General features: G+C 46.4%; 5 protein-coding genes across 7 annotated transcripts in view; 3 read left to right on the top strand and 2 right to left on the bottom strand.

The window, feature by feature from the left end:
- TMEM61 (transmembrane protein 61) overlaps window positions 1-4,889 on the bottom strand; it is an 11,724-nt gene extending 6,835 nt beyond the window's left edge. Inside the window, exons 1-2 of the mRNA XM_003265129.2 lie at window positions 4,856-4,889; window positions 4,443-4,569 (exon numbers count right to left, since the gene is read on the bottom strand). Coding sequence (XP_003265177.1) covers window positions 4,443-4,457 — 15 coding nt within the window. The 5' untranslated portion in view covers window positions 4,458-4,569; window positions 4,856-4,889. The remainder of the gene's footprint in view (window positions 1-4,442; window positions 4,570-4,855) is intronic.
- Window positions 4,890-63,527: 58,638 nt separating this feature from the next.
- DHCR24 (24-dehydrocholesterol reductase) lies at window positions 63,528-97,340 on the top strand. The gene is made up of 9 exons (XM_030812897.1): window positions 63,528-63,904; window positions 67,034-67,189; window positions 74,790-74,895; window positions 75,626-75,744; window positions 79,197-79,460; window positions 85,374-85,517; window positions 92,766-92,963; window positions 93,387-93,565; window positions 94,603-97,340. Exons 1-9 carry the CDS (start codon window positions 63,674-63,676, stop codon window positions 94,754-94,756), a joined length of 1,551 nt encoding a protein of 516 aa, XP_030668757.1. The 5' UTR covers window positions 63,528-63,673; the 3' UTR covers window positions 94,757-97,340.
- Window positions 97,341-104,688: 7,348 nt separating this feature from the next.
- On the bottom strand, window positions 104,689-125,132 carry LEXM (lymphocyte expansion molecule). 2 transcript variants are annotated; one of them, XM_003265127.3, is made up of 11 exons: window positions 124,981-125,132; window positions 124,123-124,210; window positions 123,515-123,679; window positions 123,194-123,316; window positions 119,156-119,293; window positions 118,898-119,041; window positions 117,126-117,287; window positions 116,060-116,185; window positions 113,981-114,114; window positions 105,251-105,337; window positions 104,696-105,152 (listed from the first exon to the last, which is right to left on the bottom strand). In XM_003265127.3, exons 1-10 carry the CDS (start codon window positions 125,082-125,084, stop codon window positions 105,277-105,279), a joined length of 1,245 nt encoding a protein of 414 aa, XP_003265175.1. In that variant the 5' UTR covers window positions 125,085-125,132; the 3' UTR covers window positions 104,696-105,152; window positions 105,251-105,276. The 2 variants fall into 2 exon arrangements, with proteins under 2 accessions (XP_003265176.1, XP_003265175.1); XM_003265128.3 differs by lacking the exon at window positions 105,251-105,337 and having other exon boundaries at window positions 104,689-105,152.
- A 3,438-nt stretch (window positions 125,133-128,570) lies between these two features.
- TTC22 (tetratricopeptide repeat domain 22) lies at window positions 128,571-153,422 on the top strand. 2 transcript variants are annotated; one of them, XM_030812894.1, is made up of 7 exons: window positions 129,905-130,625; window positions 145,060-145,115; window positions 145,333-145,448; window positions 146,086-146,204; window positions 147,016-147,177; window positions 150,678-150,830; window positions 151,374-153,422. In XM_030812894.1, the coding sequence occupies exons 1-7, from the start codon at window positions 130,059-130,061 to the stop codon at window positions 151,905-151,907; spliced, it is 1,707 nt and encodes a 568-aa protein (XP_030668754.1). In that variant the 5' UTR covers window positions 129,905-130,058; the 3' UTR covers window positions 151,908-153,422. The 2 variants fall into 2 exon arrangements, with proteins under 2 accessions (XP_030668755.1, XP_030668754.1); XM_030812895.1 differs by lacking the exons at window positions 150,678-150,830; window positions 151,374-153,422 and adding an exon at window positions 147,515-148,608 and having other exon boundaries at window positions 128,571-130,625.
- An 8,759-nt stretch (window positions 153,423-162,181) lies between these two features.
- On the top strand, window positions 162,182-201,416 carry FLVCR1 (feline leukemia virus subgroup C cellular receptor 1). The gene is made up of 10 exons (XM_012506477.2): window positions 162,182-163,044; window positions 168,196-168,340; window positions 176,847-176,987; window positions 187,727-187,794; window positions 189,655-189,758; window positions 191,951-192,061; window positions 192,556-192,661; window positions 193,212-193,323; window positions 199,549-199,616; window positions 199,779-201,416. The coding sequence occupies exons 1-10, from the start codon at window positions 162,307-162,309 to the stop codon at window positions 199,851-199,853; spliced, it is 1,668 nt and encodes a 555-aa protein (XP_012361931.2). The 5' UTR covers window positions 162,182-162,306; the 3' UTR covers window positions 199,854-201,416.
- Window positions 201,417-219,276: the final 17,860 nt, after the last annotated feature.

Genomic DNA, 219,276 nt, shown 5'->3' with positions numbered 1-219,276 from the left:
CATCTCTACTAAAAGTACAAAAATTAGTCGAGCATGGTGGCACATGCCTGTAATCCCAGCTACTCGGGAGGCTGAGGCAGAAGAATCACTTGAACCTGGGAGGCAGAGGTTGTAGTGAGCCGAGATCGCACCACTGCACTCCAGCCTGGGCAAAAGAGTGAGACTCTGTCACACACACACACACACACACACACACACGTTCACCGTGGCCTTATTAATAATGGTCATAATTTGGAAAGTGCTAAAATGTTCAATTATAAAGAAATGGTGAGTAAACTATGGCATAATCTCTAGAATGAATAATTAATATTAGCCCATTTTTAAAAAAAATCAAGCTCAGCACAAAGGTTTAACAAGAGGAGGAAACATTTATCATATCTTGCTTTTTTCAACTTAGTATACTAAATTATGCATACGGTGTTGTCTCAATTAAATAAAAGAATGCACAGGGGGGAAAATCCTGGAAGGGTCCTGGCCCCAGATCACACAGATGTAGGAGGCTGAAACCTAGGTCTGAGTCGTCCCCAAAGCCAATTTCTAGGCTGCCCATTGTACCTTCCAGTCCCTGTACCTATAACTTCCCATTAGCTCCCCTCAAGGCTCAGCTCAGCCTCACCAGGGAAGCCTTCTCTGAAGACACTTTAACTTTAAACCCCTGAGTGCCCTGGGCCACCTTTGCCACAGCAGAAACCTGTGCTTAACTTCTGCTTCACTTGTCCCACTCCCCGGTCTGTGAGCTCCCTGAGGGCAGGGTCCATATTGGCCTTGTTCACCACTATATTCCCTCAGTGCCTAGCATATAATAGCTGCTCAATAAATCCTCTGAACTAAGGGAAAGTGTTGCTGGATAAATAAATGCTGGTTGGGTGAAAATCCACCCTCACAGTTGTGAAGAGCTGGGAGAGAGGAGGCAGTGCAGGATTCCAGCTGCCACAGCACAGGGACATGAAGGACAGTCCTGGCTTTGGTCCCCCCTCTACAGCTGTATCATGGGATAAGCCTCTTACCTGCCCCAGGCCTGCTTCCTCATCAGATAAAAGGCAGGCTCTCTAGGAGGCTGCTAGGAGGATTTGCAGAAGCACTGTCTCCTCTTCCAGAGGCTGAGCCAGTGAAGCAGGGAACGGGGCCCACATACCTTAAAGGGAGGCTTCAGGGATCACAAATCCCTTCCAAGTGGGGCTTACCCAGCCAACAACAATATATCCAAATGACATACCGCTGTGCGGCTGCTCAAAGGCATGATCCCGTGGGAGCTGAAGGGCATGGCAAATGTTCAAGATGTAGTAGGTGAAACTTTAGATTTCAAAAGGGCATGTTACCAAATGTGTTTAAAAACACACACACGTGTGTGTGAGAGAGAGAGAATGTATACATGTAAAAGGGGTGATCTGGGAGTGGACCTCAATCTTTCTGCACCCCTAGGCCTCTGGATGCATATAGAGAAATTCCATTCATAAATTACCTGCAGTTCTATTTCTGTGAATCTGTCCAGGAGGCAAGTGCCTCCTGTCTCCAGCTCAAAGCCTTTTCATGTAGGGAGAAAAAAATTCTGACTATCCCCAGTCCCCCATCCCCAAAGTCAAAGAGCTAGGAGAGGCTGTCAAGAGGAGAAACCTGCTTCTGGGAAAAAAAATTCAAAAAACAAAACACACAAGCAAACCAAGAACAGTAACCCCTGCCTGTATGTTATGGTACTCAACAGTCCCCATTTATACCTAGCATCACACCTGCCTCCCTACAGGTGGGCAGGCCAGATGAAAAGTCTCATTTTACAAATGAGGAGAGTGAGCCCAAAAAGGTGAAGGACCTTGTCCAAAGCCAGGTACAGCAGGGTTCTCAGCACTGGAGGAGCACACACCTAGGCACACCTGCATGGGGCAACCTACACTGCTTTTTACTTTCTACCAAACAATAGTCGCTGCTCATTGTGGAAAAAGGAGAAAACCACAGAAGAGAATAAAAATAAAAAAATACAGGCTGGGCACAGTGGCTCACACCTGTAATCCCAGCACTTTGGGAGGCCGAGGTAGGTGGATCACCTGAGGTCAGGAGTTTGAGACCAGCCTGGGCAATATGGTGAAACCCCCGTCTCTACTAGAAATACAAAAATTAGCCAGGCATGGTGGTGGGCACCTGTAGTCCCAGCTACTCGGGAGGCTGAGGCATGAGAATCACTTGAACCTAGGATGTAGAGGTTGCAGTGAGCCGAGATCACACCACTGCACTCCAGCCTGGGTGACAGAGTGAGACTCCTTCTCAAAAAAAAGCAAAACACAAATCACCACTAATCTTGCCTCTCAGAGATTAGCAACATCCCCAGGTGGCTGTTTCCTGTTCATTGCCCCCTTGTCCTGCATACAGGATGATGGCAGCAGCAGATGTGTGCTGTGCATTTATCAGGCTGGGCATTTACCAGGCTGGGCACCACGCCAAGCACTTTACAGGTGTCCCTTCACTTAATCTCCACAACAGCACTGTGTCCTAAAGACACTGTGGCCACTAGGGTGACAATTTCTCCACAATTGGTGCCCACAATAGGGTGACAATTTGTCCACAATTGGTGCCCACAATAGGGTGACAATTTGTCCACAATTGGTGACCACAATAGGGTGACAATTTGTCCACAATTGGTGACCACAATAGGGTGACAATTTGTCCACAATTGGTGACCACAATAGGGTGACAATTTGTCCACTAGGGTTACTGCTGGATTTGGACCCAGGTCTAGTCTGAGTCAAATCCCTGTCTGCGTGTACAGCTAGGTCTCTCAATATTTTTTAATACAGAAAGTTGAGACCATGCTGCGAATAGATGTGCTTGTCTTTGGCACGGGCAGCTCTCACTCTTTAGAATGCATGGCCCTCCTTCCCAGCTTAACTCCTCCCAGGCCTCAGACTAGCCCCTGCAACTGCCCTTTGCGTGTTGTCACATGGGGTCGGGGTCATTTTCTGTGTGGGTCTCGCTCCTTCCATGTGGATCCCCCACAGCAGGCAGGGCACATGCTAACCTGCAATCCTGGGGGACGGTTGGGGTGGAGAAGGTCAATGTCCACTGGATGAAGGGCAGCCTGTTCCATTGTGCAGTGGTTGTTTTCCTTATTATTAAAGGTCAGGGATGTCACTATCAGCAGGGTGTTCTCACCCAAACTCCTTCCACCTGGACCCTTTACTAGACCTGTGCTCCCTCCACCTGGAGGGCCCTCTGCTCACATCCAGGACCCTCATTGCACCCCTTCCCAGAAGGCTGTCTCCTGCAGCTGCCCCCACCTCCCTCCAGCCAGAAGAGGATTTTCCGGGAATCAGATGCATCCACTGATCACCCCTCTGACTACAGTGGCCATTCCCTGTTAGCTCTGTGACCGCCCGGCATCTCTGAGTTCAAATCCCTGCCTGCAAGGGGAAAGCAGGTAATGAAAATGAGATGGCAAGACGGCAGGCTGTAAGTGAGGCACAGGGACACAAGGCTGGACCAAGGATGCACCCTGCTCTGACACTGGCAGGATCCAGCTTCTGCACGCCTTAGTGCCCTCCCCTGTAAATGGGCACAATAACACCATATTGCTTCTGAGAATGAGAATATATTAAAATAAAATTTATTCTTATTATGATTATTTTTATTTCCACAGCAGTGCTCAGTACCTGTCCCTGCCCTTCATCTCGCCCTATCTGCTCACTAGTGGCAGTGCCAGCCTGAGTCTATCATCTGCCCCCTGGCAAGGGGGCAGCATCTTCAGTAAAATTCTAGTAGAAAGGCCCAGCTCCTGTCAGGAGAGTCCAGAGGACAGAGCCTCCCTCCTGCACCCACTCCTGCACAAAGCCAGGATGGAACGCCATGCCATTCTCCATGCCCTACTCCATACCAATAAGGGCACTTTTTTTGTTGTTTCGTTTTTTTTGTTTTTTTGGTTTTTTTGAGACTCCATCTTGCTCTGTCACCCAGGCTGGAAGGCAGTCCTGCGATCTTGGCTCATTGCACCCTCTGCCTCCTGAGTTCAAGTGATTCTCCTGCCTCAGCTTCCTAAGCAGCTAGGATTACAAGCGCCCGCCACCATGCCCGGCTAATTTTTGTATTTTTAGTAGAGACAGGGTTTCATCATGTTGCCCAGGCTGGTCTCGAACTCCTGACCTCAAGTGATCAGCCCGCCTCGGCCTCCCAAAGTGCTGGGATTACAGGCGTGAGCCACCGCACTCGGCCCCAATAAGGGCACTTTAGATGCCGCTTTCTGTAAAGACGAAACTGTCCGAACAAGAATTTGTTCTTGTTCCCCAATTGAGGCCCTGAGTGCCATGGCCTCAAGCCACCCACCAAGATAAAACCCAGGCAGAGCCCCGGGTGTCCACACCGCCCACCAAGCCACCGTGACCGAGGAAGGGGTCGGGGCAAGGTCGACGATGGAAAGGGCTGAGTGCCCGCAAAGGAGGGAGAAGGCCGTTTCCACCCACCTGGGGCAGGGCCATCGGGAGGCGGGCAGCAGGCGCTGTCCAGGCGCGCAGGGAGCCGGGCGCGGGTGAAGGTGTGGTGGTGGAGGACGCCAGGGCTGAGCGACCCTGCCGGCGGCGACCCTCGGGTCTGCAGGAGGCGCGGGTGTTAGGGGCGGAGGGGCCTGGCCGCTGCCCCCGAGCCCTGCTCCCCAGCCCGCAAAACCGAGGTCTGGCTCCCGGGCCCTCCCGGGGATCACCAGCCCCGCCCTCTTCTCCGCCCGCACCCGGTGCGCAAGGACCGAGCCAGGCCTCACCCCCGGCGCCCGCCCCGAGGGCTGCGCGCTCCCCGCGGGGCTCTGAGGCTGCCGTGGGGCGCCCAGGGACGCGCGGGACCCGGGCCTCGCCCTCCACTCCGGTGGTGACGCCCGCCCCACCTCTCCTCCGCGTCCTCGCCGAGACTCCGGGTGGCCCGGGCTCCGGGCAGCTCCAGGTGTCCAGCGCTGTCGCCCAGCCGGCCCCGCCCGTCCTTAAAGCGCCAGCACGATTGGGCTGGCGGGGACTGGGGCTTGCCAGCGCGGCGGGGTCCGGGGAGCGGCGGGGCTGCTGCTGACCGGAACGCCTTGGCGCGGATCGGAACCTTGGGTCCGGGGGCCGTCACGCCCCCGCGAGCGCTCCAGGAGGGGCTTAGGAATGGAGGCAAACTCCTCCGAGCCATTAACGCTCAGCTGGACAGGGCTTAGGAGTCCCGAGCCCAGTCCTGTTCACCCCCATTTTGTAGAAAGGGAAACTGAGGCCCAGACAGGGGAAAGTCACTTGCCGAGGTGTTTACTGCAGACTGCGTTGACCGAACGTGCTTTTTCACAGCAATCAGACAGCAAGCCCTCCTGTCCCTCCAGGACCCTAGTTCCTGGCGAGAAAGGCGTTCTCAGCGATAATGACCAGCATTAAAGTGCTCCCCGTTACTGGGGTCACCGCCCCAGCCAGTGGAGGCCCCGGAGAGGGGCTGAAGATGTGTGACCTAACTTCTCTGAAACTTCCTCCCTCAAGGAGAGCTGATAATCCCTAACTCACAGTTCTGTGAGGATTGAATGCCTTAAGCATGCAGGTTAAGTGGCTACTGAAGGCAGTTTTTGTGGACAGGTGATTTGGGAGCCTGGAGGAAGGGTTACGTGTGCGCGCGCATGTGTGTGCATGTGTGTGTGTGTGTTTGTGTGTGTGTGTAAGAATCCTTCCATGAAAGGACATCTGAGGTGTCTTAGGAGAGCAGGAGTGGACAACAGCCTCCAGGCAGAAGGAGCAGCATGTAGATGAAGTCACCGGCTGGTGAGATCCTGACAAGTTCATGTGGGCCAAGGGAAGCCAGTTCCAGGACTAGCTGGGGTCTGGGTTTTGTTCTTGCCCTTTCCTGCTACTCCAGCAAACCGGGGGACTGCGGCCAGCTTGCCATTGGCATGGCCTAGATTCCCCAGTGAGCTGGGGGTGACTAACTCTCTTCCCAGCCCAAGGACAGAAGGTGGAGCAGCCTGGCCAGCAGGGATCTGAAGCCCAGAGAGAGGAAGCCACTGGCTCCAGGTCACAGAGCAGGTCAGTGGCAGGGCCCTGGCCCCCAACTCTGTCTCTGAAGAAATACCCCACCAGGAAACTAAGGCTCAGAGAAGGGCACAGGCCTGTGTGTGCAAGGCTACAGAGCTGAGACAAGGACCAGGCAGACTTCCTTTGACTTTCAGTCTGTAGGTGGGACCAAGGCCACTGGCAGCCCTCTTTGCACCCTTGTGGGCACAGGGGAGATATGAATGGGAAGCTGGAGGCCACAGAGCTTTTGGTTTCACTCATTTCCACAGGGCAGGCATCTGTGTGGGTTGTGGGCCCCTCACTGGTCAAAATGGACCCTCCCAGCCCTGCCTGTGTAGTCCCAGAAGTGAGTCACAGGTTGGTGATGTTGGGGTCCAGGCCTGGACAGGCTGCTGTTGCTAGCACACCCCTTGGGCCCTGCTTCAACCTGAATCCCTGGGCCAGGCTGGAAGCTCAGGCCCTGGAACTGGACAAGTCACGGTTCCTTCCTGCCTTAGCCACTTTCAGATTAGAAGACTGGCCACATCTTTATCTGTAAAATAGAGACAATGGCACCTCCTTCCTAGAGTAGGAAGGAGTTTATTGGGGTTTAATAAGACCTTAGCCTGAGGAGCTGGCCTGGATATGTCCTCACATGACACAATGGCTCTATTTGTGAATCTCCTCTAGTTTATGGGGACCTCCTGAGTGCAGGGACCGGGTGTCACTTGGCTCAGGACCCAGCCGGATGCAATACATCTGGAACCAGAAGAGACTGGGCCTGGGTGCTGATTGAAATCCAGGAATCTGCCCCAGGTTTTCTGGCTCTGTCTTCCTCCCCACCTTTCAGAAACTGGTCCCAGTGTCAGATCTGCGATGCTGCCCACGCATGGTGGTGACCCTCTCTAAACAAGCACACTCAGAATTTCCCTGGCCTCAGCTGGGCGACTCAGGAGAAAATTGGCCATCAGCTTTAGCCTCAAGAGGGTAGGGAAGGGAGTTACCATTTTCACTTATTACATGTCACCAGCCACATACTCTTCCCATTTCATTGTCACCTCAGCTAAGTCATGGAGGCTCAGAGAGAAGTGCATTGCCCAGGGCTCACAGCTAATAAGTGGGCATTGGGGAGAGGAGGTGCTGAAATCCATATCAGTCTGAATCTCCCAGACCCATATGCACTTCTCCAATTTTTGCCACATTGTCCCCTCTTTGTTACAGCCTGTGTTGCTGCTCCTGCCTCTCACTGGCCTCTCTGCCCCCAGGCTGACTGCCCTTCATGAGACACCAGCTCGAGCTTCCAAACCAGCATCCCCATCAGTCCACCACCTGCCAAACCTTTCAATGGCTCCCCCGTTGCCCTCAGAATAATGACCCCAGCTCCACGCATCCACAGTCTTGTAACCAAATCCCTGGCCACCTCCCAGCTTCACTTCCTATGCTCCCTACCATATCATGCCTGAACTCACTGTTCACTGTGTCCCAGGGACAATGCCACGCCTTGGTCACAATGGCCCTTTCCTCACCTGGTGAGCTCATGCACTTCCCTTAAAACTCAGGTTACAGGTCACCTTTTCTAGGTGACTTCTCAGTGTCCCAAAGTAGTATAATCTGGTCCCTCTTCTAGGCTTCCAAAGGGCTTTACAGGTCCATCCATCCTAGCCCTGAGCACACTGACAAAAATAAAACTGCATGCCTGCCTTCTTTTTTTTTTTTTTTTTCAGTGAAAAGAAATTGCTGGACATTGCAGAAAAATCAGAAAATGTCAGTAAGTTAAAAGAAATCAGGCCAGGCACAGTGACTCAGGCCTGTAATCCCAGCACTCTGGGAAGCCGAGATCACCTGAGAGCAGATCACCTGAGGTCAGGAATTTGAGACCAGCCTGGCCAACATGGTGAAACCCCGGCTTCACTAAAAATACAAAAATTAGCCAGGTGTCATGGTGGGCACCTGTAATCCCAGCTACTTGGGAGGCTGAGGCAGGAGAATTCCTTGAACTTGGGAGGCAGAGGTTGCAGTGAGCCGAGATCACGCCACTGCACTCCAGCCTGAGTGACAAAGACCCGTCTCAAAAAGCATCTAGCAGCAACCTACAATGCACAGGACAGGACAGCACCCCCAGCAAAGAATTATCCAGTCCCAGATGTCAAGCACTGGGTTGAGAATCCCTGATTTAGACTGCCTTAGTTAGGTTTTAGAGACTGGCTGGTTCAAAGGTTTGCAGACCGTATTCTACAGAGACTCTGGGGCTCCTGGGAGTAGAACGAGAGGAAGTGGACAGGGACCCCAGCCACATTTCCGGCCAGTCAGAGCAGGTGCCCTTTAGGTCAGCTTTTGAAGCTAGAGTTCTGTATTAGCTTTGCTTTGGAAAAATCCCTGGGGGTAGAGGGGGTGCATAGAGAAAAGATTTGAACGCCATTACCCTGCTTTGATTTATAGGCCCAGAAAAGGAAAGTGAGTTGCCTGAAGTCACATAGCAAATCCGAAGTACAACAGAGACCTAGACACAGAGCCTTGGTGTCCAGCGCCCTTTGTACCATCCCTTAGCCCTACTGATAATCACTGGCGCCCTGGGCTAGGAGTCGGGCACGCGGAGAGTGCTGGCAAACTGTGGCTCATAGACCAGACCTGGCTCACTGCCCGTTTTTATACTGCCTGCCAACTAAGAATAATGGTTTTCACATCTTTTTAATGGTTGAAGAAAATAAAGAATATTTCATGGCCGGGCGTGATGGCTCACAACTGTAATCCCAGCACTCTGGGAGGCCGAGGAGGATGGATCACTTAAGGTCAGGAGTTCGTGACGTTCCTGGCCAACATGGTGAAACCCTGTCTCTACTAAAAATACAAAAATTAGCCGAGCGTGGTGGCGGGTGACTGTAATCCCAGCTACTCTAGGCTGAGGCAGGAGAATCACTTGAACCCAGGAGGCAGAGGTTGCAGTGGCCAAGATCATGCCACTGCACCCCAGCCTGGGCGACAGAGCGAGATTTTGTCTCAAAAATAAATAATAAATATTTCATTATATGCAGAATTTTAGGAAATTCAAAATGTAGCATTTAAAAAGTTTTATTGGAACACAGTGGTGCTCATTCTTTACATATTACTTTTGTGCTACGATGTTAGAATGACATAGTTATGACAGAAACTGTATAGCCCACAAAGCCTAAATATTTGCTATCTAAACCTTTACAAAAAATGTTTGCTGGCCTCTGCCCTAGGCTGTAGCTCAGCCTGTCACTCATGTGCTGTGCGATCTTGGCCAAGCAACCATACCTCCCTGGATCTCATCACTTAAAAAGTAGGGTTAAAACTTCTCTCCAGAGACGGGTGCCTCATTAGTTTTCTATTGCTACACAACAGATTATTATACACTTAGCAGTTTAAAATGACATCTATTTATTATCTCATATTTCTGTAGGTTAGAAATCCAGCTGGAGTCAACTGGGTTCTCTGCGTAGGGTCTGTCAAAGTCAAAGGCAAGGTGTTGGCTGGGCTGGCCTCTTGTCTGGAGGCTTAGGGGAAGAATCTGCTTCCAAGGTAATCCAGGTTGTTGGCAGAATCCAGGTCCTTGTCGTAGGACTGAGGTCCTCATTTTCTTTCCGGCTGTCAGCCAGGGGGCCAGTCTCTGCTCCTAGTGGCTGCCCCCTAGCCCCCTCCAACCCTGCAAGGGAAAACCTCCCTCAAGCCAAGTCTGCCTCATGCCTTGAACCTGTCTGACCGCCTTTTCTACCACTAGCCAAAGAAAACTCTCTGCTTTTAAAGGGCTCCCATGATTAGGTTAGACCCACCCATCTCCTACCTTAAGGTCTGCTGATTAGTAACCTCAATTTCATCTACAGAATTCCTCTTGCCATGTCACATAATCAAAACATTAACATTGGAGGGCAAAGGCTGTGAGAGCCATCTCAGAATTCTGCCTTCTGCAGGTGCTGTGGCGAGGAAGACAGAGTATGTGTGTTGTGAGCACTCATTAGAGGATCATCCCTGCTGTGCCAGGTGCCACAGCGCTGGATGCAGAGAGCAGGACACAGGGACAGATGGTGTGTTCACAAAGAATTTGGAAGAAAGCCAGATGGTGACAAGAAGCTGTCTCTGAATGCCCCTTTTGGGGGTCACTAAAAATGCCCCAAGGTTTTTAGTTGGACCAATAAGGAGGCTTCAAAAAGATGACATCTGAGCCGGATTGTGATACACCTAGGATGTCAACAGGCAGAAAAAGGGCAGGGACTGGGAGTAAGGAAAGAACGTCTGTTCAAGGCACAACACTGATTACCAAAGTTTCTATCATCCTTATGTTGACAACGGATATAATTTTAACCTTTTGTATAAGCCAGACTGTGAAGGATTATTAGCAGAATAAAAGCATCTATTGGGCCTGGTGCAGTGGCTCACGCCTGTAATCCAAGCATTTTGGGAGGCCGAGGCGGGCGGATCACCTGAGGTTGGGAGTTAGAGACCAGACTGACCAACATGGAGAAAACCTGTCTCTACTAAAAATACCAAAGTAGCCGAGCGTGGTGGCGCATGCCTGTAATCTCAGCTACTCGGGAGGCTGAGGCAGGAGAATCACTTGAACCCGGGAGGTGGGGGTTGCGGTGAGCCGAGATCATGCCATTGCACTCCAGCCTGGGCAACAAGAGCAAAACTCTGTCTCAAAAACAAAACAAAACAAAAAAAAGCATCTACTGAATATGTACCAAGTGCCAGTGCCAGACACTAGGCTAGGTGCATTGTATTCTTAGCTCATTTAATCCTGAAAGAGCCCTACATGGTAAGATTTTTTTCTTTTTATAACTTCATGATATATAACTTATATACTGTAAAACTCACTCATTTAAAGTGTACAATTCGGTGGCTTTCAGCATATTCACAGAGTTGTGCATCCATCATAATCAATTTTAAAACATTTCCATCACCCTGAAAAGAAATCTCACGCCCCCTTAACTATCACACCCTAATTCCTCATTTCCCCCAGCCCGAGGCAACAACTCATCTACTTTCTGTCTCTATGGATTTGCCTGTTCTAAACATTTCACATAAATGGAAACATACAATATGTGGTCTGGCTTCTTTCATGTAGCATAATGTTTTCAAGGTTCATCCATGTTGTAGCATGTGTCAGTTCTTCATTCCTTTTTATTGCTGAGTAATATTCCATTGTGTGATATAAAACATTTTGTTTACTTATTGTTTGGTTGACAGACATTTTAGTTGTTTCTACTTTTTGGCTATTATGAATACTGCAGCTGTGAACATTCAGGTACAAGTTTTTGTGTGAAAGATAAAAAATGTTTTTATTTCCCTCAGGTATGTAACTTAGGCATGAACTTGCTGGGTCATATGGCTAACTCTATATTTAACTGATTCTGGATAAGGTAGGAATTTTTATTTCCGCCTAAGGATTGAGGAAACCGAGGCTCAGAGAAATTCAAATAACTACCCAAGATCACAGAACAGAGTGTGTTTAAACTCAGGTCTATCCAACACCAAAGTTCTATACCCGCTTGATTCTATGTACACATAAAATAGTACAGAAGTCTCTTTTACAATCTACCTCTCAAAATATTCATTTAGTGACTGCAGTGATCTTTGTTTAATCTGCTGTATCCAAAAAGTTATATTGCCTAGAAGGTTACACATAGTAGGTGCACATAGTAGGTGCTCAATAAATACTTGTTCAATGAAGGAGAGGCTGAGTCAGTGTGGATGATTTGAAGGTGAATGACTAAGGCTGTGGGAAATCCTCCAAGATTCCTGTTGAGTCCAGAGTTGCATCAGACTTGGTGCCAAGATGATTTTTCAGGCTCTTGGAGCTGGCTCCAGCCACCCTGCGAGGGACACGCTCTTCCCTTGAAACCAACCTTGAAAGGCCCTGCTGGTTCCTGGAATTCTGTGCCTGGGAGACAGCCTATTCATGGAGAGAAGTAGCTGCATCCTCTGAGTTTCTGCTCTAAAAAAGGAAATGACAGTCTGTGGGTAAGAAATGGATTAGAAACCTCAAGGCTTCGGCTTCCTTGGAATACATTTTTTGCCCAAGTGTGTCGGCCAGGGCTATTCTGGGGCTGCTGTTCTGGGAGGGCAGCCGTGGAACTTGGAACTTGGGGAAGCTCCACGCCAGTGGGCGGAGGAAATCTTGTCTGGGAACCAAGACGAAGAGCTAAGAGCCAGGAGGGTCTGTGGATGGAGAGGGCTGGTGACAGCCTGGACTCCAAGAGTGACCTCAGGGATTCAGGCAGACCCATGAAAAGGCTCAGATTCCGGGAAAGAGCCAGGTCCTCCCTCTGTCGACAGATTCTTAAAAAACACAGCAAGCCCAGCTGTCAGTGTTGCAAAATCTCAATGTGCCGAAATTGGATGGGTGGGAAGACAGCTGGACAGGAGGGGCTGGTTCTGGTCCTGACTGTGACTTGTGGCCTTGGCCAAGTCCTTGCACCCTCCCAGTCTCAGTTTCCCAATCTGTAAAAAGTCGAGTGTCTTTTCAAGTTCTGAGACTCTATGCTGGGGCTTAGTTCTCTTTCTTCCTCTTCTCCGTCCTCTTATTTTGAATTGAACTCACTAATCCACAAGTTTCCATTCAAATTGAATAGAAATCCTGGACTTTGTTGAGTCAGCATCTGGAGGCTCTTCTGGAATCACCTGCCTGCTACCCCAGGATTTCTGAAGAACCCCATTTCCTGCCTCGACCCCTGCCCCATGCACCAATCCCCCTCCCCATAGAGCCCCATTCACCCAAGGGCTGATGTCCCTCAAGAACCTCCTACTCAGCCCATTCAGACCAAATCATCCTTTCCCTCTAAGCCTTCTCCAGGCTCAGAGAATGGCACCTCTCTCTGTCCCTCCACCCACCCAACCCAGAATACCAGGGACAGCAAAACGAGACCCTGGTAGAAATGCAATCTCTTGCTCCCCTTTCCAGGCCTGGCTTCTCAACAGCTGAATGACAGGTTGGGCTTGATGGTGTCCAAGTATGGTGACAGGCCTGAATGCCGATTTACTCCTGACTCTGCCATTAGCCTGCAGAGTGACCCTAGCCAAGTAAGTCATTGCTCTCTGTGGCCTCAGTTTCCCCATCAGTAATTGAAATGGACCAGATGAGTGGAAAGGCACTGGCATTGGGGGCAGGAAATCCGGCTTCACCTAATGACCAGTTCATCATGCAGCCCTGGGCCAGTCCCTTCCCAGGTGGGCCACAGTTTTCCCTTCTGTCCGATGGGGAGGGTTGGCCTGCCTGCTCTCCAAGGTCCCCCTACCTCTGCCTCTGACATTTTGGGACTCTGGCACCAGATTCCTTAGGTCATTTAACAGTTCCGGGATGTGTTTGTCTCCTCTCAATCACTGTAGAAGCTTCCAGATTGTTCTTTGGAACATTTGGAGGTCCCTTAACCACTGTGGCTTCCCAGGCAGCTGGAGAAAACTTGGCCAGCAGGAGCTTAATCTCTATAGAATACAAAGTATTGACCTCATTTGATGTTATTGATACATAATGATACTGTACAGTAGTAGATGCATGTTATATTTTCTTTCAATGAACATGTACTGTAATGTAAATTACACCGAATGGTATATTAAACATGTACTGACTACGAGTGCCATTTAGCATAACAAAATACATAAATAAACCAATTTGAAAATCACACTAATCAATAGAATAGTTTCCTCCGTGAGGTACGGGGGCAAGAGGAGGAGGTGGTGGCTATAAGTGGTAGGTGAGATGCCTGGGGTTGGTCCGTGTTCACATCCCAGGAACTGGGGATACCCTTTCTTTTTGACATTTGAGATTCGGGAAGCAAATGGCTCTAACTCATTATCTGAAGCCGTAAATGAATCATTGGGTTAAAAAAAAATCCAAGTGCATATCTGTTTGCTTTTCCTTTGCTTACAGTTGTACAGCTCTGGGACCATGCTCTGGTCATTGCGTTTTTGCATACGACTAATCTGCTTATGTCAAGGCCACACTCTCTTGTCATTACAGCTTGCCTGCCTGACGCAGGCGTGGGTGATGGGCACGTGCATGACCAGCCTCATTCTGTGCATGTGCCCCTGCCCTAAGTACTCTTCATCACTTCTGCTTTTTCTGTTAATGAGGAGTGTTTCTAGGCCACCTCAGCTCACTCACTTTCTTCCCTGGTTTTACATTTTCCTAGAAGATATTTGCACTTATAATATGAGGAGGATGCCAGCAAATGATGCCCAACACATTTGGACAATGCAATAAAGGGAGAAAGAGCTGAAACCGGACTGCGGTGCACACTACGTAACACTCACCAGAGCTCACCCACAACATACATGTTGTCACTGGCACACAAGTCGACCAGTCAGGCAGGTATTCAGTCAGGGCAGTGAAACATAGGTAATAACTTTGCAAGTCATCATCATGAGTATTCAGATAAAGAGAGTTCAAATATCAAGGAATACCTGAATTTGACTGGTTATTTGTAATCCCCACAACTGCTGTTATTCCTGCTTCATAGATGAGGAAACTGAGACTCAAAGGGCTGAATTAACTCGAATGGAAACAAGATCTGTCATCCACTGTGTCCCTGTTCTTTCCGCCTCACAGCATGGCCTGGCCCTGCATACACTGGGCTCTGCTTCTCTGCCACCCTATCCCCATTGGGCTAGATAGGGATTTCCTGTCACCCCCAATCTCTCCTTTGGCTCTCTTTTTCTGCCCTTACTAATCCCATGTCCCCCACCAGCCCCCTTTCTCTTCCTACCAAGCAGAGATCATTAACACCTCCTTAGTCACATGCTACTTTGCCCTTAAAAAAGAAAAGGTATACCGGCTGGGTGCGATGGCTCACGCCTGTAATCCCAGCCCTTTGGGAGGCCAAGGCGGGTGGATCATCTGAGCTCAGGAGTTCAAGACCAGCCTGGCCAACATGGAGAAACCCCATCTTTACTAAAAGTACAAAAATTAGCTGGGCGTGGTGGTGGGCACCTATAATCCCAGCTACTCAGGAGGCTGAGGCAAGAGAATTGCTTGAACCGGGGGCGGGGAGGGGCGGGAGGGGTGGGAGGGCGGGGGTTGCAGTGAGCCAAAATCACACCGCTTCACTCCAGCCTAGCAAAGAGTGAAACTCTGTCTCAACAAAAAAAAAAATAAAAGAAAAAAAGAAAAAAAGGAAGAGGTATAAAGAAGGAATACATAGGCAAGTGAATCCTAGCTTCCTCTTCTCCAATGCCTGCAAATGAGGTCACTGCTCCCTCAACCACCAAAATAAATATACAGCCACACAGCCTGCCCCCCAACCCTCACAGGGCTCTGGGTAGAGTTCTATGACCCGCTCCTTTGGTGACCAGGTGTCCACTGACTGTGCTGGACTGGGCAGAGCATGCGATGGCCCTTGCTACATTGCCCGAGACAACCTCATTCACTGCCGTGACTTCAGTTGCTACTTCTCAGCTGATACATTTTCATATCCAGCCTAGCGCCTCCTCCTAAACCTCAAACCCATTATCCTGGATTTCCAGCCTCATATGGCGTAACCTGATCACCCTCCTGTGGTTCCAGCACCCACCCTTGCTCCTTCCCGTCTTTCAGGCTCCATATCTAATCAATAACCACGTCGGCTGATTTTGCTCTGGAAATACGTTTTCTATCCATTCATTGGCTGTCCATACCAAGACAGCCATCTCTGTTCCAGGCCTCTCATCTCCCCCTAAGACCACTGCAATAACTTCCCTCTGGTCCCTGGCCTCCTCACTCCAGTTCATTCCTCTCATGGCAGCTAGCCTGATCGCGCCACCTCCTTTGCTTAGGATTCTTTAATTTGCCAGAAACCAAATCTGATTAAAGTTAGGCAAGAACCGATTTAATATTAGGACATAGGACTACCTCAGGTCACCATGAAAAGGGCAGGGATGAAAGCCAGGGTACCTTGACTCAGTACCACCAGAATTCTCACCTGAAGTTTTGTGTTTTTACTTTTCCTGGTATATTGGTTTCACTCTCTCCTGATTCATACCAGTTTCCGCTATGGGATGGGCAACGTTAGCCGCTTATCACCCTCAAGCTGTATATTCCTTATCTTCATCTAGCTGTCACCTTCAATACCAGCTACCACCTTTCATTCTAGGTTTTAAAAATTCTGGGGACAATCACTTGAATGAGGTGGCCACCCCTGGACCAATAAACTGTGGCCAGGCAGCGGAGTCATGTAGCAAAGAAATGACAATGGGGGCCCATCCCTGCATATCAGGGCCTTCCTAGAGATGCGGGAAACTGACCAAGGCAGGCAGCCATCCAGATTGATGATGTCTATCGCAAAAGACTCCTCACTCATTTTAGTGCTGTCATCTTATTTTCTTAGTGGCGATTACATTGCTCCTTTGAGAATTTGATAAAAGGCATAGACTTTATTCCTAGAAAAATGAGCATTCCACAAGATTTTGCATAAATTACAAGAGACGTGTAGACTGTCTAAAGCCCAATCTATGGTCCTCAAGTGAAGAGTTCCTGCCTTGGAATCAACGTCTTTGCCTGGCTTCCAAGGCCCAGCATGCTCTGCGCCCATCACTCTGCATTGGCCCCTTGTCCTTAGTACCTATTCTCTAGCCATGCCTGACTCCACACGTGGACAGAATTGCTCCACATTTTCGCTTGTGTTTCTCCGCTGCCCCACACATATTGAGTTCATCCTGCAAAGCTCAGTTCACGAATCAGCCCCTCCACGAAATGTCCCTGATTCCAGTCTACCCAAGCTGATTTTCTAGATTCAAATTGCCTCCGATACTCCCAAACGCCATTACAAATCATTCCTAGTGAGGCTTGAAAGTGTTCTGGAAACTATTCAGGTAGTCATAGAAGCATAAAGTACACACATTGATGAAAAGCAATTCTTGGCCATCTCCCAATAGATATTATTATGGTCCAGGCAAAGTGGGCCAAATCCAGGCTGTTTTTGTATAGCCTGTGAACTAAGAATAGTTTTTATATTTTTGAATCATCGACCAAAAAAAAAAAGAATAATATTTTATGACATATAAAAAGTATGTGAAATTCGGCCAGGCACGGTGGCTCACACCTGTAATCCCAGCACTTTGGGAGTCTGAGGTGGGTGGATCACGAGGTCAGGAGTTCAAGACCAGCCTGGCCAACATAGTGAAACCTCGTCTCTACTAAAAATACAAAAATTAGCCAGGCCTGGTGGCAAGCGCCTGTAATCCCAGCCACTCGGGAGGCTGAGGCAGAAGAATCACTTGAACCCAGGAGATGGAGGCTCCAGTGAGCCGAGATTGCGCCACTGCACATCAGCCCAGGCAACAGTGTGAGACTTTGTCTCAAAAAAAAAAAAATTATGTGAAATTCAAAAGCTAGTGTCCAAAAATAGCTTTATTGAACACAGCCACACTCATTTAAGATTTCCGTATTGTCTATGGCTCCTTAGCACTACAAGAGCAAATTTGAGTCATTACAACAGAGACCATATGGCAGACAAAGCCTAAAATATTTACTATCTGAAATTTTACAGAAAAGTTTTCTGATCTTTATTGTAGATACTCCAAAGAACTACCATATTTTATTGAAAGTAAGATGGCATCAATTGCATGACACCATTAGCTCATGTGCCACCAAGAAAGAAAAGATGCTGCCAATTAGGCCTTAACAATGAACCTCAGTATCAGAAATATTCAAATTTAGGGGGAAGATGTCTCTTTGGAATTGATTAAATTGTTCTTGAATGCCTATCATGTGCCAGAAAATACGATAGTTATTTTATAGTCATTTTCCTAATTAACAATTCCTGGTTATTTGTTATCCCAATTAAGCTTTTTCCAAGAGGAAAGAACCATTGTGCCTATATCATAGAAGAGGAAACAGGCTCCGAGGGATTAAGTGACATGCCCAAGACCGCGGAGATAAGTCAGAGGTCTGACTCCACAGCCTGACTCTTTCCTACTTAACCAGGCTGCAGTGCCTTTCCAGATTCTCAATCTCTTCCCCTGAACTCCGGGCTCCAGCTGTGATCAAGTGGGAACCTAAGGTTCTCCTGCCCCTGAGCCTGTACAAATGTCTTCCCTCCACTGCCATATCCCTTGCCCGCTCATCCTTCCCATTGCTGCCAAGCCATCCCTTTCCTGAGGAGGTGTTCCCAAATCAGTGAGCACCCCTTTTTTGAGCTGTCCCCAAAAGTGTCAGTTTACCTTCCTGTCTCTCCATGACTAGCCTGGGTTCCTCAGAGACGGGAATGTTCTCCCTGCACCATCACCAGTACCTGGTGCGGCGCCTCATGCAGAGTGGGAACCCAGTGCTCACTGGCTGTGTGGATCAACGAGAAATGGGTGGAAGCTCACAGCAAGCAGAGAGGGTAAACATTCTTAAATTACACATTGTCCACTTGATCCCTGGTTCTTACAGCCAGACTCAATCCTCTGTCTCCCACACTTTGCAGACCAGAAGATGGGCACTGAACACAGCAGTGCTTGAGGCCATCATTTGGAAAGCTCATTTCTCCCTGCGTCGCCTTATTTGGGTGTCATCTCCCCAATACTGTTCTCCTGGTCCCAGGGACCAACTCTGCTCTCTACTTTTTCTGTCTCTCATCCACTTGCCCAGCAGCACCTTCTCTCTGGTCAGGTGTGGCCGTCATGACCTCAGGGCTGGTCACCATGCCGCTGAATGTTCAAATGTTTCATCTAATTCTCAGCCGTGTTCTCAGAGAGCCCCCATTCTCCACTGACCCCCTGATTGGGCTCTGAAGATGGAGGGTCACAGGTATCTCCTGCTCACACCACCAGCCCCTCTTCTTAGACTCCTAGAAAGCTCCCCTCTTCCCCAGAGAAAGGCAGCGTTGTTTGTTCTTATGGAAATTTAAGCTTCAAGAGGGGATATGGAAGACTTAAAAGTCTATTTGTGAATTATCTTATCTTGTAGATTGACCACTTCCTCAGCAGTCCAGTCGCATCCTTGCTAAGAGGAAGAAGAATCTATCAGTCAGGAATACTTTCAGCTACAACAGATAACTCAACTAGCAGTTGTTTAAATCAATATGAATGTATTTTTCTCAAGAAGTCTAGAGGGAGGCATTTATTCCAGTTAGTTCAGCAGCTCAACGTTGCCAACAAGAGCTTATGATCTTCCATACTTCTGTCTTTATTACCTGTATCTTGTGCCGACCTCTTATCTCATCCTGTGACTTAGAATGCCTAACCGTCTGGGAATGCAGCCCAGTAGGTTTCAGCCTAATTTTACCCAGCTCCTGTTCAAGATGGAGTTGCTCTGGTTCAAATCCTTCGGGCAGTACTGCTTCTGTTTGCTCTTACTTCCCCCAGGAACTCTATGATTTTTTTTCTCACATGTATCTTAACTCAGGACAAGAGAGGAATGATTATTATCCCCATTCCCCACTTGAAGAAAACTGAGGTACTGAGAGATTAAATTGAAACCACCTTTGCAAAACTTTAACTGAGGAAATTATGACAGTGAAAGAAATCAGACCTAACCGACTCCATCTTGCTTCTAAACTTTAAGCTGTCCTTGTTCATTCCTGGGCATAGGCCGAACTAACTTTGGGAAGGAATTCAGCTCATGGCTTGACGCTGAAACAAAATTGATAATAGCCCTTTCCCGAAAAGACCTCCTTCTCACCTAGGGACCAGTTTGCCCGTGCAGGACTAACAAATTAGCTATAAGATTAGAAATTACCATTTAGGGAGTCATGCAGGCTCTGACTCTAACAGTCTGAACATCCCCAAATTGCTCCTGGGGATAACATCACTATTGTAAAAGCTAAGATCAGCGCTTGAAATATTTTGCAGACCCTGCACTCGATGGATCAGCTGATCAGTGTTCAAGCCTGGGGCAGCTCCGATGAGCAGGCAGAAAGGGCTTTGCTCTGCTCTTCCCTGGACCCACTGGGGCAGGCACGGGCTACCAGAGGGAAGGATGGGGGTCATCAATCACATGTTCATGCACACCACAAGTGCACACACACACAGCATGTTCACCATTTGATCTTGTCCAAGTAACCTCTGTGTTACAGAAAACTCCCAGGAGAGTTCTAGTTTCTAACATTTTTGCTTCCAGGTGCCTACTACTTAGCCCGGGACTGATGACACAGTAACCTCATCTTCTTGCTGGTTTCCCGGCTCAATGCTGGAGGTCTGTCTCCCTCTCTCCTCACAAAGCCCTCATCAGAGTTCTTCAGGGACCTCACACCCTCCACAGGAAACAGGCCAAGCACCTTAACCGGAGAGCTTCTGTGACCTGGCCCCTGCCACCTCTCTAGCTCCTCTCCCACCTCCCTTTTCTCCCCCTCGGACTGCAGCCACCCTGAGCCACCACCAGTTCTGCCATCCCACCTAGGAACAGAAAACAGCAAGAAAAACTCACTTCGACCCCCTAGGATTCCATCTCCAAACTCACCAAGCAGCACTCCCCACTTCTGAAGCCCCTACCTGCCAAATTATCTTTAAAAACTCTGATGCCGGAATGCTCAGGGAGACTGATTTGAGTAATAACAAAACTCCGGTCTCTCGCACAGCCAGCTCTGCATGAATTACTCTTTCTCTACTGCAATTCCCCTGTCTTAATAAATCGGCTCTGTCTATGCAGCGGGCAAGGTGAATCCACTGGGCGGTTGCAAAATGACTTGCCCGAGGTCTCACCGCTTGGTCAGAGTCCGGCACTATTGGGCGGCTGGCGGCTGCCATGGAGTTGTTGAAGGAGGGCCTTTATTTGTTCTTGGAATCCTACCCTGTTTCCCAGGCTGCGGGAGGGATAGTTGCAACATGGTAGAATTGAAAGCAACACAGCCCAAGGGTCAGTTTCATAACTTGTGAAGACTAAGTCAGGGTTCTGTTTGTTCAGCGACACAGCAAGAATCCCAACTTTGTCACGGAAGAATGGGAAAAAATACAAAAAGCCTATGGGCGCCACCTAGTGATGAGTTCCGCCATCACATGTCTAATTGAGGATGTGGTCAAGCTGCCTACCTGGTGGTTCCTGCCATGCCCTTCCTTCTCCCTCCCTCTTTCAGGGTCCAGAACTTCAGCTTTCACTCATTCCGCAGCCACTGTGCCAGGCTCTGTGCTGAGCACTGGCCGTCTGGCTATCTGCCAAGCCTGATCCCAGGGGCAGCCATGTCCTGCGCTCCCGCGAGGGCCGTATCCCCCTCCCTACTACAGCCCCCTCCTCCCAGTTCCACGTGCCTAGCAATGGCATTCACTTCCACCCCGGGGATCCTCCTCGTCCTACACTCGGCCCCACCATTACCACGCCTAAATAACTTGTGCATCCCTCCTTTTCTCTCCCTCTTGCTCATTGTCGTAGTTCAAGCCACTACTGTGTCTACCCTGGACAGCTTCAAAGCCCCCCCACTCACAGGCCTGCATCAGCTCTCCACACCGTGATCAGAGTGAACCTTTTGGAAGGGAAAGATGAGCAATGGACATCTCCTTGTTGAAACACTCCAGGGCAAGTTTCCAACTCCAGGACATGACTAAAAGGGAGGAAAATGTACAAGATGGATATATAAAGGGAATATAAGAACTCATGTATATGGCCAGGCGTGGTGGCTCATGCCTGTAATCCCAGCACTTTGGGAGGCCCAGGCAGGCAGATCACGAGGTCAGGAGTTCGAAAGCAGCCTGGACAACATAGGGAAACCCTGTCTGTACTAAAAAATACAAAAAATTAGCCGGGCGTGGTGGCAGGCACCTGTAATCCCAGCTACTCTGGAGGCTGAGGCAGGAGAATCGCTTGAACCTGGAAGGCAGAGGTTGCAGTGAGCGGAGATCATGCCACTGCACTCCAGCCCAGGTGACAGTGTGAGACTCCATTTCAAAAAAAAAAAAGAAAAGAAGTTTTTTTAAATTTTTAAATCATAGTCTTACTATATAGCCCAGGCTGGTCTTGAACTCATGGCCTCAAAAATCCTCCCACCTCAACCTCTCAAAGTGCAAGGATTTCAGGTGTAAGCCACCACACCCAGTCATAAGGGAGCTATTTTTTTTTAAGTGCCCCGTGTTTGGCACCCAGAAGATCTTTAATTCATAGCCACTAAAACCTTGCTCCTCAAGGCGTGTCTGGAGACCACAGTCTCGACCCCACCTCAGACCTCTTAAAGCAGGATCTGCATTTTTAACCTACTCCTGGGCCAGCATGTGCAGGGAAGCAAAGGGTGAGCTCCAAAAGATCAGGTCCTGCCCTGTCACCTCAGTATCTGATATGGTTTGGCTGTGATCCCACCCATATCTCACCTTGAATTATAATAATCTTTACGTGTCAAGGGTGGGGACAGGTGGAGGTAATTGAATCATGGAAGTGGTTTCCCCCATACTGTTCTCGTGGTAGTGAATAAGTCTCATGAGATCTGGTGGTTTTATAAATGGGAGTTCCCCTGCACACGCTCTCTTGCCTGTCGCCATGTAAGTCGTGCCTTTGTTTCTCCTTTGCCTTTCGCCATGATTGTGAGGCCTTCCCAGCTACGTGGAACTGTGAGTCCATTAAATATCTTTCCTTTATAAATCACCCAGTCTCAGGTATGTCTTTATTAGCAGCGTGAAAACAGACTAATACAGGCCGGGCACGGTGGCTCACGCCTGTAATCCCAGCACTTTGGGAGGCCGAGGCCGGTGGATCATGAGGTCAGGAGATCGAGACCATCCTGGCTAACACAGTGAAACCCCGTCTCTACTAAAAATACAAAAAAATTAGCCGGGCATGGCAGCATGCGCCTGTAGTCCCAGCTGCTGGGGAGGCTGAGGCAGCAGAATGGCTTGAACCTGGGAGGCGGAGCTTGCAGTGAGCCGAGATTTGCACTCCAGCCTGGGTGACAGAGCAAGACTCTGTCTCAAAAAAAAAAAAAAAAAAAAAAGACTAATACAGTATCCCACCCCAGCCCTCACCTGGCTCGCAGGGAATGCATGAGAAAGAACAGAGGAAAGAAGGTACATATGGCAGGGCCTATCCCAACCATGCCTCTGCTAGGCTGGTCCCTGTGCACCCCGGCGATGTAGAACCACCCTGTCTGGCAGGCTCAGTGGGTTTGTTGTGCAGACATTATCACCTTGACGTCATTGTGTGCAGGGCAGACAATCTTCACGTAACCTGGAGCAGCTGCAAACACACTGAGAAGCCACTAGTTTGTTATGGAAGCTTTCTCATTAAGAAGGCAAGAATAAAAAGCACTGTCACTTCTCCTTTCCAGAAACCAAGGAAGTGCCTCACCCCTTCTCCCCATCACTCCCTACCAAGTATTCCTCTTCACCCTCTTGGGTCCTTTCTCTGCATTACCTATGTCTGGTAGTAAGGGGAGGAGGGCTGTCTTCATAGTTAAAAGTATACAAAGTCTTGGCCAGGTATGGTGGCTCACCCCTGTAATCCCAGCACTTTGAGAGGCCGAGGCAGGCGGATCACGAGGTCAGGAGATTGAGACCATCCTGGCTAACGCGGTGAAACCCCGTCTCTACTAAAAAAAAAAATACAAAAAATTAGCCAGGTGTTGTGGTGGGCGCCTGTAGTCCCAGCTACTCAGGAGGCTGAGGCAGGAGAATGGTGTGAACCTGGGAGGCGGAGCTTGCAGTGAGCTGAGATTGCGCCACTGCACTCCAGCCTGGGCGACAGAGCGAGACTCTGAAAAAAAAGACTCTCAAAAAAAAAAAAAAAAAAGGATACAAAGTCTTTAATGACAATTGTCTAAGACTAGGAGATGGGAGGGTGTGGCAGTTGAGTGGGGTGTGTGGTCTCTACCACATAGTTTGCTGTGTAACCCTGCAAGCCACTTGCCCTCTCTGGGCCTTGTTTAACTTTGTGGTAAAATGAAAGCAGGCAAGGGTGGGCAGGCTCTTCTTCCTCTCAAAGGTCCTGATTTCGAGGAGCCATGCCCTGGGTCTGTCCTGCGGCTAGAAACAGGCATTGTGGTCAGACGTGCATTTCAATTGTGATTCCACCCCTCACCGGCTGGGCAATCCTACCGGTGATTACACCTTCACCTCTCTGCATCTCAATTTCCTCTTCTCGGCTGGGTGCGGTGGCTCATGCCCATAATCCCAGCACTTTGGGAGGCTAAGATGGGTAGATCACTTGAGGTCAGGAGTTTGAGACCAGCCTGGCTAACATGGTGAAACTCTACTTCTACTAAAAATACAAAAAATTTAGCCGGGCATGGCAGCAGGCACCTGTAATCCCAGCTACTCAGGAGACTGAGGCAGAGAGAATTGCTTGAACCCAGGAGACCAAGGTTTCAGTGAGCTGAGATGGCACCACTGTACTCCAGCCTGGGCAGTAGAGCAAGATTTCGTCTCAGGAAAAAAAAAAAAAAAAAAAAATCAATTTCCTCTTCTAAATTGGGTTTTACCAGAGCCTACATCTTAGGGTGGTTGGGAGGTCTGTATGTGCCCTTTTACTGCAGTGCCTCCATCATAGGAGCCTGGAGTTTCTTTCTCTTCTCCTTAGTTTCCTAAAATGAACACTAAAGGTAGCTTTGAAAATCAACCCCAAAGCCGGGCGCGGTAGCTCACGCCTGTAATCCCAGCACTTTAGGAGGCCAAGGCGGATGGTCGGAAGTTCGAGACCAGCCTGACCAACATGGAGAAACCCGGTCTCTACTAAAAATACAGAATTAGCCAGGTGTGGTGGCGCATGCCTGTAATCCCAGCTACTCCGGAGGCTGAGGCAGAAGAATCGCTTGAACCCAGGAGGCGGAGGTTGCGGTGAGCCAAGATCACACCATTGCATTCTAGCCTGGGCAACAAGAGCGAAATTCCATCTCAAAAGAAAAAGAAAAGAAAAAGAAAAGAAATCCTCAAAACCTCTTAGGGTTGGGGGAGGGGTGCAAAGCCCAGCATCAGACTCATGGAAGACCAGAGCCCCAAGGTGCATTAACAATCTCCAAACCTCCCCATCATGGCCCAGTGAAGGTCAAGCCAGTCTGTTGGGCTGATTTGAACATAATCCCTTAGAGCTGAGCTGCATTAGCCACAGTCTCCCTGAGTCACCACCTGGCTGTCTGCCAGCATCATCAGAATGGGTGAGGGTGGGGAAGAATGAAGGGGTGGAAGGGGTGGGAAACTACCCATATTTAGAGATCTACCATGGGCTGGGTGCTTCTCAACAATTCCATGAAGTAGATGCAATTTCCTCATTTAACAGAAGAAGGAACCAAGGCTCAGAGAGGGGCAGAGTCTCACCCAAGGTCTCCCAGCTAGTTCAAGGTGGAGTTGGGGGGTCAGACCCAAGTCCAGTCCCAAGGCCTAGCTTCTCTTCCGTGGTAGTAAGCACACTTGTCCTGCATTCACTCACCCCTGTGTTCAAGCCTGGGGCAGCTCCGATGAGCAGGCAGAAAGGGCTTTGCTCTGCTCTTCCCTGGACCCACCAGGGCAGGCACGGGCTACCAGAGGGAAGGATGGGGGTCATCAATCACATGTGCATGCACACCACATGTGCACACACACACAGCATGTTCACCATTTGATCTTGTCCAAGTAACCTCTGTGTTACAGAAAACCCCAGGAGGGTTCTAGTTTAAACATTTTTGCTTCCAGGTGCCTACTACTTAGCCCGGGACTCATGACGCAGTAACTTCATCTTCTTGCTGGTTTCCCGGCTCAATGCTGGAGGTCTGTCTCCCTCTCTCCTCACAAAGCCCTCATCAGAGTTCTTCAGGGACCTCACACCCTCCACAGGAAACAGGCCAAGCACCTTAACCAGAGAGCTTCTGTGACCTGGCCCCTGCCACTTCTCTAGCCCCTCTCCCACCTCCCTTTTCTCCCCCTCGGACTGCAGCCACCCTAAGCCACCACCTGTGGCTGCTCTCCCTCTTCCCTGCTTGCACAGCAGCCTCTGCTGCCTATGCCAGCCCTGCCCCACCCCACCCCTCTGCGGGATCTCCCTGGGCTTCCACCAATGCCCTGCCACACCCAAGGCTTCTCCTGCCCTGCGGTGCAACCTTCGAACCTTGCCCAGTGATCAGTCAGAGCACTTCCCACACTGTGGAGGGTCAGGGCTGGTCTTACTCACTGGGTCCCCGGTGCCCAGCCAGGACCTAAGGGTCTCTGGATGTTTGCTCAAAGATGAATGAATGAATGACTGAATGAATCAATGAAAAGGGAAGTAGGAATGGAATAATTCCATTATTCCAACTTTAGGGGTAGATAAGTGGGGGCACAAGGCAGCTAAATGTCTGTCTCTTGGAATCCTGACTAAAGCCAAAGATGGCAGAGCCCAGGCTTCCTAGTTCCTGTCCCAGGTGGTCAGCCCAGTGTCTTTATCCGGTCCTCTCCAGAAGGCAGCAGAGCTGGGCGCTCTTTCTCTTGCTGCTCTGTGCTGCCACCTTGTGGCCTCACAGAGAGAGCTTTCATTTTTCACCCCAAGAGCTCAATGACTTAAAAGACTTGGTGAAATCAGTCTGAATTGATTTAATCCTAGTAAACTTATCTTCCTATTCCACTAATAAAAGATATACTCAAGTGACAGACAGAGGCCACCAGTGTCTTCACACTGAGCTATAATTCCAACCAAAGCTACAATTCCTGTTGCTTGCAATAGCCCATGACTCCGTATCCGTGGCCATGACTTACGTCCTTTGGAACCGGAGAAATATTCAGGAACCCCACTCTACCCCTCCTCGTTCATGGAGGGAGCAGTCCAGGTGCCTACTCTGTGCCAGACTCTACTTGGACTGGAATCCATGGCGAGCAAAACAGAGCTGTCCTTAGCCTCCGGGAGCTTAGAGTCTGGAGGCAGAGATGGGGCTTTTTTTTTTTTCTTGAGACAGTGTCTCTGTTGCCTAGGTGGAAGTACAGTGGTGCAATCATGGCTCACTGCAGCCTCAGCCTCCCGGGCTCATCCTCCCATCTCAGCCCCCTGGATAGCTGGGGCTACAGACAGGCACCACCACACACCTTACTAATTATTTGCATTTTTTTGTACAGATGAGGTTTCACCATGTTGCCCAGGCAGGTCTCAAACTCCTGGGCTCAAGTGATCCACCCGCCTCAACCTCCCAAAGTATTGGGATTACAGGTGTGAGCCACTGTGCCTGGCCGAGACGGGTCTTATTCAATGAAGAAAATGTAAATGGGGCCTGTATTAGTCCATTTTTACACTGTTGATAAAGACATACCCAAGACTGAGTAATTTATAAAGAAAAAGGTTTAATGGACTCACAGTTGCACATGGCTGGGAAAGCCTCACAATCATGGCAGAAGGTGAAAGTCATGTCTTAGAAAGAGAGAGAGGGCAGACAAACCCAAAGAGGAAGAGCCCCTTATAAAATCATCAGATCTTGAGAGAACTCACTCACTATCATGAGAACAGCATGGGGGAATCTGCCCCCATGATCCAATTATCTCCCACTGGGTCCCTCCCACAACATGTGGAAATTATGGGAGCCACAATTCAAGACGAGATTTGGGTGGGAATAGAGCCAAACCATATTATTCCACTCCTGGCCCCTCCCAGATATCATGTCCTCACATTTCAAAACCAATCATGCCTTTCCAACAGTCCCCCAAAGTTTTAACTCATTTCAGGATTAACTCAAAAGTCCATAGTCAAAAGTCTCACCTGAGACAAGGCAAGTCCCTTCCTCCTATCCTATGAGCCTATAAAATCAAAATCAAGTTAGTTGCTTCCTAGACACAATGGGGATACAGGCGTTGGATAAATATACCCATTCCAAATGGGAGAAATTGGCCAAAATGAAGGGGCTAAAGTTCCCATGCAAGTCCAAAATCCAGCAGGACAGTCAAATCTTAAAGCTCCAAAATGATCTCCTTTCACTCCATGTCTCACAGCCAGGTCATGCTGACACAAGAGGTGGGTTCCCATGGTCTTGGGCAGCCCTGCCCCTGTGGCTTTGCAGGATATAGCCTCCCTCCTGACTGCTTTCATGGGCTGGTATTGAGTGTCTGCAGCTTTTCCAGGTGCATGGTGCAAGCTGTTGGTGATCTATCATTCTGGGGTGTGGAGGATAGTGGTTCTCTTCTCACAGCTCCACTAGGCAGGGCCCCAGTAGGGACTCTGTGCCAGGGGGCCACTGAGAACCACTGCCCCAGCAGAGGTTCTCCATGAGGGCCCCACACCTGTGGCAAATTTTTGCCTGAACATCCAGGTGTTTCCATACATCCTCTGAATTCTAGGCAGAGGCTCCCAAACCTCAGTTCTTGACTTCTGTGCACCTGCAGGCTCAACACCACATGAAAGCTGCCAAGGCTTGGGGCTTGCACTCTCTGAAACCACGGCCTGAGCTGTGCCTTGGCCCCTGTTAGCCATGGCTAGAGCAGCTGATATGCAGGGAACCAAGTTCCTAGACTGCACACAGCAGTGGGGCTTTGGGCCTGGCCCAGGAAACCATTTTTTCCTCTTAGGCTTCTCAGCCTGTGATGGGAGGGGCTGCCGCAAAGGTTTCTAACATGCCCTGGAGACATTTTCCCCATTGTCTTGGCGATTAACATTTGGGTCCTTGTAACTTATGCAAATTTCTGCAGCCAGTTTGAATTTCTCCTCAGAAAATGGGTTTTTCTTTTCTATTGTATTATCAAGCTGCAAATTTTCTGAACTTTTATGCTCTACTTCCCTTTTAAAACTGAATGCTTTTAACAGCACCCAAGTCACCTCTTGAATGCTTTGCTGCTTAGAAATCTTTTCCACTAGATACATTAAATCATTTCCTTCAAGTTCAAAGTTCCACAAATCTCTAAAGCAGGGGCAAAATGCCACCAGTCTGTTTACTAAAACATAGCAAGAGTCACCTTTACTCCAGTTCCCAACAAGTTCCTCATCTCCATCTGAGACCACCTCAGCCTGGATTTCATTGTCCATATTATTATTAGCATTTTTGTCAAAGCCATTCAACAAGTCTCTAGGAATTTCCAAACTTTCCCACATTTTCCTGTCTTCTTCTGAGCCCTGCAAACTGTTCCAACTTCTTCCCGTTACCCAGTTCCAAAGTTGCTTCCACATTTTTGGGTATCTTTATAGAGCGCCCACCTACCTGGCATCAATTTACTGTATTAGTCCAGTTTCATGCGGCTGATAAAGACATACCCGAGACTGGGTAATTTATAAAGAAAAAGAGGTTTAAATGGACTCACAGTTCCATGTGGCTAGAGAGGCCTCACAATTATGGCAGAAGGTGAAAGGCATGACTTACATGGTGGCAGGTGAGAGAGAAAGAGAGAAGGCAGATGAGTGAAGGGGGAAGAGCCCCTTATAAAACCATCAGATCTCGTGAGAACTCACTCACTATCATGATAACAGCATGGAGGAAACTGTCCCCATGATCCAATTACCTCCCACAACACATAGGAATTATGGGAGCTACAATTCAAGATGAGATTTGAGTGGGGACACAGCCCAACCATATCAGGGCCTTAAAAGCAAGTAACAGGGGCCATTTCTGATGTGGGCAGTGTCAGGAAAGGCTTCCTTGAGGAAGTAACTTTTGAGCTGAGTTCTGAAGAATGTCTAAATGAGAGAGAAAATGACACGTACAAAGGCCTTGAGACTGAAGGAATCTGAACTGTTTGAGATATTGAAAGAAGATCAGATAGCTGGAGCATGGAGAGAAAGGGAAGGGGAAGTGGAATCTGGCCACATTGGTGGGGCAGGAGCCAGACCATTTAGGGGCTCATAGGCCAGGTCTGTCTAAGAGCAATGGGAAACCAAGGCTTTAGACAGAGGGTTGGCATCAGATGCTTTATTTTAAAAGATCACTCAGTGCCACATGGAGGATGAATTGGAGTGGGCACGGTGGCTTCAGGGAGACCTGTGAGGAGAGTGCTTCCTTTAAGTGAAAAGAAGAAAGTTCTCGATATAGTAAGGAAAGAAAAAAAAATATGCTGATGCTGCTAAAATCTTTGTTAAGAACAAATCTATCCATGAAACTAGGAAGAAAAGAAATTTGTGGTAGTTTTGCTGTCACACCTTAAATTGCAAAAGATAAGCTACAGTGCATGGTAAGTGCTTAGTTAAGACGAAAAATACATTAAATTTGTGGATGGAAGATAGGAACAGAAATATGTTCCCACTGAAGGCAATTTGTTGTACCAGAAAGCATGGTCTATACAAAGACTTTAGCAAGTGATCTCCTGAAACAAGGACACCAGGCCATTTACTGCAATAAAAGGGACAATTACACAGATTCAGGAATGGGCTGGACTGAGAAATATAAAAATTACTGGAGAGGCTGCATCTGCTGATGAAGAAGCTGCTGCCACATTTCCAGCAGAGTTGAAGAAGCTGATTAAGGAGAAAGGACACCATTCAAAGCAAGTCTTCAACCGTGGTGAAACCGGGCTCTTCTGGAAGAAGATGCCCAATAGTCTCTCCTTGTCAACTGTCACTGACATGGGGGTTCCTCAGTCTGTGACAATAGCATCCCAGCTTTAAGACCACTATCAGGTGGGCATTATCACTAAGGCCACTCTGGCCAAGAAGCAAGACAAGTGGGCTGAGCAGATACAAGCTGGTACTTAAACTGGGTCTACAGCAATGTCTGCCCTTCCCTTGAAGCTGAGTCCTCCTTAAGGTCAGGGATCCTGGCTTAGTCCTTGCCTATCCCTAGTGCTCAACACAGAGCCTGGTGCCATATGGGTGCCATGAATGCTTAGGGATATGGTGGACATTTGTCACTTTGGTTGCTGTAGAGTATAGATAAAATATGTTTGTGTTTCTGTACAGTTAGGGCTTTCTGAGCAAATTTTCCTGAAACATGGAACCCACAAGAGCAAATCTTAAAATTATTTGCAATTGTATAGATAGTTAGAGAACTCTGAAGACATTTACCTAATTCTGGAGGAATGTGTTTGTATTTCAAGGGAGAATGGAGACTCAGTTTACCTAGCTCCTAGAAAGGCTGACTTTCATGCCAAAGTGTTGTGATAAGGACTCAAGCCCTGTGGTTTCCGAGGAGACCCTGCCAGGAGTGGCAAAGAACAGCTCCTTCCCCTTTATAAGCAGAGAAAATTTTTTTTAAGTTCATTCCTCTCCTAGGATACGACTTTTTATGTGTAGGAGATTTTTCTGACTGTCATTGTGTCATCTCTGTGGTAAGAATTAGGATGGAGGGAGCCAAGTGATCCTTCTTTGCTTTTTAAGTGACTAATGATAATCCCTCTCATCAAAATTGCCTTGTGCATTCAGTATGAAATTAAGGAAGATGAATATTAAAAATCCAAAAGCTGCTCAGCATCTGGATAAACTTCCTATTGTAAAAGTAAGTAATTCAAAGTCAAAGCTGTTGGAATTTTATTTTGAGCATTAAAGGAATGTTATTATGGGGCCTGAGTCATGTGACAGGCAGCTGTAACTTAGGAGGCTGTAACCTAGACAGCTGTAACCTTTGTTCTTCTGTTACAGATTAGCCTTTTCTTTGCCTACCTTGTGTTGTAAAACGTTATTAAAAAAAAAAAAAAAAAAAAACTAAAGTGCACCAGAGAAGACCCTTTCTTCTTCACTGTTGATCTTCATTATAGATGAATTTCCCTTTGACTTCTCTTACACAAAGATCTCACAACTATCACATTGTCTAAATGGGATTTTGAAGATACTCATTTGAATTGTAAAATCAAAAGAAAACAAACTATCACTAATCATACATTTCTGTGACCCATAAACCAGCCTTGTATGAAAAATGTTGTATACCTGTTAATTTCTTTGTTTTCTGCCTATCTAAATAAGACCCCCACTTTTCAGCTCAGGAACACTGGCCCCATTCCTTTAGAGTCTGTGTTTCCTAGATGGTCATTCTCAGCTTTGCACTTGAATTAACTCTTTTAAACTAGATTCTGATCCTTTTGATTATTTCTCTATGACATTCTGATGATTCAGATGGGACCCGAGGTGGTCTCTTTCCATTGACTCCTGCTGCTTCACAGACAGATCGGGGCCCTGGTACCTGCACACACTGTTCCTATCCAACCAACTTTTGCTGAAGTTTGCAAAAGTTCTTGGCAAAGACTCTCGTGGGTTTCGATTCTCCCTGGCTTAGATGAATTCAGATTTTATTTAAGTGACCTGATTCCATGCTTGATGGGGATGGAACTGAAGCTCGACTTTAAAGCTTTAAGGTGTGGGTTCTGTTTGTTACCTATTTAGAGATTCTGTTGCAGGCAGGTTTGTGGTTTTACTCTTCCTTGAAGTTAAAATTTTGTCTGTCTTACTTGCTAAAATTTGTGATATGGTTTGCCTCTGTGTTTCCATCCCAATCTCATCTTGCATTGTAATAATCCCCATGTGTTAAGTGTGGGACCAGATGGAGATAATTGTATTATGGGGGCCGGTTTCCCCCATGCTGTTCTCATGATAGTGAGTGAATTCTCACGAGATCTGATGGTTTTATAAATGGTAGTCTTTCCCGTGCTCTCACACTCTCTCCTGCCACCTAGTGAAGAAGGTGTCTGCTTCCCCTTCCGCCATGATTTTAAGTTTCCTGAGGCCTCCCCAGCCATGCAGAACTGTGAGTCAATTAAACCTCTTTTCTTTATAAATTAACCAGTCTCAGGTATTTCTTCATAGCGATGTGAGAACAAACTAATACAATTTATGAACTTTTCTCTCATTTGAAATTTGGTTAAAGAGAAAGCAGTTTCTCTTTAACAGGAAGCAAATGTCTGTGGCTTAAACAAAATTGTGATGTTAAGCTGGCTAGATTTTGAAGGTCTGTTGAAATTGCCACATTTAGATTCTTCTTTCATAAAAAGAAAGAATAGAAAAATTTATAAAAGACCTTTATGAAGACATGATAAGTCATGAAGATGCGGGACACAGTTCCTTCTGGCCAAAAGGTACCTTAGGCAACTAAGGTCTCATAGGATTGTCAGAGTTTATCGCTTATGATGAGAAATGGTCCCCATAGGGAGTCCCCAAAGAAGAACATGCAGAGAAATTTGCTTAAATTGGTGGGCACACATAAGGGGCTGATCTCCCAGTGCTTTAAGTGCCCAGAATTCCTGGGTTTTACCAAGGCACATAAGAGGGGAGAACCAATCCAAGGGTGACCCCTGGGGGAAGCCATTCCCATAAGCAGTACACATGATTAAAAATATCTTTCCCTTTCAACCATTGGTCCTTTAAGAGGAGAATACAAATAGCAGGCAATCTGCCATCTAATACCGAGTCTTCCTTAAGGAGAGATGCGCCTTTAGAAACTCCAGCTAGACTCATGATCCATACTTATGGCACCATCTCTTGTCCTTATTTAGGAAAATGGAGTACCTTCGAAATGCTTAAACTAATGTATTTGCATGCTCAATTAGAAAAAGCTGACTCTAGGATAAAATAGAATAATTGGGAGAGTTATTTCCAGTGGTATTTGAAGGTGTCTGAAAGAGACTCTGATAAAGTTATTTTTTTGCAGGAAGAAAAAAGATTGTCAAACAATTTCTGAATTTTAAAAGGCTGCTGAATCTTCTTCTCCCTCAGAAGCTTCTCTTTGACCTGCCTTTCCTTCCTCTTTAACCTTCTTTTCCTTCCTCCTCCTCCTCCTCCAGCCACTGCTGTTCTGGCCCTGTTCAGCAAGCAGCCAGTGTCTGGTAGGGAAGAACCTGCCTTAGCTTAATAACCATGATCAAAGGCAGAACTTAAAGGCATAATTAAGTAACTTCCTGACCCCATCAGGACCCTACTGGTTTTGTCAGGGAATTTGAACTACATATTCGAGCTTATGACCCTGGTTTTCTGATTGATATCAACTAGTTCACATGTTAGTTTCAGAAAGTAAGGCTAAAGATTGGCTAGATAAAGCCCACTGGAGAAACCCCCTAGAGGATTTCCATCACTGTTCACAAGAAGACTGCAGGAATGCCTGTGAAACTGCAAGGGCTCTGCATGCAGCCATTCCTTTCATCTTCCAAAAGGTAGTCAACTGAAATAAAATACAACAATGTCAGCAAAACCCGATGAGTCAGCAATGTCATGCTTTGAAAGATTTGAAAAGACTTTTAGACACTAGTCAGGCTTATTTGAGGCATGCTATGTTAATCATCAAAATGATACTCTCCTCAATTCCAACTTTATGAAAGGGCTGGATAAAGTATTAGCACTAATAGTAAAGGGACAATGCTCTAGTTGGGGCATTTCTCAAACTCACAATTTGGTTAACCCTGCTGACCAGTTGTCTTGTACTTTAACTAAAGAAGAAAAAAACCTAAATTATCCACCCAGTCTAGACTGACAAAATATCCCAACAAATCTCTGAACAGATCTAACCCTCCAAGTGCAATTACTGCAAAAAAAAAAACTGGCCACTTAAGAAAAAAGATGCCAAAAACTAAAACAGGAGGAACAACAACAGCAAAGGGGAAAATAGGGGTGCTCCTAGGAACTTAAAGGGACCTTTTATTTTTCCTTACTGGCACTCTGGAAGAAATAGAGACTATTTTAAATGGAGAACAATCCCAAGCCCTCGTTGACACTAGAGCAACTTTATCTGTAATAAATCCACCTTATTACAAGGTCCCATTCTTTGAAGTAAAAACTTGGTCCAAATAGTGGCTGTCACAAATACTCCTGTATCAGCATACAAGTCTCAACCTGTAACTTTTCAACTAGGTCCTTTATAGCAATGCAAAACAGACCAACACATTGGCCAAAAGCTCTTCCATTGGTTTTACTAAACCTAAAATTGACTCCTTTAAGTAAACACCAGTTATCTCCATTTGAAACTATAACAGACAGACTTATGAAATTCTCTCCTGGAAATTGCACCTCCTTAATAATAAAAGAAGATATATTCACTTATTAATGATCTTATGAAACAATTAACTAAAAATATTTGGTAAAGTATTTCACATTGAGCTCCCAAGAGATGAAAATCTCAAGAACCACAGACTTCACCCTGGAGATTTTATCATTGGAAACATCTTTTAAAGGACTCTCCAACCATGGTGGAATGGATCCTACCAAGTACTCCTTTCTAATCCTTGTGCAGCTAAATTAAAAGGCATAGACTCCTGGAATCTCTTTATCTCTTACCCAAAGAGGGCAAAACCTCCTGAATGGACTGTTACACCAGAAGGTGAGCTTCAGTTTAAGCCAATGCCTGGACAAAAAGATGACAACATCAGAGATGGTCAGGTTTCCCAAGACATGAGACCAGTCCTGTACCTAAATGAATGTTTATACTTATGTTATAGTAGCTGTTATTATTGTTGTCTTAGGAAGATAGCTAATTGTTACCATCCTATGTAAAGTAGGACATTTGCCTTTTTTACTTTAACTAACTTCCTTAAATTAACTAATTTTTCCTTATAGTTGTCCCTCTGTCCCAGTGCAAAGGATGGCATGATAACACTTTGGTTAAGTTATCCCTAAGTATCCCACTGGAGAAAACCTATCAGATTGTTGGATTTGTTATATGATTCCTAGCTTCATTCATGACCAATATAGGCCATTAGTAACACCTGTCACTGACTTCTCAGATGTCCCTAAAGTTAAAGTCACCACTTATTTAGACTGACATCTTGCTGGATTAACTTTCCAGGTCTTACTACTGCATAACCCAAATACTACTACCCCTTGTTTTAATTTGTCACTTGTTTTTAATGGTAGAAATCCATTCTATATCATGAGACCTCCTCAATCCATGTGCTACTGGGCAAACAAATACACTCTAGATGATATGAACAAAGTTAAAGGTAAGTCCTTACTATGCCAACAGTACCTATGTATATGCTATTATATAAACAAATTCTGAAAAGCTTGCAAAGAAAGGAACCCATGGTTCAATTTGGTGTTGTCAGCATTCCCCATGAATGAATCTATTAGTGAGCACACCCTCAGGGGTACCACCTGTGCTCCCCAGGATGTGTGTTTGTGTGTGACATGTGGTCTGAATTACCTGCACAAAGGTGGATGCACCAACGCCTCAACAGATTACAAATAAAACGTTTACACTTGCTGGAACATTTTCTAACCCCCTTATCCCTATACAAACATACAGAAGGATCCCCTTTTTCTCTTCATTATAGAGCTAAAAGGTCGACGTTAATAAGATATGATGATAATATAGGTGAAAACATCCTGTGATGTTTCTAGCAATTCCAAATGCTAGAGTTTATGTCAACAGAGATATTATTCAAAACCTGTTCACCACTATTGGTGAGATAGCTTAAGATACTGCAAAAAGTTTTGTAGCTCAACAAAAATCCTTAAATTATTTAGCCCAGGTAGTACTGCTGTCCCCCATAGCTGGCTCTGAGTTCATGGGGCATGTGGTGGAGTGAATTAGAATAAAGACTGGAAAGGTAGGGTAGGCCACACCTGGAGGGTCTTCAATGCCAGGATAAGGAGTCGGAGCTTTATTCTGTAGGCAATGGGGCCACTGAAGCTTTCCCAGCAGCTGTGTCATGTACGAGTTGGAACAGAATAGACAGAAACAGTGCTGGGTGATGGGAGGATCTGGGTACTAAAGTTGAAAAGCTCTACATGCCAAGGACAGGCTTTTCTACAAAAAGAGAGGGCCCCACGCTCACCTTCTTCTCTAAAACCTCTCAGTAACTCCCCTGGGGAGTGAGATAGAAACTTACTCCTCCACAGAAACGAGATATAGGACATTAATTAACACTCAGAAAGACTCATAATTCTTACCTTGCAGGATTATCTGAATATTAAATGAGATAAAGTATGCAAAGCACCACTGTATAAGCAGCCTTTAATGAAAGGTAGTTAGCAATAACTAGCATTGATTGAGCACTTAATCCTGTACCAGTCACTGTGCTGGGCACTTTGCACACATCATCTTGTTTAATCCTCACTGCAACCTTATGAGGTTACATAATATCTAAGTTTAGAGGTGGAATCTGGCTCAGATTTGCTCAAGGCCACATGAGTAACAAGTGAGGAACTAGGATTTGAACCCAGATATTTCTGTCCCCTCTACGAGAGTTCTCAACTGCTAAGCTCTTTTTCAGGGTACAGCTGAGCTTTAGGGATATGAATGGAACCGTGGTGAGTTAGCAGGCTGGGTTGGAGAGGGAGAGCCAGCAGGCCGCAGTTTATACAGCAAGGCATCAGCCTCTGTAATCCTAGCATTTTGGGGAGGCTGAGGTGAGAGGATCACTTGAACCTGGGATGTTGAAGCTATAGTGAGCCGAGATGGCGTCACTGCATTCTAGCCTGGGTGACAGAAGAAGACCCTGTCTCGAAAAAAAAAAAAAATAGCAGGGCATCCTCCAAGCTTTAGGTGCCTGCCATTGTTTTGTTTTCACTTGCCTCTTATTACATTCTGAATTCCTGAGGTCTGAGCCTACTCTAATTCATCTTTGCAGCTCCAGCCCCTGGCCTGCTTTAGTCCCTCGGTGAATATGGGTTGAATGAATTCATTGAATGTCCTGGGTGCCTCCGAGAACAACAACCCTATCTCATTCATCTCTGCCCCCTAGTGCCCAGCACAGGGCCTGGCATCTAGAGGGTCCTCATGATTATGAACTGAATAGCCCCCCTGCGGACCCCAGGCTCCTCATAAATCCAAAAATTCCTGATAAACCCCAAATCTTCTCTGAGAAGACTTTAGGCCTCAACTTCCTTCCTATTGTTACTTCATCAGAAAATTATCTCCCACTAATTTCATCTTCATGGACAACTCAACCTTCCTAACTCACCATGTGCTTCTTGTTCTTGTTCTGTTTCAAAGATTGACTTAATCTCCTTTTAACATGTTATGCCCTGGCAGCTCTCCAAAGGAGGCTCCAATCACAGGAGTCAGCCTTTCACTGACATTACTTCTAGTTCTAAGAATAACCAGAAGGAAAGTATTATTAACTCCACCTTCCAGAGGAGGAAAGGGAAAGGAAGAGCAAGCAATTTGCCTAACAAGTGGGAGAACTACCTTTAGAAGAAGTCCTGTTTATTCTAAAACCTGGACGCTTTTTCATTCCTCACCACCTCTGGAAAGCTAAAAAATTATTTTCAATTCAACTAGCAAATAGTTAATAATAAGGCCTTTCTATGGACCTAGCATTAAGGGAAAAGCATGTAGTAGCTTCACCCATTCTGGTGTGTGTGTGTGTGTGTGTGTGTGTGTGTGTGTGTATGTGTGTATTTGCTATTATACATCAGGCTCTCACTCTGACAGAGGCTGGACTCATCACAATGACCCAGTGGCTGACTTCCAGTAATTCAGAGTCTAGTGGGGATATTTTGTTCATTTTCAAATTAACAGATCCTACAGTATGTTAGTCAAGGTCCAGTTGTTTTAACAGAGAGTATAGAGAAATGTAAGCTAGGTTTAAATTGCTGACTCAGTAGCAGAAAAGTCATGAATTAAACACTTAAATATCATGGAGGTGGCAAGCGCAAGAAACTGCCTCCATTCCTAGGTTTGGGGAGCGAAGGGAAGAGGTTGGAATTATTAAAAGTAAGTGCTAAAGGAGGTTCTTGTGGGTCTGGAACCCAACCCCTGGGGAAGGGGTCCCAATTGGCTGGTCCTGGTGCCTTTGAGGTTGATGGTGATGAGGATGGTTCTGCAAGGACTGGGAAAATGCAAACTGGATCCAGTTGCTGTTACAGAAAGGCAATGCTACTGCAATGGCAGTGTTGCTGGGTGATGCGCCCAGGAAGAGGAAACTAGACATCCCTCCTCCCCTGTCTAGCAGGTAGCTGAGTAGTGCTTCTCTCTCTCTCTCTCTCTCTCCCCTCCCTCTCTCTTTCTCCTTGAGCACATGCACAGATCCTAACATGGGGCCAGTGGGCAAAGCAGGAAAATATGGTTTGCATAGTCCCAGCCTATCTTAGTCTCTTTGGGCTACTATAACAAAATACCACAGAATGAGTGTCTCAAATAACATTTATTTTTCACAGTTATGGAGGCTGAGAAGTCCAAGATCAAGGTGCCAGCTGATCTAGTGTCTGATGAGGACACTCTTCTTTGCAGACGGCTGTCTTCTCATTCTATGCTCATGCAGTGGATTGCAGAGCACGAGGATGCAAGCTCTCTCTTGTCTTTTATAAAGCACTAATCCCACTCATGAGGGCTCCACCCTCCTGACCTAATTACCTCCCTACCTTCTAATTCCATCCCACTGAAGATTAGGCTTCAACACATGGATTTGGGGAGGGACACAAACATTCAGTCCATAGCACAACCCCAGCATCCAAAGCTAAGTGCAGAAGGATGGGGTTGGAGCAAAGAGACAATAGCCTAGTAACTGGCACACATGGTAAAGGCAAGACTCTGGACTGGAAATTAGTGTTCCCGTGTCTGTATCCTGCCTCTTCCACTAACGTGCTATGTGGCTTGAAGTAAGTCACTTGACTTCAACAACCTCAATTTCTTCTGCTGCAAAATGAGGGGGGCAGGGGCTGAACTCCTGCTTCTTACATTGTGCTTTGCAGGCCAGCAGCACTGGAATGACTTGGGGACTTGTGAGAAAAGTAGTCTCAGCCCCCACCCAGAAGTCCTGCATCAGAATCCACATCTTAGCAAGATGCACAGGTGCAGTTGCATTTGAAAAGCTCTACTTCAAGAGCCCCGCTAGCCAGGCCTGTGCTAGGTAGGCATAAAAATGTGATGGAAAGGGATGGGGTTAACAGTTAGACAGGCTCGACCTGAATCCTTAATCTGCCATGGAAGCCTGGGCCAGTTGCTTAGTGTCTCTCAACTTTAATTTCCTCACCTGAAAAAGAAGGGAGAGGAGGGGAATTACACGAAACTCACAGGATTGTGATAAGGATGAAATGAAGGGCAGACACTCCCAGCACCAGCAGGGACTCAGAATCATTTTGTAGACTCTGTTGTAGAATCCGTATGGGTCAGGACATCAGGGCAGGCCTCCTGAGAGCAAAATTGAAGCTGGATCTCAAAGAATTCACAGGATGTGAACAGACAAACCAAAGAGACTGGAATCTGAAGGGACGTTTGTAAAACGTGAGACTAAGAGAGCTGTAACACAAACAGAGCTGACCCTTGAGACCCTTCACAGAACTCAGAAGATCAGTGCCAAGGCGTCTTGCTTGAAAACTACATTTCTGCCTGCTAGACTTACTGCCTAGACAGGTTTGGGAGCTTCTGCACGTAGGTGATAAGTGAGGTCACAACAGGAGTGGGGAATGTCAAGTTTTCAGAGAGCAATGGGCAAGAAGGGGACCCTGAGCCACACCAAGGCTGGGGCTGGGGTAGGGGCAGAGCCAGGCATGGGGCCAAGGGGTCAGACTGATGGAAGGAGGCTGTCGTTCACAGAGCCATGGGAGGACAGGGTTTCTGTTGCAGGAAGTCAGGGACCCCAAACGGAGGGACTGGCTGAAGCCATGGCAGAAGAACATAAATTGTGAAGATTTCATGGACACTTATCACTTCCCCAATCAATACCATTGTGATTTCCTACACCTATCTTTACTTTAATCTCTTAATCCTGTCATCTCATAAGCTGAGGAGGATGTATGTCACCTCAGGACCATGTGATGATTGCATTAACTGCACAAATTGTAGAACATGTGTGTTTGAACAATATGAAATCTGGGAACCTTGAAAAAAGAACAGGATAACAGCAATGTTCAGGGAACAAGAGAGATAACCTTAAACTCTGACTGCCGGTGAGCCGGGCAGAACAGAGCCATATTTCTCTTCTTTCAAAAGCAAATGGGAGAAATATCGCTGAATTCTTTTTCTCAGCAAGGAACATTCCTGAGAAAGAGAATGCACCCCTGAGGGTAGGCCTCTAAAATGGCCCCCTTGGGTGTGGCCATCTTCTATGGTCGAAATTGTAGGGACGAAATAAGCCCCAGTCTCCTGTAGCACTCCCAGGCTTATTAGGATAAGGAAGTTCCTGCCTAATAAATTTTTGATCAGACCGGTTGTCTGCTCTCAAACCCTGTCTCCTGATAAGATGTTATCAATGACAATGTGTGCCCGAAACTTCATTAGCAATTTTAATTTCGCCCCAGTCCTGTGGTTCTGTGATCTTGCCCTGCCTCCATTTGCCTTGTGATATTCTATTACCTTGTGAAGCACGTGATCTCTGTGACCCACACCCTATTTGTACACTCCCTCCCCTTTTGAAAATCACTAATAAAAACTTGCTGGTTTTACGTCTCAGGAGGCATCATGGAACCTACCGACATGTGATGTCTCCCCTGGACGCCCAGCTTTAAAATTTCTCTCTTTTGTACTCTGTCCCTTTATTTCTCAACCCGGCCAATGCTTAGGGAAAATAGAAAAGAACCTACGTGATGATCAGGGGCAGGTTCCCCAGTAGGTTTCAGGAGGAGAGAGGGGACTGAGAGGGCAGGTAGGAGGACTGAGAAGAGCCCACTGGATCTAGCAATTCTAAAGCCATTGGTGGCCTAGAAGCCAGTGATTAGCAGAGAGTCACCAGAGCTGAAGCAAGGCTACTGTGGGTATAGGAGCAAGGAAGTGGGAGCAGCCAGTATGGCCACCCCTCAGCCAAGGAACTTGTCTTTTTTATTTATTTATTTGTTTGAGATGGAGTCTCGCTCTGTTGCCCAGGCTGGTTGCAGTGTGGTGCGATCTTGGCTCACTGCAACCTCTGCCTCCCAGGTTCAAGCAATTCTCCTGCCTCAGCCTCCCTAGTATCTAGGACTACAGACATGTGTCACCAAGCCCTGCTAATTTTTGTATTTTTAGTACAGACAATGTTTCACCATGTTGGCCAGGCTGGTCTCAAACTCCTGACCTCAAGTGATCCTCCTGCCTCGGCCTCCCAGAGTGCTGGGATTACAGGCATGAGCCAGCGTGCCTGGCCAAGAACTTGTCTTTAAGAGAAGGTGAGAGATGCTGGCTGGGCAAGAGGCTGATAGGATCCTTGAGGTACCTGGAGAAGATTGACTTAGCTGAGGTGTTTGCCTTTAACAGAGTCTTCCCAGGGGACATCTAGGGTTATGACATGTTCAGGCCAATTTACCAAATGAATACCAAAGATCAAATTAAGGTGTATTTCCACATTATGATTTCTCAACCCTTTCGTCTTCACAAACTAGCTGAGCAACATTACTGTGCTGGTGAGGAAAGGTAGGACTTGACTTAGGCAAAGGTATTATTTTGCAAAGGTGCTTGTTGTGTAAAGAGAAAATGAGACATGAGGGCAATGGTTGGGGTGGGGAGGGAGGGAGGCAGGATCAGGAGAGGGTTTTGTCGTTGCAAGAGCACACTTGAAGACAGGACAGAGAGATGATTGGAGTGAGTGGAGTTTGCGGGGAAGGGGATGTAACAGCACATGTGAGGAATAATGAGAGGAGAGGCCGGGCCCCAGTTGGGTTAGCCTGTGACTGCCAGCAGAAGGAATTTGTCCTTGGCAGAGAGCACTGAAGCTGGTTGGGCAAAAGGCTGATAGGATTGTTGCCACATGTAACGAAGATTAAGTTAGCTGGGGTGTCTGCCTTTAATTTGGCTGGGGAGTCTGCCCAGAGGATCTTGGGTTGACGTTTAGTTTCAAGCCCACTTACTTGAGAATCATACTATCATTGTTCAACCCTATCATCTTCATAACTAGCTGAGCAACATTACTGTGCTGGTGAAGAAAGCCAGGACTTGATTTGGGCAAAGATATTAACTCAGCCTGTTTCACAAATATAAATGTGCTGCTATTCACAGTAGCAAAGACATGGAATCAACCTAAATGCTCATCAATGATAGACTGGAGAAGGAAAATGTCGTCCATATACACCATGGAATACTATGCAGCCATATAAAAGAATGCGATCATGTCCCTTGCAGGGACATGGATGGAGCTGGAGACCACTATTCTTACCAAAGTAACACAGAAACAGAAAACCAAATACCACATTTTCACTTTCAAGTGGGAGCTAAATAATCTAAATAATGAGAACACATGGACACATAGAGGGGAACACCACACACTGGGGCCTGTTGGAGGGTGAGAGGAGGGAGAGGATCAGGAAAAACGATTAACAGCTACTAAGCTTGATATCTTGGTGATGAAATAATCTGTACAACAAACCCTATGACACAAGTTTACCTATGTAACAAACTTGCACCTGTAACCCTGAACTTAAAAGTTAAAAAAAAATAAACATGCTGGTTTCTTTGGGGGATGAAACTGTCCTAAAATTAGAAATGGTGATGGTTGCACACCTCTGTAAATATACTAAAGAAGTATTGAATTGTACACTTTGAACAGGTGAATTTTATGACATATAAATTCTATCTCAATACATGTTCTAAAAACAGCGTGTACAATGTGATACACTAAGCCAAGGGAAACAATTAGTTTTCCACCTACAATGAAAGAATGCTTTATTCCTAGAGGCTCCAACTTTTTCACGCTGCTACACACATTCTCACTAATGCCAACATCTGCCTCTACTAACCCTGCTAGTCCACACTCCGGGACCAGTGCTAGGCTGAGTTTTCACTACTACGGAACAGAGTTCTAGTTATAGGATACCTGACTTACTCACCATTGCATCCCTAGAACCTAGGAGACCACCTAACACATGAATGAAAAAAATGACACAGCTGGAAAAAAACATAAAGATTTATATTTAATGTCACTAATCCTAAGGACAAGAAAAGGAATGCTGAAAGAGGTTAACCAAACGGAGCACACTTAGCTAGTAAGTGGTAGTTAGTTCAGTCCAAAATGTATTTACCGAGCATCTGTGTAGAAAGTACTATTCGGCCAGGCGCGGTGGCTCACGCCTGTAATCCCAGCATTTTGGGAGGCTGAGGCAGGCGGATCATGAGGTCAGGAGATGGAGACAATCCTGGCTAACATGGTGAAACCCCGTCTCTACTAAAAATACAAAAAAAATTAGCTGGGCATGGTGATGGGAGCCTGTAGTCCCAGCTACTCAGGAGGCTGAGGCAGGAGAATGGCGTGAACCTGGGAGGCAGAGCTTGCAGTGAGCCAATATCGCGCCACTGCACTCCAGCCTGGGTGACAGAGTGAGACTCCATCTCAAAAAAAAAAAAAAAAAAAAAAAAACAAAGTACTATTCTAAACACTGTGAGAAATACAAAGGTAGGCTGGGCATAGTGCCTCACACCTGTAATCTCAGCACTTTGGGAGGCTCAGGTGGGTGGATCACCTGAGGTCAGGAGTTCGAGACCAGCCTGGCCAACATGGTGAAATCCCATCTCTACTAAAAATACAAAAATTAGCCCGTCATGGTGGCGGGCACCTGTAATCCCAGTCACTCGGGAGGCTGAGGCAGGAGAATCGCTTGAACCCAGAGGGCAGAGGTTGCAGTGAGCCAAGATTGCACCACTGCACTCCAGCCTGGGTGACAGAGTGAGACCCTGTCTCAAATAAAAAGAAAGAAAGAAATACAAAGGTGATTAAGGTGAAGTCCCTACTCTCAACAAATAGGGGACATAAAACATGTTACCCACGCATGGGAGAGGAGCGAGACAGACACTGAAGGCTCTGAGCAGGGGGCCTTCTGTGCCTTGGTCTCATTTAGTCTTCACAGACACCATAAGAAAAGGATTTTATTATCCGCAAATTACAGACAAGGAATTTAATCTCAGGGACATGATACACTAATAAAAGGAAGATTCAGAACTCAAACGCAGGTCTAACTGGTGGCAAAACCTAAGCTCTTTTCATAACACCACTATAATTTAAAAAATAAAGGCAAAATGAGTTCAAAGGGACAAGTTGCTCACATCTCTTTGGGGATGGCAGGAAAAGTTTCACGAGAGAAGTAGTACTGGGTCACTGAAAATATTTGACAGCAAGACAATTTGAGGGCAGGTGTGTGGAGATGGGTGGCCATTTTTGGATGGAGAAAATGCAGGAGGAACTGTATCTATAAATAAAAGCCCACAACTCAGTTCAACTGGAACCAGAGTCCATATAGTGGGGACTAGGTGGGACAAAGTGGGAGCAGGTGGGAGCAAGTGGGACAAGCAAGGTGGGACAATAGTGGGGACAAGGTGGGAGCAGGAATTTGGGGCTGTATCATATGCAAGCCCTTGAAAGCCAAGAAGAGAAACTTGGACTTACTTTGAAGACATTATTTCAGCAGGTGGATGATGCATCGTAATGCATAATCAGAACTAGGTTTTAGGGAGATCAGCCTGTCAGCATATGTAGGCTGGCTTACCAAAGGGAGAGGAATTGGAGGCCAGGAATCTATTAAGAGGTTGCTGATGTAGTCCAGGGCCAGAAATAGTTGGTGTGCAGTGGGATGGAAAGGTGACAACGATGTACGTTGCTATAATGTACATGTATCCAGATGCAACCCATCTATATTACAATTTTATAATTGCTGAACACATATATTTAGTAGTAAAAACAGAGGTATTTATTGAGTACTTGCTTGTATTGGCACTTTGCTAAGTGCTTTATAAGCACTAATCTATTTTCTAATAATAGCAGCCTTATTAAGTGGATGCTATTATTATACCTATTGTACAGATGAGGAAATTGAGGCTTAGAGAGAGTAGAAATACACACAAGGTCATATAATTAGTAATTGCACAGACATCGTTCAACCCAGATTTGTTTGACTCCAAAGTCTATCATACTCACCACGCTACCTACTCAACCCTCGTGGCCACTTCTTCCTGGCTCAGCCTCCTCCAAATTAACAATATTTGTATGGAAATTTCAGAGCATTCTGAGATAATGGAAATAGCATGAGCTCCAGAGTGCCACAGACCTGAGTGTGGGATCCTGGCTCAGTTACTCACAAGCCAAGTGATACTGGGTATGTTTGTTACTTGGCCTCCCTGAGCTGATTTTCTTCCTGTAAAATGGAGAGAGCAGACCTGCTTCCCAGTGAGAGAAAGGACTAGCTGGATTTCCTAGGCTGACTAAGAATCCCTAAGCCTAGCTGGGAAGGTCACTGCATCCACCTTTAAACACGGGGCTTGCAACTTAAATCACACCCGACCAATCAGGTAGTAAAGAGAGCTCACTAAAATGCTAATTAGGCAAAAACAGGAGGTAAAGAAATAGCCAATCATCTATCACCTGAGAGCACAGTGGGAGGGACAATGATCGGGATATAAACCCAGGCATTCGAGCTGGCAACGGCTACCCTCTTTGGGTCCCCTCCCTTCGTATGGGGGCTCTGTTTTCACTCTATTAAATCTTGCAACTGCACTCTCTTCTGGTCCATGTTTGTTATGGCTTGAGCTGATCTTTCGCTCGCCATCCACCACTGCTGTTTGCTGCCATCACAGACCCGCCGCTGACTTTCATCCCTCCGAATCCAGCAGGGTGCCCGCTGTGCTCCTGATCCAGCAAGGCGCCCATTGCCGCTCCTGATCAGGCTGAAGGTTTGCCATTGTTCCTTCATGGCTAAGTGCCCGTGTTCATCCTAATCGAGCAGAACACTAGTCACTGGGTTCCACGGTTCTCTTCCATGACCCACAGCTTCTAATAGAGCCATAACACTCACCGCATGGCCCAGGATTCCATCCCTTGGAATCCATGAGGCCAAGAACCCCAGATCAGAGAATATGAGGCTTGCCACCATCTTGGAAGCAGCCCGCCACCATCTTGGGAGCTCTGGGAGCAAGGACCCCCCGATAACATTTTGGCAACCACGAAGGGACCTCCAAAGCAGTCAGTAATATTGGACCATTTTCACTTGCTATTCTATCCTATCCTTCCTTAGAATTGGAGGAAAATAACAAGGCACCTGTCAGCCAGTTAAAAATGATTAGCGTGGCCACTGGACTTAAGACTCAGGTGTGAGTATTAAGGGCTCTCTAACAACCCCCAACCCTTCTGGGTTGGAAGCATTCGTCTGCCTAGAACCAGCTTCCACTTTCAATATTCTTGGGGAAGCCCAGGGTCAACTAGAGGCAGAAAGCTGTTGTCCTGAACTGGCATTAGCCAGTTGAGATCATGGCGCAGCCAGAAGTCTCTACTCAACAGTTGCCCATGCGTGCACCCCTACCTTTCCTTCTGACCCATACCTTCTGGGTCCCGACCACGACTTTCTTGAAAGTATAGCCCCAAAATTCTCCTTACCTCTCAAGCTACTTCCTCTGATCCCTGCCTCCTAGGTACTAATGGTTCAGACTTGTATTTCCTCTGGCAAGTTGTATCTCCAGAGGGATCTAAGGAAGCTCTACTCTGAGTCCTTAGGCCCCTAGGCTATAAATCCAAGGAGTCTTATCCCTGGTGTCCCTCCCGATTTAGGCATACAGCTCTCGACATAGGCAGTTATGTGGGACCTGTTCCCCACCACCCTTGCCAGGGCCCCAAGTTTGTAATGGCTAAGAGAAGGAGAGAGAGATGGAGGAGGGAGAGAGCAAGACGGAGGAGGGAGAGAGAGAGACAGAGGAGGGAGAGAGAGACAAAGAAAAAGAAATAGTTAAAAAACAAAAAAAGCGTGCCCTATTCCTTTAAAAGCCAGGGTAAATTTAAAACCTATAATTGATAATTGAAGGTCTTCCCGTATAACACTCCAGTACAACCTGTCAGTGTAAACAAGGGTGTAGCCTGAAAACACTGAGACCACTGACAACCCGTAGCCTTCCTATCAAAAATCCTTAACCCGGTAACCCGTGGATGGCCCAAATGCATTCAATCTGTAGAGGCAACTGCTTTGCTAACAGAAAGTAGAGAAGTAACTTTTAGAGGAAGCCTCATTGTGAGCAAACCTCACCAGTTCAGAATTATTCTAAGTCAAAAAAAGCAAAAATGTAGCTTATTAATTCAAAAATCTTAAAGTATGGGGCTATTCTGTTAGAAAAAATGTAATTTAACACTAACCACTGATAATTCCCCTAACCTAGCAGATTTCCTAACAGGGGATTTAAATCTTAATTACCATACAAAGGTCCAACCAGACCTAGGAGGAACTCCCTTCAAGACAGGACAATAGATGGTTCCTCCCAGGTATGGGTATTCAGTAATTGATAGGGAGACTCTGGTGGAAGCAGAGTTAGGAGAATTGCCTAATAATTGTCTCCTCAAACGTGGGAGTTGTTTGCACTCAGCCAAGCCTTAAAGTACTTACAGAATGAGAAAAGACTATCTCAATCCTGACTCAAAAGGTTACCTACACCCTCTGTGAAATGAATTTGCATAAGAACTGTTGCTTATGGGAATGCATCTTGATGGGGCAGCTGGGTTGTTATGAAATACTCAGGAACCCAGCCCAGCTCTAGGACTCACGGCTGAGCACAAAGGCAATGTTGGGCATGCTGGTAAAGGACCACTAGAATCCAGCAGCCCGGAGCCCTTTCTTCGTGGTCAAGGAAGGTGGGAAAACAGGTGCAGGACTGCTACATCGGTGAGCGTACCTAATCCGATAAGCAGAGGTCCATGGGTGGTGACGCACCCTGGAAAGGAATAAGCATTAGGACCACAGACGACACTCTACGATTAATGCTCACTGGAAAATGACTAGGGGTGCTGGCATCCCTGTGTTCTTTTTTCAGATGGGAAACATTCCCCACAAAGCAAAAATGCCCCTAAGATGTATTCTTGAGAATTGGGACCAATTTGACCCTCAGACGCTAAGAAACGACTTATATTCTTCTGCAGTATCGCCTGGCCATGATATCCTCTTCAAGAGGGAGAAACCTGGCCTCCTGAGGGAAGTATAAATTATAACACCATCTTACAGCTAGACCTCTTTTGTAGAAAAGAAGGCAAATGGAGTGAAGTGCCATATGTACAAACTTTCTTTTCATGAAGAGACAACTCACAATTTTGTAAAAAGTGTGATTTACGCCCTACAGGAAGCCCTCAGCGTCCACCTCCTTACCCCAGCGTCCCCCCAACTCCTTCCCCAACTAAAAGGACCCCCCTTCACCCCAAACGGTCTAAAAAGAGATAGACAAAGGGGTAAACAATGAACCAAATAGTGCCAATATTCCCTGATTATGCCCCCTCCAAGGAGTGGGAGGAGGAGAATTCGGTCCAGCCAGAGTGCATGTACCTTTTTCTCTCTCAGACTTAAAGCAAATTAAAATAGACCTAGGTAAATTCTCAGATAACCCTGATGGCTATATTGATGTTTTACAAGGGTTAGGACAATCCTTTGATCTGATGTGGAGAGAGATAATGTTACTGCTAGATCAGACACTAACCCCAAATGAGAGAAGTGCCGCCATAACTGCGGCCTGAGAGTTTGGCGATCTCTGGTATCTCAGTCAGGTCAATGACAGGATGACAACAGAGGAAAGAGAATGATTCCCCATAGGCCAGCAGGCAGTTCCCAGTGTAGACCCTCACTGGGACACAGAATCAGAACATGGAGATTAGTGCTGTAGACATTTGCTAATTTGCATGTTAGAAGGACTAAGGAAAACTAGGAAGAAGCCTGTGAATTATTCAATGACGTCCACTATAACACAGGGAAAGGAAGAAAATCCTACTGCCTTTCTGTAGAGACTAAGGCATTGAGGAAGCATACCTGTCTGTCACCTGACTCTATTGAAGGCCAACTAATCTTAAAGGATAAGTTTATCACTCAGTCAGCTGTGGACATTAGAAAAAAACTTCAAAAGTCACCTTAGGCCCAGAGCAAAACTTAGAAACCCTATTGAACTTGGTAACCTCAGTTTTTTATAATAGAGATCAGGAGAAGCAAGTGGAACGGGACAAACAGGATAAAACAAAAGCCATCGCTTTGTTCATGGCCTTCAAGCAAGCGGACTTTGGAGGCTCTGGAAAAGGGAAAAGCTGGGCAAATTGAATGCCTAACAGGGCTTGTTTCCAGTGCAGTCTACAAGGACACTTTAAAAAAGATTGTCCAAGTAGAAATAAGCCGCCTCCTCGTCCATGCCCCTTATGTCAAGGGAATCACTGGAAGGCCCATTGCCTCAGGGGACGAAGGTCCTCTGAGTCAGAAGCCACTAACCAGATGATCCAGCAGCAGGACTGAGGGTGCCTGGGGCAAGTGCCAGCCCATGCCATCACCCTCACAGAGCTCCGGGTATGCTTGACAATTGAGGGCCAGGAAGTTAACTGTCTCCTGGACACTGACACGGCCTTCTCAGTCTTACACTTCTGTCCTGGACAACTGTCCTCCAGAACTGTCACTATCTGAGGGGTCCTAGGACAGGCAGTCACTAGATGCTTCTCTCAGCCACTAAATTGTGACTGGGGAACTTTACTCTTTTCACATGCTTTTCTAATTATGCCTGAAAGCCCCACTCCTTTGTTAGGGAGAGACATTCTAGCAAAAGAATGCAATAAGATATGCATTTATCTCAGTGAACAGAGAGATAACTTTGAATAGAACGGGAGGCAGGTTTGTCCTGAGCAATTTCCAGCTTGAGTTTTCCTTGTAGCTTAGTGATCTTGGGGCCCCAAGATATTTTCCTTTCACAACAGTTAATTCTTTTTTTTTTTTTTTTTTTTTTTTTTTTTTTTTGAGAAGGAGTCTTGCTCTGTCACCCAGGCTGGAGTGCAGTGGCGACATCTCTGCTCACTGCAAGCTCCGCCTCCTGGGTTCTTGCCATTCTTCTGCCTCAGCCTCCCAAGTAGCTGGGACTACAGGCGCCCGCCACCACGACCAGCTAATTTTTTTCTATTTTTAGTAGAAACGGGGTTTCACCGTGTTAGCCAGGATGATCTTGATCTTCTGACCTCATGATCCACCCGCCTCGGCCTCCCAAAGTGCTGAGATTACAGGCGTGAGCCACCGCGCCCGGCCAACAGTTAATTCTTAAACTTGGGCACGTCAGAACTACCTGGAAAACTTGTCAAAACACAGGTTGCTGGGCCCACTTCCAGAATTTTTGCTTCAGCCTGGGATGGGGCCTGAGAATTGGTATCTCTGGCAGGTTCCCAGCCATGCTGACGCTGCTGGCTGACAGCCTATTCTTTGAAAACCACAGCATTAGAGGATAGTAGTTTCTAAATGCAGGGTCCATTTCGTCGGTTCGTGACAATGCTTCCAGAAATTGCAGGAAAGTCAGAAAAAATATGAAATGCAGCAAGCTTTTCATAATGCTAAATGTATTCCATTTGAAGGACTGTCCTTTATGCTAAGATTGGGATCTTCCTACTGTTTCTGACATTAAAATTTCCTATCTTCTATGAAAATATGACAAAAGTAGGTGGTGATTCTTTTGTTGGTTGTTTCTTAGTGTCTTTATGTGCCACAATAACAAGTTGGCAGCCCTATGGTGGGCCTTAATTTTTTTTAATTCTTTTTTGGGCCATGAACTCCTAAAATTTAGAAAACACTGCTTCTTAAAGCTCTCCCAAAGTCAAACAGATTCTCAGGTGTCTTTTAAAAAAGCATTATACACTTTTTTTTTTTTTTTTTTTTTGGCCTGGCTGGGTGCTTCTCTGAACATATTTTTTTGATTGACACTTTTATTGATACTTCAAGTGATCATTATCTGCACCTACTGCTATAAAAAGCTGTCAAACTCACAGTCACGCCCTCCAGGAGGCTACTTAAGAAAGAGGACTGTGTGTCCCTCATTAAACCCCCATGCTGCTTTTCTGTTGGGTGCACAGCCATCCTGCTGCCTCTGCAGTTTGCTCTCACCCCCATTAGGATCTCTGCTCCTGCGTCAGCTTCCTCCTCACCCATGCCCCGAGAATGTCATGCCACCGAGCTTATTAAATCAGTGCTTTCATTCCATACATTCATTTAAGTCAATAGTCTGTGACTTTTGGATAGTTTATCCCTGCCAAGAAATGTGGGCATAGGCTTAGTAAATGATCAAAGACATTTGCTCCTTTCTGTTAGGAAATGGTAATGACAGATATTCATGGAGAATTAACACATGCCAGAACTTATCTGGAGTGGCTGAATAACTTGCTCAAGGATAATGGAGAGAAGAGCAGGGACCCCAGCTGGGACTGTCTGAATGAAATGGGTACGGCTAACTTTCACCTGTTTTCGTTGTTGTTTTCAACAGTAAGCTACTGTTAGTCTGACCACTAAGTGGAAATATTTTTGTATATTATGCTTACTCACTAATTTTTTTTTTTTTTTTAATGTTCCGACTTTGTGAGAAGAAACTGAAATGATTCTTACTCAAGATTCAAGCTGGGTGCTGAGGGCAGTGGCTCACACCTATAATCCCAGCACTTTGGGAGGCCAAGGTGGGAAGATTGCTTAAGGACAGGAGTTTGAGAGCAGACTGGAGCAACATAGCCTGACCCCATCTGTACAAAAAATAAATAAATTAGCCGGGTGTGGTGGTGCACACCTGTAGTCCTAGCTACTCCAGAGGCTGAGATGAGAGAATCACTTGAGCCCAGGAGTTTCAGGCTGCAAATAAGTTATGATCGTGCCACTGCACTTCAGCTTGGGCGATGGTGCAAGATCTTGTCTTAAAAAAAAAAAAAAGGATCAAACTAAGGGCCAGTTTACTTCAGGACACTGGCTTGTGTTGGGCACTGGGCACACAGAGATTAGGGGACAGTCCTTGCCCTCAAGGAGCTGTCCTGCCAAATGGAACCAGATATAAGAGAAAAAAGCAGGGCTGGGTATGGAAGAGAGGAGCAGGAGGCTGCTATTTTTGTTAAAATACTTTCACTCTTCTTAGGTCCGTTGGACTACATGCTTGTATCCTATATTTAAGTTGAACAAAGCTGAGACCCATTCTGGCCATCAGTGCCTGATTTGTGACATCTTTCCTAAGAAGTCCAGTGTCCAGCACCTGGTTCCACCACTTACTCTCCTTGGACCAGCTCCCTAACTTCTCTGAACACTGATATATGGAGGGCATGTCCACTTGGTAGAGATGTGTTAAGAGTTATATTGAGATGATGGGTGTGTCAAGCCTGGTGCACAACAGGTGCTCAATACCTGTTATTATTGAGTCAGAAGATTTTCCCTCCTTTTAAGTACTTACTCAGCATTGGACCACTTGCAAAGTATAATATTTAGCACATTCTACTTTTTACTGTTGTATTTAATCACATTATTGTATTATATTTAAATGTAAAGCATTTAGAACTGTGCCTGTATTAGTTAGGGTTCACTAGAGAAACAGAACCAATAGGATAGAAGGATGAATGGATGGATAGATAGACAGACGACAGAGATAGATAGATAGATAGATAGATAGATAGATAGATAGATAGATAGATAGATAGAGATTTATTATGGGAATTGGCTCATGCAATTATGGAGGTTGAGAAGTCCCATGGCATGCTGTCCACAAGATGGAGAACCAGGGAAGCAGTAGCTTCGCCCATTCCAAGTTCAAGTCTGAAGGCCTGAGAACCAGGGGAGCTGATAGTGTAACTCTTAGGCCAAAACCAAAGGCTCAAGGACCTCAGGGGGCCACAGCAAGTTTCCCAATCTGAAAGCCGAAGAACCTGAATTTCTGAGGACCCAGAGTAAAAGAAGATAGGTATCCTAGCTCCAGAAGAGAGAGCAAAGTCATCTTTCCTCTGCCTTTTTGTTCTATCTGGGACCTCAACCGATTGGGTGGTGCCTACCCATACTGAGGATCTTCCTTGCTGAGTCTACTAATTCAAATGCCAGTTCTCTTCTGCTTTCTCGGCGATCTGGGTATTCCCTAACCCAGTCAAGTTGACACTAAAATTAATCATCACAGTGCCTGACAAATAACATATGCTCAATAAATATGAGCTGTTACCACTACTGTGATTGGCATTGCTTTTTCTGCATACACAACTTACCTACTAAATTAAGATCTATGGGACAGAAGTCCTGCTGTATATACTCATATTTCCTCCCAATCCATGCCTAGCAGTGCTAGGCACATAATAGTCACTTGATGAACACTTATGGAAAGGATTATTGCCTATCTTATAGCATTATGAACACGTATGTGATATGCCCAGCATTTTTAGTGAAGGTTGTATCTGTCATACAGTTTGTTAGTGCTTCATACTGCCTGCTTTATAGCTAGCTGTTTTCATATCTTCCCCATTGGTCCATGACTGTCCTTTTGGCAAGGACTGAGTCTCTGTCATTTAAGGCCCAGCTCAGTTTATTATCTGTCATTGAAACTGCATACACAGAAAAGTATTTAGGTGAAATTAATGGTACTTCAGCTTCAGAGCTACTCACTTGATAGATCATCTCCTGAAGCCCTGGTTAATGAGTATACTCAAGTCAGAAAGCAGAGATTGTTCACTACATGAGAAAATTTGAAATGCTTTGAAACATTACAGCTCATAATTAAAAGAAACTTAATAGCTGGGCGTGGCGGATCACACATGTAATCCCAACACATCCGGAGGCCGAGGCGGGCAGATCACCTGAGGTCAGGAGTTCAAGACCAGCCTGGCCAACAAGTGAAACTCCATCTCTACTAAAAATACAGAAATTAGCCGGGCATGGTGGCAGGCACCTGTAATCCCATCTACTCGGGAGGCTGAAGCAGGAGAATCGCTTGAACCCGGGAGGTGGAGGTTGCAGTGAGCCGAGATCTTGCCACTGCCCTCCAGCCTGAGTCACAGAGTGAGACTCCATTTCAAAAAAAAAAAAAAAGAAACTTAATAGAGCCTTTACCAAATTTGACAACAATCAAATTGTATTATAGTATTAACAATAGCTATTTATATACCTAAAACTCTTCTAAACTATCAATAATAAAAAAATAAATTTTAATCAACCATGTTGGAAGGTCTGGATTATCATTTTATTCTCTCTATATAAAATGCAAAAAAATTGTTGTCACATGAAGAAATGATAAAAGAGAATGTAGCCCCAAAATGTAGGGGAGAAAAGTATTAGAGAAGTGTATCTGGCAGTTTAATTAAAATATAACATAATTTTTCTAGATTTTGTGATATTTGTGATTTAATTCACTTTTTTTTTTTTTTGAGATGGAGTCTTGCTCTGTCTCCCAGGCTGGAGTGCAGTGGCTCCATCTCGGCTCACTGTAAGCTCCGCCTCCCGGGTTCACGCCATTCTTCTGCCTCAGCCTCCTAAGTAGCTGGGACTACAGGCGCCCGCCACCAAGCCCAGCTAATTTTTTGTATTTTTTAGTAGAGACAGGGTTTCACTGTGTTAGCCAGGATGGTCTCGATCTCCTGACCTCATGATCCGCCTGCCTTGGCCTTCCAAAGTGCTGGGATTACAGGCATGAGCCACCGTGCCCCCGCCTTCACTTTTTTTTTTTTTTGAGATGGAGTCTCGCTCTGTTGTCCAGACTGGAGTGCCTGTCCAAGGATCACATTCTGAGTGGTCAGGCCCTGGACTTCATGAAGTCCTTGCTTTACCAGTCTATGTTTCTCTACTGTGTAACTTGAGAAGAATTTCACTTGTGATTTCTCGTTCTGTCTGTCTTCCCCTTACACTGGTGGTTCTCAACCAAGGAAGAGTTTACCTCCTAGAGGACATGTGGCAATGTCTGGAGGCATTTCTGGTTGTCACAACTTGGTGGAGGGTGCTAGTGGCATCCAGCTACTACTAAACAATCTGCAATACCTAAGACATCCCCACAGCAAAGAGTTATCTGACCAAAAATGTCAATAATGTTGAGGTTGACAAGCCTTGCTCCATGAGGGTTGAGCATAGAACATCTCATTTCAGCTAGGCGCTGTGGCTCATGCCTGTAATCCCAGCACTTTGGGAGGCCTAGGCGGGCAGATCACGAGGTCAGGAGATCAAGACCATCCTGGCCAACATGGTGAAACCCAGTCTCTACTAAAAAAAAATACAAAAATTAGCTGGGTGTGGTGGCGTGCACCTGTAATCCCAGCTGCTCAAGAGGCTGAGGTAGGAGAATGGCTTGAACCCAGTAGGCAGAGATCCAGCCTGGCGACAGAGCAAGACTCTGTCTCAAAAAAAAAACAAAAAAAGAAGAACATCTCATTTTCCGTTTTATGTCCAGCGTCTGGCAGCATGACTGGTTTATATTAAAGCATAGCCACAGCTCCCTAAGCATGCTGTCCTCCATTCTCCATCTGAATTGTAAAAATTTCCATGTTCTATACCTTTCCATCCATGATGGCAGCTGGAAGGTATGAAATAAGCCCCTGATATCATAAAGTTCCACCCAGAAGAAAATTAAAACCAATAAATAACAGGGGATACAAGCTAATACGTAGGCACATTATGACTACTCTGAAGATGTTTAATACTCAATGATTTACTGATTGCTTTCTTAAATGAATGAGTGTTGACTCCAGAACATTGGTCAGAAAGTTTGTCACTGACCTGACCACAAAGAAGGTTGTAGTCACAAAGGAACAGTAAGAACTGCTCTTGAGAATGATCATAAAGGGTGAAAACACTCTGGCCTGCCACAGCACCAAGGATAGAAATGGTAATGACACTGATTTCTGCTGACTGCCTTTGGATCACGATGACTGGTCAGTCTGGGACATTCACTTGTTTTTCTTATCTAGAAAGCCCTGAGAACTAAACATTTTGGCAGTCTGGAAAAGGAGACTGGTGGATGAATTTCCTCCATGGTGGACTGGCCTTAAGCAAACTCCTTTTATGTGTGATATGGGAGATACTAAAAGGCCAGATGGAGCAACCAGCTAAGTATCTGAAATTCCTACCATTTAAACAACAAAGAGATCATTGTTTTATAATTGATTTATAATTGTCTGTTGATTTATCATGGTGATATAAAGGTGGAGACATTGGGGGCCGGGCACAGTGGCTCACGCCTGTAATCCCAGCACTTTGGGAGGCTGAGGCTGGCGGATCATGAGGTCAGGAGATCGAGACCATCCTGGCTAACACGGGGAAACCCTATCTCTACTAAAAATACAAAAAATTAGCCGGGCGTGGTGGTGGGTGCCTGTAGTCCCAGCTACTCTGGAGGCTGAGGCAGGAGAATGGCTTAAACCCGGGAGGCGGAGCTTGCAGTGAGCCGAGATCGTGCCACCGCACTCCAGCCTGGGCAACAGAGCAAGACTCGATCTCAAAAAAAAAAAAAAAAAAAAAAAAAAAAAAAGGTGGAGACATTGTTATTCTTATATCCTGTGGGTAGCATTTTTAGAGAGTAATTTTTCAATAGGTTGTGTTGTGTTTTTGTAGAGATGGGGTCTTGCTCAATTGCCCAGGCTGGTCTCAAAACTCATGAGCTCAAGCTATCCTCCTACCTCAGCCTCCCAAAGTGCTGGGATTATAGGTGTGAGCCATCATGCCTGGCCTAGATTTTAAAATATAAATTTATTTTAAGAAAATTTTATAAGTTTTGTAACAGTGTCAGCATCAAAATGGAGTCACTAATGTCAAGAAAACCCTGATAAATAGAGCTGGGAAGGCCGTGAAAAGAGGGTTATCATGTATGCCTGATAACAAAAAAAGACTACAAAAACCACAGCCTTGGACTAAAGGCCATCATAAGCTTACATAAAAAATGCTTCTGCAAGGACATCTGCCCAGCAACTTCCTGTGTACTCTCGGTAAGGCATAACCCTTGTTACTTATCTTTGCAGCCAAGGATAATTATTTCAAAACAATTGTGTAATCCTCCTCATTTTTTCCTTTAAAAATCTTTGTCTTCCTTTATCTCCCTGAAAATGCACATAGCTTACTATGGCACATGTATTCCCATCACAATGTTTTATTCCCAAATATATTTCTTTTAGAGAGCCTCTCGTTGTTATTTAGGTTGACAGTTTGAAAATGTGAATAATAAGGAAAATTCACTGAAACTTTGCTCATGATAACGAAACTTTAAAAACACTTAAATACCTTTCAATAATAGACTCTTTGAATAAATTAAGCTACACACATATAGGTGTGCACACACCTAAACACATACACCTGAATACACACACTGGAATACAAAGAAACCATATGTCTATAGTATATTGTTAAGTTTTTTAAAAACAAATTGTAAAGCTCCTGTAGAGTTGCTCTTATTTTATTAAATACTATACATATGGGTATATAGGCCTAGAGATATGTCTAAAAGGAATGTTATGAAAATGTGAACTTCAGTCATCTGCATGATGGAATGAGTCAATTTTTAGTTTCTTCTCTGTACTTCCCTGTATAGTTTGAATTGTTTAGAAAAGCATATGCCACGTTTACAGAAGCAATACAATGATTTTTACATAAAATATAATGTTATAGCTATTATTAATCTCCTTTCAAGAAAATATTATTGCTTCAGAGACAGCCATGCTTTAGTAAGGGCTCATCTGTCAGATTGATTCATTGACATCTTGGGAAGAAGACATCAGCAACCCAAAGGGAAAGGATACAGGAGACGTACTCTGTGGCTTTGCTATGCACACCCTGAAGATGTCCAGCTATCATTTCTTTTCACCACACCAGATGACTTCTAATTCATCTTCCCTCCCAGTCTAAGCCGAAGACTGATTCTAAACCTACATTCTCTGCCATGCTGGTAAACATCCTTGTCATCCAAGCAAAATGCCCGGAAATCCTCTTTGACTCCTTTTCTTTTTTCCTACCTTCTCCTTCAATCTGTCTCCAACTATTCATCTACTTTCCATTTCTACTGATACTACCTTAGCTTTGTAACCTCATCACTTCTCACCTGGATTTTTGTCGGCACCCTACCTGGCCTCACTCCTGCTCACCACTGATTTGTCTCCCTTCCTGCAGTCAGAGCAATTGTCCTAAATATTGTGATAATGGTGGCACTCTCTCGTCAAAAATCTCCCAGTAGTTCTCTGTTGTTTGTACTGTACAGGATAAACTTTCAGTTCCCCTAAATATCACATCCACTCACCTCCTTCTGAGCTTTTTGCACATGGCATCCCTCTTCTGGAATGCTCTTATTCCTTAGACCCAATACTTCACCTGGCTAACTTCCACTTACCCCGTGGTATCTCTGCTTACTCATCACTTCCTCTCAGAAGCCCTTCGGGACTGCATATCTCTATCTACCTATCAATGGATTGATAGATAGATATCTTCATGTGCTTCCATAGTACGCTTATCATAGTACTTATGATGTTGATTTATAATTATTTGTTGATTGCCTAGATCCACACATGATCTGTCAGGACAAGAACTGTGTCTAATTCACTACTGTGTCCCCAGCATTTTGCATAATTCCCGCACATTTAAAATCATTGAATGAATGTGCTGCAGAAATGGTTAATTTCCATCTGAAATTGGTTCCCCTTATTTTGTTAGATGTTGCTGTATCTGATGTAGCACCTGGAACATGGCTGCTCTGCCATCATCAGGGGAGTTAACCTGAGAAGACAGAGTAAGCAAAAGATAAAAAGAACTGAGTCTTTTTTTTTTTTTTTTGAGACGGAGTCTCACTCTGTCGCCCAGGCTGGAGAGCAGTGGCGCGATCTCGGTTCGCTGCAAGCTCCGCCTCCCGAGCTCACGCCATTCTCCTGCCTCAGCCTCCGGAGTAGCTGGGACTACAGGCGCCCGCCACCACGCCAGGAGAATTTTTTGTATTTTTAGTAGAGACGGGGTTTCACCGTGTTAGCCAGGATGGTCTCGATCTCCTGACCTCGTGATCCACCCGCCTCGGCCTCCCAAAATGCTGGGATTACAGGCGTGAGCCATTGCGCCCAGCCAGAACTGGGTCTTTCAAATTCTCACTGAACCAATGAATTAACCAACTTGGTCAATCTGCATTCGGACTTCTTTTTTGTTTTGGACAGGGTCTGTCTATCACCCAGGCTGGAGTACAGTGGTGCTATTCATAGCTCACTGCAGCCTCAACCTCCCAGGTTCAAACATTCTCCTGCCTCAGCCTCCCAAGTAGCTGGGATTATAGGTGTGCACCACCATGCCAGGCTAATTTTTGTATTTTCAGTAAAGATGGGGTTTCACCATGTTGGCCAGGCTGGTCTCGAACTCCTGACCTCAAGCGACCCACCTCCCCCAGGCCTCCCAAAGTGCTGGAATTACAGGCATAAGCCACCAACCTTGGCCTGTTAGGGCTTTATTTTAAAACAAAGAAAACAAAGGTAATATTTTATATATATATATAAATATATATGTATTTTTTTTTTTTGAGACGGAGTCCTGCTCTGTCGCCCAGGCAGGAGTGCAGTGGCGTGATCTCAGCTCATTGCAAGCTCCGCCTCCTGGGTTCACACCATTCTCCTGCCTCAGCCTCCCGAGTAGCTGGGACTACAGGTGCCCACCACCATGCCTGGCTAATTTTTTGCATTTTTAGTAGAGATGGGGTTTCACCATGTTAGCCAGGATGGTCTTGATCTCCTGACCTTGCGATCTGCCCACCTCAGCCTCCCAAAGTGTTGGGATTACAGGCGTGAGCCACCGTGCCCGGCCAAACAAAGGTAATATTCTTAAAGAAGTTCCAGGATTAATATTCAGTCCAATCTCCTAAATTTTAGCATGCATAAGAATAACATAGATGCCTTCTTAAAAAGTAGATTTCTGGCCCCACCTCTGGAGATTTAGCTTCAGTGGGATATGGTAGAGTCTAGGACTCCGCATTTTAGCAAGCATTCTGTTGCAGTTGGTCTGCAAACCACATTTCAACAAACCCTATTCTAAAACTTCTACTTCCTATCTATGGAACGGAACCACATGAATGGCTCCCATCTTCTGGATCTTTCCATCATTTGAATCTGCTCCCTGGATTATTGTGTGAAGTGTAGTTTGCAGACCAACTGCATTAGAATTCTCTATTCACCAGAATAAGATATTGATCAGGTAAGTCACTTAACCTGAGTCTAAATGTCCCCATTTATTAAAAAAAGACACATATTAATTCCCTGCATTGCCACTCCTGAGACCGGTTGCAAAGATCAAATGATCTCAGTAGCTGCACTGTACAAATATAAGAAAATGCAATTTGTTAGGACTCTGGTATTTATCGTGCTCCTTAATTGAAGGGAAAAAAAACTGTTCTTTAGGCTCTATTTATTAAGAAAGAAATAGAGGCTCGCACATTGTAGAAAGATTGCTACATGGTCAAACTATAAAAGGGGTTTACCCAGTTAACCTGAAAAGTTATTGCCCAGAACATCTTATTCCTAAGCATTCTGACTGTTTGCATGCTCCATCAACTCTGTAAGTAATGTATAATATGCGTAGATTCCCTGACAAAGGGAGCTGCTTTGACTCCAGCAAAAGTTAGTAGGTCCAAGGTTATATATCATATGATTCCATTCATATGACTTTCTGGAAAAAAAAACTATAGTGACAGAAGAGGGCAATGATTGCCAGGGGCTAGGAGGTTGGGGAGAGTATGACTACAAAGGGGCAGCAGAGGGAGTTTTTTGGGGTGGTGGAACTATTCTATATCCTCATTGCGGTAGTAGTTACAGGAATCCTCATCATGCTAAAATTCATCTGCTTTACAAAGATTAAGCAGTTTTACTATATGTTAACTGAAAAAATTAATTAATTGATTGGCTCAACTCAAGTGACTGTTTTCCTTACCTGGATAAAAGCAACCCAAAGGATTAGAGTTTGTGGAGAGAGAAAAGAAGAATCAGAACTATGAGGAGGGTAGGCAGGAAGAGAGAATGAGAAACGTGCACACTGAACAAACAACTGTTCTGAGTACTTCTTCACTTTTTTTTTGTTGTTGTTGAGACAGCCTGTTGCTAACACTGGTATGCAGTGGCGTGATCATGGCTCACTGCAGCCTTGACCTCCCAGGCTCAAGTGATCGATCCTCCCACCTCAACCTCCTGAGTAATCTGACACTACAAGTGCATGCCACCAGGCCCAGCTTTATTTTCTTTTTCTTTTTTTTTTTTTTTTTTTTTGTAGAGACAAGCCTGTTGCCCAGGCTTGTCTTGAACTCTTGGGCTCAAGCAATCTGCCCCTCTCGGCCTCTCAAAGTGCTGAGATTACAGGCATGAACCACCACACCCAGCCTGAGTACTTTTTTATTCCTTTCCTTTTTTGGGAGTTGTTTCCTAAAGATCAGTTTTATCTACTTTCTGGGACTCCATCCTTCTCTTCCCAAGTATAAAAACTATTCTGATTAACCAGTAATTTCCACTGTTTCTCCTACACAACACTCTTCAGTTAATTTTTAGGTAAACTTTACTTTCCAGATTACCTCATACCCCCAAAATAATCAGAACGGTTAAGCTTCTAAAGCAAAGCCCTCTCTAACAGAGTCAGACAAAATCGGGGAGAGGCATTTTTCACATCGGCTTTCCTCTTCATACTTCAGCATCCCCCTGTTGGTTGGAGCTTCTAGAGATGTAATACAAGACAAATCTGTAATTTTAAATTTTCTAGTAGCCACCTTAAAAAAGTAAATAAAACAGGTGAAATTAATTCTAATACTATACTTTACTTAACTCAATATATCAAAATGTTATTTCAACATGTCATTAACATAAAAATTACTAATGAGCTATTTTGCATTTTTTCTTTGTACCAATTCTTTGAAATCCAGTGTGTGTTTTACTCTTAAAGGGCATTTCAGTTTGGACTAGCCACATACCAGTAGCTCATAGCCGTTGTGTAAGACAGTACGGGTCCAGGCTATTTATTTTTGAAGTCCAGTGCAAACAACCTCTCATTCTTTGCACTTTGATAACTTGAATATTTGAGCCTACAATCTTCATTCATTCATTGGTCAACAGCCGCTGGAGTGTTTACTGTGCACAAAGCACTGTGCTAGAAGCTGGAAGGACAAAAGTGAACAAGACATTGTTTGCCCTAAGGCTCAGTCTGTGGGGGTGAGAGACACATAAAGAGACAATTATAAAATAACATGAAAGAACGGTGACAGAGATGCACACTATTTAATGAGCATCTGGATGGGGAGGGGAGTGCTATAAATGTTTCAGAGGTGGCCCTGAGCTGGCTTCGGAATGTGTGACCTGAACTCTGAGAAGCGGATGGGAAAGGGCATTCATTCAGAGGTACTTGCTTGACCAGAGGCGCGCAAATGAGGAATGCTGAGGCCCAGGGAGCCTCCTAAGAGTGCATGTCAGGGCAGAGATGAATGGAGAGGGAACTGGATAGGTATGCAAGGCCAGACAGAGAAGAACCTGGATGTCATGTTTAGCTTCTAAACTAAAACATCTCGAAAACTTCCTAAAATTCCATATGAAATGCAAATGGCGCTGGATTTCAGCTTTTGCTGGTAACCGTGGCAGCTCCCCTACACTGGTTGCGGAGTGAGGGCAGGGCCATCTGCTTTGCTCACCACCCTACCTGAGGCTTGCAACACTGCCTGGCACAGAGGGGGCCTGGAGAGTTTACTCGGGCTGAAATGCCTTCCTTCATTCTTTCTCCTCCGGGCCTCCCATCTGCCTCCGCGAACCGGAAAAAGAGGAAGAGTGCCAGCCATAGCCTTCCACGCTTCCAATGGCCTCTGGAGTTCACGAACAGGTCTTCACCTTTCTGGGCTGCTTCCAAGTGTACACAATGGAGCTCACCACTCCCCACTGCCCAGGACTGCTGTGTAGCTCAAATGAATTCGTGGAAAGTGCCCCCCTAAAAATGAAAAGATGCCTCTGGAGGCCTGGCGCACAGCGAGTGGCACGACCTGCAGAGGTTACCGCCACGTTTCCATCCTCTGCGCCCGGGAATCGCCTGCCCGGCCAAAGGGTGACTGACTCAGGGCCGGGGCGCCTCCCAGCCCTCAGGCGGAAAGCCACTGCAAAACCGCTTAAGGCGCGTTTGGGGGAGGCGGCCCCGCAGCCCCGAGGGCCTGGGGCCCTGAGTACCAGCTGCCCGCCCCCGGTATCCGCAGCGGACCCCACCGGCACCCAGTCCCTGGCACCCCCGCCTCGCGAGGCGGCGGGGAGAAAAGGGTGGAGCGGTCGGACTCCCGCAGCCAATGAAAGCTGCGGGTTCCTGGTCCGATCCCCGGCGCGGCTCGCCATTGGTCGCCGCCCGGGTCTCGGCCCACCGAACCTCGGCGACCCGAGCCAATCGCGAGGCGGCGGGCGATCCCGGGCTCCCCTGGCGGCTGGCGGCAGGCGCAGAGCGGGCCAGGCGCGGAGCTGGCGGCGGTGACAGGAGGCGCCAACCCGCAGCCCTTACCGCGCGGCGCCGCACCATGGAGCCCGCCGTGTCGCTGGCCGTGTGCGCGCTGCTGTTCCTGCTGTGGGTGCGCGTGAAGGGGCTGGAGTTCGTGCTCATCCACCAGCGCTGGGTATTCGTGTGCCTCTTCCTCCTGCCGCTCTCGCTTATCTTCGATATCTACTACTACGTGCGCGCCTGGGTGGTGTTCAAGCTCAGCAGCGCGCCGCGCCTGCACGAGCAGCGCGTGCGGGACATCCAGAAGCAGGTGAGCGGCGCCGGATGCGGCCAGGACTCAGGGCCGGGGCCGGCGTGCCCGGGGATAGCGGGACGCGAGGTGGCGACGGGAGCTGCGGTGCGGGGGCGGCCAGGACTTCCCGGGGGGGTGGGGAGCTGGCGTTGGAGAGGGGTTGGAACGAAACAAAAATGTGATGGGGGCGGGGGAACAGAACAGGCAAAGTGCCCACTGTGTGCAGGGCATATGCGGGTACCTGGAGGGAGATGAAGAAGGGGAAGAGAGGGAGGTGCGCAGCACTCAGGTAACTCTCACCCGGCCCAAGCATTTCAGAGAAGGAAAGGCTTCCGGGAGGTGGAGCTGGGTCTAGAGATTGGGAAGTATGGGAAATGACTGGGGGAAGGTGTGTGGTTGGAGGGACTGGTGTGAGGAAAGGCTAGGAAGCCGACAAGTGCAGAGCAGGGGCGGGAGAACGTCGAAAAGTCCGTTTGGTGCTAGGCTGGAGAGGGGCCTTGATGCCAAGGCCGAGTTTGGACTTTATTTTGTACAGCAAGACGCTTTTGATTGGGTTTAGGATAGAAGACTAAAGCAAGAAGGTAGAACCCAGCCCAGAAGCGGGAGGGAAGAGCCTCGCAGCCTCTGGTGACGGAGGGCTCACTCCTTGATAAAGGCATTCGGTCCATCTCTCAGTTCCTCAGGTACCCACGGAGGCTGTGACCTGCTGTGGCTCACGGTGGAGCCTCCTCTGCATCCAGGGACCTGGGCAGTTTCTTGACTCACTCTGCTTCTCTTTATGTTCCTCTCTTGCTGGCATCAGGTTGCAGAGAGCTTCTGTTTCCTGCTGCCACCCTTCCGTAGGTGTAGCAGCCTCCATATTCTGCTTGCTCCGCGCTGGGTGCTGCAAGCAAGGGCATGAAGATGGATGCGGAGAGACGTTCCCATGAGGCATAAGACCTGGGGCCTGGTGGGAGAACGCAGTGTCTGGAAGTGCTTTGCCCTGTAGCTCTGGATTTTGCTGGTCACAGTCGTGGCTCCAGAGCCTCTGCCTGTCTTCCCTCCCCGCCTGCACCCTGTTTCCTAGCTCTTTTCTCGAGTTCTAATTCTCCATTTACCTCTTGTCTCCCCTGTCAGACTGTGAGCTCCTAGAATGCAGGGACTGTTATGTGACTCGCCTATGGCCCATAGGGCCTGGCTCAAAACAGCCTAGCAAGTGCCTATTAATCTCAGCTAAGCCACAAGGTTCACTGTGAGCAGGAAAACTGGGGCCCAGCTGGACTAGCCTCTACCCCGGACCTGCCATGTGCCATTGCCATCCTCACAGCAACCCACACAAGTAGATCTTGTGCCTATTTTACAAACAGGGAAAATTGAGTTTCAGAGTGTGAGTCATGTGCTCAGGAAGACTAGCCAGTAAATGGGGCTGGAACCTAGGTTAGCTCAATTTCAGAGCCTGAACTCTGACATTTCTTCTTTCCCAGGCTTTCCCTTCCCCCCTGTAGGTCCGGTTCAGCATCACACCTGGCTTGCAATAGCTGTCTGACCCAGTTGCCCTTTTTTCTGGGCTCTCTCTTTGGCCTCCAGCTTCAATGCAGCATCCCTAATCACTCCCTCCCGTCTCTGGGCTTGTATCAAACTCTGTGGCTGCAGATTCAGGCAGGGATGAGACCTGGTTGGTCATGGAATCCCACCTATCATCCCTTTTCCCCCAAATCACAGGAATCTCTTCCTTAATACCTGCCCCCTACTGGCTCCCTGGCCTCTGATCAAAGAAAAGTCCTTCCCCCTGTTGAACTGTTTGCCTGGCCAGCTCCAGTGCAGCCTTCTCCAGGAGACCTGACCAGTATTCGACTAGACTTTTGGTTGCAAGTGAAAGAAGCTCAATTCAAACTGACTTGAGCAAAAAGGGATTTTATTGGCTCAGGTCCTGAAAAGTCTGGGAGTACAACTGGATCAGGCATGGCTGGATCCAGGATCCTCTGTCCCCCATCTCCATCTGTCCATCCCTCTGCCATCTGTTGGCCCTGCTTTTCTAGGTTGACTTCATTCTCTGGAGCCTGTCTCCCTGCAGAGGCCCCAACAGTTTCTGGCTCATATCCAACCAGCTTAGCGACCCCAGTAGAGTGGCTGTCCTGGAACTGGTCTCATTGGCTTGACTTGGGTCGTAGACCCATCTCTTAACCTATCTCTTTGGCCAGAAGGATAGAATCAGACCTCAGCCATGTACCCACCTCCTGGGGTAGGGGAGTAGAATCAGTCTCACTTGGACCAAAGGAAGATGGGGATTGTTAGAAGTGGATGAAGAGGAAATGGATGGTCACAGGTCAAAACGACAAATATCCACCTCCCCTGCACTTGTTTATCTCAGCAGAAAAGAAACACTTCCTCCTGCGTTTCTGATGGGCTTGTCATCCGTGGGCCATTTGTTCTGTGTTTTGTGCTCTGGTCACTTACCTTAGAGGTTTTGTAAAACCTCTTCCTTCCATTGGCTTGGCGGTCCTTCCCTGCTTCTCCTCTCCCCCTCAAAGTGATACATAAGTTAACATACACAAATGTTTAAACAGGCCTTGGCATGTGATAAGGCTCCATACATGTTAGCTATTACCCTGTGAACTGTTACCACAACTCCATCTATCTTTCCTGTCCTGAAGTCAAACAGTCCTGGCTATGAATCTCAGCTCTGCCGTTTACCAATTGTGTGACTTTGGACAAGTTCTTTTGCTTTTGAATTTCCTCATCCTCAAAAAAAGGGTGTCATCCTAACTTCCTGGGACTGTTATAGGAATTACACAAGACAGTGTGCAGTAGATGCCTAGTGTGTTAGGAATACCCAGTAAATGGTCATCATTTTTATACTTGCTGGTATCACCATTACAAAACCTTTTCTGAACTTCCCAGCTAGAGTTAATGTTTTCAGAACACTCTGATCCTCTCTTCTAGCTCTTTCATCATTCTGCCTTGTGGTGTAGCAATATGTTGGCTTTTCTGTCAGCCTTGCTGGCCAGGGGTGTGCCAGAGGGTAGGGCCAGCAGGCCTTTTCATCGTTCTTTTTCTCCAGTGCCTGATGGAGGCATCATTCCCAGCTGCCCCTCGATGAAAGCAGGGCTGCAGGCTGCTCTGGGGATTCCCAGTGGGGCCAGCTCACCCTCTGTCCTGTGGTTGCAGGTGCGGGAATGGAAGGAGCAGGGCAGCAAGACCTTCATGTGCACGGGGCGCCCTGGCTGGCTCACTGTCTCACTACGTGTCGGGAAGTACAAGAAGACGCACAAAAACATCATGATTAACCTGATGGACATTCTGGAAGTGGACACCAAGAAACAGGTGAGAGTAGCAGTTTTCCGGGCTCTGGGAGCAGGTGGGGCACTGCCCCTGATGCAAGTGACTCATAGGGAGATGATTTTAGCCAAGGGCATCCCAGAGTGGACAGGACCAATGCCCACAGTCATAGAAGATACTCCCTGCCATTGCTGTCCTCAAGCCTCACAGCCACCGGGGGAGAGATGGGTCATAATAGCTCAGGGGAACCCTTTGCGTTTCCACAGGAAGTCAGAAATGGGGAATTCATGAGCAAAAATGAGAGGCAAAAAGGAATCTACTTGCCCCTTCCTGATAAGGAAGTGCGCTGGTAGAAAATGGGCTACAGAAGTGACTGAGAGGCGTGGGTCTTGTTATAAGCTTCCTGGAGACCCTCTTGTTTAATAGCCTTCGAAATGTACATGCTTTTTGGCCCGTCGAGTAATTTTACTTCTCGAAACCTGGCTTAAGGAAAAAGGAAGTAGGCTTCAATATAATTAAAGATACCCAACACAGAGCGATTATATCACAGCTTTATTTCTAATTGACAACAACACAATATCCAATAATAGGGGAGTCATTAAATATGGTATGTCTATTTGATGGCATGTTGTTATTATTGTGAGACCTTGGCCAAGTTACTTAATCTCTCTGTGCCATTTTTTTAAATAGCTTTATTGATGTATTTAAAGTGTGGTAAAACTCTTACCACAATCAAGACAACAAACATACCCATCACACCACAAAATTTCGTCCTGCTCCTTGGTAATCCCTTCCCCTAGACCCTAGCCCTGCCTCTTCCCCTACCTGCCCCCCACAGCCTTAGGCAAACAATGACCTTTCTGCCACTATAAATTAGTTTGATTCTAGAGTTTATGTAAATGGAATCATATAGTACTTTTTGTTTGTCTAGCCTCTTTCACTCAACATCTTTATTTGGAGATTCATCCATGTTGAAGGGTGTGTCAATAGTACATTCTCTTTCACTGCTGAGTCATATTCCCACACATATTGTGTGGATGTATCACAGCTGGTTTATCCATTCACCTACTAATGGACATTTTGGCTGGCTCCAGTTTGGGGCAATTACAAATAAAATGGAACATTTGTGAACAGTCTTTGTATGGGCATATGCCTTCCTTTCTCTTGGGCAAATATCTGGGAGTGGAATGGCTAGATCATATGGTGGGTGTACATTTAACTTTTTAAGGAACTGCCAAATTTTTTTTCGAAGTGATTGTAGCATTTTACATTTCTGCCAGCAGCGTGAGTGTTGTTCTTGTTCCACATTGTAATAAACTTGATATGGTTAGTCTTAATTTTAGCCATTCTAATAGATGTGTGTGTAGTAGTTTTTCATTGTAATTTTAATTCACATTTCCCTAGTGACTAATGATCTTTTCATGTGCATGTTTGCTATTTGTATATCTTCTTTGGTGAGGCCTGATCAAATCTTTTGCCAATTTAAGAAAATCAGGTTGTTTTCTTATATATTCTGGAAACATCTTTTTTTTTTTTTTTTTAACTTTTAAGTTCAGTGGTACCTGTACAGGTTTGTTATATAGGTAATCGTGTGTCATGGGGTTTGTTGTACATATTATTTCATCACCCAGGTATTAAGCCTAGTACCTATTAGTTATTTTTCCTGATCCTCTCCGTTCTCCCTCCCTCCACCCTCTGATAGGACCTAGTGTCTGTTGCTCCCCTGTATGTGTCCATGTGTTCTCATCATTTAGCTCCCACTTATAAGTGAGAACATGGGGTATTTGGTTTCCTGTTCCTGCATTAGTTTGCTAAGGATAATGGCTTCCAGCTCCATCCATGTTCTCGCAAAGGAACATGGCTGCATAGTATTCCATGGTGTATACGTACCACATTTTCTTTATCCAGTCTACCACTGATGGGCATTTAAGTTGATTCCATGTCTTTGCTATTGTGAATTGTGCTGCAGTAAACATACACATGCATGTGTCTTTATGATAGAATGGTTTATATTCCTTTGGGTATACATACCCAGTAATGAGATTGCTGGGTCGAATGCTACTTCTGTTTTTCGGTCTTTAAGGAATCACCACACTGTCTTCCACATGGTTGAACTAATTTACACTCCCACCAACAGTGTATAAATGTTCCTTTTTCTCTGCAACTTCGCTAGCATCTGTTATTTTTTGACTTTTTAATAACAGCCATTCTGACTGTGTCATTTGGTATTTCACTGTGGTTTTGATTTGCATTTCTTTAATTATCAGTAATGTTGAGCTTTTTTTCATATGCTTCTTGGCCACATGCTTGTCTTTTGAAAAGTGTCTGTTCATGTCCTTTGTTCACTTTTTAGTGGGGGTTGTTTTGTTCTTGTAAGTTTATTTAAGTTCCTTATCAATGCTGGATATTAGACCCTGAAACAACACCGTTTATTAGATTCATGATTTGCAAATATTTTCTCACAGTCTATGGCTCCTCTTTTGAAAACCAGAAGCTTTATTTATTTTTTCTTTTTGAGACAGAGTTTGTGGCACGATCTCGGTTCACTGCAGCCTCCGCCTCCCAGGTTCCAGTGGTTCTCCTGCCTCAGCCTCCTGGGTAGCTGGGAGTACAGGCATGTGCCAGCACACCCAGCTAATTTTTTGTATTTTTAGTAGAGACGGGGTTTCACCATGTTGGCCAGGCTGGTCTTGAACTCTTGACCTCAGGTGATCTGCCTGCCTTGGCCTTGCAAAGTGCTAGGATTACAGGCGTGAGCCACCACACCTGGCCAAATCAGAAGTTTAAATTTTTCCCAATTTGTTAATTTCTTCTTTTATGCATTGTGGGGGTTTTGTTTGTTTGTTCGTTTATATTTTTGTTTTTTGAGACAGAGTCTTGCTCTGTGGCCCCGGCTGGAGTGCAGTGGTGCTATCTCAGCTCTTGGCAACATCCACCTCCCGGTTTCAAGCAATTCTTGTGCCTCACCCTCCCAAGTAGCTGGGATTACAGGTGCACACCATCACACCTGGTTAATTTTTGTATTTTTAATAGAGAGGGGGTTTCACCACATTGGTCAGGCTGGTTTCGAACTCCTGGCCCCAAATGATCCACCTACCTTGGCCTCCCAAAGTGCTGGGATTACAGGCGTGAGCCACCGCGCTTGTCCTACTTTGTGTTTTTGATGTCTTATTTAGGAAATTTTTGCCTATCCAATGTCAAAAAGGCTTTCTTCTAGAAGTTTTATAGAAACCTTAAAGTGAATATCTCTGGGCCTGGAATTTTCTTTGTGAGCAAGTTTTTAAGCACAAATTCAATTTATTTAACAGATATTGGGCTCTTCAGTTTATTTATTTCTTCTTGGGTTAGCTTTGGTAGTTTGTGTCTCAAAGGTATTTGTCCATTTCACTAAGTTGTATAATTTATTGACATAAAGTTGTTCACAATACTTCCTATAGACATCTGTAGCTATGTCAAGTCTTTCATTCTTGATATTGGTATTTTGTTTCTGTTCTCTTTTCTTCCTAAACAGTCTGGCTAAAGGCTATTGAATTTTATTGATCTTCTCAAAAACTAGCTTTGATATCATTGATTTTTCCCTTTGTGTGTCTGTGTTTTGTTTTCAATTTCATTGATTTCTGCTTTGGTCTTTATTATTTCATTTCTTTTCTTACATTGGGTTTAATTTTACTCTTTTTCTAGTTTTTTAAGGTTAAAGTCATTGACTTAGACCTTTTTTTTCTAATATAAATGTTTAGTGCTATAAATTTTCCCCTAAGCACTGTTTTGGAGGCAGCTCACAAATTTCTATGTTTTCTTTTCTTTTTATTTCAGTTCAAAATACTTTGATTTCCCTTTTCATGTCTGCTTTGACCCATGGATTATTTAGAAGGATGTTGATTTTTTTATCACTAGTTTTGAGCAATTTTATTATGATGTGCTTTGGTATAGTTTTATTCATAATTCTTGTTTGGAATTCGTCATAATTTTTCATCAAATCAGGAAATTTGGGGGCCATTATTTCTTCATCTATTTTTCTGTCCCCTTCTTTTTCTCATCTAGTTTAGAGACAGCTAGGCCTATATATTAGGCCATTTCAAGTTGTTCTACAGCTCAGGTCATTGAGGCACTGTTCATTTAAAAAAAATTTTTTTCCTGTCTTTCATTTTAGATGGTTTCTGTTGCTATGTATTTAAGTTAACTAATCTTTTCTTCTGCAATTTCTAATTTGCTGTTAGTGCCATCCATTGTATCTTTCATTTCACACATCGTGGTTTTCATTTCCAGAAGTTTGAGACGGAGTCTTGCTCTGTCCTCCAGGCTGGACTGGGTGCAGTGTTGTGATTTCGGCTCACTGCAACCTCCACCTCCTGGGTTCCAGCGATTCTCCTGTCACAGCCTCCCGAGTAGCTGGGATTACAGGCACGCACCACCGCGCCTGGCTAATTTTTTTGTATTTTTAGTAGAGACGGAGTTTCGCCATGTTGGCCAGGCTGGTTTCGAACTCCTGATCTCAGGTGATCCACCTGCCTTGGCCTCCCAAAGCACTGGGATTACAGGTGTGAGGCACTGCACCTGGCCGGATCTGTTTAATATATTCTTAATGTCTCTAGTTAAATTTTTGAATATAGAGAATATAGTTATTATAAATGTTCTGATGTTCCTGTTCGCTAATTCTAATATCTATGTCAGTTCTGGGTCTGTTTGATTGATTGATTTTTCTCATTATGGGTTGAATTTTCCTGCCTCTTTGTATGCCTGGTAAAATTCTGTTGGATTCTGACATTGTGATACTCTGACATTTTACCTTTTGGGGAGCTGGGTATTTTTATGTTCCTATAAATTTTGAGTTTTGCTCTAGGAGGCAGCTAAGTTACTTGGAAATAGTTTGATCCCACTGGGTCTTGATTTTTTAGATGGGGCCAGGGAATTATTTAATCTCGAGCTAATTATGAGGCAAGATCATTTTGAGTACTCTACACAGTGCTCTGTGAATCATCAGGTTTTCGAGTCTGGCTTGTGGGAACAGACACTATCTCCTGCCCTGTGTGAGTCCCTGGTACTATTACCTGTTATCTTTTTTTTTTTTGAGACAGAGTTTCACTCTTGTTGCCCAGACTGGAGTGCAGTGGCGCAATCTCAGCTCACTGCAACCTCCACCTCCTGGGTTCAAGCAATTCTCCTGCCTCAGCTTCCTGAGTAGCTGGGATTACAGGCACCCACCACCACGCCCAGCTAATTTTTTGTATTTTTTTTAGCAGAGGCGGGGTTTCATCATGTTGGCCAGGCTGGTTTCAAACTCCTGACCTCAGGTGGTCCACCTACCTTGGCCTCCCAAACTGCTGGGATTATAGGCATGAGCCACCATGCCCAGCCTATTACCTGTTGTCTTTTCTGGCAGTTTTTTCCCTGGCTTCAGCCTCAGGTAATAGCCTCTCGTGTATTTACCAGTTAGTACTCAGTTGAATTCCCAAGGACGCCTTTTGCATTTCTTCAGTTTTTTCTCTGTGCAACTCTCTCCTCTCCAGTACTCTATCCTGCACGCTCTATTCACCTTGGTCTTCTGGAACTCTCACCTCTATCTTCTTCTTTTTTTTGAGACAGAGTCTCACCCTGTCATCCAGGCTGGAGTGCAGTGGTACAGTCTTGGCTCACTGCAACCTCCATGGGTTCAAGTGATTCTCTTGCCTCAGCCTCCTGAGTAACTGGGATTACAGGCACCTGCCACCACACCCAGCTAATTTTTTGTATTTTTAGCAGAGGCAGGTTTTTGCCATGTTGTCGGGCTAGTCTTGAACTCCTGACCTCAGGTGATCCACCCACCTTGGTCTCCCAAAGTGCTGAGATTACAGGCGTGAGCCACCACGCCCAGCCTCACCTCCATCTTTTTAACTCTTAGAAAATCCACTGGACTCCACCTGGGTTTCCCTCCCTGCACTGCCTAACTCCAGGCAGTTAGATGCGCCATCCCTAGAGCTCACCTTTTTTTAAAATAATTTTTTATTTTTTTATTTTTAGGTCTTGCTATGTTGTCCTGGCTGGTCTCGAACCCCTGGCCTCAAGCAATCCTCCCGCCTCAGAGCTCACCTTGTTTCCTGTCTCTGAGGGATCACTAACTTTCATTGTTTATGTTCACTGCATTGAAAACTCTTATTTCATATATTTTGTCAGGTTTTTTTTTCAGGCAGCAGGGTAAATGTGGTTCCTGTTGTTCCACTTTGGCTAGAAGTCCAAGGGATGTGTACATTAAAAATCATGTGTTCCAAGAATGTGTAATGATAAGAGATGATGGTCATAGTATAGTGTTAAATTTTGGAAAGGCAAGACAGAAAATGAGATATGCTTTTGGTTTGTGTGTGTTGTGTTAAAACATACAAAATAGTGTGAAAGGAAAATCTTGGGGCCCCCAAATTACTAAACTAAGGGAAAAGTCAAGCTGGGAACTGCTCAGGACAAACCTGCTTCCGCATTCTATTCAAAGTCATCCCTCTGCTCACTGAGATAGATGCATATTCTGATTAGCTCCTTCGGAAGGGCTTATCGGAAACTGAAAAGCATGCAGCCATTTGTCTCTTATCTACCTGTGACCGCAAGCCCTCTCCCTGCTTCAAGTTGTCCCCGACTTCCTGGACAGTACCAATATACTTCTTGCATATATTGATTGATGTCTTCTGTCTCCCTAAAATGTGTAAGATTTTTGCTTCAAGTTGTCCCCGCCTTCCTGGACAGAACCAATATACTTCTTACATATATTGATTGATGTCTTCTGTCTCCCTAAAATGTGTAAGATTAAGCTGTGCACCAGCCTCCTTGGGCACGTGTTGTCAGGACATACTGAGGCTGTATCAGGGGCACACATCCTCAACCTTGGCAAAATAAACTTTCTGGATTAACTGAGACCTGTCTCTGATATTCGGGGTTCACAGTACCAATATAGTATGTGTGGGAAAAAAAAAAACAACAAAGTAAATGCACTCTGTTATTAACATTAGTAATTCTGAAGAACTAGGAAGGGTGATTTTTTTTTTTTTTTTTTTTTTTTTTTTTTTTTTTTTTTTTTGAGACGGAGTCTCACTCTGTTGCCTAGGCTGGAGTACAGTGGCACGATCTCGGCTCACTGCAACCTCTGCCTCCCGGGTTCAAGTGATTCTCCTGCCTCAGCCTCCCAAGCAGCTGGGACTACAGGTGCCCGCCACTACACCTGGCTAATTTTTGTATTTTTAGTAGAAACAGGGTTTCACCAAGTTGGCCAGGCTGGTCTCAAACTCCTGAACTCAGATGATTCACCCGCCTTCGCCTCACAAAGTGCTGGGATTACAGACATGAGTCACCACGCCCAGCCAGGATGGGTGATTTTTGTTTTCTTCTTCACTTTTGCTGTATCTTCTAAGTGAATGAGTATTTCTCCTGTAATTTAGAAAAGGATAAGTCAAATATTTAGTATAAAGATACTTGAAGGGCGAGGTTGAACACTAGCTAACCGAGAGCCAGAAATCACATTCCCTGTAATTAAAGGCAATGTTCTAGGAAGAGCCTGTAAAGGCGATATAGGAATCCCTGCAGTGAGTGTTTGGGAAGGTTTCAGATGACACCTTCTGTGTGCAGGAGCTCCCCTTGGGCCTGGCAGCCTCCTTTTGACCCAGGGTCTCTTTTCTTGTGTCAACAGATTGTCCGTGTGGAGCCCTTGGTGACCATGGGCCAGGTGACTGCCCTGCTGACCTCCATTGGCTGGACTCTCCCTGTGTTGCCTGAGCTTGATGACCTCACAGTGGGTGAGGACCCTATATTAACGGGCAAGAAGAGACACACGGTCCTAGGACCGGAGCTGATGGGCCTTGGCCACCCTCCATCTAGTCCTGGAATTGCCGCTATTCCATCTGTGACAGAAGTCATTCAGTCTCTGACTTGCCTGCTCCAATGACAGGGTGTTCACTGCCTGCTGTTCCATTTCTGAGCAGCTCAAGTTATCAGAAGGCACTTTTAATTTCTGGTTTGAATCTGCTTCCCTGTGATTTGTTCCCATTGCTCCAATTCCACCCCATGGAACACACAGAATAAGTCTAGTCTCTCTTCTCCTCCCATAGGATTCATAGCCCCCAAAGCCTCTTCTTCTTTAGGGAAAACACCTTCAGTTCTTTTAACTATTCCCATGGGACAGGGCTTCCTGTCACCCCTTCAACCCCCCTTTTCATTAAAGTCCCTCTCAAGATGAATGCACACAGATTTCTAGGTTGAGTCTGGCCAGAGGTGAGGTGTGAGTACACTTGACAAGGTCTGCTCGCCACCCCCTTCCTCTAAGGACGCCCTCATGCTCCCATCTGAGCCCCTCCTTCCCTCTCCTGCTCTCTAGATTGACAGGTGGGAAATCTCCCCTAAGTCAACAGCCCCATTTCTGCTAGCCTGCCATACCTCTCTCATGCTAGGAGGTCCCCCAGCTCCAACCCACCCCCAACCCTGTACCCACAGCTCTCCCTGCTGACACTGTGTGTGATGTCTGTGCAGGGGGCTTGATCATGGGCACAGGCATCGAGTCATCATCCCACAAGTACGGCCTGTTCCAACACATCTGCACTGCCTACGAGCTGGTCCTGGCTGATGGCAGCTTTGTGCGATGCACTCCGGTGAGTTCAGCAATGGGAGACGTCCATGCCAGCCTGCTCTAGGCATTAAGGATCCTGAGGTCAGGGGGCTGGCTCCTCTAGGTGTGCTTCATTTCCAATACCTGTTCAGTCTGGGTCTATATCTGTAAACAAAAATTTGTGTAGCCCCTTCTATGAGCTTAGGCAATGTTGTAAATCCATTGTATATATTAAGGCATGCATGTAATCCTTCAACAACCTAACGAGGGATGTTTATTATCCCTATTTTTTAGATTATTATTAGATAATAGAAGGATTATTATCCCTATTTTGTAGATAGGAAACTAAAGCTCAGAGAGATTATTTGCCATGGGTCACACAGCTGGGTCTCACACGCCAGTAATCAGGCTCCCAGGTCCCTTAGCCTTTCATTATGCCATCCTGCCTCTCTGGAGGAAGTCAGGCCTTGGCATCAAAGCTGTGTGTCTTAACACTGTGAGGTACAGTCAGGTGTCACAGAACAGTAGGGATATGTTATAAGAAACAAGTTGTAGGCAATTTTGTCATTGTGCAAACATCATAAGAGTGTAATTACATAAACCTAGATGAGATAGCCTACTTCACACCTAGGCTGTTTGGATAGCCTACTACTCCTTGACTGCAGACCTATACAGCATGGTACTGTGCTCAATACTGTAGGCAGCTGTAACACAATGGTATTTATGTATCTAAACATACCTACACTTAGAAAAGGTACAGTAAAAATACAGTATAAAAGATGAATGGTACACCTATGTAGTGTACTTACCATGCATGGAGCTTGCAGGACTGGAAGTTGCTCTGGGTGAGTCAGTGAGTGAGTGGTGAGTGAATGTGAAGTCCTGGGACATTACTGTACACCACTGTAGACTTTATAAACACTGTACACTTAGGCTACACTAAATTTATTTTTTGACATTTTCTTTCTTCAATAATAAATTACTGTTAGCTTACTATAACATTTTTACTTTATAAACTTTTTAAAAACTTTTGACTCTTGTAATAACACTTAGCTTAAAATGCAAACACATTGTACAGGTGTACAAAAATAGTTTCCTTCTTTATATCCTTATTCTATAAGCTTTTTTTGTATTTAAGCTTTTTTTTTTAACTTGTTAAAGTTTTTTTGTTGAAAACTTAGACACAAGGCTGGGTGCAGTGGCTCACTCCTGTAATACCAGCACTTTGGGAGGCCAAGGCAGGTGGACTGCTTGAGCTTAGCAGTTTGAGACCAGCCTGGGCAGCATGGCCTACAACATGGTCTACAAACAGTACAAAAATTAGCTGGGCATGGTGGTGTGTTCCTGTATTTCCAGCTACTGTGGAGGGTGAAGCAGGAGGATCACTTGAGCCTGGGAGGCAGAGATTGCAGTGAACTGTCATTACGCCACTGCACTCTAGCCTGGGTGACAGAGCGAGACCCTGTCTCAAAGAAAAAAGGTCAAGACATAAACACATGTTAGTTTAGGCCTACACAGAGTCAAGATTATCAATAACGCTTCCACTTCCGCATCTTATCCCACTGGAAGGTCTTCAGGGGCAATAACACACATGGAGCTGTCATCTCTGACAACAATGCCTTCTTCTGGAATACCTCCTGAAGGACCTGCCTGAGGCTGTTTACAGTTAACTTTTTTTTAATAAGCAGAAAGAGTACACTCTAAAATAACAATTAAAAGTATAGTGTAGTGAATACATAAACCAATGACAGTCATTTATCATTATCAAGTATTATGTAGTGTACATAATTATATGTGCTATACTTTTATACAACTGGCAGTACAGTAGGTTTGCTTACACCAGTGTTACCATAAACACATGAGTATGACATTAGGACAGCTGTGATAGCAGTGATACCACTAGGCAACAGCACTTTTTCAGCTCCATTATAATCTTATGAGACCACCATTTTATCTGTGGCCCATTGTTGACTGAAACGTCTTTATGTAGCACGTGATCATGTAAGTAAAAGTGATTAGAGAGGCTGTTTTAGAAAAATGAGACACTTCTACCACCCAAACTGGGATTCAAACATTTAAAGCGTTTTACCTAAGGGGTGGGATAGGAGTGACACTTTAAATAACCTTGGATCTGCCCTGGCAGGTGTGAGGGACCCCTGGGATGGGAGGGACAGTGGGTCCTGTTGAAGTGGGTATTTCAGGGAGCCACCAGACTCCTTCACTTCACAGAAGAGGGCCCAGGGAAAGACTCCCAGCTTGGCAGCACTGGTCTTGGTTGAGAGATACCCCTAGCAAGATTCACATTAGTTCATCCTGCTTTCCTGAACGCTTGCGGGGCCCTGTCTTTTGACCTATTTATTATCGGCAGAGAAAGGAGACAGACATTTGTGAATTCCTTCTCTTCTCTGAGGCCCAGGTTCCTCACTGACAAATACGTGGTTGAGAGGAATAAGCAGGTCCTGTATGAGAAGCTCCTTGCATAGAGCTGAGCATGCAGCAAGTGTGTCATCTTCACTGCCATGGCCAGGAGAATGTGATTAGCTGTGGGCCCAAGGGGGAATTGGTGGCCTAGAGCTGCTGTTCTGAGGTTTCTGCCAGCCTGCTGGCAGAGCCTCCTTGCTTCAGCACTCCTGCCCTGCTGCATTCACTGCGCCCACCACCAAGGGCATTCAGGTTTCGTGGAGACAGCACAGGGCTGTCCTGTTAGTAAGGGCAAGACATGGCTGGACTTTTTCAAAAGAGCTTCATTAGAACTAAAGAATCCCAATCAGAATGGCCAAGGACAAGTTGTCTGTGTCCAAGACATGTCAAAACAATAAAATGATGAGGTTGGACATTGATTTATGAAAGCAGATGAGGTGTTGTAGGAAAAACGCTGGCTGGGGAGTTAGGTGGTCTTGCCTGAGCCCTAGCGTTGCTGCAGCTGACTTTTCTGGGAAGACTTTGGTGAGTCATGGCAGCTCTCAGAGACTCAGTTTCTTTACTTGTCATAAGGGGGTGCTGGCGCTCTCCCTGGGCTCTGTCGGGGGTGGATCCCACAAGCCGATGGACTGGGAAAGGCCTTGTAAATTTCAGTAATGGTTCAGAAGGGAGGCATTTTAATGTTCCCCAGCTACACTGCCTGACAAGGGTGTCAAGGCCTGGCCTTAGACTCCTGCCCTTGTGCAATGCCCCTGCCATTGTGGGTCATTGGGCAGCAGTGCCAGTCCCAGCTTTTTCCTGAATAGCCTGTGGGTCAGGGGCTGTGCCTAGATGGGAGAAGGAGGATGCTCTCTCAGTGAGGGTCCCTGAGACAGAGGGCAGTATTAGGTTCTATGTCATGTCGAAGCTGCAGAGAGGAAACTAAAGCCCAGCAAGCACAGTTTGTAAAGCTCATTGTTTGGGTTTACACAAGAGAGTGAGAGAATAGGGACTCTCCCAGGCTTTGCTCCCCCACTGACTGCATGCCACCATGTGGGGCCCAAGGTTTCAGCTCACATCAATTCTGTCTCACAGTCCGAAAACTCAGACCTGTTCTATGCCGTACCCTGGTCCTGTGGGACGCTGGGTTTCCTGGTGGCTGCCGAGATCCGCATCATCCCTGCCAAGAAGTACGTCAAGCTGCGTTTCGAGCCAGTGCGGGGCCTGGAGGCTATCTGTGCCAAGTTCACGCACGAGTCCCAGCGGCAGGAGAACCACTTCGTGGAAGGGCTGCTCTACTCCCTGGATGAGGCTGTCATTATGACAGGGGTCATGACAGATGAGGCAGAGCCCAGCAAGGTAAGCCAGGGTGTCGGCTGCTGCAGACCAAGACTGGGGAGGCATGAGTGTGCTGGGACTGAGCCGGTTCCCCCATCCTGACCCTGGCAGCCACCTCTTCAAGGCTGCTGCCTGGGTCAACCCACCTGGGGTACAGGCAACAGGATCTATCGTCAGAATGTATTAGACAGTGATGGAAGCTTTCATCTACTCTGCCCCTACCACCTGGGATGTGCTTGTCTCTTAGTGGATGTAATCTTTGGTCCTTATAGCAAACCCATTTTATAGATGAGGAAACTGAGTCTTCAAGAGGTAATGTAGGCTGGGCACAGTGGCTCACACCTATAATCCCAACACTTAAAAGAGGTGTAATGTAAACTTCCACAAGATTCGAGTAATCGATCTGATGCCTTGGAATCTAGATTGACATTCCTTCCACATATACCATGTAATTTTTATTAGCAGTTTTTTCTCCATTTAGAAAGGATTTGTGCTTAAGAGACTTGGAAGGTACAAACAAGTAAAAAGGAAAGAAAAGACTCCACCTGTGAATATGACCCAAAGCCAACGTTGCTAATGTGTTTGATGTACACTTGGCCCCTTTTGTCTGTGGGTTCTACATCAGTGGATTCAACCAACTGCAGATTGAAAGCATTCAGGGGGCAAAAAATGGATGGTTTCATCTGAACTGAACATGGACAGACTTTTTTTCTTGTCATTATTCCTTAACTGTTACATAGCATTTACATTGTATTAAGTATTGTAAGAAATCTAGAGATGATTTAAAGTCTACAGGAGGATGTGCATAGGGTTATATGCAAATACTAAATCATTTTATGTAAGGGACTTGAGCATTCATGGATTTTGGGGGATCCTGGAACAAATCCCCTGTGGATACTGAGAGACAACTGTATTTATTTCCTTTTTCTGTGTATGGATTTTTTTGAAAGTTTTTAAATTATAAAAGTAATATAACAATGCTGAAATATATAAAGAAAAAGTTAAAGTGCATCTCTTTACACCAAGGTGTAACCACTTATGTATAACAGTTTTGTGTGCATTCTTCAAGACCTATTTATTTTTATTTATTTATTTTCTTATGTTTTTTTTTTGAGACAGGGTCTCTGTAGCTCAGGCTGGAGTACAGTGGTACGATCACAGCTCACTGTAGCCTTGAACTCTAGGGCTCAAGCAATCCTCCCGCCTTAGCCTCCTAATTAGCTGGGACTACAGGCGTGTGCCACCATGTCCAGTTAACTCTTTTTTTTTTTTTTTTTTTTTTTTGAGATGCAGTTTCTGTTGCTCAGGCTGGAGTACAGTGCATGATCTCATCTCACTGCCATCTCTGTCTCCCAGGTTCACATGATTCTCATGCCTCAGCCTCCTAAGTAGCTGGGATTACAGGCATGCGCCACCATGCCTGCCTAATTTTTGTATTTTTAGTAGAGATGGAGTTCACCGTGTTGGCCAGGCTGGTCTCGAACTCCTGACCTCAGGTGATCTGCCTGCCTTGGCCTCCCAAGCCAAGTGCTAGGATTACAGGTGCGAGCCACTGTGCCCGGCCTGGTTAATTTTTTAATTTTTAAAATTTTTTTGTAGGGATGGGGTCTTGCTATGTTGCCAAGGCTAGTCTTGAACTCCTGGCCTCAAGCAGTCTTCCCACCTCAGCCTCCCAAAGTATTGGGATTACAGGGGTGAGCCACCAAACCCAGCCGAGACCTATTTCTCTGTGTGTGTGTGTGTGTGTGTGTGTGTGTGTGTATGTATGTGTGCATGTCTTCATTTCATTCTGTGATATCCCATTTTTGCATGTAAATAATTGGCCTAATTTAGCCCTTACTGACATTTATGTTGCATAAACTGTTTTGCTCTTACAAATAAGATTGCACTGAAGATTTAAGACTCTCTTACATTTATCCTGTCCTTCTGTACAAATATTTGTGTAGGATTGAGTCAGAAAAATGGACTTTGTTACACAAAGGTTTGAGCACATTAAATATTAATAGATATGACCAAACAGCCCTCGAGAAGAGCTGTGTTTATGCCTACTTGCAGCAATGGTCTGTGAGAACACCTTTTTCCCTACATTCTTGCCAACACTAAATAGGATCACTCTTTCATTTTTGCCAATCTGATAGGGTTAAAAATAGTATCTCGTTTTATTTTGCAGTTCTTGGATCACTCGTGAGGGTGAGCCTCTCTTTGCAGCATTTTGGAGTTTGTTTGTCTTCAGCTGTGATCACTTGTTCACATTTGTCTTTTCTTGTTTCTTGTTTTTTGTTTTGTTTTGTTTTGAGACAAGGTCTCGCTCTGTCACCCAGACTGGAGTGCAATGGTGCGATCTTGGCTCACTGCAACCTCTGCAACCTCTACCTCCCAGGATCAAGCAATTCTCCTGTCTCAGCCTCCCGAGTAGCTGGGACTACAGGCGCATGCCACTGCACCTGGCTAATTTTGGTATTTTTAGTAGAGACGGGGTTTCACCATGTTGCCCAGGTCGGTCTTGAACTTCTGAGCTCAGGTGATCCGCCTGCCTCGGCCTCCCAAAATGCTGGGATTACAGGCGTGAGCCACTGCACCCAGCCTTTTTCTTGTTTATTGTGATAAGCATTTCCCCCTGTTGTTACATTGCCTTCATAACCGTCATTGTTAATGTCCATTCTTATTACAACTAAAGAATCCCAATTAGAATGGCCAACCTTGCATTGCACCTTGCATTGAGGAAACGAATGCCCTATTGCTGCTCATAGTTGGAAATTTAAGTTGCTTCCAATTTTTTTATTATTTTAATTAATGGAGCAGTGAACATCTTTTGTCTGTAATTTGAGTAATATCTTTTGTTTTTTTGTTTTGTTTTGTTTTGTTTTGTTTTTTGAGACAGAGTCTCGCTCTGTCGCCCAGGCTGGAGTGCAGTGGCGGGATCTCGGCTTACCGCAAGCTCCGCCTCCCGAGTTCACGCCACTCTCCTGCCTCAGCTCCCCGAGTAGCTGGGACTGCAGGCACCCACCACTGCTCCTGGCTAATTTTTTGTATTTTTAGTAGAGACGGGGTTTCACTGTGTTAGCCAGGATTGTCTCAATCTCCTGACCTCGTGATCCACCCACCTCGGCCTCCCAGTGTGTTGGGATTACAGGCGTGAGCCACCGCGCCCGGCCAATTTGAGTAATATCTTAACATAAAATCGCAGATCAAAGGATAGGCATCCCTTAAGACTCTTAATCTATACCTATATACATACTTAAAACATTTTAAAGTTGTGAAGGGCTATAAAATCATCCCGTACAATCCTCTCTACAAATAAGGAAATGAGGCCCAGAAAGGGAAAGAGACTTCTCTGAGGACACACAGCTAGCACAGAACAGATTTAAATTCCAGCTTCTGACTCCTGGTTCAGTGTCAGTTCCCTGACATATCAGCCTGCAGACTTTAGCACCATGCAAACATTGCTCCCTGTGGGACACTGCAGCAAGTGCTGGAGGTCCTGGAACAGCGGTGGCAATACCGGACATTGAGCCGAAGTGCTCTGGCCCTCCTGGGCCCCTGGATCTGCCTGAAGCCAAAGCCCAGACAGTGTGTGTCACCTAGCACCAAGTCACCTAGCAAGGACATCTAGACCAGAGCTTTCCAACTGCTCTGAGGTGTTCCTTGAGGCTCTCAGGGGTAGGAAAGCTGAGGGATGGGACCAAGGGGAGTCACCACCCCCACTGTACCCAAAGTGGCTCTGCTGTCATCCATTTGATGTATTAGATGCCACCTAAGATTATGATTTGGCAGAGGGGTTTACCCAGCTTTTGAAATATTTGGAGACCTGAACTGATTCCCTTATTTCCCAAGGAGAAGACTGTGAGGCACAGAGAGCCTTACCCAAAGGCCCTCCCAGAATCAGCAGCAGAGGGATGTTTGCCAAGTGCTCCAGTGAGCAAGACCCTGATGCCCGATGGGAACAGGGCTGGGGCAGAGTGGTGGATGCCATTAGACATCTGGGCATTTCATTTTAGGAGCATTGCTTCCAAACATTTCTGTTTCTAAGCATTCAGGAATTTGTCCCTGTGTGCCAGGCCCTGTGATGGGCCCTCTGCAGGCACTGCCCCGTGTAAAGCTTGCTGCAATCCTGTGAGAAGCAGCCTGCCCCCATTTCACAGAGGAGGCCCAGAGATAGGAAGTGGCTTGCAGTCAAGGGCTGGGGTGGACTGGAGCTCGTGCAGCCACCTGGCCACCTCAGCTGGTGTGTGCCTGGAAGAGGCAGACTATCTGGGTTCTTTCCCATGTCCTGGGCTTCTCTGCATGGCTCCTGATGCATCAATGAGCACCAGGAGCGCCTGTATCCAGGTGGCCCTAAGTCTCACTTTCATTATGCAGCTGCTGCCACTGCCAGGTATGTGCCACACCTCACCTGGGGTTAGATCAGGTTGCTCTGTTTCCTGCTGGGTTCCCCTGTTCACATTAGCAGGCAGAGGCCAGCGTGAGTGTTTTTTGCCCTGCCCCATACCGTCCACACCAAAACTAATTTGGGCAAATAGGCTCTTTAGCCCCAGTTTCACCCCTGCAGAGTGGCCTCACCAGCAGGGTGGCCTCACCAGCAGGGTGGCCTTACCAGCAGGGTGGGCCTGCACAAGCAGGTGGCACACAGATAAGCTGCAAGTGCTGGAGGCCAGAGATCCAGGGCAAAGGGTTGCCTGGCTCTAGGGTAGAGCAGGTCAGCAAGGGAATGGGTGGGGACTGATACTCCAGCCACTTGTGGACCAGGCACCGTGCTTGGCACTTTCTACATCATCTCTTTTAGTCTTCCGGAAATGCTAAGTAACCTGCCTAGGCTCTGCTAAGTGTGTTGTAAATGGAAAAAGCAAATTGGCAAACAATACATGTAAGATGGTCCCATTTTTCAGGAGGCTGAGGCAGGAGAATGGCGTGAACCGGGGAGGCGGAGCTTGCAGTGAGCCGAGATCACGCCACTGCACTCCAGCCTGGGTGACAGAGCGAGACTCCATCTCAAAAAAAAAAAAAAGATGGTCCTATTTTTTAAAAACAGTGGGCATATGTATGTAATTTCTAATAGGCAAATAACTCCCACAAAGTATGTATTTTTATTGTCATGTGACATGTGAAGAAATAGGCTCAGAGATGACCTGCCTGAGGCCGCACAGCTGGTGGGGAACTGGGTGTGTCCCGAGCTGCCCACCCTGAAGCTTGTGCTTTTCCAGGATCCCCCCCTGCCTCTCCCCCAGAGCATCTGCCAGAATTCATTTATGGATGAGGAAGCTGAGGCCGGGAGAAGCTCAGCCATCCCAAGGCACACAGCACATTGAGTCATGACCATTTAGGGCTGAAGGAGACATCAACTCAATAGAAGATTTGGGTGTGGGAGCCCCCAGGGCCAGGGAGGTATGAGCCTTATTCATGTGAACATCCTCCAGACGATGGTGGCTGCCTGGGGAGTGCTGTGCCCAGAGGACTGTGGAGCTTGGTCCAGGGACAGCAGGGAAAGTGCCATGACCAGTTAGTGCCATGAGCCCTGGGTCGCATTGAGGGGCTGACCCATGCCCAGAGTTCGTGCTTCCCTGGCCTCGGGGAAGGTGGGAAGGAAGGGAGGGAGGGAATTCCCCTGCATGGAGCACTGCATCAGGGCAGTTAAATGTTTAACTCTGTTAAACACTTGCACCAGGCTAGGCTGGGGTCGCTGAGTTCTCTAGACTGTCAGGGACTCACTGGCCCTGGGCACACACCACTTAACCTCTTTGAGCTCCTGCTCTCTCTGCTAGAGGATACCCACTGTGCCTAACCTCACCAGCTTTCAAGAGTCTCAAAGGCAGTAATAGACATGAAAGAGCTTTGAAAAGGCCAGGAGTGCTGAACAGAAGCCGGGTGTCGCTGTTACGCCCCGATGGCGCTGGGCGCTTGTCTGCAGGCTGATCACAGTGCCCTCTGTCATTTCAGCTGAATAGCATTGGCAATTACTACAAGCCGTGGTTCTTTAAGCACGTGGAGAACTATCTGAAGACAAACCGAGAGGGCCTGGAGTACATTCCCTTGAGACACTACTACCACCGCCACACGCGCAGCATCTTCTGGGAGCTCCAGGTGAGGCTTGGGTTTTTGTAGCCCTGGCTCCTCCGGGCCAGCTGGGCAGGGAGCCCGGACAGTTAACACTGTAGCCATACTCTCTCCCTTCAGGGTAAAGAGTGGCTTTGTCCTAAGGAACTGCAACGACTTCTGAAGCAGCAACACGGTCGTTTCCTTCTGAAGGAACCGACTACCTTCAGTTCAAGCAGCAGGCTCTTAGCAAGCATCTGCTTGGTGCTGGGGAGTAAGCCCCTAGGCCGGTACTTTGGGGAACACAGACCTGTTCCGCCCTTGAGGAAGGGTTAGCCTCTAGCCACGGTGAGCAGACAGATCCCTGCACTGTAAAGGGCCGCAGGAACATTAGTAGGAAGTGGCTAGTTCTGCCTAGGGCTCGAGGTAACAGCCAAGCCTGGCTGTGAAAGGTGAGTGAGAATTTGCTGTTGCATGTGTAGATGGGTGGGTGGATGAGGAACAGTGACACTTTAAGTGGGGGAAGGTCAGGAAGAACCCCTCAGGAGATGACTTTGTGAGCAGGGACCTGAACACAGGGAGGGCAGGCCAGGAACAACTCTGGGGAGGACTCTGGAACTCTGTTCACAGGCAGAGGGACAGCCAGAGCCCAGGGCTTGAGCTGGGCTAACAGGAAATTAACCATTATAAAATGGACAGTTCAGGGTAATTTAGTACATTCACAGTGTTTTGCAAGCACTACCTCTGTGTAGTTCCAAACATTTTCATCTCCAAAAAGGAAACCCTATACCCATTAAGCAGCCACTCCCTACTCTCTCCCCTTTCCCCAGCCTGTGGCAACCACCAATTCATCTTCTGTCTCTGTAGATTTACTTATTCTGGATATTTCACATATATGGAATCATTCAGTATGTGCCTTTTGTGACTGGCTTCTTTTACATAGCATAATGTTTTCATGTATCAATATTTCATTTCTTTTTATGGCAGGATAGTAGTTCATTATATGAGAGACCACATTTTGTTTTGTCACTCATCTGTTGATGGACATGTGGATTGTTTCAACCTTTTGCCTACTGTGAACAGTGCTGCTACAAACCTTCATGTGCATGTATTTGTTTGAATACCTGTTTTCAGTTCTTTGAGATATTGAACTAGGAGTGGAATTGCTGGGTCATATGCTAATTCTGTGTCTAACTTTCTGAGCAACAACCAAACTCTTTTCCACTGAGGCTGTGCCATTTTTCATTCCCACCAGCAATGTATGAGCGCTCTATTTTTCAACATTCTCACCAACACGTGTTATTTTCTGGTTTTTAAATTATTAGTATTATTATTATAGCCATTCTGGTGGGTTTGTGGTATTGACTTGCATTTTTCTTGAAACTAATGATGTTGAGCATCTTTTTATATGCATGTTAGCCGTTCTGTATATCTTCTTTGGTGAAAAGTCTATTTGAATCCTTTGCCCCCTTTTAAAATTTGGTCATTTGTCTTTGTTGTTGAGATGTAAGAGTTCTTTATATACTCTGGATACTAGACCCTCATCAGACATATGATTTGCAAACATTTTCTCCAATTCTGTAGGTTTCTTTTCATTGTCTTGGTAACGTCCTTTGATGCACAGAAGTTTTTAATTTAGATGAATTCCAATTTACCTATTTTCACTTTTGTTTGTGCTTTTAGTGCCATATGTAAGAATTTATTACCAAGTCCAAGCCCCTATGTTTTCTTCAAAGACCTTTATAGTTGCAGCTCTAATATTTAGGTTGTTGAGTGGGGTAGGAGTCCAGGCTCCATTCTTTTGCATATAGCTATCCAGGTGTCCCAGCAAGGCTGCATGTGTTTGAAAGACAGCAAGAAGCCTTCGGGGCCAGCATGCCCACGCTGAGCTATGGTGAGGAATGAGGTCAAACAGCCACCAGAGGCTAGATCATATGGCTCCTTGTAGGTTAGGAAGGACTTTATATTTTATTCTAAGTATAATAGGAAGCCAATGAGGGCTTTGAACAGGAAAGTGGCATGGCCTGATTTTTGTTTTAAAAGAATAACTGTGACAGCTGGATAGAGTGGATGGGGGTGGGAGTGGACAAGAGTGGAAGAGTAGAAGAAGGAAGATACTGTTGTCTGGGCAGCAGCAGAGGAGAACTGTCAAATCTGGGAGATGCAGTGCAGGTTAAACCAACCAACAGGATTTCCAGACAGATCGGCCATGGATGTGATTCCAAGGTTCAGGGCCAAGGTTGACTGCCATTTGAAACATGGGGGAGGGGACTGGAAAGGGGAATCAGAAGCCATTCAGATGTCCAGGTGGGATGACAGCAGGAGCCAGTGACGTGTGTCGGGACTTCAGGAGTTCAGTGGAGGTTGGAGCCTCAGCCACAGAGAAATGTTTTCTAAAGCCATGGAGGGAGATGAGTGAGGGTGGATAGAGAAGACCCTGGGGCACCCTGCAGGTTAGGGGAGGAGGAACCAGCCAAGGGCAGGAGAAAGTGCTGTCAACCAGGGCAGGGGAACAAAACCAGGAGGATGTGGCATCCCAGAAGCCAAGGGAAGACTGTTTCAGAAGGAAGACCAGCAACTGTGCCACGTGCTGCTGAAGGAGATGAAGACAGAGACTCGACCTCTGGATTTGGCCATAGGAATGTCATCATTGACTTTAAGCAATAGGGGTGAATCCTTGACCAGTGGGTTTGAGAGAGAACTGGAGACGAGGCAGTGGACACAGTGAAAACAAACCTGAGGTTCACTATCAAGAGAGGCAGAGAAACAAGGTGATGGCTGGAGGCGGGTGTGGGGCCAGGTGAAGGTACTTTGTGTGATTGCTTTAAGATGGGAGAGATGGCAGTCATGACGATCCAGTGGAAGGGAAAATGACAATGCAGAAGAGAGGGTATATTGATAGGGTGAAGTCTTGAGTAGGGGAGTGGAGTGGCTCCTGAGCTCAGGTGGAGAGGTTGCCTTTTGATGGGCACATGGAAAGTTCATCCAATTGTCAGGAGGGAAGCAGTGCTAATGGCTACAGTTGCTACTAATGGGAGGACCATAGCGTGGTGGGAGGGTGTGGGAGTTCTCTTCTGATTGCTTCTATTTTCTCAATGAAATAAGGATTTCGGCTGAGATGAAAGGGGAGAGGATTTTGATGGTTTCAGGAGAGAAGAGATGTGAAGCTGTCCCTCGGAGAGTGGGAAATGAATTAACTGGGGAAACATTGTGGCATTGCCAGGCAGCACTGGGCCTACCAGGGATTCACATTCATGAATTTACAGTGAGACCAGCCCTGTGGTTGTGGGTTTTCACCCAGGAATCTGTGTTGGTGGGGTACAGAGTAGGCAGTTATATTTAACCATGGCTGAGGTTTTGCAGGGAGTGTGATGTGTAGGCAAGAGTGAGGACCCAAGGTTGTGGTTTTGATGAAATCTAAGCCAGCTATGGAGGGGAGGCTGGATGTGAGAGGTCCCCAGGGACTGACAAGGGACTGATATGGTGGACAGGATGCCCTGGGTGGAGTGGAGCATTAAAGTCAGAGGACTAGAGGGCGTAAGCTAGGAAGACAGGCGGTGATGGCTGAGAGCAAACACTTGCAGTGGAAGCTATGGAGACTGAATGTAGGGCAGGGTGACAGAGCCTAGGGGTCAGCAAACTTTCCTAAAGGGCCAAACAACAAATATTTTAGGCATTCCAAGCCACAGAATCTATGACAGCTCCCCAGATCTGCCACACGGAAACAGCCAAGGACGGTACATAAATGAATAGGGATGACTGGCCCCAGTAAAACCAAATTTACAGAAATAGTCATTAGGCCACATGTGGCCAGTGGGCTCACTTCTGCGCTGCCACACTGGATCCCCACGGGTAGTAATTTCTGTCCCCTCCTCCAGGGTATGTTGTGAGAGCCGGTGGCCAAGGACATGTGGAAGATAAGATCACTGGAATGTAAAGAAAGAAGGCCAAGGGCAGAGAGGCCAGGCGTGGTCAGGACCTTCTCTGTGGGTTTTAAATCACCAAAAGTTTTTTTTTTTTTTTTTTTTTTTTTTTTTGAGACGAAGTCTTGCTCTGTCACCCAGGCTGGAGTGCAGTGGCTGTATCTCGGCTCACTGCAAGCTCCGCCTCCCGAGTTCACGCCATTCTCCTGCCTCAGCTCCCCGAGTAGCGGGGACTACAGGCTCCCACCACCACCACGCCTGGCTAATTTTTTGTATTTTTAGTAGAGACGGAGTTTCACCATGTTAGCCAGGATGGTCTCGATCTTCTGACCTCATAATCCACCCGCCTTGACCTCCCAAAGTGCTGGGATTACAGGTGTGAGCCACCGCGCCTGGCCTTGGCTATTTTATTTTTCTTTTGTATTTTTATTTTTTTTTTTTTTGAGACAGGGTCTCACTCTGTCACCCAGGCTGGAGTGCAGCGGCATGATCTCGGCTCACTGCAACCTCCACCTCCCAGGCTCAAGCAATCCTCCCACCACAGCCTCCCAAGTGGCTAGGACCACAGGCATGCACCACCACATCTGGCTAACTTTTGTATATTTTGTAGAGGCAGGAACTCACTATGTTGACCAGTCCGGTCTTGAACTCCTGGGATCAAGCAATCCTCCCTCCTCAGCTTCCCAAAGTGCTGGCATTGCAGGCATGAGCCACCATGCCTGGCCAATTTACTAATATCTTTTCTTCTATTCTGTTGGTCGCCTTTTCATTTTCTTGATGGTGTCCTTTGAAACACAAAAGTTTTAAATTTTGGCGTTGTCCAATTTGTCTAATTTTTCTTTTATTGTTTGTGCTTTTGGTGTCATATTTAAAGAAATCATTGCCTAGTCTAAGGTCATTAAGATTTATGCCATGTTTTCTTCTAAGAGTTTAATAATGTTAGCTCTTACTTTTAGGTCTTTGGTACAATTTGTGTTAATTTTTGTTTATGGTGTGAGGTGGGGGTTCAGCTTCATTATTTTGCATGTGGATGTTCAGTTATTATTGTCATATAATTCACAAGCCATATAATTCACCCATTTAAAATGTGTCAGCCAGGTGTGGTGGCTCATGCCTGTAATCCCAGCACTTTGGGAGGCTGAGGCGGGTGGATCACTTGAGGTCAGGGGTTCAAGACCAGCCTGGCCAACATGGTGAAACCCTGTCTCTACTAAAAATACAAAAAAGTAGCTGAGGCTGGGCGCGGTGGCTCACTCCTGTAATCCCAATACTTTGGGAGGCCGAGGCAAGCAGATCATGAGGTCAGGAGTTCAAGACCAGCCTGACCAACATGCTGAAACCCTGTCTGTACTAAAAATACAAAGGCTGAGGCAAGCAGATCATGAGGTCAGGAGTTCGAGACCAGCCTGACCAACATGCTGAAACCCCGTCTGTACTAAAAATACAAAAATTAGCCAGGTGTGGTGGCACACACCTGTAATTCCAGCTACTCAGGAGGCTGAGGCAGGAGAATTGCTTGAACCTGGGAGGTGGAGGTTGCAGTGAGCCGAGATTATGCCACTGTACTCCAGTCTGGGCAACAGAGTGAGACTCCATCTCAAAAAAAAAAAAAAAAAAAATTAGCCGGGTATGGTGGCACATGCCTATAATCCCAGCTATTTGGGAATGGCTTGAAACCGGGAGGTGGAGGTTGCAGTGAGCCGAGATCACGCCACTGCACTCCAGCCTGGATGATGGAGTGAGACTCTGTCTCAAAAAATAAATTAAATAAATAAATAAATGAATAAAATAGAAAATAAAATGTGTCATTTGTGGAGTGTAGTGGCTTATGCCTATAAGCCCAGCACTTTGGGAGGCTGAGGCAGGAGGACTGCTTTAGCCCAGGAGTTCAAGACCAGCCTCAGCAACATAGGAATACCCTGTCTCTACAAAAAACAAAAATAAATTAGCCAGACATGGTGGTGTGTGCCTATGGTCCCAGCTACTCAGGAGACTGAGATGGGAGGATTGCTTGAGCCCAGATAGTGGACGCTACAGTGAGCTGTGATCGTGCCACCATACTACAGGTTGGGCAACAGAGTGAGACCTTGTCTTTAAAAAAAAAAAAAAAAAAAAAAAAAAAAGTGTGATTCAATGGTTTGGGTTATATTCCATTTTTTAGTGCCTCTGTTTTTGGTGCCATATGCAAGAAATTGTTGCCAAATCCAGTGTCATGAAGATTTTTCCCTGTGTTTTATAGTTTTAGCTCCTGTTTGTTTGTTTTATTTTTTGAGATGGAGTCTTGCTGTGTCACCCAGGCTGGAGTTTAGTGGCGCGATCTCGGCTCACTGCAAACTCTGCCTCCCAGGTTCACGCCATTCTCCTGCCTCAGCCTCCTGAGTAGCTGGGACTACAGGTGCCTGCCACCACGCCCGGCTAATTTTTTGTATTTTTAGTAGAGATGGGGGTTCACCATGTTAGCCAGGATAGTCTCGATCTCCTGACCTTGTGATCCGCCCGCCTCGGCCTCCCAAAGTGTTGGGATTACAGGCGTGAGCCACCGCACCCGGCTGGAACTGTTTAATGAATGGAGGAGCGGCCTTGGACTCAAGGGCTCCCGGAGCTGTGAGAATCGGTCATCAGTGGACACTGGGGACCCTCAGGAACATGGCAGGACTCAAGCAGGGAGGAAGATTTTGACCCAGGGGCCAAAGTCTTCTCTGTTGGAGGTGGGCAGAGCTGGAGGGGAGTGGGGGGCATCGTCAGGAGGCAGCAGTACTGAGCGAGGAAGCTCCCGCCTCATGGCAGTTTGAGGCATGGAAGAGAACAGCTTCTGCGCAGGAGGGTTTCCAGGGAGACCGAACTGGGGGAGCCAGGCGGGTGGTCAGGCTGTGAGCAAGGGATGCTGCAAACCAATGGGCTCCTTGTCCAACCTGAGCCAGACTGTACCCACTCCATGAGAGCTGTCTCTGGCTGTGTGCCCCTAGGGAGTCTGCTTAAGTTCTCTGAGTATCACTATGCTCATTCAACAGCTAGACCAGGAATGATAGCTACCTCATTATTGCACTCCAGGCACAGGGTTGAGTGCCTTCCACTTGGTATTAATATCTCATTATCCTCACAAGGCCCATTTTACAGATAAGGAAACTGAGCTCAAAGAAGTTAAGTAACTAGCCCGGGGTCATCACTGCTGGCGAATGACAGAGCTGAGAAGCAAACCTAGATTGGACTGGTAAAGTCCTAGGTCCCATCACACCCCCTCCAAAGAGGGGAATTGGACCCAGGCATGCTTCTGTCAAGCACAGAATGGGACCTGGCCCCTGGCCCCCTTGCACTTGGAGACATTCAACCCTTGTTGGTTTTTTTCTCTCCATCCCTAATCTTTGTTTTCCAGGACATCATCCCCTTTGGCAACAACCCCATCTTCCGCTACCTCTTTGGCTGGATGGTGCCTCCCAAGATCTCCCTCCTGAAGCTGACCCAGGGTGAGACCCTGCGCAAGCTGTACGAGCAGCACCACGTGGTGCAGGACATGCTGGTGCCCATGAAGTGCCTGCAGCAGGCCCTACACACCTTTCAAAACGACATCCACGTGAGTGGGGCAGGCCAGGGAAGGGCGCACCAGGCACATTCCCTTGGAATCCATGGTCTCCTCCCCTGAATTGTGTGACCGACCTTGGGCACACCTGCCCTCTGGGTGTTTTCCCAACTTTAAGATGAGGTCCTTGTCCCTGTGTCTGCTGAGGCCTCGGCCCACTCAGTGATGGTCCCCCTGGGAGAGGAGTCGTAGGGTCTGGCATTGAGCACTCCCATGACCTGCTCCGATTTTGTCCTCCAGGGTGGTGGAGTCGGTGTTCTCAGCCAGGGCTGGGGGGCAGGGAGTGAAGCCGAGAGCACCTGAGGGGGTCTTGAGAATGCTGCAAAGCCTTCATTTGGGTGGGTATGAGCGGGCCAGCCATGAGCCTGTCACCTGTTGGAGAAAAAGCACCAATACCCACCTCCCTGGTCTACCCAGGTCTACCCCATCTGGCTGTGTCCATTCATCCTGCCCAGCCAGCCAGGCCTAGTGCACCCCAAGGGAAATGAGGCAGAGCTCTACATCGACATTGGAGCATATGGGGAGCCGCGTGTGAAACATTTTGAAGCCAGGTCCTGCATGAGACAGTTGGAGAAGTTTGTCCGCAGCGTGCATGGGTGAGTGGCCCAGAGTACAGTATGGTCCCTCTAGCTGATAGCCCCAGGGTACTGCTCCAGGGGAATGAGGCCAGCTCTATGGAGAACCAGGAGCCCAGGCCTATCAACTGGTTTCTTAGGGCCCCTGGAGCTGTGGCAGCCTCTGGGTCAGGAGTTAAGCTGTGAAAGATAGGCAGGGGGTGGGCTTGCAGGACTACTTGCCCCCTTCTCCCTGCACCCCCTCCTCCAGTGAACACGTCACACACTCCCAGCAGCTCCAGCCAGAAACCTGGGAGTCACCCCACTCCTTCCCATGGGACAGATGATGGGTGTGGGCTTAGCTGTGTCCAGGGGCGACTGCTCCACATGGAAAGGCCAAAGCTAAGGAGAGAGGGATTCCTGACTATGAAAACCGCAGAGAGGCCCAGGACAGAGGATTGCTCAGAAAACAGCCTGGATAAACTATTGAGTGGAACATGGACAAAGCCAGGAAAAAACAATACCATATGATTCCTTTCATATAAAATTCCCAAAAACACACATGAATCCGTACTGATAGTGCATCAGTAGTTGCCTGGGGATGGCAGAGGGCGACGGATAACTAAGGGGCACGGGGAAAGTTTGGGGCTGATGGTTATAGCCACAATGTGGACTGCAGTGATTGGAGTCCTTGGTTGCATGCATGTGTCAAGCTTATCCAATTGTATACTTTTCCAGTTTATTGAAAGTCAATAACAGATTCAAGGAAAACAGCCCCACTGCTCCATTAGGGGAGGCAGCTGTGCCTCTGGCCAAGGAGAGGGGCAGAAGCCTGGCAGTCTGAGCTTTACTCCTGACTCTGCCTCCACTGCTAAGCTACCTAACCCCCAAGCCCCAATTCTCTACCTGCAAAAGGGGGATAAGAATACCTGCACCATCTTCTTCACAGGTTAAGGGGGTTAAACAAGAGGAATCCTCCAAAAGCCCTTTCTGGGCTGCAGAGTGAGCAGCTGGGTTTCTCTCACGCCTCGCGCTCCATGCGCCTCCTGGCGTCCTCACCCACTTCTCTGCCTCTGCAGCTTCCAGATGCTGTATGCCGACTGCTACATGAACCGGGAGGAGTTCTGGGAGATGTTTGATGGCTCCTTGTATCACAAGCTGCGAGAGAAGCTGGGTTGCCAGGACGCCTTCCCCGAGGTGTACGACAAGATCTGCAAGGCCGCCAGGCACTGAGCTGGAGCCCACCTGGAGAGACAGACACGTGTGAGTGGTCAGGCGTCTTCCCTTCACTCAAGCTTGGCTGCTTTCCCAGATCCACACTTTCAGAGAGTAACCCCTCCAGAACTCCCACCCTGACAGCCCAACACCACCTTCCTCCTGGCTTCCAGGGGCAGCCCAGTGGAATGGAAAGAATGTGGGATTTGGAGTCAGACAAGCCTGAGTCCAGTTCCCCGTTTAGAACTCATTAGCTGTGTGACTCTGGGTGAGTCCCTTAACCCCTCTGAGCCCAGTCTCTTCATCAGTTGAAGGGGATAGTAATACCTACTTGCAGGTTGTTGTCATCTGAGTTGAGCACCGGTCACATTGAAGGTGCTGGGTAAGTGGTAGCTCTTGTTGCTTCCCGTTCAGCGTCACATCTGCAGCAGAGTCTGAAAAGGCTCCACATTAGGTCACCTGTGCACAGCCATGGCTGGAATGATGAAGGGGATACCCTGGAGTTGCCCTGCCATCGCCTCCTTCAGCCAGACGAGGTCCTCACAGGAGAAGGACAGCTCTTCCCCACCCTGGGATCTCAGGAGGGCAGCCACGGAGCGGGGAGGCCCCAGATGCGCTGTGCCAAAGCCAGGTCCGAGGCCAAAGTTCCCCCTGCCATCCTTGGTGCCGTCTTGCCCCTTCCTCCTTCATGCCTGGGCCTGGAGGGCCCCTGTGTTCCTGGAGAAGGCATTCCAGGGTTGAATCCTGTCCCAGCCTCAGCCTGGGACACCTAGGTGGAGAGAGTGGTCTCCGCTCTGAATTGGATCCAGGGGACCTGGGCTCATTCTTCTTGGCTCACCAACCCTGCAGGCCTCATCCTGTCCCAAAACCCACTTTGTCATGGTGGGAGTGGTCCGCGCTGCTCTGCAGCATGGGGGCTGGGGAGTGGACAGCATCGGGTGGGAAAGTGGGGTCCACCCTCATGTTTCTGTAGGATTCTCACTGTGGGGCTGGAAGAAAAGAGCATCGACTTGATTTCTCCAACCACTCATCCCTCTTTTGCTTTCTCCCACCACTCCCCACCCCCAGCTGTAGTTAATTTCAGTGCCTTACAAATCCTAAGCTCAGAGAAAGTTCCATTTCCGTTCCAGAGGGAAGGGAACCTCCCTAGGTCCTTCCCTGGCTTGTTATAATGCAAAACTTGGTTGTTTATGCAACTCTATCTTAAGAACTGCCCAGCCTCAGCTGAAAACCCGAATCTGAGAAGGAATTGTGTCATGTAAGGGAAGCTGGAATTAAGGGAGCTGAGCCAGTCATGGTTGTGGCGTGTGAGTCAGGAGACCTAGGTTTCAGCCCCTCTCTACTGTCAGTGAGCTGTGCAAGGTGGGCAAGTCATTGTCCTCTGAGCTGCAGTTTCCTCATCTGTCACATCGCTACAGACAAGACCTCCCTGGAACCCTTCTGATTGTCTTAGACACTGTGGTTGCAAAACCCACAGAAAGCCTCGTTTGTGTGGAAAGTCAGAGGAAAAATAAATGATCCAGTGGACACTTGGGGATTATCTGTCATTCAAGATCCTTCCTTCAACCCCAAGGCCAGCTCCCATCTCATTTTCAGAAAGGCTTATACCTGGCTTGCAGGGAAGCATCTGCCTTGTCATTCCAGGTGCCAGAATCCTCTCAGAGTCATTGAAGGGTGTTCACCCATCCCACCCAAGGCTTGGCACACTCCCAGTGTCTTAGCAGGGTCTTGTGAGGGCTGGGGGCATCCAGGCACTCAGAAGGCAAAGGAACCACCCTACCCATTTGGCCTCTGGAGGGGGCAGAAGAAAGAAACAAACCTCATCCTCTATTTTACAAAGCATGTGAATTCTGGCATTAGCTGTCATAGGAGACCCATGTGCTTCCTCGCTCAGTGCAAAACTGATGATTCTACTTGCTGTAGATGAATGGTTAACACGAGCTAGTTAATCATACAGTGCCATTGTTTCACCAGTGAAGCCTCCAACCCTAAGCCACTGGGACTGTGGCCAGAGATGCCAGCAGCCTCTGTCGCCCTTAGTCATATAACCAAAATCCAGACCTTATCCACAACCTGGGGCTTGGAAAGGAAGGTATTTTGGAATCACACCCTCAGGTTATGTTGCGCCAGTAAAATCTTGCCTGGAAAGAGGCAATCTTCTTAGCATGGTGAGCTGAGTTCATGGCTTTTTTTTTTGTAGCCAGTCCTGTCCCTGGCCATCCATGTGATGGTTTTGGGTGGAGTTAAACTTGACACCAGTGGGCAGTGCATGTGGAAAGTATCAGAGTAAGCCTCTCCCCTCCAGAGTCCCAAGTTTCTTGGCTGCATGAAAGTTTTCTTTAGAATCAGAATTGTAGCCAGTTTCTTTGGCCAGAAGGATGAATAATTGGATATTACTGAAAGGGAGGGGTAGAGATGGGTGTGGCAGTGTATGGTGTGTGATTTTTATTTTCTTCTTTGGTCATGGGGGCCAAGGAGAAAGGCATGAATCTCCCCTGTCAGGCTCTTACAGCCACAGGCACTGTGTCTACTGTCTGGAAGACATGTCCCCGTGGCTGTGGGGCCACTGCTTCTGTTTAAATAAAAGTGGCCTGGAAGCTGGCGTTTGTCGTTTCTTGCTTGGGGGACCAAAATGTGGAGTCAGATCTGGGCTCAGGTTCAGGCTGTGCCATTCCCCAACTCAGTTGCTCTCACTGAACCCATGAGCCCATGGCCGAGGGCTAGAAGAACATGCAGGAACTGATAAGTTTATTTCTATCACTGTCAGAGTGTGATTGGAGTCAGTGTTGAAAGGATCCCTCTGTGTGCAGGGTGGCAAGCAGACCAGTGAGAAGGCCACCACTGCAGTCCAGGTGAGATGATGGTGGCTCTGGTTAGGGTGGAGGCCTGGCTTTGTCACTTGGTTGTGACCAATTAATTTTAGCAAGTCAATCCTGTTGAGACTATTGTCCTCATCTACAAACTGGTGGACCCACTAGCTGTCCATTAAAATGCACTCCTCCGTTCTTTGGACACATAGCTAGACTACCTTTCCCAGCCTTTCTTACAGTCAGTTGTGTCCTTGTGTTAAGAGCTTTCCAGTGGAATGTAAACAGAAGTCATAAAAACCTGTATGAGGTCTCCTGGCTCTCCCCTTCACTCAGTGCAGATGACAACCAGGCCATAGGTGGTTGGAGAGACTTATGTCAGAAGGAACCTGGATTCCTGAGTCACTGCAGGAGAAGCGCTTGTGGCCAGAAGTTCAAGACCAAGCCTGAGCAACATAGTGAGACCCCGTCTAAAAATTAGCTAAGTATGGTGGCAAGTATCTGTAGGCCCAGCTACTCTGGAGGCTGAGGCAGGAGGATTGCTTCAGTCCAGAAACTTGAGGCTGTGACCTATGATCGTGCTACTGCACTCCAGCCGGGGTGACACAGTAAAACCCTGTCTCAATAAATAAATAAATAAGGCATTATCTGGGCTGGTGCCTGAGAGCCCAACCCAGAGCTCCTTGGTTTGCTGAGCTTAGGCGCTAGACTGGACAATCTGTATGTTGCTGCTCCCAGTTGCAAATCTGAATCTTAGCAGCAGCTGCCTTACAAGCCTCAAGCCATGAACCTGGCATCGAGATCTATGAGAAGAAGCAAGAGGGCCACCTGAGGGGCCTTGGCTTGGTTTACCAACCTCCTTACAGGAGGGTGTCAACAGTCTGTTCACTATCTGATCTAATGGAAGCTGAAAGTAGAAGAGAATTCACATGTGTATCCTTGGAACTTCTAGTCACCCCACTGGCAGACCTGAAGTCTGATCCCCCTGAGGGAGGGGTGAGAAAGATGTTTGTGGGAGGGGGTCAGTGGTGTGCTGGATACGGCTTGTACCAGTTTACAAGGGCCATCATGCACACCTTCCACTTCCATGTTCAGTGACATTGGCAGCCTGAAATCACCCACAGGGGGAGCATCTACACCACAGAAATTAGCAGCACTACGAATCAGGGCTTGTAATGTTATATTAATCAGTGTTCTCCAGAGAAACAACCAATAGGAGATACACACAAACACACACACACAGGCACACATCCCTTAACGAGGATAAGTTCTGAGAAATGCATCATTAGGTGATTTCATTATTGTGTGAATATCCCACAGTGTAGTTACATAAACCTAAATGGTACAGCCTACTACACAGCTATATGGGATAGCTTATTGCTCCTAGGCTACTGACCTGTACAACATGGTACAGTGCTGAATACTATAAGCAATTATAACACAATGGTAAGTACTTGTATATCTAAACATAGAAAAGGTACAGTAAAAATAGGGCATTATAATCTTATGGGTCCACCATTGTATATGTAGTCTGTCATTGACCAAAATGTTATGCATCACATGACTGTATAGAAAGGCAGACACATGAAGAGACAGAGAAACAGAGACTTATTATAAAGTATTGGTTCATGTGATTATGGAGGCTAAGAAGTCCCAAGATCTACAGTAGGCAAGCTAGATACCCAGGAAAGCCAATGATATAGTTCCAGTTTGAGTCCAAAGGGCTGAGAACCAGGAGAGCCAATGGTGTAAGTTCCAGTCCAAAAGCTGGTAGGCTCAAGACCCAAGAAGAGCCCATTTTTCAGTTCAAGTCTGAAGGCAGGAAAAGCCTGATGTCTCAGCTTAAGCACTCAGGCAGGAGGAGTTTCCTCTCATTCAGTCCTTTTGTTCTGTTCGTGTCTTCAGTTGATTGAATGAGACCCACCTGCTTTAGGAAGGGCACCCTGCTTTGCTCAGTCTGATTCAATGTTAATCTCATCCAGAAACACCCTCCCAGACACACCCAAAGTAATATTTGGTCACATGGTCTGGGCACCCCATAGCCCGGCACCCCATAGTCCTGTGAAACTGACACATAGAATTAACTATCACAGGAGGGCTTTGTTTTGTTTTGAGAGACAAACATTTACCAGCACACCACTTAACAGAGACCTCTCCTAATGAGCCCTCCAAATCCAAGCTTAGCAGGAAAGGTGGCTCCTGCACCCTGGCTCTGGCCTCAGTACATTCACCTCTCAGGCTTCTGAACCTCAGGCATCTCTATGATCATCCCCCACCCCCTTGTTAATCATTCTCGTTATTGGTGAACCCCCATTCCCTGGCTAATGCTGCAGCAGGTCCAGGAAGAGGGAGTGGATCAGCTGAACCTGGGAACAGGTGTAAACTGCTCCTGAGAAGGAGGAGCTCCAAGGGTCAAGTTGGTGAAGGTGAAACTGCCTTCAGGGCCAAAGGACTATGGCAGGGCCCGAGTGGGACCTGGGCTTGCTCAGGCCCAGGACAGGCATCGAGCAGCCCACAACGATGAGGATGGGAGGACCTGAGCTTTGAACAAAGGGAGCTTCCCAGAGCTGGCCTGGCTGGTGTGCCCAGGGATGTTGTGAACTCAAGGTAAAAAACCAAAGACAGCACGGTACAGCATTCATGATGGTCAGAACCGTCACCCTTAGGTATTGATAAGAACCTAACACAGCAAATGAAGTCCCATTCTATTAATGTTTACTAAAGCAACCATGCCGTGCAACCTATGTAAACTTGTTCCTCCTGTGGGCCTCAGTTTCTCCCTGTAAAGTGAGCAGCTATGCCAGCCATGCTTCACCTTGCCAAGGCATTGCAGATGACCAGCTGCCCATGCCCACTAGCTGATCTTCAGAAGCTGGTTGCAGCAGGACTGCCTATGTGTGAAGTCAACTCATTGTTACGTTACCTGTGGTCCATGTTGCAAGGTGGTGCTGAAGGCATAGTAAGAACCTGGATGTTAAATCTGGTGGCATCGCTTGTAGAAGGCTATTTTTGGCCTGCTCAGGGCTTCCCACAACCTGGCAGCATCTCGCACTGGAGTGGGAGAGATCACTACCCCCCGAACAAGCAGGGAGGTGCTAGAACCTGCTGTTACTTTTTAAGATGTATGTGCTGGAGGATTCAGCCCAGCCACCTTCAGGACAACTTCAAGAGATGGAACTAGAATTTGGTGGTTATTAAATATTTATTCATTTCATTTTTGGCGGTGGAGCTTTTATCCCCAAACAAAAGCTTTTAGGGAAAGTCCAATATGTAACAAACATGGAGCTACTTTGAGTCAAGCTGGGTGGGGCCAGCAGTCCAGCCCTCATGGCCAGGCCCTGTGCCCTCCTTCTCCAGGGATTGCTGGAGGCCCCAGCAGAGCCCAGTTAACAACCTGCAGAACTCCGTGTCCTCTTATGGCCCTGTGCAGGCAGGAGGGCAAGGGTCACAACAAGCCAGATTTTAGCTCAACATCCAAAGGACCCTTTTACCATCATAGCTGCCCTGCACTGGGAAGGGCTGTCTTGGGGGTGTGCAAGGAGAGCCTGGACAGACAGATGGAGTTACTGTCGCAGAGCAGAGCAGTGGTCACCAAATGAGGTTCCCAAGCCCAGGGTGTAACAGGATGATCCATCGGGATGTCTGAAAAAATGTTAGTGTTTGTCTTGATTTGGGTTTCCCTAGAAGCCAACCCTAAGACAAAGATTTGAGTGCAAGCAGTTTATTTGGGAGGTGAAGAAAACACCAGCAGGGGAGTGGGGAAGGGATGACAGCCAATAATGGGTTCATTCTCAAGCAGGTTACCGCTGGGGGCCACTACAGTGTAACTGTACTGGGAAAACTGGAAACCAGTGTAAAACATGCGTTTCAAAGGTACATCCCACAAGGGCTGAGGGAGCTGGTATTTATACACCACCTTCCTTCAGTGAGGGTAGCTCCAGAGGGATGTGGAGTCCCTGGCACTTCTAGCCCTCCATAGGCAGCAAGGCCGGCCCTGGCAGCCAGAGAGCCTTTTGCTCCTTTATAGATGAATGTCCCTCCCCAGCACACATTATTTTTGTAACACACATGAACTCATTCTTATAGCAAAATATTTAAAAGAATTGCCTAATTTAAAGTTGTGGCCAGGAGCCAGACGCAGTGGCTCACACCTGTAATCCCAGCACTTTGGGAGGCCGAGGCTGGTAGATCACTTGAGGCCAGGAGTTTGAGACCAGCCAAAACCCCATCTCTACTAAAAATACAAACATAGCTGGTCGTGGTGGCTCATGCCTGTAGTCCCAGCTACTTGCGGGGCTGAGGCATGAGAATCGCTAGAACCCGGGAGGCAGAGGTTGCAGTGAGCTGAGATCCCACGACTACACTCCAGCCTGGGCGACAGAGCAAGACTTTGTCTCAAAAAAAATAAAAAGATAAAAAATAAAAAAAAGTTGTGGCCACACTCGGTGATTTACGCCTATAATGCCAGCACTTTAGGAGGCCAAGGTGGGAAGACAGCTTGAGCCCAAGAGTTCCAGAGCAAGCTGGGCAACATAGCAAGACGCTATCTCTGAAAAAACAAAAACATTATCCAGGCGTGGTGGTGCAGCCTATAGTCCCAGCTACTTGAGAGGCGGAGAGGTGTGAGCACCACTTGAGCCCAGGAGGCCGAGGCTGTAGTTAGCCGTGATGACGCCACTGCACTCCAGCCTGGGCTGGACACAGCAAGACCCTGTCTCAATAAATAAATAAATAAAGTTGTTACACAGGTTTCTCTTACAAAAAGACAAGCATCACAAATTTGCTGACCTTCTCTCTTTTTTTTTTTTTGTTTTTTTGAGACAGAGTCTTGCTCTGTCGCCCAGGCTGGAGTGCAGTGGCTTGATCTCTGCTCACTGCAACCTCCACTTCCCAGGTTTAAGCAATTCTCCTACCTCAGCCCCCCAGGTAGCTGGGATTACAAGTGCCTGCCACTACGCCTGGCTAATCTTTTTTTTTTTTTTTTTTTTGTATTTTTAGTAGAGACAGGGTTTTACCATGTTGGCCAGGCTGGTCTCGAACTCCTGACCTCAAGTAATCTGCCCACCTTGGCCTCCCAAAGTGCTGGGATTACAGGTGTGAGCCACCGCACCCAGCCTTGCTGACCTTCTCTACAGTGACAGTGACTGTCTGTAATATGATAGCTGATAGAGATATTTGAACAAATATACTTATTTTGTAAGGTAAACAGTTTCTTTAAAAAGTTTTATTGCATTATTTTAACTCGTTTTATTACTTTTTATTTTTAATTAATTCTACAGAAACGTTGCAATGGTAGTAGTACAGCAGTCCCCCTCACTCAAGTGAGTAGTACAGCAGTCCCCCTCACTCACCTTCCCCTGATGTTAACATCTTTTTTTTTTTGAGACGGAGTCTCGCTCTGTCACCCAGGCTGGAGTGCAATGGCACGATCTCAGCTCACTGCAACCTCTGCCTCCCAGGTTCAAGCGATTCTCCTGCCTCAGCCTCCCGGGTAGCTGGGACTATAGGTGCCCATCACCACGCCCAGCTAATTTTTTTGTATTTTTAGTAGAGAGAAGGTTTCACCATGTTGGCCAGGCTGACCTCGAACTCCTGACCTCAGGTGATCCACTCGCTTTGGCCTCCCAAAGTGCTGGCATTACAGGCGTGAGCCACTGCACCCAGCCTGATGTTAACATCTTCTACATGAACTAAGATAGTTGTACCATTTTACATTTCCACCAGCAGTATACGAGAGTTCCACATTCTCACCAACACTTGGTATGGTCAGTCTTTTCAATTTTAGCCAGCCTAATAGGTGGGTAGTGGTATCTCATTGTGGTTTTAATTTGCATTTCCTTAATGCCTAATGACATTGAGTTTATTTTCATGTGTTTATTTGCCATCCATATATCTTCTTGGTAAAGTGTCTGTTACATCTTTTATACATTTTTGTTGTTGTTCTTATTGAGATATATATGAACTCACATATATATTCTGGATGTAAGTCCTTTATTACAGCGTTCCCCAGCCTTTTTGGCACCAGGAACCGGTTTCATGGAAGACAGTTCTTCCACAGACCAGGGTAGGGCGGGGTGGCAGGGGAGGATGGTTTCAGGATGAAACTGTTCCACCTCAGATCATCAGGCATTAGTTATATTCTCATAAGGAGCATGCAACCTAGATCCCTCACATGTGCAGTTCACAATAGGGTTCGGCTCCTGTGAGAATCTAATGCTGCCGCTGATCTGACAGGAGGCGGAGCTTACCCACTGCTCACCTCCGACTGCGCGGCCTGGTTCCTAACAATCCCTGGGGAAGGAGGGCACAGGGGCTGGCCACGAGGGCTGGTCTCCCGGCCTCACCCAGCATGATTCAAAGTGGCTACATGTTTGTTATATTGGACTTTCCCTAAACGCTTTTGTTTGGGGAAAAAGAAAAAAAGAGCTCCTCAGCCCCCAGAAATAAATGAATAAATGTTTCATAACCACCGAATTCCAGTTCAGTCTCCAGAAGTGGTCCTGCGGGTGATTGGGTTGAACACTCCAGCACATAAATCTTAAAAAAGTAACATCAGGTTCTAGCACCTCCCTGGTTGCTCAGGAGGGTCGCAGTTTTTTCCCACTCCTAACGTCCAGGTTCTTAGTACGCCTTCAGCACCCCCTTGCAACATGGACCACAAGTAACATAACAATGAGTGGGTGTCAAACATAGGCAGTCCTGCGGCAACCAGGTTCTGAGGATCACCTAGCGGGCATGGGCACCTGGTCATGTGCAATACGTTGGCAAGGTGAATAAAGATGGCTTTACTTCTTCAAAAACATTTGTTTTGACACAGGAGAATAACTGCTTTTTGTAAGACACTCACGCACGGAAGAAAGTGTTTCAAGTATTTTTTATCATTATGTGAGCTTTGTGGACGAAGCTGTGGTATCCCAGTCTCCTCTAGGGACAACCCACTCCCCCATTCTCACTGACATGAAACAGTGAGGGAAGGGTGCCCACAAGGGCTGACTCAGGGGTGAAGCCGATGTTCCCCATGGCTGGACATTGCCTGAGGTCGGCAGTTTCCTCATCAGTGAGGCCCTGCTAAGCTTCCAGAAGCATCCTGGGATGGCAATGAGGTGCTCCTGGAGAGTCCTAGAATTGCCGTGTAATACATGCTACACTCTCCCACCACTTTCTGACCTTTAATAAACAGGGAGCCAAGCACTCTGGCTTTAGAATAGAAAGGGTCCCACGAGTGTCAATCACGTCCCATCCCTTCAGTCCATCTGCTCTCTGGCCCCCATGTTCATGTCACTGGCTGAGTTGAGTTCTCAGGATAATTGATCTCCTGCAACAAAAGATACCTGTCCCCAGCTGTCCTGGCAGACACTGTGACCTTCAGGTATGCAGCTCCGGCAAAGGTGATCCCCATACATCTCTCGCCTCTCCCAGGCCCATGTGTCCTTTCTCTAAGACACCCCACTCCCACGCCCATGCTCTCACCCCCAGATTTGTCTTCAGGCCTTTGGGCTCTCCGGTCACTGCGGGCTGTCCTTCACATGTGGCTTTAAGGAGTAGGATCTGAATTGTAATCCACAGTTATAGGGCACTTCCCCTTAGTAAATGGTGTGATCCTTTCCCTTTAAAAAGACAGAAAAAATTAAAAATGGAAGTGATCCCTTGGAAGGGAGTGGGCTCCTCAACCCTGAAGGGACACCCATAGGGAATGAACAGGTACCTGTTGGTTCTGCTTCACAGGAGATCCTACATTGGTGAGAGGCCAAAATTGATGACTTCTAGATCTTTCCAACAAAACAGCCTGATTCTAAGGATGGGATTACAGCAATTCACACCCAATTCAGCTCATTAAAGCACCCAAGTTGGCTTGTAAGAACTTCAGGTATAAAATCATAGTGCCTGGAAGATTATCTAACCCAACCCTGAGAGGAAGACCAAGGACAAGAGAGAGGAGGGAACTTACCTGAGGTCACCTGAAGGCCAGCATCAGGGCCAGAATGTAAGCCCTGACCTCAGTCCCACTTCCCCTCCACTGCTCCAATTCTTTCCCATGAGTGGAAACCCTGAGGACTCAACCTCCCATCCCGTGAGCCTTTCGGAAGATGGCACTTCTATAAGAACCCCTTGCTGTGTGTGTCAAACAGCATCCGCCAGCCCTTATGTTACACACTTTATGTATCTGTTTGTTGTTTGTCCTCCCCAACAAGATGTGAACTCCGTGAACACAGGACTTGGACTTCTTCACTGGTATTTCCCCTATGCCTAGATCATTACCTGTGCTTAACAAATATTTGTCAAAGGAGGGAGGACTCACCAGGGTAAGAGAGGTCTTTCCCACTATCCAGTGGGTCTCCACGCTTCCTGTCTCTCCATTCCTCACCATGCCCACGGCCCCTGGCCCAGCCCCATGCCTCATTTCTCATCTCTATTATTGAGGCATCCTCCTTGTCTCTATCCCCGCAACAGTCCATAATGCCATAAGTACGTTTATTAAACACAAGAATTACTTCCCATTAAAATCCTTCTGGATATCTGGGAAAAAATGTTTGTAAAACACATATCTGATAAAGGACTTATGCTTAGAATATCTAAGGAACCCAAAGCAGCCCATTTGTTTAAAATGTGCAAAAGATTTGAAAACACTTCACCAAAAGAAGACATCGGAGGACGCATATGAAAAGATCCTCAACATCTTGTCACTGGAGAAAGGCAAATTCAAACCATAATGAAATATACTATTAGAATGGCTTAAATTAGAAAAGAAAAACCCTGACAATATCAAGTGCTGGCAAGGATGCAGAACTTTTAGACCCCTCATCCATTGCTGGTGGGAGTGCAAAATGGACCAGCCATTTCAAGATAGTTCAGCAGCTTCTTACAAAGTTATACACACACCCACCAAATGACTTAGAAATCCTACTCCTAGGCTGGGCGCTGTGGCTCACGCTTGTAATCCCAGCACTTTGGGAGGCTGAGGCGGGCGGATCATGAGGTCAAGAGATCGAGACCACGGTGAAACCCTATCTCTACTAAAAATACAAAAAAATTAGCCGGGCGTGGTGGCAGGCGCCTGTAGTCCCAGCTACTCGGAGAGGCTGAGGCAGGAGAATGGCGTGAACCCGGGAGGCGGAGCTTGCAGTGAGCTGAGATTGAGCCACTGCACTCCAGCCTGGGCGACAGAGCGAGACTCCGTCTCAAAAAAAAAAAAAAAAAAAAAAAAAGAAATCCTACTCCTAGATATTTACCAGAGAGAAATAAGAACATATGTCTACATGAAGACCTGTATGTAACTGTGCATAGCAGCTTTATTAAAAATTCCCCAAACTGTAAACAATCCAAATGTCCCTCAACTTAAGAATGGATAAAACAAACTGTGTCACAACCATACAATGCAATCCAACTCAGCATTGAAAAGGAACAAACTATGATACACACAACAACAGCATGGCTGAATCTCAAGAGCACCGTGTAACATGAAAGAAAAAGATACAAAATTCTACACACAGATGATTCCACTTATATGACATTCTGGAAAAGGCAAAACTCCAGGGATGGTAGAGTTGCCAGGGTTGGCAGTGGGAGGAGCAGACTGACTACAGATAGCACAAGGGGGATAGGAATATTCTATATCTTGCCTGAGGTGATATGTATGACAACTACATGCATTTGTCAAAACTCATAGAATTGGGCTGGGTGTGGTGGCTCATGCCTGTAGTCCCAGCACTCTGGGAGGCTGAGGTGGGTGGATTGCTTGAGCCCAGGTGCTCAAGAACAGCCTGGGCAGAATGGCAAAAGCATGTCTCTACAAAAAATTTAAAAATTTGCTGGGTGTAGTGGTGCACACCTGTAGTCCCAGTACTTGGGAGACTGAGGTGGGAGGATTGCTTGAGCCCAGAAGGTCAAGGCTGCCGTGAGCCATGTTCACACCACTGTGCTCTAGCTTGGGTGACAGAGTGTTGACACTATCTCAAAAAACAACAACAAAATCTCATAGAATTGTATACCTAAAGAGAATGAATTTTACTGCATGTGAGTTATACTATAATAAGTTCAACTTTAGGCTGGGCACGGTGGCTCACGCCTGTAATCCTAGCACTTTGGGAGGCCGAGGCAGGTGGATCACCTGAGGTCAAGAGTTTGAGACCAGCCTGACCAACATAGCGAAACCCTGTCTCTACTACAAATACAAACATTAGCCGGGTGTGGTGGCAGGTGCCTGTAATCCCAGCTACTCGGGAGGCTGAGGCAATAGAATCACTTGAACCCAGGAGGCAGAGGTTAGAGTGAGCCAAGATTGTGCCATTGCACTCCAGCCTGAGCAACAGAGCAAAATAAAACTGTCTCAAAAATAAATAAATAAATAAATTCAACTTTAAAAAAGTTCTGTGGCTTCTCAAATACAGGATAAAGTCCAAGCAGCTTAGCTATAGCATTCCAGCCCTCTAAGGACTGACCGAACCACCTCTCCTGCCTTATTCTCCACTACTCCCCTCTACACACCCCACACATCATTCAAAATGAGCCATTTAGTATTGCCCAGATAGGTCCTGAACGTTTTGCTTCCTTTCCTTCACTCATGCTCTTCCCTCTGTCCTAATTTTTTTTCTCCTGCCTGGAAGAAGAAAAAGAACACTGCTTAGAGCCAGATGGACCAGAGATCCAATCCTATTTTGTGATTGTACTACACAGAGAGCAAAAATGGCCCAGGCCTCCATAGCTCCTTCTATTGGTAGCCTTTCCAGTGTGACTTTGCAGCCTCTCCCATGAAGAGGTAGAGTCTACTCCCCCCCAACCCCTGCCCTGCTCTAATCTGGGCTGGCCATGGAACTTGCTTTGGCCAACAGAATGTGGTAGAAATAATGGTGTGGCATGCTGAGGCTGGGCTGCAAAAGGCCTTGCACACTTCCTCTCTCAAACCCCAGCCTCCTCCATAGGAGCAAGCCTGGGCTACACCACTGAAGGCCAGAGTCTGCGTGGAAGAGAGTCTAGTTGTTCCATCCAAGACCATCCCAGACCAGCCAGCCCCCAGCCAGCCCACAGACTCATGAACAATAACAAATGGCTATTGTTTTAAGCCACTGAGTTTCTGGGTGGTTTGTTATGTAGCAATAGCTAACTGCTACAGTCAGTAACTCGCTGTGGCCCTGGGAAAGTTACTCAGTTTCCTCATCTATATAATAAAAGCAATTATTACATACCTCACAGGGCTTTGTGATGCCCATGAGAGATGATTTTTTTTTTTAAATTGAGATGGAGTCTCATTCTGTTGCCTAGGCTGGAGTGCAGTGGTGGGATCTCGGCTCACTGCAACCTCCACCACTGGATTCAAGCGATTCTCCTGCCTCAGCCTCCCGAGTAGTTGGGACTACAGGCACCCGCCACCGCACCCGGCTAATTTTTGTATTTTTAGTAAAGACATGCTTTCACCATGTTGGCCAGGATGGTCTCACCTCAGGTGATCTGCCTGTCTCAGCCTCCCAAAGTGCTGGGATTACAGGCATGAACCACTACACCCAGAGGAAAGATGTTTATACAGAGCTGAGTACAGTGCCTGGCACACAGTCAACCTTTGATTAACAGTTGTTACCCCTTTCCAAGCCCAACTCTTATCCAGCTTTTGAGAACCAGATCAAATGCCACTTCTTCCAAGCAGCCCTCCCTGCTTGGAAGGCTCCAAATTCAATATAATATTTGCCTCCTCTGAACTCTCATAGTATTTCCTCTCTCCCCCTCCAATACACTCTATCCTCAACTATAAGCAATTTGGAAGAACAGCCATAGCCTTAAACATAGGTATCCAGTACAGATGTGTACTCAACGCCAGAAAAAGATGAAATGATCTGTATAGATTAGGGACAGAAAGGCTGTTCTCCTTCCTCCCAGGCCTCTGCTCCTTCCAGCCATTACACACAGCCCCCTTCGGGGGTGATCCCAGCAGACTTCCTTGCACGTTGTTGGCGCTCAGTAAATGTATCCTGAATTGAATCAGCTAAATTGGAGTTTGAGACCAGCCTGGCCAACATGGCACCCCCATTCAATAAATGGTGTTAGAAAAACTGAATATCCATAAGCATGAAACTAGACCCCTCACTATATATAAAAATCAACTCAAAATTGATTAAAGACTTAAATGTCAGACCCAAAATTGTAAAACTACTAGAATAAAACTTAAGGGAAAAACTTTAGGACACTGGTCTAGGCAACAACTTTATGACTCAAACTTCAAAAGCACAAGCAACAAAAACAAAAATACACAAATGGGACTATATTAAACTAAAAAGCTTTTGCACAGCAAAAGAAACAATCAATAGAGTGAAGTGACAACGTGTAGAATAGGAGAAACTGTCTGCAAACTATTCATCAGACAAGAAACTTATATCCAGAATATTCAAGGAACTCAACAGCAATAATAAAACTCCCATTTAAAAAGTGGGCAGGCTGGGTGCAGTGGCTCATGCCTATAATCCTAGCACTTTGGGAGGCCAAGGTGGTCGGATCACCTGAGGTCAGGAGTTCAAGACCAGCCTGGCCAACATGGTGAAACCCCATCTCTACTAAAAATACAAAAATTAGCTGGGGGTGGTGGTGTACACCTGTAATCCCAGCTACTCAGGAGGCAGAGGCAAGAGAATCGCTTGAACCCAGGAGGTGGAGGTTGCAGTGAGCCAAGATCACGCCACAGCACTTCAGCCTGGGTGACAGAGCGAAACTCCATCTCAAACAAACAAACAAAAAAAGTGGGCAAAGGACATGAGTAGGCATTTCTCAAAAGAAAGCATACAAATGCCCAACAGGTATATGAAAAAATGCTTGACATCACAAATCATCAGGGAAATGCAAATCAAAACCCCAATTGAGGGATATCATCTCACTCCAGTTAAGATGGCTACTATCACAAAGACAAAAAGTAACAAATGCTGGCAAGGTTGTGGAGAAAAGGGAGCTCTTACATGCTTTTGGTGGGAATGTAAATTAGAACAGCCATTATGGAAAACAGTATGGAAGTTTCTTTAAAAAACTAAAAATAGGCCAGGCGTGGTGGCTCACATCTGTAATCTCAGCACTTTGGGAGACCGAGGTGGGAGGACCACTTGAAGCCAGGAGTTTGAGACCAGCCCTAGCAACATAGTGAGACCCTGTCTCTATAAAAAAACAAAAAAAAAAAAAAAAAAAACCTTTTTAAATTAGCCAGGTGCGCTGGTGCACACCTGCGGTTCCAGCTACCAGGGAGACTGAGGTTGGGGAATCGCTTAAGCCTGAGAAGTTGAGGCCGCAGTGAGCCATGTTCATACCACTGCACTGTAAAAAAGGAAAAGAAAAGAAGAGAGAGAAAGACAGCAGAAAAGAAAAGGAAGGAAGGAAGGAAGGAAGGAAGGAAGGAAGGAAGGAAGAGAGAAAGAGAGGAGGGAAGGAAGGAAGGGAGGTAGGGAGGGAGAGAAGAAGGAAGGAAGGAAGGAAGGAAGGAAGGAAAAGAGAGAGAGAAAGAAAGAAGAAAGAGAGAAAGAAAGAAAAGGAAAAAGAACGAAAGAAAGAAGAAAGAAAGAAAAGAAAGAAAGAAAAGAAATATAGGGAGGGATGGGGGAGAGAGGGAAGAAAGGAAAGAAGGAAAGAAGGAAGGGAAAGAAGAAAGGAAGAAAGAAAAGAGAGAGAGAAGAAGAAAGGAAGGAAGAAAGAAAGAAAGAAAGAAAGAGAAAGAACAAAAAGAAAGAAGAAAGAAAGAAAGAGAAAGAAAGAAAGAAAAGAAAGAAAGAAAGAAAAAGAAAGAAAAGAAAAGAAGAAAAGGAAGGAAGGGAGGGAGGGAGGGAGGGTAGGGAAAGCTGAGGAGACACTTGCCAACTCCTGCCACAAAACCTCAGAAAGATCTAGGAATGGGACACACAGGTATCTTAAAAAACAGGTCAGGCCGGGCACAGTGGCTCATGTCTATAATCCCAGCACTTTGGGAGGCCACAGCGGTATGACAGCCTGAGCCCAAGAGTTCAAGACAAGCCTGGGCAACATAGTGAGACTCTGTCTCTACAAAAATAAAAATAAAAAAGTAGCCAGGCATGGTGGCATGCACCTACAGTTGCAGCTACATGGGAGACCAAGGTGAGGATTACTTTGGCTCAGGAGTTCTAGGCTGCTGTGAGCTCTGATTGTGCCACTACACTCCCGCCTGGGTAACAGAATGAGATCCCATCTAGACACGACCTCCTGCTGACTCCTCTCCCAGCCAGCAGTAGACTGGAGGTTTGCTTTGTGGATAGATTCCAGGAGGCTAGGAGGAGGCGCACAGTGGAATGTAGGCAGACAGGTCCCAGGATGAGAAGAGGGCTTAAGAGGCAGCCCATATGCTGAATGAGACAGCCCAGTCTCCTTCCTCTAATCGCCAACAACCACACTTACCCCCACCCAGGACACAGGATTGTTTTCTAGAGAAGCTGAACAGTCCCACAGAAAACACCTAGAGACACTGGCATTTGAGGGTCTCAACAGAAAGACCAGATCCCCTGCCAATCACTAACAGTGACTGACAGGCCCCACCCAGACTCACAGTATTATTTAGTGCTTTCCTCTTCAGTACGAACAAACAAGCAAAAGAAAAAAAGGAACTTGGAAGAATTGGAGACAACACAGGCGGCAAAAGAACTTCAGGAAAACTTAATTAACATCCTTAGATAAAAGAACATACTGCAGCCAGCCGCAGTGGCTCACACCTGTAATCCCAGCACTTTGGGAGGCTGAGATGGGCAGATTACTTGAGCTCAGGAGTTCAAGACCAGCCTGGACAACATGACGAAACCTGGCCTCTACAAAAAATACAAAAATTAGCCAGGCATGATGGTGCATGCCTGTAATCCCAGCTATTTGGGAGGCTGAGGCAGGAGGATCGCTTGTGCCTGGGAGGCAGAGGTTGCAGTGAGCCAAGATTGCATCACTGTGCTCCAGGCTGGGTGTCAGAGTGAGATCTCATCTTAAAAGAAAAAAAAAGAACATACTGCACACTGCATACATGACACAGAACTGGGTGCTATTAAAAGAAGAAAGAAAAAAGCAATCCACAACAAAAGAACTCTTGGAAACTAAAAAATATGACAGCCAAAATTTTTAAAGTAATAATAGGGTAGATAAGGACAAGAAAATTTTACCAGAAAGTAGAACAGAAAGGTAAGATGGAAAATAAGAAAGAAGAGAGAAGAAAAAAAAAAAAAAAAAGGAAAACCAGAGTGCCAAACCAGGGCATCTAACATTCATCTAAAAGAGATATCTGAAAGGCAGCAGAGAGAACACAGAGGAGAGGAAATCGTCAAAGACAAAACTCAGAAGATTCTCTCAGAATAGAAGGTGCTGAGTCTCCAGATGGAGGGAAGCCACTAAGTACCCAGCACAAAGGATGAAACAGACCCATGCCAAGACGCATCAGAACAGGAAGTACAAAGAGAAGATCCTGAAAGCTTCCAGGAAGGAAATGCAGGTCACATACACAGCACAGAAAACCAGAAAGGCATAAGACTTCTCAACAACCATATTTGAAGCTAGGAGGCTATGAAAGACCTTCAAAATTCAGAAGGAAAATTATATCCAACCTAGAATTTTATTTCCAACCAAACTATTGATCAGATGTGCAGAAAGGAAAAATAAACATTTTCAGGCATACATTCTATCAAAAATCTTACCTTCTTTAGCCCTTTCTCAGGAACCCACCAAAACAAGGGGGTAAGTTGAGAAGGAGGAAGACACAGCACTACTTTGATAAAAAAATAAAATATTCTTTAAAATTACATTTAAAAGCTGATTTCTCCTGAGAAATCTGGTCCTCAGAATCTGGTCCTCATGTCCTCACCATAATTTCAAAAAAAAAAAAATACTGGATTATAAAGTGCATGTTTGTCAACATTGTAACATTTCTGAAATTGTTACTATATTACAATTGATGGCCTCTTAGGTCAATAAAATATGGCAGCAGCTAACATTTACAAGCTGTTGTATAGTTTGCCACAGTATTTAATGTACCTTTCCCTTCTTAGGCTTTGCAACCTCCTGAAATGAGTTTTACCAACCCCATTATGAACACCAAGAAACAGATTCCACGTGGTGAAGCCACTGAGAGCCGAGACTGGACTGTATGGGCTCTGGGTGGCAGATTTAGGGTTGATTGAGTACCTTTTCCTTACCAAGGGTTTTCAACAGATCATTTCATTTGGGTCTCCTCAAACATCTGCTCTTTTGACAGCTGAAGGAAATGAGGCTCAGCGAAATTACACAGCATGCCCCACCTCACACGTCCAGTAAGTGGCAGAGCCAGGATCTGAACGTGAACGCCCCTCCACTGCCTCTGCTCTTTGGCTGGCATTAGGGGCAGAAGCTGTGTTCCCATGGGAACCAAACATGGGAACCACCAGCCCACCCCGGAGTAAGACCCCCCCACTGCCCTCGCCCCTTCGCCTGCAGCCCCAGCTGCACTCACTGCATGAGCGTGTCCCGGGCCAGGTCTGTGAGGTAGCGTTTGGATCCACTCAGGAACAGGGATCGATACCGCTGCCGCCTGTCCTTTGTCTCCATCAGCCAGGTGTTGAGGTAGCGGCCCACACCTACTGGGTTCTGCAACAGGGAGAGGACGGCAGGACATTAGCAAGCCTGGCTTGGAGACTGCGTCTCGGCTTCCTCTCCTCCCCTTGGACGCTTCCCTACTCCATCTGTTATGAACTGAATTGTGTCTCCCAAAAAGATATGTTGAGGTCCCAACCCCGAGCAACCCCAGTATCGCAGAATGTGACCTTATTTGGAAAAAAGGTTGCTACAGACATAATTAGTTAAGATTAAGTCATACTGCAGTAAGGTGGGCCCTTCATCCAATGTGTCCTGTTAAGAAGAGACACACAGGAAGACAGCCATGCCAGGAGACAGATTGGAGTGACGACTACAAGCCAAGGAACATCAAGGATTGCTGGCCACCACCAGAAGCTACGAAGAGGCAAGGACGGATTCTTCTCAACAGGTTTCAGAGGGAGCACGGACCTGCAGACGCCTTGATTTCAGACTTCTCGCCTCCAGAACTGTCAGAGAATATTTCTGTTGCTTTAAGCCACCTACTAGTTTGTGGCAGCCCTAGGAAGGGAATACAGCATCCCACCCAGATATCGGGGTCACAGATCCTAGAGGCACCAACAGAGAGGTTGGGAAAGGAGATGCAACTTGCCCAAGGTAACACGACAAGGGCAGAATAAAGGCAGGACAAGAACCCAGCCATCTGCGGAGAAGCAGTCCTGAGGGGTGGGCTGGGGAGATGTTAGGACCCAGAAGCTGATCCCATGCTAAACAGAAGTTGCCTCCCACAAGGGAGAAGCCTGTTTCATGAGGCGCCCGGGTTTTGGGGGTGCCAGCAGAGGGGCTCTCCCGCCCTGTGGGGTGCGGCCAGCTGAGCCACCAGAACCCAGACCTCACATCAGCCCTTCCCACTTCACAGTGGCTGGCTCTGTGGTAGCAGTAGGGTCATCTGGCTCTGGTCTAAACATTTCACTTGGGGACTCTCAGGTAAAGACTTTCTCCCCTGCAGGGAGTGCAGGCTAGAGGTGAAAAAAGGAAGGATTTGGGGACAACCAGCTGGTCCTCACAAGAATTGGTCATTGGGGTCTGGGCACGCTGAGGACCTTGCCACCGTGGTGGGAGGTAAGGAGGTGAGGCAGCTGACCCGTGCTACTGGAAGTCAGGACAACAGGCTCTCTAATTGGGGTGGGGGTGGGAATGGCAAGGGCTCTTGGGGAGCTGGAAATGAGAGCTGTTAAATGCTCTGGGGAGTAGTTACGACCATTATGTGACAATTCATGGAGCTGTGCACTTAGGACTCAGTGCCTTTCTCTATGATTATTAGACTCCAATAAAAGGTGCATTACAAACTGAAAAGGGGTGGAGTAAGAAACAGAATGAGGTCAAAGCCCAAGGCCAAGAATTTAGCTGGTTTACAAGAACACCAACTAAAGATTACATCGCACACTTGGGGATGGCTGCCTCTGGAGAGAAGGAAGAGAGTGGGAAAGGGAAGGGGCCAGAAGGGGCCTTGCTCAGCGAGGGACGGGAAATGCACCAGCTTCACCAGCTGCCCCTGAGGCCCAAGGCAAACACAGAGAATGGAAGGAGCATTTCTCTGGGAAAATAAGAGAATGGCATGGCTGCGGTGTGATGTTTCTTAGCTCATTGGTTCTCAAAGTGTGGTCCCTGGAAGAGCATCATCCCCATCACCTGAATTTGTTGGAAACGCAAATTCCCACGTCCCAACCCAGGCCTACTGTATCAGAAGCTCTGGTATGGGGCCCAGCCATCTGTGTTTTAACAAGTCCTGCAGGTGATGCTAACACCAGTTGAAGTTTGAGAACCAATGCCTTAGGAAAATAAGACAGTGGGAGTGGACCTCAGGTCCCTTGGGGAAAAGAAAGGGGAAGCATATGGCTCACTCAAAGCATCAGTTACCTGGGGACAAAGAGGCTTTGATGTTGGCTGTAGAGGCAGAAGAGAGTTCCCATGTATCCCTCACCCCAGACCCACTTACCCAGCTTCCCATAATCATCTGGCAGGCCTTTGCGCCTGACCCCTTGGAGGTCAACAGGAATGGGGGCTGGTTGACGGGTTTACATTTCTTCTCTTGTGGAAGCCAGAAACTGGGGCCAGATGTGGCCTACGAGTAAGGAAGGAAGGCTGAAACCTGGAGAGTTTCTGGCAGTGTCAGCCTGGGCCCAGGGCAGGTGAGGGCTCTGGCCAGCTGACTCCACCCATCCAGCAGCCCTGGGTCTTGAGCCAAGGATGGTGGAGGTACCCAGCTATCTCCCAGAAAAAGGGCCCTCATGACCCATGCCATCCACTCTAACAAACACCCATCACAGCCTGATGCCTCTTTTCAGGTGTCCAAGGGCCTTCATTGTCTGGTGGGGCCCAGACGGCTGAAGACCCCATTTCTGAGGAAGGAGACCACACCAGACCTGGAGCCAGATGAGCTGGGTTCCAATCTCAGCCCCTTCTCACCCTTGCTGGAGAAACTTGGCACATCCCTTTCCAGATCTGGGCTGCAGTTTCCTTTAGTGAAATGCAAATGATAATCCCTACCTCAGGAAGGCTGGAAAGTGCCTAGCAGGGGCAGACCCTGCTTTGGGGACCTGCTCAGACCCCCAGAGGGCTGCTTTGACACTAGGGCCGAGTGCACCACTCCCTTGGGCGGAGCAGGTGGGCAGGCTCCAGTGGGTAGACTGCACTCTGCCCTGCTCCAGTTTCCCCTGCCCATCCTCCAACGCTCTGAGGCCAAAGGAGGGAGGCGCAGGGGGAAGGTCGGCACTGGCTGGGCGCTTCCTGGGTACCAGGCACCATGCTGTAGGCTCCGAGTACAGGGCGCCATCCAATTCTCACAACCACTTCACCATCTTCATAGGACAGGGGTGTAAACTGACGCCCAAACAAGGTCTCACCTAAAGTGTCCCAATGTTCAAGACCAGGATTGGAAACCAAGTCAGTCTGATCCCAAGACCGAGCTATTCCCCGTGAAATTAGCCACCCTACCCTGTGCCCAGCCCCGGAAGGAGAGCTGCCCTCCGAGAGAGGAAGGCCGGCCATAGGAGCGAACTCACCAGTGTGCGGGGGCACTGGCTAAGGTTGGCCCAGTAAATCCTCTCTGTAGGGGTTTTCGGGTTGCGGGGAAGTTTAGAAAAAACCCCATGCTTCTTATTGTGATGTGAGTTAAGTTCTTCTACGAAGCTCTTGAAATTCATCAGTTCCCTGGGCCTTTCTTCCTAAGAAAAAGAGAGAGAAAGGAATCTGCTATGCCAGGAAAATCAAGAGCTCCTTTCTCAACCCTCCCCTGCAACCAGAGAAAAGCAATGGGGCATCACTTACTATCCTGCTGTGCAGACATCCTGGAGGCCAGGCCAGCCTCAAGGCCCCCCTGACCTGGGCTGCTGGAAACAGTCAGTCTTTCCCCAACCAGCGGGTCAGGGTGGGGTTAGTCTCTTGCACCATGCACCTGCCACACCCTACTGCCCAGCTCCTTTTCATCCATTTCTTCTTTCTTTCATTTGTTGGACATGTATTGAGTCTGGCACTATTCTAAGCAAGAACAATGTCTTAAATATTTAAAACCAGAGTGACTGGAGGAGCATAGAGGATTTGGGCGGCAGTGAAACTATTCTGTATGATACTAAAATTGTGGCTGCATGTCACACATTTGGCCAAACCCACAGGATGTACACCATCTGAGTGAACCCTAAGGTATGCCACAGACTTGCGGCGATAATGACGTATCAGTTCTTCAACTGCAGCAAACAGACCAGGCTGCCGTGGGATGGTGGTGGTGGGGGAGGCTGTGCATGGTGTGGAGAGGGCAGTGGGTACATGGGAACTCCTTGTACTTTCCACTCAATTTTGCTTTGAATCTGAAACTGATCTAAAAAAAAAAAAGTCTTACAAACAAAAGCAAACAGCGTGGCCTGGGCGCTGGCCAGCCAGAATGGGCACTGGCCACAGTGCCTGAGGATGGTCCCTTGACCCCTGCCATAGCTGCTCATGGGGGGGTCTGGGGGGCTCCAGGGAGCAGACAGGTCGAAGGCCTTAGCTCAGTGGCTACCTGCCAGCTGGTCCTGAGGTCCTTCTACGTGAACCACTACCCTCCTAAGCGCTCCTGAGCTCTGCCATAGCACTCATTGCCTGCTCACACTCGATAATTTTTTTCTTATTCATTGATGACAGAGTTTCTCTCCCCACTAGAATGTAAGTTCCGCAAGGGCTGCTTTCCCCTGTGCCTCACCGACTACCTGGATTAATCATACCCACTGCGAGAATTCATAACGGAGACAAGCTAAACAGGCAATTAGAGAAAACTTAATTCCAGTGGCTATGAGCACAAAGCAAGCAAAGCGCAGCAAGCTGTGAGATATCAAGATAAAATTCTACCTCAATTTCCCCTCCTGGGCCTCCTGTTTTCTGCTTTGTTAACAGCGTTGGCACTGACCCAGCCAGCTTGGTCTATAATGCCTGCTGTTTCCAAAACAGGAGGACGCCACCACCTTGTGCCATCAAGTTTCCTCATAGCCAAGCTCCCCTGGCACTGTGGCCCATCTTCACCTCCTGGGCACTTCATGCCAGTGCAGAGGAGAGAGCCGGCAGTGAAGTCAGACAGACGTCCTTGGGTTCAAATCCCAGCTCCTCTCCTTCCAGCCATGTGGCCAGCCTCAGTTTTCCCTACCTAACATGGGAAACTGGATCCGGCCCTGGCTGTGAGGGTGAAGTGAGGGGGTGTGGGAACGGCCCGGTGCCTGGCGCACAGGCTGGTGTTCCTGGTGCTGACTAGTGAGGCCTGTCATCCTGCTGGGGCATGGACTACACCCTTCAACCCCTGGGTACACACCTGCATGGAGTAGTGCCCATAAGGCAGTGGCTTGTTCCGATCACCAGAGAAAGTGTCATAGGGGCCGCGGGTGCCGACGGATCGTGCCACGTATGTCTCAAGGTCGCTTTTGAAGGAGTAGGTGCCGGGTCCCAGACCACTCCCCTAGAGCACAGCAGAGGTGATGAGGCCTGCAGGAGAGCTCAGCTTCCCCCTCTGCCCTGGGAGTGCCCCTGCAGGACGGGAAGGCAGGCAAGGCCTGGCCAGCCGAGGGGGTACCTGATGAGGCCGGGGGTGCGGCTTGTTGCTCATCCTGCACATGAGGCCCTCGGAATGGGACCGGTTCCAGGCATTCTCCTCCAGCTTGGTGTATGGATTGCCCTTCTCCCCATAATTTCCAGGGCCTGGATAGTAGTTCTGTGGGGCGGGGGTGGGGGCATACAGGCCATCAGAACCACTCCTTGTGCTGAGTGTGCCTGAGGAACAGACACCTGAGATAGCCATCCCCAAGAAGGGAATGGGATTTTCAGGGTGCCCGCTTGCTACCTGCCCTCTGACACACAACATTGTTGCCCGTGAGCGTCCACCACTGCTCACACCTTCACCTCCAAGTTCAGCCTCTTCCCCGGCTGAACTTGGACTGGCCTGTGCAAGTTATATCTCACCGCCCCCTCCTTACATTGCACACTTTGGCCAACATAGTTGGCTTCTTGCTGCTCCTCAAGCACATGCCATTCCACCCAACCTTCTTCCCTCATTGGCTCATGCTGTAACCACCACCCAGAATGCCCTTCCTGCCCTCTTTGCCTTGGACAATTCTACTGCTCCTGCAAAGCCAGCTCACATGCCATCTCTCCTGGGAAAGAAGCCTTCCTCCTGCTGCCACCTGAGGCAGTTGCCTGCTTTGGTGGATTCGGCAATTCCAACATTTACACCCCTGCACCACGGCCCTGCGTGACATGAGGGCTTTCCCAATGTGCTGTGAACAGTGCTGTGACAGGGAAGGACTGCCGTTCTGGGTTCAGATCCTGGCTCTGCTGCCTCCTAGCTGAGTGACCTCGGGCCTTCTGAGTCTCATGGTCCATACTGGTACTATGGGATAGGAATACTTTCTTTCAGGTAATGACGATGAAGTTAAATAATGTCTGCAAGCAAGGGAAGGAGGTTGGGCGGAATGGCACGTGCTTGGGGAGCAGAGAGGAGCCCACCGTGTCAGAGCGTGAGATGCAGGGAAGAGGCAGTGACACATGGCATGGACGGGCCAGTAGGGCCCTGGAGAAGAGGCTGAACTTGGAAGTGAAGGTGCGAGCAGTAGTGGAGGCTCACAGGCGTGTCTGGTAACCATGGTTACCTGACACATGGTAAGTCAGGGTGGGGTGGCTGAATGTCTTGGGGGGCAGGAGGAGAGGTTAGGAACTGGTTGGAATGACCATCTGGGACCTGGGCTGCCAGGGTCAGAAGCGTGATTTTGTAGGCAGAGTGAAGAGAGCAGTCCACCTTGGGTAGAGACCTGGCAGGACGCTTTCTGCTGATCTGCACCTTTTAGCCACGCGGGGTCACTGCTGCTCCATAGATGGCTCAGCCGTGCCCTACCTCTGAGCCTGGAACCTAGCCCTGGGGAAGCAGGATGGGGCGGGGAGGGCAGGGACCTCTGCATGGGGAGTCAGGCCACTAAGGGCATCAGATTTGTTCGCTCCCAGAGGAATGGAACTACATGTCTCCTTCCAGGGTTCCCACGTACATTCTGGAGAAAGCCCCCAAGGATAGCTGGATCCCTGCATGGTGTGTTAGGTGCTTCACAAGCCTTAACATCCTGATCCTGGCAGTGACTGGGAGAGACCAATTCAGCACCAGCCACAATTAACAGATGGGGAAACTGAGTCTCAGAGAGGCAAACTGCATGTCTCAAGTCCCACCTCCAGAAAGAGACAGCATGAAAGTTTCAACTCCAAAATCCATAACCTTTCTGAGCCTCTACTGTTTGCCAGGCTCTGTGGAAGGCACCGGGGTAGGTGGGCAGTGAGCACCACAGGACCTGGGAGACTTTGAAGATGAGGGTTATGCCAAGGGTGAGAATGGCCCTGCTCCTGGAACCCAGAGGGAAGCCCAGCGCTGGGCACTTCGTCAGGATGATCCTATTTTCTTCCTTAAAACCAGGTTCAGAGGTTCAGTGCCACACTTGGGCTGATGGGAAAGCCTATGGTTTTAACTAGAATGTTATGTTGTCTGAGCTTTGGGGACTCAAACAGGAATGATTAATTGGAGAGGGGGAGTGTGGAAATGAATGAATCATCACTTTTAAGTTTTTGGTTTTTTTTTTTCAGGCTGGACTTTGAGAAGGATCCCCAAAGACAGGTACGAGGGAAGGTGGGAAGGTCCCCCAGGCAAAAAGAGTGACGAAGACAAAAAGAGCAAAGGCAGGAAGGAAACAGAGCCAGGCTTGTCCCCCTAGCTCCCCTGCCATCAGCTTGGCTGAGTTCCCACACCCAGGCCTTGGCCTCCACAGAGACTCAGGGGGCAAAGTCCAAGAACTATGGGGGCCAAACCTGTGGGTGAAATGCAAGGTACATGTTGGACACCTGGGATTCAAAAGCCTACTTCTGCCAGTTGGTAGCTTCATGACCTTGGGCAGTAGGTTACTCACTCTGTACTCCATTTTTCTCATCTGTAGAATGGACATAATGATAGTGCCTGCTTCATAGGGTTGTCATGAACATGAAATTAATTAGCACGTCGTAAGTGTTATGTTACATGTCCACTATTATTACTTTAGATTGGACGGTAATGACATTTTTAAATGCTCCAGGTATCCCCTCTCCCTAAGTTACAGTTACAGCTTCTGCACCTGAAGATGCATCTGCTCATCCCCAGACCCTGTCAGGAGTAATTTCCAGCCTTCATAGAAGCATTCCCAGTGGTGAGGTGTAGGAGAAAGACCCTGGCTCTAGGGTTGGACATTCCCATGTGTGCATCCCAGCTTGCCCACTTGGCAGCTGTGCATTCTGGGGCAACTTGCTTATCTTCTCTGAGCCTCCAGGGCCTCATCTGGAGTGGTTGCAAAGAATTAGAGAGAATGTTTTGGAGCACCTGATATTTAGGATGCATGCACTTATTCAGTCCACAAATACTTATTGAGTGCCCATGTGTGCCAGGCACTGCGAGAACCTCAGAATGCTGCAGTGAAGGAACCAGGCAGACGTGGTCTGCCCTCAGGGCCTGCTGTCCAGTGGGGGAGGGATGCTAAACACACAACTACAGTGGAGACTCCTAGGAAGGGAGACGCCACCTAGCGGGGCTGAGGAAGGCTTCTGGAAGCTGAGAGCTGCGGGATGAGTAGGCATGCCCAAGGAGAAGAGGTTGCCAAGGGAGGAAGGGCATTCCTAGCCGAGAGAACAGCAGGGGCAAAGCCCCATGTGAAAGAGCATGGCCTATGTGAGGGGCTGGGAGAAGGATAACAGAGTGTCCAGCACAGAGAGGTCCAGGCCAACAAACTGCAGCGCTGGCTCCCTTGGTAGGGGGTGACTCCTGCCTTTTCCCTCGTGCCCTTACTGAGTGTCAGCCTCACTCAGTGTCCTCCTGATGAGATCATCATCCCCCAGAGCTGCCACCCCCACCTCTCAGCACCATCGCCTCCTCCCAACCCTGGCCCTCATGAGGGTATTCCTCTAAAAAGGTAAGTTAGGTCCTCCTCCTGTCAAAGCCCTCCACTGCCCCCTGGCAGCACCTGGAATAACATCAAGGCCCCACCTTGGCTGCAGGGTCCTCGTGACCCAGCCCTTCACTCCTCTGCCCTCTCGCTTGCCTCCTCTCACCCTCGGCCAGTGCCCTCTGGCCGCACTGGCCTCCTGCCTGCCGGTCTGATTTGACAAGCATGTTCCCACCTCAAGGCCTTAGCCTCTGCTGCTTCCAATGCCTGGAATGCTCTACCAGACATTGCAAGTCTCCGTTGCTCATGACCTGTAGGTTTCCTCAAATGTCACCTCCTCCCAGAGCCCTGACTACTCTCTATCAATTGCACCACCATCACTGCCCGTCCCTTCCCTGTCTAATTTGTGTTCATAGCCCTGCTTATATATGTATTATATTTCCTTCTTTGTACTACTATTTCTAACACTAGGACATCTACTTCATGAGAGCAGGGACCTTGTCTTTGTCACTGCTAGATCCCCAAGGCCTAGGACAGTGTATGCCACTTAGGAGGTGCTTAATCCTTATTCCTGGCTGGCTGGCTGGATGGATATATAAGTGAATGAATTTGTTGAGCACCCAGTGTATGCCAGGCTCTTTGCTCGGGACTCCAGACATGAGAACACCTACTCCGATGAGTCCTCGGAAGCGAACCTCTCCAGAGCTGAGCAGCCCCCGGGTGCTACATGGTTTCTCCTGCAGCTGTTCTAAGAAGTCTTTGAGGTTGTAGGAGCCAGGCCCCAGCTTTTGCTCCTGTGCCAAGAGAAGAGAGAAAATGAAAGCCTTAAACTTGGGAAAGTCCACACAGGAAGAAGCCCAAGGCATGATGGTGTTCCTTCAAGGATAATCTCCATCTGGCCTTGGGAGGACACTGAAGGCCACACGGAGCAGCTGCAATGGACAGGAAGACCTGGCACCAGAGAGGGAGAGGCATGGCCCCAGAGGCCTCACCTTCAGCCGCTTCTCTTTCATGATGGCCTGGTACTGGAAGTGGGGTAGCTGGGTCAGCCGCGTGGCTTCCTGGGCCTTGGCCCAGCCTGTGTCCACCTCATTCATCAGCTTCTTCTTGCTGAAGCAGGTTTCCTTGGAGCTGTAAGTCCCAGGGCCTATGTGGGACTGAGTCAGAGTGTGGTCAGAGCTGTGACAGCCATGCCCGCCCAGTCTACCCACGGAGCAGGCCCTCACCAAGCCACCACCCTGACCCGGAGGAAGGGAGTAGGCAATCCCCGCTGTGGCTCCCACCCTCAGCACTAAGGCTGGCACCAACAGGCTTGGCACTCAAGGTGCAATCGTGACATCCTCTATCACTGCCCCCTCACACTGCAGGAAGGTATAATAGCTCCTTCAAGAGCCCAGAGGTAGTCAGTGCACAAGCTGGGAGTGCTGCAGTCCCTCATTTATCAAACACACTGGAAGCCCCCACTGTGGGCCCAGCTCTGTGCCGGAAGAAGGTAGAAGGTACGCCCCTTCTACAGTTCAGCTCATCCACCACAGTAGGCAGCTCAAAGGGGCAGCAGCCAGACCCTGTGGGAGGAGTCAGGGAAGCTGTGCAAACTCACCACTTGGGTAGAATAACGCGTGGAGTATGGGGCCTCAGTGAAGGTGCTGAACTTCTTCCGGTTGGGATAAACAGCAGAGATGTCAAACCTAGGGAGGGACGGTGGCCCAGTGAGAGCCCTGTGCCTGGCACCTGGCCCTGGCGTGGGCAGTTCTGGAGCATGGGGGAGCTGGCTGCCTGGGAAGGTGACTTCGGAGCAAGCTCATGAAAGAAAAGTAGTGGAGTTGCAGTGGCTTCGAATGTTCCAGGCTGCTTCCACACCACCCCACCCGCCAGCTCCTCCTCCCAGCTTCATTTTTCTCCGCAGCCCTTACCAATACCCAACGTTTTATAGATATACATACTTTTGTTTATTATCCAACCCCACCCCCCACAGAAGAGAGCAAACTCCATGAGTACAGGGCTTTGCTGTTGTGTTCACTGCTGTAGCCCCAGATCCTAGAACTGTGCCTGGAACACAGTAGGTGAGAGAGAGAAAGAGACAGAGTGGAATATGAATGAATGGAAGACAGGCACCTGGGCTGAAATCCCACCCACCACTTTTGAGCTGAGTGGCCTACTATGGACCAGGCCATGTGACCTCTCTAAACCTGGCACATAGTAAGTGCTCTTGAAATGGTTTTAAAGAACTCACTTAGATGGTAAAAGAACCCTGGGCAGGAAAGAGCAGTAAGCATGAGGGGGAGAGAAAGCCCAGCCCCTCCTCACTGCCGGCCCCCACTCTTCTGGTTCCCCTCCCGGCCAGGCTCAGCCCCGTGTGTAGGTGGACACCCTCTCTCCCGAGGCCAAGCGTGGCTTCAGGGTGGGCAGCAGCTGCCTTGGACCGTGGGCGTGAGCCCAGGACGCAAACGGGCCCCACCTGTGGCTCTGCACCCCGAAGGGCGCCCCGGTGAACCACTTGGTGGCCACGGAGCCGACGCGGTTCCAGCCATGAGCTCCGGCGGCATCCCGGCTTTCCCTCATGGCAGGCCTGCGCGCCGCCCGCCTCCGCAGCTGCCACGGCAACCCGGGCCTTGTGATGCGCCCCGGAGCTGTGGGCCGCGCCCTCGCCCACTTGGCGCCCCCACCGGCGTGCGCACGTAGCCCGCTGATTTTTCACTTGTCCACGCACATTTTCAGGGTCCTTCCCTGGCCCCTGCAGATGTAATGGCCCTTCTTGTATTTAATATGGATGCCATTGGGTGGGGTCTTACAGTCATTTGCTGAGGAAGTGTTTCTGATTTCTGGCTTTATCCCAGGGCCCTGCATGGAGCCTACCTAGGCTCAGAAAGAACATTTTAATGTTCACCTAGTGCTGATGGGAAACTGAGGCCCACAGAGAGGGCCGACTTGGGCAAATGACATCCCAGCCCCTTCTCCACTTTGGGAGCCAGGGGAGCAGAAGTAAGGAGGAAAGGGCAAGGAGAGCCAGAGGGTGGAGGGCTGGGCAAGGCTGCAGGGGTAGTCAGGACTCAACCGGCCCCTAGACGTCCCTGGCGCCCACTCTGGGCAGACACCGTGCAAAATGCCTGGGACCTAGATGTGGTCCCTACCCTGAAAATAATGGGGGAAGCAATGACCACATGCTATGGTCAGGTCTATGAGACTGGGAGGCCTCTGACCCAGCCTGTGGGTAGGTAGGTCAGGGAAGACTTCTTGGAGGAGGAGAATTCCAAACTCAACACTGAAGCATATAGATGACTTTCCAAGTAAAGAAAGGAATTGAGGGTATGTTCCCCACACAGGGCATAGTCAGCTCTCTCTTCCCTCCTTCCTTACCCCCCAACCAGTGTTCCACAGCCATGCTCTGAGATTGTCTAATTTCTCCCATGATGGCCTGTGCTCTTCCCAAGGGTCTTAGGCAAAGATGGGGCAGAGACCCATACCCCATTCCATGGTGACAGGATTGAAGCCAGAGAGGTGTAGGTTGTACCAGAGGTCCTGCTTCCAGCCCATGGTGAACCTGGACCAGGGCCCACCCAATGCCCTTCTGACATCCCAAGCTAGTATTTAAATAAGAAGTGTGGCTCCGCAGCACAGCTGAGAGCTGGACTCGTGGGCTCCAGGCCTGGCGGGTACATAGCCACCACTGGCAGAGCGTCTGCACTGCACCACTGAGCTGATGGTCAGAGGTGGCAGGCCTCAGGAAAATGCACAGAACGGAGAGCCTGGGTCATCTAAGCAGACTCTGCCTTCCCAGCCGTGGGACCTTGAGCAAGTCACTTCTTTCTCTGAGTCACAGAATTATCAGTTTCATTCTATAAAATGAAAGTAATCATCTCTATCTCCCAGGCTGCTGTGAGGATGAAATGACCTGATTTAGGTAATACTCTTGGCACACAGCAGGAGCTCAATTGGAGGTCATTCCCAGCCCTTGGTTAGGGACCTTTACAGAGGCCTGAGGACAGACACTTGTATCATTTCCTCCTGATGCAGCATCTAGCACATAGTAAATGTTCAGGAAATATTTGTTGAGTGACAAGGGAATGAACACATGCATCTGGTCCAACTACCCAATAACACATAAATCCTCAAAGACACATTTAAATCTGGCTCTGCCACTTCCTGGGTGCTGACCTTGGGCAAGTTACCCTTGCCAACTTTGATTTCCTCTTCTGTGACATGGACCTATGACTGTAGCTTCCTGGAAAGGCTGTTTTGAGGTGTCAGCGAGGTGTGGATGTGCACACTCTCCAGTCCTGTGCACTTCAGCCGGCCCTGGGTCTGCTCGGGTATTCTCAGGGTGGCCCAGACGTGCCTGCAGCTACATTGCTGCTTCTCTTCTGGCCTGAGCCCCATGGCTCTAGGACTCATGGAGGAGTGACCAAAGGTTATAAGCCAAGGTCCACTGGGCTGGGAGCCCTGGCTGCCAGGAAAGCCAGAACGGGCCAAGTGAGTCAGCCCTGCAGCAAGGCCGCCTGCCCTGGTCAGCCCGAAGGTTCCCATCACAGCAGCTTCCTTGTCTAGCACCTCACCCATTTTCTTTTATAGGCACCATTGCACCCTCATTGTACACAAGAGGAAACTAAGGCTCAGATGGGGAGAATAACTTGCCCTGGTCACATCTCTTGAGGCATAGGGTCACACCATGAATATGGGACTCATAAGGACATTGGAGAGCTCCCTGGCTGCAAGACTGTTTAACCCGTCCACACTCCAGAGCCACCTGTTATGTCAGTGGAGTCAAGTCAAGCTTCTCAGCCAGGACTTGGGTCTCTGTGATGGGGCTGTGGTCCCTGCCTTCAGTCCTCATCTCCCGCCATCTCTGCCCTATGCTCTGTAATCTCCAGCCACAAGGCTGCTCTGTCCCTAGGACACACCCTCCCCTGGAGAACCTCTAGCTTTTTCATACCTTTGCTGCTGATGATATGCGCCCCCCCACCAACCTACTACCCTTCCCACCCAACTCTCTTACTCATCTTTTTCAGAGTCAAATCAAAAGCCAAACCCACCAGTTAGGATGGCTATTATCTAAAAAAAAAAAAAAAAAAAAGAAAGAAAAAGAAAATAACATATGTTGGTGAGGCTGTAGAGAAACTGGAACCTTTAGCCATTGCTGGTGGGAAAGTAAAATAGTCCAGCTGCTGTGGAAAACAGGATGGTAGTTTTTCAAAGATTTAAACATAGAATTACCATATGATCCAGCAATTTCACTGCTGGGCATATACCCAGAAGAATTAAAGGCAGGAACTCAAACATGTATTTGTGTGCCCATGTTCATAGCAGCATTGTTCACAATAATCAAAAGGTAGAAGCAACACAAGTGTGCATCGACAGATACATGGATAAACCAGATGTGATATATTCATACAATGGAATATTATTCAGCCTTTAAAAGGAACGAAATTCTAACACATGCTACCACATGGATGAATCTTGAAGACATTATGCTAAGGGAAATAAGCCTGTCGCAAAAGAACAAATATTATATGATTCCACTTATGTAAGGTAACTAGAGTAGTTGAATTCACTGAAACAGAAATAAAATGGTGGGTACCGGGTGCTGGGCGGGGAGAGAATGAGGAGTTATTGTTTAATGGGTATGGAGTTTCCATTTGGGAAGATGAAGAAGTTCTGGAGATGGAAGGTGGGAACAGTGGTACAACAGTGCCCTCAGGGACAAGGACCAGGCCAGGGGAGCATTCATGCACTTAATGCCACTAAACTGTACACTTGAAAATGGTTAACACTGTCAATTCTTTGTTAAGTATACGTTGTCGCAATTTTTTTTTTCTTTGAGACAGAGTTTTTTGCTCTTGTTGCCCAGGCTGGAGTGCAGTGGCACAATCTCGGCTCACCGCAACCTCCACCTCCCGGGTTCAAGCGATTCTCTTGCCTCAGCCTCTCAAGTAGCTGGGATTACAGGCATACGCCACCACGCCCAGGAAATTTTGTATTTTTAGTAGAGACGGGGTTTCTCCATGTTGGCAAGCTGGTCTCAAACTCCCAACCTCAGGTGATCCGTCCGCCTCGACCTCCCAAAGTGCTGGGATTACAGGTGTGAGCCACCACGCCCGGCCCGCAATTTTTTTTCAAAGCCAAACCCTCTGTGAATCCATCCCCGATACTCTCAAGCAGGTGAGAGAACGAGTTTCATCACAGGATCACCAGCAATTTATAGCAAAATTTTCAATTAAAAATTATTAAAATTAATTTTATATTTAAAAATTGGCAGGTGAAACATGGCACCAGGATGTTGTTTTAACTTTTTTTTTTTTTGCTAATGTCAAATATTTTTTCAAGTTTACTAATCGGCTTTATTTCCTCTTTTGAAATGCTGGTCTCTGTTGCTTCATCTTGAAATATATAGATATTTCATCTATATGAAATATAAATATTTACATCTATAACTTCATAGACACTCTATCTAGATTTCATCTAGATATATATTTCATCTGTCTATCAAGATGAAACAACAAGGATGGCAGGAGCCAGGCCCAGGTGGAAAGAAGAGCGGGAGGAACTGGCCCCTGCAGCAGGGAGCACTGCCACCCAGCCTCTAGGCTAGAGGTTATGGGACCACTCTAGACCTGGGAGGAACACTGGCCAAAGCAAGAAAACTGGGACCACAGGTGGAGTGCACGACGGGATGGGAACCAAGCTGGAGGAGTGGGAGCTGACATTTATCCAGAGTGGCCATTTATCAGGCTTACCTGATAAATGCGGAAGGATTGTCATCCTCGTGTCACAGGTGATGAAAGGGTGGCAGGTCATACTTTATTAGGGTTGGAGAAGCAGGATTAGAACCAGCACATGCAGCCCATAGTCTTTGCACAGGAGCTCACTGCTGAGCAGAGAGGGCACAGAGAAACCCCAGGAAAGAAGCGTCATAAATAATGGCCAACAAAAGAGAGGAGGGAGGTGGCAGGCTCCATTCTGAGGAAAAGCACTGAGGACCTGCAGAGAGGATGGGACAGCGGCAGGAGTGAGGGTGGCTGCCGCAGCTAGAACAGCCAGTCCTGACAGCTCAAGCAGACAGGGCGGAGCAGTGCCCCTGGAGGAAAGGCCCGGCCTTCAGCAAACTGGGGTTCCAGGCCTACCTACTTGGGTACGCCCCAGTTCTGTGACCTGGGCAAGTTCTCTTCCTCCTCTGAGCCTCAGTTTTCTCCTCTGAGCCTCAGTTTCCTCCTCTGCTTAGCAGAGTAAAAACACGCCTTTTGCCTTGCACCGAGGTTTGCGCACCCCATATTTGACAATGCGCCTGTTTTTCTGGCACATCTGGTTGTGCAATGTCAGCATCTACAAGCCGCTGAGCAGCGAAAGCGGAAACACCTACAGGGCACTCCTCGGGCCCACCCACCTGCGGGAGGCGCCCTGAGACCGAGAGGCCGCAGCGCCCGGGGCCTCTGCCGGCTGCCCCTCGCCTCCCGCACGGAGCTCGCTCGGGGAACGCCCCCATCCACTGCCCTCCACAGCCTCAGGGACAAGGGCGAGGCCAGGGGAGCAGAGGGAGCAGTCATGGCGGAGCTGGAGGCTGTGGCCGACGATCTAGACGCCCTCATCGACGACCTGGACTACCTCCCGGGCCACTTTCACCTGGAGATGCAGTTGAACTTTGAGCCGCGCTCGCCGGCCCCACAGCGCGCCCGGGACCTGAAGCTGCAGCGGGAGGGTCTGCGGCAGGAGCTTGAGCTGGCGGCCGCCCCGCAGCGCCCCGCCGTGCGTCACCTCCTGGGCGCTTTCGCATTCTACCTGGAGGAGCTGGACGAGGCCCGCGAGTGCTTCCTCGAGGTGGCCCACGAGCACCCGGGCAACCTCAACGCCTGGGCCAATCTGGCACATGTGTACGGGCGGCTGGGCCAGGAGGAAGAGGAGGAGGCGTGCGCCGCGCGGCTGGCCGGCCTCATGGGCCTGGCGGAGGAGCCCGAGGCCGCCGGGAACCCCCAGCTCCGCGCCGCTCGCTGCCTGGCCGAGCAGGGCTACGCGCACGGCTTTGACGTGGGCTGCGCCAGCCCAGAGGAGCGTGCGCGGGGGCTGGCGGCAGGCATCGCGCTCTACGACAAGGCGCTAGGCTACGGGCAGCAGGTGGGTGACCCCTGTCTCCCTACCTCCCGCTGGGAGGACTGTGACCATGGTCCCTTCTGTCTGCAGAGATGCCCCGGTACCCCTGACTCTCCCTCAACCCTGGTCTTTTGGCCTCCCAAATGCCTTTCCAATGTGCATCCCCCGTCTGCCCCAGCCAGGCTTGTAGCCCTCTCCTGGTCTACGGAGTGGACCCACTTCCTAGTGGGACTGCCTGCCCAAGCTTCTTTTGGAAACAGCACAAGCCCAACCTGGACAATTCATCCTTTTTACCTTGCTCCTGCCAGCAAGTGCCTGTTCTTGCGCCTGTGCACACCCACCTAAGTAAAAGGCACGATCAGGCATCCTGCCAGAAACTTGAGCACATTCCCACCTCTTCTCTCCCCCTCACCTCCATCCCCATCCATTCAGCCCCCAAATCTTGTCCCCTCAACCTCCTGTTATCTCTGAGGTCTCTCCACACTTCTCCAGCCTTCCTCTGCCAGCCCAGCCTCCATGCCTTCCTGCCTGCACCAGGGTAGCTGCCGTCACCCATCCTTGGGGTCCTGCCCTCCAGCTTGACCCTTCTGCTTCATCTTCCCGTCTGCTGCCAGTGTAGTGGTGCTCCATCTTGCTGGCCATGTCCCCACTGCCTGGCAGATAAGTCCTAGGCTCTTTGGTGGGTATCTGACATCCTCCATGATCTACCTCTCTGTCCTTCCTCTGCCACGTTCCCCCTTCCAAGCCAGGCTTTTGCCACACTCTACTTCCCCTTGTTCCTCCATGGGCCAGATCTCCTTACAGCTCACCTTGTCCCTTTCTCGGCCTCTTCCTGGGGTGCCCTTCGGCTCCAGCTTTGCCTGGAAGGTTCTCTTCAGTCTCGGGTTGGTCTCAGACATCCCCTCCTCTAGGAAGCCTCCACTAACTCCTCAGGCTGGGTCAGGTGCCTCCTCTGGGCTCCCATAGCACTGCTCACACTGTCTGTTTCCAAACCCCCAGCTCAACCGTGAGGTCTCTGAGAGTGAGGACAATGTCTGTCTGGTTTACCACTGTAAAGCCAATACACACTGGCACAGCACCTGGCACACAGTGGCACTCAATAAATGTATCTTAATAAATGAATGGATATATGTGCAGCATAGGGCCTAGCATTCAATAGACAAATACTAGGTATATTATCTACTGCTGCATAACAAATACCCCCAAAATTTAGCAGCTGATAATAGTAAGTATATATTATGACCCAGTTTTTGTGAGTCAGGAATCCAGGATGGCTTCACTCAGTGCCTCTGGGCCGTGGTCTCATCTGAAGGCTGGCCTGACTAGGGGGGGTCTGCTTCCAAGCTCACTCACATGCTATTGGCAGGATTCAGTTCCTCACTGGCTCTTGCAAATGGCTTCCCTCTTTTCCTTGCCACATGGACATTTCACCACTTTTGCTATTTTCTGCTCATTAGAGGCAAGTCATAGGTTCAGCCCACACTCAAAGGGGAGGATTACACAAGGATGTGAATACCTGGAAGTGGCGATCACTGGGGCTATCTCGGAGGCAGCCTGCCACACTAGGCACTGAATAACAGAAAAATGATGTGGTAGAGCATTATTCTCTTTTACAGAAGAGGAAACCATGGTTCAGAGGGGTTCCATGAAGGCACAGCACAGACAAGGTTGAGCTGATAACAATGATGTTTTATAATGTTTTAGATTTGCGATATGTAAATAACAAGCCTTCACACATGGGTAGCACAGCTCCCTTCACAAAGGCTCCGCACACTCCCCTCAGTGCCTTTTCCATGAATGTTCATGGCTTCAATAAGAGAAGATGCGAGAGTCAAGACCTCAGAAAGTACAGGTCGGAGGGCATGGACCTGACTTAAGGACAGCATGCCGGGTAGGGGTTAAGAGAGTTGACCCTGGGTTAGATGGTCTGGATCCAAATTCCAGCTCCCCCATGCTCACTCACTTCAAATCAGTGCTTAGCACCACCAAGCTCCTTTTCCCTCCCTGTAAGATGGAGATAGTAATGTTACATATGTCATAGGCTTTGTCATCTGTAAAATAGGGACATCCCTCACTTGGTTGATGTCATAATTAACAGTTAATATTTGTAAAGCACCTAGAAAGAGCCTGCACAGGGATGAGCAGGGTCACAGATGACCCCTCCCTCTCCCCGGCTGGGAGAGCTTCCTCTGCTCCTAAGCTGGGTGTAGACATGACCATTGATTGCATGAGGTCAACAAGAACCCAGGTCTCTTGTTTCAATCCTAAGCCTGTGGCCCTGAATGCCAGGCTACCCTCAGTGGAAGGCACAGCCAAAATTGATGTGTTGAGTGTGGTCATGACAGCAGGTCATGGCAGCAGAGAGGGGCCTGAAGAGCCCTGGGCTAGGAGCCAGGAGGTCTAGGTTCTTGTCTCAGCTGCAACACTACCGACAGTGGGGCCTTCTCCTCCCCGGGCTGCGGTTTCTTCATCTGTGGAAGGGGTGCAGGAAGCAGGGGCTACATGGTCTCTGAGGCACTTTCCTGCTCTTAGGAGGCCATTCACTGGGGGAAGCCTTCCTGGAGGAGGTGAGCAGGAAAGCAGTGATTCAGGGGTAGCTATCAAACAGAGGCTGGCTCTTCCCTGTCTGGGAACACGGCCACAGTGGGGATTCCCCAGTGAGTGAACATCCAGATGAGAGAGTGCTAAGCAGGGTGCCCAGCACTCCAGGGAGGGAGCCGAGTGCTTCATGGGGGAGTGGCTGCCAACCCTGTGCTGTCTCCTGGGGCGTGGCCCAGCAGCTGCTCCACAGTTCTGCACAGAGCAGCTGTGGTCAGCCCCCTACACAAACCTCCAGAGAGAGTTTGGCATTTGGAGACCCCATTTATCATCTGAGGATTAGATGACATCATGCTTCTAAAGCACCTGGCAGAGCAGATGCTCAAGAGATAGTTGCAGGGAGGATGGCAATAATGATGGTTGCATCATTTTTAGAGTCAGAGGTTTGGTTCTGAGCACCTAGTTCTGTTATTATTTTGCTGTGTGGCTATGGACAAGTCACTTGTCATCTCTTGTGACTTGCCTGAGTTTCTGCTTCATAAACATTGATCAGCTCCAGGTTTATTGGGATTATGCAACAAATGATGAGATTAAAAATGCCCATAAACTGGAAAATTCTGGGCATGTCTGAGAGGCATTTACTGAGCATTTTAACATTTATTGAACACCTACTATGTGCCAGGCTCTGTTTTTAAGAAGTCCCTGCCTTTAAGAAGCCTTTGAACAAAAGGAGAAGCAAACATCTGCTTCTTCATTAACTATGCTTACCTGAGCCCCTCTTCTGGGAATGGGGGCCAAAGGGACAAATCAGAGACGTGTCTACCAGTGGCTGAGGACACAGGTATTCATCACAGGCGTGTGTCATTGGCAATCATCTCTAAGTGCTGTACACCCAGAGGTCACACTTTCTGAACCAAAAACAGGGCCCCAGGGGCTGACAATGAAAGTATACTCTGGGCATATGGGGACCAAAGGTTGGTATCAAGAGTGACCTGGAAAGTCCGGGCCCTGTGGATAAAGTGGGAGTGACTGAGTCAGAGAGGGAACACTCCCCTTCAGCAGGAGTTCCCAGGCAGGAATGAGGGGGGACACACCCAGCAGGGGCATGGTGCGTGCAAAGGCCCTGTGGTGGGGCCTGCAGAGCACGGGGGCTTGAGTGCCAGCTGAACTGGGGCAAGGAATGAGGCTTGCCCAGGGTCACAGAGCTAGTAAATGGCAGTTAAATCCATGCCACCCTGGTTGACTGCACAGCCTTTGCTCTTTCTGGAGAGTTCAGAGAAGTGGGGTATAATGCAGGTGGCTAGCAGGATGGTGAGGGGAGACCCCTCGCAGGCGTACTCCTGGAAATCTAAGGCAGAGGATCATGGAGAGAGAGGAGGTGAGTGGGTTGCCTTGTGTCCAGAGACTGGGGAGGATGAGGTAGAAGGTGAAGTCAGAGTCAGGCCAGGAAAGAAGGAGGAGGAGGGACCCCCTGCAGCGAGAGATTTTCCATCCTTGTGGGGCTGGGACTCTCCCAGGTGGGGAAGAGCCTCTGGAGCTCAAAGGACAAAGAGCTGCTGAAGAACTGTGAACAGCTGCTCATCTGCTAACCTAAACTACAAAATAATAACAATACTAATAAATTATAAAAGAAAACATTATAAAAGTTAATCATTCAGCCCATAATCCAAACATGATCAGTGTTTGTATGGGAAAGGGTGTGTCTCTGTGACTTCCTTTCTTTGCTCTTCATTCCCTACCATTTCTTTCTTTCTTTCTTTCTTTCTCTGAGACTGAGTCTAGAGTGCAATGGCACGATCTCGGCTCACTGCAACCTCTGCCTCCCGGGTTCAAGCAATTCTCTCAGCTCAGCCTCCCAAGTAGCTGGGATTACAGGCACCTGTCATCATACCTGGCTAATTTTTGTATTTTTGTAGAGACTAGGTTTTACCATGTTGGCCAGGCTGGTCTTGAACTCCTGACCTCAGGTGATCGGCCTGCCTCGGCCTCCCAAAGTGCTGAGCCACTGCGCCCAGCCACATTTCTCTTTCTTAAATTACAAAAAATATGAGGAGGCAGATCGCTTTGATCACTCCCCTCCTCCTCCCATCAACCCTCTAAATATACACATGTGTATGCACACGCCATCTCTCACACACACATACACTCACAGATGGACCCTTGGTAGCAAATCTCTAGATTAAGTAGCTATTAAGAGCATAAGCTTTGGAGTTAGACCAGGTGAGAATTCTGCCTCCATCACTAGCTGGCTACAGGCAAGTCTTTATTCTCTGAGCCTCAGTTTCCTCCTCTGTAAAATGGGATTCTAACATGAACCTCACATGGTTGCTGTGAGGATTGAGAGAACATGAAAAGCACCAGGCAGGGGCACATGAGGTCCTGCCTGGGGCTTCTCCCTGCCTGCCCTGGCCCACAGCACTTCGCCACTGCTCTTCAACAGAGCCTTCCCAACCTCTGGCTTACCCCCACTTGGTTTCTGTCTTGCCCCTAGAGTGTGGGCACTCTGTCTTGGGCTTTTCTCTCTCTTCCCCATCCACCCTCCTCAATGCCTGACATAGAGCTGAACACCCAAGAGGAGTTTGCAGGCATTGTTTAATTTAGTCGAATAACTCAATTTTGTCTTTAAAATCCCTATTTTTTAAAATAAGGTAACTTGAACTTATTTTCTAAGATTAAAAAAAAAAAATCCCTGTCCCAAGCCAAGTCAGTTATGTTATTTTCTTCCCCTTTTCCCAAAACACTGGTGCCTTAACACACACATGCAGTCACACACACACCAGGGCAGGCCCTGAGTAATGACAGGAACCACACCCGCAATGGTGTCTGGTGCACCGGGCACTGAGCTCAGGGTCTTACCTGCCTTCGCACATTTTATTTTTATTCAAATCTCACAGACACACTGCCAGGTATTGTGATTCCCCCTTGCACCCTGGACGTAACAGACTCAGGGAGGGGAAGGGACTTGCCCAGGTGGGCCCAGTGCACACGGGGCTGTCCATACTTCACCAGCCAGCTGAGGCAGCTGGGGAGGGAGGTGGCCAGCCTCACAAACAAAGGTGTGGGCATTCCAATCCATCACTGCACCCAGTGGGGTGGGGACCTGGCAGGAAGGCCCAAGAGAGGGTCATAGGTCAGCAAGCCCAGGATCCCTGGCATGCATGCATTGCGTGTCCACACGTGCACATGCGCACAGACACACATACACACACACACACACACACGACTCCACAATTCTGAGTGGTTTGATTTGGTTCAGCTACAAGAGGAGGTAGATGAAGCTGGATGATATCCCAGGCATTGTGCATACAAGTGCTTTTCAGCGATTATCTCATTTTCCCCACAGAAATGCTGGCAAATCCATTAACCCCATTCTACAGACAGCAAACTAAGGCGCAGAGAGGCGTTGTGACTTGCCCAAGGGCACGTGTGGCTGGCAGGAACTGAACTCAGGTCTATGGGACATCAAAGCCCAGGAGGAGAGACAGCTTTCCTAAGGGTCTGGCTCCAGCCTTATGTGGCCTTGGGGTGCTCACCTTTGCATATCAGTGCCTTCTAAGTTTGCTACTGGCTTCTCTCCCCACTTAGCTGGGAAGTTTGAGAGCTGGGTACCCTCCTCCTCATAGATACAGAAGCCCAGAGCGAAAGCTGCTTTTAGCATCATCCGGTCCAACCACCTCTTTTACAGGAGAAAGGATGATGTATGTTAGAGTGCAGCACAGCACAGACCCATGGGAGGAGCTGAGAAAATTCAGGCATCACTGTTGTTACTGGAGAGGGTAAGAGACTTCTGCAGACCCACTCAGCTACTACCTGTGCTAGAGTTGGATTTGGACCCTGGACCAGACAGGGAATGGCCCTCTCACTAGGGACAATGAAACAGAGAAGTGGCTCAACACAGTCCAGCAAGTCTGGGACCCAGCACAGAGCAAAGCTGACTCACAGGGCCTGTGTTTGCAATGACAGACCTAGGACCAGAAAGGAGGTGGCAGCAGGGAGCTGCTCAAAGCTTGAAATCTGCAGGGAACTGTCCAGGGAGCCCAAGACAGGACCGAATATTTGTTTCCATGGCCTAACACCCAAATCCCAAATTCCCTCCACCTGTGTGCATACCACCTCGGCCAACATGCCTGTGATGCAGGCAGGCCACGTGGGGTCACCCCTGTTTGCAGATGTAGAAGCTGAGCCACGCCAGTGGGCTCTCCAGGACCCCTAGAGGAGTGAGAGGCAGGCGTGAGACTCCAATCTCATCTTCTGTTTCCTCCCCACACCTGACAAGGCAGGAGCACAAGAGCATCACCACCCGCAGCTGGGTGTGGGGAAGAGCAACCCCCTTCCCTGCCTGTCTTGTACATGGCCCACAGGCGGCAGGCTGGGGCCAGGTGGGGTGGGGCTCGGTCTGCAGGAGCAGAAAGGCTGCTCTGTGTCATCACAGAGGACATTCCAGTTGTGCAGGAAGGACATATCCACAGGCCTGCCACCTTGTGACTTTTATTTCTGCAGTGTCAGCCTTCACAGAGTCAGCACGATGAGGTGGAAACAACAGGGGCATTGGAGGGAGGCAGATCTGGACTTGAATCCTGGCACTTCTGCCCTGGGCTATGGGGCTGGGCCGGTGGCTTTTTCTGTAGTCTCTGTTTCCTGATCTGTAAAAGGAGGAAGATGCATTATGCCTTCTAAGGCTGCTGTGAGAACCCAGTGCCATGATGCACTGAGGAGCCCAGTGACACTGGAGAAATGTCCATTCTCATTCCTCCTCCCCAGAAAGAAAATTAGTCTCTTTCAGGAACTGACTCTGCATCTAGAGGACAGCCTGTCATCAGGGGCAAAGTTCAAAATACAAGGCAAATATTTTCCTTAACCAGCAAGGTGTCTGTATAGCCTGTTCAAATGCATATATATTGTAAGTCATTGGTGTAGTGAAAGATCTTCTATTGGAATAACTTAAAATAGCCAAGCTCCCCAACATTTCCTTCTTTTGGGGCCATCTTTTGAAGTAAATGGGATGCTGAGATCCAACCTTGTACCCCACCCGAGTTAAGACATACCTGCTCTGGTAATGGCTTATCCTAATCCTACCATTTCCTGCAGTTTGTCAGGTCACTAACCTTTTTTTGCTTACTCACCCAGCCCACAGGAGCTTCGATCTTCAGGCTTCCCTGAGGATCACAATTTCTGATCCTTTTACTCACTAAAAAAGAGACAAATCTTCTAGCCCATTTTTGCTCCACCTTAGGGTAGTACAGCGAGAGCCTCGTGCAATGGTTCTCAAACTTCAGCATGCAGTAGGGGCCTGTGAAAACACAGGTTGCTGGGCTCCCACCCCAGAGTTTTAGATTCAGTGGGTCAAGAATTTGCATTTCTATCAAATTCCCAGGTGATGCTGCTGATGTTGCTGGTCTGGGGGCCACACTTTGAAAACCGCTTGCCTAGGGTAGTTGGAGGCAAAGACTCTGGAGCTAACTCGAAGAGTTCTCAGCCCTACTACCTGCTAGCTGTGTCACTCTGGGCACATGCCCTAACCACTCTGTGCCACAGCTGCCTCATCTGTAAACTTGGGAGAATAACAATCCCTACCCCATAGGTAACCCTTGAGAAAGTCTAATGGGGTAGCACATGTAAATGAAGTGCCTGGTGCATAGTAAGTGTTCAAACGTTGCTATTATTAGTATAGCAAAAGAGCATCATCTCCAAGTTTCAGTCGAGGCTGTCACACTGGACATGTGACTGTGAAGATAGCATCTTGCCTCAGTCTTCCTATCTGTACGAAGAGGGTAATGTTACTCCATTCACATTCCATGAGGCTGTTCTGAGGATCACATGGAGTCTGTGTGAAAGCCCTTCGTAAATGGTAAACACTGTACAAACACTAGCTCCTTGCAGCTAGATCTTGTGGGAAGAGCACTGAAGTCAGAGAGACCTGGCCTGAAGTACCAGGTTAAGTAGGCAAGTCTGCTTCTGTCAGCCTCAGTTTCCCCATCCCTAATATGAGGAAAGTAATAGCGAGGGCCTCAGAAGAGCTGGGAGGTGTGCTGAGAACACCTCACCTGAGGTCTGTCTCTCACTCGTACCTTCAGCTCGTACCAGGGTCTACAAATTTCATTTTAGGGTCGGCATGGGCCTTGCCTAGTTCCCTCCCATGAATCTGCCACAGAACAGCAGCCTAATGTAAGCTCCTCTAGCATAAACCTGGACTCATATGCTGGCCAGCCTTTCTCATAGACCATGGAATCCCCAGCGCACGGGATTGTGATAAGGATCAAATGAGAGAAAGGTGGGGGTGTCCTGACCGGAGGCCACCAACCCCAGGCAGGTTCACCATAAATACTCCTCTTCTGGCAGAAGTCCTGTGAGCCTCCTCCCAGGCTGCCTCTAAACATCTTGCCTCTGGGAGTCGTAAACTCTGTAACTGAATTCCTTGCAGCCATAAGAGGTTTCACAGCAACTTTATTCTCCAGGATAGAGGGGGAATACCCCCTCCCTTCTCCAGGAGGGGAGGGGGCAGTCACAAGCCTGTTTAATTTAATTTAACGCACTATGGCTTGCCAGGTTGCCCCTGGTAACAGCTTCAGCGGCTGCTTCAGTTACTGCTTCAGTTACAACCAGAAAGATTTTTAAAGAGACAGTCCAGAGCCAAATGCAGTGGCTCAAGCCTGTAATCCCAGCAGTTTGGGAAGCCGAGGTGGGCAGATCACCTGAGGTCAGAAGTTCGAGACTGGCTTGACCAACACGGAGAAACCCCATCTCTACTAAAAATACAAAATTAGCTGGGCGTGGTGGCACATGCCTGTAGTCCCAGCTACTCGGGAGGCTGAGGCAGGAGAATTGCTTAAACCTGGAGGCAGAGGTTGCGGTGAGCCAAGATCGCGCCATTGCACTCCAGTCTGGGCAACAGGAGCAAAACTCCGTCTAAAAAAAAAAAGAGAGAGAGAGAGAGACAGTCTATTTTAGAGCCGGAATTGCACCACAGAGTGAACAGCCAAGACCAGCTTCACCACAGGGATAGAGGAATAAAGCCCAGGCACAATGAGGCTTCTGACTAGATCTGTGTATCCCATTAATTCTGTTCCATATCCACTGACCCCATCTGCAACCCCACAAGCCCTCCTGCAAATGCTGCTCTCAAGCGGGATCTGATGAGGGACTACTTTAGGGATTAGTCACACAGATGTCACCCAATTAGCTACTTTTTTGAAAATCAATTTTAGTCATCAAGTTGAAGGGGAGGAGAGTTGACGCTTAGGAGTTGCCCCTGCAATTCAGGCATACTGCCACCAGGTGGTGGTATTGCTTGCTTAGTGAAAACCATAACCAGGCTCTTGAATTAATCAGTAATAGTCAACAGTGCGCAGAGTGGTGGTGAAACCGCTGGACTGTAAGCTCTGATGCTAACTAGTGTGGAACCTTAGGTAAGCCACTTCACCTCTCTCGTCTCGGTGTCCTCGGATATCTAGTAAGGAGATTGATCAGGATAACTGAGTGTTGTGGACAAGGCTTGGGAATAGGATCATGGAGGCATGAGTCTAAGCCCCAGCTCTGTCATGTACTAACTGTGGTTTGGACACATAATTTAATTTCTTGCCACTTGAATACCAAACAAGAGAGTGGCTGGGAGATCCCTGAGGAGAACACATTAGTCTCCAACACTGGGGACCTGTGGAGGCAAGAAAGGTGCCTGGGACCCAACAGGGGACTGGAGGTCCTGAGGTCCTGGGAGCATAGTGGGGAGAGGACAGTAGGGTGCCACAGGATGGCTCCAGATTCTAGGGCCAAAGGCCACGTTGCCTCATCGGGCACTGAAACACGCCACAGCAGACAAAGTAACCTCCTAGAGAACGCTAATCCTACTTAGCTCTACCCAGACCAGGAGGAAGGGAACAGACATCTATTCTGGGCCAGGCACTGCCCTCACAACTCCTGAGAGGCCCATATGATTATCCTCCTTTGCAGATAAGGACATAACCTGCCAGGGGTAACTCATCCCCCAAGGTCGCCCATCTCATATGGCCAGGCCTGCCAGGCACACGAGCCTCAGCTCTTCACATTCCCACCCCCCAAGTCTACTACACCTGTTCTTGCTGGACGCTGGGCTCCCTTGCCAGGAGCAAGGAAGGGAGAGTGGGTTCTCTTTCTCCCCACCATGACTCAGTTGAGCCAACCTCAAAGCAGGTGAGGGACCAGAGGTCATGGGATCGCTCACATAGAAGCAGCCAGGGAGCCGGGCGCAGTGGCTCACGCCTGTAATCCCAGCACTTTGGGAGGCCAAGGTGGGCAGATCACTTGAGGTCAGGAATTCGAGACCAGCCTGGCCAACATAGCGAAACCCCATCTCTACTAAAAATACAAAAACTAGTCGGGTGTGGTGGCAGACACCTGTAATCCCAGCTACTCGGGAGGCTGAGGCAGAATAGCTTGAACTCAGCAGGCAGATGTTGCAGTGAGTTGAGATCACATCACTGCACTCCAGCCTAGGTGACAGAGCAAGACTCCATCTCAAAAAAAAGAGGGAGAAGAAGAAAAAGGAGGAGGAGGAGGAGCGAGTAGAAGAAGGAAGAAGGAAAAAGGAAGAAGGAAGGAGGAAGAAGAAGGGAGGAGGAAGAAGGAGGAAGAAGAAGGAGGAAGAAGGAGAAGAAGAAGAAGAAAGAAGAAAGAAAAAAGAAGAAGCAGCCAGGAAGCCTGAGGCACCCCATGTGCCCCTGATCCTTTGCATGGTCAGGCTTTGACACATCATGCCAGTTTGGCCCACACTAGGTGCTCCATAAATCCCAGTCTCCTTCTTCCTTCCCAGGTCCAGTGTAAGTAAAGCAGATAAGGGTATCCAGAGTCCTATCCCTGCCTTTTGCTTTGGGAAGTGTTCCTCACTTCTCAGGGATGCCCTTTAAGCCTTGAGGCCATCCCTTCTCCCCTCCAGACAGTCCTATTCCCAGCTAAAGTCCCAGTATACATATTCCCACCTAAGTAACAGGATTACCCTTCAAGGTGATACAAATGTAAAAGCACACATCAGTCGGATCTTGGCATTCCTGAGCTCTAGCCAATTTTTTTTCGTTCTTTTTTTTTTTTTTTAATTATACTTTAGGTTTTAGGGTACATGTGCACAATGTGCAGGTTTGTTACATATGTATCCATGTGCCATGTTGATTTCCTGCACCCATTAACTCGTCATTTAGCATTAGGTATATCTCCTAATGCTGTCCCTCCCCCCTCCCCCCACCCCACAACAGTCCCCGGAGTGTGATGTTCCCCTTCCTGTGTCCATGAGTTCTCATTGTTCAATTCCCACCTATGAGTGAGAACATGCGGTGTTCGGTTTTTTGTCCTTGCAATAGTTTACTGAGAATGATGGTTTCCAGTTTCATCCATGTCCCTACAAAGGACACGAACTCATCATTTTTTATGGCTGCATAGTATTCCATGGTGTATATGTGCCACATTTTCTTAGTCCAGTCTATTGTTGTTGGACATTTGGGTTGGTTCCAACTCTTTGCTATTGTGAATAGTGCCGCAATAAACATACGTGTGCATGTGTCTTTATAGCAGCATGATTTATAGTCCTTTGGGTATATACCCAGTAATGGGATGGCTGGGTCAAATGGTATTTCTAGTTCTAGATCCCTGAGGAATCGCCACACAAGGTCTCACTTTGTTGCCCTGGCTGGAGGGCAGTGGTGCTATCATAGTTCACTGCAGCCTTAAACTCCTGGGCTCAATCAATCCTCCCATCTCAGGCTTTAGAGTATCTGTGGCTATAGACTTGCACCACCGTGCCTGGCTATTTTGATTTTGATTTTTGAGTAGACAGGGTCTTACTATGTTGCACAGGCTGGTCTTGGACTGCTGCTGGGCTTCAGAGATCCTCCTGCCTCAGCTTCCCAAAGTGCTGGGATTACAGGCATAAGCTACTGCGCCCAACCCCCCAGCTCTATCTCCTTCTATAGCTCCCCACTACCTTGCAGATGAGCTCCAAGTCCTGACCCTGGCACTCAGGGGCCCCTCCTGATTATGCCCCTGCTGGCTCTTCCCTCCGCCCCTTACCATCAGGGTTCCAGCCCTCCAGCTGCATGCAGATCCCAGCACGCCTTGCTCGCTCTTCTCTGAGCTTTTGCACTTGATGTCCCATCCTCCTAGATTGCCTTTTCTCACCGTATCCACCTGGGTGATTCCTACTTGCCCTTGAGGACCCTGCCCTAGTACTTCCTCCTCTGGAAAGCCATGGGGATGTTCCTGGATTGTATAGCATACCTCCCTGGGCTCCCATAGCCCCCGTGTTCCTTCTACTCTAATTGTGTCTTTGGGTCTGGCTTTCCTGCAGGACCCAGAGCCCATAAACGTGGGACCTGCCTTTTCTCTCCTGTCCTTATTGCCCAGCCGAGAGCCACACAGAGAAGATATTCAGGGAATACTGACTGAGAAATGCAATTAGTGGGGCCCCTTTTGGGTGGTCTGACTGGGACCTGGGTTCCAGACCCTGTCCTGATGGGCGGTCACACCAGTTGGTGGGATCTGACTCACAAGGACCCCTCCCTTCAAATTCATCCAAGGTGTCCCCGGAGCAGCCACATCTAACCTGCTAGCATTGGCTCCCCCAGATCCCCATTCCCACACTCTGTGCTGCGCACCCATCAGCTGCCCATCCCCAATGTCTCCAAGCCTCTGCTCACAGGAGCCCTCCATCTGGAGCCCACCCTTTGAAGTGCCAATATGACCCAAGACCCTCCTTAAGCCCACATCCCCCAGCTGGGAGTGGCCTGCCCATCCGCCACACTTCCTGTGTACCACTCTCATGGCCTCGATCAGGCCTGGCTTCATACCACAGCTATTGGCAACCCAGTGTGGGGAAGCAAGCATGGGCTTTGGAGGCTGACAAATGGGGACCAGATCCCAGCCCTGGCCCTCAAAAGCTGTGTGACCTCAGGCAAGTCACTTTATCTCTCTGAGCTTCAATATGTTCCTCTATAAAATGTGGATAACAGCTACTTGATAGGTTTGTTGTGAGATGGAGAAGATGGGTGTCAGGATCCTGGCACATGCAGGCACTGAGTCGCATCCTATTACTGAAGGCTGGATCTGCTTCCCCTGCCAGGTTGTGAGTGCGTTTGGGTCAGGGTGCAGGTCCCATTCAGTGCCACATTCCCAGAGCACCCAGCACAGGGCTTTATGCCATAGGTGCTCACAAATGCATTCACCCCAGCTGCTCGAGATGGCGGTAGAGAGATGATGGGTCCCCCTCCCCGACAGCTGAGGAGGCCACAGTGGGAGTGGCGAGTGCAGAGTGAAGCCTCCAGATCAGGGACGGGAGATGAATGTGGAGGGAGGGGCTGGAGCCTGAGGGAGAGCTGCTGATATGCACTGGGGGTTTTATTGGTTTTCATTAAAATTCCTTCCCGAAGCTGGAGCAGCTACTCCCATAAATAACAGCATAAATATTTTATCTAGTGCCCAAGTCACACAGCAAGGTTGGCAGGAATAATAATGGCAAAACAGTTCAGGGGGGTCTTGGGCTTCAGCTGAGCTGGGCTCACTTAACATGCCCAAAGGGGCTTTCTCAGGAAGGTGAAGACTGCAGGGATGGCACCAAACGGGGAGGCAGGTGGGCGTGGAGGAGAGGGTGGGCAGCGGGGTGTGCGCCCTGGGGTTGGGGGCCCTGTGGAGGGTGGGGGAGGAAATGCTCGTCAAACCTACCCTAGGATGGGCACCTCACTGGGGGCCCTCACAAAGCCTCTGTAGTCAGAGCAGTGAAGTGACTTGCCCAAGGCCACCCAGCCAGTCAGGGGCAGAACCAGGACTGTAATCAAGGGTGTTTAAGGTCAAAGCCCTTCCCACTGTGCCTGCTGCCTCTTGGGGTTCAGCGAGTGTGGCAGTTTATGAACAATGGCCAGAGCACCTCAGTAATAGCAGCGTGGGCTGTTCTCTGTTTCCCTAGATCCCGATGGAGGAGAAAAGGGGCTGGTATTTCACCATGGCAACACTCTACATCAGGTCAGGCAAGAGGGTGGCGGGGGTACGGGATGGAGGAGGGAGAGGTGTGGCCTGGCACCCAGCCAGCAGGGTAAGGGCAGAGGTGGCTGGGCCCATCCTACTGGAAAGGGCTCCCCAAACTGCCACCTCCCCACCACCACAGGCCTGGGCAGGGCTGGCAGCACACAGGACAGCCGGGAGGGGGTGCCACCCAACCACATCTCCTTCTCGGCCACAGGCTAGATGGCCTCTTCCTGGAGCTGGGCAGTGAGGAGAAGAAGAGACTGCCTGCCTTCAACCGTACACTGGCCCTACTCCGGCAAGTGCTCAAGTCCGAGGACCCCCGCCACCGAGGTAGGGACCCGGGGGATGGGTGGGACAGCAGCTTCTGCCCCCCGCCAACAGTCCGCTGGCATTGCACCCACCTCTGGCACTACCTCCCCTTCTTGGCTCCTGTTTCTTCCTCCTTTGTTCTGTCCCCTACACTCATCTGTGCACCTCAAGGAGCCCACATACCTTGCCCAAGTGAACATGCCAATTACAAGTCACTGCGACTGCAGGCTTCCCCGTCTGCGGCTTGTGACCTGGAGGGTGAGAGGTAGTTTCCCCTATTTCCACCTATTTATGGTCAGAAGATTGAAGCCTCTGTTGGAGAGGAGTCGAGTCATTTTTTTTGCAGGGCCAGAGAGCAAGAACAGGGACTAGAACCACCAGAGCTGGTGAGAGCTGAAGTCAGAAGAGACCTACATACCTGAAATGAGGTCCCCCTGATGACACATTGAACACAGAATAAGCACTAAAATGGGTTCACTAACCCCTCACACGGCCCCTCTCTCCACCTTTGCTTCTCTCTGTCCCTGGGTTGCCCTCAGTGATCTCACTCTACTGTCCCTTGCTTTGTCTTCATGGGAGACACCTAGGATGGAGATGGCCCCTTCCCTCTCTCCACCCTGCTGCTTCCTAGAGACACTCTCCCACCCTTCACCCCCAGCCCTGGCCTGGTGCTACCTCGGGATGCTGCTGGAGCGGAAGGACACCTTCTCCACCACCCCCATGGGCGTCCACGACTGCGGGTACTCAGGGACCGACCCTCTGGACTGCTTTGGCAAGGTACGTGCCCCCACCTACACCCACCCTCTAAACTGAGAAGGAGGCTGGCACCCCAGTGTCTCTACCCAGAACCCAGGCTTCTCTGGGCATCAACCCCCACCGTGTGGCCCACCCAGGAAGTACACTTACTCCAGACCTTGCTCTCCATCCTCTCTTCATTCAAAACAAAAGAGACCCTCCCCATACTCAGTCTGGCCCCAGCCCATTTCTCCAGCCTTGAAATAGACCTTTAGACTTTTTCCCTTGAGGCCTTCATTCACAGTATTCCCTCTGCCAGGAGTTCCCTACCTCTCCACCCCCAATGGCATAGTAGAAAGATGGGTTTAGCTGGTGTCTCCTTGCCAGCCCTGCCCATAGGCTGTGTGACACTAAGACAAGTCACTTACAACGGGAAGCAGTCAATGACAATAGTGGGGGTAAGTATTATTACCCAGGTAGAAACCCTGTACTTTGTAAGGTTGGGGGATGGGGGTTGCCTCTGGCCCTTCCTCTCACCTGCCCCAGGAAGATGGGAGAGCATACACTGGGAAGGAGGGGTCTGACTGGGGTCTGGAAGGCTTTACTGGATGTGACCGGTGATGTGGTCATGGGTCAGGATCTCAGGAGTTGAGTGCCAATGGGTTGTGCCCCAAGGTGTTGGGCTCCATGATATTACAACTTACTGGCAGGTGGATAAGGGTGGATATGGGTAGAGGGCACTCTGTTGATACAGCTGTATCCAGAGATGGGGTTCCTGTGGTTCAGCACTGTTTAGCCAGCTCTGGCTAATGACCAAGAAAGTGGTTTGTTTTTGCACTCCTCCCTTACCTAGGCCATCGAGATTGCCAAGAACCAACCTCCCATCCTGAATCGCCTGGCCAAAATCTTTTACTTCCTGGGAAAGCAGGATATGGCCACTGGGACCTGCAACATGGCCCTGGATGTCCTACGAGATCCAGAGCTCAACTGGCAGGCATACTGCACAAGGGCCAAGGTGGGTCAACTTCCTGCCCCACCTCACCCTGCCATCGGGAATCAGAGAACAAGGGCCAGAGGCCAAGACCCTGTTGCCAGGGCCCAAGGGTCAGGGAGTCCTCATGGTGGAAGGGAGCTTAGGAGCCATCAAAAGACACAGTTGGGTTCTATAAAGTTTTTTGTTTGTTTTGAGACAGGGTCTCGCTCTGTCACCAACTGGAGTATGGTGGTGCCACCATGGCTCACTGCAGCCTAGACCTCCTGAGCTCAAGCAATCCTCCTGCCTCAGCTTCCCAAGTAGCTGGGACTACAGGTGCACACCACCACATCCGGCTAATTTTTGTTTTGTTTTGTAGAGACGAGGTCTCACTATATTGCCCAGGCTGGTCTCAAACTCCTGGGCTCAAGCAGTCCTCCCACCTCGACCTCCCAAAGTGCTGGAATTCCAGGTGTGAGCCACTACACCCAGCCGTGTAAGGCTTTTGAGTGAAAGAGTGCAGGAGCCTCCACTCACTGCAGGAATCCCTTCTACAATTCCCGGTCAGTGAGCCCCCAGCCTCTTCTGGATTGGCACGGGTGGAATCAGACTGACCAGAGTTGAAATCTGGCTTCTCCGCCTTGTGGAACTTGCGGCAAGCTACTTACCCCCCTAAACCTCAGTTCCCAAATCTGTAAGTTATAAATAACAACACTTTCCTTAAGATGTTGTCAACAGACACAGTGAGGTAGCTTCTAAAGCACAGTGCCTTAGACATAGGAGGTGCTTTTCTGAAAGCCAGTAGAGGTCATTTAATATAGTGGATCAGAGCTCTGGCTCTGAACACAGACAGCCTTGGTTCAAATCCCACAACACCACGTGCTATGGGACCTTTGGCAAAATACTCTTACCCAGATTCTGAGCCTCAATTTCTTTATCTGTAGACTGGAGTTGTTATGAGAATTATATTAGGTTTTGTATGTAAAACTCAGCATCAAGCACACAGTAAGATTTCATAAGAGACTGACTGCTACTAATTTAATATTAGGCATATTTTTGAATTATCTCACTGTCTCTTGATGCAGTCCACTGCACAGTCATTCAGCTCGGCAAGTTACACACTTAGGTGAGGTCTGCCTCCTGCTAGCTTCCCACACTGGTCCCAGACCTGCCCCCTAGAGCCCACACAGAGACCACGTGCTTCAGGAAGCCGACTCAGAGCTCCGAGTTTACTTCACTGCAAGCCAGAGAGTCCCCCCATTCCCTCATCTTCTCCACTACCATCCACATGACCTAGTGGCAAATCTACTCCTAGTCTTGGTCTCAGTGGCTTAATTACTTTGCCAGCAGGTACGAGGCAGGAGTGAAATTCCTTCACTGTCGTGGATGTGGTTATTATTAGAGATAATAATGACATTAACCATAATAGTAAATAATAAAATATTTCTATAAAATTCTGAATTTCATCAAGCACTTTCATGTTCGTGGTCTGATTTAATGCTCACAAGAATCCTGTGAGAGAGGCCAGACATGTGCCATCCTACAGATGAGGCCACATAGAACCAGGGAGGCAGGGAACTTCCCCAAGGAACTGCATTCAATAATCAGAAACTCCAACTTTACTCTCCTCCCTCCATCACCGTCTGGTGTCTTATGATCCTGGCCTCTCTGTGGTGCCAAAGGTCACACTTACTACTCAGATGACTAGAGGAGCACAGGATGGTGGAGAAGAGATGGTGAGGAGGAGGGAACTCACATTATCTGTATAAAAGCCTCAGTCCATACTGCGGCCCATAAGCATGGCCTTGGCCCCATGACCTCTCTACCCCACCTCCCTCTGCTCATGCCTCTGTCTTCCAACCCTGCTGGCCTGGGCCTCTGCCTGGAATGCTCTTCTCCCAGACATCTGATAGGCTTCCTCCCTCACTTCCTACAGGTCTTCTAGTGGCCATCTAATTGAAAATGTCAAAGCCATGCCAACATTTAATTTGTTAATTAATTTATCTGTAAAATTCTTTTAGAGATAGGGTCTCACTCTGTCACCCAGGCTGGAGTGGAGTAGCATGATCATGGCCCACTGCAGCCTTGAACTCCTGGGATCAAGTGATCCTCCTACCTCAGCCTCCCAAGTAGCTGGGACCACAGGTGTGCACCACCACACCCGCCCAGCTAATTTTTTAAAAAATTATTTGTTGTAGATACAGGGTTCTGCCTGTATCTGCCCAGGCTGGTTTCAAATTCCTGGGCTCAAGCAGTCCTCCGGCCGCAGCCTTCCAAAGGGCTGGGATTATAGGTGTGAGCCACCACACCTAGCCCCCGCCAATATTTTATGTTTTCCTTTCCTGGTTTAGTTTTCTTCTTAGCACTAATCACTCCCTTACACACTGTTTACATCTTTATCATGTTTATTTTCTCTCTCCCCCAAAACATATAAGCTACTTAAGGGCGGGGATTTTTGTGGTTTTGTTGTCTACTGTATTCTCAGTGCCTGCAACAGTGTCTGGCACAGAGGAGGCTCTTAATGAATATTTGCTGAATGAATGAATGAACTGAGCACCTACCATATACTAGCTCCTGACTAGAATATGTTCTTTCAGACATCATGGTAATTCCCCAAGGAAGATATTCATGTACTAAGTTTTCAGATATAGAAATGAGGTTCAGGTTCATAGAGTTGTGGAACTCCCTCCAGATGACATGGCTAATAGCTAGGGGCTGAGGGAAGGACTGGAATTCAAATCCTAGTCCAACTGACCCGAAAGCCAGAGATTCATCTCCCCCTGCCTCCATGATGCTGTCTTATAACCAAGCCCTTCTGATGACTATAAAGCATTAATATCTTCAACAACACTAATGCCCTTTCCCTCACTTCCTCCTACCCAACCCAAACCCACCTCTCCTAAACTTCCAAACTTCGTAAATGCTCTAAGTGTGGGGAAAATGGAGGAATTCAGGAAAGCAAGGGTCTGAGATCATTTGTAATGTGATGCTTGTCAGTTGGGGCCACTTGCCATTCTTCCCAAACTGCTTGTTGACATAGACTTTCACAAAATCGGTGCTGCCATCCTACCTAAAATAATCCTCCCCAATCACCTCTATCCCATTGTCATATTTATTTTGTCATAGCACTTACCACTTGAAATTGTACTGTTGACTATTGACTGCCTCCCCTACTGGAATGCTAAGTTCTGCCAGAGCAGGGACCTCATCTATCTTGTTACCATGGTACCTCCTGTACCCAGCATAGGAACTGGCACATGGCGGGCACTCAATACATGTCTGTTGAATGAGTAAGGGACTCTTACTTCATCCTACTCACTCATTGCACAGACAGGGAAACTAAGGACCAGAAAGAGGGTGTGGCTAGCCCAAGTTGGTCCCAGGCTAGGACCTAGGACTCCTGGGTCCTGGCCTCAGGGTCTTTCTACTGCAACACAGAACCTCCCTGGTTGCTGTTGAAAAAAAGACTGGGTTCATTTAGAGCAGAGGGGGCAGAGGCCCTTGGCTGGATCATCTTTCCCAAGCTGGCTCTCTGTTGGCAGATCCACATCAGAGCCTACCTGCATGACCTGGAGCGGGCCAAGATGGGTCTCGGGGGCATGCCTGACAGGAACCACCTGGCCTGTGCCAAGGCTGACCTCGAGGAAGTGGTCAGGGTGTGCCCAGGCTTCAAGGCATACCTGGACATCGGCCAGGTAAGGCAGTCTCTTGGCTTAGCCAATAGCTGAGCATGAATTTGTTTACTCCTTGCCGGGCTAGGCCAGGGCTAGGCCAGGATGCAGAAGAAAAAGTTTCAATCCCTCATAACAGTACCCATCTCCTCCAGCCATGGTGAGGACTGAGTAAGATGTGTGTACAGTATTTAGAACAAGGCCTGGCTCTTCCTAAGCACTCAGGAAGTGTGGGCATTATTCTTTATCTAAAAGACATCTATTCTCTATCTGTGTTCAGGGAATGTTTACCAAGAAGTGACAGTATCATAATTTTAGATACAAGAAAACCGAGATCCAGAGATTGACTCACTCAAGGTTGTATGGCTAGGTGTGAAGGGGCTGGAACTGGAATCGGGGTACTCCTTTTCTAGAGGAGCCGGAATAAAACGTGTGATTAATAACTGTCGATGGAGAGAGGGTGGGAATGAGTGAAGGAGTGGACTTTCTTTTAAAGCAAGCGTGAGGCGGGGATGAGCGTGGGGCCACGCCTTCGGTGGAGGGTTCACCCCGCGTCCCCCACCCCAGGTCTACTACTATATGGGCGTGGACGCGGTGCAGGAGCTGCTGGCGGTGGACGAGGCGGCGCTGAACCAGGCGCTGGTGTTCCTGGCCAAGGCGGGCGAGTCGGAGGTGGGTGCCACGCTGCCCGAGCTGCAGCTGCTGCGCGGCAAGTGCCTGCGCATCAAGGGCGAGGACGCCAACGCGGCCGCCTGCTTCAAGCGCGCGGTGGAGCTGGACGACGCGGGCTCCAGCCACACCGACGGCTTCGGCTGCCTGCTCGAGGCGCTGCTGGCGCAGTGGAGCCAGGCACAGCTGAGCGACGGAGAGCTGGGCCGCGAGGTGGACGCCTGGCTGCGCCGCGCCCAGGACAAGTACCCCGCGGCGCGCCTGCGCCAGGAGCTGCAGCGCGTGTGGCGCGGGCACACGGACGAGGTGCTAGGGCTGGCCCGGGCCCTGGTGGCCCAGGGACGGCCGGCGCTGGTGCGGCTGCTCTTCGAGACCATGGAGCGCGAGGGCGAGGGCGCCGCGCCGCGGGACCGCCGGGCTGTCTCATTCTAGGGCTCGGGTGCCCAGACCGGAGGCTCCCTGGGACCCCGTCCAGGCCCCGCCCAGCTGATGGGACCAGGTCCGGACGGACTCCCTGCTTTAGGCTGGCCTGGGAGCGGAGCCAGTTCTATTCTCTGTCGGGAATTGTGAATGGGGATGTTGCCACACCCGGGCGGTTTGAAATGCCCACCCAGACTGGAAGGCCTGATTCCCGAGAGCAGAAGAGGCTGGGAGCAGAGGTGGGAAAACACTGGGAAGCTGCCAGTTGAGGGACAGAATTTTCTAGACAGACAGGTAAAACAAGATGGTTGTGAGGCTTCTGAGAGAAACAGAAGACAGTTACCTCAGTGTGGCAGTTTTCTAATATGGGCGATCAATCCCTCAGGCCTGAGTGCCTGTCTTTGGACTCCCGTAGGCCACACTCTATCCTTATGACAAAGCCCCGTTTACTTAGTTGACTGGAGTGGGGTCTCAGCTCCTGCAGCCAGAAAAGCCCTGACTAAAGCAGAGGGCAAGGTGGCACCGCGAGTGAGTTACGGGACAGGGCCCTAGCCTAAGCCTGGTGCTCAGGGCTCATTCCTGCCTCTCTGCTACTTTTCTAGTAGGCCTCCTTCTTGGTCAGCTTGGCCCAAAAGGCCTATGCTCTGAAATAGAGCTCATCAATAGAAACTTCACTTGATTTCCCTCTTCTTGGGGGAAACTAAGGGCCACCCATTAGAAGGTGCCACCTGCCCCCAATATTTTTTTTTTTTTTGAAACAAGAGTTTTGCTCTTGTGGCCCATGCGGGAGTGCAATGGCACGATCTCGGCCCACTGCAACCTCCATCTCCTGAGTTCAAGCGATCTTCCTGCCTCAGCCTCCTAAGTAGCTGGGATTACAGGCGTGCACCACCAGGCCTGGCTAATTTTGTATTTTTAGTAGAGACAGGGTTTCACCATGTTGGTCAGGGGTCTCGAACTCCTGACCTCAACTGATCCACCCTCCTCAGCCTCCCAAAGTGCTGGGATTACAGGTGTGAGGCACTGCACCCGGCCCTGCCGCCAGTCTTGACCATTCTACTAATTCTAAAGAACATTTTGGAATTTTACACTCTTGGAATCATAGTCATAGAATCCTTTTTTTGAGACAGAGTCTCACTCTGTCACCCAGGCTGGAGTGCAGTGGCCAGATCTTAGCTCACTGAAACCTCAGCCTCCCAAGTTCAAGTGATTCTGGTACCTCAGCCTCCTGAGTAGCTGGAAATCCAGGCTGTACTCACTGCTTTGCTCATATCCTCACTCATTACCAGGGACAGGCCAGCACCCCTGCATTGCATCTCACATATCCACTGATGGATGGAGAACAGACTGAAATTCAGTGCCTTAGAGACCACACACTCCAACCCCCTCATTGTGCAGATGGGAAAACTGAGAGCCATAGAAGGGAAGTGGCTTGCCCAAAGCCACACTTACTGTTTTCCCCACACCGTACCACAAACTTTCACCATTCTTCAGGTTTGGAAAAATACTAATAAACTGATCAACACTGAAGCATTCAGTGTTTATATGTTAAAGGTTTGTGTGTCACTTGTTACACGAGTCACTCTGATATCCACTTGGACAATGCTTCAACACACAACGGTGGCATTCCAGGTACCTGTGAAATATGGCAGGGAGGCCACCCTAAGGCTCCTGAATTCTACCTCATGGATCACCATGGTTCACCACTTTGAATGGTGACATTCTCTCTCACCCTCCTTCTCCTCTCACCATCATTGCAGCAGAGGCCAGGAGGTGACTCCACAGCAGGCCACACGCACCCCTGTCCACTTCTATCCCCTACCCACCCCTATCCCTCTTATGCCCAAGACTGTGACCCATGACCATCCCTAGGATGGGAACCCATTTCTTTCTTCTCCTTCCTTAAACAAACAAACTGAATTTAAGGCAATCTTCTGGCATAATTTGAGGTTGATGAAGTTTGTCTTTTGCCCCAGGCTCCCTAGTTTGTTTGTTTCCTTTCTTGCCTTTCCTGTCCCTAAAGGCATGCATTTCTCCCTCCATTGCCTCCCTGTCCTCTCATAACTTTTTCAGTAAACTTTCTGATACTCTCGCTCACCCTAATTATATAAGTGGTTAACACACGCCCACTATAGCTTTTCTAAGGAGTATCTATGTATTAACAAAAAGCCAAAGAGAGATAGGAAACCCCATTTCCCAGACTGCCTACTCTGTGCTAATCTCATGTAATCTCACTTAATGCAATCTCATGTTGTAATCTCACTTAATGCTCTCAACAGCTCTGAAGGTTAGGTATTAGAATCCTCATTTTGCAGATGAGAAAATTGAGACACAGAACAAGGTCACAGGTAAGTATGTGAAGGGCCAGGATTTGAACCAGACCAGCCTTGTTCAGTGCTCCCTCCTGGGACACGGTCCTGTGCAAGAGCTGTGTCATCTTCAGTCTAGAGTTGGGCCTCTTCCATGCCCTGTGAACACCTACCCTACCTGTTACTTTACCCCGATCTCTGCTCCCATACTGCCTTACCTTGGTGCCTTTGCCCACCCTTTTCCTCCACTGGCTTTTTTCCTGTCATTTCTATCCCAAATGGTCAGCTCAAAGGCACCTCCTCCAGGAAGTCTTGCACATCCTTTCAGCTCTCATTAATCACTCCCTTTCACGCAGGGAGAGCTCTTGGGCATTTGGTCCCACTGTGTTGCATTTCTTTCCTTCTCTTTGCATGTCCATTTCTCCCACTCAACTCTGGGTTCTTCATAGCAGGAACCACAACTCATTTGGCCCCATGGCCCACAGTGCACTTGGCATATAAGACAGGCTTAGTTTTGGATGTTGAACTGAGTAAATGCCCAGCAGTGATGTGGCACCTCAGTCCCAAAGATGTGGCTCCATTACCAGGTCCAATGACGGAGGCTGGCGCCAGCTCTGCAGCCCAAGGACCCTTGAGGTCTAGAGCTCAGCCAGGAAACATGGCCTTTCTTCCTACCCCCTATCCAGCCTCATGCCAGTTCCCCAATTCTGTGATTGGGAAACTGAGGCCCAAAGAGCAGGGACTTGTCCAAACCTCCAGACTCATTGTATTAGTCCCTTCTCACATGGCTACAAAGAAACATTTGAGACTGGGTCATTTATAAAGAAAAGAGGTTTAATTGACTCACGTTTCCTTAGGCTGTACAGGAAGCATGATGCTGGCATCTGCTCGGTTTCATAGGGGGCCTCAGGAAACTTTCAAATCATGGCAGAAGGTGAAGGGGAAGCAGGCAAGTCTTACATGGCCAGAGAAGGAGCAAGAGAGAGGGGCAGGGGTGCAACATACTTGTAAACAACCAGATCTGGTGAGAACTCTATCACGTCAACAGCACAAGGGGGATGGTGCTAAACCATTCATGAGAAACCACCCTCATGATTCAGTCACCTCCCACCAGACCCCACCTCCAACACTGAGGATTACAATTCCACGTGAGATTTGGGTGAGACACAGAAGCCAAAGCGTATCACTCATGGTACAGCACTGGCCACCCTTTCAGGGATGCCTGCTTGCCAATTTCACTTCTGTCACATTCGGGAAGACTACAGGTTTTCCATTCACTCACTCAACAGATACTTAAACCAAGCGCTGGTCAAGTGCCAAGCATACTGCCAAGCTCTGGAGCCACAGTGGGAAACAAAGCAGACCCTGTCCTTGCCTTTAGGAGCTCACAGTCTAGACCATGGTGAGGAAGTTATACTGGGCCCTAGGGACCAGTGGGAAACCTAAGAGAAGCTACTGAAGGTTTTAGCTGGCAACCCCAGTCCCTCTACACTAGCCATACTCATCCTGGGTTAGTGGCCTTTCCACAGCCCAATGGAGAAGAGGGCATGGCTGTTCCCGGACCTTGGGATTTGGCCTATGGCTGCCCCCTTCAACAAGTCACTGCTAAGGCCAGGCCTTGCCGTCCACAGGGACTGCAGCTTCAATGGGTGAGTGATGTTTAAGTACGGCTTTGAGCCCTGTGGGACACCCCTGCCCACTGGGCCGCTGGGAGGATCAACTGTCATACAGTGGAAGCAGCAGGAGGTCCTCGAGGGAGCACCGCAGAGTGAAAGCCTTAATGACACCATAATCAGAATAATGAAGATGAATCACACCTTGTTCTGCCTGCTCACTCCTTCTATGTCATGCCATCATCAGGCAGCCAGAAACTCCTGTTCAGACAGCAGGGGCCAGGCATGTTAAAGACCGTGAAAATGGGTGAGATTTCTCAGGTATACATTTCTAGAGTCTCAGAGTTGGAAAGAACCTTAATCATAAGCTTTTTTACCCCCCACCCCCGCCCCGCCATCTAGAGCAGACTCCTCTCTACAGTGAGTCTTCTGAAAGGAGGGTCTAGTCAACACTTGCATGCCTCTGGCAGACAAACAGCTCACTACCTCATGAAGGAATCATTTTTCAACAGGTCTAAGTCTTCTGAGTTTGTCCTTCTATTGAGTTGAAATCTGTAATTTTCCTTGGTTCAAGTTCACCTTCTCGGGCCATATAGAACAGGCCCTAATAAGCAGAGTGACCTTGAACAAGTTACTTTCCCTCTGTTTTGGCACCTATTGCAGTGTTTGAGCTGTTCAGAGAGTGGCTGGCTACTCTGCCAGCAGCCAGGCTGAGCTCTGACTTGGCCACCCAGCCTGGAGCCTGCACAGAGTGGGTGCTAGAAGCTGAAAGCAGAACAGAACAGAATAGGGCTCCTCTCCATCCCTAGCCAGACCCCCAAGGGAGCACCCTGTGTGGATGATGGTGGCTGGATGCCAAATGAAGTGAAATATCTCCTTTTCTCAGGCTGTTAACTTTTTTTCTTGTTTAAGGAAGGGGAGGATAATGACATTTAGCACTTTACAACTCGGCAGTAAAATGAGCAGATGGAAACAGATCCCCGGCATTGCAGGCATGCTTCCAGTGAGAAACCCTCTCCGGCTCCTGGGGCCAGAGTCTGTGGTGGAGCTTGCTGATGGGGTTAGAGACACAGCGGCTTTCCTCCTTCTCCCCAGCTCCTCCTCCCACACAGCACCCCAGGCTGCACAGCTGGCTCTACACCTGCTCTCACTTCCGCTTCCTTGTCTCTGCTCCCCCCGATCCACTACTTAGGGCACTTTTCCTGCCTCCCAGGTCTCATTGGAATACAACCTCTGTAGTGTTTTGGGTTTTTTGTTTTGTTTTTTTGAGAAAGAGTCTTGCTCTGTTGCCCAGGCTGGAGTGCAGTAGCACAATCTCCGATTACTGCAACCTCCACCTCCTGGGTTCAAGCGATTCTCCTGCCTCAGCCTCCCGAGCAGCTGGGACTACAGGTGCGTGCCACCACGCCTGGCTAATTTTTGTATTTTTAGGAGAGACAGGGCTTCACAATTTTGGCCAGGCTGGTCTCGAACTCCTGACCTCGTGATTCGCCCGCCTCGGCCTCCCAAAGTGCTGGGATTAGCATCATTACCATTTTACAGAGGAGGAAACTGAGGCTCAAAGAGGTTAAGTGACTCTCCTGAGGTCCTTTTATACAGCATTGAATGGCAGGCAGGCTAAAGAGTGCTAATGAATGGCTTTTTAACTATTTGGGGTTTAAATTATTTTCTCTTCTATCACATATGTTACTCTATACACTGATTACATAAAATTAGGCTGGATGTTTTGTGTTTGTGTTTCCAAACCAGTCAATAGCTCTGTGGTGAGGCTTGTTCTATTTTGGCATGTAAATTGTTTCATTAAACTTGCAGCTCCTCTGTGAGTTTTATTTGTCACCCACAAAATAAAATAAACAAACGAAAGAACTCTTCCTGTACAGGAGATCCATTTTTTCACCTGCCCAGCCCCCTCTCTGCTGGGAGTAGCACACCTCTTCTTGGTGGGCTACTAACTGCTCCTCCCCTCACTATGAGTGGTAGTGGAGGTTGCCAATCATAATACCCCGCCCTCTGAGCGCAAGAGCATGCACGTGACCCAAGCTGGGCCAATCAGAGTCCTTCCCAGAGATTTTCGCAGCTGGGCACTGGAGAAAGAAAATGCTCTCTGCCTCTCTGCTAGCACAGAGAGGCAGAGACAGCTGTTAGTGACTGCCCCACTTAGGATTAGTCTTAGCGCTGAGCGTCAAAGACTTGAAAAACAGTATCTTAAACAAGATGGGGGCTTATCCTGCAAGGCCAGCCCAAGTATCACTAAAGTGCCCTGCCCACATTCCCTCTGCCCTCACCCACCAGGTGCGTGCCCTTCATCCTACCGCAAGCATCTGTCACTCTCAATCGAGGGCTCTCTCTCAGCCCAAGCAGACGGGAAGCACCGGGTGGTCGGTGGCCCCAGGAGCAGCCTTCCACTAATAATGGTGAATGGACATTGGAGGATAAATATCCCAGCCTCCTAAGCCTTGGGAGTAGGATAATTCTGAGGCAGCCTGGCATTGTCTCCCAGAGGGACTGAGGTGCCCAGAGGGATTGAGGCCCAGTTGTCTGCAGCAAAACCTGTTCATATCACACCTTGTATTCATTTCCCTCCCCTCTTATTTCCCCACTCTCCAACAGTGCTTCCTGGGATCACTACAAAATAAACTACTTGCCCTTGAATCCTTGACTTAGGGTTTGCTTCTGAGGGAAGCAGCTTTGCACACTGTGATAATTAATTTTATGGGTCAACATAGTTGGACTACTGCTATGGTTTGAATGTATCTGTCCCTCTGAAATTCATAGGTTGAAACTTAAACCCCAATGTGATGTTATTGAGAGATGGGGCTTTGGGGAAAGTGATTAAGTCATGAGGGTTCTGATTTCAGGAATGGATTCGTGCCCTTATAAAAGAGGCTTCAGGGCTGGGCGCGGTGGCTTGTAATCCCAGCACTTTGGGAGGCCAAGGTGGGCGGATCACCTGAGGTCAGGAGTTCGAGACCAGCCTGGCCAACATGGTGAAATCCCGTCTCTACTAAAAATACAAAATTAGCCAGGTAGCACACGCCCGTAGTCCCAACTACCTGGGAGGCTGATGCAGGAGAATCGATGGAAGCCAGGAGGTGGAAGTTACAGTGAGCCAAGATCACACCACTGCACTCCAGCCTGGGCAACAGAGAGAGATTCCATCTCAATAAGTAAATAAATAAATAAATGAAAGAGGCTTCAGAGAGCTGCCTGGCCCTTATTAGCCTTCCATTTCTGCTGCCATGTGAGGACACAGCATTGGTCCCTTTTTGTCCCCTTCCACCATGTGAGCATGCAACAAAAAAGTGCCATCTTGGAAGCAGAGAGCAGCCCTCACCAGAAGCTGAAAGCAAGTGACTTGATCTTGGACTTTCCAGTGTCCAGAACTGTAAGAAACAAATTTCTGGGCCAGATGTGGTGGCTCACGCCTGTAATCCCAGCACTTTGGGAGGCCAAGGCAGGAGGATCACCTGAGGTCAGGAGTTCGAGACCAGCCTGGCCAACATAGCGAAACCCTGTCTCTACTAAAAATACAAAAATTAGCCGGGCAGTAGAGGTGCACACCTGTAATCCCAGCTACTTGAGAGGCTGAGGCAGAAGAATTGCTTGAGCCTGGGAGGCGGAGGTTGCCAGTGAGCCAAGATCGTGCCACTGCACTATGGTCTGGGCAACAAAGTGAGACCACATCTCCAAAAAAAAAAAAAAAAAAAAAAGACATTTCTGTTCTTTATAAACTACCCAGTCTCACATATTCTGTCATCGCAGCACATACACACTAAGACAACCAGTGCCCAGATATTTGGTTAAATATTATTCTGGATGTTTCTGTGAGAGTATATTTTGGGTTTTTTTTTTTTTTTTTTTTTTGAGACAGAGTCTCACTCTGTCACCCAGGCTAAAGTGCAGTGGCACGATCTTGGCTCACTGCAACCTCCGTCTCCCAGGTTCAAGTGATTCTCCTGCCTCAGCCTCCCGAATAGCTGGGATTACAGGTGTGTGCCACCATGCCTGGCTGATTTTTGTATTTTTAGTATAGTCGGGGTTTCACTATGTTAGCCAGGCTGGTCCTGGAGAGTATATTTTGAATGAGACTAACATGTTAATCTGTGGACTTCAAGTAAAGCAGATTGGCTTCCCTAATGTGGGTGGGCCTCATCCAGTCAGTTGAAGGCCCAACTAGAACAGACTGACCTCCCTCAAGCAAGAGGGAATTTGGACTTGAACTGCAACATTGGCTTTTCCCTGGGTCTCCAGCCTGCTGGCCCACCTGCAAATATTGCGCTTGCCAGCCTCCATAATCATATGAGCCAATTGCTTAAAAATAAATCTCTTGCTCTTTCTTTCTTTCTCTCTCTGTCTCTCTCACGTGCACGCGCACACAAACACACACACACCCTATTGGTCTTTTGGTTCTGTTTCTCTGGAGAACTCTTACACAGACATCCTTGAAGTCCCCCCTCATCCCAAGGGGCAGAGCCTCCACCTCAATTCTCCCACAGCACTTTCTTTGTGCCTCTAATACAATTTATCATAGCCTATCTTGTCATATTTATTAAGTACAAAATAGGAAAGAATATGTATTTATTGAGTGCAGCTGTGTACCAGGGACTGTATCAGGTGTCTCCTGGAGTCCTGTGCTCATTTGTTCACAATTAATTCAGTCAGTAAATATTTATTGAGCAGCTATTAGGTTGGTGCAAAAGTAATCATGGTTTTTGCCATTACTTTTGCATCAAGCTAATACAATGTGCCATGAGTTGATCTAGGCCAGGAATTGGCAAACTGTGGCCCACAGGCCAAATTATGGCTGCTGCCTGCTTCTTAAAAAAAAAAAAAAAGTTTCTTTTTTGTTGTTTTTGTTTGTTTGAGACACAGTCTCTCTCACTCTGTTGCCCAGGCTGGAGTGCAGTGGTGAGATCTAGCTCACTGCAACCTTGAACTCCTGGGCTCAAGCAATCCTCCTGCCTCACTCTCCTGAGTAGCTGGGACTACAGACAGGCACCACAGTGCCTGGCTAATTAAGCCAAGTTTCACTGGAACACAGCCATGCTTATCTGTTTACATATTTTTATAGCTGCTTTCCTGCTGCAGTGACAGAGTTGATTAGTTAGGACAGAAACCATATGGCCTGCAAAGGCCGGGCGCGGTGGCTCACGCCTGTAATCCCAGCACTTTGGGAGGCCGAGGCGGGTGGATCATGAGGTCAGGAGATTGAGACCATCCTGGCTAACACAGTGAAACCCCGTCTCTACTAAAAATACAAAAAATTAGCCGGGTGTGGTGGCAGGCGCCTGTAGTCCCAGCTACTCGGGAGGCTGAGGCAGGAGAATGGCGTGAACCCAGGAGGCAGAGCTTGCAGTGAGCCGAGATCGCGCCACTGCACTCCAGCCTGGGCGACAGAGCGACACTCTGACTCGAAAAAAAAAGAAAAAAGAAAAAAAGAAACCATAAGGTCTCACTCTGTCTCCCAGGCTAGGCTGGAGGGCAGTGTGGTGCGATCTCAGCTCACTGCAACCTCCGCCTCCCAGGTTCAAGTAATTCTCCTGCCTCAGCCTCCCGAGTAGCTGGGACTACAGGCATGCACCACCACGCCTGGGTACTTGCTTTTTTTTTTTTTTTTTTAATAGATGGCATCTCAGTATGTTGCCCAGGCTGGTCTCGAAATCCTGGGCTCAAGGGAGCCTCCTGTCCGGCCTCCCACAGTGCTGCGATTACAGACGTGGCCACCGCGCCCGGCTCAGCCCTCTACTCAGAGATAACGTCAATGCGCAGGCTTAGGTTGAAGGATTAATGGTCATTAGTGCACCAACAGCCCCTATCTTTAGTGGGCACATCAGCACATTTCACGATTAATCACAACTCCTCACAGTTGCCTCTAAGTAGTGACACTACCGAAGGACGGGAGTTCCTCCTCCTGCAGTCTGAGGACTTGCACTCTCTAACGGAGTAGATTCCAATAAACTTGCTTCCTTCACTGCGCTCTGTGACTCGCCTCCAATTCTTCCCTGCGGTAAACCCAAGAACCCTCTCTTGGGGTCTGGATCGAGACCCCTTTTTCCAGCAACACAACCCGCGGGGCCGCCTTCCGCCCACCCTCAGGTGCAGGAGATCCCGGGCCATGCATCCTTCCGGGTAGGAAAATGTCAGCCAGCGCTCCCCGCCCGCTTTCCTCCCCCACCTCCAGCAGTTCGCGCCCGGCACCTCCCCCACTGGCTCTCGCGCCGGGCAAAGGCGCACGCTGATTGGCCGGAGGGCCGTCGCCATGCAGGACGCGCGACTCTGGGGGCGGGACCAGACAAGGGGTGATTGCTGCGCGAGGTCAGAGGACACCTTCATCTGTTCAGGCGGCAGCGCGGATTAGCGGTGGGCCGAGGGGTTGGAGGTGGGGTCCCAGGAGGACCTCGGGCTGTGGGCCGGGGGAGCGGAGTCTGGGAGTTGGGCGGGGGAGCGAGGTGGCGCCGAGGAGCGAGGTGGCGCCGGGGAGCCAGGGATATGGCGCGGCTAGACGATGAGGAGGGGGCGACGGTGGCGCCCGGACACCCGCTCGCGAAAGGATACCTCCCGTTGCCGAGGGGCGCGCCCGTTGGGAAGGAGAGCGTGGAGCCGCAGAACGGGCCCAAAGCGGGCACCTTCCTGGTGAATGGGGCCCCCCGGGACAGCCTCGCTGCCGCCTCGGGAGTTCTGGGCGGGCCTCAGACTCCACTGGCCCCAGAAGAGGAGACCCAGGCCCGGCTGCTGCCTGCGGGCGCGGGAGCCGAGACCCCGGGGGCCGAGAGCACCCCGCTGCCCCGGACGGCGCTCTCCCCGCGGCGCTTCGTGGTGCTTCTGATCTTTAGCCTGTACTCGCTGGTAAACGCCTTTCAGTGGATCCAGTACAGCATCATTAGCAACGTCTTCGAAGGCTTCTACGGTGTCACCTTGCTGCACATCGACTGGCTGTCCATGGTGTACATGCTGGCCTACGTGCCCCTCATCTTCCCGGCCACCTGGCTGCTGGACACCAGAGGCCTGCGGCTCACCGCCCTGCTGGGCTCCGGCCTCAACTGCCTGGGTGCCTGGATCAAGTGCGGCAGTGTGCAGCAGCATCTCTTCTGGGTCACCATGTTGGGCCAGTGCCTGTGCTCGGTGGCCCAGGTGTTCATCCTGGGCTTGCCCTCCCGCATCGCCTCAGTATGGTTTGGGCCCAAAGAGGTGTCCACAGCTTGTGCCACCGCGGTGCTGGGCAATCAGGTAAGGACTGGAGTGGTAGGTGAAAGTCAGATCCTTAAAAGACCAGAAAAAGTCATAGGCCGTGAGAACTATGACCTCTATGGATGAACTGCCCCAGGAGGTATTTGTCTATAAAAGAGGAGATGAAGCCGTTGAATAGGAGGCCGTCTTGGATTGAAGAGGGCTATAAATTTCTTTGTAAGGACAGAATTTTCCAAACGACCTTGTCATCTTGCTTTGAAAATTACCTATAAAATAATTAACTGGGCCGGGCGCGGTGGCACACACCTGTAATCCCAGCACTTTGGGAGGCCGAGGTGGGTGGATCACTTAAAAGTCATGAGTTCGAGACCAGCCTGGGCAACATAGGGAAACCCCGTCTCTATTAAAAATACAAAAATTAGCCGGGCCTGCTCGCGGGCACCTGTAGTCCCAGCAACTCAGGAGGCTGAGGCAGGAGAATCTCTTGAACCCGGGAGGTGGAGGTTGCAGTGAGCGGAGATTGCACCTTTGCACTCCAACTTAGGTGACAGAGTGAGACTCTGTCTCAAATAATAATAATAATAAACTGTAACCATAATAATAATAATTAACTCTACTGGCTTGTGTATGCCTAACATAGAAAATTTGTCAGTGCAGTAATGAACAAGACTTGGGGTATTATTTTTGTCACCAGTGTATTCTTTGTGAAAGGAAGGTACTGGGTTCTGGGAAGATTGTTTCCATTTTGAGAGGTCATTGTGAACAGCTCCCTTTTAATTTCATATATTAGCAGTCAGCACAGTGCCTGGCACATGAGGGACACATAAATGACTGCTAACTAAAAGTTCTGGGCTGAGCATGGTGGCTCACGCCTGTAATCTCAGCACTTTAGGAGGCTGAGGCAAGCGGATCACTTGAGGCCAAGAGTCAGACCAGCCTGGCCAACATGGCAAAACCAAATACACAAAAATTTGTGGGGCATGATAGTGCATGCCTGTAATTCCAGCTACGCAGGTGGCCGAGGCACGAGAATCTACATGCTTATTGCTTTATAGTCATTTTCCTTACCTAAAAGTACAGAAGATGGAGTAGGTTGAACTATAGTTGTTTGTGTGTCCAAAATAATTTATGACTGATACTTGAGTTGGTTGCATCTGCAGGTTTGGACAGAAGCTATTTTAGAGTTTTTTTTTTTTTTTTTGTAGAAATGGGGTTTCTCCATGTTGCTCATGCTTGTCTCGAACTGCTGAGCTCAAGCTCTGCCCACCTCTGCCTCCCGAAGTGCTGGGATTACAGGAGTGAGCCACCCCGCCGGGCCATGATTACATTCTCTTTGTCACACATCTCTCAGTTTAAATTCATTTTTTAATATTCAGTAGCATTTTTTTTTTTTTTTTTCTTGAGACGGAGTCTCACTCTGTCGCCCAGGCTGGAGTGCAGTGGCGCAATCTCGGCTCACTGCAAGCTCCGCCTCCCAGGTTCACGCCATTCTCCTGCCTCAGCCTCTCCGAGTAGCTGGGATTACAGGCGCCCGCCACCACGCCCGGCTAATTTTTTTGTATTTTTTAGTAGAGACGAGGTTTCACCGCGGTCTCGATCTCCTGACCTCGTGATCCGCCCGCCTCGGCCTCCCAAAGTGCTGGGATTACAAGCGTGAGCCACCGCGCCCGGCCTTCAGTAGCATTTCTTGATCCCATTTAGAATTGCCGGGTAACTCTCTTTACATTATTTTACTTTAATTCTCCTTGTAGCACTCATCCCTGTCTCATATGTTATTGTTTATATGTTACTTACCTATTACTCTTCTCTCATCCCCACCATTAGATTGTAAGTTTCATGAAAATAGGCATGTGGTCTGAATGTACACAGCTGTATCACCAGCATTTATTACTCTCCATAAAACCATGTTGAATAAATAAAGGAGCTTCAGACTCATACAGATATACTGGCCAGCTGGATAGTCTACTTGGATATCTCATGGGAACACATCACTCAAAATTGCTTTCTCCCTGCTCATTTCCGTTTATCTCTAATGCCACTGTCTTGGTTTGGGCCACCCACAGCTCTCACCTAGAGCTTGCTAACTGTCCTCCCTATCTGTAGCCCTTGCTGTCTTCCCTCTGTTCTCACATTCATCCAGTGTGGTCTTTTTTTTTTTTTTTTTTTTTTTTTTTTTTTTTTTTTTGAGACGGAGTCTCGCTCTGTCGCCCAGGCTGGAGTGCAGTGGCGCGATCTTGGCTCACTGCAAGCTCCGCCTCCCGGGTTCACGCCATTCTCCTGCCTCAGCCTCTCCGAGTAGCTGGGACTACAGGTGCCCACCACTGCGCCCGGCTAATTTTTTGTATTTTTTTTTAGTAGAGACGGGGTTTCACCGTGGTCTCGATCTCCTGACCTCGTGATCCACCCGCCTCAGCCTCCCAAGGTGCTGGGATTACAGGCGTGAGCCACCGCACCCGGCCAGTGTGGTCTTTTACAATATGCGAATCTGTTCAGGGCACATCCTTATCCCCTGCAGTGGCTTCCATTGTCCTTAGGATAAAATTCAAACACTCTTATGTGACATATGGGACCCTCCAGATCTGCCTCCTGCCAGCCCTTCCACTTTATCTGTCTCCACAACCCGTCCCCACAGACATATGCTTTCTCTGCTCTGTGCAGAACTGTGCCTACTTACAGTTCCTTACAAGGTCATGCCCTTTCCCTCCTGGCCTTGTATGTAATGTCCTATTGGCTTGGAATATTTCTTCACTTGACTAACTCCAATTTCTTATTCAGATCTTTGCTCCTTCAGGAACTTTTTCTGAACCCCATTTCTTTTCATTCTTTTTGATAGCTGAATAATATTTCTACATAAGGTGCTCCCCCAAAGTACTCTCTTAGCTACCATGATCATATGTCCCAGTTTGCTTGGGATAGTCCCAGTGGTACACCTGTTGTCTGGTATAATTACTAATGAAGTCCCTTTCATTCTGAAGAGTATTCTAGATGGATAGTAAATTACATGGTCTCCCCAGTCTTGGCACTCTTTAAGTCTCAATCACAGTACTGTATTACCACACTCTCTTGTAATTACCAGTTATATTCTTTCTATCTAGCTTTTTGTTTTATTTTTATTTATTTATTTATTTATTTATTTTTTTTTTGAGACAGAGTCTCTCTCTGTCCCCCAGGCTGGAGTGCAGCGGTGCGATCTTGGCTCGCTGCAAGCTCCGCCTCCCGAGTTAACGCCATTCTCCTGCCTCAGCCTCCCGAGTAGCTGGGACTACAGGCGCCCGCCACCATGCCCAGCTAATTTTTTGTATTTTTTAGTAGAGACAGGGTTTCACCATGTTAGCCAGGATGGTCTCGATCTCCTGACCTCGTGATCCACTCGCCATGGCCTCCCAAAGTGCTGGGATTACAGGCGTGAGCCACCGCACCCAGCCTTTATCTAGCTTTTTGTAAGGGAGCAAATGAAGTATTTGATAAATGTGACTATCTCTGCCTCAGACTCCTTTCTTGGGCCCTTCCTCCTCACGCCCTTCCTCCTAAAAATCTTCCTTCTAAAAACCTTCCTCCATTGAACCTCCTAATAGTTTGATTGTATTTCTTGTGATTATGATATTTAGCCATATTTTTTGTTGAGGTAAAATTCACATAACATAAAACTAACCATTTTAATGTGTACAATTCAGTGGCATTTATTACATTTACAGTGTTGTGCAACTGTTACTTCTGTCTAGTTTCAAAACATTTTTATCCACCCCCAAAGAAGACCCAATACCTACTAAACAGTCACTTCCCTACCATTGCCACCTCCCCTAGCCTGTGGCAAGTACTAATGTCCCTTCTCTTTCTGTGGATTGACCTGTTCTGGATATTTCATATAAATGGAATCATATAGTAGGTGACCTTTTGTGTCTGGCTTCTTTCACTTAGCTTATTTGCAAAGTTCATCCATGTTGTAGCACTGTATCAGTACTTCATTCCTTTTTAATAGCTGAATAATATTTCATTGTATGAATATACCACATTTTGTTTATCCATTTATCTGTTGATAAACGTTTGGATTATTTTCGCCTTTTGGTTATTGTGGTAATGTGAATAGGGCTGCTATGAACGTTCATATGTAATTATTTGTTTGAATTTCTGTTTTCAGTTTTGGGGACATATACCTAGGAGTAGAATTGCTAGGTCATATGGTAATTCTATGTTAAACTTATTAAGGAACTGCCAAACTTGTCTGCAGTGGCTGCACCATTTTATAGTCCCACCAGCAGTATTGAAGGGTTCCAATTTTTCCACATTCTTGCCAACACTTTTCTATTGCTATTATTATTATTATAGTAGCCATGCTACCTGGTGTGGAGTGGTATCTTATGGTTTTGATTTGGGCATGTTTTCAAATGCTTATTGACCATTTGTATATCTTCTTTGGAGAAATGTCTATTCAAGTCTTTCACCCATTTTAAAATTGGGATATTGCTTTTTTGTTGTTGAGCTGTAATAGTCTTTATGTATTCTAGAAGCTATACCCTGATCAGATATATAATTTACAAATATTTTCTCATTTTGTAGGTCATCTTTTGTCAGCCTTATTTTACATATTCTTATTCCCCTTTTGTAAGCATCTGCAGGACAAGGACTGTATATTACACAGCTTTATAATAGCAGCATCACTCAGATGGTAGGAACTCAGTAAATGTTTTTTGAATAGGAAAGATATTGGTGAGCAATTTCCCTTTAACAATACAATAGTAAAAAAGACATTAGAACATAGTAGTTTAGGCTGGGCGCAGTGGCTCACGCCTGTAATCCCGGCACTTTGGGAGGCTGAGGCGGGCGGATCATGAGGTCAGGAGTTCGACACCAGCCTGACCAACATGGTGAAACCCCATCTGTACTAAAGTACAAAAATTAGCTGAGCGTGGTGGCACGCACCTGTAATCCCAGCTACTCAGTAGGCTGAGTCAGGAGAATTGCTTGAACCTTGGAGGGAGAGGTTGCAGTGAGCAGAGATTGCGTCACTGCACTCCAGCCTGGGCGACGGAGTGAGACTGTCTCAAAAAAAAAAAAAAAAAAAGAACATAATAGTTTAATTTTCAAAGCACCTTTATAAACACTAGCTGTCCTCTTTGTGTTCTGTTAATTGCCAGCATTTACTTTTTTCTCTAAGGATAACAGCTGTTAACAGGACTATGTGTTTTTCAGCTTGGAACTGCAGTTGGCTTTTTGCTACCACCAGTTTTAGTACCCAACACACAGAATGACACAAATCTCCTGGCTTGTAATATCAGCACCATGTTTTATGGAACATCAGCTGTTGCCACACTTTTATTTATTTTAACAGCAATTGGTAAGTGAATTACTTTCCCCAAAGCTTAAATGAATGCATGATAGAAATTTGAGGATAACTAACTCTGGAAATTTTTGTTGGTAGTATCTCAAGTGTCATGTGCTTGTTTCATTCTTCCATGCCCTGTCTTGCTCAGGTAATGAATGCTACAACCCTAGGGATGTTATGGCCCACTACATTTGTTTTCACATTGTAAAGGGTTTGAAGACTAATTCATTTATCCCTCTACTAACTTTTCTTCTTGGTAACTATTGGTTTCAAATATATTACCTACCTCCTCTTCTCATATTCGCCTACATGGTCTGCAGCTTATGCCTCTTATGCCTACCTAGCCAGGAACAAGTTCTTGCCATGCTTTGAACTGATGCACGCAGGCTATGGTCTTTCTGGTAATGCTAAATTCTCCCAAGGATTTCCAATTTAACAATTAACTGGATCTGAAAGTGTTGACTAGTGAATGGTCCTGGGCAGCAGCAAGCTGTTCAGCAGAATTTCAAACTGTGGCAACTATCTACTTGTTAGGCCACTCCAGCAAAGCACGGCTGCCACCACTCGTCACTGAGTCCTCTCGTCTGAGCCTGTCTCTTGAAGCAGTCAGTCAAAATCAGCTGCAAGCAGCCATCATCAGTTTGGAAGAAGCTTTGGGAAGGTCTGCTTTTTAAAGTTTATTTTTAATGGGAAACTTCTGATTTCAGGGAAAAGGATAGGTAAGGCTTATTTAAGTAATATAGCTGCTAGCATAACTATAATATTGCCCTTTAGGCACTTATCTGAAATTGATTTGAAGAGGAAAAGAACTAATAAAGTTGAAATGCCATCTTTTAATCATTCAAATTTATAATTTCATTATAGCTGGAGTTTTAAATTTATATACTAGTTTTTACAATGGCTATAATAGTAATGGAAAATCCATATTTTGTGATCTCCAGATATAAAATCCTTAGTTTTCAAAGAAATGTATGCTGAAGATTCTAGAGTGTTTGAATAGAGACTGCCTTGGTAGATGAACTGCAGGATCCAGGTATAGGAAGCTCAGACCACGTACTTAATTTCCCTTAATATAATGAGCAGAATGTTCTCTTGGTAACATATAAGTATTCAAGCATGTCTAATCCACTTGTTGGTTTTTGTTTTCAGTTAGTTAGGGAGTGACATATTTGTAATGTGCAGACTACTAAAAAGGACACATTATTACTATCCTATTTTAGCAGTTTAGCAAGGTTTTAAAAGAACTTTGTATTCTTAAAAAAAAACACCAAAATTCCTTTTTTTTTTTTTTATTTAAGTTTTAGGGTACATGTGCACAATGTGCAGGTTTGTTACATATGTATACATGTGCCATGTTGGTGTGCTGCACCCATTAACTTGTCATTTACGTTAGGTGTATCTCCTAATGCTATCCCTCCCCCCTCCCCCCACCCCACAACAGGCCCCGGTGTGTGATGTTCGCCTTCCTGTGTCCATGTGTTCTCATTGTTCAATTCCCACCTATGAGTGAGAACATGTGGTAAAAACACCAAAATTCTTAACTCTACTTTTCTGGTAGCCACGTTTGATTTGCTAGATGAAATAGGAAATATATTTTGCATAAATGGACCTTCCATTTGCAATAGGGATTTTTTTTTCTTTTTTTTTGAGACAGAGTCTTGCTCTGTCACCCAGGCTGGAGTGCAGTGGCATGATCTCAGCTCACTGAAACCTCTACCTCCCGGGTTCAAGTGATTCTCCTGCCTCAGCCTCCTGAGTAGCTGGGCTTACAGGCATGCACCACCATGCCCAGCTAATTTTTGTATTTTCAGTAGAGACAGGGTTTCACCATGTTGGTCAGGTTGGTCTCGAACTCCTGACCTCAAATGATCCACCTGCCTCAACCTCCCAAAGTGCTAGGATTATAGGCATGAGCCACCGGGCCCGGCCAGCAATAGGGATTTTTAAAGTATAGAATTCTCTTTTTTTTTTTTTTTAATTGAGACGGAGTCTCGCGCTGTCACTCAGGCTGGAGGGCAGTGATGCTATCTGGACTCACTGCAATCTCTGCCTCCTGGGTTCAAGCAGTTCTCTTGCCTCAGCCTCCCTCCCTGGGATTACAGGCGTTTGCCACTGCCCTTGGGTAATTTTTTGGTTTTTTTTTTTTTGAGACAGAGTCTTGCTCTGTCAGCCAGGCTGGAGTGCAGTGGTGCAATTTCGACTCACTGCAACCTCTGCCTCCCAGCTTCAAGGGATTCTTGTGCCTCAGCCTCCCAAGTAGCTGAGATTACAGGTGCGTGCCACTATGCCTGGCTAATTTTTGTATTTTTAGTAGAGACGGGGTTTCACCATGTTGGCCAGGCTGGTCTCGAACTTCTGACCTCAGGTGATCTGCCCGCCTTGGCCTCCCAAAGTGCTGGAATTACGGGCATGAGCCACCGAGCCTAGCCTTTTTTGTGTGTTTTTAGTAGAGACGGGGTTTCACCATGTTGGCCAGTCTGGTCTCAAACTCCTGACCTCAAATGATCCGCCTGCCTCGGCCTCCCAAAGTGCTGGGATTACTGGTGTGAGCCACTGCACCTGGCCAAAATTCTCTTTCTTTTGATTGCTTTTGTGTCTTCACATAAATTCTGATTTTCCCTTTTTTTTTTTTTTTTAAAATCCTCTTCAATTGCTTGTCTCAGAAAGAAGTGAGAAAGAGATTGCATGTAAGATAGCACGAAATCATACATGTGATGTGTGTATGTTTAAACTGCTACAAATAAAAGATTTTTACTTGTTGAAGGACGGAGACCAGGAATGATAATAATAGGTATGACTATTGGCATATTACCCTTTGTTATTTGAGAAATTAAAAGAGAGATCTAATTATGTACTTAACTAATTATGGCCTACAGGTAGAGAGTGGAAATAGAAATGAGGGGAAAACAATGGGAAAAATGGCATTAAAAAAAGGCTGTTTGTCAACTTTTGCTTGGAGGACTCTAATTTTAATTTTATGATACCAAGCATATTATAAAAGCAAGATAATATACAGTTGTGATGTGAAAGTCTTAAGTTGAAAATTGTGACATTTAAACAACACGTACTTGTTTTCCTCATTCCCAAATATTTGCTATTGAGCAAACTTTGGATTATTTAAAAAATCCATACCAAACAAAGTTCCTTAATTACTAAAAGGTGATTTTACTTCTCTCTAAATTCTACCCATACTTACTTTGGAAGTCCCACCACATTCTTATAAAATAATTTAATTTTGTTGAGGTTTTTCCGCAATGTGACATGTACTAAATTGATACTCAGCAGTCTGCTTAAAATATTGTCTCAAAGGTTCATGCCACGTAACTGTTCCTCTCCCTCATGGAGCTTATATTGAGTATAATCCATCTAGTGTTTCCAGGAATTAACCCAAGCATTCCACTGAATTTCACACTAATACCCTATTCCTATTAGGAGAACTCTATTATAGCCTCAAACATTTGGTTTGTTGGTATGTGTCAAACATGTTTGGAGGCTTACTACAGGCTGTATCTCATTTAATCCTCATGACTCTATGAGGAAGGTACCAATATTATTCCCATTTTATAGACGAGGAAACTGAGGCACAGAATTTAGTTAAATCTAATTTGTCCAAGGTGATAGTAAACACTGAAGGTCAGATTTAAGCCTAGACAATTTAACTCCCTATATAAAAGTTACAGATAAAAAATACCATTTTAATTTTTACTGAGCCTTATTTTTCGAATTCAGATTCTTGCATAAGTGGTAATGCTGTTGTATTTAAAAGCTGTTCTTGTGCAGCAGAGCAGTAAACTATGTCATTTAACTCATGTGTCAATTAAAATACTTTCCTGATTCACTAAAATGAGTGGATGACAGAAGCCAAAAGTAATCACAATAAAAATATTTAATATTAATGTACTTAAACACATAAGCATATAACGTGTGCATAATTTCACTTTTGACTCTTTTTTAAGAGATGGGGTCTCGCCCTGTCACCCAGGCTGGAGTGCAGTGGCACAATCTCAGCTCACTGTACCCTCAATCTTCTGGCCAGGCTCAAGCAATCTTCCTACCTCAGCCCTCTGAGTAGCTAGGACTACAGGTGTGTGCCACCATGCCTGGCTATTTTTTATATTTTTTGTAGACAGAGTTTCACCATGTTGCCCACGCTGTTCCCAGCTTGTCTTGGGCTCCCAAAGTGCTGGGATTACAGGCATGAGCCACCATGCCCAGCTGCTTTTGATTCTTAATTCAAGATACCTGTAAACTTTATGTTATTTTATTTTGAGACAGAGTTTAGCTCCTGTTGCCCAGGCTGGAGTGCAGTGACGCCATCTTGGCTCATTGCAACCTCCGCCTCCCAGATTCAAGCCATTCTGCCTCATCCTCCCGAGTAGCTGGAATTACAGGCATGCGCCACCACACCTGGCTAATTTTGTATTTCTAGTAGAGACTGGGTTTCTCCATGTTGGTCAGGCTGGTTTCAAACTCCTGACCTCAGGTGATGTGCCTGTGTTGGCCTCTCAAAGTGCTGGGATTATAGGCGTGAGCCACCATGCCCGGCCCAGCTGCATACTTTTAACAGAAATACATTTAACTTAGTCTGTAAGAATTTCAAGCTCCTGAGGTAGTCTCTGATTTTTTAAAATAAATATTCCTCAAAAAAAGACAATATATTTTGTGTTGCACTTGATAATTACAGAATTATTTTACATATATTGTATCATGTAATCTTCATAACAGCTTGCTATTGTTATTTACATTTTATGGATGAGAAAGCTATAAGGGTGAGAGACAGGAATTTACTTCCTCAAAGTCATACAGTTAGCTGAGGCAGAGCCAGGATTCAAACATTTATTTGTCTTATAATAACCTAATATATGTAATATATGCCTGAATCACACAGGGACAAATAACGAAATTTTAAAAATGTTAAAATATGGTTTTAAAATGTAAAAGTGGCCCTAAACAGCAATAGATTTGCAACATATTCATCACAGGAGGAAAAGTTTGAATGTGGTGCTCGAGAATATTTTGGCTACTTTATAAGACTAATGCCAGAAGTGGAGAATAACTGCTTCAAATAATCAGTTGTTTTATTGGTGCAAATTTTTGGTTGGGAGAAGACAATAGAAAGCTATTATTTTTTCTGTTTCAAAGGAGAAAGAAGCCATATTTCATCCTTTGAAAATAGCAGTTAGGCATAAACAAGGTCATAGATCTGTGGCTTTTTGTTTCTCTTTCTTCAGGTAGACTTAAGTTTGACTTTCCTACATGTAGCTGGTAAATACGGGCTTGATTTTTGCCAAAAGATAGTTTGACTTCCTGAAACTAACAGATAACTCTTGTATTCAAAAAATAAATGTAATGGTTATAAAGACTGGTAAGAAGTATTTTCTTTTCTTTTCATTTTTGAGACACAGTTTCACTCTGTCGTCCCGGCTGGAGTGCAGTGGTGCAACCTTGGCTCACAACAACCTCCGCCTCCTGGGTTCAAGTGATTCTCCTGCCTCAGCCTCCCAAGTAGCTGGGATTAAGGCGCCCGCCACCCCTGGCCAACTTTTGTGTTTTTAGTAGAGACAGGTTTTTGCCATGTTGGCCAGGCTGGTCTCCAACTCCTGACCTCAGGTGATTCGCCTGCCTCAGGCCTCCCAAAGTGTTGGGATTAGAGGCGTGAGCCACTGCGCCCAGCCAGAAGTCAGAAGTATTTTCATTTTTGCATTTCAGTTCAGATTTGGGCCATTTAGATTTATTTTGCCACGGTAAATAAAAAAGTAAGAGACATAAGATTCATTAAATACCCATGACTACCTTGTAAGCATAGTTTTTACTTTCTGAAACTTTATTTTATAACTATGTGAGTTCTGCATTACCAATCTTAGTAAAAAGAGATATTTCCTATCTGATTAGGATACAAAGAGACTCAGGAAAGGACAACAGACATCCTAACAGTACAAGATCAGATAGAATGAAAGGAAGAGGAGGATTTGCAACTTAAACCTTTTATGTGTACCAGCCTTCCAATGTAAGGATATTAAAAAGTAAATATTTATGAGTTATATCTCCTCTTTAATTAGTTGTGAGATCTGTAAAAGTAGAAGTATATTTTAGTTTGATAAGTTTTAGTTATATCACAGTTAATGTGTTGGCCAGCAATGAGCTGTAATTTAAAAAAATTTTAGCAGAAACTGTGTCTCTATAATTAGAGAATTATAATATTTCATGGAAATTTTCAGGGTAATTTCTTACTTTCCCAGTGATTGTTTCTCCCTGGCTGGTTTTCAAAAGCATTTGGGGAGTTTTCTGTTTAAAACAGTTTCTTTGGCTTCATCCTGGAGTTTCTGATTCATTGAGCCTTGGGTAGAATCTCAAAATCTGTATTATTTTAAATTTCCAAATGATTCCAGTTGATAGGTCCATCAGATCTAACCTTCTTTCAAACTACAAAGCAGGTCTTCCTTGTTGGAAGAAAGAAATAGCCAATTTAAAAAAAAATCCTAATTTCTATTAAAAAATTTTTTTTTCTTGCTGTCTGGCTGAGGATGGCAGAAAAATCCTACTTTCTAAAAAAAATTCCTAAACAATATTATTTTCTGAATCCATGTACCTTCTTTTTTCTTTCTGTTTCTTTTTGTTTGTTTGTTTTGTTTTTTGAGACAGTCTCACTCCGTTGCCCAGACTGGAGTGCAGTGGCACAGTCTCGGCTCACTACAACCTCCACCTCTTGGGTTCAAGCAATTCCTGCCTCAGCCTCCCGAGTAGCTGGGACTACAGGCATGTGCCACCGTTAATGCCCAGCTAATTTTTGTATTTTTTTGTAGAGACGGGGTTTCACCATGTTGGCCAGGCTGGTCTCGAACTCCTGACCTCAAATGATCCACCTGCCTTGGCCTCCCAAAGTGCTGGGATTACAGGTGTGAGCCACTGTGCCGGGCTTCTTTTTTCTTTTTGAATTTATCCTGTTTCATCAATCCTGAGGTATACTTTTTCCATTAAATCTCTGAAATCAAGATGCCTTTAATAATCAGTGGCATCTAACATTTGTGGTAATTGAGACATGGTTATGTGAAGACCTTCTATTGATACCTGGCAAGATCATTGACTGCAAACATTAGAATATCTTAGATTCAATGAAGTACAGTATTTTCCTTCTATTGTAGTTAACAATTTTGAGACAGTTTAAAGTTTTGAGTCAATACAAAGACTAGATTTTAATTTCTGCTGTACCATATTTTAGCAGTTCAGCCCTTCTGTAAATAGTTTTTTGTGATTTTTGTTTGTTTTTTACAGACAAGGTCTTGCTTTATCACCTAGGCTAGAGTGTAGTGATATGATCCCAGCTCACTGCAGCCTTTACTCCTGAGCTAAGTGAAGCAATCCTGAAGCGATCCTCTCGCTGCAGCCTCGCAGGTAGCTAGGATTACAGGTGGATGCTGCCATGCCTAGCTAGTTTAAACAATTTTTTTCTAGAGACATTCTTGTTCAAGTGATGCACCCACTTTGACCTCCCAAAGTGCTGGGATTACAGAAGTGAGCACCATGCCTGGCCTATGAATTAGTCTTGACTTCTGGTTAGCCTAACCCCAAAGAAATCTCTCTCTAGTCATCTTTTGTGGAAAGTTGGTCGATCCTTTCCTGCACAGCGAAAAGGTGGTCTCTAGATGTCTGCCTGGGATGGCTGTGAAATTTCTGACTAGAAATGGACAGTGCTAAAACTTAGAGCATCAGACACCATATACTACACTTTAATGTCTCTTAGCTCTACTCCTGTACTTTCCATATGCAGCTCAAGTGAGTTAGCAAGGCCTAGCTCTGCTTCCATGAATCCACCTGGAGTTTTTCAATCCCAGAGGTGCACTTGGATCAGATGATAAACTTTATATCAAATTTCAGAAGAAAATGGCTACTAACTCAAGTCCTTTAAAAGTTCAATAGTATATTGGCTTCCTCATACCTGATTTTTTATTTCTCTCTTTTATTTTCCTTTTTTTTTGAGACAGGGTCCCGCTCTGTTGCCCAGGCTGGAGTGCAGTGGCGCAGTCACAGCTCACTGCAGCCTTGACCTCCCAGGCTCAAGAGTTTTTCCCCTTTCAGCCTCCCAAAGAGCTGGGATTACAGGCATGAGCCACTGTGCCCAGCCTTCATGTTTATCTCTAGTTACAAATTCAACTGAATTTAAAAGTAGAATTGTTGAATATTTGATGTAATAAAAATTAGTCTTTCTTAGGTAAAAATAGAATAATCAGTAGGCAAGGTTGTGGCATATTGTTGATGGTTTTGCAGTTCACTTATGTGAATTGGCCGTATCTCTGAGTTTTAGTCAGTTTCAGAGAACTGAGATGACCGTGTTAAAACTATACTTCACTTAGAAATCAGTGAAAATGAAAACCCTTACCATAAAAAACTTATATTACCTCTTTAAACTTAAACTGTATTCTGTCTGCTCACTAAGATACATATAATTACATATTGTAATATATAACAACATATTGTCTATATATTAAATATACATAATCCTTTTCATGTATGTTCTCAGCCTTCAAAGAAAAACCTCGGTATCCACCAAGTCAGGCTCAAGCAGCTCTTCAAGACAGTCCCCCTGAAGGGTACTCCTATAAGAAATCAGTAAGAAACCTGTTTAAAAACATTCCTTTTGTCCTTCTGTTGATCACTTACGGTAAGTGGTTTTCTTCTACTTTCTTTAATGTCTGTGTGAGCCTTTCAGCATTGTGGATTCTTTTCATTTAACCTAGTGGTTTGAACTTCAATGAGATTGGCCTGTTAACTCTATAGCATAATCATGAACTTAAATTTTAAACTAAAAGCAGAAAATCCAGGATGGATCTTCTTACATGTTTTTAAAAATAATAATTTTTAAAAAGTAGTTTTTGGCCAGGTGTGATGGCTCATGCTGGTAATCCCAGCATTTGAGTTGGCTGAGGTGTGTGGATCACTTGATGTCAGGAGTTCGGGACTAGCCTGGTGAATACGGTGAAACCCCATCTCTACTAAAAATACAAAAATTAGCTGGGCATGGTGGCGCATGCCTATAATCCCAGCTACTTGGGTGGCTGAGGCAGGAGAATCGCTTGAACCTAGAAGGCAGAGGTTGCAGCAAGCCAAGATTGCGCCACTGCACTCCAGCCTGGGCAACAGAGTGAGACTATCTCAAAAAAAAAAAGAGAAGAAAAGAAAAGTAGTTCTCAAATAGAGAAACTCGGTTTTCTTTTGTGAGTTCTCATGGAGTATTTTAGGCCGTTTGTGAACTGTAGTTATCCTGATGTAAGCAGGTGGGAAATGCTATCAACAATACTTTTCTTTGACACCGTGCAAGCTGGCATCTGTTTTGACCACTCAGTCAAAACTAGACATTAAGGAACTCACCTTAACCAGTTCTGACATCTAAGAAAATTCTCTCTCTCCAGATCTTTCAGGGTAGCTGACAGGTATTCATCCTGACACTGTAGCTTTGACTGCAGATACCAACACACTTGGTTTTCTTCAGAGTTTTCTGACAGTTCATTCTTTGTTTCTTGTGTTAACACCATTTACATGAACACCAGCACTCCCTATTTCTGTCTTACTTGCCTCCAGAAATCACTCACTGCTATTCTCTGTTTCACATTTTTTGGGGATACACACCCTAGTACATAAATGTTTTACAAGTTGTAACAGATTAAGTCGTGACCTAAACTATTTTTATCAGGATTAGTTCTTTTTTTTTTTCAGTAGAAATTGCTAATCACCAAATTGAACATTTAATCTAATAAATTCCTATATACCCATGTCCTGTGTATGCCATCATCCAGCTTCAACAGTTATCAACATTTTGCCATTCTTACTTCATCTATTTCCTCCAGTTTTTTTCCTGGAATGTATTTTTTTGAGATGGAGTTTTGCTCTTGTTGCCCAGACTGGAGTGCAGTGGCGTGATCTCAGCTCATTGCAACCTCCGCCTCCCGAGGTCAAGCAATTCTCCTGCCTCAGCCTCCCAAGTAGCTAGGATTACAGGCTCCCACAACCATGCCTGGCAAATTTTTCATATTTTTAGTAGAGATGGGGTTTCACCATGTTGGCCAGGCTGGTCTCAAACTCCTGACCTTAGGTGATCTGCCCGCCTTGGCCTCCAAAAGTGCTGGGATTACAGGCATGAGCCAACATGCCCGGCCTTTCCTGGAATATTTTAAAGCAAATCCCAGATGCCATATCATCTCATCCTTATATATTAATACTTTTGCATGACATAGTTCATTTTCTTAATTTTGCTGGTTACCTCCTTGTTTAGGTTAAACCTAAAATTCCTAATTAGATATAGAGAAAATATAGTGGCTTATTGTTAAATAGTAGAGCAAATTCATTTATTTTGCCTGTCATTTAAGGTGGCTTTTTTCTTTTTTTTTTTTCTTTTTGAGATGGAGTCTTACTCTGTCGCCCAGGTTGGAGGACAGTGGTACGATCTTGGCTCACTGCAACCTCCACCTCTCAGGTTCAAGCAATTCTTCTGCCTCAGCCACCCTAGTAGCTGAGATTATAGGCACACGCCACCACGCCCAGCTAATTTTTGTTTTTTAGTAGAGGTGGGGTTTCACCATGTTGACCAGGCTGGTCTCAAACTCCTGACCTTGTGATCCGCCCACCTTGGCCTCCCAAAATGCTGGGATTACAGGTGTGAGCCATCACATCCGGCCTGGCTTTTTTCTTATCACTCTTTTATCACTCACTTTCCCAATACAAAATTCTCTTTCAGCCACACTTATAACCAACCCCGTCACATACACACACACACACACACACACACACACACACACAGAGACACATCTCCACATGCATATACACTGTTAATTCTAGTCTCTGTAATTTTGTGCCAATATTTCTTTTACCGGAAATGTGCTTCTTTTTTCTGTAAGCAATCCTGTAAGAGCTAGCTTAATGTTTGCCTCACTTGTTGTTCATTTCAGTGTTCATTCTTTTACTTATTTATTCCATCAATATCTATCAGATACCAACTAAATGTATAGTAGTGCTCTAGATGCCTTGTGGCTAGAAAGAGGCATGATATATGATTTCTGCCCACAGGAAATTGATCATCTAATTGGGGAGATAATATAAACATTTGAAAAGCAACAATATAGTCGGTATTTATCAAAAGGATAACAACACAAGATAAGTTGTATGGCAAGTGCATGCTGAAGGCCTTCATTGAGGCCTATCATTGAGAAAGGATAAATGGGCCGGGCGCAGTGGCTCACGCCTGTAATCTCAGCACTTTGGGAGGCTGAGGTGTATGGATCACGAGGTCAGGAGATCAAGAGCATCCTGGCTAACATGGTGAAACCCCGTCTCTGCTAAAAATATAAAAAATTAGCTGGGCGTAATGGTGGGCGCCTGTAGTCCCAGCTACTCAGGAGGCTGAGGCAGGAGAATGGTGTGAACCCCAGAGGCGGAGCTTGCAGTGAGCCGAGATTGTGCCACTGCATTCCAGCCTGGGTGACAGAGCCAGACTCCATCTCAAAAAAAGAGAAAGGATAAATGAAGGGAAGGCCTAGGGATGGCAGGGAGAGTCACACAGAAGGGAGTGGTTGAGCTGGGCCTTGAAGAGAGGGTTGGATTTGAATAGACAAAGGGGAGGAAGAAAATGGCACCAGCGAGGGTGTTAGATGGTTCCTTCAGTGAACAGAACACTCAGGTATCTGTGGAGTTTTGGTGTCTTTGATACCACATCACTTAATACTTACTGGGGCCGGGCACAGTGGCTCACTCCTGTAATCCCAACACTTTGGGAGGCCAAGGTGGGTGGATCACTTGAGGCCAGTTCAAGACCAGCCTGGCCAACGTGGCAAAACCCCATGTCTACTAAAAATACAAAAATTAGCTGGGCGTGGTGGGCGCGCACCTATAGTCCCAGCTACTCGGGAGGCTGAGGCAGGAGAATCGCTTGAACCCAGGAGGCAGAGGTTGCAGTAAGCTGAGATCATGCCACTGCACTCCAGCCTGGGTGACGGAGCAAGACTCCATCTGAGAAAAAAAAAAAAAAAAAAAAAAAACCTGACTATACATAAAAATGATTAAGTTAATTGCAATCTCGGTTTTGTTGGTTTCTCACTCTGTCACCCAGGCTGGAGTGCAGTGGCGTGATCTTGGCTCACTGCAACCTCCACCTCCCGAGTTCAAGTGATTCTCTTGCCTCAGCTTCCTGAGTAGCTGGGACTACAGGCGTGTGCTACCACACTTGGCTGATTTTTGTGTTGTTAGTAGAGATGGGGTTTTGCCATGTTAGCCAGGTTGGTCTCGAATTCCTGATCTCAGGCATCACCTAGGTATTAAGCCTAGCATCCATTAGCTATTATTCCTGATGCTCTTCCTCCCACAAACCCCAAAGGTCCCAATGTGTGTTATTTCCACCCCCGTGCACCATGTGTCCATGTGTTCTCATCATTCCGCTCCCACTTATAAGTGAGAACATGTTGTGGTTGGTTTTCTGTTCTTGCCTTAGTTTGCTGAGAATAACTGCTTCCAGCTCCATCCATGTCCCTGCAAAGGACATGATCTCATTTATTTTTTTTTTCTGAGACAGAGTTTCACTCTTATTGCCCAGGCTGGAGTGCACATAATTTCGGCTCACTGCAACTTCCGCCCCCCAGGCTCAGGTGATTCTCCTGCCTCAGCCTCCCGAGTAGCTGGGATTACAGGCAAGTGCCAACACATCCAGCTAATTTTTGCATTTTTAGTAGAGACAGGGTTTCACCATGTTGGTCAGGCTGGTCTCGAACTGCTGACCTCAGGTGATTCACTGCCTCAGCCTCCCAAAGTGCCAAGATTACAGGCGTGAGACACCGTGCCCGGCCTGATCTCATTTCTTTTTGGCTGCATAGTATTCCATGGTGTAAACATACCACATTTTCTTTATCCAGTCTATTATTGATGGGCATTTGGGTTGATTCCATGTCTTTGCTATTGTGAATAGTGCTACAGTGAACATACATGTGCATGTATCTTTATAATAGAATGATTTATATTCCTTTGGGTGTATACCCAGTAATGGGATTGATGGGTCAAATGGTATTTCTGCTTCTATATCTTGGAAATTGTCACACTGTCTTCTACAATGGTTGAATTAATTTATACTCCCTCCAGCAGTGTGAAAGTGTTCCTTCTTCTCCCCAACCTCACCAGCATCTGTTGTTTCTTGACATTTTAATAATCTCCATTCTGACTGGCATGAAATGGTATCTCATTGTGGTTTTGATTTGCATTTCTCTAATTATCAGTGATGTTGAGCTTTTTTTTCATGTTTGTTGGCCACATAAATGTCTTTTTTTTTTTTTTTTTGAGATGGAGTCTTGCTCTGTCACCCAGGCTGGAGTGCAGTGGCATGATCTTGGCTCACTGCAAGCTCTGCCTCCTGGGTTCACACCATTCTCCTGCCTCAGCCTCCCTAGTAGCTGGGACTACAGGTGCCTGCTACCACGTCTGGCTAATTTTTTGTATTTTTTAGTAGAGATGGGGTTTCACCACATTAGCCAGGATGGTCTCGATCTCCTGACCTCATGATCCGCCTGCCTCGGCCTCCCAAAGTGCTTGGATTACAGGTGTGAGCCACCACGCCCAGCCATGAATGTCTTTTGAGAAGTGTTTGTTCATGTCCTTTGCCCACTTTTTAATGAGGTTGTTTTTTTTCTTGTAAATTTAAATTCCCTGTAGACTGGATAATTAGACCTTTGTCAGACGGATAAATTGCGAAAATTTTCTCCCATTCTGTAAGTTGTCTGTTCACTCTGACAATAGTTTTTTTTTTGCTGTGCAGAAGCTCTTTAGTTTAATTAGGTGCCAACGGATGAACTTTCTGAACCTGATAAAGCTTATCTACAAAGACCCTATAGCAAATATTATACTAAAGGCAAACGTTAGAGCCATTATCCTTAAGAATCAATAAGAAGTATCCTTAAGGATATTTATTGTCATCACTTCTGTTCAACATCTAACTGGAGGTCCTAGCTGGCTCAGTAACACAAGAAAAAAGAAAAGGTATACGAAACAGAAAAAAAGGTGTCATTGCTCATAATATGATTGTGCATATCAGAGGTCAGCAAACCGTGACCTATGAGCCAAATCTGGCCATTGCCTGTTTTTATATTAAAGTTTTGTTTGTCTACATATTGTCTATAGCTGCTTTTGAACTACCAGGGCAGAGTTGAGTAGTTACATTAGTTACATTAGAAACCATATGTCCTACAAAGCTAACAAAGGTTTGCTACCTGGTCCTTTACAGAAAATGTTTGGTGATCACCCATCTATTAAAATAATACAAGAGAGGCCAGGCTCAGGGCTCACGCCTGTAATCCAAGCACTTTGGGAGGCCGAGGCAGGCGGATCATGAGGTCAGGAGATCGAGACCATCCTGGCTAACACGGTGAAACCCTGTCTTTACTAAAAAATACAAAAAATTAGCTGGGCCTGGTGGCGGGTGCCTGTAGTCCCAGCTACTAGGGAGGCTGAGGCAGGAGAATGGTGTGAACCTGGGAGGCGGAGCTTGCAGTGAGCTGAGATGGCGCCACCGCACTCCAGCCTGGGCGACAGAGAGAGACTCCATCTCAAAAAAGAAAAAAAAAAAAAAAAAAGAGAACCTAGAGACAACTATTAAAACTAATAAGAATGAGTTAGCAAAGTTACTAAATAGCTGACAATGTGAAAATATCAATTGCATTCCTATGTATTTATAGGTATTCCTATGGAAAGGTATGTTTTATAATAGCAACTAAAACTATAAAGATATCTTAGAATAAATATACCAAAATAACTTCATAGAGAAAATTATAAAACATTGAAAGGAATCAAGGGAGACCTGCATCCTAGGCAATGTGGCAAAACCTCATCTCTACAAAAAATACAAAAATTAGCCAGACACAGTGGTCTGTGCCTGTAGTCCCAGCTACTTGTGGGGCTGAGATAGGAGGATCGCTTGAGCCCAGGAGGTCAAGGCTGCAGTGAGCTGTGTTTGTGCCACTGCACTGCAGCCTGGGTGACAAAGTAAGATCCTGTCTCAAAAAAAAAAAAAAAGCCCTAAATAATTTATTTTTTCTCCAGCCACCTCTCCCCTAAATAATTTAAATGGAGGGATATACCATGTTATGAAAGATTTAAGATTATAAGGATGCCAGTTAATCCTTACAGGACCACTGTGTTATCAAATGCCAGTTGTAGATTTGGATTGATTTTAAAAAACCAGATACAGAAACTGCTTAGGAAATTAAACAGAGTTTATTTGTTGAAGGAATTATAAGGAGGAAGGAGTTGGGAAACACTGTGGAGAGTTCAACAGTATTTTCTGATAAAGTTCGAGTAGTTTCTCGACTTCATGTTCTTCACCAAAGGGGTCCAGAGTTAGGGACCATAATGTTTGCATGAGGGTCACATCATACCTTTTAGACATGTCCTGTCCCCCTCCATGCCTAATATGATATATATAAGCTTGGAGCAGTCTTGCATGTGGGATACTCTGGATAAGGAATAATACTTCTAGAATAGAGCTTCGCGATCATATATGCAGTGTCCCAAACTCAGGACCCAAATGGACTAAGATAAAACTGTTTTTGGAAAAAAATTATCTGTAATAAAGTCTATAATACAAATAGATATCTTTATAGACTCTGTTGACCAAGCTGGAGTGCAGTGATGTGATCTCTGCTCACTGCAACCTTCACCTCCTGGGTTCAAACAATTCTTATGCCTCTGGCTCCGGAGTAGTTGAGACTGCAGGGACGCACTACTATGCCCAGCTAATTTTTTGTATTTTTTAGTAGAAATGGGGTTTTGCCATGTTGCCCAGGCTGGTCTCAAACTCCTGACCTCATGTGATCCGCCCATCTTGGCCTCCCAAAGTGCTGGGATTACAGGCATGAGCCACCACGCCCGGCCAAATTTTTTTTTTGAGGTTGCACTATTTGGAGAAAAGATGATCCCTTACTATCCCCGCTGTTGCTGTTTGCTCTCTGAAACTTAGATACCATACTCTAGGTTCAAATAACATAGTATTTTTTTTTGGCTGTTATAATTCTTCATCCAAATTCTTGCTATCCTTATTTCAGTATGTATTAGATTCAAAATCACCACAGGGCGCAGTGCAGTAGAGTACACTCAGGCCTGAGCACAGGCCTCATTTGTTGTCCTCATCTTCCGCAGGCTAACCCAGCCTGGTCCACGTGCATTCCTGAGCTCAGTGGGAAGTTGCATAACAAAGGCCAGTTACCCAGGTGTTTTTGATAAGTGTTGTTAACAAGTTTTTAGACCAGCTATAGGTCTCATCCTTTAACCTCCAGTTTAAACAGGGATTGTAATGGAACAAACCAACTGTAAAAATTCCTATGAGTGAAGTAAGGGCCAAGAACAACAAAGATAATTTTGATGAAGAACATGGTGAGGGACTCATTCTTAGTTATCAAAATTTATAAATCTATGGTAATTAAGATGCCATGAGTAAGGGATAGACATCAGATCACTGGAACAGAATAGAGAGCCCAGAGACCTACCTTGGGTGTCACTTGTCCTAGGCTAGCTTATATTAATCCTGCTGGCCAGGTGCAGTGGCTCATGCCTGTAATTCCGGCACTTTGGTAGGACAAGGCAGGTGGATCACCTGAGGTCAGGAATTCAAGACCGGTGTGGCCAACATGGTGAAACCCTGTCTCTAATAAAAATACAAAAATTAGCCGGGTGTGTTGGTGGGCGTCTGTTAATCCCAGCTACTCAGGAGGCTGAGGCAGGAGAATCACTTGAGCCTGGGAGGTGGAGGTTGCAGTGAGCCGAGACCATGCTGTTTCACTCCATCCTGAGCAACAGAGCGAGACTCCGTATAAAAAAAAAACAAAAAGACCTGCTAAAAAATTTTAGTGGCCTGAGACATGAAAGGTTTATTTCTTGCTAAAACTACATGTCCAGTGTGAATTGGCAGCTAGTTTCTGCTCATCAGAGTTATTCAAGGATACAGCTTGACATCTCTGTAAATGCTTCCGTGATTACTAAGGCAGAAAACAGGGAATGTCACCTTTGCTTATATTTAAAGTCATATTTCTATGCCTAGAAAAATAAAAACTAGAATATTTGCAAACTGCTCTAATAACTAGTACATTATACATATAGGAAAACTTGAGGTTTTGTAGAAGAGGAACTATTTGGTAAATTGTCCCAGGATAATTGATTGTCCATATGGGAAAAATAAACTAAAATTAGATCTCTACATCATACCATGCATAAAAATGAATTGTAGTAGAGACTAAAGAGTAAAAGTAAGAACTTCAAAGTTTTAGGAACAAATATAGGAGACCATCTTTAGTATTCTCAAAGAATTTCTTTGTCTTTTTTTTTTTTTGAGACAGAGTCTCGCTCTGTCGAATTTCTTTTTTTTTGAGACAGAGTCTCGCTCTGTCACCCAGGCTGGAGTGCAGTGGCACAATCTCGGCTCACTGCAACCTCCACCTCCCGGATTCAAGCACTTCTCCTGCCTCAACCTCCCCAGTAGCTGGGACTACAGGCGCACGCCACTGCGCCTGGCTAATTTTTGTATTTTTTGTAGAGACGGGGTTTCACCATGTTGGCCAAACTGGTCACGAACTCCTTGGCCAGACTGGTGTCGAACTCCTGACCTCGTGATCCACCCGCCTTGGCCTCCCAAAGTGTTGGGATTACATGCATGAGCCACTGCGCCCAGCCAAGAATTTCTTAATGCAAAAAACATAAACCCTAAAGAAGCATATTGATAAATATGATTACATTAAAATAATCTTTTCTAGGAAGACATTTTTGAAAAAGGGAAAAGACAGGACTTAGACTATGAGAAAATTGTCTGCAATGCATATAACCAACAAAGGATTAGTATTAGTTAAAAATAACTCCTACAAATCAGAAAGAGCAAACAATCCAAGGACACCAGAAGACATTTGCGTGTGTGTGTGTGTGTGTGTGTGTGTATTGTTCTTATGTGATATTCAGCCTTACCAGTAATCAAGGAAATACAAATCAAAGCTGGAGTAAGATGTAATATCACACACATTCACGCTGGCAAAATAATTTAAAATCTGGTGAAAACAAATTTGGCAAGGATGTGGAGCAGTAGGAACTCTGCTGGTAGTATGAACGGGTAACTACTTTGAAGAGCAAATTGCTTGTATCTAGAAAGTAGAAGGTCTACTCTAGATATATACTTAGAGAAGCCCTTATATATAAGAATAAAAACATAATACTCATTGCAGTCTTGTTTTAAACAGTAAAAACTAAAAAAGAAAACCTTAAGTGTCTTTTGACAGGACGAGATAATTAAATTGAAGTGTATTAACATAATAGAATACTGTACAACAGAAAACTAATGAACTACAACAAAAAAATCAACTTGGATACATCTCAAAACCACCTCAATATTGTGTAATAAGAGCAAGTTGCAGATGGATACAAATAATATTTATATACATACAGAATACTTCTAATTGTTTATGAATATGTGTATATGGTAATATATAAAATGATAAACACCAAGCTCAAGCTAGGGCTTGCCTTTGGTAAAGAATAGGATTGGGAAAAGTCTGAAAAACGAATCTGAAGCAAAGATGGAAAAATATTAATGTTTGCCAAATCTGGGTGATACATGAGGATATTCGTTATGTTCTCTATACTATTTTATATGCTTAAAATACTTAATAATAGATAAATAATAAACTTAAGTTTTAGCTTAATTTAGGTTAAGAGTCTTACCTAAATTCATACAATACATGCTAGGAGACATCAGGATTCAAACCTATCCTGTGCTTCTCATAACCAGTTGTTTTTATTGTTCACTTTTAAAGTATCCTTTGGGAGGCTGAGGCAGTAGAATTGCTTGAACCCAGGAGGCGGAGGTTGCAGTGAGCTGAGATTGCACCACTACTCTCCAGCCTGGGCAACAGAGCAAGGGTCCATCTAAAAAAAAAAAGTATTAACTGATTTTGTCTTATGAATTTTCAGTAAGTCTTTGATACAAAAGGGTAAGATCTCTGAAGCACAGTTTCTATTAGGCTTTGCACATTCATTGGCTATAGTAGTACATTGTGGAAATTCAGTAACCAATCCATTGCTTGACTGGTTGCCATATATGTGTTGCATGTGGGGTTATGATTTATGGTCACTATGTCTCAATCTAAATAATAATAGTGTTAGGACAGAATTCTGCTATTATATCTTTAGTACAGTTAGGCGTTAAATTCATTAGTCCATGTTCTGAAAGGGAATGGCAATGGTTTTTAATTTCCTTTATCAACTGTGTTAAGAAATATGTTTCCACAATTGTCACATAATATTCCATGTCGCTTCATGAACTGGTAAATTACACACTTTTAGTATTCTCTTTATTATTGTAGGTATCATGACTGAATATCATCTTTATTATTGTAGGTATCATGACTGGTGCCTTTTATTCAGTCTCAACGTTATTAAATCAAATGATATTGACACATTATGAGGTAAGCTTCTGCTTATATCAGATTGCATGCCTGGCCAAGAATTTTTCTTTAGCAATATAACTGTCATTAGCAGGGTCATGAGATTAAGGGTTATGACATTGTTGCTATCAAATATTTACATTTGTTTTAATTGGGAATATATTTGTTAAAAAATGAAATTTCTACAACTTTAAATGTCTAGTTGGCTTTTATTATCAATTACTTTATTAGCATCCCATCTAAAGATTTAGAAAGGTACTGATGAGCTGAGCAGAGGAGATGGGCTTTATAGGCAGAAAAAGGCTGAAGAAAGCAGAAACAAGGAACAAAGAGCAGATTGGTTGTTACAAAGTTACTTTCCTTATAGGATTTAAACAAAGGTGACTGGGCCCCATCTGATAGGTTGCTATGAATCTCCTTTTTTTTTTTTTTTTGAAAAGTGGCCCATTTTAAAGTTTAGTTTGATTATGTGGCACCCAGCATTAGTGACACCATTCTATGTGGTCTAGTCTGTTGGGCCTAGCGTGGGAGCTCACTCCAAAACAATGGCCTCCCATCATTTTAATATAACATATTTAATCCAGTTTATAAAACACACGGTATGGCCAGGCGCAGTGGCTCACGCCTGTAATCCCAGCACTTTGGAAGGCCAAGGCAGGCAGATCACCTGAGGTCGAGACCAGCCTGACCAACATGGAGAAACCCTGTCTCTACTAAAAATACAAAATTAGCTGGGCATGGTGGCGCATGCCTGTAATCCCAGCTATTTAGGAGGCTGAGGCAGGAGAAACACTTGAGCCTGGGAGGTGGAGGTGGCGGTGAGCCGCAGTCGTGCCACTGCATTCCAGCCTGGGCAATAAGAGCGAATCCCCATCTAAAAAAAAAAAAAAAAAAAACAGGCCAGGCGCCATGGCTCACACCTGTAATCCCAGCCAAGATAGCGCCACTGCACTCCAGCCTAGCGACAGAGTGAGACTCCATCTCAAAAAAACAAAACAAAACAAAATACACACACACACAATATGGAAAGCAGAAGTTACTATCCCTATGACAATACCTAAGTTTATTTTTAGGAAATAATATGATTGACTATATGGAAAAAGACAAAACATTTTAAGGGAACTCAGCATAAATATAGATAAATAAATATCAAGTTCCGATTGACGTATCTTTGCTTTTGAAAGGATAAAGCAGTTGTACTATGTAAAAGCTGTCGATTAACCTCCTTTTCAGATATCTATACAATGTCATACCTTGCTTAGTGACAGGAATACCTTCTGACAAATTCGCTAGGCAATTTCATTGTTGTGTGAATATCATAGAGTGTACTTACACAAACCTGATGGTAGAGCCTATACATACCTAGGCTATGTGGTATAGCCTATTGCTCCTAGGCTACAAACCTGTATAGCATGTTATGCTACTGAATATTGTAGGCAGTTGTAATACAATGGTAAGTATTGTGTATCTAAATATATCTAAACAGAGAAGGTAGAATAAAAATACGGTATTATAATCTTACGGGATCATACTGTATATATGATTCAGAGTTGACCTAAATGTCATTATGGAGCACATGACTATCTATACTTAAGAATCCTAACAAAAATCATTGTACTTCTAACCATAGAGGATTAAGGAAAATGTTCCTTTTTTATTGCTTCTATTATTTTAGGCTTTTTTTCTGGTTTTAAGCTATAATGCTTTTATATATTCTTTACCTGCCCTCCCCTCCCACCCTGACACGTGTACTAAATCTTCCTACTGTGTGCTTAGTTTTGTCTAATTATTTCCATTGACTATGAAAAGGTGTGGGAATGTGAAGAGTCTGAATTAGTTAATCCATTTATTTGATCAACTTCTTACGCAAATTTTTTTCAGGGAGAAGAAGTCAATGCTGGAAGGATTGGGCTAACGCTAGTAGTAGCTGGAATGGTGGGCTCTATTCTTTGTGGCTTATGGCTGGATTATACTAAAACATACAAGTAAGTGAAAGTAAATACATGTATGGTGTATAACCAAAGGTATTTTGATTTTAAAGGACAATTTGCTTTTTATTTCAAGAAATTTAAAACATGTTATTACTTAAAGATACGGATTCTAAACACTAGTAGGTTCTCTTCACTTAACAAGTGTTTCATTACTCTATGTATTGTATTATTTTATTGGTCACATTTATTTCAATTTTGAGAACTTGGATACTTTATGAGCCCCTTCTTTCCAACAGTACTCATACCTACCACTTCTGAAGGAATTATTTCTATTCTAAAAAGAGCCATTTCTGAGAAATATTTGACTTTTGATAGACTTTATCTTGTTCTTTTTTTTTTTTTTTTTTTTTTGAGGTGGGGTCTCACTCTGTCACCCAGGCTGGAGTGCAGTGGCACCATCTTGGCTCACTGCAGCTTCTGCTTTCCAGGCTCAAGTGATTCCCCCACCTCAGCCTCCTGAGTAGCTGTGACCACAGGTGTGTGCCACCACACCCAGCTAATTTTTTGACTTTTTGATAGAGACAGTGTTTCACCATGTTGCCCAGGCTGGTTTTTAACTCCTGAGGTCAGGCAGTCCGCCCACATCAGCCTCCCAAAGTGCTGGGATTACAGGCATGAGCCACTGCACCCAGCCTATCTTGTTCTTTTCTTATGTTGTGGGCTTAAATGCAAAAACAAAGAAGTATTTCTTTCCAATCAAAAAATTATTGTTGAGCATAAGGCTTTATTTTGGTAAGAACTTCTTGGCTAAAGTACCCCCAGACTTCAGTACCACTTAACTGTAATATAATGCATAATGTGAAAATGCTGGCTTGACACAATGTCTTACGCCTGTAATCCCAGCATTTTGGGAGGCCAAGGCAGGTAGATTGCGTGAGGCCAGGAGTTCGAGACCAGCTTGGGCAACATGGTGAAACTCCATCTCTACTGAAAATACAAAAAATAGCCAAGTGTGGTGGTGGGCATCTGTAATCCCAGCTACTCAGGAGGCTAAGGAAGGAGAATTGCTTGAACCCAGGAGACAGAGGTTGCAGTGAGCTGAGATAGCGTGCCACCGGTCTCCAGCCTGGGTGACAGAGCAAGATACTGTCTAAAAAAAAAAAAAGAAAGAATATACTCTGTTAATTGTACGTTATATGGAACACCAAAATGCTAATACCAAAGAAAATGAATGATACCAACTGGGAGACTAAGAAAGGGGTTTCAGAGGCAGCATATTTTGCTCTGGGAGTGAAAAGAATCACCACATTTTGCAACAGGCCAAAACTTCCCCCCTGTACTTGCAAATGAATGAATGAAACTATTAAGGAATAAATGAATGAAATATGGAACTGTGTCCTGTGTACCTCTCAAGGCTCAAGATATATTTGATATTATTAGTCTAAACCCTACCAAAAGTATCTCTAATCTTGAAATTCTTCAAGATAATTCTTCTATAATTTAAGACAACACTTGCTGTAGCTTCATTATTGTAAAGTGATAGCTTAGAGTGAAACCTACTTGATTTATAGATGAAGGGAGCATATGTAAAGGATTAAATTTCTTAAGTCTTTCATCCATTATACATTTAGAAAACTTGATAGGCATAGACGTGTGTTCTTTGCCACTGTGGCTTTCTTCTCAGGGTAACTGCCATTCATTCACCAAACTCCTGTTGTGTACATCTCTCTTAGATGAAAATTATGGCAAGCAATATGTGATCCCTGTTCTTAAGATGTTTGTGGTCTAAATGGAGCAAATAAGACATTCACATGGGAAAAGTTAAATAATATAACAAACTAAAATAGATGTCATAAGTTTTATAGTGCCAATATGATAAGGGAATTTGGAAGAAAGAGAGACTCTTATAAACTGGTGTGGTTACAGAAGACATTTGGAAGAGGTAGAATTTGATCCAAATCTTGAAATGTGAATAGGGAACTATCCCATTTGGTGGCATAAAAATGATTTTATTCCTATAAAAGGATCCCCATCTGAGCATTCAATATGGTGTGGTTTTCTGGTGCTGCTGAATCTTAAATTAAAAATGCTTTAAAATTTATGCTTTGGTGGATACGTATTTCCATAGACAAGAAGGGGTGAACTTTGAAAAACAAAGATTCATTACTGAACAGATAAGAGTGATGATTTTTATATTCCTGGGAGAATCAGACAAAATACTAACAGCTTTGTTGTTTTTGTTTTAGACAGACTACTCTGATAGTTTATATTTTGTCTTTTATTGGAATGGTTATCTTTACTTTCACATTGAACCTTGGATACATTATCATCGTGTTTGTTACTGGAGGGGTGCTTGGGTAAGTATCAGATGTGTTTAGGAGGAATGATAGCATGCTGTTATAATTCTGAAGTATTATTACTCTGGTCTTTAATTTTTTCAGTTCATCCAAAGGTTCTTCAATATTTTAAACTTTAAAGGATTCATTCTATGCATATAAACATGTAATTCTTAAGAACTATTAAAAATTATTTAAAATTGGTTTTTGGTATACCACAGGTAAAAAAAAATGGATGAGCCTTACTTAATCTGTGTAACTTTATTTGGTTACAAAAACAATTGACTTATAAAACTAGAAGTAAATTTTTCTCAGAAAAAAATTTGTATTTGTTGCTTCCAGTTCTGTAACCTTGAGCTGATTGGTCAATAATAATAGTTCTTACTTTGACATAGCAACTTCAAAATATTCACTTATTTGGTCATTAGAATAGCCCGACAGGCAGAATGATTGCATCGGTATGTGTTTGTGACTTTCTGGTAATTCTTTCTGTAATTCTGGATTTATTTTCCTAGCTTCTTCATGACTGGTTACCTCCCTTTGGGTTTTGAATTTGCTGTTGAAATCACTTACCCTGAATCTGAAGGTACTTCATCTGGTCTTCTTAATGCTTCTGCACAGGTAAACCTCCGATTTCTCTAAACCTGAGATGATTATTGTACGAGATACTCTAGTGAGTAATGAGTTTGACCATGGTTTTATTTGTTGTTGTTGTTTTGTTTTTTGGAGACAGGGTCTTGCTGTGCCACCCAAGCTGGAGTGCAGTAGTGCAGTCATGGCTCACTGCAGCCTCAAACTCCTAGGCTCAAGCAATCCTCCCTCCTCTGCCTCCAGAGTATTTGGGAGTACAGGTGCACACCAGCATGCCCAGCTAAATTATTTTGTTATTTTTTGTAGAGATGGGGTTTTGCCATGTTGTCCAGGCTGGTCTTGGACTCCTGGGCTCAAGCAATTCACCTACCTCAACCTCCCAAAGTGCTAGGATTACAGGTGTGAGCCACTGCGCCCAGCCTGACCATGGTTTTTGTTTTAACAATTCAACTTTTCGGTGAATGTTTCTAGAAACCAAATCATATAAACAAAATAAGTTAAGAAAAGTTCTGGTGAAAACTTTATACTTGCTTTAAGTAAGTTCACTTAATAACAAATTATTTTTCTTATTGTATTTTAGATATTTGGAATTTTGTTCACATTGGCTCAAGGAAAGCTCACATCAGACTATGATTCTAAGGCAGGAAACATTTTTCTCTGTGTCTGGATGTTTATAGGCATCATTTTAACAGGTAAATTAGGGCGTTTGCCTGGCAAAAGGACTTGTGTCATGTGTTAATTTTCATGTATATTGCTTCTCAATAGCTTGGCAGAACTCAAGGGGAAAAAATGAGATAAAAAGCAGGACATTATTTGTTTTCTTCTAAGGACATGAATCTGTTACTTCATTTTGCAGATTTCAAATTCAATACAGTTACTCTGCATAGCAAGCAAAACTGTTGTAATAAGAGTAGTAAAGGCTGGGTGTGTTGGCTCATGCCTGTAATCCCAGCACTTTGGGAGGCAGAGGCGGGCAGATTACTTGAGGTGAGGAGTTTGAGACCAGCCTGGCCAACACGGCGAAAACCCGTCTCTACTAAAATCAGCCAGTTGTGGTGGCGCACACCTGTAGTCCCAGCTACTTGGGAGGCTGAGGCAGGAAAACTGCTTGAACCCAGGAGACAGAGGTTGCAGTGAGCCAAGATCGCATCAGTGCTCTAGCTTGGGCAACAGCGAGACTCCGTCTCAAAAAAAAAAAAAAAAAAAAAAAAAAAAGAGTAGCAAAGACCTGGAGTTGGGAAGACCTGGCCTCAAATTCCGATTCTGCTGCTCACTGGGAGTGTGACTTTAGACAGGTTGCTTAACCTCTCAAATCCTCCTTTCCTTATTTATATAATGGGGCGTTAAAGCCTGTTTTATAGGGTTACTGTGAGGATTAATTGAAATAGTTCATGAAAAGTCCTAGTTTCTGGCACCTGGGACGTGCCTAACACGTGTTACTATTGTTATAATGTGGTAGAGGTGGTAAGCAGTCAAGTGGTGGTGGTGGAAATAGTATGTGGAATCTTTAGCTAGTGCTTATACTTCTTAGGTATAGTCATCATAGACATGGGCAGGAAAGAAAATAGTGCTCAATCTCCAGAAAAAGAGAATGTCAAAGAATTTTTATCCATAGTTTGCCCATGCACATCGGTGTACAATAGATTTGGAAGCAAGACTTATGTTCAGAACTTTTTTCAGGTGCATACTTTTAAAATGTCATCATTCCCTAAACATTACAGTATAGCAGCTATTTACATTGTATTAGGTATTAGTAATCTAGAGATGGTTTAAGTACATAGGAGGATGTGTGTACGTTATATGTAAATACTACCCAGGGGTGTCCAGTCTTTTGGCTTCTCTGGACCACATTGGAACGAGAATTGTCTTGGGCCACACATGAAATACTCTGATACTAATGATAGCTAATGAGCTAAAAAGAAAAAATTGCAAAAATCTCATGTTTTTTAAAAATTTGTGAATTTGTGTTGGGCCTCATTCAAAACTGTCCTGGGCCACATATGGCCTGCAGACCACAGGTTGAACAAGCTTATACTACACCATTTCATATAAAGGGCTTGAGCATTTGTGGATTTTGGTATCTGAGGCGGGGTCTTGGAATCAATCCCCCGCAGATACCAAGGGAGATTGTGCTTCGTTGATCTAGTTATAACTTAGTTGGAGGATACAATCTATCAGAAAGATGTGAATCAGAATTTCTTCTACTGTTTGTTGAATACCTGATCATTCTTTGTGAAACCTTCAATATGAAATCTCACCAGTGATAAACATTTTGGATATACACAACTACCTAAGGTCATTCACTCATTATTGTATGAATGATAGGAACCTGAGCATTCATTCATGAAGCTAACAGAAAGTGAATGCACTCTTGTTTCCTCAAAGAAAAACATCTTATCACAGGGAGTTTTTCTCCCTGTCCAGTTAGTAAAATAAAACATACAAAACTGTGAAATATGTAATACATTAACTGCTTTAACTATTGTTCTTTCATAAGTAATTCCATGTTGGTTCTTAATTTCTAGGCAAGTACTATATCTTATCTAAGACTATTACTATTGGCTGGACGTGGTGGTTCATGCTTGTATTCCTAGCACTTTGGGAGGCTGAGACAGGTGGATCATTTGATGTCAGGAGTTCAAGACCAGCCTGACCAACATAGTGAAACCCTGTCTCTACTAAAAATACAAAAAAATTTAGCCAGTTGTATGGGCGCACACCTGTAATCTCAGCTACTTGGGAGGCTGAGGCAGAAGAATTGCTTGAACCTGGGAGGCGGAGGTTGCAGTGAGTGGTGAAGATCACACCACCGCTCCAGCCTGGGTGACAGAGCGAGACTCCGTCTCAAAAAAAACAGTATTATTGTTATACCAAAGAAGGGAGCAGTTTTGTAATCCTCCTTCAAATTACTTTTACAAGAGATTCATGAATACTAATTCAAACAAATCAAGTCTAGAAAATTAAGAAGTGAAAATAGATCTTTAAAATTAGTTTCGCATTGATGCTTTTACCATCTCAAATGCTAATTAATTTCTCTCATATGTTGAGTATTTTACTAGAGAGCTTTATTTTTTTTATATCTGTTATGGTCATCTGTGATAGTGATCTTTGGTGTTACTATTGTAATTGTTTGGGGGCATCATGAACTACACCCATAAAAGACGGTGAACTTTTTTTTTTTTTTTTTTTTTTTTTTTGAGACAGAGTTTCACTCTTGTTGCCCGGGCTGGAGTGCAATGGCGCGATCTTGGCTCACTGCAACCTCCGCCTCCCAGGTTCAAGGAATTCTCCTGCCTCAGCCTCCCGAGTAGCTGGGATTACAGGCATGCACCACCATGCCCGGCTAATTTTGTATTTTTAGTAGAGATAGGGTTTCTCCATGTTGAGGCTGGTCTCGAACTCCTGACCTCAGGTGATCCGCCCGCCTCAGCCTCCCAAAGTGCTGGGATTACAGGCGTGAGCCACCGCGCCCGGCCTGATGGTGAACTTAATAAATAAATGTTTTGTGTGTTCTGACTGCTCCACTGACCAGTCATTCCCACATCTCTCTTCCCCTTGTTGGGCTTCCCTATTCCCTGAGGCACAACAATATTGAAATCAGGGCCCTGATTAATACCCCCAAATTAATACCCCTACAGTGGCCTCCAAGTGTTTAAGCGAAAGGAAGAGTAGTAAATCTCTCCTCTTAAATCAAAAGTTAAAAATGATTAAGCTTAGTGAAGAAGTCATGTCAAAAGCCCAGATAGGCCAAAAGCTAGGCCTTTTGCACCAAACAATTAGACAAGTTGCTAATGCAAAGGAAAAATTCTTAAGGGAAATTAAGAATGCTACTCCAGTGAACACACAAATGATAAAACAAACAGCCTATTGATATGGAGAAAGTTTGAGTGGTCTTGTTAGAAGATCATACCAGCCACAACATCGCCGTAAGCCAAAGCCTAATCTAGAGCAAGGCCCTAAATGTCCAATTCTGTGAAAGCTGAAATAGGTGAGAAAGTTGCAGAAGAAAAGCTGGAAACTAGCAGAGGTTCAGTTTGTGAGGTAAGGAAAGAAGTTGTCTTCATAACATAAAAGTGCAAGGTGAAGCAGCAAGTGCTGATGTAGATGCTGAAGTAAGTTATCCAGAAGATCTAGCTAAGATGATTGATGAAGGTGGCTACAATAAACCACAAATTTTCCATGTAGATGAAACAGGCTTATACTGGAAGAAGATGCCATCTAGGACTGCCATAGCTAGAGAGGAGGAATCAATGTCTGGCTTCAAAGGACAAACTGACTCTCTTGTGAGGGGTTGATGCAGCTGGTGACTTTAAATTGAAACTAATGCTTGTTGACCATTCTGAAAATCCTAGGGCCTTTAAGAATTAGGCCAAATTTTCTCTGCCTAAGCTCTAACAATGGAACAATGAACCTGAACCCCGTAGTTGATAGTACATCTGTTAATAGCATGGTTTGCTGAATATTTTAAACCCATTGTTGAAGCCTGCTACTGAGAAAAACATTCCTTTCAAAATATTGCTGTTCTTTGACCAATTCACCTGTTTACCCAAGAGCTCTGATGAAGACGTACAAGGAGATCAATGTTGTTTTTCATGTTTGGAAACACAGCATCCCTTCTGCAGGATCAAGGAGTAATTTCAACTTTCAAGTCTTATTCTTTTAAGAAATACATTTCAAAAAGCTGTAGCTGCCAGAAATAATTATTCCTCTCTTAGATCTGAGCAAAGTAAATTGAGAACTTTCTGGAAAGGATGCACCATCCTAGATGCCATTAAGAACATTCTTGATTCATGGGAGGAGGTCAAACTATTAACATTAACAGGAGTTTGGAGGAAGTTAATTCACATTCTCATGGATGATTTTGAGGTGTTCAAGACTTAATGGATGAAATAGCTGCAGATGTGGTGGGAATAACAAGAGAACTGGAATTAGAAGTGGAATATGAAGAGGTAACTGAATTGCTGCATCTCATGGTAAAACCTGAACAAATGAAGGGTTGCTTCTTTTTTTTTTGAGATGGAGTCTTGCTTTGTCGCCCAGGCTGGAGTGCAGTGGTGCGATCTCGGCTCACTGCAAGCTCCACCTCCCAGGTTCAGGCCATTCTCCTGCCTCAGCCTCCCGAGTAGCTGGGACTACAGGTGCCCGCCACCACGCCCGGCTAATTTTTTGTATTTTTAGTAGAGACGGGGTTTCACTGTGTTAGCCAGGATGGTCTTGATCTCCTGACCTCGTGATCCGCCCGCCTCGGCCTCCCAAAGTGCTGGGATTACAGGTGTCAGCCACTGCGCCTGGCTGGGTTGCTTCTTATGGATAAGCAAAGAAAGTATTTTCTTGAGTTGGAATCTACTAGTAAAGATGCTGTAAATATTGAAATGACAACAAAGGATTTAGAATATTATATAAACTTAGTTGATGAAGCAGTGGCGGGGTTTGAGAGGATCGACTCCTGTTTTGAGGAAGTTTTGTGGGTAAAATGTTATCAAACAAGTACTGCATACAGATCTTTCGTGAAAGGAAGAGTTGATTAATATGGCAAACTTCGTCACTGTCTTACTTTAAGAAATTGCCACAGCCACTCCCACCTTCTAGCAACCACCACCCTGATCTGTCAGCAGCCATCAACATCAAGGCAAGACCCTCCATCAGCAAAAAGATAACTTGCAGAAGGCTTGGATGATCATTAGCATTTTTTAGCAGTAAAGTGTTTTTTGTTTTGTTTTGTTTTTTTGAGATGGAGTTTTGCTCTTGTTGCCCAGGCTGGAGTGGAATGGCGCCATCTAGGCTCACTGCAACCTCTGCCTCCTGGGTTCAAGTGATTCTCCTGCCTCAGCCTCCTGAGTTGCTGGGATTACAGATGCCCACCACCACAACCAGCTAATTTTTGTATTTTAGTAGAGATGGGGGTTTCACTATGTTGGCTAGGCTGGTCTCCAACTCCTGACCTCAAGTGATCCTCCTGCCTTGGCTTCCCAAAGCGCTAGGATTACAGGCATGAGCCACCGTGCCTGGCCAGTAAAGTGTTTTTAAATTAAGGCATGTAGATTGGTTTTTTTTTAGATATAATGCTATTGCAAACTTTAAATAGACTACAGTATAGTATGAACATAACTTTTTATGCACCGGGAAACCGAAAAATACGTGCAGTGGTACAATCTCTGCTCACTGCAACTTCCACCTCCCAGGTTCAAGCAATTCTCCTGTCTCAGCCTCCCTAGTAGCTGGGACTACAGGTGCGTGCCGCCACACCCGGCTAATTTTTTGTGTTTTTAGTAGAGATGGGGTTTTACCATGTTAGCCAGGATGGTCTCGATCTCCTGACCTTGTGATCCATCCACCTCGGCCTCCCAAAGTGCTGGGATTACAGGCGTGAGCCACCATGCCCAGCAGTATTCACTCTTTTGTGGTGATCTGGAGCTGAACCCACAATATCTCTGAGATATACCTGCATTCCCTTCTGCCTAGAATGCCTTCCTCTCCTCTTGTCTGCTTGACAAGTTATTACTCAGTTTTTTCCAGTATCAAGTATGTCTTCTCTGGAAAGCCTTCTCTAATTTCCTTTGACTGACATAGACTTTTTTGCTCCCACTTCCCCACCATACCTTGCAATTATCACACACTGTTGTGCTTGTTTAAATGTCAAAGTTTCCCTAGATTGGAGAGTCCTTTAAGAAAAAGAATTACGCTTTTCATTTTTGTATCATTGGTTGCTAGCATTCCCGTATTTGTTCAATAATGAATGACTTATTAATTGTTAACAACTTTAGAGGGGTACTATTATTTTTCAGGCTGTTGGGATGCTATTAAATATCATGACACTACAGTGTATTAAATTTGACAATACCAGAAAGACTTTGAGCTGCTTTTTAAAAAAATCTTCACATAACAGTTTATAGTAACTTGATGCCCCTCTGTTTCAGCATTAATCAAGTCTGATCTGCGAAGACACAACATAAATATAGGAATTACAAATGTTGATGTTAAAGCTGTAAGTAATGAATATTTTTATGATTATACTGTTAAGTATGTATAGAATAAATGTGAAACCATGTTTTTTTATTTAGCTATTTTCCCCCCAGTCAACTGTTGATCTGTTATAATAGGATATGCCAGATGCTATACATTTTTAATCTTCTGATTGTTTTTATAGGTACCAGCTGACAGTCCCACAGACCAAGAACCAAAAACGGTTATGTTGTCCAAGCAGTCAGAATCAGCAATTTGAAGAGAAAGGAAAAGTTACTGTCCTGTAGTAATTGGGTACAATGTGATCATCCTTGGAGAGAGATGTGAGCACCAAGGCTGGGTTTGTATGTGGTGGGGGAATAGACACACTTACTTGAAAATTGCCATATGAACTCTAAATGCATAATTACTATTTTGCTTAATTGTTAATTTACGGGAAATTTTCTTAAAATTCTTCTGTTTACATCATGTTAACACTACTATTTATCTAATTAGTATCCGGTTTTTAGTCTTATATTGTATCTGAAAGTAAGCTTCTTGACATTTACTTTTTAGAAGTCGATGTTTTTCTTTTTTGTAGAAAATGGAAGCTTAGAAAACTTTTTAAAGTGATAATATGGGGTGTTCAGTCCCCATGAGATATAATAGTTCATGCAGTTTATATATTAAAATATCCAGTGGAACTAAATGTACAATATATTCCTAATTGGCTGCTTTTTCACTGTGCTGACCAGCTGTTCAAGCCACTTCAGTATGAGTACAACATACCAACATGACACTACTCACCCACAAAGGACAGCATTGGGATCAGGCTTTCAGATGACCTCTAAGATTTTTCCCATTTATTATGCTCTTGTTACAAAGTACTTTTTAACACAGGCAGTCAATAACTACAAAAACTATTCTGTGTACAGATTCTACCCCGACTTTGGTCTTAGAATTATGTTCTAATTAAGGAGCCTGGTTAAAGGTTCATTCTATCTTGAGTTCTTTTCTGCGCTGCCTTCCTATCATGGATAAATGCTAACACTGTATTTTTTTCACTCCAACTTGAGATAGAGTAGTTTTGTACCCATCGCCTTTTTTTCTTTTAAACTCTCTTTCTTTTTTTTCTTTCCTGATGTATAACTTTCTAGTAAGACAATTTCATCATATATGTTACTGGCTATTTCATGTATCACATCCTATATTTTGCCTTGAAGATTCCTGAAATAAGGAAATCTGTAATAACTTCAGATAGCCTACATGTCCCCATTTAGTGGAGACCTCTTGAGTGCTGTTTGAATTCTGCAATATCATTTTTATGACCATTCTCCTTTGAGGAATACTATGCCCAGGTACATGCTCCATCAGTGTGCCGGGAGAGTGAATTCTTTTCTTCACTGCAGAGTCATCACACTGTTGGAACAGTCTGCTCTTTTACATGCTCAGGTAGGGAAAATAAGACCAAATATATTTCCACAGTGCCTACCACTGTGTCATGTTTACAGTGAGAGTTTAAATATTGTTGATGTCCTGACTCTCTGAGCTCATAGGGAGTATCTTCATAGTAATGACATTTGATCAGCCATAAAATTTACATTATGTTCATATGCACCCAAAAAAGCTAGTCAGGTAATGAATACCCTTGAAGTGAATAGCAATTTTGATTTAGGCAGTGTGTTAGGCCATCCTTGCATTGCTATAAAGAAATATTTAGGCCAGGCACGGTGGCTTATGCCTGTAATCCCAGCACTTTGGGAGGCTGAAGCGTGTGGATCACCTGAGGTCAGGAGTTCAAGACCAGCCTCGCCAACATGGTAAAACCCCATCTCTACTAAAAGAAAAAAATACAAAAAAAAAAAAAAAAAAAAAAAAAAGGCCAGGCGCTGTGGCTCATGCCTGTAATCCCAGCACTTTGGGAGGCCAAGGCAGGTGGATCATGAGGTCAGGAGTTCAAAACCAGCCTGGCCAAGATGGTGAAACCCTGTCTCTACTAAAAATACAAAAATTAGCCGGGCGCAATGGCAGGCGCCTGTAATCCCAGCTGCTCGGGAGGCTGAGGCAGGAGAATCGCTTGAATGCGGGTGGCAGAGGTTGCAGTGAGCCAAAATCACACTACTGCACTCCAGTCTGGGAGATAAAGTGAGACTCTGTCGCAAATAAATAAATAAATAAATAAATAAATAATTAATAAATAAATAAATAAATAAAACCTGAGGTTGAGCACGATGGCTCACACCTATAATCCCAGCACTTTGGGAGGCTGAGGTGGGTGGATCACTTGAGTCCAGGAGTTGAAGGTCTGGCCAACATGGCGAAACCTCATCTCTACTAAAAATACACACACACACACACACACACACACACACACACACACACACACTAGCCGGGCATGGTGGCACACGCCTGTAGTCCCAACTTCTTGGGAAGCTGAGGCATGAGAGTTGCCTGAACCTGGAAGGCGGAGGCTACAGTGAGCTGAGATTGCGCCACTGCACTCTAGCCTGGGTGACAGAGCAAGACTCTGTTTCAGGAAAACAAGAACAGAAATACCTGAGACTGGGTAATTTATAAATAAAAGAGGTTTAAGTGGCTCACAGTTCTGCAGACTGTGTAAGCATGGCACCAGTGTCTGCTTGGCTTCTGGGGAGCCCTCAGGGAGTTTTACTTGTGGTGGAAGCCTAAGTGGGAGCAGAGATGTCACATGGCAAAGCAGGAGCAAGAGAGCAGGGAGGTGCCATATACTTTCAAACAACCAGATTTTGTGAAAACTCACTACTGCAGGGACAGCACCAAGCCATGAGGGATCCACCCACAGGACCCAAACACCTTCCATTAGGGCCAACCTTCAACATTGGGGATTACATTTCAACATGAGATTGGAGGGACAAGTATCCCAACTATATCAGGCAGAATATATGCATTGATATATATTGAAATTATAACATTCTCTGTAATCAAGTAACTGTAAATTTTGTAGAATCTGACCCTGGGGAATGTGTTACCTAAAGAATTTGACTAAGAATCAGGAATTCTGTGTCCGTGTCCTGGATATATTTCTGTATGTTCCTATAATTCTGGACAAGTCATTAAACCTCTCTGGGCAGCATTTTCCTCGTCCATGAAATGAATGTGTTCAGTTGGATCTCAGAGATCTTTTCAAAATATTAAATGCTATTAATCATGGAATAGACCAAATTATTATATCACAGGGACTTGAATCCAGCCAGAGAAAAATTCCCTGGACAATCGGATAAACAAATGTGATTGCTACAAGGGACTTTCACATTTCTTTTTAGCCTTTTTAGTCAGTTGAGGATAACTCAAGCAGAGTATGTCCAATCATTAGCTTCATTCGATACTTACATTACAGGTAAAAATGGCCAAAAATGTATTTTAAGGTCTCTCTCCAAATAATTGTTTTTATTTTTAAACTATCAATGTTGTTTAAAATAATCATGTACTTGTTGAGTTCCTGAGGTTTTGAACAAATTACAAATAAAATTTAGAATACTTTATTTCTGAAAAGCATATACATATATGTTATGTGTATTTTTCCTTGTTGATTAGAAAGGGGGTGAAATATGTGACAGAATGCAAAATGAATTGATAATTTTTCTGTATTTTGAGTGAAAGTTGTCTGTAATATGTCAAGCAAGAATGTTATAATTCTATAGTAATGTGTGACTTAATGACAGAGCTGCATTCTGAGAAATTTGTCATTAGGTGATTTCATCATTGTGTGAACATCATGAAGTGTACTTACACAAACCTAGGTGGTAGAGCCTACTACACACCTGGGCTAGATGGCAAAGCCTGTCGCTTCTAGGCTACAGACCTGTACAGCATGTTACTGTATTGAATACTGTAGGCAATTGTAACACAATGGTATTTGTGTAATCTAAACATAGAACAGATAATATATTGTGCTACAATGTAACAATGGCTGTGGCATCACTAGGTGATAGGAATTTTTTAGCTCCATTATAATCTTATAGGATCTCTGTCATATGTGGTCCATTGTTGATCGAAACATGACTGTATGTCGTATTTTCAGAAAATGGAATAGGTAATCATCACTTATGTGAATTTTAATCAAATGATTTAGGAAAGAAACTGGATGTTTCAAAAGCTGTTGCATTTATTATAAATGTCACAAATACAGTGCTTGCCTTTTGAGAATGTTGGAGAAATGTCTTTAAAAAACATGTTTGTGTGTAAAAATGTGTCTATATGCAATAGCTAGAAAAATGCCCATGTCTTAAGTCATTACTCATGTTCTAAATTTTGTTCTTTGTACTATTTATCTGTATGCTTGTTCTTCAGTATTTCAGACTCAAAATAAATTTATTTTTTTATGTTAGTTTTCTATGACTTTTTGAAAAATTCCGATGCTTAGGTACACATGGGGAGTTTAAAGGGATTATAAAATTTCAGAATGGGCAAAGAGGGAATGAGGTAGTGCATGGAACATAAAATGAGGAAACAAAGCCTACCAGGGTCAGGGCTAAAATAAATACTAAAATATTTTATTCCTTTAAAAGTAACTTTAGAGAGTGATGTTAGCAAGATGGCAGAATAGGAGCTTTATATCATCGTTCTTCCACAGAAGCATTGATTTTTACCAGTACTTTCAGGTGATAGTTCTTCTGTAGGAATCCAGAAGTCCTATGTAGAAGTTCCAGCACACCGTTGGAGCAGAAATATCTGAGAATAAATGCATTAAAGAAAAGGAAGAAGAACATTTTCACTTTATCTACATCACTCCTACTTGAAGTTGGCACAGCTTAGTGGCAAGAGAGACTCCCCTCAGTCCACAATTTCTCCCATGGCAGAAGGTGGTAGCACAGTGAGTGAGTGATCAGCCCCTAGCTGTGTGGGATGCCGCCTAAGAACCCTACCTCTTTCTTGCCCCAATTAAAATACTGAGGTGATTGACATAGCTAAGCATTGGTAAAGGCTGGGAGCAGGGAAGAAAGGCTCTGAAACCTACTCAGCACTCCACAGACTCCATCAGGAAGCCTATCCACCAGCCACTGGGATACCTTGCATATGGACCTCCTGCGTGACCCATGGCCACCCCAAATTCTCTGTGCACCTCACCCACATCTCCCTGAGGCTGGCTTCCCAAGCATGCCACATTGGACAGCAACTGCAAGCATCAAATATAGAGACAGATGGCTTGATTGTGGAATTGAAGCAAGGTACACAAATTTGAGTACTTCAGGGCACCACCCTAGGGAAAACAAACAAGGCTGTCAGCACCTGGCCTGGCTTTGTGGGATTGAGAGAAAGCATATAACTTTTAAGAATCCCCTGCCACAAGTGGGAACAGGTGTTGTGGAGCAGGTGAATCCACAGGAAAGGTAGGAGAGAGCCTCAGAATTCCTAGCCAGGCAGATTGATGAAGGCATTTCTCTCCTGAAGTTAGTCAATAAAGACGAGGAAGTGATTTTCTTCAAATGCAAGGATAGAAACGGAAGACTTCAAGAAAACAAAAAATGGAAACATGATACCACCTAAGGAGCACAATAATATTACAATAACAAATCCAAAGAAATTGAGATCTATGAATTGCTTGACAATAAATTTAAATTGTTTTAAGAAAATTCAATGAGCTACAAGAGAACAGATATACAACTCTATGAAATCAGAAAAACCATGCATGAACAAAATGGAAGTTCAGCAAAGAAATAGAAATCATAAAAAACAAATTCTGTTGCTGAAGAATACAATCAGAAAGGAAAAATGCAATAGTCAACAGCAGATTTGATCAAGCAGAAGAAAGAATCTGAATTCCAAGACAGGTCATTTGAAAATATGCAGCCAGAGGAGAGAAAAAGAATGAAAAGATTAAAGAGAACTTATGAGATTTATGGAACAACATTAAGAGCTAACATTTGCTTTATGGAAATAAAGGAGAAGAAAAAGAGCAGAAAGCTTATTTAATAAAGAATGGCTGAAAGCTTCTCAAATGTGGGAGAGACACAGACATTAAGGTATATGTCACTCAAAGGTCTGCAATCTGGTTCAACCCAAAGAAGACTTTGCCAAGACACATTACAATGAAACAGTCAATAGTAAAACAATTAAAGTTTTTTCCTTTATTTTTTTTCTCTTTTTTGAGACAGAGTCTCACTCTTGTCTCCCAGGCTGGAGTGCAGTGGCATGATCTTGGCTCACTGCAACCACCTCCTCCTAGGCTCAAGCGATTCTCATGCCTCAGCCTCCCAACTAGCTGGGATTACAGGCGTGCACCACCATGCCTGGCTAATTTTTTTGGCATTTTTAGTAGAGATAAGGTTTCCCCATGTTGGCCAGGCTGGTCTCAAACTCCTGGCCTCAAGTGATCCACCTGCCTTGGCCTCTCAAAGTGCTGGGATTACAGGTATGAGCCACTGTGCCCAGCCAAAAATCAAAGAGAATTTTTGAAAGCAGCACAAGGAAAAAGAAGCTTATCACTTACAGGGGAGACTCCATAGGTTATCAGATTTCTCAGCAGAAACCTTGCAGGCCAAGAAGAGTAGGATGATATACTCAAAATGCTGAAATTTAAAAAACAAAAATAAACTGCTAATCAAGAATACTTTACCTGATAAATCTGTCCTTCAGAAAAGGAAAGATTAACTTTCCCAGACAAATAAAAACTGAGGGAGTTAAATCACCACCAGACCTACCTTGCGAGAAATGCTAAGTGGAGTTCTTCAAGCTGAAACAAAAGTATGCTAATTCTAATGCTAATATGAAAACATAAAAAGGTATAAAACTCACTGGTAAAGATACGTATATAGTCAAAATCAGAATATTCTAATGCTGCAGTGGTTATGTGTAAATCATTTTAACTCATGTATAGGCTAAAAGATAAAAATATTAAAAATAACTAGCTTTGGTAATTTGTTAATTGATACACAATATAAAAGGATGAATATTGTGACAGCAAAAGCATAAAATAGGGGCATATAAAAGTGTAGAGTTTTTGTGTGTGAACAAAGTTAAGTTGTTATCAGCTTTAAATAGACAATAAGATGTTTTATGTAAGCCTGTTTTAACCACAAAGCAGAAACCTGTAGTAGACACACACAGATAAAGAGAAAGGGATCTAAGTATACTACTAAGGAAAATCATCTAATCACAAAAGACAGCAAGGGAGGAAGAAAAGAACAAAGGATCTTTAAAACAGCCAGAAAACAATTAACAAAATGCCTATAAATTCTTACCTGTCAATAATTACTTTAAATGTAAATGGGTTAAATTATCCAATCATAGACATAGATTGGCTAAATGGATTTAAAAACCAAACTGTATGCTGCTTACCAGAGTCACTTTAGCTTTAAAGATATACATAGGCCGTAAAGGGATGGAAAGAGAGAATACATACAAATGGAAACAGAAATAGAGCAGGGTAGCTTTATTTATTTATTTATTTTTGAGACAGAGTCTCACTCTATCACCCAGGCTGGAGTGTAGTGGCACGATCTCAGCTCACTGCAACCTCCACCTCCTGGGTTCAAGTGATTCTCATGCTTCAGCCTCTCAAGTAGCTGGGATTACAGGTGTGTACCACCACACCCATCTAACTTTTGTATTTTTAGGAAATGGAGTTTCACTGTGTTGGCCAGGCTGGTCTTGAATGCCTGACCTCAGGTGATCTGCCTGCCTTGGCCTCCCAAAGTGCTGGGATTACAGTTGTGAGCCACTGCACCTGGCCAGGGTAGCTATATTTAAATCAGATAAAACGGACTTTAAGTAAAAACTTTGGCCAGGCGTGGTGGCTCACGCCTGTAATCCCAGCACTTTGGGAGGCCAAGGCAGGTGGGTTACCTGAGGTCAGGAGTTCGAGACCAGCCTGACCAATATGGTGAAACCCCGATTCTACTAAAAATACAAAAATTAGCCGGGCGTGGTGGCAGACACCTGTAATCCCAGTTACTCAGGAGGCTGAGGCAGGAGAATCACTTGAGCCTGGGAAACAGAGGTTGCAGTGAGTCAAGATTGCGCCACTGCACTCCAGCCTGGCCACAGAGCAAGACTGTTGTCAAAAAACAAACAAACAAAAACACCCACAAAACTTTAACAAAGGACAAAGAAGACTATCATATAATGATAATGGAGTCAATTGTTTTGTTTTGGTTTTTTTTTTGAGACGGAGTCTCGCTCTGTCACCAGGCTGGAGTGCAGTGGCATGATCTCGGCTCACTGCAACCTCCGCCTCCCAGGTTCAAGCAATTCCCCTGCCTCAGCCTCCCAAGTAGCCAGTACTATAGGCCTGCACCACCATGCCCAGCTAATTTTTTGTATTTTAGTAGAGATGGGGTTTCACCACATTGGCCAGGATGGTCTTGATCTCCTGTCCTCATGATCTGCCCACCTTGGCCTCCCAAAGTGCTGGGATTACAGACATGAGCCACCGTGCCTGGCCTTAATGGGGTCAATTCTTTAAGAGGATCCAACAAGTTGTGTGTGCATGTGTGCATGTGTGTGTGTATGCCAACAGTGGACTACCTAAAATTATGCAAAGCAAATATTAACAGATCTGAAAGGAGAAATAGATAGCAGTGGAATTAATAGGAAATTTCAGTACCCCACTTTCAACAATCAATAGAACATCCAGCCAAAATCAATAAGGAAACATTGGATTTGAATTACGTCTTAGACCACATGGACTTAGTGGACATATATCGAATATTCCATCCAATAGCAACAGAATACACATTTTCCTCAAGTACACATGGAACATTCTCCAGGATGGGTCATATGTTAGGCCCAAGAGAATGTCTTTAAAATACATTTAAATAAGAAATACAATTGAAATAATCACATATTCCTTAAGACATAATATCATATTAAGCAACTTCTCTGATGCTTACAATGATAGAAAATTACACAATTACATATTATTTCACAATGATATGAAATTACCCACCAATAGAAAGAAAACTGGAAAATTCAAAAATATGTAGAAATTAAACAACAGATTCTGAACAACTAGTGAGTCAAAGAAGAAATCAAACAGGAAATCAAAAAATATTTTGAGACAAATGAAAATAGAAATACTTTCTATTTCCATTACCATATCAAAACTGATGGAATGCAGCAAAAATAGTTCAAGGAGGGAGATTATAACAATAAATGCCTACGTGAAGAAATATCTTAAATAAATCACCTAACTTTACACCTGAAGGAACTAGACAAAGAAGAAAAAACTAAGCCCAAAATTAGTAGAAGGAAGGAAATAACAAAGATGAGAACAGAAATAAATGAAATATAGACTAGAAAAATAATAGAAAAGATCAGTGAAACTAGGAGTTTTATTTTTTGAAAAGAAAAAATTGATGAACCTTAGAGTAAGAAAAAGAGAAGTCTCAAATGAAATTGTAAATGAAAGAGGAGATATTACAACTGATACCACAGAAATACAAAGTATCATGAGACTATTATGAACAACTGTACTTCAACAAACTGGATAACCTAGAAATTGATAAATTTCTAGAAACATACAGCCTACCAAGACTGAGTCATGAAGAGATAGAAAATCTGAGTATACCAATAACAAGTAAGTAGATTGTATCAGTAATGAAAAATTGTCCGTAGAAGAATAACCTAGGTCCCAGTGGCTCCACTGGTGAATTCTACCACACATTCAAAGAAAATAATACCAGTCCTTCTCAAAGTCTTCCATAAAATTTCAGAGGACGAACACTTCCAAACTAATGGTCAGCATTACCCTGACACCAAAACCAGTCAAGGACATTATAGGAAATAAAATTACAGGCCAGTATCCCTGATCCTCCACAAAATACTAACAAACCAAATTTAACAACACATTAAAAGGATCATACACTATGATCAAATGGGATTTATCCCTGGGATATAAGGATGGTTCAACATACACAATTCAATAAATGTGATATACTATATGGGTAAAAATTATATAGTCACCTCAATAGATGCAGAAAAAGTATTTGACAAAATTCAACACCCTTTCATGATAAAACCTCAAAAAAAAATAGACATAGAAGGAACTTACCTCAACACAATAAAGACCATTTATGAAAAGCCCACAGCTAACATTATACTCAATGGTGAAAAAGCTGAAATCTCTTCCTCTAAGATCCAGAACAAGGCAAGGAGGTCCACACTTAACACTTCTATTTAGTAGGACTGGAAGTTCTAATATCAGTAATTAGACAAGAAAAAGAAATAAAAGGCATCCAGATCTGAAAGGAAGAATTAAAATTGTGTGCAGATAACATGATCTTATGTATAAAAAACTCTAGAGAGTCTATGAAAAAACATTTAAAAATAAATTCAGGAAAGTTGCTGGATACAAAATCAACATATGAAAACAGTTGCATTTTTTTTTACAGTTGCATTTCTATATACTAATGAACTATCTGAAAAACTAAGCAAAAAAATTCATTTACAATAAGATCAAAAGGAATAAAGTACTCAGAAATAAGTTTAATCAAGGAGGTGAAAAATCTGTACAATGAAAACTATAATGCATTGATGCAAGAAATTGAAGACAAATTAATGGGAAGATATCCCAAGTACATGGATCAGAAGAATCAATATTGTCAAAATGTCCAACTACCCAAAGCAACCTTAAGATTAAACACAATCTCTCTCAAAATTCCAATGGCATTTTTCATAAAAATAGAACAATCTTAAAATTTGTGTGGAACCTCAAGAGAACTTGAATAGCTAAAGCAGTCTTGAGAAAGATCAAAACTGTATCACACTTCCTGATTTCAAATTATATTACAAAGTTACTGTAATCAAAACAGCATGATACTCTCATAAAAACAAACATAGGCCAATGGAACAGAAAGCCCAGAAATAAACTCATACATATACTGTCAATTAATCTATGACAAGAATACACAATGTGGAAGGGATAGCCTTCAATAGATGCTGCTGGGAAACCTGGATAACCACATGCAAAAAAAAAAAATGAAATTGGATTCTTATCTTACATCATACACAAAACTCAACTCAAATGGATTAAAGACAGGGCAGGTGTGCTGGCTCATGCCTGTAATCCCAGCACTTTGGGAGGCCGTGGTGGAAGGATCACTTGAGCTGGAAGTTTGAGAACAGCTTGGGCAACATAGTAAGACCTTGCCTCTACCAACAAAAATTTAAAAATTAGCCAGGTGTAGTGGCATGCGCCTGTAGTCTCAGCTACTCAGGAAAGCTGAGTTGGGAGAATCTCTTGAGCCCAGGAGATTGAAGCAGCAGTAAGCCCAGATTGCACCACTGCACTCCAGCCTGAGTGACAGAATGAGACCTTATCTCAATAACAACAACAACAACATCAACAAAGACTTAAATATAAGACCTGAAATCATAATGTAAGGAGGAAACATAGGCATTGATGAGCAATGATTTTTTTTTAATATGACACCAAAAACAAAGACAGCAAAAGCAAACATAAACAAGTGGGACTAAACTTTTAGCGTAGAACAGCAATTTTACCCGCCACCACCTTTGCACCATCATTGCAAATGTCAACACAGTGAAAAAGGTATATAACTTCTTTGTATTATTATGAAAAGAGTTTGGACATTATGGATTCCCTGAAAAGGGTCTTGCTTCTAGAAAGGAGAAACTGGCTATCACTACATTGATCAATGATTCCCAATGTGAGAATATAGAGAGAATAAAGAGTAAGGGAGGATCACGGATCAAAGGCCTCTAACAAGGAGGTAGGTGGAACATAAAGTTAGTGGAGACAAAGAAGGAGCCTAAGGGAAAAACAGGCCGAATTAGGGTGGTTTTATTAATGAGGCCAAAGAGAAGAGAATTGGTAGCTGCAAAGGAAGATACTACCTCTGTGTAAACGAAAAGTTATAAAAAGCTGCTACTACCATCCATTGTCATGCCATTTAAATTATAATTAGTATGATATTTCAGGATAAAGTTTCCAGCATTATTTAGTTTTACAAACAGCTAAATATTTGAGGCAAAAGCCATGAAACTGTTTCAAATATAAAATAATAACATGGCATTTTATCTGTTACCGGTTACCCTATAAGGAATAGGAACTTTAAAATCTAAGACCTTTCTCAGATCCCATTCAGAATCACTAAAATTTACATTTAGATTTTCAGTGGGAAAAACTACTTCCACCCAGAAAAAAAGATACCTTTTTATTTTCAATAGCAGGCGAAGAAATCTAGGTAAGTAACACATTTCTGAAGTCACCTCTTTCCTGTAAGCCACCTATTAGTGTCAGCTTCTTGTCCTCACCACACTGCCCCTCACTTTCTGCAAGAAGAGCGGTCAAACTGATAGGTGACATCCCGCCCTGAAGTAATTTCAGGGCCCTTGACAGGATCCCATGCCTGGAAAATGCCTTTATGACCTTTCACCGGAGATACAATATCTTTGGGTCCCTAAGGAGAGAGAAGGTTTCAAAGCACACCAGACTACCAAGAGGGAGTATCTCATCTTAAGTCTGATGGCTGTCCTGCGAGCAGGTTTGAATAGGAGGGAGGAGGAGATGGGGCCTGGAGGCCCTATAGCCTTGAGAAAGAAGAGGACGTCACAGGAGAGAAATTTAGAAAGGACTCATTAAAATAAGACATATGAGCCTCATTTTCCATTTCGAAAAGTGACGTATTAAGCCTTTGCTTTATCTTGTTATATGTATCCATTTGCACTTTTCCCTTTATCTTGATTATTTTAACCCCTGGATGAAATGGTAACTGTAAAGAGAACAACCTGGCGGAAACCAGTGGAAACTTGATTTCTGGTTGGAGCCCATAGGTTTTGGTTGACAAACGCTGCTTGAGCGTACCTCTCATTCCCATAATGAGGAAAACATTTGATTCGGACTTTTTCTAAACCCTGAAAACCTGGCAGCTAGACCCTCACCTGGCACTGTGCCTGGAGAGAGTCATTTCCATTCCACAGATGGGGAAAGCACCCTCTCTACTGTTCATTTCATGAACTGTTGCAGACTCATTGCTGAAATTTCACTGGATTGTGGTGAGGGGGTTGGGGGTGTTGAGAATAAGGGACAGGGATGTGCCAGTTCATTTCAGCCATATCATCAAACCTGTAGAAGTCACTTGCCCCAAACACACACACTCACACACACACGCACACAGAGACCTCCCACTGCCTCGATGGAAGGTCACATTGCATGGGGCAGTGGTGAAACATTAGCTATCAATGACCTTTCTAGTGACGCATGAAGCCAAATCATGGGATGGTCTACGCAAGAACAGCCCAGTGACTCAGCCTAACTGGAGGTAGAAGTGGTCCAGGACACCACTTCTGTGAAATGGGAGAGAGCATGCTGTTTTTCACCAAAGGCTGCTCGTTTGTGGAATCCCTTGGGCGCCCTCGGGCTGTGCTGCTCCAGGCCCCACCCAGTGGTCCAGTGAGAGGCTCCCTTCCACAGGAACCCCTCAGCCACACCCGCATGCTTTCTCCATTCCCGGTCCCTGGGGACGAACAAGCAAGAAATGGCGGCCCTGCGCTCAAACAGCAGATGCACGTGGGGCAACAGGATTTGGACATGGTGTTAGCCTCGGAGCCAGGTTACTTGGGAATCTGTGAAAACAAGCTCTCCAAGTCGGGATAGATGCTGGCCTGTGCCTGGAAGAGTGAAAGCACCAATCCTCAGCATTTCTCCCCCATTGTATGCTTCTCAGGGAGAAAAGGACACGACTTTCTCTCTCTCTCTCTCTCTCTCACACACACACACACACACACACACACACACACACACGAGAGTACTATGTATTGCTGCGACACTACGGTAAACGGATGAGGCCTGTGAGTGGAGGCCCCAGCACGATCTCCAGTACCCCAGCTCCTGGCTCCCACTCCAGGGCCGAGGGCTCGCTCCATGGCATCCCTTAACCCAGAGGTTCCCAAACCTGGAATCACCCGGAAGGCCTGTAGGAACACAGTAGGTCTGAGGCGGGACCCAAGACTTGGTATTCCTAACAAGGTCCCGAAGAACCCTGGGATCTTGCTGGAGCTGCTGTTTTGGGACTACACCCTGGAGGCATCGCCCCGCAGTAGCTGCCCCAGGCAGCCGAGAACAGCCACTGCCTCTCCCCACCGTGGCTCCTGGGCTGTGGCAGAAACACTCCCTCTGGCCTGATTGGAAAGATGACCCGGCTGTTCTTTTCTTTACGGAAGGCTTTTGTATTTCCTCCATGAAGAGGAACAATATAGAGATTCGGTTTCTTGCGCAGCCCGGCTGTTCCAAACCCGTGGGTGCATCTGTGACTGTGGTGGGGAAAGAACACAGATGGTGCTGCGAGGCCGTCTCCAGACTGTGGAAGCCACAAGCCACTGGCGTCTGCTTCTGTGGAGAAACAAACTTCAGCCACCCACGGGCGCCCCCTCAAGGGCCGGGCTGATTCCTCGAGAGTGGCTGGCGCTGGGCCTGCCCAGCACTCTTCCCTACCCTACGCTTACCTTCCTCCCCTCGCCTATCGTCTGGGACAATTCAGAAACGGAAGACACGATGGATGTGAGAAGGGAGTGGAGGATGGGGAAAGGCAGGTTGGAAAACCTGGCCTCGAGGTAATGAAAGTGATTTCCCACCCAGTGAAGGCAGCACTGACACCCGCTCCATGCAGTCCCGGGATGGCCACCAAGTGAGGGAGCAGCAAAAAACAGAAGACGCAGGGAAGGAGAGAAGAGGCTCTGCCCCCCAGACTGCAGAGGAGATCCACCACTTCCAACAGAGAGCATTCCTAGGTTTCAACCACAGCCCTCGTTCTTCTGAGAGAGTAGAGGCATGAAAGACAGATGTTCATTGTCTTGATTTTTTTTTTTTTCCTCCACGAATTACCTAGAGATCCCCAGGACTGCCACGCTGGGCCAGACTCACAGGACACTACTTCCCTGATTATTCGCTTCTAGAAGTATTGATGATGGGTTCGTCTAACCCTTCCTTGATTTGTTTTCACTATGTTATTTATAAAGATAATGGGTTGTATGATAAATACTTCTTTTTTCTTTTTCTCTCTCTCTTTTTTGAGATGGAATCATGCTCTGTCGCCCAGGCTGGAGTGCAGTGACGTGATCTCGGCTCACTGCAACCTCTGCCTCCCAGATTCAAACAGTTCTCCTGCCTCAGCTTCCCATGTAGCTTGGATTACAGGTACCCGCCACCACGCCTGGCTAATTTTTGTAGTTTTAATAGAGATGGGGTTTCACTGTATTGGCCAGGCTGGTCTCGAACTCCTGACCTCAGGTGATCCACCTGCCTTGGCCTCCCAAAGTGCTGGGATTACAGGTGTGAGCCCCTGCGCCCGACCTTCTTTCTCTCTTTAAATTGTCTCTTAAAATTGATTCTCTCCTTTGGGTGTTCATCCCACAAGTTGATTATGGAATTGGTTCATTTATTCATTCAACACACATCTAACAACACTTTGGGCCAGGGGTTGGGGTTGCAGAGCCAAGCAGGACCTCATGCTAGCTCTTTTAGCCTAGTGAGGACAGACATGGGGAGAACTTCAAAGGTGAGAAAGTGCTAAGGAGGGGCCACACGGCATGTGTGGCACATTAGTGAGGACAGCTCTGCGGAGGGGTGGGTGTGCTGGGGAGGGAGTGGCGGAGGAAATGGCACGGCGGAGCTGAAGTTTGGGCCGAGTCTGATGGGGCACCTACCAGTCCCCCTAGTGAGACCTCCTCTAGTTTTCTATCTTTTACCACAGACAGGAGTTTCTGCCCTTAGCAAAAGCTGCAAGTGCATTTAAAACCTGACCTCCCCAGTCCTCCTTTTGATCTCGGGTTTTCTTCCTGCGCTGTCTGAGCTGACGCTTCCCAAAGGACACTTGGCTGATAAGTTTTATGCATTGCTGTCGCTTCCTTATCCTCCAAAATAAGGTGGGATCTTTAGAAATGAGAAAGAGTCTCTGGAATTTGAATGGTTAACAAGAAGTCTCTTCTGGACAGGGGACCAGATCTCATGACGGTTCCTTTCCAAAACTCAAATTTAGTGTGTGCAACAATAAACAGGAGTGCTTATAATTAAAAAAAAAAAAACACAGATCGCTCAAGCTCACTCCCAAAAATGGATTCCTTAGACCCAGGATGGGGCCCTGGAATTTCATTTTTCACCAGCATCCCCATGTTCCTGCAATAATTGGGCAGTGGTCACCTTTTGAGGACTACTGACCACTTAGAATAAAGCCCTCAAGCCTTCGAAGGCTGTGGCCACCTATTTAGAGGACCACCTGGGCTGTTGATGAGTAGGGAGTTTCCTCCTGAAAATAGTGCTCTAGGGGGCTTGGCAGATCTGACAACGTCCCTGGCTTGGGAAGAAGCCCAGCTGGTGCATGGTGCAGGGCTGGGAAAGTGCTCATTGGTGGCTCTTCTGCAGAAGGGGTCCTGGGGACATCATTCACTGTGCCGTCAGTAAGCAATGCTGGTCAGGCTCTTGGCTAGAGGGTTGCGGTCCTACTGTAGGAGGGGCTAAGCATATGCTCCATCTGTGGAGAGGATGACAGTTCCTGAAGGGCTTCATCTTCATCTGCGTGATCTCATTTGACCATTGCAACCACCCCATGAGGGAGGCAGGCTTTGAGCCACGTAACCAGTGGCAGCACCAAGAGATGTCTGGGAGGGGCTCAGTATCGCCCTGGTCCCCAGTCCCTAAGGCTCCCGAGCCATCTCTAGTTAGCCTATAATCTAAGCAAAAGATAAGTCTACTGAGATATCTTGTCGGGCTATACATAAATGTTTGAAATGTCTGTTTTATACTGAGTTTGCCTAAATGTCAGCAATTTTATCATGACCTAGTATTCAATTATGAAAACAAATCATAAATAGAATAATATTATTTGCATTTGATGTTCATACTATTTCTCTGAAGAACTGAAGACTCACCTGTACCAGATGTATTGGCGTAAAAATAATAAACAATCTGTAATAAAAAGAAACGGCAAAGCCAAAAAAAAAATCTAAGCAAAAGAGTGTGCCTGTGCTTTCAGGCCCTTTTCTAGCACCCCACTCCCCTTCTTTAGGGTACATTGGTGTTCATAAGTGCCTCCTATAAAGAAGCCTGGAGCCTCACTCAAACAACCATTTTGCAGAAAAGTAAACTCAGACCCAGGCTTACCAAAAGATGCATGGCTAGAAAAGAATGGAGTCGGAACGAGGGCCCCACTCTTGAGATTCCCAGGGGAGGCCTTTGCTGTCTCATTTGGCTTCCTTGGGAAAGAGAAGGTCAGATCAACCTTGAGCAGGGAGTGGCTGGCAGCAGCCTCAGCCTCAGACAGGTGCCAGTCCATCCCCACGACACAGAGGGATGTCTCCAAGGAGGAGTCCTCGCCAATGACCAACCTGAGGGCATCAGATGTAGGCTGTCTTCCACCTGGCATGGAACTGCTGCTGGCTCTTCTGCCTCCCAAGGCCTGAGACACGATTGCCTGCATTACTCCGTGGAGCTGGGGCCTGTGCAGACCCTCAAGAGAGGTTTTTTGCACCCAACCTGTTGGGCAGCCGCCCTGGTGCCCTCAAGGTGCCCCTTTTTCTGTGCCCACCTCATCTTCGGGGCCTCACAGTGAGGATCTGGCCAGTGACAGGGGCTGGGGAAGATACACCAGGGTAGACAAGTGCACAATCTGGGCTTCCGGTTATGATGATGATGATAGCCAGACTGGTGATTCCCAAACTGGAGGGTCCTTGGGATCTTCTGGCAAAGCGAAAAGTCCAGCATGCCATATCAGCCGGCTCCTGAGTCAGATACCTGGAAAGAACCTGAGGTTATCTATGTCAGGCTCTCTGATGACAATTTTGTGTTGAATAAAGTTGAAAGCACAGGTCCATTCATGCTTTCTCATGTTTATTTTAACAACTGTTACGTACTTTCAAGTCTGCGGCCAGAAATGTATCTTTAAAAACCACCTTACTTTTGAGTGATCTGTACTCTGAGGGGCTGTGGCCCACGTGGTACACCCAGAAGAACAGTGGGGCATCCGAGGACCACCATCCCAGGCTCAGAGGGGCTGGGCACTGGCATCTGGGGCTCGTGGTGGCCGAGCTGCCACATGCTGCTACAGGGGCCCCATCCGTCCTTCCTCTGGATGAGCCGGGCAGTGGCTTTGCTGCTTCTCCTCCCTCACATCCCAAGCTCTACTCTGCACCCCTAGCTTGGAGTTCTGTGCTCTCCCAGGGAAGAGGGGACTCTGCCTGCCTTGGTGCCCCCTGAGGATGACGGCAGCAGTTTAAAGCCTAGACCCTGATGGGTTCATCGGTCCAACCACAGATGCCTCTTCCAGCCAGCTGTGCCTGGTCCCTATGAAATGTAAATGTAGGTGGGTTCACCCTTCTGGAAACAGACTTTGGGTCTGGCTCCGGGCTGGACTCTAGTTCAAGTCTTAAAAACTGTCCAAGAGGCAGACCCAGGTAAGCCCCATGCTAGGCACTGTGGGGTTCCCAGTGCCTTCTGAATTTGCTTCCTAATCTACTTGTTGTCATTGCTGCCACCTCAACCCCAAGTTTGACCCCAGAGCTGGAGGCTTGACTGTTGTTCACTTTATGGCCACTGGAGGGCAGTAAGAAGCACTTTCCCATTTGCACCCGTCCTGTGGGCCTCATCCATCCCTACAGCAGGGACTGTCAGACCTGCGTGCACCCCAATCATCTGAAAGTCTTGTTCAAATGCTTTTGTCCTGTCCCTTACTTGCTGTGTGACTTGGGGCAGGTAACTGACTTTTCTGAGCTGAGTTTCTGATTTAGCTGGTTTGGGAGGGGGCTGTGAGTTTGCATTCCTAAGTTCCTTGGCGGTACGGCTGCTGCGGATCAGGGAGGTCATCAGAGTCTAAGAGCCCTTCCAGTCTCCCGGGAGCCTGGCAGCCTGGGATTGTGCTCTCCTGGTCTCACAGGAAGCAGGTGGAGGTGGCCACGGCTCTCCTCCCTGGAAGTTTCCTCTAGCAGCTCCACCCTTCAACATCCCTTGTTGCTAAACCCCAAGGGCACTTCTCCACCAAAGGCCTCCATGGCCAAACGATGAACCTTTCTCCAACCACAGGAGCTCAGTAGAGGGTAGATGCCCTTGGAGAGAGAATAGGAAGAGGAGAAAAGTAACAGGAGAAGGCCAGAGAAGAAGGAGATGGGAGGAGTGAGCCCCACACATGGACAGTGGTCCTGGAGCAAGTTGCAGACAGGACAGCCACCATGGGTCTGGGCGCCTGAGGTGGGAGACAGTCTGGCCCGCTAAGAAGACCCTGGAGGCCGAGTCCTAGAGGCCCCTGTCTTAGTCTGTTTGGACTGCTATAACAAAAATACCATAAACTGGGTGGCTTATAAACACCAGCCATTTATTTCTCGCAGTTCTGGAGACTGAGAAGTCCAAGATCAAGTTGCTGGCAGCTTTGGTGTCTGATGACAGCCCATTCCTCACAGAGGCTTCTTGCTGCGTCCTCACATGGTAGAAGCGGTTAGCCAGCTCTCTGGGATCCGTTTTATAAGGGCACTAATCCCTCATGACCCCCTAGGAAACCCCCCTCTCCCTACTTTCACATTGGGGGTTAGATCTGAACATGTGAATTTTGGGGGAACATAAGATTCAGCCCCTCCTGCACTTCCTCCTGGGTACCTTTCCCAGGCGCCTGTGGCATATCACTGAGTTCTGGTTGGTGGGATATGGGTGGAAGTGATGCCACTCCCTGGCCTGCAGAAGCCTTCCGTGTGACTCTGCACTCATTCCCTCATGTGGTGTG

This window comes from Nomascus leucogenys, chromosome 5 (assembly GCF_006542625.1).
Source record: "Nomascus leucogenys isolate Asia chromosome 5, Asia_NLE_v1, whole genome shotgun sequence".
Taxonomy (NCBI): Eukaryota; Metazoa; Chordata; class Mammalia; order Primates; family Hylobatidae; genus Nomascus; species Nomascus leucogenys.
Note: the sequence above shows the minus strand (reverse complement) of the source record. Positions and strands in the feature narration are given on the sequence as shown.

What these genes read in the sequence shown, in the direction of transcription:
- LEXM (XM_003265128.3), bottom strand. Translation starts at nt 125,084, where the DNA reads ATGAGGGAAAGCCGGGATGCCGCCGGAGCTCATGGCTGGAACCGCGTC. An exon ending in TTCGGGGTGCAGAGCCACAG is followed by an intron (nt 124,211 to 124,980) that starts GTGGGGCCCGTT and finishes GTCCCTCCCTAG; the next exon opens with GTTTGACATCTCTGCTGTTT. An exon ending in TGAAAGAGAAGCGGCTGAAG is followed by an intron (nt 123,317 to 123,514) that starts GTGAGGCCTCTG and finishes CTCTTGGCACAG; the next exon opens with GAGCAAAAGCTGGGGCCTGG.
- FLVCR1 (XM_012506477.2), top strand. Translation starts at nt 162,307, where the DNA reads ATGGCGCGGCTAGACGATGAGGAGGGGGCGACGGTGGCGCCCGGACAC. An exon ending in CCTTCTGTTGATCACTTACG is followed by an intron (nt 176,988 to 187,726) that starts GTAAGTGGTTTT and finishes TTATTATTGTAG; the next exon opens with GTATCATGACTGGTGCCTTT. An exon ending in GTTACTGGAGGGGTGCTTGG is followed by an intron (nt 192,062 to 192,555) that starts GTAAGTATCAGA and finishes TTATTTTCCTAG; the next exon opens with CTTCTTCATGACTGGTTACC.
- TTC22 (XM_030812894.1), top strand. Translation starts at nt 130,059, where the DNA reads ATGGCGGAGCTGGAGGCTGTGGCCGACGATCTAGACGCCCTCATCGAC. An exon ending in CTCTGGACTGCTTTGGCAAG is followed by an intron (nt 146,205 to 147,015) that starts GTACGTGCCCCC and finishes TCCCTTACCTAG; the next exon opens with GCCATCGAGATTGCCAAGAA. An exon ending in CATACCTGGACATCGGCCAG is followed by an intron (nt 150,831 to 151,373) that starts GTAAGGCAGTCT and finishes CCCCCACCCCAG; the next exon opens with GTCTACTACTATATGGGCGT.
- DHCR24 (XM_030812897.1), top strand. Translation starts at nt 63,674, where the DNA reads ATGGAGCCCGCCGTGTCGCTGGCCGTGTGCGCGCTGCTGTTCCTGCTG. An exon ending in AAGTGGACACCAAGAAACAG is followed by an intron (nt 67,190 to 74,789) that starts GTGAGAGTAGCA and finishes TTGTGTCAACAG; the next exon opens with ATTGTCCGTGTGGAGCCCTT. An exon ending in TTTGTCCGCAGCGTGCATGG is followed by an intron (nt 93,566 to 94,602) that starts GTGAGTGGCCCA and finishes CTGCCTCTGCAG; the next exon opens with CTTCCAGATGCTGTATGCCG.